The 243,793-nt window shown below is 37.1% G+C and overlaps 2 protein-coding genes and 2 pseudogenes across 5 annotated transcripts; 1 reads left to right on the top strand and 3 right to left on the bottom strand.

Annotated features, from left to right (window-relative positions):
* Nucleotides 1–12,778: 12,778 nt before the first annotated feature.
* On the bottom strand, nt 12,779–127,482 carry DNAJC13 (DnaJ heat shock protein family (Hsp40) member C13). The gene is made up of 56 exons (XM_045538762.1): nt 127,225–127,482; nt 111,924–112,004; nt 98,491–98,566; nt 97,886–98,035; nt 97,440–97,481; nt 95,018–95,218; nt 93,323–93,529; nt 93,133–93,228; nt 92,670–92,761; nt 90,087–90,253; nt 89,897–89,976; nt 89,644–89,813; nt 89,106–89,205; nt 87,298–87,405; nt 86,469–86,624; nt 85,716–85,772; nt 83,241–83,362; nt 80,905–80,980; nt 80,563–80,658; nt 79,617–79,760; nt 75,594–75,676; nt 74,121–74,274; nt 71,494–71,597; nt 71,248–71,407; nt 69,921–69,983; nt 68,725–68,826; nt 66,479–66,583; nt 65,245–65,447; nt 64,102–64,186; nt 59,366–59,520; nt 58,804–58,849; nt 56,680–56,834; nt 55,109–55,310; nt 53,558–53,673; nt 52,614–52,692; nt 50,754–50,889; nt 48,482–48,666; nt 47,960–48,034; nt 46,828–46,947; nt 45,340–45,519; nt 44,459–44,626; nt 41,793–41,906; nt 41,202–41,318; nt 39,791–39,968; nt 37,905–37,996; nt 35,987–36,086; nt 34,119–34,193; nt 33,805–33,917; nt 28,096–28,265; nt 27,899–27,941; nt 27,385–27,558; nt 25,256–25,435; nt 24,785–24,925; nt 22,077–22,220; nt 19,293–19,392; nt 12,779–13,642 (listed from the first exon to the last, which is right to left on the bottom strand). The coding sequence occupies exons 2-56, from the start codon at nt 111,989–111,991 to the stop codon at nt 13,536–13,538; spliced, it is 6,732 nt and encodes a 2,243-aa protein (XP_045394718.1). The 5' UTR covers nt 111,992–112,004; nt 127,225–127,482; the 3' UTR covers nt 12,779–13,535.
* LOC123628806 lies at nt 106,228–107,873 on the top strand (annotated as a pseudogene).
* Nucleotides 127,483–142,236: 14,754 nt separating the features above from the next.
* LOC123641294 lies at nt 142,237–143,195 on the bottom strand (annotated as a pseudogene). The gene has a single exon (XR_006736264.1). The product of XR_006736264.1 is annotated as a 40S ribosomal protein SA-like (transcript).
* Nucleotides 143,196–160,084: 16,889 nt separating this feature from the next.
* Nucleotides 160,085–207,595, bottom strand: ACP3 (acid phosphatase 3). Of its 3 annotated transcripts, none has more exons than XM_045538733.1 (11): nt 207,343–207,591; nt 195,311–195,406; nt 192,974–193,060; nt 192,358–192,510; nt 187,305–187,403; nt 183,799–183,891; nt 182,021–182,153; nt 177,182–177,264; nt 174,702–174,805; nt 171,044–171,213; nt 160,085–161,289 (listed from the first exon to the last, which is right to left on the bottom strand). In XM_045538733.1, exons 1-11 carry the CDS (start codon nt 207,460–207,462, stop codon nt 161,171–161,173), a joined length of 1,257 nt encoding a protein of 418 aa, XP_045394689.1. In that variant the 5' UTR covers nt 207,463–207,591; the 3' UTR covers nt 160,085–161,170. The 3 variants fall into 3 exon arrangements, with proteins under 3 accessions (XP_045394689.1, XP_045394699.1, XP_045394708.1); XM_045538743.1 differs by lacking the exon at nt 160,085–161,289 and adding an exon at nt 169,615–170,453 and having other exon boundaries at nt 207,343–207,595; XM_045538752.1 differs by lacking the exon at nt 160,085–161,289 and adding an exon at nt 169,615–170,369 and having other exon boundaries at nt 207,343–207,585.
* Between the last annotated feature and the right edge of the window lie 36,198 nt (nt 207,596–243,793).

Here is a 243,793-nt window from a genome sequence, read left to right as displayed (position 1 = left end):
GTGGTTGGCCAAGCTCAGCTTACAGGCCTGGCCCCAGGCTGCCCAGGACGGGGGGAGCTCTTCCTTTGCTACCAACAGACTGTAAGGCGAGCCACACATGGAACTTAAAATTTTCTAGTGTCACATTAAAAAAGTAAAAAGAAACATGAAATTAACTTTAATATATTTTATTTAACCTAATATATCCAAATATCATTTCAACATATAATCAATTTAAAAATTATCAGTAAGATATTTTACACATTTCCCCCCAAATCCAATATAATTTACATTTATAGCCTATCTCACTTTGGAAGCTAAATTTTCAATGAAAATACTTGGTTTGTAAAAAGTTAACCATATGTAGGTTTCATAAAATTTATAGTTAAAAAAGTCATTCACATACCCAAGTTGTTCTAAGCATACTTACAAGTTTTCAAAAAACTAAACTGTGTCAATTTTTAAATTTAAATAAGCTAATTAAAGTTAAATTAAAAATTCATTTCCTCAGTCACACTGGCCACATTTCCAGTGCTCAGTAGCCACACGTGGCCAGCGGCTACTGTGCTGGGCAGCTCAGCGCTGCCCCGTGACACCCACGGTTTCAGCGGTCACCCTCTCACGAAACCACACTCCAGGGAAAAGGGAATTATGAGAAATGGAGAATGGATGCTGAGCAGCCCCAAGCAATCGTCCATTGCAGTCATTAAGGGAGGATAGCGATTTTATATTTTTGTTTGGTGAAGGAAAAAGTTGACTCCAATCCTTCTCCTATATTTAAGAAAAAACAAAAAACTCAGCAAGACAAGGAATTACCAAGCATTTCTAGTTTACCAAGGAACCTGTGGTACAGACATTCCTAAAGATTATTTGAGAGAAAATTGGTATTTCTTGAGGATAGTTAGGGTTTCTGACTACAAAAAAAGTTGGCTCCGATACATGGGAATTTGAAGTATGTGAACTCAGTCTCTCAAGTTGATTTATGAGCCAAATAGTCCTCTCAGCTCAGTGAGAATTAATAATTATCTTGTCACGGAAAATGGACAAAACAATTTTTATAAAATTCAAAACCGTAAGCATTATTCTTTCCCAATCCACTTTCTAGAAAATTTATTATCACAAAGTTTGAGCTTCAAAGGAAATGGTCCCAAATGGAGGACTTGCTGCATTTCATTCGGTTTAGAGCATCGTAACTCCCATCTCCGCCTGCAAGGTGCCAAATGAACTTTGTACTGTGGAGGAGCTAAGCCATGATATAAGCTGGTGGTCCCGACGTGGAAGAGCAAGCCCCCTCCTCAAGAGTGCTGAGGAGCAAATGCACTTCCTTTCACAACCTGTTCTCCCGTGAGGTCGGGGCTGCTGGTTCTCAGGCTGATCAACAGAGTCTGCTGGCCTTGGCAGTCTCCCTCCTGCTCTGTTGGGTCAGACTCTCAATTCTAAATGCAGCTGACACCTTCCTGCAAGAGGTCTTCCTCCCAGCCCTCTAAAACAGCTGGACTAATCTAGCCTTAAAGCAGTAAATAATTTGACAGGCAAATCCATAATGTGGGTGTTATCTTCACATGCTAAGATAATTATTTTCTTTATTCTATTTTTAATGATTCTTTTTCTGGCAAAGTTTGAGACAAAAACCATCTAGAAGAAAAGAAGGCAGGAAGAAGGCCGGGCGCGGTGGCTCACGCCTGTAATCCTAGCTCTGGGAGGCCGAGGCGGGTGGATCGCTCGAGGTCAGGAGTTCGAGACCAGCCTGAGCAAGAGTGAGACCCCATCTCTACTAAAAATAGGAAGAAATTATCTGGCCAACTAAAAATATATATACAAAAAAAATTAGCCGGGCATGGTGGCTCATGCATGTAGTCCCAGCTACTCGGGAGGCTGAGGCAGTAGGATCGCTTAAGCCCAGGAGTCTGAGGTTGCTGTGAGCTAGGCTGACGCCACGGCACTCACTCTAGCCCGGGCAACAAAGCGACACTCTGTCTCAAAAAAAAAAGGCAGGAAGAAATAGCCACTCACAGAAGTTTTAACATTTTCTCAGGTGTGGAGCACGAATGCTGAGGGGCTTCAAATACTTCCTTCCTGTTCAGTAGTAGTTTTGTTGACTCATGATTCTTGATACACTTTAAAGTGTATCAAACCAAAAGGATTTCTTATTTATAAGTAGTCGAAGTAACACTAGACCAGCTGGAATCAAAGGGTCACCAGATTAATTTTAGAGAGGAGATGGGGGACACCTGCAATTCTAGGCAATCCAGCGAGTCCTCGTTGCCCCTGGTGGATGCACCTGCGCTAAGGCCCTGCTGTCCTCGTCCTCAGGAGGTAGTTGACAGCTCCCTTAACCTAATAACCCCACCCATCCATACTAGGTAGGGCCAGATTTTCATCAACCACAGCAACCTTGAGGAAGTGAACTGGCTCTCACATAGGAAATAAAAGGGAAACGTTTTCAAAATTTCTCTTTTGAGATCCATTTCCACTGTAGAAGCTTGAGGACAATGTGCAAGATGAGTCTGAAGCAACTTCAACCCAAGAACCTGGAAACAGGAAGCAGGAAAAGATAATAGGTGGAATTTCTCCTTATTTGGAAACTCCAGTCCCAGTTACAAAGGGCCCAGGAGCTGGTATTGTTGAAAATATTTTGAAGTCAGAGAAATCTGGCCTGGAGCAGGAATTTGTAATTTTGGAAACTAGATCACACCACACTGACTCAGGGACTGCCCACGCTGTACTAATGTGAATTGGTAAAGTTTACTGTTTCCTATTACAGTCCATTTTGTACCATGTGAATTTGGACTATTTTTTTAATCATGAAGGGCTGATGTATACAAACACAGTTTAATTCCTTCACCAAATATTTAGCGAGTGCCTATTATGTTCTAGGAATGTAAATGGCCCCCCTAACCCTCTCCCTTAACCATTTGACCTTTTGAGTTGTTTCCCAGAAACGGTGACCTTTCCCCAAGACAAAAGAGCTGAGATTCTAAAGGCCCCTGGGCAGACTTCCAGACAGGACTCACCAGTCCCCACAACCTGCCCCAAAGCATGTGGCACCTCCTTTAAAAGCCATGATCTCCACTAGCCGGTCAGAGGGATTTGAAGTAGCTTCTCCTGTTTTCCTGACAAGAGGGTCTGTAGTCTGTGGTCTTGTTAGGTTTCAGTCTGAAACCATCGATTCTTTATGCACTCCTGGCCGAGGAATGACCAGACACGCCAAAGTTAGGCAAACACGAAAATGAGGTTTATTGAAGAGAGAAAGACAGGATTACAGGGCAAGAGCAAGGTTTACAGAGCATGCTACATACACCACAGGTGACGACTTGCTTGCAGCAGGGCAGGCAAAAGGAAGGGCAAAGAGAGAGAGAGTTTGGCTATTGTCTGCGTCTTATTCTATAATGCCCAGATAGGGACCTCCCTCGTGGTTCAGAGGTCACTATGGCACCACTTTGGGCAGTTGGGAGTCACATGACCTGAGCCTTAACTACACATGTGGGTTCTAGGTCACTTTCTGGACATTATGGTAACCCTACGGCTTAGCCCGTGGGCTAGAGAGTCCTCTGCATTCTTTTGCAGCTGGAGCGCCAAGTTCTGATTGGCAGATTCATAGGGTATTCCCTCCTCCCCTAGGTATGGAGAATCAGGGTTGGGCAGGACCAAGATGGGAGCAACAGCACCCCCTTTTGCCCCTAGGAGACCTAGAATTCCTCACTATCTACCTAACAGTCTGTTGTATTAAAAATTCCTTGGCAATCCTCATTGTCTCAATAATTGGAGACAATGGAAGGACAAGCAACTGGACCTAGACCAAAACCCCTGTGCAGTTTCAACAACAGGTATAATACTAAGTTCTGGGGGATCTATAGACGAACAAGGCAGACATGATCCCTGCACTCACTTCCTGCTGGGAGAGGTCAGTTAAACCAAGTGCTCTAACAAGAGGAGTCCACAGTACAGGGAGCCACAGAAGGCTCCCAGACCTGAAGAACGAGGAGTGCGAGTAGAGAAGAACATTCCAGGTAGAACAAGCATATGTGAAGGTCTGAGGAGAAAAGGGTTGGCAAGTTCTAGAAGTAGAAAAGTTTACTATTGTTGGAATGATAGCAGAGTAGCAGGAGAGAGAATGCCAGAGGAAGAAGAGGCTGGATCCCAAAGGGCCTCACAGTCCAAGGTGAGGCAATGGACGTGGTCCTAACAGCAGTGGTGTTACTGAAAGCTCAGCATTTGTCCAGGAGGCCAAATCAGAATAACAAGGACAAGTGGTTTGGGGAGGAGGACAGAGAAGTTTGATTATTTTTCCAGCAAAGGAGGAGGATGGAGACTCCTGTCTGAAATGCCTCCTCCTAATAATAAGCAGAAATACAGAGATTTTACAGGATGGGTTCTCAGCTTCAGGCAATTACTGTTCAACTACAGTTGATGATTCTGATCACTCCATCTGTGCTGAAGACAATCCCCTGACCTCCACCCAGGACATCCCTTTACCAGGAGGTCTAAAAAAAATCAGTGCAAATATATGATAAACAGCATGTGATAAAGATGTCCTTCCCACTCAGTATGTGTGTGTATTTGAGTAAGAGACAAGAAATGGATTCATTAAGTTGTTGGGGCAACTGTCTGTCTCTGATATACAGCCCCACCCTGTATAGGAAAGGATCTATGTGGTGGGGCCCCACCTCATTTCTTTTTTCTTTTTTTAAAATTGAGACAGGGTCTTGATTTATTTAGACTGTTTGGTTCTATTGACCTTTTTGTTTACAGTGCCTGTCTCATACTTTTTTTAAATTTTTTAAGAGGGGTTGTGAAGATGGGTGCTCAGTTTTCTTGTTTTTGTTGAGACATAGTCTCACTCTGCTGCCCTGGGTAGAGTGCCGTGGCGTCAGCCTAGCTCACAGCAACCTCAAACTCCTGGGCTCAAGCCATCCTCCTGCCTCAGCCTCCCCAGTATCTGGGACTGCAAGTCCACACCACCACACCTGGCTAATTTTTCTATTTTTGGTAGAGATGGGGTCTCGCTATGTGGCTCAGGCTGATCTCCAACTCCTGGCCTCAAGCAATCCTCCTGCCTCGGCCTCCCAAAGTGCTAGAATTATAGGCATGAGCCACCACACCGGGCTCTTTTCCACAGTTTTATAGTAATGTCACAAATGAGCCATAAAATCACGTTGGAATTTTGACTGGAATTGTACTGCATTTATTTTATGGACAACTAACACCTCTACAATATGGAAGCATCCTATGCAGGAATAAGATGCGTTTCTCCCTTCCAGGATTTATGTCCACCGCTCAGTAGACGGCCAGTCTTAATATAAATCTTACGCATTTCACATTAAGGTTATTCCTAAATATTTTATGTTTCATTTTGTTGTTGTGGATATTTTTTCTATTATATTTCCTGTTACATTATTTGCATGTACAAAAGCTATTTTTTTAAGTTTTGGTTTTACTGATGTTTTATTTCTCCTTAATATGTATTGATTTTTTTAAATTTATTTTTTATTTTTAATTTTTAATAAAGACATTGACAGATGTCTTTAATCATGAAGGACTGATGTGTTTGTCAGAGTCCAAGCATCAAGTCACTGTCCAAAGCTAGTTATGAAAAACTTCAGTGGTTCCTCCTCCCACCATCCCAACATGCTAATTTCTTATTCTCACAGGCAATCACTTAAAAACATTTAAGCTAGCCCAGCTTGAAGGCAGGGGTGGGAGGATTGCTGGAGTCTAGGAGTTCAAGTCCACCCTGTGCAACATAGGGAGTGAGACACCATCTCCAAATAAATAAATAAATAAAATTAAAACATTTAAGCTAATTGGTAAGCATGGTGATCTACCTCCATGTCTTTTAATAATGCAATTACAATACCGCTCACCTCTCAATTTTTATATTGAAAAAAACTTTAAACCTTCAGAAAAGTTACAGGAAGAATGTAATGAACACTCATATATCCTTATCTAGGTTTAGACTTGCTTTCTCTGTGAGCCCTCCCTTGCTCAGATCTAGGAAGATTAACTGAGTCTGACACTTTTAAAGGTCTGAAAGAGACATTTACCCATCTGTTCTCTCTGAGGGCTGCTACCTGTGAGTTTTCGTCTGCGTAACAGGACCCCCTCCGCTAGCCAGGACCCCTTTCCTCCCCCTTCCACAACATGTTTGCCATGCTGCAGACCCCCATTCTTTCTGTAACTCCCAGATGGTATAAAAGCAGCAACTATCTGGCCATTTCTTTGAGTTCTCATATTTTGTGGAACTCCCTTGCACGTTAATAAATCTGTATGCCTTTTCTCCTATTCATCTGCCCTGCTGTCACCTTCAGAGGACAACAGGAAAGTTTTCCCTTGGCCCCATGCTTTCTTGGATGCAGAACATCTTAGAGCTTCTTGCAAAAGCATTCATGGGCTATAAATCTGAGACCTCGTGTGTGTGTGTGTGTGTGTGTGTGTGTGTGTGTGTGTGTGTGTGTGTGAAAATGTCTTAATTCTGTTCCCCCACTTAATTGGTAGTTTGGCTGGATAAAGAATCCTAGGTTGCAACTTTTTGAAAGCACCACTCCTTTATCTTCTTTCAATGTTATTGAGTAAGCCTATTTTGATTCTTGCCCCTTTCTAAAAAATGTTCTCCCCTTCTCCTGCCACACCCTGGAAGCTTAGGATCTTGTTTCCCTATTGTGAAATTTCACATGTGCATTTGTAAGGGCTCATTGTCATCCACTGGGCTAGGCACTTAGTAGCATACTCTTCCTTACTGGCTAAGTGTTTGAATTTTTTTATTTTGTTCCTGGCCCCTTTTCAAAAACTAGTATCTCTTTCTGGATCTAAGTTTTTTGGATAAGGGCCTCCTGGACTGGGCCTCTCTTTTGTTTAACTTTGGTTTCCCATTTTTTTCGTCTCTATCTTTTCAAAGATTTCCTCAACTTTATCTGTCAATGTCTTCTATAGTTTTGCATTTCTGCTTTTATTACTTTTTAAAATTTGTAAGAACTGATTTTAATTCTCTGAAAAAAAATTTTTTTCAAACTGGCACCCTGTGGTTTTGGATGCAATGTTTATCTCTGAGGGTATCATTAGATAGACTTCTTTTCCACTGTTTCTTCTTCCTTCATTGTGTCTCCCCAAAATTGCTTTTCTTGCTGTTTTGGCCTCTTTCACGCTTGCGCTCTCTCGCCTGGAGGTGAACACCTGTCGCATTCACACTAAGGCCTGGCTTCACAGGCTTTCCATCCCGCTGAGCTGCTGGAGGAGAGTCCCTGACACAGCAAAGTGTGGTGTCATCCGGCTCGTACAAGCTCACAAGGTTTTCTGCTCCAAACTCTAGAGGTGCTTAGATACTCTGAACTCACCTTGATCATTTTAGGGCTGACAAGGTTGTCTCAGGCCAATGTTACACTGAAAACCAGGAAATACATTCCATTTCCTGCCTTGGAATGTTGCTGGGAAACCTGATAGCTGCATACCAAGGGCTCTTTTGAGTCCTGTAAAATACTAAGTTGTGAGACTGAGGTTTGAGCTTAAGTTCTAATTGAAGCAACCTTCCTGAATTGGTGCACGACTAAATATTTGGAGAATTACTACCATGTGACCTTTCTTTTTGAAGACAAATGACTCACTGCTTCACTGACTCAAGCCACATCATCATAAACTTTTCCCTGAAATAAAGAGACCAAGGGCATGAATTTCCTCTTTTCCTGCTCACAGATGTTGCACAGCAGCTGGGGAACGAGGCAGATGTTCTTTGTAGGCATTAGATGTTATATATACTGCCACTGGACAATGACTGAAACTCTTCACACACCACAACCACACAACCTTGTATATAAACCTTATTATCTTTTCAATGGTAGAAAATGCAAGCATAAACAATTCTTACTTGTATATATAACTGAGACTTTCCATTAACAGTTCTGGGGCTTTTCTCTTCTCTTACAAAGTTATTTCCCTAAACTGGGAATTTATAAAAATGATGGAAAAGTATAGGTCTTGTTTTGTAAGGACAAATGTTTTAAACTGGCCACCCTCCTTCCTGTATTCATGGGGCCCTGGAGCCCTTAATAGCCTGGCCCATCTTTTACTCCCTGAATATGGAAGTTAGTTGATAGTCAAGATGTGAAGTTCTTTGCTTTAAATGTTAAATGACATATTAAAAAACATATGTAGTAAAAACTAGCAATAGGAAAGCATTGACAGCATTGCACACGATAGATTCCTGAAGTTTCCACTATAATAAAAGAGACTGAGATTCTATCATTTAAGCCCAGTTATTTATGGGAAACAGTAATTCTGAGAAGTGATCTAATCCTGGAGTTTTTAACTGGGGTAAGAGTGGGACTGAGTTTTCTAACATTTTTAAAATGTGTGGTGGTGGTGGTGTTGTTTTGAGACAGAGTCTCACTCCATTGCTCTGGGTAGAGTGCAGTGGCAACATCGTAGCTCACTGTAACCTCAACTCAAGCGATCTTCCTGCCTCAGCTTCCCGAATAGCTGGGACTACAGGCATGCGCCACCATGCCCAGCTAATTTTTTTATTTTTAGTAGAGACGGGATCTCGCTCTTGCTCAGGCTGGTCTTGAACTCCTGAGCTCAGGCGATCCTCCCGCCTCGGCCTCCTAGAGTGCCAGGATTACAGGCGTGAGCCACCGCGCCTGGCCGAAATGTGCTTTTGTGCATTTTTTCATAGAGGGTTTATGTGTCTTTCATCAAATTCTTAACACTGAAGAAAGATTTCCTGACCAGACCAACCAGGGCATTTTGCAGAAGAAACTGACGCCCACCGTCAGAAACCTGAGCAGGGCAGACTCTGCCTGCCACGCCAGTGTTTCCCTCCCCCGACACCGGCTGCTCATTACCAGATGCTCGTTACTGTCTCCAAGGCTGGCACCGCACGAGGTGATTACATCCATCATTGCCGATCTCCTGAACATCGCCACGGGGAGACATTCACGACTCCCACTTGAGAGGAGAGGCCCCAGGTCACACGGTGAAGGTCAGAACTGCAGCCCAGGAGGCCACGACCCCAGAGCCCACACTGGCTCCAGGAAAATTTTTTTCCATTTTCCTGCCCTCATTTAAACATAAGGTGACCTAAGACCGTGAGACAGACACTGAATTCGACTCAAAACCCACACCACTCTTTGGGGTTGATATGAATGAGGATGGACTATTTAGAATTAACACCTTGAACATCCAGCAGTGATGCTAATATAACCTAGATACCCAAACTTAACCCCCCCCCCCCAAAAAAAAAACCTGGAAAAACTCGCAGGAGGCAGCCAGTGACCTAGTTCTAACCCAGTTCCCGCTGCAAGTTCTGGTGTGTGCTGTGGGCCAGCCTTAAGGTTTTGCCTCCCCAGCTTCAGCACAGGCTGTCAGTTGTTGCTGAAGGTTCGAGCTATACCAGGTTCAGTCAAGGCTCAGGTGGTTCTGGTTCTGACCAGCCTTTGTCCTACTAATCTATGAGCAAACTCTTGTCTTGCTTCAGCTACTGTCCTCTAGCCAACAGTATGCATTCACCTGCTTGGGCTGCCGTAACAAAATATCACAGGCCACGTGGCTTAAATAGAATTTTATTTCTCACAGTTCTGGAGGCTGGGAAGTTTAAGATCAAAAAGCCAACAGGCAGGTTTCACTCTCTTGGCTTGTAGGTGGCCACTATCTCGGAGAGCTCCCATGACCTTGGTGTGTGTCGGCAGGGAGTGCAGCTGGGCTCTCTGGTGTCTCTTATAAGGCACTAATCCCATTAGGAGGGCCCCACCCTCATGACCCCATCCAATCCTAATTACCTCCCAAAGGCCCCATCTCCAAGTATCATCATATTCAACAAATGAATTTAATCCATAACAACTATTAATGTCTTCTCTGAAGTCCTTGTCCTCCTCTCTCCCCTCACAAAAGTGGCATGAGTGTACGTGACCATGAAACTGTTATATATTACAAAAGCAGTTCAGACATTTCAAAATACAACTAATTTAACAACTCATAGGACAGAAAGCTCATCCATCCAATTCCTTTTAAACACTGGGTTGTATCTTATTTCAAGGGGAGTGAACGTCAGATTTTTTCCCTTCAGGCATAGCACACTGGCAACTCTTGGGCCAAATCTAAACCACAGGTATGTTTTCTATGATCTATTCAGTTTTAAAAACTTTGAATGGGTTGGCCATATTTTAAAATCTGACTTCACATGGAAATTCAGATTTCCTGCTTCTCTTGAGCGTGGGAGCATTTGGCACAATGTGACTACTCTTCCCCCAGGAGGACGGGAGGGGAGCCCAGCAGGGGCTGCCCCCAGCAGGCAGGGGCTCACCCTCCCTTCACTCATCCACCTCTGCTGCCCTCACACCGCACACGGCACGGAAGCTGGCCGCTGTTGGTCAGACAGGCCTGCTGGAATCAATCTTCCCAGGGAATTCTGTATTCTCTAGCTTTTTCTAATCAACTAACTCCAAATTCTACACTCCTCTCTACAATGAGGATGGCTTGTCTGTGTGAACAGTCTGTGTTTTAGTCTCTGGACAGAACTCATTCAACTCGGTTGCCAGGGATCCTTCCTAATTTGGAAACTAATTTAAGTTATTCTCTGAGTCTTGCCTCTTGAACCTCATATGCTGGTAAATAGGCAGCAGCTCAAGGGAAAGATGTTTTAATGTGTAGGAAACAGATGGTCTTGCTGACGAAAGATTTGGAGCCAAGATAATTACTTTTTAGTTATTGATTACATAGCAACATGGCCACTCAAAAAATTTTTTAAATTACAAATCACTTTATATAGAGCTAAATAAGTCCTTGAGATTTGTTTTACCCTATTTCTGATCCAAGTATGAGAACAATTAGTGTTGATAATTGCTGACTCAGTGTACCATTATTACTACTATTATTGTTATGCCTTACAGTTCCCAAAGCCCTTTCGCAGCCATATTTAATCCTCATAACAACCTTGTGAGGGATGGACTGAGAATTACCAACCTCATTTTATAGATAAGGAAACAAAATCAAAGGAGTCTTGCATTCCTTTGTCACACTCCCTCTGACCGAAAAAAGGGAACTACTTAGGTAAGAGGCCAGGCATTCCTAAAAACTGAAGTAGGTGGTTAAATTCATGTTCAGAAGAGGCTGCCAGAAACAGACAGAGTTTATCCGCAATATTTTTTTCAAAGTGCTCTTCCTAAAATCCTAGTAAAGGTTAGTTATTCACAGACTGTTCATATAACGGTCAATTTAAGCAACAGGAGAGGTAGCACAGAATTTCTGGCCCTAAGGTGATCTGAAGGGATTCTTGAAGCTGATCACTTGGAGATGATCCTTGGTGTACACATGCGGTCCCAGAGTAGTCCCTTGCCCATTTTCCAGTGTTCTTCCTTGGCATTGCTCCTTAATTGGACTGTGTTACTAGCATGTCTTTGAGTTTTGTCACCTCTGACCACCTTCCCCCATAACAAACACACCTAATCAATCCCACTGCTGTTTATCTTAAACAGATTTCATTCTTGCATCACAATTAGGCCTGGATGCCCATGACTGGTGCTCAGGACACTGGCTGGCCCCTCTCTGGGTCTCAGGCTGAGTTCTCGCTCTAGACTCTCTATGCCAACCATACCAGACAACCCACCTCTCCAGGCATCCTATATTTACTTCCTGTTAATCTGCTTCCACTGTCTCATGTTTATATCTCAGGACTGAGGAAAACTACTTCATGCTTAAGTCTCAGATAAGGCCTCCACCCTAAAAGAGTAAAACTCAAGTTTTCCCTGTCAGATACACTTGCTTGACATTGCTGCTGTCTTGACATAGTGGTTCAGAACAGAGACTTCAGTGTCATGTAAAAGTATAATCGTTTTGATTTCTTACTCTGCTACTAGTTGTGTCACTTTTGGTAAGTTGCTTTACTTCTCTGAGCCCCATGCCCTTCACCTGGAAGATGGGGATTATATCAGTCCCAAGCCCACAGGTTTGCTCTAAGGATTAAATGAGGTTATACAATGCTCGGCAGACAGTATATAGTCAATAAAGATTAGCTACTATTGGCATCTAAACATCAATGATTGCAGATTAATTTAAATGAGCCTTTACATATTATAAATATTCACAACATTTACATTCTTAGGTAAAAGAATATTGCTGTTGATTTATGCTTTCCCAAACATCTACTCCCAATTTAGCTGTTAATCTTTTACTGAACATATTTTTATGACCAAGTATTGTCTAAAAACTAAAACCCTAGTTACATAGTAAAAAACATGAGTGTATTACTCCATAACCTTTGAGATGATAAATTTGATGCAAAATTTTGAATTTGTGATTTGTAACAGGATTAAGTTTCCATTCTAGTTCTTCTTATACATCAAATGTGGAATAAATTTGGTTCTTGTTTTGAAAGGCAATTTAGAGGTTTGGTGACTTGCCCATTCTTTTAAGAAGTAAAGTATTTGTGTATATTTTTCATGTTTGTATTTTCTTGTAGTTTGTGGTCACACTAGAAGATCTATGTGCTGAAGTCTGTTATTGAAATATACTCTGGCTCTTTAATTTTCTCTCCTTTTAAAAATATTAGAATGTCATACACATTAAAGTCTTTACATTAATAGCTTGACACATTTCTGAATATTTCATGGGAAATAAATGAGACATCTGTTTCTAGAAACTTAGATGTGGCTGAAATATTAGTGAAAGGAGTTCGGAGTGATCAGATATGTCAGTATAGCTGTCTATATAAGGAGTTATGAATGTGAGGTAAAGTCTGTGTCTACTACTACATCTGTCTTAGAAATTGATATATGAGGTCTTCAGAGGGAAAGATTAAACTAGAACAAATATATGTCATTAACAAAGCAGTCAATTCCCTTTATTCTTAAAATTTTATGTACACATATGAATGATCTGTATAATGTACATTCAATATAGAAAGCTTTATATATTTGATAATGTATAGAACATTTCACAATTACACTAATCTCTTACATAACATCTTGACATCCATTTTAAAATTTTTTTTTGCACAAACTCCTTTTCATTCAATTTGGTAAAGCCAGTTACACATACTGGTGTATACTGTGAGCTCTCAGAAAGTTAATGATTGAGGATTCTAGTGAAGGGGTTTAGGGACAAAACCTAATAGTGTTTGATGGTGGGAGGATGACGGCCAGGAAAACTCGATGCAGGAGAGGGAAATATCTTTTTCTGGGGACAAGTGACTTAGCCCAATTTCTGTAGACTGTAGCTCAACCCCACAGTTACACTAATTAAAAAAAAAAAATTACAAAAACTAGGAAGAAAGTTTTGTCTTTTTGATTCACAGTCTTGTAAACAGATATAAAGGAACAAAATGTGCTTACATACATTGAGGAAAAAAAATTCTTGTATACCCCCTTAGGTTGATCCACAGAGTGCTTTCTTATAACGTGATACAATTAGAATCACTGACTCTTTTCCTAAATAAAAATATATTTATAGAAAAAGGAATAACACTGTCATGAAACCAGAAGAAAGGCAGTAAGAGTTTGCTTCAATGTATCAGCTGGAGGAATGTGGACTCGGCACTGGCCTTTCAGTGTTTACTGTCTCTCGTGAGTATTTCAAGTCTGATAGCCAAGGTCCCCCGCCTCATGGTCTACGGGAGGCGGCAGGTTAGACATGACTGACGTGGATGTACCCGCGGTAAGGTAGCCAGCAACTCCAGGTCCTGCAAGAAAGAAAGGAAACACACGTCTTCTAGAGAGAAAAGTCATGTGAAAACATTGACCTTAAAAAAAATGTCAGAACCTGGTTAGGTACCCCCTCACAAGAAAATGATAATCTATTAGAATTATCTAAAATGTACAACTATACTGTAACAAATAGCTACACAGTACCATTTTCATGGTTTGCTTTTACTATAAAGTTAAAAATCATTTCAAATTTATGCCGGACAGTAACACTGGTATGGAAATATGAAAAAAATTTTCCTTCTCACATCTGGGACATTCAATATTTCAAAAAATCCTGGGCACTGAAAGAGCTATGTCAAATGGAAAAAATGGGAACAAACAGACGAAAAAAAAAACTCTACACTCAGCTCATCCAAAAGTCATACATGATAAGATTATCAACACAAACACTTCTGTCAACATTCAAGTTAACCTATTTTCATTTGGTGCAAAGAAATGCTACTGTAACAAGTAACACCAAATGAAGAGGGCTGCTTGCTACACCAAGGTCTCTGGGAAAGTAAAGGCAGGCTCAGGACATTCATCTATCATCAGTCAGAACAAGAATACTAAGGGAAAAGGTATTGATATTTTAGTTTTATATGTCTTTTTTCATTCTAACAATCTCTACTGCATGGAAACGCTATATATGCCCGCATTAATCAAGATGCGTCCCTGTGAGCATATTAATTGGCTTTAGCCCTCTAGAGTTTATTTTAAACATTGCACAGACATTTAATTACATCTCAGAAGCACTGCACAAACTGTTACAAGTACTTGCAAGAGACACTCCAGCGTAACACTGCATACTGAGCAATAGTTTTAGCTGAAATTGTAAGAAACGAGGCAAAGGACTAAGGAACATTGAAGGGTTAGGACGAGAAAGGCAGTGGGAGCGGCATGCATTTAGCAAAATATTTCTCTACCTGCTTCAGAGAGCTACACAGAAGTTAGCAAGCTGCCTGGCAGAGCGGATCTAAAGCCCACTCCTGAGGTGAAGGGGGCTGCTGCCAGTTAGAAGGGAAGGAGAGACACCTGAGGGGAAAAAAGAAATATAAGCAGCAAGGGAAGTTGTGAGGAAGTGCAAATAGCAGAGTAGTTTGATGAAGGCTAAGGCATAACAGGGGCTGATGTAGGACAAAAGGCCACAATTCAGATTCACCTTGTTTTCCACCTTACAAGCATTTGTACTGTGGGTGTGAAATGGCTTGTACAGACACTGCACGTGGTTATATGGCCAGAGATGACTCAGCCTGCGTGAGCTGTAACCAAAGCCAGAGTGCCCTGGCACTTGGTATGTTGTACTTACAAAAACCTCGTACTTAAAAAACTTACAAAAAGGACTTTCCCCTCTTTAAGATTCCGTGGGAGGCTGCATCTATTGACTCCTGCCTTCCGCCAACCAGGGTGCTAGGCCTTCCACAGACTGCTCAGGACAAAGGCCACCAGGTCAAAGAACCCCTCTGACAACAGTTCAGAGCTGCGGCACCACACTGTTATCGCTTCCCACCAATCTATCATTCTCTGAACTTAAGGCAACAGCAAGATTACTGCAAAACTATCAAGTAGGTCTCACCAAAGCTGTAACCCTTAAGAGTAAAACCTCAAACATTCCAGAATGGTATGGTTCCTGAGCAATTCTGATTGTGGGCTCAACTTGGTTCACATCAAAATGGTAGGTTTTGAGACCAAACCATGAATGCTACATATAGAAAGTGAACTGATGGTGCAGTTCTCAAACTGTGCTGAGACACCCTGTGGCAAATTCACAGGGGCACTGCTGGATATTTAAAATTTGAAACATAGCGACACCTGTAGACTACCTGCAAACAGCTACTTTCAAACTGTCTGTCTGGACATAACTACTTCTAAACTATTAGGTATTTCTTTTGGCCTAAGGAGAAATGAAAATAATTACTGAGACATCAAGGGCACTGTGAGCTGAGAAAATTTGAGAACCTCTGGGTTAAAATCTAAATTGTGAAATGATGGGCCTTGAAGGAAGAAACCAAATTCTAGCCCCACCATCCGCCTCTTTAGGAAAGGCAAATCAAAATGGATTCCTGGGTATTTCTGCAAATGGAGTCTGAGATGCTATCTCCCCCAGACCCCTGCCTTCTCCCTGAGGATGTGTCTGGTTTCTTGGGGCCAAGAGGTGCTCCCTGGTCATTAGGATGAGACAGAGCAGTCGTGCTTTCCAGAGAAAGGTGGAAAGGAAGAGTTGGGGCCACCAGAAACAGGGCATATGGCAACATTGTGCAAGGCTGTCAGACTTCAGAGAAATGAGAAAAGATGGAAAATTAGCAAAGAATCCCACAAAACAGAACTGGCTACCATGATGGAGTATATGTATGAAAAGTTCATCTCCAATTCCAGCTCCTAAAAGCATCTTTACTCCCAGCCTCTGTTCCTCCTTTCATTACTGATTTTATAGGGGAGAAAAATATGAGGATTTTCATTGCTGAAATTATTTTTATGAGGCCCTGAGCTTGTTGGCACCAACCTGTTCTAGAACTTAATAAATGCCTAAGTAATTGAGGGCCCTGTGTGATGAGCAATCATAATCTATCTGCATCATAGGAAAAATTCCACTGAGGCAATTTTAAACAAGAATTTACCATAAAACTATATGCCAGGCAAGAGAACTTAGGGAATTAGGTAGTCTCACTTCAATTTATGAACACTGAGTAATCCTTTTACATTTTTACCCCAAATCTTGAGCATGTGATTAAATGGTAGTTGCTCAGCAGCCAGGGAGAAGAAAATAATAAATGTAATTTTGGTCATTTGAATCTTATTTTGAAGTAAATAACTTTCCTTCATCTTCCCTAAACAAAATGCACTTAACTTGCCAAAATCACCCAGAGATAAGGGTTGGCAATGTGTGTTCTGACAACACCTCATTTCATTTGCAAACTGATTAGAGAGGGGCTGGGTACAATTTGTATCTTCTGAAGACTGGGAACAGCATGGGTACATTTTAATTAAATAAAATTCCAATTCAACACAGCATTGTACCCGTTCCCGGAGTTCCACATAATGGCATTTTATCAATAGAAGTACTTGCCCCTTTTATCAAACACATGACACACGATACGTCAATGGAAAAGCTCAAACACAAAAAAACATTTGGCAACCCAAGCAAATGAGCACACATCATTTCAACTGGCAGTAAACTTAGAAGCTTTAGCTCTTGAAACAGAATTAGTCCTTTTAAACAGGACAGACTAGAGCTGATGGAAAAATCTTCTCAAGCAACTAACATCGTAACAAAACAACATCCCAGATTGATGATGTGCCAAGAATTGGACAATTCTGAGGCCAACACAGCTCACAGCTACTTCAGGCTGTCCTGTGTGGACATGCCTGTAGGCTTCAGCAATGGTTTTTAGAAAGCCACAGTAACATTGGCCCCTTCTAGGTTGGGATTTATAGTATCTCCCCCTTGGCTGGGCTTGTATGGAACCTGTTGCACCTTGAGCCAGCCAAAGGATGAGAAGAAATTTGTACACCCCAGCTTTCTTCCGCCCAACCCTCTTCCAAGCCATACAGCTTATCATAGCTGCTTCCCACACTTCATTCAGAAGCCACCTCAGGGATCCAAGTAAAAAGCAAGGCACAGACAGGAAGCCTTTTACTCCCTGTAGTTTTCTTCTACAGTTATTAGGAAATCTGGATGAGGGTGAGGACCAAATGAAGTCCAGGTCTCTGAAGATAAACCCCTATCTCTTCTGTATTCTAACCACAGACCTTTTGGTCTACAGCCTGTCAGTAAGTCAAGAATAATCTCTTCGAGTCAAGTCAATGAATGCTAAGTATAATGGAGAACAAAAAGGATTAGAAGAGGCATTCCTATAGAGAAGCTTATAATCTACCTATTACTATTCTTCAGGGCCAAATTTAAATAAGTTTACTTAGCTAAGAAAAACACAACAGATTTTTTTCAATCATAACATCCTTATATACAAAGTAATGAATGTAGGCCGGGCGCGGTGGCTCACCCCTGCAATCTTAGCACTCTGGGAGGCCGAGGCGGGTGGATCGTTTGAGCTCAGGAGTTTGAGATCAGCCTGAGCAAAAGCGAGACCCTGTCTCTACTAAAAATAGAAAGAAATTATATGGACAACTAAAAATATATACAGAAAAAATTAGCTTGGTATGGTGGCGCATGCCTGTATTCCCAGCTACTCGGGAGGCTGAGGCAGTAGGATTGCTAGAGCCCAGGAGTTTGAGGTTGCCGTGAGCTAGGCTGACGCCACGGCACTCTAGCCTGGGCAACAGAGTGAGACTGTCTCAAAAAAAAAAAACAAAAACAAAAACAAAAAACAAAGTAATGAATGTAATGCCATGAAAATGTAGCATGTGAACTTTTGGAAATGAACTACAGAGGTAAAGTTTTTAGGGTATGTATAAGAACATACTTCTACTTAGAAACTAGAAGCTATAGCTTTACCCAGAATTTGAAAGATAGATAAGGGATAGACTAAGACCATATTCTAGGTATTTTCTGCACAGAAATCAGGGGCAGGAGATGGACAAGTTAGAAGGAAAACCTATAACACTCTGCTCTGAATGTACACACATGACTGGCTGCCAAAGCAATGCATGCTTCTAAATTTTAGGGCTCTACTCCAACTTTAGGAGTGGATTAATATTAAAGGGGTCATAATGAAGAAAACAACAGCAGTATCACAACCAAGTCTAAAATTAAAACCAGATAAAACTTTCTTCAAAGCCCCTACTTTTTAGTATTTAACACTGAGTCTTCATGATTTTGTAAACCTCTACACTAAAAATTAAGATTATTAAAACAATTACACTGGTATAAGAAACACTGGGGGATACTTTTTTCTCTTAATATACCTACATTATCTCTGGTTAGAGGAGCATGTGGGGCTGACATTTTTTCACACAATTTCAGACAGACAGCGGGAACCACCTCATATTCTTAAGGTTAATTTCGCACTGAAAGTTTTTATATCGAACACTATATTTCATCTTTAGCATACACCAATAAAGTAGTGACTTGCTTTTTAAACAGAAACCAATGTGAAAATGACTAATCTAAGAATACCGTGCAATTAGTGTGCCAAATGGACAAATGTTCTGAGCTTCGAACATGTATTATTTTTTAAACCTAAGCAATAAAACATCCTTTCATTTATGATACCCACATATTCCCCCCATAAAAGAATGAATCCTAAATATTTAGCAAAACCAAAGACTAATCACTAGAAACTTAGAGGAAAATTTTTTATATATGATTACATATATTTGGAGTAATTATCTGTTATTTTGACAGAAAGGGAATGATGTATCATGTTTCTGATACTGATATTGAGTATGTTCAAGGTAAACATTTTAGTACAGATATGCTTCAAATAGAACCTATGACACCACGAATTAATTAGATCAAAACTGAGCAAAGTACATGCTCTAGTCAGTACACATTCAACGTAACAGTTCACAAGCTGTGTAAGGTTAAAACCAGAGCTCTGCTACATGCCCACAGCACCTCCAAGAAAGGCCAAGCTCTTAGTCTATAGGAAAACACTCTGACCACTATTTTAAGTCTATTCAGGGCAAAAGGAAGGCCCAAGTGGCTTCTGCCAGGTGTCTCTGAGTAACCAATATGGTATGGCTTACCTGTGAGGTATCCTGCTGTTTGTGACTCAGAAATGAACAAATCATGTTTCTGATCTTTGAAGGCACTCCAGACTGAAGAACGACACAGGATTTCATTTACCTAGGCAAGGAAAGTAAGCTATTTGAGCATAAATAAATAAAGTACTGGATGTTGGAAGATTGAAGTAAAGAGAAAAATGAGGTTCTAAAGCAACAAGGCAGGCAGCCAGCAAGGAAAGACCCAAATATGGAGAAAGAATTAGCATTCAACAAACACTCCATATGCCAGGCACTGTGCCAGGCACATCTCATTAAGCCAGACCTGAAGAAATGCTCAAGTCAGTCTTCCCTCTAAAGCTGGACTCTATTATCTGAACCTACTATTAATGACTTGTATGTAATTTGGGCAGGAAGATTCCTACACTGAGTATTTTCTCTTGATGGTAGCAGATGGCTGATAGTGTGGTATGGGCTGAGAGGCAGGGCTTTGGGGAAAAGATGTTGTAAAACCTAAAGCAGTCTTTCACATTATGGGTTGTGACCTGTTAGAAGTTTATGAAATCAATTAAGAGGGTTGTGAACAGCATGCTTGAAAAAATAAAATAGGTTACTATAGAAAGCATCAGAGTACCAAATGTAAAATGGATACTCCTCTTTGAAATACATACACAAGAGTATAAATAGTATATATGTGGGAATGTGTACTGAACTAAGATGAAAGATGTATTTCTTTTTGTGTGACACAAAAAGACACTTAGGAAATACTAACTTGGAGAATATCTTTTGCACATCCATGTTCAGATCAAATATTTACTGAGCACCTGGCAGGCACACTGAACACAAAGATGAGAAAGACAGTCTCTGTCTCTGAAGGGCTTACAGTCTAGCGGGGGAGATGAACAGTGGCAGATAATTTCATGGTAGGCATTAAAGTGGAGATATACCTGGGGACCACTGTGAGTCCAAGGGAGGACACACGTGCCCCAACCTTAGAAAGAAGCAATAGTGTAAGTGATTAGCTGTGAAGGTAGTAGAGGAGTTCCTATTTTGGAAACTATCATACCTCTTTCCTCCCTTCCTTTTAGAGTGAAAGGTGGGTGTTAGGGTTACTTTGCTAATCTTATTACCAGGAATCCTGAGGCAGGTCAAGGGGAAGACAACTGCCTGCAAGTGGTATGCAGGAGTGCCTCTGCTTGGTGTTTGGAACACCCGTAGGCAAAACTAAAGAAAAAAAACTTTTTAAAACATACTAGTTAATGACTATAGCAACACATGCTACCTCTCTCCTTTAATATCATTCAAATGGGCCGGGCGCGGTGGCTCACGCCTGTAATCCCAGCACTCTGGGAGGCCAAGGCGGGCGGATAGTTTGAGCTCAGGACTTTGAGACCAGCCTGAGCAAGAGTGAGACCCCGTCTCTACTAAAAATAGAAAGAAATTATCTGGCCAACTAAAAATATATATAGAAAAATTAGCTGGGCATGGTGGCACATGCCTGTAGTCCCAGCTACTGGGGAGGCTGAGGCAGTAGGATCACTTAAGCCCAGGAGTTTGAGGTTGCTGTAAGCTGGGCTGACGCCACGGCACTCACTCTAGCCTGGGCAACAAAGCGAGACTCTGTCTCAAAGAAAAAAAAAAAAAAAAAAAGGATATCATTCAAATGATGTTACTGATTTAGAATTGACAATCAAAAAAATGTTTCTTTACTTGAAACATACAAATCCAGTGAATTCACTAAAGGAAAGCTTTAGCCTATAAAAGAGCATTATTAGGTAGAAACAACCCAAATGTCCATCAATGGATGAATGGATAAACAAATTGTGGCATTTACATACAAGGAAGTATTATTTAGATATAAAAAGGAAGGAAGCATTAATATGTGCTACAACGTGAATGAACCTTGAAAACATGCTAAATGACAGAAGCCAGACATATAGGATGATTTCATTTATAGGAAAGATCCAGAATAGGTAAATCCAGAGACAGAAAACATATTAGTGGTTGCCAGGGGATGGGGGAAGGAGGAGGAAATGGAGAGTAACTGCTTAATGGGTACAGGCATATAAAAATATTCTGGAATAGATAAGGTAGTGTTTGCACAACATTATTAATGTACTAATGCCAATTAATTGTTCATCATAAAATGGTTAATTTCATGCTATGCAAATTTTGCCTCAATAAAAAGAGATGAGCATTTAGCAAATGGGGCTATATAGTAACACTGAATAAGGAACTCCTCAGAGGCAACAATAAAAATAGAACCAAAGAGGAAAATTAAATTACTGGACAGGCCTGCAGTTAGCATACGCATGCAGCTGAAACACGTTGACACATATCTAAGGAACAAAAGTCACAATACAAGAAAAAAAAGCCAACATTTTAAAAGCACCAGTAAAGGAGAAGAAAACTAAAATGATGTTCTGTATCTTTTAAAGATGGCATTATAGGACGGTTAATGAATGTGGTTATCACTACCCCTCAATAACTCCTAGAATTGAAAGTTAATCTTAACCAGCACTAAATGCTGAATATTCTTCTATGCTAAAGAATTCCAGCATTTTTCTTCTGGAAATGTACAACATACTACCCAGAAAAAGAACCCTCCTGAGTGACAACTGAGAATATGGTTTTTGCTTTTTCATCAGTTATGAGGCAAGTATGCAAGCCCATCCTTTGTCTTTGGATCTTCTCCAGTTACAGCCAAAGAACCACATCTGTAAGTGGAACCTGAACACAGGTGCATGGATCATCCATGGCCAAGGTCTTGGCTTTCAGAATATCAAAGATGCCTCTGTGCAGACTCACCTGTTCTCCGTACTGCAAGCTTCGAGTCATTGCCTTGAGAGCTTTAACAATCTGTGCCTTAGTGGCTGCTGGGCTGTCCAGATTTTCAAGGCCAATGCCTTCAAGTAATTTTAAGAGGTATGGGACCAAATCTGCTTTCAGGGCCTAGAAGGAATATTAAGCATATATAAACATACTGAGAAAATGTAAATCATCCACTGAAGAAATAATTTCACTCCCAGGACAATACCTGGAAGAAGAGCAGTCTGTTTCACAGTATTTTAATGCCATATACATACTTTTTTTTAGTATCTAATGATATTCTTATTTAATGAGATTTTATTCTGTGACATTAACCATTCTAAATGTTAAACATCAATTAATTTACTCAATCTTCCCAATACCTAACGAGGCAGGCACTTTTATTGTCACAGATAAAATAATCAATACATGGAAGGTGAAGAAACATGTTCATAATTACTGAGCTGGGCAGTATTAAAACCTGTATCTGGACCCAAGAAGTACAGAACCTGAGCTTTTAGCCACTATATTGGGCTGCCTGCTCTAATGACACTACACTAATAGGCAACAGTATCTGAAATAGCTTAGTATTTTCTCATATTTTCTTTCTTTTTGTTTTTTTGAGACAGAGTCTCGCTCCAACACTCCAGGTAGAGTGCAGGTGCATCATCACAGCTCACAGCAACCTCAAACTCCTAGGCTCAAGTGATCCTCCTGCCTCAGCTTCCTAAGTAGCTGGGACTACAGGTGTATGCCACTGCGCCTGGATAGTTTTTTCTGGTTTTGGTAGAGACAAGGTCTCGCTCTTGCTCAGGCTGGTCTTGAACTCCTGACCTCAAGTGATACTCCCACCTCAGCCTCACAGAGTATTAGGATTACAGGCATGAGCCACTGTGCACGGCCTATTTTCTCATATTTTCTCAAAAACACCAATCTTTGCAGTCATCATACATTTCATATCAGCCTAATAAAAGCTAAATAATAATCTGGTATCATACAATTTTCACTGTCCATTCTGAAACTCAAAGGGGAAGAAGTAACAGTAACTGACATTTAGTGAGTACACCTCTCTGTTCAGATACTATTCTTGTAACAACCCTGTGAGGTAGTTGTAACTGCATTTTATAGATGAGGAATCTGAGCACTGTCAGGCATGACATTTAACCTTAAAGTCATAGAGCCTTCTTCAGGTCACAGAGCCATCAAGTGGTAGTACTAGCTCATGTTCTTTCCTATACAACAAACTCTCCAAGCCAAGTCTGAACCTCAGAGCATCCACGGTGCTGGAGATATACCAAATACCTCTACCTGCCTAAAGGAGGGGCTAGGAGTAAAGTTGGAGGGTAGCAGGGAGATGCGGCAGGAAAAGAGTAAGGGAGAGTAGCAGGCCCCGATAATAAAGATGCAGGGCCTTGTACTCAGGCTTAGGCTGTCAGATGTCACTTTGTCATCTGGCAGGAAAACCACCAAAAGGTTTTTAAGATGAAGACTGACCCAGTTATAGCTCAGAGTTATATTTAATTACTTTAAAATTTTTATTTTATATAGTTATGGAATACACAGTGATGTTATGACATATGTATACAAAATGGAGTGATTAACTTAAGCTAATTAGCATATCCATGTCCTCAAATACTTATTTTCTGTGGTAAGAACATCTGAAATTTATTCTTAGCAATTTGAAATATACAATATATTATTATTAACTGTAGCACCATGCTGTGCAATAGAAATTTAAAAACTAGCTGGGTGCAGTGGCTCATGCCTATAATCTTAGCACTTTGGAAGACTGAGGTGGGGGTATTGCTTGAGCTTAGGAGTTCAAGTCCAGCCTGAACAAGAGCGAGACCCCCCCATCTCCCTAAAAAAACCAGAAATAATTAGCTGGGCATCGTGGCATGTGCCTGTAGTCCCAGCTACTTGAGAGGCTGAGGCAGGAGGAATGCTTCAGTCCAGGAGTTTGAGGTTGCTATAAGCTATGATGATGCCACTGCACTCTAGCTGGGGTGACAGAGCAAGACCCTATCTCAAAAAATAAAAAACGTTATTACCCCTAAAAGAAACCTCATACTTTTTGACCAACATCTCCCCATTCTCCCCATCTCCACAGGCTCTGGTAACCACCATCCTACTCTCTGTTTCTATGAGTTTGATTGTTTTAGATTCCATTTATAAGTGATATCATTTGGTATTTGCCCTTAGAGTTATGGTTTAGAAAGATCACTTGCAATGATTTTTAAATTTATTGTATGTTTTTTGTTCCTTCAGTGTCTGTCTACTCTATGTCAATACCCACTAAGTCCTATTTTCATTAGGTGAAAAGTCTTTTTGAAAAGGGCAATAAAAATCTTGACGTGTTTCTTAAATATGAGTTAAACAAAGGAGTGAATAAACAGAATGACTCTTTCCAAAGAGAATGAAGCAAGTTTTACAAAACAAGCTAAGAATAAATGTTCGGTAGATAGCCAAAATTTAAAATTTAAGCATCACAAAAGTACTTTGAAGTTGGTTAAGACTTTTGGCAGCTGACTCCATTATTCTGTGTGTGTGTGTGCATTCAAAGCATACAATTGTGTATGTACAAACTCACAAGTTACCTCTCACCAACCCTAAGTCAGGGAAACCAAATCTGTACTAAATAAGTGAAGATTTATTTGTTTAGTATGTTTGCTTTCCTAAAATAATGCTAAATCTAGAAAGTCACTTACTTGTGCTACTAATTCACTCTGCTCCTTCTGAAACATTCGATTAATTGCTTCACAGGCTAGACCAACAGTGTCTGCTCGCTTTTTCATTCCATTCATCAGTGGGCCAATGGTCTCTAAAGATGCCATGGCTCGAACACACAACTAAGTGCCAAAAAGAGAAGGTTACTTGTAGAGTAGCAACATTTTATACAGCACAGTAAATAACAAAGTAAAAAAACCAAAACAAAACAAAAAACTCCACCAAAACCCAAAAATCCTACATTCAGTTCAAGTTTAATAATAAACTGAATTAAATTCAGTATCATTAATTATAACATCTAACCTGGTTTAAGAAATGATAAAATACCATGTGGTTCATATGCAAAAAGGCACATGGTAGAGAGGGGATTTGTACTACAATGTACATTAGTCAAGAAGAGGGAGAATAGGCAAACTCTGGAGCTGTAAGCTACTGAATGGATTCATCAATACCTCGTTTTCAGACAGGACATGGATAACCCGGATGGCACTCTTAGGAATGGCATTGTTCCTATGATTCATCGCCTGGATAACTTTAGGAAGATGGCCCAATGGTGGGACTTGATCTGCCAGCTGAGGCTGTGCATTGAAGAGACACACTGTTGCCATTGTCAAAGTTTCCAGAGTTTCCCCCTAGAGGGTATAAAACCACCAAAACAAACTATAAAATACTATTATAGTCCTAAATATCCTTGGCAATATATCTGATATTCAAAACTAGGGAGTCAAAGTTCTAAGTGCTGATACTTGAAAACTAATTCACAAATTCTAAGACAACAACAAACTTCCCATTTTCTTTGATAAAAGGCATAAATCCAAAGAACTTTAAGAATGTGGTTTTTTTTGTTTCCCAGTGCATATAAAAATTATGTTTACACTATACTGTAGTGTATTAAGTGTGTGATAGCATTGTCTAAAAAAATGTATATACCTTAATTAAAAAATACTTTAGTGTCAAAAAAAGCTAACGGTCATCTGAGCCTTCAGTGAATCTTACTTAACCTTTTTGCTGGTTGAGGGTCTTGCCTCGAAAGAATGTGCTATCTTAATCTAAGCAGCCTTTCACTAGGCCAGGTATATCTCATTTTTATTGCAGGTTTAAGAAATCATATTCCAAAAGACACTACTAGAAATTTTTAGACAATGTTACAGATAATGTCAGTGTCAGAGAACAACAATTCCAGAGAATGCAGAACTAGTGAAATGTTTTTCCCAGTTCCATTAAAAATCCTACTATTTAACATGTCTGGATGCCATAATGCACTTTCTATCGTGGGTAATAGGTTGTAAAGACCTATAGCTTATACTATTATATGTATACATATATATTCATAACAAAATGCTTCTTAAATGAACATGAAAATTGAGATGTGCCCCAAAAGAAAGGTGACATAGGAGGAAACTGTTTTGTGCCTCTTAAATGAACATGAAAATTGAGATGTGCCCCAAAAGAAAAATGACATAGGAGGAAACTGTTTTGTGCATCTTAAATGAACATGAAAATTGAGATGTGCCCCAAAAGAAAGGTGATGTAGGAGGAAACTGTTTTGTGCTTTCCTTTTCTAAGTTTCAGCTTTCAAAGGCTGCATTTTCTAAGCAAACTACGTATGTATTAAAAAGCAACATGACTATGGAGAGTAACACTGATAAACATCTGGCATACTAATCATTTTTAAAAAAATTTTACTAAGTTAATGGTAGTAACTATTAATAATTATTTCTAAGCACTCAAAATGCTCCAGACATCATGCCAGGTATTCCACACATATTAACGTATAAAACCTCCACCTCAGGGGCAAGTGCTGGGATTATTCTATAAATGAGGCAGAGCCATGAGGTATTACCCAAGGTCACAGAGCTTGTCAGTGGTGGAGCTAGGACTGTGGTCCAGGACCATCTAATAGTACAGTTTGTGCTCTTAATCATCTCACTCTATAGGCAGCCTGTTCAATTCAACAATAATCACATATTCAACTATTTTTAATCTAAAGGTTCAAATAACGAAGTCTTTTATACTATTAGGGTTTCTGATTTGCCAAACCAAGACCAAAGCTACCTTCTTACTCACTTCTGCTTCCCTGGTAGTCTCTGGTTTTGAACACAGACAAGGTACAGGGTTCAACCACATGGTTACTACTTTTCTGTCAATTACTTTGACTAGGGTCATCCCTGCCATACACACACACACACACACACACACACACACACACACACACCCCAGAGTAAAGAACATGCCTGGGCAGGACACACTTTAAGAGGAACAATGAACATTAGATTTCTCCTTAAAATTACATAATCATTGGAAATTGGGTGGCAAAAACTTTCTTTCAGAGCTTCTGTAATTGTTAGAAGTAGCATCTTCTCAATATAGATATCTCTAACTTTGGTTCATAAATAACCATTTTACTAAAGAGTTTCACTTTTGAACATGGCCAAAAAAAAGATCGCTGGGCATGTGTGGCTGCTATACTCAAAGAGGTAGCTGATTTTTAATGCATGTTTAATGAAAATGAGGTTTTAAGAGAAACACCATCAGTCTAGTTAGCAAATTCTAGTTAGATTTGGGGATGACTGAGGCTTACATGAGGATTGTTCTTCTCCAGGAGTTCAGTTAATTTTTCCAATAGTGCAATAAGAAATTCTCTAGGCTTTCTTAGAACCCAAGCTGGTTGTGCAATAAAGATCCTCAAGAAGACTCCTCCAACAGCAAGTTCACCCTCTGCCTCTCCAAACACCACAGCAAAGTCTTCAGGTAACTTTAAATAGAGAAAGAACCATAGTCAAGACATAACAATTATTAGTTGTACATGAAGCTAGCAATGCAAACCCTATTAAAGAAATGTTTACAAAAGTAACCAGTTCATACACAGCCATGAACATAACCAAATTATAATTAACAGTTTTATTTTCTCTCAATAAAATTTGGCGAGGGTGCTTTCATTAGTTAACTTGCTTCAAAAGTAAGTATTTCTATTTTTTGTGTTTGAAGCCTTATTTTCCAAGGGAATACCCAAGAGTTTTAACAACAAAGTGGCTACAGCCTGGCAATAAACTGACTCTGTAGGAATTAAAAAATAAAATAAAAGAATATTTTACCTTCCAGTTTACATCAGGGTTGTCCTGCTGATTTTTAAAGTGCCTTGGGAAAAAACAGGGGGGGATACCAAAGTTCAGTCACAAAATACACTTTAACCTTTAGAATAAGTCTTAGGTGAAAGGCAGAAAGGAAAATGTTTGCCCTTCCCAGTAATTTTATTTGAAGGCTATATGTTACTACTTTTGTCTTTACTTACTCTAGCATCATTTCTCTAACTGTTGTGGACACTTTATCTCTGGAATTATCATTCCAAATTAACTCAGGATTTTCATGAGTCCCTTCAAAAATATGTACAGCAGCTTCAGGGTTGTCTCTCATAGCATCCATGAAAACGCTGGGTAGAAATTTCATTAATGTAATCCGAACCTATAGGAGGAGGTTTGAGAAAGGAAAAAAAATACCTATTGGAAACATCTCAATATTTGGTTTGTTTTACATTTTACTAAGATGGAATATCAGTATGACCTGTGTTATGGCTGAGTGGGCCACAACTATTATCTAAAAGCTCTGATGTAGGAGAAAAGATACACCTTGGTTTATGCAAAAGTAAATTTAAACAACACTCACTATGACCTGGTTCTTCTCGCTTACCAAGTTTCATTTCTACCTGCTGCGTCAAACTTCAGAAACTTTAACAAATTCAGTATTACTGGTGTGTAAAGTTGCCAGAGCACCCCCTGCTGGCTCATGGCTTGCATAGCTGCTCCCTCTCCCCGGAATGCCCTCAGCTGGCCTGTCCTTCCAACTCTCCCTCACAACTCCCACTCCCACAAACTGATTTTTCTCATGCTACCTTTGTGTCTTACAAGTTATTTTTTAGTGCATTTATTTTGTTCTACTATGATTTGTTAAACTGTGTTTTCTTCTAAAAAGAATTTAAAAGACAGCTTAAAAAACACATCTAGCGTACACACACACACACACACACACACACAAATTGAAAATTAGTTTGAGGTACAAGGACAAAGGGAAAATGAGGGTTGGGAAAGTAAGTTTTTTCTTCAGATCACCACATCTGTTTTTCTTCTCCATGTCAAATTCTGTGCTCAAATCTTATCTTATCAAAACTTTCCCTGACCCAGTCTGTCTTTCTAGTTGCTTGTAATCTCAGCGTGGCACATAGCAGATGCTTAACTATTTACTGGAATAAACGAAGACTAATATGAAGTCAGTGCACGAAGGAAACATCGAAAGCTCTGTATAATTGCCAGTGATATACTATAAATTTAACTCTGAACTTCCTAGCAGCCAATGAACTAAATGATTTCAGTTACACGAGAGCATCTACAAAGTAAAATCATGTTAGTTGCTTCAGAGACACCCAGCTGTTTCTGGAGGCACAAAGCAGTTTCTCCTGAGGCTCCCATAGGATGGCATTTGTTACTATATAAAAAAAGGGTGGAATCAGCAAGGGGTTTCACAGGCTTATTTCTTCCTATATTCCCTAAGTACGCTGAGGACATCAAACCAAAATACAATTCAATTCTACAGAGGACAAAAGAAGGTAGAGAAAGTGATAACGTATGTCACTGTTCTTGGTTATAAGGTCCCTGAGTGTAAGAACCATGCCTGACCTGCTCACTGTGGTACATCCGCCCCTAGTAGCATATTCTCACAAAGGTCAGAGAAATACATATCAAAGAAGAACTAAAAGTTGGAGCAGGATGTAGAAGATATTTATTTTAGTTTTCTCACTGTGGAGCTAAAGAAATTTAGGTTTAGAGACAAGTTACCCAGAGTCATCAAGCTAAGTCAGTGGCCCCAGGTCTGTGATTTCTTCAAAAAACAAAGAGTTCTGCTCACAATGTCATGCTGCCACCTTGCTCTACAAGGCCAATTACTCCATCTTTAAAACAACAAATGATTGGATTGAAGTTTTTTTTTAAAAAACAAAATCATCTTTTGAAACATACTTGGATTACTTGGATATTTAATAAGAAGCCCAGCTTAATCCTTTTCACTGTTAGGCAACACTTAGACCCCTAACAGAACGCTATTGAAACCATTCTACATGAATTTTAGAGCAGAAATATCTGATATGTTTTTACATATTTCATTATATCCTAGTATTTAAAAAAAACTAATAACTAATCTCATATTTTTAAATATTTCATAGCTTGAAACAAAAATTGGAATCATTTTTATGGCAAGTAAGCTAAATTTCAAGTAATAACCTTCTACAAACAAACCATTTATATACTTGTAAAAAGCTATATTCATAAGGTACTACTGCAGAAATCATCAACTGACCAGTTAGATGAATTTCAAATGTCTTATATTTAAGAACTACATTTATGATTATTAAATCGATATAAAAGCACACTCTAGTTTTACTTAGGTTAACTGTCATAAGCTACTGAGTCTTCTCATCTCTAAGTTTATTTAATCTAGTCTACCAGCATCTGACACTTTACAAAAAAGGCACATTAAATTATTTGACCAGCTATACAAAATCAAAAGTTTCTTCCTATTTGATTTCTGATAATGCTTGCTTGGTCATCAATTTAATGAATGACCCAAGTCTATTCATTTATAAAAGACAATATTAAAAAGCAAACCTTATCAGGATATTTAAAGCATTTCAGGTGTTAAGAACTACATAACCTGAACAACACTGGTTATAATATGCCATTAAACATTTGAGTAAAAAATTTATATAAGGGGCCGGGTGTGGTGGCTCACGCCTGTCATCCTGGGAGGCCGAGGCAGGTGGATCGTTCCAGGTCAGGAGTTCGAGACCAGCCTGAGCAAGAGCGAGACCCTGTCTCTACTAAAAATAGAAAGAAATTATCTGGCCAACTAAAAAAATATATATAGAAAAAATTAGCCGGGCATGGTGGCGCATGCCTGTAGTCCCAGCTACTCGGGAGGCTGAGGCAGTAGGATTGCTTAAGCCCAAGAGTTTGAGGTTGCTGTGAGCTAGGCTGATGTCACGGCACTCACTCTAGCCCGGGCAACAGAGCAAGACTCTGTCTCAAAAAAAAAGAAAAAAAAAATTATCTTTTACCATAAACATTCAGAGTTAAGTTCAGGTTATGCAGCTGTTCTAGAACAGTGGTTGGCAAACAAGGGGCCAAATCTGGCCGGCCACCTATTTTGTATATAAAGTTTTATTGGAACACAGCCACATCCATTTGTTCACCTACTGTCTATGGCTGCTTTCCTGTTACAACGGAAGAGCTGAACATTCGAGACAGAGATCATGTGGCCAAGAAAGAATGAAATACTTGCTACATGGTCCTTCATAGGAAAAGTTTACTAGTCTCACCTCTACTTTACACCATGCATAATATAAAAATTAACTCAAATGGATCAAAAAAAATATAAGAGCTAAAATTATAAAACTCTTAGGAGAAAATATAGACATAAATCTTTGTAATCTTGGATTAGGCAATGATTTCTTAAATATGACATCAAAAGTACAAGCTACAATAAAAAAAAGGTGAGTGGAACTTCATCAAAATTTAAAACTTGTGCTTCAAAAGTTATCTTCAAGAAAATGGAAAAACAACCAACAGAATGGGGGAAGATATTTGAAATCATATATCTGATAAGGGAGTAGCAGTATCCAAAATATATAAAGAACAGTAAGAAGATAAACAATCCAATTTAAAATTAGCAAAGGATGTGAATAGATATTTCTCTAAAAAAGTTGTACAAATGGCCAATAAGCACATGAAAAGATATTCAACATAGTTAGCCACCAGGGAAATGCAAATAAAAACCATGAGATATCACTTCACACCTACTAGGATGATTGTAATCAAATAAGACATCACAAGTGTTAGAGAAGATAAAAGAAATTAGAACCCTCACAGAATGCTGGTGGAAAAATGGTAGCAGCCACTTTAGGAAACAGTATGAATTCCTCAAAAGGGTAAACACAGTGTTACCATATGACCCAGAAATTCTACTCCTAATAAAATAAAAACACATATCCACACAAAAACTTGTATACAAACATTCATAGTAGTATTCAGAATAGTCAAAAAGTAGAAACAATCTGTGTGTCCATCAAGATAACTGGATAAACAAAATGTGGAATATTTGGCAGTAAAAGTGAATGAAGTACTAATACTTGCTAGAACACAGATGAAACCTTGAAACCATTATGCTAAGTGTCAGAAGCCAGTCACAAAAGACCACATATTATATGATTACATTTATGTGAAATGCTCAGAGTAGGCAAATCTACAGAGACAGAAAGTAGATTAGTGGTTGCTGGGTGCTTAGGAGAGAGGGGACTGGAGAGTGAGTGCTAAAGGGAACAGTGCTTTTTTGGGGGCTGATAAAAATGTTCTATAATTGATTATGGTTGCCCAATCTGTGAATTTAATAAAAACCTGATATATATGAATTGTATGGTATGTCAATTGTACCCTGATATATATGAATTGTATGGTATGTCAATGATATCTCAATTAAGCTGTTACAGAAAAGGAAAAAAAAGTTTACTGATGCCAGTTTTAGAATCTCTTGCTGCAAATCATTCAATTAAGGTGCTGATACTTGTTGTATTCTTCCTGTACAGAAAATTTAAGTATAAAAACATTCACTTTGATAAAATTTGTCCCTCATGTATTTCAAAAGCCAAAAATATTACTAAATAGCTCAAAGTCAATTCCAGTACATATTTAAACATCTAAACCACTATTTAAAACTTCTAGTATTAGATATTACAGTTATATGCTACCCCACTCTAGCTTTGAGAAAATTCAGTATTAAACATCAATATTCATTCTTTTATGGACCCTTCTGTAGGCATCCAAATGTAATCTCCCTCATCTCATCAACACTGCTGAAGATAGATTATTACTTTATTCCTAAAGTACAACAGTTTTAGATTCCCAATACCTAGTCTGAGAGATCAAGCAAAACAAAACAACCAAAAAAACAAAAAACTGAATCCAACTTGTTTTACTGATATAAAAAGTGTTCATCAGCCTTTAAAATTTTTTTCAAACTGAACTTTACCTGGAGGGAGACACAGTGTGTACAATAGAAGCCACCTTGGCTTTAGATAGAGGTAAGGGACCTGTAGTCTCTTCCTTACTCAAGGTACATTTGTAGATTCACTTGACCAAGCATCCTAACTATCAGTCCAGGTAGGCTCCAAAACAGTCACCTGGGAAGTAAGTGTGTTAAGAATGCAGATTCCTGGGCCTCATCCCAGATATAAATACAACTCTGAAAGTAGGGCTCACGGGCCTTTATTCCATGGTTCCCACCATTCCCACCAAGGTGCTGCTTGGTGGGCTGGCACAGAGAATGAGTCAGTGAGCACTACTTGTGAAACTGATTTAATAACAGAATAGAGGAACTTTGCTAACACCTGTGTCTGAATGAAATTCTATTCAGAAGAATTGTTTTAACAGGGTCCTGCACTGCAAAGTGGACCACAGCTCCAGAGATTATCTGGTCGTCTCCAATTCTGGAATAAAAGACCTCCCTGCAGAGTGGGGGAGGCAGAGGTACTGTTACACTCATGTCCCTTCACAGCCTCACTTCCCGCGGGTGGCTGTCCTTACTAATTCAGGTGTGGAGTGTAAAAGACAGAAATCACTGTCTCCTTCACTAGCTGCTTCCACAGGCCAATCCTTGCAGTGTGGAAGTCTAAAGTATCTTCTGTCATAACGTAAATACACTCTTGTTCTCTCTTTGAGGGAGTTTATAACCATTAACCAAACACTCTCTTAAGACCTTTCAATTTCAGCGCAGGCTTCCCTGACTATAGTTTTCTCAAATAGTAATATATAGGAACAATTTCGGGTGTGTCAATCTTCCAACTTTCACATCAAATCATTTCCTTATCCTCACCATCTCAGATTTTTGGCAAACTTCATGAAATCAGTGTTAAAGGATAGAGATTTAATAATTTCCGGCTGAAAACTTATTTTGTGCTCACCTTTGGACCTATTAGTTTATCTGCTGTCATTTTAGCAAAAAGTTCTGCTGTTTGGGCTCGAACCTGTGGATGTGTTGAATTGCAGAACATATCCAATAAATAAATCAAAGCTCCTATGAAGGAAAAAAAGAATTAGTGCTTATACATAAAGAATTTGACTTTTCTAATCAGTAGAGTTCGTTTTCAACCTTATTTCAACTCAATACAGTTTGATTTTTTAAAACTGTAAGTCTTCCAAAGTATTCTTCTAGTTTATTAGACTGCATAAAGTAGCTCAAAATAAGCTTCATCATAGAAAGCACTCTATACATTACCCTTTGCCATTGCTTCTTTGATTATTTTTGTACTTGATGTCAAAGCATAAAGAGTTTCCAGAACAAGCTGACGACCTGCAGAGTAAAAGACATTTCAAGGAATGCATCATGTTACCTTACATTTACTGCCATCAACTCTGTGCCATGCACTCAACTAGATGTTCTATACAGGGTATCATATTTAATCTTCACAACCACCAGCAAGACAGGTATTATCATGGTCATGCTATGGATGAGGAAGCTGAGGCCCACTTTAACCAGCCTAGGGTTTCACAGCTAGTGAGCTGTATGGCTGGGTTTTGTATTCAGGTCTGTCTGACTCCAAAGTCCACACTTAGAACTACTATGCAATACTGTCTTCCTACCTCATTGTTCACTGCACACTCAAAATCTCCCACTTCCTGACACCCAGAGGACACTCTGATCAGGCATCCTAAGATTTTTACTTGGTATTACTGTCTTAGGGAAACAAGTAGGAAGTAGCAGTTGTAAGACAGTGCTCTACTCTAAGATATAACAGCATCCTTCTGCACACAGCCTGTGTCCTCTCACCCAGTCACTGCCATGTAATATGCAAGTATACTGGATTGTTGTACTTTACTCTTCTAGAGTCAAAAGGGAATGACAGACAGGTAGCCAAAGGAATAAAGAGTTGGCAAAGAAGGTAGAGGCTGTACAGTATTAGGCTCAGACTAAAACAACAATGATGTCTCTTAGCAAACAGTGTAAGATAGATAAATTAGTCTAAAATATAAATGATAGCAGAGTAGGCTGAAATATCCAGATATCAGCTATTTTGCCTATAAGAATAAAATATTGACTAGACTACATATGTCAAGTGTAAACATAAAGTTACACTTTCAAACTATAATTTCTGTAATATTCTTTATTTCACCAACCAGTTTAATTTTGCATTGTTTGAAGTCTCACAAAGTTATTGAAAACCAAAAAAAGCCAACTAAGGTTATAGGTACGATAAAAATAATCTGAAAATAATCTTTCCAAGTTGCCATTTTAAAGAGCTATTTCAAGCATGTCATCTATTCAAGAAAAAAAGAATTGTTCAGTGAAAATTCAACTCCATTCAATTCACTGAACATAAAGAAATGCTAAACATATGCAAGGCACTGGGACATAAGATGAATAAGATGGATTCCTATTCTCAAGGAGGTGGATTGACACAAAGTCAAGATTAACATGATTTTCAAGGGGTTGGCAAAGCCCACTGAGCAAGGTACTCTGACCATTAGTAGCCAGGTTGCAGTTATGTTGCAATTGCCTAAAAAATTCAATAATTTTGCATTTGAAAAGCAATCTCAAGGTTGGTGCTAGCACAGCTACAAACTATTACACTAGACAGCTGCATGGTTTGAGGAGCCTGTATTAGAACAGGCTATATTCAAGAAATAAAGTTGGTGTATTTCTTCATCACCTTGGTGGTAATAGTCTCTGCTAGTATCAAATCGGTAAAAGACATAGTACACATCATTGAGTGTTAAACTGAATACAAGATAATCTTTACCTTAAGTATGTTTTTTATCATTTAATATCAATTATGTTTTTTTTATAAATCATGGAATACCAGTTAATTCTTATTTACTCATGTGTGGATTACTCTCAACAAATTGAAGATCCCAGGTTATTCTTCTTTGCATTTGAATGTCTCTCATCTCCAACTTTTGATAAGAGAAATGCAAGATGACCTTATTAATTTATGTAAAACATAACTAGGAAGACAAATCTAGTGTAAATATTCTAAAACTAAACATGGATAACATTTGTCTGAGGTCCTGTATCAGCTACGTAATGGCTCCCTTCCAGAGGCGGCCGTGTATGGATTCCAAAATTCTGTTTGTGAATATACGTACTTGATGGTAATGAATGTAGAAGAGCCAATAAATTGGACAAAACCATTGACTCAGCAATATTGTTTACACAATCTTGATTAGATGTCACTATATTCACAACCTGAAAATTAATCAACAAGATAATTAAAAGTTTTAGACTTTTAATAAATTTAGACATAAATCAAATTAAGCATACAGACTTTATAAAGGTGAGAAAAATGTTTGGGGGACAAAATATTTAATTTTTAGAGAAGAGTTTAATTTTTAAAGATTGGCTTTATTACTTTGATCTTCTGAGAAATAATACCTTGAGGTTTATAACAAGCCTTCAATCTTATACCAATAACATACTCCAGAACTCTAATACACACGGTAGTGCTTTCCAATCACAGATTTGAGGTTGAGGGGTGTTAAGAAGATAATGATCTCTCCACTGGGACTTTCTTTTGCTTTTAGAGAAGAAAGTAAATGTCTTCACCATCCAGCACAAGAGATTTGGTCTATTTTAAAGAAATAGGTATGTTTTTCTTTTAAAGAGAAAAGTCTAACTTCTACAGAATATATCTAGAGATCAGTATCACTTAATGATCATGTGGTCAGTGTCTCAGAGCAACATACCTGAGATTTAATGTTTATTTTAAAAGTTACAAGACACTTGAAGGAATTCAGTAGGGAAGCATGTTCTTCAATTAAAAGAACATGCTCGTTAAGCTTTCTGACCAATTTAATTTTTTTTTTCTTTTTGAGCAGGGTCTCACTCTCTGGCCCAAGCTAGGGTGCAGTGGCATCATCATAGCTCACTGCAACCTCAAACTCCTGGGCTCAAACAGTCCTCCTGCCTCCTAAGTTGCTGGGACTATAGGCATGTGCCACTATGCCCAGCTAATTTTTCTTTCTTTCTTTCTTTTTTTTTTTTTTGTAGAGATGGTGTCTCAATATGTTGCTCAGGCTAGTATCAAACTCCTGCCCTCAAGCAGTTCTCCGGCCTCAGTCTTCCAACCAAAGTGCTGGAATTAAAGGCGTGAGCCACCACACCTGACCTAATTTAACTTTTATTATTTTATTAAAGGCCTATTTCAAGCTAAACTATAATCTAAGAATATATTATACAAATTATTCATAAACTACTCATATACCCGTTACTAGAGGGTTGTATCTGGTGTTCTTTGTGATAAATTATAATGAGCAGGAGCATCTGAGAAATGACCCTGGAAACTCACTCTGGGTTGCCTGGACAAAGAGCTACCTGTGACCAGGAACTTCCTGCTTCTCTCGGAGGAAAAGGCTGCACCCGAATAACACCCCATGGGACCAATGGCTTCATTACACTGAAAAAGGGGCCTCCAACTTCTCTTGCACCCTTAAAACTAACAGGTTCTAGGCAGCTGGCTTTCCTAAACAACTGCTATAAACAGCAGCACACCTAGGTGTCTGTCTGTAACCCTCACTGAAAGAGTTGTTTTTGTACTAGACCTGTAAGAAGGGACAGCCACTGGGGGTGGAGGGTGAGGGTCAGTCCTCTGGAATACAAACCCACAGTGTGTAGCCAGCAGAGTGCCCTGGCCTCAATCTCTCTCTCTGTGAGGATGCTGAGAGATCAGAGAAGTCCTGTATCCTCTTCTTTGTGATCTGTGGCTCCTGAGATTCCCCAGTGAAGCCTATATTCTTTAACCCACACATGACATTGTAAAATGTATCCCAAGCCGTAGTGCACGGCAATGACCACAAACGGAACTACCTTGAATAATACTGTATTAACACTAGCTCTTCAAACTGAGTATGTGAAATTCAAATTTTAGGAACATATTTGGCTTAATAGGCAAAATTTTAAAAACTATATTGCACATTTCCATTCAATTTTAGATAATGACTCTAAGACTCAAACCATATACAGTGAGTGGCAGGAAAGATAATGTGCTTTGGTACAACATGCTTTTACCTCTAGAGCCAACTGCTGCACTTGACCAGCTCCATGGACTCGAAGAAGAGAAAATATTAACTTAAAGTGCCCAATGCATTCACTTTCAGAACCTAGGGAATAAGAATAAAATGATTGTTTTTTCTTTCTAAAGAGATGTTTTAAACTATAGACCTTCAGAAAACTGATATAAGTCTCTGATAATTCTTTCTAAACATTCGTGACATGAAGTAAGTGGACTGTCTCTAAGCAGCAGTATATCTTAAAAGGCAAAAAGACATTAGCATTTCTTAAGTTTGTTTTGTTTTCATTAGCACCCTCACCCCTATTACCCAGGCTAAAAACAAGAATTTCTATCAAATAATCCAAATACAGCTCAAAAATCTAAAGTGTAAGGTAGTAATTTTACCGTTTACCTCTAGACCGTAGGTCTAACCCCCTCAATCTAATTATATTTTGGGAGTGTTTGACATCATTTGGCTTTTAAGCAAGACTGGGTTAGAACTCTGCCACCTGAAGACTAATTACAAGCAAACAAACTGATAAACACAAACAAAGGACTCCTCCTGAAAATATATAGAAGGCAATGGCATTTCCATTCTCGCTTACTTCAAATCCTAATCTTACATAATTACTATCATTTTGTTAATAAAACAAAAATATTAAACAGTAAAGTTTTGTTCAGCATATACTACTTCTTGCTATACAGTAGTAAACATACAGTGTAATTTGCAATCTTTTGAGGCTTCTTAAGATAACTTAGACTCCTTCAACTGAAAGAGTCTGGGAATGTTTTATAAATACATTGCTTTCAAATTCATTTTCAAACCACTTCTTAATAGGTAAGAATTGTCATAAATACATTAATGACACACAAACCTTACATCTAAATTAAAAGAGAGCAAGTAATTCTAACACGTGAACTTTATAGATGCTATCAAAAGGAAATTTCTGTGTAGGCTGTTCCTTAATATTTTACAAGCTCCAAATCAACAGCCTGCTTTGCTGCAATTTCTTTCTACCTACACTAGTAATGTTCTATGCCAACTCCAAACAGTAAAAAAGGAAGTTTTCCTTGGATTTTATAACACTATCTTTAATAATAGCCCAATGTACACCAGGTGAGTAATTTTTCTAACATTTAATTACTGTTGATTATTTTATTTGAATAATTTTTTGGCAATAACCAAAAAGTCAGAATTTTAATAATACTTTAATACATCCTGAAAAGAGTAAAAAAGTACCTGAAAGATAATGTTCAATATTATCTAAAAAGACCTGGAGTCTTCAAGTAATTTAAATTGAATTTGTATTGTTTTAGGTTTTACATCCTATATTTCTTATCTAATCAAAGTTACCAAAGTTAGAATTAGAAGCAGCTTTTAGAATTTCATTAACCCATCTCCCTGGAGTCAGGCTAGAATGGTAACATTTTTGGAAATGTCCTCTTACAGATGTTCAAGAATGGGAACTCTCACCTTATTATTTCAATTTTTACACACCAAAAATTTCAGGCAATTCTTCAAAAATGTGAGTGCCCATATGCACATGGTAATGTGACCAGAAACGCGGCAAAAATTAGACCACCTAATAGATAAATCTGACTCAAGCACTTATACTTGGTATGTCAAGTATATACTATGTCAAATTTTATACTATCAAATCATTTTGTCTTTTCGACTCATGTAGACTTTTTCTCTTAAAGATATGAATTCTTCTAAACATGGTGCCTTGATCTCTATCCCTCCCTAGCCTACTGTTTATTGTAAAATTATGGTGTCAATACCCCTTAATATTATATATTATAACCAAGTATAATTTTCCCTGATAAAACTGAGAATTAGAATTTTTAGGGCTCTTCTATTGTAAGGGTCTTACTGATCCTGATCGAGGGTACGGTCACACACCTGGATTATATTTTATGACATTTCTCAGAGCCTCCAAAGCCATTTCCACTCTTGGTAAGCGGTCTCCATGTTGCTCTGACTCCACTTTTGCAGCATGTGTGATGGCCATGAATGTGTGGAGGTACTGGGCCTGCGAGCCTATATAATCCAGGAGACTTGCAGCAAACGCTTTTGGAACCTAAGTCAAGCAAACAAATATTTAATAATGTGTGTTCCTCAGAAATAACCTATAACAAAGACTCCCTAGCAAAAGAAAAAACTTCAAGCTATGGAAGTGAATAAACATGATTATAATACACATATACATGAATACACCTAGGCATTATGGGGGATGGAGGGCAGGAGACATTACTAAAAAGTGTTTCTCAACTTTCAGAGGTCTGATATATCCCATCCTCAGAACCTCAGCTAGACCTTCTGGAAAACTTGCTGTGGCTTCACTATCAGCACTTTGCTGCTTCACCTTGTACTTTTATGTTATGGAAATGGCTTCTTTCCTTAAAAATCTAACTAACCTCTGTTAGCTTCAAACTTTTCTTTTGCAGCTTCCTTACGTCTCTTGCCTTTACAGAATTGAAGAGAGTTCGGGCCTTGCTTTGGAGCAAGTTTGGGCTAAAGGGAATGTTGTAGCTGGTTTGATCTTCTATCTAGGCCACTAAAACTCTCCATATCAGCAAGAATGATGTTTTGCTTTCTTATCATTTGTGTATTTACTGGAGTAGCACTTTTAATTTCCTTCAAAAACTTTTCCTTTGCATTCACAACTGCGCTGTTTGGCACAAGAGGCCTATCTTAGCTTTTGATCTATCTTCCTCACTAAGCTTAATTACCTCCAGCTTTTGATTTAAAGTGAGAGACGTGACTCTTCCTTTCACTTGAACACAGAGAGGCCACTGTAGAATTATTAATTGGCCTAATTTCAATATTGTTGCTTCAGGGAATAGGGAGGCCCAAGGAGAGAGAGAGACGGAGGGCAGGAAGGGGAGGAGATGGCCAGTCAGTGGAGCAGTCAAAACACACATAACATTTATACATTTATCAATTAAGTTCACTGCCTCATACAGGCATAGTTTGTGACACCCCAAAATAATTATAACAGTAATGTCAAAGATCACTGATCACCATAACAGATACAATAGTAATGAAAAATTGTGAAATACTGCAAAGATTACCAAAATGTGACATGGAGACACAATTTGAGCATATATGGTTGGCAAAAATGGTGCTGACACACTTGTTTGACACAGAGTTGTCAAACCTTCAAATTATTAAAAAAAAAAAGCACTGTCTGAAGTGCAATAAAGCAAAGTGCAATAAAATGAGGTATGGCTGTAAACAGTGTGAATAAACTAGTAGCTTTCAGTAACAAACGATCAAAGGTTTCAGACAAAATTAAAAGCAGAGAGCTTACCTCTAGTTGGAAAGTAGGGACTTCATTATACACTCTAACAAAAATCTCCCCTACAATAAGTTCTTTGGCATGATCACTGTATACAAATTCTGATCCATAAGTTTTGTCACAATCACCCTTTTTCAAAAAAGAAAACAGACTGTTAGATATACATCAGAAACATTAATGTCTGATATGTAAGTATATCTATGTTCAGTTTAATAGTAGATAAGTAACTCAAGAGATCCATTCATTTTCCTGAGGGAAAAAATGTGGCGTGATACACATCATAGCACTTGATACAACTTTCCTTTACTGGGGAAAAGCAGCCGAAGTGGACAATTAAAATAAGGCTTCTGTGTACAAAAACTGGTTAAAATAGAAATCAAATATATATAAGTGGTAACAACAAAAAATCCTAATGTATTATTACATGAAATAGAATGCTGTTCTTAAATGGACCATATATTAGGTAGCAAAAAGCTATAGGCTTGATTAACACCAAAAATGAGAAATAGTGGGTTTCTATTTTGTTAATACTAAGTTATTAATATATTTCCAGAGATTCCATCAGAATAAGTTACCCAAGAATTTTATAAAACAATAACATACCTTTTTAATCATATTTTCTTGTTGAGATTCAAGAAATTCAAGTAGTTCTGCTCTTGTAGAATTGTTCCATATCAAATAGGGACTCTCTGTGTTGCTGTTAAGCATCTTCAAAATCTAGGAGACAGAGAATAACTGTCTTGTAATATTTAGTAAAAAAAAAAAAATCATTAAAATTATTTATTAAAAATGTCTACTACATGCCAACCACTGTAATAGCTGCCTTAAGTATAATGGATTTCAATAAAAAGTATCTCAATAATCTCAAGTTTTTTGGTATTATTCATTTTGCAGCTCAAAAAAACCAAGCTATGAAAGAACAAATTATTTGTATAACCAATAAGTGGTGAAAATGGGATTCAAATTGAGCCTGGTTTTAACATTCTTTACATTTATTTTGCTATGGGGAAAAGTCAATAGTTTATGTTAAAATATTTAATGAACATTCAGTAAATATAAGGTTAAAAAGAATCACACCATACTATCTTTATACACAAATAACATGAAAACAAAATCTAAGTCTTTAGGAAGCATACCCCTATGAAGGGAAATAAAATTTATGGGTTGAAAATCGGGTCAGGCTGGGCACGGTGGCTCTTGCCTGTAATCCTAGCACTCTAGGAGGCCGAGGCGGGCAGATCATTTGAGCTCAGGAGTTCGAGACCAGCCTGAGCAAGAGCGAGACCAGGTCTCTACTAAAAATAGAAAGAAATGATTTGGACAGCTAAAAATATATATAGAAAAAAATTAGCCAGGCATGGTGGCACATGCCTGTAGTCCCAGCTACTCAGGAGGCTGAGGCAGGAGGATTGCTTGAGCCCAGGATTTTGAGGTTGCTGTGAGCTAGGCTGACACCATGGCACTGTAACCTGGGCAATGGAGTGAGACTCTGTCTCAAAAAAAAAAAAAAAGAAAGAAAGTCAGTTCAGATTTTCTTGGCCTCACTCTGAGATTCAAGGCTGCATAGTAGTTCTGCAGGTATAGATTATGACTGCTTAGCCATCCAGCATACTTTCCCTCTGTTTAGGTCTCCTCCATTTTAAGCATAAACACAGACATTTGACACTTCCTTAAATGTCTGAATAAAAAACCTTTTACATTTTACATTTACAGAGCTCTATGCTAAGAGGAAAGGATATGACCTCTATATATACAAAGCCATCTAATCCTTGTTTTCAAAAGATTGAGTACTAGTAAAATAAAATGACTGAAAAAATATACGGTTAGGAAAAAATCATAAAACACTGAGACTTGACAGTTTAAATAAGCATTTCATTAAATCCAGATGGGCTTATGCCCAGCTTTAATTTTGAGGCCAGGTGCAGTGGCTCACACCTGTAATCCCAGCATTCTGAGAGGCAAAGGCTGGAGGATCGCTTGAGGCTAGGAGTTCAAAACCAGCCAGGGCAACACGGCAAGACCCCGTTTCTACAAAAAAATAGAAAAAATTAGCTGGGTATGGTGGCACTGGCCTGTAGTCTCAGCCACCTGGGAGGCTAAGGCAGGAGTTGAGCCCGGGAGTTCAAGGCTGCAGTGAGCTATGACTGTACCATTACACTCCAGCCTGGGTGACAGAGCAAGACCCTGTCTTAAATTAAAAAAAGAAAAGAAAAGTTTAATTGTGGAATGTTACCAAAGTTTGGGGGAAGGGGGACCTTTAGAAGTTAATTACCAACTTGTTGGTATTTCTGCAGACAATGTTTTTAGTCAGCAAAATGTATCACATTGATGAGCACAAAGTCCAGGAAAAGAACAAAGATCAAGAGTGGCACCCAGAGCTCTCGCCTCTTACCCAGGGGGACTGAAAAGCATGGTCCACACTGAAAACCACTCAATCACACTGGATGAAAACAAGCTGTTTAAATCCTAAAAGTAACTTAAATTTTAGAAACCTAGACTTTTTTCCTTAAAAAATAATAGGTGATCGTTAGAGAAAAGAAATATGGCCTACAACTCTGCCATGCAGGGATAACAGTAGTTAACATATTGGTATAGATCTAACAATCTTTTTTTTATACCAAAAATGGATCTAGTCTCTCCATTTAAAATCTTTTAATGTCTTTAAGTATTCTTTTACAATTAAAGGGTACACAGTAACCTACTTAATTAATGGATTTCTACAGTCTCTCTCATTCTTTAATGCTATATTCTTAGATGTTTTCTCAATGGTACTTGCAAAAGACGACAAAGAGGTCGGGAGACCTGCCAAGTCCTACTTGTTTTTGCAATGTATCTATGCAGAAATGCAGATGTGTATATGCATGTATGTGTGTGTCCATATGTACAATATGTATTTACTTTCAGGATTTCAACCCTGAGTCTGAATAAGCTAGGGCTTATGAGAAACAGCTAGAAGTAGACTCTGGATCTCCTCACTACTAGTAGTCTGCCCACTGTGATACATCATTCCAAGTGCACTCTCTTGTCCTGTCCCTTTGAGACTTAGGCTGGTAAGAATTATGGTGGACTCTACCACAGAGACTGGACTTACAACACTGATATCATTTGTGTAAATCCATAATAAACTGAATTTCTTGGTTAACAGGAAAAGTATGTGAACATTTCCAATTTTTAGGTTTCCTAGAACAATCATTATTATTGTGTTCCTTTTACTACTCAAAGGATCTTGCACCAGTCATCAAAAGCCAGGCTACCTCTGAGGCACATACCTCAGTAACGCTAACCACAGCAAGTTTTCTGGCAACATAGGGCGTTAGCATGCCAGCTAAACTTTTCCTTATGGTTGGATTTTCTGGAGTTGCTTGTTCTTCAGGCAAATACCCTCCAAGGCGACTTAGAGCATGAACACTCAGTTTGGCAAGGCTGTTGGCCACTTCCTGTTATAAAAAATTAATTCATTAAAGTATATCAGTTATCTTGTACAAGTAACACAATAACTTGGTAGAATCAAAATATGAAACATATTTAAGGAGCAGAAAGCCAACCAAAAAGGGCATAAAAGATTCCAACATTGATGTCAGAAAGTTTATGTATCAGAGCTTATTCTTTTATTTACAGGAAAGACCATCAAAATCTCTGTGCTTATTTATATCCAATGCAGTATCTCATAGGTAACTGGAAGAAGCATATTTGGGGGAAGCGTAGGGGATAAAGGATAGAAAAAATGATTTGCCTGCTAGAGGCACACAGTGACAATAAGAGCAATGAATGAAAGCAAACAGGAAAGGAAAGACAGATAAGAGATCTATATAACAATCAGACAAATACTCAAGTGTTTGGGGGAGCTAGCCCCAATTGCTTGATGGCATCATTCTATTTCCCTGTGTTACACAATCATAATTTTGCAATCATAAAACTGAGTAATTAAGAAAATATTATGTCCAGTATATGCTATTCCAAAGTCCCTTCTTCAAGCATAAGCAGTTAAGATGAAAAGTTCTGGGGCTTAAAGAACAATAAATTTAGTTATCTATCTTAAAAACAGTTTGTCCCCTGAAGGATGTGGATAGCTGAAGCCTTGCCTCACATAAATTTATCATCAAGCTATGGTTTGGGTTCAAATTCAACATTAAAGCAATGTTCAAGTTACCTGCTGATTTGTTTCTTCACTTTTCTGAATGCCACTCTCTTCTAGTGTGTAGTCATAATTAAATAAAAAACCAAGCAGATGCCACAAAATTCCAGCCTGAAATAGGTGTGTTTGTAGCCAGAAATCCACAGCAAAAGAACTGACACACTCTACCCCAAGAGCGGCCACCCGTGGAATGCTCTGAGAGAATAAAAGTGACAAAATTTAATTACACAATTTAAAAAAAAAGCTCCCAAGAGAAATGGGTTATAAATGTATGTCAAGCAAACTACTTTACTTTGCTAAATATTGATCTCCTCTTATATATTCAATTCCAATTTAAATCTGAATCCTACATCCTTTAAAGCCTAAAATAAAAAGTGACCTTATGATGAGATATCAGAGTTACTATCTTTGAGACTCGTATCCAAAGACTTGGGAATACAGTTTTCCCTGTTTTATTTCTTGCATTTTTTTTTTTTTTTTTGGAGACAGAGTCTCACTCTGTTCTAGAGTGAGTGCCGTGGCATCAGCCTAGCTCACAGCAACCTCAAACTCCTGGGCTCAAGCAATCCTTCTGCCTCAGCCTCCTGAGTAGCTGGGACTACAGGCATGCGCCACCATGCCTGGCTAATTTTTTCTATATATATTTTTAGCTGTCCATATAATTTCTTTCTATTTTTAGTAGAGACAGGGTCTCGCTCTTGTTCAGGCTGGTCTCGAACTCCTGAGCTCCAACGATCCGCCCGCCTCGGCCTCCCAGAGTGCTAGGATTACAGGCGTGAGCCACCGCGCCCGGCCTCTTGCATTTTTAATTTTTAAAAATAGTCAGTAGCAACTCACAAGCTAGTGATCTTAAGCACGTCAATGATACCTTTTGTGCAGGTATGAGGATTTATTTCTTTATATCAGAGTTTGTATTCTTATCAATACTTCCAAGGACATCAAGTAGATATAGTTGAGGAGCTATTTTCATCAGATTCCTTACTTCTAGATACCTTAGTCCCAGATCAGCACCTCAATTCTGTTCAACACAACTCTCGCTCTACCCAGTTATTTAAGAAATCTCTCCCTCCTTCCCGGTCACCTATTGCATCTACCGACAATCAATTTACCTCAACAGTTTTGGATTGGGAGGAAATCGTAAGCTCTCAGATCCCTGCATTTCCCCCCAGGCAGTGCCTGAACTCCAAGTTTCAGATTTTACATGGCTTTTTGCTTTTTATTAGATTTATTTAGTCCAGCTCTCTTTTATCCCTGCCCCTCTTCTAAATGTTCAGGTGGGACCCACTTTCCCTTAGATGTGTCACTCTAGTCTTATTTTTTATGGGTCAGCCTAGAAACAAAGCCTTCATTTACAGTAAGAATTCTGTGAAAAGTGCTTAAGAACCAAATAATTTATTTTCAAATGATTTTGAAAAAAACACCTGCTTATAAATTGGGACTGGCTATTTGACAAGAAAACCCTTTGCTGCCTTGTATCCAGAAAGCATTGAAGATCAACTCTACCTTGCCAAAATACAGCACCCGACAGAGATCTTTGATGATGCTGGGCATTTCTGTGATCTTCTCTCTGCATTCTTCAAACTGAGCGGCCACACTATAGCATTTACTTATGTGTCCACACACCTGCAGACATCAAAATAGAGTCACATGTATATTCCTTATTTAAGACATAGTGGAAATCAAATCAGCAGAAATTTGTGAATAACACTTAATAGGATATATGCTGCTCCAAAATTAAACAGAATATTTTTACTGGATCACTTGTCTTTCTCATTAAGATTTCCTACAGATGCCCAGGTTGGCAAACCACAGCCACTATGGCCCAAGGGCCAAAGTGACCACAGGACTGTTTCTGTGTTGCCAGGGTGCTAAAAATGGTTTTTATATTTCTAAAGGGTTGTAAAAAAACACAAAAGAAAATGTAACAGATACTGTATGAAGCCTGAAAGCCTCAAATATTTACCTCTGGACCTTTATTTAAAGAATTTGCTGGCCTCTAGATTAAGGTATTTTTGTTCATCTTATTAACATGGCAGAATATTACAATTCTATTTATGTAATGAACTTCAAAATAGAGGATAAAATTTAAAAGCCAGTGCTTAATTGTTTTATATTCTAAATTTTGCTAGCATAAGTAAAAAGCCACATAGAAAGACATGTTCTACAAAGATCTTAATGAATTCCTGATGACTTTCTATCAAATAATTCAATATAAACTTAACAAAAATTAGACCAATAATAGGGATAGGGGAGTGAGGTGGTGGAAGATATGGGAAACAACAATGGCAGAATGACAAATGTTTGAAGCTGGGAGTAATGGAGACATAAGGATTCAGTATACTATTCTCTACTTTAAGGAAAAAAATCAAGCCAATAGATCACAAGTGCTTTAGTGCAGTAATTCTTAAACTATCATATACAGATCAGTAGCATCAGTGCCACCTGGAAACTTATTAGAAAAGCCTATTTTCAAGGCCCCCACCCCAGACCCATTGACTCAGAAACTCAGGGTGGGGGGGGCAGTGGGGCTCAGCACCCTGCATTTTAATGAGCCCTCTGGTTGATTCTCATATATGTTAAAGTCTGAACCACTGGTCTGGTGTAACTTTCTTGGAACCACAGGTCTTAGCCTCACCTGTACTGACATGTCACTCGGTTTACTAGAACGATTCAAGACAGCCACACAGCGACTAAATGCCTCCTGTAACACCTGCAGAGAAAGAAGTCAGCTATTAACTCTCCATTTTGATTTGAACTCTAAAAGTCCTTTTCTAGCAGAAATAAAATATAAATAATCTTCTAATGTCACTTAGTTGGTACATAAATGTTTGTTCAATTAACATTTGTAAAATAAACAAGTATACGAAGGGCTCCTAAAAGTGTCTTTTTAAGCATTCCTAATAAGCTACTTTGTAAGCAATATTACCTTTACCAGTTTTGAACCCAATACTTAACTCAAATTATGAAACAGAGTTCCATTTCTACCTTTAATTTTGGTATGAGAATACAGAGAATATAATATTGCATTACCTGCTGGAATAAATTAAAAGAAGACACTGTATCATCTACATTTGTACTTGGTACATTCTCTATTGCTAGGAGTCAGATAATGTGTCCAAATGAGCTTAAAGATAAGCCTAAAGGTCACCCATATCACCTCTATTCCATTCTCCCTTCTGAGCTCTTCAGCATTGAGGGCTGAACAGTTAACAGTATGGAAAGCCAGCTCCGCAGCAGCAGGCAACAATGGTGATTCTTTTGAGAAAAGGAGGTCATCTGAAGTTTCCATTGTTATAGTCCTAATTAGCATGGGGTATCCTGCATATTTATAAGGCTGTAAATCTGAAAAACCCAAAGGTTAGTGTTGAGAAAACAAAAGACAAAACAAAAACTGATCACGCTATTGTTTTAATTTTGACACCATGCTCAATTATGTTGTCTTAAAAAAAAATAAAAATGATAAAATATTCAACTTCTTAAATGTCTCCTAATTCCAGTTTTTTTTAAAAAATTAATACTAGTAGAAAATCCCTTGGGTGTTTCCTTTTTAGCAAACTTATTTGATTTCTTTAAAATATTTCCACTAGAAAATAATATTTTCTGGTAAATTAACTGCCCTTGGTGTATAGTTGTTTTGATCCTTTGCAGAATACCTACTTTTTATGTTGTCCATGTGATCTTTGTAACTTTTCACCTGGTCATAGACAGCAAGATATAGTGAATGCACCAGAAATTGCACTAACGTTCATGATACACACCTCTTTATAAAGAATAAAGATTGTGAGAAGACATTTTATTTAAATGAGAGTGAATATTTTATATTAACCTTTCTAGATAACAAGTGCCTTTTTCTATTTAACCAGTTACCTTAAAATAAACATTCAAAAATACTGAATATAATTTATTAATAGAAGTACAAAATAAAAAGTTAATTTATTAACTGTATTTAGCTAATTCTACATTTCGATAAGTTTAGAAGTGAAAGCTGGCATATATATGTGCCCAATTACTGTTCTTTTCATCCTTTTTTAAAAAAAAACTAAACTATTATGCAGAAATATGTAAATTAATTGGCTATTACATTAAAAGTAACTCTGCAATTTCACTTGAAATCTGCATAAAGCTTTTTACCTTTTAAGGATGATCAATAATCTGCCTTAAATTGAAATTCATTTCTAAACTGGCTTAAAAAAAGGTCCCTTGGAACTGGTCCTAATTTTCCTAACACATACATATATGTGAGAAGAAAAAATAATAAATTAATTTTAAGTCCTATCAGATCAGGACCCCCACCCCACAGCTTATTGGGTATAAATCCCCTTTGGAAAAAGCAGAAGACAAGCTTGATAACAGGGATGGCTAATATAGCTATCAGCCATTAAAAAATAAACAAGTGTTTTGAAAATGGTTTCTAAATTCATTCTCATTAGCAGTAAATGCCATCTAACTAAAATGTTTTACAATGTGTTCTGTTCAATTCATATACAAAAAGTAAATCAACTAATTAATCACTGCTCTCTTAAATGATACAACTGCTATATCCTCAGGCTATCTCCTCCAATAATTCAACTGTAACTCCATCTTTTCTCTTCAATTACCCAACATTCCTCATGCTTATCTTAAATCCCCACTGTTCTTTCTTCCTTTTCTCTCAATATCATCCTGTAACAAATTGGTCTCCCATTTTGTGCTGTAAGCCAAGTTCAGTTCCCATGCCAATGACATCTGCCATATTGAACCTAACCCCTCGTCCCTAAGAAAGCCTTAAATGTTTTCAACATACTTCTGGCTTTCTGGGCTGCTACTGTTAGGGCTACCATAAATGGCTCTAGAAACATGTTGGACAATCCTCTACCCTGAAATTACACTTAATTCATCTATACCAGTGTTTTACAAACTGTCCCACAAGGGCCTTGATAGCTACAACAGGAAATGGGAGGTGTGAAGAGAAGTATATGACCATTTAAAAAGTCTGTACTGCTTTTAAAAACCTTAACATTCTTGGTGTTTTCAACCTTCAGAGGGTTCTGGAGTTATAATAGACATAGTCTTTTATATGTCATTTAAGAACATTAAATGATCTTTAAATTCCAGATTCCATTTTAGATACCATTTAATATATTTGCTGCTAAATGGCAAAACACAAAAACCAGGTAACCCCGTAGAAAGAAATGTCACTCGGGAAGGAATCATTAAAACTCACTGGAAATGCAAAATATTGAAAAACATACGTACGACGGGAAAGGTATAAAACAAACAATATTTTGGGTCTTTCTTTAGAAGACTACTCTTTTTCTGTCTCTAAAATGTGATTCTACGAGTCTTTTGCAATAATAATTCTAAATCTATTAAAATATGCTGAGGAAAGAAGTAACCTGGAAGGATTAGCTGGAGGATAAATTAAAACCTAAGAATAACAGAGGCCTTACCTTCTTTATGACGGTTGAAGAGGATGCTCTGTGTTTTCAGAATTAAAATTATGTTCTCCGGATCTGGCCCATCCACTATTTTTGCTGATTTGGTACATAAAAATTCATATGCTTTATTTACTTTTTCAAACATATCCTGTATATAACCAAGCATAATTAAATTTTAATTTGGAACATCTCAAATTACAGCTTAAAACAGGACACAACTGGTTTGTATTTTACCAATAACTTCTTTAGTTATTATTTTTATATTTTACATTAAGGAATTCATTCCAACTGTAATCCAGCTGGTATACTGTTAAGGTGAAAGTAATTTTTTTTTTTCCAAGTAGCACTTAGTGATCTCAATACCATTTACTGAAAAATTCTTCAAATAAGAATTTCAAAATGTATCTTTAGGCCGGGCATGGTGGCTCACGCCTGTAATCCTAGCACTCTGGGAGGCCGAGGCAGGTGGATCGTTTGAGCTCAGGAGTTCGAGACCTGCCTGAGCAAGAGCGAGACCCCGTCTCTACTAAAAATAGAAAGAAAATGAACTGGACAACTAAAAAATAGATAGAAAAAATTAGCCGGGCATGGTGGCACATGCCTGTAGCCCCAGCTACTCAGGAGGCTGAGGCAGGAGGATTGCTTGAGAAGGAGTTTGAGGTTGCTGTGAGCTAGGCTGATGGCACGGCACTCTAGCCCAGGCAACAGAGTGAGACTCTGTCTCAAAAAAAAAAAAGTATCTTTAAATAGATCATATTAAGCTCTTTAGTTTTTGACCTAATGTAACAAAAATTATGATAACAGCTACTCTTTATTGAACACTATACCAGGCACTGTGCTAAATGCTATTATTTCATTCAATCCTCAAAACAGCCATATGAGGTGTATACTATTAATGTCCTCATTTTTCACATGAGGATATTGTAACTTAGAGATAGTAAGTAACCTGCTCAAGGACACAAAGTCAACTGGTGGCAGCACTAAGACTTACACCAGGTCTGACTCCTAAATCCATCCTCTTAAACTACTGTAGTATATGATGTTCCATTGATCTATATATTGATTCTTATGTATCATATTGTTTTATTATTATAGCTTTATGAAGTGTTTTAATATATGGTAGGTTAAGCCTGGCAATTTAATAATTGATTTCAAAATTTCTTCATATCTTGAGTATTTTTTCTCCCAGACGAATGTGAATTACTATGAGGTTCTCAAGAAAAGCCCAGGCTTTTGATTAAAAATGCCTTAAACATAAAAGTGGTATCTTTTCAATGTCAAGTCTTCCCATTCAGAAATACTGTTTCCCATGAAAACCATTGACCTTGAAATCAGTGGAAATTATTCCAAGTTTCTAGCAATAGACTATCAGTTCTAGTTTTAGTGGTTCTTATATGATTTCATCTTTCATGAGTCTTCGCTGGATGAGGTAGGATCAGAGAACGCTGGCAGCAGATGATTTAAAATCTGAACCAAATTTTCCACCTCTTTAGTTACAGTGATAGGAAGTTGTATGTCATTAGAAAAAAATACATAAACTGCCCAAAGCAATCTCAATGGCAAATGCATCACCTACAAACGAATTAACTTTACTCATATTCCTAATTTTCAATTATTCTTGTGATTGCCCATTAGCCCATTAGAGAGAGAATAAAACCCATAAGTTACTAGTCACAAGGGCAGCCCTTCTGGTAAACTGAGGGAGAACCATTCATGTACAAAACATGAGCATGTGGCTAGAAGTTTATTAAACATACACTGGGAGTATATTATAAGGCAGATACTGGCACAGAAGGTGTTATCTTTTCTCCTCCTAATAATAGAGCAAAAACAAATCAATCCAAAAGCCCTAATTCCAAAGGCAGTACATACCCTCCCTTCAGGATTCTTATCAGGGTGATACTTTTGTGCAAGTCTGAAGTAAGCTTTTCTAATCTTGCTCTCATCATGCCTGTTAAACAGGAAAACTTTTATGAATACAGTAAGGTACAAGAAAAAAACATTTACATAATCATCTAAAATGATGTTTTAAGAACCTTACTTATATCAGGAATTGTATGTGATCATCTATTAATGATTAATAGGCATCAAATTAAACCAGTAAGAATTAAGATTATTTTTATATGTTATCTTTACAGGTGAAAGACAAACCCTAAAAGTTCCCTATGCAAAGTTACCGTTCACTTTAAATTATAAAACCACATTTGGGAGTTTGAAGAACTAAGAAATATTTTTTAGAAAACCAAAAGCCACTAACTTGTTAAAATTTTCAAAATGCCAGGTCCAATCTGTATTTCTAAGTTTTTATATCAGTCTTGCCAAAAATGTACAATTTTAGTCTATACTTAAGAAAATGGCTTTTAAATCATTTTCTCTAACATATCTAGTCTACTATAAAACTTCATTAATAAGGTAAATCTGCATTTTTTTCATAATCTGTCATTTAGTGTCCTAGGCATATTGCTATCAAATCTCTCCCTCATGCATAACACAAATTGTAAGACAAAGGGGGAAAAAAATATGTGAGTGATTACCATGTGTCAGATACAGTGCCAGGTACTCTGCATACATTATTTCAATTAACAGAAAAAAATGAATGAACCAGCAAGAACAGAAGAATACAGTTTGGCTAATAAATGTGCAATAAATGAAAGTTGCATGGATATAGTTCCATATGGTTATTCCCATAGGGATATGTATCAAAGAATAGGCAAAAATTTTTAAAATGGTTGGTTTAAATATAATTTAGTCTTTGACAGTAATATTTTAAGGTAAGGTAGACATTTGCCATTATGAAATAACTGAAAATAACTCACAGCCCCTGTCCTTGAGGCAGATTAAGCACTTCATAAGCATCATCTATTGACATTGTAGGTGGCTTCTTTTCTACTTCCTTCTTCCAGGCATCAAGGGTATCTTTTAGAAGCTTAACCTTAAAGATAGAGGATTAAAACTTTTATCTGTTAAAGTAATGCTATTGCAGAATATAATTTTTAAGTCATAGAATTCTTGTGCTGTATTTATCTAAAATGACACTTCTAGGCTATCTAGCACTTTCTGAAACACATATAAGCAAAATCACCTTTTTAGCACTGTTGTATAGTTCGGTAGCAAGGTTATCTGTTATAGCCTACATTACTCTATTTTTTAAGTCATATTTTTTGTTCTCTGCCAGTTTGTGTCTCTATCTGTAATTTTAAAAGAAACATTAAGAAAATATAAAAAGCTTTGAAATTAGTAGATGATAAATACACTGTCATAAGAAAGCAAGCACTACGTATTGTGCATGCTTCTTAAGGTGATCTGACATATTTATCAATCAGTATGATAGCATTCAAACAAATGTAGGGGACAGTGAACACAAGGGAGTCTGGGTGGCAAGTGGGAAGAAAAGAGTGAATACTTATTGCATACTTATATGGCAAGGAGCTAGGTACTTACAGAATGTGCAAATTTAATTCTTGTATAAAATCTCAATAATACATGAAAACACTGAGATTCTGAGAGATAGCTACATGCTTCCCAGTTAGTAAGTGGTGGAGCTGAATTCAAACCTAGGTCTAAAACGCCCATACTTTTTCTACTATCTCATGTTGAACCCTGAACAAGTGCCAATGTTTACCTGACTTTATTTGGTCACTGCACTGTGAAGAGAAAGTGACTTGTGGTACAAATGGCAATTGTTCTGAAATCTTTTAGATAGTAATAGTATAACCTCTGCTACAGTAACAGAATAACATGGGCACCTAGGTCCCTATAGGTATCCAAAGGCTCAGATTAGAGAAGTCCCAAGGACACTGTGGACAGGTAGACAGCAAATACTACTTTACAAAAGAGCAAGTCATACTTAATGCCTCTTATATGTGCCAGGAATTATGCTTATGTGAATTCTTGTTTAATCTTCACGACTACCACCAGAGATAGCTATTGTTACTACCACGATTTTAGAGATGAGAACTGAGGCTTAGAGAAGTCAAGCCATGTACTGAATGTTAAATAGTTATTAAAGGCCCAGATGAAACTCAATCCCAGATTGGCTAACTCTACCTGTGAGCTTAATCAATCTGCTATAAAGACTAGCTCTCACCAAGCTACTCTGGTATATAATTGTGTTATTTGCATGAAATTTGTTTTGTCTTTGTCACAAAAGATCAAGATTATAAAGTTCTTAATACTCCCTCAAAAAATTACTGATCGGTTTGAGATTTCTAATATACTGCAAATCTCAGTGTTACACAGTGCTTAGTTCTTAAGAGGGAATACTAAGGAAGCTATTATCCTTCTTATCACAGGAGGAAGAAATACCCAGAAGCGATTAGAGGCTATTTTTATAGCTTAAGAATGCACAAATTAAACTGCTGACTTACCGGGTCTTTAATTGGCCAATCTGGAAACCGGAGTGTATCACAAAGTTGTTTGAGGTAATAAATATTACAAAATAGTTCATTTTCTAGTTGTGGATAGTTGATAACAGGGATGGGACAATATTGATAAAGTGCTCTTGTGTTACTCTGAAGACGAGGTGTGAAATCAGCAAGATGGGCAGCAATCTTCTCTATCATGAGGCGCCTACAATTATAAAAACCTCGATTCATGCATTATGAAGGAATTATTTTATTTTAAAGAGATGGTTAAGATAACCATACAAGAGAATTACGTGGATCACCTTCAGAATAACTTAATTATTGGCCTAAAATGAGAGCTTATAAGCATGTTACTCAGGGTATGCTAATCTTATTGTATAAAAATACTCAGTGGAAGTAAATTGATCTATAATAGCTATAAAGATCATACAGAAAGGGACTGATACTCCCAGTCCTTCCTATAAAAAAAATCAGCCATTAGACATGGCACTTGAATGTGTGAGGGTACAGCCAGGGAACTCAAGGTCGCTGTCACCCCAAAGCAGCTCACTACATGGCATTTATTTTAATTAACTTACTAGAGTCTAGGACCTGGCTCTCAGCTAAGCAGAAACTTGTTTTGGTCAGCACACAGAGAGATATATCTTTTCAATGGGAACTCATATTAGACAATCTCAGGAGAAAAAAAATTAGAAGAACTGTGTTGCCAATTTATTCATATTCCTATACATTTTTTCCCAGTGAAAAATATGACTTCCATATAGAATATATTCAAATCGATGGCTAGCACATGCCAAGCCTATAGGTCAACCTACCTGAGAAGTCCAATGATAAGCAGCAGGTAGTATGGTGAGTGTGAAGTCAGCCTGAAGGGGGTGAATAATTGACTCAGGAGATCTAATACCATCTAGCTAAGAGAATTCAGGGGTTCTCCACAGACGCAGCCTTGACATTGAAACTATTCATGTCAAGTCATTTTCTGGACAGCACCTGGCTGGACATTGCCATTTGCTCCTGGGCCTTTCCTTTTTCTTGATCTCCACAGGCTTCTCCCATGGCACTCCCCTCCTAATAAGGACATTCCTTAGGAATGCTAACCTGCAGGTTAAGGTCAAAACATGCTAGCCAGGGAGTCCTCATTCTGAAATAATTTGGGGTTTCTCTGGTTTGATTCACTCATCTAAACTATGTTGTTATAGCTTTTAATTAGTGGACTACAGTCCTATTTCCAAATACCTAGCAGGTATGTCTTGATTTTATCCCTATATATTCCCTATATACATATTACCAGTTCATTGTCTAAAATCTTACCAGTTCTATAAATTCATTTAAGAGGCACCAGTGGTAGTATTCCCTGTCCTTATACAAAACTCTGTTAGGTTAACAGTAATTTTGTCAAGCCACGTCAGAATTGAAAAAAGCGCAAGGCCTTGTGAAAACCCATCACTTGATTTGGCATCAATGACCATTATCATTTTAGACTAATGAAAACATTTCTTTTAATAGAAGTCAAACCAGATGGCAAGTAGCAAAAATTCTGAGTATAAAATACAAACAAACAACTGGTAATTTACCTCATTTCACTGCTCCAGATTGCTTCTGGAGTATCAAATTCTCCTAGAAAAATCTCAGAAAACTTTTCAGGTTCATAATTTTCTAAGTAACAAACCATTGCTTCAGGTAGGATGTGCCCAAGTATACTTCTTTGAAAAATATCTTGTCCTTTTGTCTTTAAAACAAAACAAAATGTAGTCAGAAACACTAAAATTATCTTTCAATTTTCTAATAAGTGACTTACGGTTAGAGAAAATTTTAAGAAAAGAAATACAACTGTTTTTATGCTATGGGAATTTAGACGGAAGCATGCCAAATGTGAAGTGGAAGGTGGCCAGCACAAACCAGCTTAGCAGATCTCCAAGGCAGAACCGACAGCCTCCAGCCCTGCAGCAGTCTTAACTTCAAGTGTTAGGTGCTGCCAACATTATTTAGGATGACTGGCCTTTGACCGTGGGTAACAGTAATGGTCAACACAAGGAAGATCTTGTGAAGATTTACATCGGTTATCCTGCATTACATTGATGGCTACAGTTCCCACCTATACCTGGTTCTGTTTTAAAAAACAAGTCAGTCTAGACGATCTGAAAAAAACCTGCCCTCATGAAATGTGACTTGGGTTTAGATAGAGAATTTCTACTCAAAAATAATTATAATTACCTAAATTAAGAAGTCCTTATCCTCTGGCTGGCCAAATGGAGTTAGGATAATGATCATACATTACCACAGTAAATTTTTAAACTCATTTCTTTACCTGATAGAAATAAAATCTTAAAGACTAGTATTTTAATACATAAATAAATGCTTTTCTTATTTCCTTCTAGGCAAATTTAGATGTTTTATTTATCTAGAATAGGACAAAGAGACAGAGGGAAAAACCCTAAATATGGCTTAACCACTTGGTGCAAAGAAAAATTAGAAAGGAATATTTTTCTCTGCCCAGTTATAGGGATAAAAGAAAAAGAAAAGAAAAAATTTAAATAAAATTATAAAAAGAAAAAAAAAGAAAGGAATATTTTTAGGCTTTTGGCTAATAAAATAATAGACAACTATCTATTAAACTTATGGGTGAAGAATTGGTTGTTTTGTTCTTTAGAATACTATTATTTGTTAATTCTTATATCTAGAATTCTGCTATAAACACTGTTTTGCTGTAATTATTCAAAACACTGTTAGGGTAAATGACATGTCATTTCTAATATTATAAAATTTGAAAAAATATATAATGTATAAATGTACAGAAATAAAGGAAGAAAAAAGAATGCCCCAAATGCCTAATACTGCATTAAGGTACTATCATTAGAGAATTTTCTCTTTTTATTTTTTTAATATTCTCATTTTCTATTTGTATAAAGCTGTGGAAATTATGCTGCCATGGGCATCACTTTAATATTATTAGACAAATGAATTACTTTCTAGGGCTTTCCTAGCTGCTCTAGAAAACATACAGTTTAGTCTAGTGTCTCCTGACAAAACAGTGCAACATTCTTTGTTAGTCTCCTAAACAGTAGTCTGGTTTTAGTATATCATTCTGCTCTTGACAAAATCCCCCCAAAACCTAAAAACACCCTTCAGTTATGTTTTGACAGTAAGCATCTCTTTGCAAAATGTAGGTATAAAGTCTCAGGTTGTCAAAGCTGCCTAGGTAAGTCTCATTCTTTTTTGAACTCCTAGTTTTCCTCTTCAGTAAAATGACAAGAACACATGAGAGCAGAGCATATAAAAAACTGAGTAGCTTCAAAAAAGACACCTACACTCTGCCACCTTGGGATCCAAACAAAAAAAAGGCTGACGTCCTCCTGAATCATAGCTGACCATATGAGACTCAAGTATGTAATGAATTATTTGTGCAAATCACTAACTTAAATCTTATACAAAGAGAACAACTTACATTCACAGGGGTATCAGGTTATAATTCACAGCTTTTAATATTAAGTCTAAAGGGTTGGCAACATTTATTGTCATTTAAAAAGATTAGCTGAGACTTTCTATGTGCAAGATACCACAAAAAATGTAAAAAAAATGAATAAAACAATACCTGCCCTCAAGCACTTATAATCTGGTAAACATACATAGCTCAGGAACTTTATAGTGCCAAGACAGCATACTCAGGGTTAAGTATTCAGATGATTGATCTGACTTACCTCCTCTGACTTAAAAGCCTGTTTGGTATGTGTGTATTTTAAAAACCTAGAAAGAAAAATAAACAACCTGTGAGATCCAGAAACTGATTTAGGTTTAGCAACCTCAATTTTCTTCAGATCTCTGACAGATAAATAAAAGGTAACTCACATTTATATTCCCAAATTATTTAATTTCTGATTAAGGCAAGAATGTAAATGAAATAGAAAAAATTTTAAAGTACAGTCATATTAAAGATATGTAACAATATAAAAAATTACTCAATTTTAAGAAAAAAGTAAAATATTAATCTATATGTATAATATAAATAGTTATATTAAATGCATATATTCATATGCTAAATAATAATAGAATTCTTATGTTAGATGTGGTAAATTGGTACAATTCTGAGTAGTTTCTCCCCTATTCCTTTATTTTCCAAATCTTCAGACATGTGGTTAAACTGCTTTTACAATGAAAAGTTTAATAAAAACAATGACATACTCACAAAAAATTCAATTAAATAAATCTGGCCATGTACAATTCAAATAATAATTTTAAACACATTACCCTTAAAGTTCTTACCGAGCAATAGGAAGCACATTGGAGCCTGTGTACATCATGATAAAGAAAAACACTCCGCTCAGATAAAGACGGGGTAATTGCGGGTTATCTTGCATGATATGGTATAACAAAATAGCAACCTTCTCAACAAGGATAGGGTCAAAGGTCAACAGTAGCTGAAAAAAGAAAATGTTTTGGTCATTGGGTTGTAAAACACTTGTAGTATCATAATTCATTTTAGGTTTATGCATTTCACATGCTGAAGTTATATAGTTTCTTACGTAAGTGGGATTCACTAAGCTGGTCTACTAGATCCACAACAGATTGGAAAATGATTCATTCTACAAAATGTAATGCAGAGATAGTCAAATATCAATTGAGAACTGGCCAAAAATTATTCAGAAAAAAACAAAACATGCCTCGAGCTAGTTTTGTCATGATGTTATAAGGTAAAATTGGTTCTTGTGTGAGAATCTTCCTAAACAGACTTCTCTGGATTAGCTTCAGTTCAGTTGAGTTGACATGAAAAATCCCCTGAAGGCTACTTGAGAACTTGAGGAGACAAAACAACTATCAGTAAACAGCACTAAAAAGTAGATCTAGAAGTGCAAGTAAAAGGTAAGAGGGTAAACAAGCACCAGAAGTACCAGGAGTACTTCGACTACTAGAAAGTACCAAAAGATGTAGCCTTTAGAGATCTGAGCTAAGTATACCGAAGGGAATTTCTGGGACCACTGTAATGAATCTGGACTAGTAAGAAACCATACAGAATTGCTATGAATAAACATTTCATAAACAAATTTAGTAGACTTTATCTATGAAGTTTTATTAAAGTGGCATTTCAATTTTCTATAAATACTTGCTTCCAAAGAATGCCCAATTTGGGGTCAAATCCTATCAGAAAAAAATTACAACAAAGAGAGTAAGGACTAGCTCAGATTAAGAAGCCAAAGTTACAAACTCTCATGTGAGACTAGATAGCTATGTGTTTTTTAAGTAAATGACTTAAATTTCTCTGTGTTTTGGTGTCATCTGTTCAATAAGGTACTCAGATTAAGTGTTTCATACCATGACCTATTTTACAAAGGAAAAATACAGTCACACTGGATTTTCCCTAGTGTTAACTGCAGCTGTAGCTTAAGACTTGACATTATGGACAATAGCAGGTAAAAAAAACCAACCAACCAACCAACCAACCAAACAACCCCCTCCCAAAAAAAAGCCCCCCAAGTAGAGGTGTCAAATTGTCACTATACTAGAAAACCTAAGACACTCTCTTACCTGTATCTCAAGCCTCTTCACAAATTCTGAGGCTAGCAAAAAAAAAAAAAAAATACACACACACACATACACAGTTACATCTAGTCTTAGATATAACTGAAGTGAAACATCTCTACAAGGAGAACTATAAATCACTAATGAAAGAAATCACAGGCAAAACAAACGGAAAAAGATTCAATGCTCATGACTCAGAAGAATCTATCATTAAGATGTCCATGACCAAAGCAATCTACAGACTGAATGCAATTTCTATCAAAGTACCAATATCATTTTTCACAGAAATGGAAAAAATAATTCTAAAATTCATATGGAACCAAAAAATAGCCCAAATAACCAAGGTAATCCTAAGCAAAAATAACAAAACTGTAGGTATCACATTATCTGACTTCAAATTGTACTATAGTATAATATAGTATATTGGCTATAGTAACCAAAACAGCATGGTGCTGGCATAAAGATAGACATACACATCGATGGAACAGATTAGAGAACCCAGAAACAAAACCATATCCTACAAGCAACTGATCTTTAACAAAGCAGACAATATACATCAGGGAAAGAAAACTCTAGTTCAATAAATGGTGTTGGGAAAATTGGATAGCCACATGCAGAAGAATGAAACTGGATCCCTATCTCTCACCATATACAAAAATTAACTCAAGATAGGCTAAAATCTTAAATATAAGACCTGAAACCATAAAAATCCTAAAAGAAAACCTAGGAAAAACTCTTTTGGACATTGGTCTAGCCAAAGAATTTATGCCTAAGCTGCCAAAAGTAAAAACAATGAAAACAAAAATAGACAAACGGGACCTAATTAAACTGAGAAGTTTCTACACAGCAAAAGAATAATCAGCAGAGTAAACAGACAACCTACAGAATGGGAGAAAATATTCACAAAGTATGTATCTGACAAAGGATTAATATCCAGAATCTATAAGGAACCCAAACAATTCAGCAACAAAAAAACAAACCCCATTAAAGAATTGGCAAACGACACGAACGGGCATTTTTCAAAAGATATACAAATGGCCAATAAACATGAAAAAATACTCAACATCACAAATCATCAGGGAAATGCAAATTAAAAACACAATGAGATACCATCTCACTCCAATTAGAATGGCCATTATTAAAAAGTCAAAACACAATAGATGTTGGCAAGGATGTAGTGAAAGGGAATACTTAAACACTGTTGGTGGGAATGTAAATTAGTACAACATCTATGGAGATCAGTATGGAGATTTCTCAAAGACCTAAAAGTAGATCTATCATTTGATCCTGAAATCCCACTACTGGGTATCTACCTAAAGGAAAAGAAATTATGTAAAAAACACACCTGAACTTGAATGTTTATTGAAGCACAATTCACAACTGCAAAGATATAGAATCAACCTAAGTACCCATAACTGATGAGTGAATAAAAAAAAATGTGGTGTGTATACACACACACACACACACACACACACACACACACACACACACACACCCCCATGGAGTACTATTCAGCTATAAAAAGGAATGAAACTATCTTTTGCAGCAACTTAGATGGAACTGGAGGCCATTATTCTAAGGGAAGTAACTCAGGAACAGAAAAACGCCACATGTTGTCACTTATAAGTTGAGAGCTAAATCTATGACTATGCAATGACACACAGAATGGTATAATGGACACTGGAGACTCAAAAGGGGGAAGGGTGGGGAGGTAGGAGGGGAGAGGGATGAAAAATTACCTATGGGCTACAACATACACTATTTGTGTAATGAGTACAGAAGCCCAGACTTCACCACTATACAATATATACATGTAAAAGAATTTAACTTGTATCCCCTAATTCTATTTAAAGTTCTACAAAGGAGGGGAAAAAATTAAAAAAATTTTTAAGCTTTATCAGATGGTAAAACTAACAATTGTTCTTAAAGTCAAATGAAGTACAGAAATCCCTTTTCAACCAATGCAGATAATGTTCCTGAAAACTACTATAGATACCTAACCATGCTTTAGTAAGATTCTCTCAGAACATAAAAACTTAAGGGAAAAACAAAAATAACCTTTAAAATATATTTTTTAACTCAGTATTAAAAATATAGTAGGCATATGCTGTTAAAAGCAGCTAGATTGATCAACAAAATTCTTTTCTATCACTTTAATTGTTCAGATATTACTAAAAATATTTAGTTAATTAAAATAGACTCTCCTTCCCTCAAGCTTCATGTTATGCTGACCGCATCTCTTAAATTTTTCAATCATCCCTTCCTGGCTTAAAATTTAATGCCATTTGCATTACTCTTTTCCTCTCAGTTTCGTAAGTCTTGGAAAAATGTTTGGGAGAGGTTGATTTTCTGAGCATGGTGTTTTATCTCCATGTTGAGAGGGTCCATCATAGAAAACAAATCCTTCTCTTTGCAACACCTCATATATGCAGCTACGTGGTCCTCTAGGGGTGCTGATGGTGGTAGTAATTTAGAAGAAAAATAATTATAGTTCATTTCCTTTCATTTTCCAGTTCATTCCATTCAGATCCTTTTATTTAAGGATTTGAATGGAAATATTCACACAATAGAAAAGTATACAAATTTTAAAATGCTGGTATGTGTAAATAACAGAAATTGGCAAAAAAAGAAAAAGTTGATAAGGCATTACTATATTCACAAGTCTTTTTCATTATCAGTGCCTTACATAGGCACTAGGTAGTAAACATGTGAATGTAAAAATACATAAACTAATTCTCTCTCCACACCAATGTACAACTGATAGGTACAAATTGCACAAGTTACTGGCATAGATTTTAAAGTCAAGCTATGCATAGTTAATGTAAAAAAAAATTAGATTTTCCAACAGAATAATCAGTAAGCAGGAGGGAAATATTTACCTCAAATCTCTAGAACCTGACTTATTTGAGTTTAACGTTAATCTCATGTTTAGATAGCTTAATTCCAAAGAGCAAAATATAAAAGAAGAAAAAAGAAAAGATACTTTAATATATCCTAAATAATTTCAACTCAATGCTTTGAATCAGCTGCTATCTATGAAAACATATAACAAAGAACAGTTAAAATCTGAGGCATAAGCTAGTTGAGACTGCTGTGATTACTTGTTAAGATATAAACCATCATGTCAACATCTGTGGCTTGCTGGTATACCTCCCAGTAGTCCTAACATTGGCAACCTGCACCACAAACTAGAATAAATCACCTTTCAGTTACAATGGTGGGGTTTTAAGACTGGATAAATAAAACTTTTAGAATAACTCTGGAATCTGGAGACATCCCATGTTTTGGCTTCTGAAAACATGACTTTCCACAGTATATTCCAAGTATCAACTCAAGAGTAAGTGAAATGAATGTAATTCAGGGTTTAGGCTTTTTGAAAACGGAATAGACTACAATAAAACAAAGACTAGGACTGATATAATAAAATTGAGAAATGATTCTTAAGATATTACTCCTAGTTTGGTAACATAAAAGGAACTCACCTGAATAATATGGGGAAGACAAGTGCTGTCTGATAGTAGTCTTTTCACTCTGGGTAAAGGCCGAATGATGGCATTATCTTGATCCCTATAAAATATTTTCTAAGGTCAACATTTAATATATTTATCAAAATCTGCATGTTCAGAGCATATGACATTCTACTAGGCATGAAGCAGGTTACCTTACTTTTTTGTTAATGAAGACTAAGCTCTCATACAGCTGGGAACATGATTAGGTATTTTGGTTTAAATCTATTTGGCTGCTTAATATGACTTCATTTCCTTCCATAAGATTTCCTTGAAAAACAGTACCCTAGAAGAGCCAAAGACTCTTATTTATTATTTAATTGATTAAACTTGGTGTTGTCCAACACACTGTCAGTGGATATTTCCCCCCAAAGGGCATATCAAGCTTTCTTACAAATTTAAAAACCTTAATTTAACTATGTTCAGTATTTTCCAAGTGTAGCTTTAACTTTAACGCTACAGTATTTCTAAATATTAATCATATGGTTTTGAGTCTGATCTGGTTTTTAAAGAGAATTGGCACCATGTAAACCTCCAGTGTTATAAAACATGTAACAGTTTCTCAGTAATTTTCATCACAAGATATTTTTAGAACAGAATAAAACAAAATTATATATATGCAAATATTTTATAAAAATTGAAAAGTTCCAGGCAAGGGTTATAAATACTATTGCCACTAGAGAATAAATTCTTACCTTTACTAGTCAAGTGGGGCAAGGTGTGGGCCTAGACTCACCTTCTATACCAGGAGTAGCTAACCTGACAGAACAAAAGGTGGCATTCACCACTGTCTATGGATTGCAGTATTTATTTCAAATCATTCACATCTAATTCACATAAATATTATAACTGTTACTATTACTAGAGTGCAGCTAGTAAGGCTCAATTTTGTAATATTATTTGAAATCTCCCAGATAAAGTGGCTTTTTAGCTACCTTATCAATATAATTTGTAAATTATTTTTTATATGTTTCAAAAAGTTCCAGCATCAAAACAGCATTCCTTCAAGGTGTTTTAAATCCCCAGAGTAATCCTATGACATTACTGAGGAAGCGTCCATACAAATGGGGAGAACAATATATTTTAGAGTTCCCATGGAAACACTCAATTACATTTTACCTGCTTGGAAAATATCCACACATTGTGATCAACATGTTCAATATAAGAGTAGCAAGGTCAGTTTCATTCAGTACAGCCTGTCCACTGGCTAACAGACACCACTTAAGCTGCGGTATCGCCTGAAGTGGTCGCCATCCATCCATGCCTTGAGCCCAGCATCTGGTCTTTGCATTTAACATTCCTTTGGTCCACAATTCTTGCATCTTAATGGATGGAATGCATCATTACAAACAGACAAAATAAAATGCAAAATTTTGCCAATGTTTTATAGTAAATACATACTAAACTATGAAACACACATGCAAGTACACTATGGAAAAAAATTTGTTGTTGACAGGCCTTTGGGAACCCAAATTTGGCTAATATTACAAGAAAAATAAGCATTTAGTTGGCCAACCTGCAGAACATAAAAAACACCAGAAAGAGTAAAAATGGTAGGCAGAGTGTAAAATGACCAAATTCTGAATGAGCCTGGGAAGCTAAAGATGGGAAGGCAGGACCAAATATCAGCAGATAAAGAGGGAAAGTGACCTTAGTTCTTGGACCGAACAGGCAATTTTCAGTCAATTTCAAACTGCATTATTAAAACTTACTTCTTCATACCATATAGAAGCATTATACTTTGACATAATTACTAAGATAGCAATTGTTATTATATAAAGTTCATTAAACACCTATGTGCTACCTCCATAACAAGGATGTTTAATATTTTTATTTGATTGCTTTTTTGAGACAGGGTCTTGCTCTGTTGCCTGGGCTAGAGTACAGTGGCGTCATTACAGAGCTCACTACAACCTCAAACTCCCAGGCTCAAGCAATCCTCCTGCCTGAGCCTCCCAAGTAGTTCAGACTACAGGCATGTGCCCCCATGCCCAGTTAATTTTTCTTATTTTTTGTAGAGATGGGGTTTCACTACATTGCTCTGGCTGGCCTCGAACTCCTGGCCTCAAGCGATCCTCCCATCTCAGCCTCCCAAAATGCCAGGATTACAGGCATGAGCCACCCTGCCTGGCCAGCAATAGCTTTTAAACAAAGTTTGAAGACATGATTTTGTATGCATGTGTGGTTCTCTAGAAATACAAACCACCTAATCCGTCATGTGGAAATGGGCCCTTGGAGCTGATGACAGTAATTCAAATCAGAGTTTTAAAATATTCCACATCTCTATGAGTGCTAAGCAGGAGGGCAAAAGAAAGGCTGAGACCTTCACAAACAGTTTCTCCAAGATAAATACCTCATGAAATCCATATGGGCCACTCCTCTCTTTGTCTGCGTTACCAAAATACCATTCCTTTTCACTTTCTCTTTTCATGTCTGGAGCAGCTTCGATCACATTGCTCTAAGTTTTAAAAAGATTTGTTATTTTCCAAGGCAGAAATATAAGGGGGCAAATGTATGTCACAAAACAAAGTTGCACAGTACTAATTTGGGAGGTTTATAGCCCTTTAAAATTTCACCTGAAATTTTAAGTGATCTTATGTTAAGAGTTAAGGATTAAATGTCTAACCTAATAGTCCAAAAAAGCTATTTCCTTATTTTTTTTAATTTATTTTTTTAGAGACAGGGTCTCACTCTGCTACTCAGGCTGTAGTGCAGTGTTGTGATCATAACTCACAGTACCCTCAAACTCCTAGGCTCAAGCAATCCTCTCGCCTCAGCCTCCTGAGTAGCTGGGACTACAGGTGCACACCACCATGCCCAGATAATTTTTTTTTTAACTTTTTTGTAGAAATGGGGTCTTGCTATGTTGTTCCGGCTGGTCTTGAATTCCTGGGCTCAAGGGATCTTCTTGCTTCAGCCTTCCAAAGTGCTGGGATTACAGACCACCATGCCCAGTCTATTTCCTTATTAATATGCATTTGAAGTAAATGGTTTCCTAAATTTACTCAGCAATCTAAGTTAAATTCAAAGACATCTACATTCCCTATAGTCATTAATAAATTCTCAGGACACTGTAGTTTTAGTAGCAAAGAATACTGTAGATAGTTATATAAAAAACACATACCATTAACCTTAAACCACAATGCACAAAATATTAAAGTTCTATTGGGGGAAAAAACTTCACTCCAACCAAGAGTTTCAATAAGCACCTGAGATCAAAGAGTTAAAATGCTAACAGGAAAGTTTTTAGTGGTTTTAAATACTTAGTTTCAATCTGTTACCCTAACTACAAATAATTCTAACAATTTTCTCTATCAGTGTTTTATAAGAACCTAGGATAGAATTTTTATGTAGTGTATTTTATTATAATATGGATTTTAAATACTCCCATAACTATCAGCTTTCAGCTAGACTCATACATAGTGGTATAGCAAAGTGGTTAAGAGCACAGACTTCTGGGTTCTAAGTCTGGCTCTGCCACTTATTGGGTGACCTTGGGCAACATATTTAGCCTCTTAGTTTCTTCATCTATAAAATGCAAAAAATGATGGTAACCGCCTCATAGGACTGTTGGGGGCTTTAAAGATTTAACATATTACGTGTACCAGAACAGTACCTGGTACACTGCAATGGTATATAATGAGCATTATGATTACCATTATTCATACTCGATAACAGAAAATGCCATATTCTAGATATTCCAATAGCACTTGTGGTTACAATTCAGACAAAATCTAACATGACACATTTCCTTGCACGAGGAAATTAAACAAAAACAAAACATAACATTAAAAAAAATCAAATGAGCCGCATATAGGCCCTTTCCATAAGTTAGGTATCAGTAGAGGCCTTGTAGTAGACTTGCAGCTTTGTCCTCTTGGCTGATTTTTTTTTTTTTTTTTTTTTAGACAGAGTCTCGCACTGTCACCCAGGCTAGAGTGCCGTGGCATTAGCTTAGTTCACAGCAACCTCAAACTCCTGGGCTTAAGCGATCCTCCTGCCTCAGCCTCCTGAGTAGCTGGAACTATAGGCGCACACACACACCATCACACCTGGCTAATTATTTGTATTTTTAGTAGATACAGGGTCTCACTCTTGTTCAGGCTGGTGTCGAACTCCTGATCTGAAGCGATCCTCCCACCTAGGCCTCCCAGGGTGCTAGAATTACAGGCGTGAGCCACCACAACTGGCCTCTTGGCTGGTTTCATCAAGGGCTCCAGATTCCTTAAGGTAAAGCATATTCTAAATCCTGTCAATGCTAAAAGTTCTATTTACATATTTGATGAATTCAGTTTAAATCCTAAAGGTCACAATGCCTCAAGATAAGCCACGTTAAAGATGCAGTTACTTTAAAAGACAAAAGAGACATTAGAAAAATAAAATGAGATCAATCATTACTGGTCATTTCAGATTCTTCTTTTGGTGACTTCACTTTTTGTGTGTGAATTAATCTCCCAGGCATTAGTACTATTATTATTATTGGAGAAATACACACTTGATCACATATATTAACATATTTTCAGATTTCTATGATTCTTTTGACCCTAACATTGTATTCAAGGAATGTTACACTTGTAAACCCTAGACAAGTATACATACTTGCAGTGGTACTGTAGCTCGGCTTACGTGGAGATGGGCAAGGGTAAGTAAGTCCACGAGGATTCTAATCCCATTTGAATCCATGAGATCCTTAACATTTTTCTGGAAGAGAAAATATTTTTCTGTAATCTAAAACATTCCTTTCCAATAGATACTATTACCTAAAAGGTTCTCAAAGAGGAAAATACTTGGAATCTCTTCGAAATAACTAAATACAACTAGTATTACTTAATATTTTCAGGATTTTGTGTTTAAGGAATCTGAATTTAGATCGATTAAAAGGGCAAAACTGTATTAAAAAGAGACCACGTAAGAATTTTTATTTAAATATATTCTGAATGAAAAAAAACCCACAAAAATAAAAACTAAAGACTGTCATGATAAACTCTGGTTCTCTAATTATTCTGCCAAAGTCTTTTTAATAAACAGATTATTCCATAATCAGAAATAATTCTGCTACATTAAAAACCTTTTAATGTTCTAGTTTGTTTTTTTAAACTTAAAAACTGGTAATATATGAGAAGGAAGAAACTATAATTTAAATGCAAATTTCCTAGGACTTATTTAAAAACATTTGCATTACTTGCAAAAAGTAAGAATAAAACCAGGCAAGTTTTAAGAAATAAAAATTTCTTTAAAAATTTAAGAAATAAAAATCTGCTCAGATGTCATTTTAACATCATACAATTGTTAGTTAATGTTATATATCACAACTATGAATTCCTGTTAGAAACTAGCACAAATCTCTCAAATGTCTTTAAAAAGAAACGAGAGTGAAATCACTCTTCATTTTATTTCTCTGATTAGTTTTTATCATAAAAATGTATATTGATAATTAAAACCTTACCATTTTATGTCAAGTATTTATTTTATTTAAAATTTAATATTAAAGATCCCTAAAGAAAAATCAGGTAAGGATTGTTATTAAGTCATTTTAATACATTAAAGATTACCCTTCACTATTCTTCATTTGGAATTTTATTATTAATTTATTCAGCATCTGTAATATTATGGCTGAATATATAGGGAATACTGGCAAAAACTTTACCCTCCAGGAGTTTAGAGTACTTTTTGATCTAAAACAAAGAAGGTAAGAAAAGAACTACCTCTGGATAATTCACTCAAACTATGACAGTTTATCTTTACATATGCACATTACTTGGAAATGATAGCATATTTATGCAAAAATACTGTACCTTATTAAGAATCAACTTGTTAAGGAAGAGGATCAACCTATCTCGTTCAAGTTTATCTGTGCACTATTGAAATAAATGAGAATTTAGTCAGACACGAATAGAAACACAAATTAAGATATTACCATCACTGGACAAAATCAACCAACAACCCATAAGAAATAATGTTGTCTCTTAAATATAAAGGAGAAAAATCATAAAAGTCTGCCAATTATTGTAAATCCTCCTATATTCTCTGTAATTTTATATAATTTGTCTAATTTCCCTAGAAAGACAGATATTTCAAAAGTCATTGAACAGACTACTTTAATATATAGCTTTGAGGAGATATATAAAAATTAAATGAAAGAATTATTCCAAATAATACTCTTGAATTAAGTAAAAATTCTAAAAGAATTGGTAAGTGATGTTCCACATAAATCACATCATGATCAACACAAATATGAGGAAAAATATATCTGCCCCAAATACAAATGGTATGCCACAAGTACTACAGGTTCACCAGACTAACAAAAGCACTGTCTGTTGTAACAGCAAACAATAAGAATTTTTGTCCTGGTTATGTTATTCTTAGGTATGTTTTATGACCTTATTCAGAATCAGTTTTCTAATCCACAAAACATGAGTCACAGTTAAGGCAATTATAATAAGCATAGATGGCTTTTAAAAATTGATGAAATGGTTCTACCTAAAGCAGTTCACTGAAATTTGAATTGTTAAATATAAGAGCAATGTGAACACAAATGAAAAAATAAAACACATACATTGCAACAAATATGTTAACATTCAAATAAGCTGCATGATGAATGACATTAATTTATGGGCTGCAAAATGAATGGACTGATTAACATCCCCCCACCATGCTCAAATGTTACATAACAAACATTATAAAATAAAAAAAAGTGCTAAGTCAAGGTGCTGTTTTTTTGGTTATCATTGTAGTTCTAAAAAGTTTTACTATCTTCATACTTCTAAATTTATTATGTTAGCACCATTTAAGATTTTTCCAAAATAGAAAACCAAAGGTACATAACTCTGGAAGTGACTATTTCTCTTATACACCTGTCCAGCTTATCCATACTTATAGTAAAGACTGGAATATAGGTCACTAAATTTGTTCAAAAGCAGAAACTGAAAAATGAACTGACATGGATAAATACTAACCCATCATTTTCCTCTTTATCTAACTTAGAAAGTACAATATAAATTATAGAAAAGGTCATGAAGAAAGTTACAGTAATAATGTGAGCCTAGAACTTACAGTTAGTTTTGAAATTTAACATGGACACCCATGATAATAGCAAACAGCAGTTTCCTTAAATATCCTTACCCTCTCTAACATTCCAATGATATATCTAGTATCTGTGAAAGGTCCTATTTCTTCGTGACATCTGCCATAAACAATAGCAAGGGCTTGTAAACATAAACACTTCATGTTTACTTTTGGGGTGAGCAGGAAACGATGATAGAGCTCATTGAAAAATTCATACCTGGATTAAAAAAAAAAGTTCACAATAAAAATAACCATGAAACCAATAGTGAAAACAAATAAAACAGGATACACAGAGTAGCTCACGATCTCTTTATTGATCCACTTTCTTCATTCTCATCTTCCTCCAATAGTAATCTCAGGTAATAGTCTCCTATTTTGATTTCCTCTGCGAGGCACTCATATTTAACCTTTATTAATAAAAGTAAATTATATTATTTTAGTTCGCAATAGATTTTTGGCAATTTCCACATAATTGTTTCTTACAATTCTTTCTGTTCAGAGCTTATCATTTCTTAAAATACCTGTTAATTCACATTATTACCATGACTTACTCTTTCAGTTAAATGTTGAGTTGGAATTATATAACAATTTTATGAATGTAAAACTTGCTGAAAAAAACTGTCACAGCACTACATAATATCAATGAAGACTTAGGGGGAGGAAGAATGAAATCTGCTTCATTCTCTTCTGGGTTTGCCATAACCAAGAAAGGAGTAGGTGGTCCTGTAGCACACAAGGTTTGCCCAACACACACAAGCTACCTCAGATCTTCTGTCCTACCCTGGCTCGACCCCTGGCTGATGGGCCAAGAATTAAAACCAACACATCAGCTTCATTTCACATTTTTGTACAGTACTCCTTTGCTGTATGTCAAATTACCCCAGACTACTAACGAGAGGTGATAAATGAGGGAGAAGTCCAAGATCAAGAGTTGGGGCAGCACAATGACCCTTGTTCCCAGGCTGTTTGTCTCAAGGAAAGATTCACAAGAATTGTAAAAAGGAATTCTCTGAGCAGATTATCAAAATTCTTTTTCCAAAGCCTAAAATAATTGATTTCTAAAAACAAACTACAGAAAATCAAGTATCTATAATCCCTATTTCACTTTCTTTCTGTAAGATCTGAGCATTCAATTAATTCAACTTCTATTTATTTAGCATATGCTGTGTGCCATGCACTGGAGACACAGCAGTGAACAAACAAAAATTTCTGCCCTCACAGGCATAGCAGGAAAAAGGCAAAATACATATGATAGTTGGGAGACAGTAAGTACTCTGCAGTGAAATAAAGCAGGAAAGGAGATACGGGGAGAGAATGTATATGTAAGTATGTGTATACGTGTAAAAGGGGCTGCATTTTTAAATAAGATAGGAGGGATGGCCTGCTCAAAAGACCTGAAGGAGAGGAGAAAAGTTACCAGGCTATCCAGGGAAAAGATTATTCTAGCCAGAGGAAAGCAAGTAAAAAGACCTTGAGACAAGAACATGAATTTGGTGTTTTCAGGGAAGCCAGTGTGGTTGGAACAGTGGTAGAGAGTGATAGATGAGATCAAAGAAAAAAATGCCTGGAGTGGGAGGGGGTGTACACAGATCCTATCTTGTCATTTCAAGGACTCAGACTTTAAGCGAGAAGGGAAGGCACAGGAGAACAGGGTTTTTAGCAGAGAAATGCTATGATCTGCTTACATTTTTAACAAGATCATCCTGCTGCTATGTTGCTAATAGATTACAGGGAGGCAAGGTGGAAGCAGTGATACTGTTAAAATCCAACAGTGAAATGAAGGTTGGGTTCTGTATAAAATTTGAAGGTGCATTATATAGGATTTGTTGACAAATTGGATTTGAGGTACAAGAGAAAAGATAATTTCAAGGGCCTGACTAGAAAATAATAAGTAACAAAGATCAGAAAGACTGCAAGGGGAAGAACAAGAGCACAATTTTGGAGCAAAGGTTCTAGATGCTTATTAGATACCCAATTAGAGATAAAAGTATGAAGTAAGTCTAGCAAACAAAGTCTGAACAGGAGATAAAAATCTGGAAGCCATAAGCAGATAAACATTTAAAGCCAGAGACTTGATGAGAACATTGAGGTAATGAATAAAAATGAAGAGACCCAAGAACGGATCTTATGGGGCCAGCCAACATTTAGTGGTTGGGGATATGAGAAGAAACGAGTGCAAAAGATTGAGAGCAATAGTATACAGCAAGGAAGGAAAAAATCCAGGAGACTATAAACTCCCAAAACCAAAGTAAAGAAAGTTTTTACTTTGCTAAGGAGGGAATGAGCACGTTCACATTATTACACGTTTTAGAAATGCAGTTTGGTTAAGGATCAATATCTGCGGGATCATCCGCGTGTTCAAATTTATAGCTGTTATAACAGTTTAAACTATACACATGTATGTTTTATATATATACTTAAATTATACATACATATGTATAAAAGTATCTACCACCAACATGTTTCTTGTTCTTGTTTTCCCTGTTATTCACATCAACATTTTTAAAAGAACAGCAAAATATAGTCATATTCAGAATCAAATTACCACAAAAAATTAATCAAGCTATAAGGAACAAGGTGAACAGGCCGTGTTTTAATGGAGAAAGAATCTAAAGGTCCTAGAAATGGGGGAAAAAATTCCAAAAAACCAACCACAAAAACATGCAAAGAACAGATTTAGAATACAAAGGATCAAATTTATAGTATTAAAACTTCTACAGGATTCTCAGGTGCAAAGTGAGTTATTTAAAATTAATTTTTAATTTTTGTCTCAGGCAAAGATTAAAGTTTTCCAGTATTTCTTCTGTAACATGAAGGGGGAAGGTAAAGTCACAAGTTCTATAATTAAATATTAAAAAAAAAAAAATCACTCCCAAGATAGTATATGCTTTATTTTTTAAGATTAATATACTGCAAAAATTAAACTTTACCTCAAATTCATGGTGGTTCCAGGAGATCACATTAGCACTACCAAGCTCTCTATCAATATTAAATGCTCTCATTTCAGATTCAAGAGTATCTTTCAGTTCTTCTCGTGTTTTGAAATTCCAAATAAGGTTTGATTTGGCATGGTCCTGACTAAACCTAGATATACATATAATCAGAAAATGGTAGGAAGCAATAAACATTAAAAAAATCTACATATATCCCTCGCTTTCTTACAATAAGCAAGAAAACAGTGGAATAAACATTAGCAAGTATAAATAAAATAGATGTAAAGCAAGTAGAGTAAAATGTTAATAGCAGAATATCGGTGATAGGTTTACAGGTATTCATTATAAAACATACTTTTTCTGTATGTTTGAAAGCTTAATAAAATATCAGGAAAAAAATGAACCTAAACTACTTATCTGTGTGAATTTAAAACAAAACTGATATTTCAGTTTCGATATTTATTGCTTATATAAATTCTATTTAGAAAATAATTTTATTGTCAGACATCAAATTGCAGGTTGCAGATAAGTCTCTGGACTTTTGGGTGTGAAGTATGTGGGATGACCAACATTCTCTATTAGAACCTTACTGATTATCCAAGAGAGAATACTGTTACACTGCCAAGCTATGATTGAGCATTTTCAAAATACTTCCCTCATACTCTTGGAATAACTTAACTATTGTAATACATTTGGGCACAAGTCTGAACTGGGGATGGATGGACTTCACATCCATTTACTTTCAGTCTGTAATCCTCCTAGAAAGTCTCATTTCAGAGTTCCAAGGAAGTCCTAAGGGGGACAACACAATTGAGGGATTCCTGAGGGAGAAATCCAAGGAATATACTTAAGGATATACTATATACATACCATATACTTTTAAAGCAGTGTAGGAAGTTTTCAAAGCACACATTTTTATTAGCCAGGGTATAATCAACATGTCAGCTTCTAGACTGAGTACTCAGTTATCTTAAAGAAGTTTTGCAAACTCCCCAAAATGTTTCCATGTCCTTCTATATATGTATATGGCGGGGCAGATGAGGGTGGGGTTAGCGGATGGGGAGAGGAAGGGGGTTACCATATTTGAAAGGCTAGAAAAGTATATGAGATCAGACAACTTGGATACTCATTTCTCACAAGTCTGTTTTCACCATTTACCTCTTTTAAGACTCCATTTCCAACACAGCCTTAGGACGTATGCAATTATTTCTAAGCCATAATAAAGTGTTTTAAAGTAATCATCTCTAAGCTTTAATAAAATCTTTAAAGTAATTTTAGCTTCTCAGACTATCAACATTCTATAAAAAGCCTTAATTTTATTAAAGCATCTCTAATCATACCAATCTTAACAGCAAAAGTTCTTGAACTTGACAACATACAGCACTAGTTCCAGGGAAGAAAAATCTGTCATAATTCCTCTAATAGCAATACCAAATTTAATCTATATTGGAAAAGAGGCCAAAAGTTTACCTATAATAGAAGAGATCCCAATTTGCTTCTATTTTTATTCTCTGTCTTCTCTTTCGAAGAACTACCGGTTTTTGATTTATGTTCTGGAATAGAAAAAAACTTCATAGTGCTCAATCTGGGGCTACCAATAGGCTCAGTTAGAAGATCACCACTTTATAAGCGATAAGAAACATCTCTTTCATCAAATTGACAGAAACAAATTAATGAAAGAAATAAAATCTATAAAATATTAATACAGAACATAAGTCATAACACATAACTTGCCAATATATACTTCTATAGTGTTGCTCAAATATTTTCCACTTAGCCTGAAGTTATCATTTTAACACCAAATTTTACTAAAGTTACAGTGATCATTAATAAAATTTATAATAGTAAAAAACAATGACTCGTTTCAAACATTTACATGCAGTTAATACAAAAGTCATGGGACAACAATAAATGCAAAAGACTGCAGGTTATTTAACTGCCACCAAAGCTGAGAGGAACAAGTACAAATTGAAATAGCTAACGAAGAAAAAATAAGTATCTACATTCAGACACATGTGAAGTGAGACTTGAACTGAATTCATTAAACAAAGAATATCAAAGATGACTCCACATGCCAGGCAGCTGAATGCATTTCACACATGTAGCAGCAGCAAATTAAACTCACCATATTGTTTTTGTCCTGAATTTAATTGTCCAAAGGAAAAAAATAAAAAATATTTTAAAGAAAATAAAAACAGAGTGAACCTAGATCGGCTAAGCTATCTCTATTTTACAAATTACATGAGGATGCCATCAATATAAATCATCTTTACTATAAGACAGAAAAAGGCCCATCTCCTTTTCTAAGCCTATGAGTCAAATTTTAGGCAGTTGTAATCCCTTTGAGAATTCAAAGAAAGCTATGGCCCGTTTCAGAGATAGACACATTATGTAGGGTTTATAGCTGGAGAAGATTTCGTAGAATCCTTGAAGTCTGCATAAGGAGTGAAGGTTAAGAATCTCTGCTTCATATGAAACTTGCATATACTTCAGACATGAAAATTCTAATCCTCAAGGTGATAGAAACAAAAAGTAGAAAGTGGTATAGATTAAAACATGGAAGTCTGTAACTTCATTTAAGAAATGGCAAATTATATAAATAAAGCAAGAAAACAGACTAGATGACACAGAAAGAACAAAGGTAAAATGAGTAGTAAATTTAAAAAAGTAAATGCTGTTTATAATATAAAACATCGGTTATATAAGGAAATGTTTCCTACATATTTTAATTCTGTGCACTATCATGAAAATTAATGCAAGATGGCTTAAAGTATATAAATAATTCAAAATTTTGTTTTAATGAAAAACCTTTCACTAAACCTTCTATTTAAAAAGTGCTTTCTTCAATTCCCTGCCCCCAGACCAAAGGTTGAAAGTCTAGAGTAACGAAAAGGTAAATGCTACATCAAAAAAGGACAACCAACTCTCCATAAACTGAGCTCAATGAATTAGAAAATGAGGCTAAGAGCTCTTCTAACTAGCTAAACAAACTCCTAAACTCAAAATAATGTAAATAAGGGGGGGGGAACCCAAATCTTATACATTAGCCAAAGGTTACTATTAATCCAACAAAGCATCCGCTGCAAACAGAGGTCACTTCACAAACATTCTGATTATATAAGAAATGCAACTTATTTCAAGATTAGCCAGTTAATCTTGACAATGGTTAGTTTTCAGACTTTAACTAAAGCACAAAATCATTCCATATTTTGATGTTAGTGTTTCTATGAATAAAATTGTCACAAAGATCATTCAGTGTTTCATAAAGAAATTAATGTTAAAAGTAGTACCCAGGGCCAGGTGCGGTGGCTCACGCCTGTAATCCTAGCACTCTGGGAGGCCAAGGCGGGAGGATCGCTCGAGGTCAGGAGTTCGAGACCAGCCTGACCAAGAGCGAGACCCCGTCTCTACTAAAAATAGAAAGAAATTATCTGGACAATTAAAAATATATATAGAAAAAATTAGCCGGGCATGGTGGCGCATGCCTGTAGTCCCAGCTACTCGGGAGGCTGAGGCAGAAGGATCGCTTGAGCCCAGGAGTTTGAGGTTGCTGTGAGTAGGCTGACACCACGGCACTCACTCTAGCCCGGGCAACAAAGCGAGACTCTGTCTCAAAAAAAAAAAAAAAAAAAAGTACCCAGGCAGAAATGACAATCAGTTGAAGTTACCAAAAGATCTTGACCAGTATATTTATTTGCATCATTATTTGCTCAAAACTTTAATAATACTCCATATAAATGATACCAACAAATGAGTAAAACTTTTTTTTTTTTTGAGACAGAGTCTCGCTCTGTTGCCTGGGCTAGAGTGCCATGGCGTCAGCCTAGCTCACAGCAACCTCAAACTCCTGGGCTCAAGCGATCCTTCTGCCTCAGCCTCCTGAGTAGCTGGGACTACAGGCATGCGCCACTATGCCCGGCTAATTTTTTCTATATATATTTTTAGTTGTCCAGAAAATTTCTTTCTATTTTTAGTAAAGACGAGGTCTCGCTCTTGCTCAGGCTGGTATCGAACTCCTGACCTCGAGCGATCCTCCCCCCTCGGCCTCCCAGAATGCTAGGATTACAGGTGTAAGCCACCACGCTTGGCCTGAGTAAAACATTTTGATATTAAAAACACATTCTTTTCCCTCCGAATTGCTGTCTTTAAATAGCAATTATCCATATTTCTAGCTAAAATAACTGTGTTCATGCTTATTTTAGCTAAATGTTATATATGGAATCTGACGCCAAAAACTTACTTGCAGTATGGTAACTATATTCAACAGCCTGAAACAAATGCAATTTTAGAACTGGTTTTAACTACCTGAAGCCAGGACCTTGTAATTTTTAATAAATAACTCAAAATCATTCATAGCTGTAGATTTTTCAACTATTCAAATGTTACAGTGATATTATCATGACCAGACATGTATTACAGTGCTTTTATATTATCTTGTTTGTACATCAAAGCAACCCTAGAAGATAGAGAAGGGAAGTATTGTTATTCTGATTTTATGAAAGAAGAATGCAAGGATCTGAAAACCCATAACTTGGGTTAATAAGTGATGGGACCAGGCCCAAATGTAGGTTAACCAATTCAAAGTTCAGTATTCTCTGTACTATCCTAGTCACTTGAAAGCCTGCCTAATGATCCTTAATACTGAATATATCATATATACAAACTACTATTAACCTATTATGCTCAAGTTATAAAGAACTGAAGACTGGTCCCAGTTTCAGATAGATACACAAGACTGTAATATTTGTTCTGTTGTGTTTGGATATTCTGGTAATCTATAAGAAACCCATTTGTTTTATAAATATATTAAAATTATTTTCCATGAATAAGAAAACAGCTGCCATAAATAAAGAGATGGGTAAAAGGAAAGAATGTAAGTGTCATCAACAAAAACCAGTCACCTTCTATAGGACACGTTAATTCATTCTCATCCACTACAAAATCCATCATAAATAGAAGAACATGCATTACAGAATTAGATTCTGTAGCACGTACTACATGCTGAACAATGAAATTAAAACTGTCTTATATCTAACTTTGATTTGAGGAACTAATATCACAAAATTTAATTATACACAATAAATTTAATTTAAAAATGTGAATCTTAGCTCCAAAACACTTGTCTGGCTAGTTCTGAATAAAACAGCTAAATAAGAAGAGCACCTTTATTTTTATAGGTACAAAGCAAAGTCCAGAAAAAAAGGGAAGAAAATAAACACACATGTATAAAAAAGTATACAAACTGGAATTTATGTAAGAAAAATTAAGAGTGGAACTCTGTATTAAATAGCTAAACACCTTAACAATTAATTCATAAAACTATGAATTAAGAAAAATGTATGTACAAATATGAATCAGAATTAGGTGACATTCATTTTTAAGCTGCAGATATTGGGTGAGAAGTATCTGAATACCATCTCTGAACAGCAGCAACAAAAGTAGACCCAGGACAAACAGAAGTGCTAAAAGTTTGCAAGGAGATTTTATTTTTACCTCTTTTTGAGCAATGCCCATCCTATCCCTCCAGTGCATTAACACAAGATCCACTTTTTCTTTGGCAAATTTTTCAACTTCTTTAGCAGCTTTTCCAGCTAGTCTTTGCCACTCTGGAACTTTATTAAATTTTCCATACTGATCCTATAAAATAATGTTGAAATCCATTACATACCTGTTTGCAAATTGATTTTAAAACTATGTAATCCTGACTCACACTATCTATTTTACATGATAAAATAAATACTGGATGTTAGGGTTCAGTGAAGAAACAGTGAAAATTTCTGTAATAAATTACACTTTTTATTAAGAAACTTTAACTTTTCGACTTAGGCTTCAAGATGATTCCTTTTTGAGGGGTGGCCAGATGCAAGTAGGAGATGAGTATATATAGAGAAAGGGTAAGGGCAGAAAAAGAATACATATAAGAAATTATTATAACAGTGCATCATGCAAGATGTTTAAGTATTTTCTCAGGGACAGACTAACCCTAATAATTAACATAGATCTTATAAGGACAAAAAGTCTTACCTAAGTAACTTTATTCATTATTGGCCCTTTTCACCAACATTTATTGGTCTCATATACAAAATACTACATTACATACTTGAAACTTTTAAAAAATCCATTTCTGAATGTGCCAATAAATTGAGTTAGAGAAACAAAGCATACAATAAAATTACCGCATTCATAAAATTAGACAGTGGTGATAGTTGCACAATTCTGTAATACACTAAAAATTATTGAACTGTACACTTAAAACAGGTGAACTTTATGGGATATAAATTTTACCTCAAGAAAGCTGTAAATAACAATATTAATGAGTATTACTACTCAAGGCAGTGAATTCTTTGCTTACTTCTAAAACTTTTAGTGTGTTTCAGAGAAGAGTATATAATAATAGCACTCTTAATGCTGAAAAGACACTTAGGACAATCATATTTACCATTGCTATTTTGACATTATCTCTAACATGCATCCGATCAGCATCCTTCTCAGGAACTGGATCTGAGCTGTCCAAGTATGCCAGCAAGCCTGGAGGCTAAAAACAACACATTAAAAATAAAACACAAAATCCATTTTCAAAATAACTGCACAAAAGAAAAGCTAGCCTTAAAAACCCAGATAAATTAATACTATGATTTAGACATTAACACTTACAATATGGTAACTCCTACAATAAATACCTTTTCGATTAAAACCAAACAAACCCCTTTAACAGTATAGATAACTTACTCAAAGACATTTTATTCAACAGTACATAATTCCAGTTTCTCAACTGACTTACCAAAATGCGTTTCAACAAGTTTGTAGCAGTTGCATTATCAGCTGTCCAGAGTCCCACTAAATGTCTACTTAGCTGTCTGAAAAAAGCAGACGTTGAAAAAGGTTTGCTGCTTTATCTCAGCTAGAATAGAAAGGAATTTTTAAGAACAAAATATCATAATTATAAGAAATATGGCTATAGTAAAAAATTCTGATCTAAAAATAATTTAAAAATTAATATTCTCATGTGCAGAGGTATCTGAGACACTAATTCAAATACTCATAACATTTCAGAATTTTCTCCAAATTAAAATACTTCCTTGATGAATACACTAATTTTCAATGATCCTGAACATGAAGAAGTAGGTTCTTGCCCCATTTAAAAATTTTTTTTTTAAAAATTAGACTTGATGACACAATTTGTATAACAAGCCTTGATATAGTGACTGTAACAGTCTGGCATTCTTTGAAATTCTGGGCACAAGAAAAAGTCATCAACTATGTTCTAATATAACTTTTTAGGCAAGGTGAGAGGTAGAAAATATTTTTAGTTTTGGAGTTTAGACAAAGATCTAAACCACTTAGCACAAATTATTCTACTCTTCCCACTTAAAAGCTAAAAGCAAATTTTGGTTTGGAGTGAAAATTCAAGATCCATGATGAATCTATGGTTTAATCATTTGTTAATCTTAACCCCCATGACAACATCTGTCTCCTAAACTGGAAGCTCCTCATGAGCAGGAAGCCTATTTAACTGACCATTGCCCCTTTTGTGCTTTGGTAGAGATTCAATTACCATTTGCTATAAGAATGGTCATAAAACCTATGAGGGAAATAACAAAATAATGACCTACGGACATGTTTTGTATATATTACATACCAAAATAATAAAGTTTCATAGCAAAACCGAAACTGTACTTTGTCAACAGAAGGTGAACCATAATAATACTATTCATTCCTATGCCGGTTTGAAACCTAACATATCAAAGTAATTACACTTGTAATTTCCTTCACTGGTATTTGGTAGGTATCATATCAGTGACTCCTAAAAAGGTTTTACTTAGGAATGAAAGACATAACACTTTATAATAGCAATCTGTAAAAGATAAAGCAATGCAAATGAAATGTGGAATTTCTATTATACATTGACAACTTTCTTTTTAATACTGTATTTCAAATATTACTAACATTTTAGAATTTTCTCTAAATTACAATGCTTCCCTGATAAATACACTAATTGATTACAGTAGGGAATTTAAATGATTAACTATAATAAAAAGGAACACAATAAGCAAACATCTAACATGGGGGGTTTAATGGAGGTAAGACAGTCTCTATTTTAATGAAAGAGGTGTCTAACATTGATAATAAGGTAATACTAAGGAAATATCCTTCCTGTTACATCTTTTTGTCCTCTTAGGCAACAATAGAAAACTATGTTTGTGGCTAACACTTACAAGCAAGGAATGCAGATAGCTTTTGGTAACAGTATAAACAGTAGAAAACCATTGTCAAGGCAGCATACCACGACACACAATACTTAGACAAAGGTGACAAAGAAAGGAAATTTACAGTATTGTTAACAAAATAAACATGATTCATCAACTTATGCATTTAAAAAGTCAAAAGATATAAGAAATATTTATGATACTCATTGTTTTTACTAATGAGTCATAATCTGGTATGCTTAGAATAGCTAAAAGGGTCACATATCAGGGACCACAAAGAAAGGTTAAAAGGGCTGGAATTCATGTGGCCTGAAGTAAACAAATAATTTTATGTGCTTCCTTATATTTTTGAATGATTATTAGAAAAAAGATGATTCACCAAAAGGGAAACATTTAACTCAAGAGACTTAGAACAAATGTAGTTTAGGCTGGCTGGATGTATTTTAAAGTTTTCTTTCTTTTTCTTTTTTTTTTCCTTTTTAAAGTAGAGTACCTAACTGACCAAAGATATTTAAAAATTATCTATGCCAGATTTTCACATGGGGTCATGTGCATACCAGATGGTCACAAGAAATACAAGGAGAGAAGGCCTGGGCATGTTGTGCTAGTTCCATAAGCTTCTAGGTATTTTTTCCCAAGTTCCAGTCCCATGACTGTGGGTTCAGAGCCTAATAATAGGAGAATGGGGAAAAAACTGTTTGTTTTTTTCCCCCCCTGAGTTATCCACAGTCAGGGACAATGATCATTTGGGCATAATCTTTCTACAAAAAAAAGAAAAAGAACTAGGTGGATAAAAAGAAAATGGAGTATTTGTATAATCCAAGCATTTATTCAGTTATATCTGAACCCATAAACCCATTCTCTAAATAGAAAGTTAATTTATCACAGCAAATTAAATTAAATAACCTACCTATTTGTAAGCATCCTTTGATCTGAGCTTATTGTAAACATCGCAGTATGCAAGTGTCGAGGTAAGGCACCTTCACTTAAGGCAAGCTCCTGCATTTTTGTAGCGATTTCTTTGTCACCTTCCTTTGGGAAAAGGGTAAGATGATCCCTAAAGCAGCAGTCTAGAACGAGCTGTCCAAACTTTAAAACGCTAATTTTTATATCTTTAAAAAAGTTATTCAGTATATAATAAAAATTAAAAATATAACTTTCAATTACCCAAAAATAACATAGGTAAGTAGTAGTACGGGTAATTTTTAAGACATTATATTATCTGCCTTTGGAATAAGGTTTAAATGTTACCAGATTAATTTACCTAATGAATTACGCTTTGCTAAATTTAATACTAAAATTAGGTTCATTCCCGGTGTATAAATCAGCCAACAACGGGGAGTGACTCAGGGAAATCAGTAATTCCTACCAAAGGCATCTGTAAAACCTAACTTGCTTTTATTAATAACACATTCATTTTCATGGTGAACACAATTCTTTATTTTTTTTAAAGGATAATGTGATGTAGGGATAGTTCCTCTGCTTATATAGACTCACTTTGGCAACAGGTAAGATAAATAGAACTACCAATCAAAGGGAATCCACAGGACTAGGAACTAAGTAAGCGGTCTGATGTATAAGACAACCTGTCGAAAAGCAAAAATGCTCACAATGTTAGAGAAAAAAGTACAAGTACATATTAAATAGTATGATTATATAAAATGAATTATGTAGTATGTATACAAATATATACATAGTTTGTAATGTGCATATATTATTTTGAACAGTATACAGTCTGAGAGGAAATTTACTGAAAAATGTTGATAGAAGTTATCTCTGGATGGTAAAAATATAGATGATTTATTTTTATTGATTCCTTGTATTTTTTTCTGTACATTCCAATTTTTCTTCAAAGATCATATATTGTTTTTACAATCAGAAAAAAATAATTTAAGATATGTACCAGGGTTTCAGTGTAAATAAATAAAGTCTTTCTCACAGATATTAGCTCTAGTCACCAGCTATGAATCTGACAAGTGTGGTTTATATGTGAAGCCAAAGTCACCACTTTGATTAGCTCTCAATAACTACATCTGCATGTAATATATGAATGGTGTACATTATGTGAATGACAACGTATTTGTGGATCAAGGTCAGGAGTACAATTTTATTTGGCCTCATGGTCCTAATTGTCCTCGGCTACTGCAAGCTCTGTAAAAATGAAACATGCGGTACTTACTTTTTTTTTTGAGACAGAGTCTCGCTCTGTTGCCTAGACTACAGTGCTGTGGCATCATCCTAGCTCACAGCAACCTCAAACTCCTGGGCTCAAGTGATTCTCCTGCCTCAGCCTCCCGAATAGCTGGGACTACAGGCGTGCACCCCAACGCCCAGCTAATTTTTTTTTTCCTATTTTTAGTTGCCCAGCTAATTTCATTTTATTTTTAGTAGAGACGGGGTCTTGCTCTTGCTGAGGCTGATCTCAGACTCCTGACCTCAAGTGATCCTCCCGTCTCAGCCTCCCAGAGTGCTAGGATTACAGGTGTGAGCCACCACACCCGGCCAGATGTGGTACTTACTTTGGAAGCTAAAATTGAGCATAGAACATATTAGCCAGAGGGGGAAAATTAGCCTTGAGCTGTATCTACACATAAATATGCAAATGAACTTTGATGTTCCAACCAGTTCAATGCCTATAAATCATATTTTTTACAGCTACTTAAGGGCATGCCAATTCTGTGCTTATTATTGAGTTGTATGCTATATTTATGTGCCATAATAGCTGAGTTTTTTTGGCAAAAGGAGCACTCTTGTATTTTATTCAAATTGCTACTATGATAATAAAAGAATACAAGAATTCAAAAGCCATTTAGATTGATGTCACTCTAAACGCTGCAGTACACAGTTGACACTCATAGGCACTATCTTATCTTTTAAAAAACTAGAAGGGTAAAGCAACTATCTTGAAAAAGTGATATGTTCAACAATATCATGTCCTGATCTCTAGAGTTTAACTACAAATGTACTTTAGTAGGAGGAACTTTTTGTTGTCATTCTTATTTGATATCACTTTGCTATGTATTAACTCCATTAATAATTTCTATGTAATCTCAGTACCTCAAAATTTCAATACCGTCATCATCACACCCCAAAGACCAAGAGAGAAAGAATACCACCTTTTAATTCTTTTAAATGAAATAAATAATGCAGGAACAGAAAGATTTATTTGCTCTATAACCCCACTTAAGAACTTCAAACTCTTATTATTAAAGATTGTTTCTACAATGAATTGGAAACTAATTTCTAAATTAAGATTTAAAGTTACTTTTCTTACTCAGAGAATTGCACGGTTCCCATAAAAGACTGAAAGGCAATTTTGTCAGCTTCAATTAAAATATCCAATCAATATTCAAGTAAGTTTAAAATTTCAAAATTATTCTCTCACCTCTATTATTGCCTTCATAACCAATCCAGCTCCCTTTATAATTGCCATGGAAGGATGCTTTAAAATGGGGAGAAAAAGGTACCACTAAATAAAAAAGAATTCTATTTTGACATATTTAGCTGTTGCTCTTAAAGAAGATACAGTTTTTATGCAAGACATAAGCCATAAAATGAGTAAAGCATACATTCCAAAGTCAGATCACAGTTTGGTTAAATATTTTACGTATTCTTACAATATAGCTTTACGTAATGTAAACACAAAGAGTTTACATTAGTAGGAAACAGCTAGTACTTATTTCAATAATATAGTTATTTGAATAATACTTTATTTGAATGACACATCAAACAGTAATGATACTAAAATAAAAACATAAATATCATATACACATATATGTACATAATATTACAGTATTGTATAAAATAACCAATGTTTTCCAGTGTTTATAAAGGGCTCTGCTAAAGCTCACCTTATTTGCGAATTTGTAAAGAAAAGGGAACCTTAAGCCTACTACAGAAAAAAATGGGGTTTTCACTACTTGTAAGATGAAAGATGTGCAAGAGAGTCAAATAGTAGGGCTCTACATAAAACATCAAGAAATCTGTAGGCTAAAATGTCCTAATATGATAATGTACTAGGCTGTATTTATTTGTCAACATTACTACAGAAGCATGCACATACCACTTAAAAAAAAAACTGACCCCAACAGAGGTTTCCTTAAATTAGTTATCTGATAAGAAAAATATAATCTCTCACCTGAAAGAGTTTAAAGAGGGTTCTTCCATTGGATGCTACCATCTCTAAGAGCATATCAAACTGCTGCCCTTCAGTTGTCTCACTATATGGAGCACAGAGGGCAAAGGTAAGGAAGTCCAAGAGTGAACTAATAACTAGGGCACCAGTCCCATGATCCTGAAACAAAGCAAAAAATCACCTTAAAGACTTAAAGACAGGAAGCTTCAGTTAACACATACCAAGAATGTCTTCCTTTCTGTTATTCTATATGTCAGACATAAATATTGACTTTGCTGTCTCAACATGAGGTTCAAAGTTTGATGATTCTTTAGTATAGTACTTGCTTTGCTAATGTAGTGAATCCATTGTCCATTATATCTCAAAAGGAATATAATTAAAATTCAATCGAATTTCAAGAGAATCATTAAGACTCCTCAGATGTGTATAACTAAGGTTAATGCTTATTTGTATAAAAGGCAATCTTTGACAAGACTTCTAAAACTCTCATTTTGTTCATGTTCCTTCTAGATGTTATAGATGATCATCTCCAAAATTGTTACCAGTGACTGAGAAAAAAAGATTTGGCTTAATTTTTAGAGCAGCTTTTTTTATAATGACATTTTTAAAGAAAGACAAAACAAAAATCTGAAATATTATTGCAAAAATCTAAAGGCTTTCCAAGGTAATCTTCCCAGATGAATGGATATAGTCCTAAGATAAAATATTTTATTATTAATGACCAAGCGGAATTGTGACCAATGCTGACCAAAGTTGGCGGCTGCAATGAAAAAAAAATTGTTCACGTCACACTCCTAAAATACCCATGAAGACAAGTTTAATTATAACTTACCACATGGGAATTAAATTTCTCCAGTAAGTTTTCCAGAAACTTCTTTGAAGAGAGAAGAGAAGCTTTGTTTAGCTGTTCTTGTCTTAAGTCATAGTCATCATGCATGGGCTATTGATAAAAACAGTGATAATTCGTAAGCAGTCCCATGTGCTAGCATCACACAAAAATCATTCATAAGGAATATTCATTAAATAATGAAAGCATTAAAAACCACAGCCTTTAAAGTGTAGGGCAAAAAGGAAACTCATGATAACACAAGCAGGCAAAGTAATGATTTCCCTCAGGGTTGATCAGACCTCATAAGTAATTTGCCCAGAAGTCACTGTCCCACAAGGCACTCTCTCAAAAGTCACAGACCTCCTTTATTAAAAGGCAACAACATCACCCACCTAGGATTTTGTAATTTAAATTTGAAATGGTAAAACTTAGCTTTTTAAAAGCACGTACTAAAATTAGCAGCAAATACTTCTTTGTTTTGAGGTGATTCTCTTTTGGCTGTTGGGATAACTGAGAGTAAAAAGCATTCCTGCATGATGGTTAGGAATAGAGTTCAAATCCTAATTTTACTATAGACTATAACTGGGAGACATTAGACAAGGTAAGTTACCTTACCTCTCTGAGCCTCATTTTCCTCAGATGTAAAGTAGCATTAACAGTACTTATATCTCATAGGACCATTATGAAGCTTAAATAATTCATATAAAATATATAGACAATATCTAATATGTAATGAGCATTTAATGTATGTTTGTTTCACATCATTGTTCTTTTATTTTTTTATTATTTAGAACAGTAAAGATAATAAAATAGGTAAACTTTAATTCACCTTTGGGAATAAATGCAAGGTTTCACACAAGTATTACTTACGTTTGCTCTATACCAGTAAGCTTGCCTAAAACATTTTACATAGGGAAAGTCCCAAATACTATACACAAAATCGAGATAATCAGAAACTTCACAGTTATACTGAAAACAAGATGTCCATATAAGCTATCACCAAGTTAGATCTTTGCTGCTGAAGCAGCTTTCAAATGTGCCCCCTTTTCACCTCCTGTGACTACCCTAGCTCAGCATATCACTTCTTACATGACAATTTGGTCTATCTGCCTCTAATTTTACCTCTAATTTGTTCTTCACATACCACCAGAGTGGGCTTTCTAAAATTCAAATCTGACCGTGTTATTGCTCCTTTCTTGAAAAATCTTTGTTGTTTCTTATGAAAAGTTACATATCTAGCTCCTTTGATTCAGAAGGCTTATTACTGTCTGTATATATCTCTAACTCCTAATAACTCCCCCATACATAATTTATAATCCAACCATATTTAATTATTTGCTGCTTCCCAAACATGCCTTTGTATATGCTATTCCCTGTACCAGGAAACCCTTCCCAGAGCTGGAAAATACTTGGCTGGCCTTTAAGATTCAAATCAAATGTAACGTCTTCCAGAGAGACTGGCTGAGAATCTTTCATCTTCCCGTTACCACCAAACAAAAATAAAGTGCTGCTTTTCAGGATCCCATGTTCCCTGCTACTTTATATTGTATGCCAACCTTACTAGACTGTCAGCAATTTAAAGGAAGGAAGGAACTTTGTCTTAACATTTTTGTATTTCTATCATATAGCACATTGCCTGGTATACAGGATGTGCTAAACAAATGTTTGTTTGAATAAAGGGCCATAAGAGCAAGTTAGGAAATACAGTAAATGTGGACTTGATTGACACAATGAAAATCTGGGTTTGCGGAAATTAAAACCACCAGCTAACCTTAAGAAAAACCAGTTTCCTTAAGAAAAATCCTACTTACACACATAAGGGCACAAAGCATATCAACTGCCGCATGGATTACTCCGTTGTTGCTCCTCTTGAGTGCTTTTACTACCTTCACTCCTAGACGCTCCCGAAACCTTTTAGAACAAAAACATATAAAAGAAATATCAGAACATTTATTATTATTTATTAAAATATAACATAATAGGTCATCTTAAGCTTCCATTGCATTACTGTAGCAGTTACATATTTTGAATCCCACCTTTGAAACATCAGTTTTCATAACATTTTCTTTGAGAGGAAAAATTTTTAAGGTTAACTAAACTAAAAGGCATGTAATTTCCCATTCAAATTCACCAAAACAAGAATCACTAATATTAGTGGTGAGTATGGGGCCAATATCCCACTTCAGCTCCACTTGCCTTCCTTTTCCATTTCTTATGAATAAAAGCTACCATAGCATCATATAAAAGATATCAGGTTTAGTCAGACATAAAGAAGTAAATTGTTCATTTTTTGCTACTGTGAGTTATTCAAATTCTCTAAGAGAAGTTAAGTTTTAGAAGACAACTTACTTTGGAAGCTGAGTGAAGGCAAGAAAACCAGCTTTGGAAGCTACAAGCCTCCTCACAGCCTGGAACTGACTCTCAAGTTCTGCATTTGAAGCAACAACATCTCCCTCTTGGGACAGTAATGCTGTTATGGCATTATTGATCAGTTTTTCTTTGTTTTCTGAGAAGAGACCCTAGGTGAAAGAAGAATATTTCAAAAAAGTTTCCATACAAAAAGTTAATGACAACGAACAAATTACGATACAAGTTATCTTACATCCTGTGTTACTGCATGTAGAACGCCACTGTATGAAATATTAGCATTGAACCTGAATACAGCATCTGCAAAGTTGCCATCTGTAAGGAGATAAAAAGGTTCAAAAAGATTTATAGGTGTGTATTCCTAATTCTTAAATTATTATTAAGCAGATGGAAGGAAATGCAATTACATTTAAATCAATACTTACTTGGAGGTGTAGCTAAGAACCTGAGATGAAGGCTCTCTACTTCCTCATCAACAGGCATGCTGAGTAACCCCCATCGCTGACCTTTATGAGTTGGTGTCATTTTTACACAAACATCTCTGTTACCAGAGGCTCTTACTCCATCCAGCAAACTTGCTAATAAGGAATCTCTAAGCAAGGTTAAAGGTAAAAAGGTTTTAGGATTGGTAATTAAGGAAAATGTTGATTAGAAACAGCACAAGCCCTTTAGCAGGTAACCTGCTCAGGGACACACTGTAGGCACAAAGGGAATCATGAAGAGCAGGGATTTAGGAGAGAGCCTGGAGCTCTAATACTAGCTCTTCACCTTGCTGCTACAAGACCTTGTGTGAGTTACTTAAGCATCGTAGCTTGTATGCCTGTTTTTGTTTTAAGATTGTTAACAACTTTACTCAGATCTAATTCATAAGTACAAAATTCACCCAGTTAAAACATAAGTTTGATAATTTCTTTTTGAAACAGGGTCTCGCTCTACTGCTCAGTCTAGAGTGCACTGGTATTGCCATAGCTCACTACAACCTCAAACTCCTAGGCTGAAGCAATCCTTTTGCCTCAGCCTCCCAAGGAACTGGGACTAAAGGCATATGCCACCACACCCAGCTAATTTTTCCATTTTTTGTAGGGACATGGTCTCTCTCTTGCTCAGGCTGGTTTAGAACTTCTGATCTCAAACAATCCTCCCACCTCGGCCTCCCAAAGTGCTGGGATTACAGGCGTGAGCCACTGTGCCCAGCCTAGTTTGACAACTTTTAGTAAATTTATACAATTGTATGATCAACAATCATCATAATCCAGTTTTGATGTACTTTCATAACCCCAGAAAGTTTGCTTGTGCCCATTTGCAAAAAAACTCCCAGCCCCAGGCAACTACTGATGTGCTGTCTCTATTGTTTAGCTTTTTAAAGAAACTTCATAAAAAAAGAATCATACAATATTACTTATTTTACTTATCATAGGTTTTTGAGATTCATTTAAGTTGTTGCTTGTATTAGTAGTTCAGTACTTTTTCCTGCTGAGTAGTAGTCTATTTTATACACATATAACATTTAGTCTGCCTGTTCACTAGCTAATGTATATATGGACTATTTCTATAACAGCTTTTGGTTGTTATGAATAATGTTATAAATATTCACATACAAGTCTTTCTGTTTTCATTTTCAATATCTAGGAGCAGGATTGCTGCATTATATGATAAGCATATATTTAATCTTTTACAAAATCATCAATCTGTTTTCAAAGTGGTTATATTATTTTACCTTTTCACAAGCAATATATGAGAGTTTCAGTTCCTCCACATCCTTGCCAACAACTGACATCAAAAAGACATTTGCCATTTTAGTGGAACTGTAATAATTTTCATTTCCCTAATGACTATCCTTTCATATTTACTATTCAAACATGTTCTCTATAAAGGTGTCTATTTGAATATTTTGCCCATTTATTATTGGGTTGTTTGGGGTTTTTTTAGCACTGAGTTGTAAGAGTTCTTTATATATTTTGGATAGAAGTCCTTTATCAGCCACATGTTTAGCAAATATTTTCTCCTTGTCTGTGGTTTGTCATTTCTCAATGGTGTCAAAGTTTTAAATTTTGATAAAGTCTAATTAATCACTTTTTTTCCTGAATTGTTTTTAGTATTATACCTAAGAAGTCTTTTCTTAACCCAAAGTCACAAAGAAGTTGCTTTATTTTCCATGTGTAAGCTACCCTCAGGACTGAACAACACAATTTACATAAAGCACCTGAAAAACTGAGTGTGGAGATCATCTGTACTGTTATTTCAGATGTTCTCTTTCCTTGAATTCAGGATAGGAAAAAAAATAACCTTTTGAGATTTCAGTCTCGATCTTAGATTGAAAGCTTTCTAAGGTTAAAAAAAAAAGTTACTGCTCGTACTACAGAAAGTGAAAAAAAATCTCAATAAGGTTGTATTATAAAAAGTGGCAAAATATACTGGAACTGTCTGGACTAATTTAAAAAGCAGATTCAGGCTCATTCTATCTAGAGCAGCATGAAAGAACTACTGGAATATAAGAACTGCCAATCTCACAATGGCTTACTACATAAAGGGAGATCCAGTCGATCATTCACAGTGCAACAGCATTATACATGTTTACCATGTAAGAGCTTATGAGTGACAGCAGCTCACAGGTTTTCAGAGGAAGACCCAAGTCACAGTAATATAAAAATATGCAAGCATATTCCACTAGAAAATTGGTAAATAGCTAACTTCAAGTGTATTTATATAAAAGCAACTTGCTGTTATCCAAACAGCTAAATGAAATAAAAGGTGCTATTTTGAAATACTTTAAAAACACTATTACACAAATGCTTTATTTTCATCATTTTATTTGAAATCAAAGTGCCATTTTTATGATATTTAGGAATATGAAAAATGAAAGTCATTTTAAATATACAATAATCTCTTCCCAAGTTAAATAATTTTAAAGTTCTAGATTATAAATCTTTGTTTTCCTTGTTAATCAAGCACTTTGCTTTGCGTATGTTAGAATCTCTAAAGCTTGATGAATAAAAAAAAAAAAATACCTTTCTGTTGAAGAGTATTTCCGTACTTGCCCTTTTATAAATTCAATGGTAAAAAGTTGAGGATTTTCTGAGTCACAAACCAATGCAAATACCTAATGAAAACAAAAAATAAGTTCAACAAAAAATGTTTAGTTTTATGATATCTCATAAAAACTACACATTTAGTTTACAAAAGTCAATATTAAAAAATGTGACTTGTTTACAATATCAGAGTTTAAGAGCTGCTTAAAAGTCTCATTCAAATTTTCATATGATTACTGAATAACAAGTTCCATTCTTTATATACTTTGAAAATAAGTTTGGTAATACTCATTGTTCTAAGATCAATAAATATAAATATGTTAATTATATACAGATTCTACCTGTTTCACACTCCTAGGCATGAATAAGTATTAAAACAGAAAATTACTATAGTTTATCAATAGGAAAAAATCTCATTTAAGCTAATAATGTTGAAACTTACTTCTCCTAAAGGCTTCAATGTTGCAATATTATAGGTTGCTGGATCACGTTCTACTAAACATGTTTCTGTAAGTGCTAGAACTCTTTTTACAGGTTCCTTCAAACAATAAAATTGAGATATATTAAACATTTATTTTAAAAAATAAGAAAATCATATGAACAAATTTTTATTTTCAATATATGAGTCTTACCGAATGTCTAGGTGATATTTTTTGGACTACAAACTCTGCTAAAGACGTGATGGATTCATCTGTGCTGTATTTTCCAAAGCGAAGATTCAAATATTGCTCGAATTCTAAAGGTTCTTTCCTGATTCTCAATGAAATACCTATGTAGTTACCGGCATGGTCTATTGCACTTTTGATAATCTCTTCTCTTTGCTCTGATGCAAATAAATGCTGCACAAATTTTAAAATTTAAAAAGTCAGAGTAGAAATAACTAAAATGTGACCATATTGAATCAACTCATAAGAAAGAGATTAAAGTTGCAATAAAAGAAAAAAAAGAAGTTAGATTCTATCGGAGATAAATAAGCAGTGTATTGCCGTTGAAAGACTTACTAAATTAAATCACAACGTCTGGGAGACAGAGCATCACAAATAACTCACTGAATAGAAATTATCTCCTAACTTCTCAGGGTCCTGTTCTTATCACCTTGAACAAAACAGCATGATGGCGCTTCTTAGGAGGGGTCCCAAGGGACTCCAGCCCCAGCCATTGTGGTTGGTGGGTGCATGTGAGCAGGATTCTTTCCCACAAAGGCAGCTCTGATTTAATCTGTTTTACACAGTGGGCTTCCTTGTAAGATCATGTTGAAGAATGTTTAAATGTTTATAAGTCACTGGCCTACTGATGTTACAAAACAACTTCAAAGGCTATATTTACAAAGGTAAAGATAAAGTAGGAACCGCTACAGGTTGAGTATCCCTTATCCAAACAGCTTGGGACCAGAAGTGTTTCAGATTTCTCATTTTTTCAAATTTTGGAATATCTGCATTATGAGCATCCCAAATCCAAAAGTCAGAAATTTTGTACATCAGATTACCCAGCCCTCCATCATTCTGCTTATTTCCCTTTTGCTGCTATCTACCCTATTATGTATCTAACAGTTTCAGGTATGCCTTGGCTCTGATACCCAGGGAAGGATATTTTATCCACAAAACACTAAATCTTGGAGCAGTATTCCCAAGACACTAGGTAGTTACAAGAATTAAAATTCTCAAGAAAAAGGAATCTTACAAATAAATTCAACTGAGGCTCTCCATTTGGAAACTTTCTCTATTGCTCATCCTTGAGATCTGAGGTTTAAATTTTATTAAGAAAAGCAGGACATTTCTTTAAAAAAAAAAAGATGGTCATTATCTATATAGTTCAACTTCTATTACTGATTAATAAACAGGGTGTCTCAGCATCTTAAGTAGCTTCTGTTATACCTCACAATTTACTTATATTAATACATAATTCAGAATTTCAAGACAAAAATATGCAATGAATTCCAAAAGTTTCAATGAGTACTCAGATTTCAGATCACAAATAGCTAGGCAAAGGACAGAAGACTAAAAATAAGAGATTTTAAATTACTTTTTCAAAGAAAGTTTAGAAACTTTTTGGTAAGACAATAATACTAATGAAAATAACAACTGTAACCATCATTTATTGAACACTATTAAGCCATCCACCCTGTGAAGTATTTTACATAAATTACATATACATACATATTACTTCTCTCATTTTGGGGAGCAGCAAAGTGGGTTTCAAGCCTAGGTACATTTGATACCTGCACTTCCTCCTAGAGGACTCATGATTTCCAAATGCAGTGTAAAAAGTTTGCTTTCTTTCAAATGGTCATGTCCCTTTTTAAATGTCTTCTATAAAATACTACTTACCAACCTACTAAATCCTCCATAAAGTATACAAAATCCTCCTTGATAATCAGAGAGATCTACAAAGCCTTCAATATTTCTATAGTCATAGGAACAGAGTACTCTGTTGGTTGCAGGATTAATTTGGTCAAAGCCTCCAGGAGTTACTTCCAAAATTACAGGTTTTCTTGTGTCACTCCAGTGATGCTTATAACAATTATATCTCTAGAGAGAGAAAAGGTATTACCTTTAAGATTTGTAAAATAAAATTATCATAAAGTAAGTTACACTTTAATGTATCAGTCACTGGTAAAGCAACTAAAAATCTAAACATCACAAATATTCAGAACTACTACCCAAATTGTTAAAAATATTATTAATTTTAGCTATTTGGGGGAGTGTGTTTAATTAAGAATTTTCACTCTAACTGAAAACAATATGTTCTTTTTTAATTAGCAAAGGTTTTGGGTTACAACTTTTATGAAACAATTTTAAACTACTCTATATAAATATATAAAAAGAAAAAAATTCTACATATAAATATATTTTGAAAGAGTTTTATCAGGATAAAGATTTCAATTTCTGTTGATGGATTCCTTTTATCCAAGTTAGATACCAAACAGTCACATTTCAGGGAAGTTTCAAATTCAACTTAAACAACCTGAGCTGCCTCGGTATATTAATGTACATTTCATTTCTGCATACAAAAAAAAAAAAAGCTGAAGGCTATATTTGACCTTAGGCTTTTCTAATCACACCATTGGGATGTCATCCTTAAGAATTTTGATAATATTAGCAAGTAAAATTCCATTTAGATAATGTTCCTTTGTAAATTAAAGTAGCTGAGTATCAGAAATGATTGGAATAGCCAATATCCATTTACTACTCAGTTTTATTCTTGGAAAAATGAAGCAAAGACAAAATAAAGTTTCAGATGTGTAATAATATCCCTTCCCCCACCCAAATATCATAAAGTTTTCTACCAATCAATATGAAGATGAATACAGTGTCAATTACATGACTCTTAAGGTAGAAATAAATTGGTTGCTCTAGAGCAGCCATCCCCAACCTTTCTGGCACCAGGGACGGATTTCATGGAAGACAGTTTTTCCACAGACGAGGCAGGGGTGGGGGCGGGGGATGTGGAGCTCTGCGGCCTGGTCCCTAACAGCCACATTCAACTTACCTAAGAGTGTTGTTTAGCTAGCAGAGCACATGGAGTTTTTACGAAGGTATAGATGTCACTTTGAGCCCCTTACTCTTGATGTAAAATTAGGTGAACTATCTTTTAGGCAATCTTCTAGAGACACTGTTTCTACCACAAAGTTTTGAAAAATATTAAGTGGCCGAAGTAAACAAATACAAACGAAAGCTTATAAACAAAATCTATAAGCATGCTTTTGAATGCAGTTGTGTTCCAAACAGATGAGATATACAGAAAACTTGCCTGCTAACAAAAAATAACTAAAATAAGCACACCCAGTTATGATTTACAGAAATTTGACCATGGCTCATCAGGAACAAGAAACAAGCAGCTTGCCAGTTGCCATTAAGCTATTTTAAAAGGCTCCTGGGCAACCAGCCAATTGCTAGAGTATCAGTGAGGCTTCTGGAATGCTAAAACAAGCAGTAGAATATCCATAGAAAGGATAAGGGGTTCAGAAAGACAGGGAATGGTGCGGCCAGCATATTAGAATTCAGTTCCTGCCTTTTGTCAGAAGCCAGGGTTTTGAACAGTGCTATAAGTTTAGGCATTATTTTTCCCCCAGTATAAAAGTAATACATGCTCATGGAAAGAAATTCAGTATTTCAAGAGAGTGAAAAAACATAAACTCCCATTTCTCCTTCCCAGAAATCTTTGATTTAGTTTAAATGCTACTGTTACATGACTAGAAAAGGCCTGGGAAAGTTAAGAAGAGTCTAATAAGCTACCATGACTTCCCCAAAGCTATCAGTGCACCAAGCCAAGCTTCAGTGTGGGACAGATCCAGTGCAAGGACACGAAATAAGACAGCTTCGGTATGTTCAAACCTTCTTAAAATTTCAATACTTCTGAAATAAGAAACTCCTATACCAAACAACTGATTGCATGTTCCAACAACTATTATCATCAGTATGATGCTTACTGGTATTACTGTATAGAATACTGTATTAAGGCTATCTGAATGGTTATAGTGTTATTTTTAATGCTCCACAGTTGTGTTATTTTTTTTTTTTTTTTTGCCTAATGATTCTTCTCCATCTATCAGCATTAACAGTCTTAAATCTAATTATTTGAATTTCCTGTGAAACTACATCATCTATCACATACTGTCAGGAGATATTCAAATGATGGTTCCTTTTAGCTTTGTCATAAAAGGAACACATAGATTATAAAATGATTTCTACAATAAGCATCAACATGTGAAGAAACGAAAATATATATTAGTAAATATTAAATATTTACCCTTCCTGTGATTTTTCCCTCTGAAAAATCAGTTCTAAATCTCTGAAAGAGAAAACATAACCACATTTTAGGATGACAGACTGGTAAGGAAGACCCTTTCTACCCAAAACAAGTAAAATCTCAACTTTGTAACCTTGATACTAATAACTGTTATTAAAATTATAGTTTAAGAATATTCAAGAAAAAGAAAGTGTAACTTTACGAAGGACAAGATAAACATACAATGCTTTGTCCTATATATGCGCTTTATGAAGACTAATAAACTATCAAATATAAAGGATTTTCCAGCCTTTCTGTCAGAGAAAAATGAAAGTTTTACAGTGTCAAGTTGAAGGTCAGTTAAAAAAAAAAAAAGCATAGTGGGTATAGGGGCTGAGAACATTAATTTCTGTACTTAACCATTTGAAAAAGAGAAATTTAGTTTATGAACATGGAACCTTTCTTACCAATGCTTCTGTAAGAAGTTCTGTTCTGTGCTCTGTAGAGAATTTTAAAGTTTCTGACTTTTTTCCACTGCCTTTACGAAATGTGAGGTTGAACTCTGTTCCTTGTCCTTTTCCAACAGGGCTGATGCTGCAAATGTCTCCATAAGGCCACTAACAAAAAGAAAGGAACTCTTTTAACTGCAGCTATAATATCATAAAATGCACTTATTTTTATTACTTTAATTTCATAATCACTGATTAAATGAGTAAAATTTTACAAAATGGAGGTCAAGAAGTTACGTGCTATAGCAATTCTGTAACAGATTCTTTTAAAGGCTTTTTAGTCATCAGAGACAACACATTTTGCATAAAAGAGGCAGCTACAACTAACAGTAATGTATCAAAAAGTTATACCCTTGACAATCTAAAAATAAGCCCATTCTCCCCCCTCTCTTTTATTTATTTATTTTTGGTGCTGAGTGCAGAGCATTATATAAGCACATCAATCTCTTTCAGATTTGACATTTCTATCAAACGTACTGACTTCAGGACAGCGGGTAGTGAGCCTAGCTTTTAAAATTCAAAGGGAGTCTGTATAAACACCTATGAGTTTTTAACATGATTACCTGATTTGTTACTTCTAAGGTATTGGGATTATAGGTAGTAACTGCATGGGTTCCAACTGAAAAAACACGCTTGTACCTATAGAGAAAGACAAATGCTTAAATTCAGTTTTAAAAAATAAGACATTTTATAAGAAAATATACAGTATCAACACAAAAGGAATATTTCTATAAATAAATAGAAATGCGTTAGGTAATTAATGGTGACTAAATATAGCTTAGTTTTATATTCTTACATTTTTTAATGTTCTAAAATGTTATTAAAACCCACCCACCATTCATTTTACCATAAACAATTAAGATTCCTAAATATTAATAGAAAAGGATGAGTTAAGCAAGCAACCTTGTATTGTTAGTATAAATTAAGATGGCAAAGCATCAGCTGAGGATGTTAAAAAGTTCCAAACGGAAAATTTTTCCGAATTTCCGATTTGGAATTTTTTATTATAAAAAAAGACACTGCACATTACTAATTCTTTCAAAATATCCTTTCAACAACCATGATGAAAAGGAAGGAAAAGCTATGGCCTGCAACTGGCCAGTCACAGCCATATCCTGGAATCAACAATTTCTACTTAAGCAACTACCTATTACATCTAAGTGGTGCAATCTTATAAAAGTAGGAAGCCTACACAACAAACAAGCAATTTTCACTTCTCACTTTACTTCCTTTACATAAAGTAACATATTTGAAAGAGAAAAACCATTTGGATATCAGTAATCGTTTAGAAGAGAGGAATTCATAATGATAAAAGAGGAAATTAACTTAGAAAAACTTATTTAAATTGAGGAACTGTCTTTGGAAATAAAATATTAAAATGGGTAAAACATTAGCTAGTAGAAGTAAAAAAATAATGCTGTGTATAACTCTATGCTTGTAAACTGGAAAACTAGGAATAAATCAACTTCTATACAGAAGAATTTAAGGAAACTGCAAAGAATTACACCTCAAAAAGCCCAAGGCTCAATTTCAAGGGAGAAGAAACTTTAGAGACCACATTCCCTAGTTGTTTTAGGAAACAGAGTAAAGATGGTTTCTCAATTCTTTTAGTGATACCAAAATCTGAAAAGAGAACACAGTAAGAAAAAAATATACCAACCTATTTTTAAAACAAATATGAGCAATAAGAATCAAGTAGTATATTAAAATAGTAATATACCATGACCAAAGAAAAAGGCTTACTTTAGGCACAGTTTAATAGTTTAAAAGTCTATTGATATACTAATAATTGATATCCATTTGTATTTTAATAAGACTTTTAAATTATCAAAAATAGTTGTTAAATTACATGAAATGCCTTTTTGACATCTATAGAGAGAATCATGTTTTAAATGAAGTATTCCCATTAAGATCGAGAGAGATCTTTCACATTTTTATTTTTCTGTTGTCCATTTTTTCTAATCAGCATATTATATAATAAAATGGCAAAGTTATCTCCATTTGGGCAAAAAGAAAATTATAGATTTTATTAGTCTTTACCATGTATTCATTAAAAAGTATATTATAAATATTGTTTTCTTAATTTTACATGTCTAAAATGGAATGGGAAACTATTTAAAGAATGAGAGCACTTCCTTCTAACAAACACATTTATTTGCTTCTTTCTAAAATCAGGTGAGGGTTGGGGGATTGGTGAACTAAACAGGGATTTATCTGAACAGCTGAAAGTCAGAACTTCAAAGACTTAATGGGAACTAAAACAAATACGATTGTTCAAATCAATATTTGACTTAAAAGATTGCATAGTGAAATCAAATGTGGGATAGAAATGTGAATTCACAAACTCTATTTTTCAGAATCATCTTCAGAGTCAAACATGAGAATCTTTACAATCCTGAAATAAAACAACAGAATTTGTTTATCTTATTCTGGGAGTAAAAAGTGTAAGAATTAAACGCCTGAAATGTTTCAAATGTCAAATGCTATTGTCACACACAGTCTTTGAGGATCAGTTAAGAAAATATCCTTTACAATTCTACACCAATCCCCTCTACTACACCTAAGCCCCTAACATCTTTCTCATTAACTCTGTCATCTAGGTCAGCACTGTCCAAAAGAACTTTTTGAAATGATGGTAACATTCTAGAATACACTGTCCAATAATAAGCCACATGTAGCTACTGAGCACTTGAAATATGGCTAGTGCAAGTGAATTTTACATTTGATTTAAATTTAAATTTAAATAGCCACATGTGGCTACTAGCTACCATATTCGAAAGAGCACCTTCTGGATCCTTCAACAAAAGGATCCTGGAGTTAGTGTGCACATTAAAACTAAAGTACTGTCATGACTAGTAAACTTAGAGATTTCTTGCAGATAAATACTGAGCTCTAAACCCTTCCTACAAAGCTATAAGAAAACAATTCTTAAGAGAATTTCCTTCCCTTTTACCATAAGCACCCCCATGCCTCTCTTCTTTAGAATGGCTGCTGAACTTTCTCTTAAGGATAGGGCAAATACTTCTGGGTTATTTAAAACATTTTTATAAGCAGCCCTAAACTTCTGATGACTACCTAAAAAGCCCCCACGGATAAGATATTTAGACAGAGATTAATATCTCTAAATCATCTCACACATATAGAATGTTAGTCACAACACCTGCAATGAAAAGATTTTTTTTCTCTACCTTTTACAAAGTCACCAGTGTCTTAAGTCATAAAGAATAGACAGATTCCACAGATTTAGTAGGCACATGTTGTCTTCATCTTTGAAACTCTAACTCCTACTGTAGTGCCAAGCATCGATTATAGTTGATGCTCTGTTTGTCAAATAGCTAAATAGACCAATTTACCCAATAATGTCAACGTGTTCAAATCTATGACCCATTAGTTTACTCCTGCCTTTAAAGCAGAATATGTCAAAGAGCAACTAATTTCACACCCATTTTTAAATTCATACCCACTATAACATCAGAAAAAGACTGAGTTCATATTTTTATGAAGATAAAATTCACTTTATTGACTATCTGCAAAAAGTTTGCCATTTATAAATTATAATAATTTAACTTGCTGTTCTGTGAGTTTGAAATGAATTTGCTGGTTAATTCTTAAAAATTATACTAAAAATAAGTTATTAGAAAAATACAGCCATATAAAAATAAATTTCAAAAGAAAGACTAAATAGAATGTATTAGAAATCTATGACAAATGATGTCAATACATAATGTGAAGAAATATTAAATCAAGTACCTTTTCCCCCAACTGAAAAATTAATATTCATTATTGACTTTACCTACTGCCCTTGTTTTGTTTTTACTTAGGACCTAAAAACTTACACACATCATTAAATGCCTATACGGAGTAGGCATTTTTCCTACTCCTTAAGTTTCGATAACTCACAGATTTATTGTAATATAATAGCTTATTAAGACATAATTTATGCTACCTATTAGCTATAATCCTGCTTAGAATCAGGAAACAAAAGACATAAAAGTGTTTGAGGCAACTGCTTTATCTAAAGGACATTTTACTTCCATAGCAATTGGTGACAAAGGACAAGAAGAAACAATGTGCTAAAGATAGTGCTTGAATAAGATCATCTGAAAGCAAAGGAAGACCAATGAAACAAAAGCTGGGGATGTAATCAAGTTTTGCATTTGAAAGGTGGTGCTTATATTTTTTAATAGACTAAACTTATATTAGTTTACATTAAAACAAATACTCCTATATTATTTTAATTTCTGCAAATAAAATGTCACATCAGTCTTAAGTTTTCTAGTCCTTATGACTAGAAAATGCTTTCTCCTTTTAAACAATTTTTTATAACATTTTTTTTATATGGTCACCTTTTTTTACAGAAAAAAAAACTAACATGTTAGATCAAATACTGTATTAGGTATTACCATGGGTTGACCCAATATTAAATGAACACCTAACGCTGTGCTGGGTTCAATGACATGGCAGTGAATTAACAGTCCTTAAAAGACTTACTTTCCTCCCAACCTTTTATTATTATTTAGTTATCTTCAGACATCTGAAATAAACAAAGCAGTAATAGCTAAGATTCTTGTCACTCATCATATGAAAGTGAATTTCAGACTTGAATATTTAACTAGCTTGTATCAATCAGCATGTACAATAGTGTCAACAGAGATACTGTCGACCTGTACAACTATCCACAAATTCCACTTCAGACAGAAACATAGTACACCGCTGTCAAAAGCTGTAACAAACTGACATACTCGGCCCCCATAAACTCTCACCAACCATCCTTGTGTGGTAGTGGTGTCAGTCAGGCACGGGAAGTTAGAACTAAACCATGAGCATAGCAGCTGTCAATTTAGCCCTATGACTTACTAATGTTCTAATTGTGCTGGTCAATTTGAGAGGATTATTTTGTTGAAACTTATTTTATTCTTTGGTATTTCAAATGTTCATTTTAAAAATAAAATAAAAAGATAAAAGATAAACAAAAATAAAAGGGCTTTTTCTATAAAATTTGAATTCAGTCAAAAGGCCACACTTAAGGACCTAAAAGGCCACATGTGGCCTTAAGGCTGCAGGTTCCCCACCCCTGGTATAGCCTATTGTTTCGAGGCTACAAACCTATATAGCATGTTACTGTACTGAACACTGTAGGCAGTTGTAACACAGTAAGTATTTGTATGTGAAATATATGGGACCACCATCATTATTAACCATATTATTCAGTGCATGACTATATATTTACTTACTTCATAACGTAAAAATTAAAAGAAATAATGTTTAGCACTTATATACTTGGCACAGTCAATAAATGTTAGTAAATGTTAGCTATTCCTATGGTTTTTTTTTTTTTTTTTTTTGAGACAGAGTCTCGCTCTGTCACCCCAGCTAGAGTGCAGTGGTGTCACATAGCTCACTGCAACCTCAAACTCCTGGGTTCAAGTGATCCTCCTGCCTCAGCCTCCCAGGTAACTGGGACTACAGGCATGCAACATCACGCCCAGCTAACTTTTTCTATTTATAGTAGAGATCTGGTCTCGGTCTTGCTGGTCTCAAACTCCTGAGCTCAAGTGGTCCTCCCACCTCCGCCTCCCAGAGTGTTCGGATTACAGGTGTGAGCCACCGCGACAGCCTCCGTATGGCTATTATTCTACTTGTTGATTAATGGATAATGGAGTGGAGGAGGGGATCCCAAAACTCCAGTAGATTAACTGAACAAGTTATACTTAGTTTCATTATGCTTTAAGTAGCCATGACTACTTTAGCATATTCATATTTAAAACACAGAACAAAATTAATGAGCAAACTGATCATTCACCTGGCTGTATCACCAGGATACTCCGATTGTGGTAAAACTCCGCTTGAAAGATCAGTTTCACCTAGGAGGGCTCATTCACATCAAAAGCTATACTCCTCAGTAAAGATAAAGAAGGAATGGATAGGACATATTCTGTAAATGTCTGTCCTAATAACTCCTGAGAAGAGCTCTCAGAAGAAATAAAGGGCATCCCATGAAATGCAGTATTTTAAGGACTAAATACTTAAGGACACGAGACAATTCCATATTTTTTCCAGCTCAGATGAACCTATATTTTACACACAATGTTGTGTTAAAAGCTAAGATTCCTACAGAGGAGATGTGATCAATTTGCATATCTAAGTGGAAGATGTTCAAATCCCAGATTGCCTGATAATGGCCACAAAGAGTTACACAAAGAAAACACAAAAAGAATTCAGGACAACCTCATCTGAGGTTTAGATGTGGGCAGGGTCAAGAGCTAGGATAAAATAAGGAACAAAAACCCCTCAAGATTCCTAGTGTTATCAGAATTGGTAAGGTGTGTAAGTGTCAGGCAGCTAAAGAGAAGGGTATCTCTTCTTTTGTAGAACTCTATCCCTGTGTGTAAGAAGGGTATTAGAAATTCACCAGCTTCACTTTCCCTCAATTCTTCTCAATTTTTTGTGTCTAAGTCATTACACAGACTATCTATGAATGCAGTGAGCATCTGGTATTAAATTTCATAGACTTATCACCATATATCCTAATGTACTGAGGTTAAAGATATTGTGATTCAGACAACAAAATGCTCCTCTTAAATTCAGAGCATTCCTATAGAGAATGTATGCAAATATTATAGTAATCCATAGGTAGATTTAACTTGTAACGTTCATAAAAAAAAAAAAAATTAAGAACCTATATTTTGAACCTTACATTGAAGTTTTCCTTAGCAAGTCTGCACTTCTGCTTTAACGAAAACATCTGCACCTTCCTTCCTGTCTGAAATGGCTTGCTTAGGCCAAAAAGGAAATTTCATCCTTTCATGAAAGAAAAGTGCTTTTTTCTCCCTTAAATCTACTCCCCCTTCTTGCTCCTCCCAGAACATATAACTAAATTATCTATGTACTTTACAAGTGGGAAAAATGACAAGCACAGAAGGAAAGCTACATTGCCAGCTAAGGCATCTACAGTGATAGTGGAATAGACCTGCTTTAATAAGACACATGGCAGCTACAAAGTGAAGCGTGATGAAAACCACTACAAAAGTAACAGAAATGAGTCACATAAATATCTTCAAGGGGAGTATGTGGAGAGGTTATCTTTAATTTCGGCTTATGAAAAGAAATAAAAATATGTATTCATCTTTACTGCCACTATCAAATAACATCTTTCTGAAACGTTGGAGCCAAGTTAGCAACATGGAGTCTCTTAAAACTGAGGCCCTAAATTGCCAAAATTACATGCAAAATTTCTTGTATATAGCCACGTTTCTAGAGACAAGGTTCAATTAACAACGCTGAGACAATAGAAAACTTTTAATGTTGGTCATTTATTTTTTATATTCACACTGCTAACGAGTACTTTAAACCTACATTAGAACTGGCCATATACGATACGTCAGTATAATGAAAGGTTCAGTGCCACATAATAGCATACATGACCTAATGAAATGATAACTATCACCATCTGGAAAATGTAGACTCTTTCAGGGAGAATTAAAAGATTTGAGGTGTATACACTGAAAACAACAAAACACTGTCGAAAGAAATTTAAAAAGATCGAAATAAGTGGAAATATCACATGTTCACGAATCAGAAGACTTAATACTGTTAATACTCTCCTACAATGCTCCCCTGCAATACTCCCCTAATTCATCACAGATTTAATGCAATGCCTATCAAAATCTCAGCTGCTTTTTTTTTGTAAAATTGAGAAACTGACTAAAATTCATACAGAAATGAAAGAGACCAGGAATCCCCAAAATAATCTTGAAAAGGAACAAAGTTAGAGACTCATACTTCCCAGTTTCAAAACGTTACAACACTATAGTAATCAAGACAATACGGTACTGGCATAAGACTAGGCATACAAGATCAATGGAATAGAATTAAGAGTCCAGGAAAAAGTCTTACATTTATGGTCAATTGATTTTTGACAAGGGTATCAAAACAATTCAATTGGGAAAGAATAGTCTTTTCAACAAATGATGCTGGGACAACTGGATATCCACATGCAAAAGAATAAATTTGGATACCTACTTCTCACTATATACAAAGGTCAAAATTAAAGCCATGAAACTCCTAGAGGAAAACTCAGTAGTAAATCTTTGTGAGCTTGGATTAGGTAATGGCTTCTCAGATATGACACAAAAAGCACAAGTGTCAAAAGAAAAAAACAGATAAATTGGATTTCACCAAATTAAAAATGTTGTGCTTCAAAGAATATCATTAAGAAAGTAAAAAAACCTGAGCGAGCAGGAGAGACTGAGTGCACAGAGGCACATTTCAGATCTGCTTGGTAAACCTGGTTTACCACCATGTTGGCTGCAAGGCTTGCATGTCTCCAGACACTACCTTCCAGGGTTTTCCACCTACCTTTCACCATGGCCTCCCCTGTTGTGAAGAATCCCATCATGAAGAATCAATGGCTCTTGAAAGTAGTATGGAGATACCTCAAAGAACTAAAAGTACAACTATCATTTGATCCAGCAATCCCACTACTGGGTATTTACCCAAAGGAAAAAAAGACATTCTATAAAAAAGACACCTGCACTCAAATGTTTATAGCAGCACAATTTACAACTGCAGAGATGCGGAAACAACCCAAGTGCCCATCTACATGAGTGGATTAATAAAATCTGGTGCGTGTATGTGTGGAGTATACCATGAAGTACTACTCAGTCATAAAAAATGGTGATCTAATACCTGTTGTATTAACCTGGATGGAACTGGAGACCATTCTTCTAAGTGAAATATCACAAGACTGGAAAAACAAACACCACATGTACTCACCATTAAATTGGAACTAATCGATCAACACTTATGTGCACAAAGGGAAATAACATTCATTGGAAATCAAGCAGGTGGGAGGGGCGATGAGGAGATGGGTAAATTCACACCTAACAGGTACAATGAACACTATCTAGTGGATGGGCACACTTACAGCTGTGACTCAAACGGTACAAAAGCAATTTATGTAACCAAAATGTTTGTACCCCCGTAATATTCTGAAACTCAAAAAAAAAAAAAAAAAAAAAAAGAATCAATGGCTCTTAACACCCAGCAGGAAATATGTCACCAAAATAAGAATTTGGATCCAGTGTGGGAAAACTGGCCAAGAACTCACATTGGAACCAGCAATAGAAAAAATATTTAAAATTTAAAATTGATCAGATGGGAAGATGGTTTGCTGCTGGAGGGGCTGTTGTTGGTCTTATAGCATTGTGCTACTAAGGCTTAGGAATATCTAATGACACTGGAGCTACTGAAAAGGCTGTAATTTGGCCTCAGTATGTGAAGGATAGAATCCATTCTACTTATATCTCCTTAGCAGGAAATACTGGTTTGATAGCTTTGTCTGCCTTGGCAATAAGCAGAACTCCTATTCTTATGAACTTCATGATAAGAGGCTCTTAGGTGACAACTGATATAACCTTTGCAGCCATGAGTGGAGCTGTAATGCTGGTACAATCAATACCATTATCACAGGAGCCCAGGCCCAAAGCAAGATGCTTGGTTGCTGCATTCTGGTGTGATGGGTGCAGTAGTGGCAATATTAGCCAGGGGCCTCTTCTCATCAGAGCCATGGCACACAGCTGTCACTGTGGGAGACCTCTCCACTGAGCCATGTGCCTGTCCAGTGAGAAGTTTCTGAAGATGGGAGCACCCCTGGGAGTGGGTCTGGGTCTTGTCTTTGTGTCCTCACTGGGATCCTATGTTTCTTCCACCTACCACTGTGGCTGGTGCCATTCTGTACTCAGTGGCAATGTATGGTGATTAGTTCTTTTCAGCATGTTTCTTCTGTACGATACCCAGAAAGTAATCAAGTGGGCAAAAAAACCACCAATGTATGGAGTTCAAAAATATGATGCCATCAACTTGATGCTAGGAATCTATGGATACATTAAATATATTTATGCAAGTTGCAACTATGCTAGCAACTGGAAGCAACAGAAAGAAATAAAGTGACTCAACCTCTGGCTTCTCTGCTACATCAGTAGCTTGCTTGTTTAATAGTGCAGATATTCGTTAAACAGTTTGTACAAGCAGCTTCCACCGAAGTTTAGAAGCACAGAACATGTCAACACGTTTAAAGTGTTCCAGTAATGTGATGCTTTCGGACTGCTTTTTCTTCTGCAGAATAAATTCAGTAGTTGTCTTCCAAATAAGCATACACATTTCCAATTCTCATGTTTGAGTAATTTTAAAATGTTTTAATGAATGTGGAAACTAAGGTTTTTGTTATGAGAATGTAAATATTTTATCAATTTTTAAATTTATTAGGTTAAGTAAAAATAAGCAAACTTGGGTTTGCCTGTATATTTTTTGGAATGCATAATATATGCATTATGACAGCAAAGCTGTCATAAGTGATGTAGAAGTTTGACCAGAAGGAAGTAAAAGGTCACCTGCAGTCTATTTTTTGAATACTTAGGTCTTAGCACTTGGGTGACTGGTGATGAGCCAGTGCATCAAACAAGTGATTGCTATTTTTACATTTATCTCCTGAACTTAGAAGTATTGAGCAGAAACAAAGAGATAGGGGATGCATTCTCCTGCTGTTGCTTCAAAGGGCTCTCTTTACAAAGTAGATACAGTCATGTTTGACTTCTCAGTGTCAGGACAGTCCAGAATGTTAAGTATATGAAGAATCCCTTATAGAATTAAATATGAGTGAGTTTTATTATACTTCTGAATCTTCTAAAATGAAATATCCTTAAAACTGTTCTCACAATAAAATGCTCAAAGCATGAAATTTATTGATTTTTTAAACATACAAACAATATGTTCATGATTGCTAAGGTATTTTTTGCATATTTATTAAAATGTCTAACTGAATTCATGCTTGCTTTTCTCATCCCTTCAAGCTCTGAAGCCTTCATAGAAAAGCCTGTTTGTGGCTTACAGTTGAGAATATGAAAGCAGTTTTTCTCCTAAGACTACTGGTTTCTTGCATTTCCTTTCAGACTAAGCACTGAAAAGCAAAGCAAAACTAGTTGTCTTTATGAAATATAGCAATCGAAAGTGTAATAGAAGCCGGGCCCGGTGGCTCATCACACCTGTAATCCTAGCACTCTGGGAGGCCTAACCGGGTGGATATTTTGAGCTCAGGAGTTCAAGACCAGCCTGAGCAAGAGTGAGACCCCCATCTCTACTAAAAATAGAAAGAAATTAGCTGGACAACTAAAAATATATAGAAAAAATTAGCCGGGCATGGTGGCGCATGCCTGTAGTCCCAGCTACTCAGGAGGCTAAAGCAGAAGGATTGCTTGAACCCAGGAGTTTGAGGTTGCTGTGAGCTAGGCTAATGCCACGGCACTCTAGCCCAGACAAGTGTGAGACTCTGTCTCAAAAAAAAAAAAAAAAAAAGTGTAATAGGGAAAAAGCTTCATTAGTTTCCCTAGCAGAATTTTCCTTCTGTCCTGCATAGACCATTACTTAACTTTCTTATGACATTTCTAAGTTTTCTGATACAGAAAAGTTATTTTTGGAAGTATTTAATGAATGGGAAGAAGTCTGTATTATTATTGAGGTGACTGCTATTTTTGACAAATATTTATTATAGTAATCCAGAAATAACTAATCAACCATCTCAAAGTACATAGGATGCTTATTCTGAAATAATAAAGGTTCCAGACAGGGGGTGGGGAGTTGGGAAGAAAGAAAGTCAAAAAACCTGAAGAATTAGAGAAAATACTTGCAAATAATATATCTGACAAGGGACTTATTCAGAATATATAAAGAACACCGACAACTCAATAATAAGACAGCCTAATTATGAGTTAATGATTTGAATAGATATTTCATCAAAGAAAATATATATATATGGCATATGAAAAGATACTCAACATTATTGGTCATTAGGAAAATGAAAACAAAAAGATAGACAATAACAAGTGTTGGTAAGGATGTGAGCAATTAGAACCCTCACATGTTGATGGTGGGAATGTAAAATGTTGCAGCTACTTTGGAAAACAGTTTGGCTATTCCTCAAAGTTAGAGTTACCATATAACCCACCAATTCTTTTAGGTATATATTCAAGAGAACTAGAAATATAGGTTCACCCAAAAACTTGTATATGAACATTCATAGCAGTATTATTCATAATAGTAAAAAAGTAGAAACACAAATGTCCATCAATGGAGGCACGGACAAAATGTGGTATAGTCATACAACAGAATATTGACAATGAAAAGAGATCAAGTACTGACACATACTACAACACTGATGAAACCTTGAAAACATTATGCTAAGTGGAAGATGCCAACTGCAAATGACTGCATTTTGTATCATTCCATTTATGTGAGATATTCCAAATAGGCAAATCCAGAGACAGAAAGTAGATTAGTACCTGCCAGATGTTGGGAAGAGGGAGAACAGGGGAGTAAAAGCTATTTTGTAAGCTGTTCTAAGAGAAAGTTTTTTTTCGGGGAGGTGATGAATGTGTTCTAAAATAGTTAGAGGTGATGGTTCACAACCCTATAAATATACTAAAAACCACTGAATTGTACACTTTAAAAGAGTGAATTTTATGGTATATAAGTGATATCTTAAAGTTGTTATAAAAACAAAAAAGTTTCAAGGTATCAATAATGGAGGAAAGAAATTGTGCTAAACAGCATAAAAATAGTTCTGCTCCAAATTGTTACAAAAAAATTAAAAAAAAGAGGATTATTTTAAGCCTTGGTCACTACTCTATAAGAACATTAAAAAAAATTCCAGATGATCAAAGTTACTGACAAGCTCACAGAGCAAAAAGTATTACAGTAAGTTTGTTCTTTAGAATTAATGCATCAGTATGTCATAATCATTACGAAAAACAGAAGTTGTATTATGATAACCAGGAAATCTACCACTTGAGGAAAAAAATATACAATTTTCTTTAAAGCTGATTCAAAAAACCTTTTAAAAAGACTCATACTACCCTAGATATGCCATTTTTCTCTCTGACTTTGCTCAATGAAACTAACTGGGGAAAAAAATTAGAGATAAGTATTCTACAAGGGTAACAATCATGCCCTCTAATTTAGGAGGAGTTCATCCAACTGAACTACTATAAAAAGGCAACAAAATCAAACACTCAAATCTTTCAAAATTATTGTCAGTTTGTTAATGCAAACCAGAAACACTACAGAGTTCAGATGTTGCACCATCCTAAGTTACCACACTCTCTAGTAACTAAACAATGACAAGAATAAGAACAAAAGTTATTAGCTTTGTGCATGTGTCACGTTTTATCTTGTAGTCACCTATCTGTCAAACTGTCACACACTCATTTTATTCATTACTACTCAAAAAGATCAGAGACTAAACTTCTTTTGAAATGGTCAACAGGTGCGATTCACTGAGTACTCAATGTATTTAAGGCATAATTTAAAAGCTTTCATACAGTTCATATCATTTCATTTAATTTTTACAACGATCAGAGGGGTAAGAATTACTGCCAATCTTATAGAGGAAACAAAAGCATTTACACCTTTGGTCTGATTAGGGAAGCCAATAAAAAATGCCATTGCTCCCTCCCAAAGAAAATAAAAGATCAAACCCAATTTTTAAATTTTGTCACAGGCCTAAAAAAAAGGCCCCAAACTTCACTAAAATGGCATTATTTTCTCTGACAGTCAAATGGTTATAAAAATGTGTTGATTACACACAGGCTGGTCTCTGGATAAGAAAGCTGTAGAGCTAACAATCTGCCACTACTGCACAACCTCATCGTTTACAGACAGCATCCAAGAGGGTGGTTTACTTTCCTTTTAACTGTCAATTTTAATTCTTACCAAACTTGTTCCCAAGACAGATATAGAAAACTAGAAATGTCAAAAGAAAAAAGGGACAGTAATTTATTCTAAAGGTAGCATTTACATTTAAAGTATACACATGTGGTTTTTGGAAGAGAAGGGCTGAACAACACTATTGAATTGCGCAGTATTATTCAAGATATTGAAACAATAATTTTTTAAATGATACTTAATAGAAGCACAAAAAAGTAAAGTCATCAGGAATACTTACTTTCCTCTCCATGAATGTTTTGTTGTATAGAAACATGCCAGATCCTTATTTTCCCTAATTATGTTCATTTTGTGCTCAGACCTGGAAGATAAAAATATAGGTGAACTTAGTATATTACATAACCTTAATTTTCCTGAATCTCCCATACTAAAGGTAGTGTGATCGCTCCCAACTTTTATAACCTGTCATACATCCTTTATAACACCACAAGGTTTTTAAGGACAGGGACCGATCTGTTCAACTCTCTACAATAGCCTTCAGCACCATATTGTGATTATCTCCTCAATCATCTCTCTCCCCACTGGTCTGGGTTTCTTGAGGACAAAAATTGTCCTCTATCAACATGCCCAGTGTCTAGAATCAAAAAATGTAACATAAAGAAAACGAATCTTTAAATCTCACAGCACCAAACAATGCTTTGGGGCACACAATGGGCACCTAAAAATGTTTGAAAATGTCAGACCAATTCCAAAAGGTTTTTGGTGAGCTAAGTGCCATTTTGCTGTTACTGTCACTTCAAAGGGGACTTACTATAAATAAGACAATTTAAAAATAATTCTCATTATGAAAGTAATGCAGATCCATAGTAAGAAATCTAAAATGCTCATAAATTATTCTTCATCCTAGTATCCAAAGATAATCATTCTAGCCTTTCTTCTTATATTTAGAAACATAATTTGTGCTTTTTAAACAAAACTGAGATTGTCATTTGTACAGTGTTTAACCTGTTTTCAAAGAATATTAACCTTTTCTTATAGAATTAAATGTTCATTGAGAAAACTGTTTAAGGCTATATACTATTCTATTGTATGAATATACTAGAACAATGGTACTCAAAGTGTAACTGCAAACGGTTTATTTCCAGGACACATCAAGGTAAGTACAGAAATTGAGAGTAAGTTTGATTAGTGGATTCCTCTGGTTGAACATGATATAGAGCAGATCAGGACTGTCAAACTTGCGTGATGAATCGCACGTGGAATGAGCTTCCTAACAGTCACATGCAGTGAAACCAATATTATGTGCAATATTTGCTGATGGTAACCCAAAAGTGTATAAAATCCAGAATCCATTTGTTTCATGAAAGATTTTAATTTAGCTAATTTTACAAGATAAATTGTTGGAACTGGCTACTAATGAAAGACAAGATAAATTTTGAAAATCCTATGTCATTTATTTCATTTTTAATAAAAGTTAATTCTCAACATGGATGAAGCAGACAAAAAGTTAAAAATTAATATGGTTATTTCTTTTGTGATTTGGCTATTTCTCCCTAGCCTTAATAATTAGAAATGCACTGTAAAAAATATTGGTTATGTACCAAAGTGTCAATAATGCAGTAATGCAAACTGAATGGCTGGAATTACAGTTTACTTTAGCTTGCTTTACACCTTTATATACTGTGAATCTTTTTAAATCAGCAAGTATTCTTTACATAATTACAATAAAACTATTTTCATTCAAAAACATTTCTAAAGCAGCTTTTTGAGATATAATGCACACACCATAAATTCACTCTTTTTTTTTTTTGAGACATGGTCTGTCGCCCCAGGTAGAATGAAGTGGCAACATCATAGCTCACTGCAACCTCAAACTCCTGAGCTCAAATGATCCTCTGGTCTTAGCCTCCTGAGTAGCTGGGACTTGAGTAGCAGGCACGCACCACAATGCCTGGCTAATTTTTCTATTTTTAGTGGAGATGGGGTCTCGCTCTTGCCTAGGCTGGTCTTATACTCCTGAGCTCAAGCAATCCTCCTGCCTTGGCCTCCCACAGTGCTAGGATTACAGGCATGAGCCACTACACCCAGCAAACTTACTCTCTTAAAGTGTACAATTCGGTGGTGTTTATTATGTTCAGAGGGCTGCAACTATCACCACTATTTTTACAACACTTTCATCACAATAAGAAACCCTGTTAGCATTCATTCCCCATTACAGCTCATCCCTGGCAGCCACTAATCTACCCCTATCACTAGGGATTTGCCAACACTGGCCACATTGCCAAATAATATTCTATAGTATGGATATTTCAATTTTGTTTATCCACCATTCATCAACTGATGGACACTGGTGTTGTTTCTACTTTTTGGCTATTAGGAATAATATAGCTATGAACATGTACATACAAGTTTTTGTTTCAACATGTGTTTTCATTTCTCTTAGGTATATACCTAGTGGGAAAAACATTTTTAAAGATACGTCTATTTTGAAATTGCTTTCTTCATTCCTCCTACTTGTTTTTGTATTTCCAATTAGTGAGAGCCTTAGTATTCTACATAGGATACTTGCCCCTCGGATATTTATATGGTTTACCTTCATCTCCTTCAAATCTGTGTTCAAATGTCACCTCCCCAATAAGGCCTATTCTAACCATCTTGTTTTAAATTGTAACCACCCTCCTCATTCTACACTTCCCATTCCCTTACCCTGGCTCTTCTTCCCCCATAGCACCTTTCATATTCTAATGTGCAATTTATTATTCATCTAACTCTACCAGAATACCAGAGAGGGGTAGTTTGTTTAGCTCACAAATATATCTCTGGAGCCTACAAGAGTGCCTAACACAAAACAGATGCTCAATACATGTCTGAGTGAATGCATGAAATATAGCAATGCCATGGGCATTCTGATGTCTACTTCAAACTTGATGCTCTCTCCCAAATAGGGTTTTGTCAAACCTTCTGGAAAAGCATCATTAATTCATGCTCTGAAGAATAGCAAAATGAACCACAAATAACACCAAGTTTAGAGAAACCTTTATTGTTACAAGAAGAAATTTTTTGCAGTCAACTCATATGGTCCTACTAGTAAATATAGAGACAGCTAAATATAGTCCTGAAAGTTGGTGTGGTTATTTGTTTCTGGATTTCATACCTGGGATGACACAGGTAGCCAACTAAGATTTATTAACCCCCGTAAGCATTTACCCTGCCTTCTGAATCATTTGCAGTAAATGATATTGCTGAAAGAAATCTGGGTAGTATCTCTGAGGACGCACCAAAAAGTGTACAAATATAGGTGTTCAAATAATATTTTCCTTTATATACTATAACTGAATATTGGAACAATGGAAGAGAAAGAAATACAGAAAAAGGTGAATGGCTGATACTGAAGAGTGAAGGTCTGTATTCCTTGTCCATAACTTCAGGTATCAGAATAACTAATTCCGTACCAAGGGCCTATCTTGGGAAAACTGAGAAAAAAGAAAATGTATTTGAGAAGAGAGTGGCTGATACCATTAAGGGTCTTTAAAATTAAAATGAAAGGCAGAGAAAAATAATAAAGATTTTAAAATGACAACAATAAAGAATGTAGAGCATGACCAAGAACGAATAAAGATCTCGAATAAATTCATAAGGGAGAAAGAATCTTATAATTAAAAAAATTTAAGAATTTTTTAATAAAAAACTAAAAATGACCTCATAGATATCACTGATTTGGGAGATACACAACTCAAACAGACCTTTTAGGAGAGGAATTAAAACAAGTTTATATCAAGAAGGCTTATCCACACCTCTTGAGGACCTATGAACTTTGGGGTGATGAAAACATCATACTTCAGAGAGTTCTTAGGTTAGGACAGACAAAATGAGAAAGGGAGAGAAGACAGAATACATTAATATAAAAGTAAACTATCAACCACCTGACCTGTTAGAAGAAACACTGTATTCCTGATGCAGATTAAAATGCTGACAGAAAACATCAGGATTAAAAAAGTAGTACTTCAATTCTCTGCACATTGGAAGTTCCCTATGGCCAATATCAAGACACCTCGTAACTTTCTCTGCCTCTAATATTTTAGAAAGTACCAAGTGATATTGCTATTCTGCATGCATCCAACAGAAGACTAGTAAAACGGAAGTCTTCTCTATGGAAGAAAATTGCTCCTCTATCTGAAAAGCTTGGCTTCAATCATGTTATAATTACATAGGGGTATATGAGAGAAGTAAGGAAAGGAGGAGACACCCACCTAAGTAGCCAAGTCAAGTCAACTCTAGAAATAATGAGATAATTCAATGCTATTATTAAGTGTTTGTACAGTCTCAAAATGGAAATCAGGATAACACTTTTCCATTTTAAACACTCATTAAAGACAGAAAGTTGAGGAAGCAAGGTTACTCTAATCTAAAAATTTATGACATATTCTGAAATTAGGCAACAACTTTTGAGTACTCATCACGTTAGTGATTGGGCTAGGCATTTACCACACATTTATCTCATTTTGTGCCCGTAACAACACTGTGATACAGGTATGTTGATTTATTCCCATTTTATTGACAAGAAAACCAGAGTTAAAGAAATCAATCATTTGCCAAAGGTCACACAGCTGGTTAAGTGGTTGGACCAGGCTCTGGACCAACCTGCTTAACTCCATACTCTATGTACTTACTCTAAGATTTAATACCTTCCCCTCCACTTTAGGAAACCAAAATAAATCCATTCTGACTACATATTAATAATTACAGAATTGTTATTTGAGAATACTTTCTTGGAATAATTTAGAACTACTTCCAATTATCTTCACTTGGAAAAGTGAGTAGGTACTTCTTAGAAATAACTTTGAAACCCACAATTTCAAGCAATGAAACAAATTACCATCCACATTCAATACAAGACAGAAGAAATAAAAGGGAACTCTCTAAAGCTGAAATACTCTACCATCTATAAATAAACTTATAAAGTGTTTCCATCTATACATAAGCCTTAAATTTTTCTAACAAAGTATTCACAGCAAACATAATGACAAAAATTTGTTACTAATTTATATTTCAGGATACACTTTAAGGAGAGTTCAACAATTATTTTAACTAACATTGAGCTTTTAAAATAACTAAATTAATGAGATCTGAGACTGGGATCTATTTCCCAGCAGTATAATATTAACCCCTAAAAAATTTCAAGTAAATCTATTTTATATTCTCAGTAAAACCTCAACTACTTTTTGGTCAAGTCACTTCATCCAATAAATGGCAATTGGTCTAGAAACTGCATTAACTTTTTCAGACCATGAGGATACTTCTAGACACACAAATAACTCACTAAAGAAGATAATGGCAATGCACAGAAAATTCATAAAAACAGAATAAGAATATTCTGTACCAACTATACATCATTCGGAGTGACAGCTGGAACAATTTCAAGGGAATCACTAGAAAATGAGCGAAGGGGTCCTCCAGGTACAGTAATAGTCAAGTGTCAATTCAATCTTGGAAAAGTTCAAAATATCTCACTGGAGTGCTGATTCCAGAGCTGCTACTCCACATACTATACAATTTTTTAATGATTAGCAAAACAAGCCACATAAACATTAAAGTAATTTTAATACTCAAATGATCATCAAGGTAAGGGTCGTGCATTTTTAAAATTACTTATGGCACAAGATAGACTGCAATAACTGCCATTTACCAGCTGCATGACTTTGAACAAAAGTTTCCGAACTTCTCTGAATCACAGTTCATCTATAAAATAGGGATAGTAACTGTCCCAAAGGGCTGTAGTGAGGACTAAATAAGATGACCTGAATAAAGAAAGGAGTTAGGAAGGTACCTAAGAACACACACTCAAAAATATTAACTACAATCATAATAATTACTGTATTTTAAATCTACCATCCCAGCTATACAACAGTTATTTGGGTATTTTTATTATTTCTTATTATTGAGAATCTACTAGCACCTGTACTTTTTAAGGCATTTTGGAGGGCAATGTTACATTACTTGATTTTCTCTAAATATTTTATTAGTTTCAGTCTTTCTACTATTCATTGTATATCATCTAGAATTTCTACCTTCAAAAGTACAGTGTTTTACCAATTTAATCAGTTTTTACTTAACCATTCAAAAATAATTATACCAATATATCATATTTCTTAAACTGGATGACATACCTGAGCACATGATTTTATTATTGCTGTTGTCATTATTGTTTTATCCTTACAGTTTATCTTTCCCATAAATTAGGTTTTTGCTGTTTTTGTTTTGTTTTGTTTTGAGACACAGTCTCATGCTGTCACCAGGCTAAAGTGCAGTGGTGTCATCATAGCTCACTGCAACCTCAAACTCCTGGGCTCAAGCAATCCTCCTGACTCAGCCTCCTAAGTAGCTGGGATTACAAGGAATGCACCACCATGACCAGCTAATTTTTATATATATATTTTTTTTTCTTTTTTTTTTTTTTGTAGAGACAAGGTCTCACTTTTGCTCAGCCTGGTCTCGAACTCGTAGCCTCAAGCAATCCTCCTGCCTTGGCCTCCCAACATGCTAAGATACAGGCATGAGCCATGGAGCCTGGCCATAAATGCATTTTTTGTTTTGTTTTGTTTTTAAATTTCAGCATGTTACAGGGGTACAAATGTTTAGGTTACATATATTGCCTTTGTCTCATCCGAGTTAGAGCTTCAAGCATGTCCATACCCCAGACATTGCACACTGTACCCATAAACGGTTTTTAAAAAGAAAAAATATGTAAGATAGACCAAGATTAATCATGGCAGATGAAATTTTTCAAAATTATCTTAAGTCAACTATAACCCAATACTTAAGCTTCTCTTTATTTCAACTTTATTCCTACAAAATACTATTACAAGTTAATCTTATTTACTATAATTTCAATACCCCACCTTAGGTATTTGAAATTTCAATTATTAGAATTATATTTTTACATGTATCCAACCTAATATTTTTAAATTTGTTTTTGATGCCTATAAGTTAACTATGGTTTGAGAAATTTTGGGGTGAAAAACTTCACCCCACAAAATAAACATAATCTCCAGTTAATATTTTCTCAGTACAAATTTCTTCAATAAGCTCTAAGAGTGGTTCAAAAATCATTGCCTACAGGAAAAAACTCTTAAGCAACCATTAATTCCCATTACTCATGAAAAAAATCTATACAATTTCTAATATCAAAAGGCTCAAATATCAAGAAATAGCTAACAGTCATTTATAGGCACATGTTATAAAGAACAATAAACTGTCCAAGTACAAAATGTGTAAACTATTGAATGAGACCTTGGTAGCTGCTGTATCGTCACCATCTGCTATTCTGCCAGTTGTTTAGAGGGTATTAGAATCGGCAATTTAACTGCTCAAACTATCATCACTTAACTTCCTCTCCTTCATTCCTACAATAGTGTCCCATATTTCAAATTCTCAAAGACCCACACTTGTTTTCAGTGAGGAAAAATTCAAATTTGTGTGCCCTTTGTAACTAAATTGCATTGAAAGCATCTCCAATTTTTCCAAGTCTGCTTCACTTGTTTTCATTCAATATCCTAATATTATATCACCACCAGAACTTTTTTGCAACTTCTGTTTGTTCTTTTGATAGAACTGAACTAAGGGTTAAAAAGTCAAATTCAGGGCAACACAGGCATTTTGGCTAGATTCACCTTTTTCAATGAATTCCACTGTTTCACGCTTTCAAATAACACAGTATTCTTGCATTCTCCAATTTATTACTGGCAGTAGTACTGGCAATCCATTTAAGATAATTTATGGATAAAATAAGAATGATCTTTTAGAAGATACATAATTTTGACACAAAAACCACAAGATTTGAGAGTCCACTGAGCAGAAGCCTACATCAAACTGACACTAAGAACAAAAGCAGGATAAAGGAACTCAGCACCACAGACACCCAAGCAGATTACAGCCAGGCTATAAGCAAAGGAATTTGCACACACAGCAAAATTAAGTATATGTTCATGGCTTGTGTTAAGTAAAAGCTCAGACAGAACACTCATTTAGCCAGGAATGAATGAGTACACTCAGAAAAAATAATACACTAGTGGATGAAGGAACTGGCATTAATCAAGGCTAACTGCCCGTTCAAAGCATAAATTTTGCATGACCAACTGGAAGTAACATGACAACTTGCAGAGAGCAAGTAACACGTTAATTTTCCCACTCTGAGTCTGTAAAATGTAAGAATAAAATTTACTTTCATCATTAGCTCTGCTCTAAAGTAATGAATTAAAAATGTGAGTTTGTCTTGAAATGCATCATAAAATAAGATGGATTGATGGATGGAAAGATGGACAGATCTGTGATAAAGTACAGTAAAATGTTAACGTAAAAATCTTGGCAGTGGACATGTGGTATAAAGTTCTTTCAACTTGGCTGTAGGTGAAAATTTTTATAACACGTTGGGAGAGAATTATGAGTTTGTTTTTCTTTTCTGATCAAACTCTCCTACCTGAAACATTGTTTACCTGCTAGCTTACAAAACCACACCTAAAAATGTAGTAGACATTCACATCATAGGAACTAATGTATGAAAGTAATACTTCTTCATACCGCTATATATTACTGAAAATGCAGGGTAAGAAAAACCATTGTTAAGGCAAAGGCTAACCCTGAGCAATAACTAAGGAAAGAATCCCCATGCTGGCTTCTTAAAGATCTAGTTTTATTTGTAACTGGATTCAAAATCTGAGTAAATCGTATCAATAGGTCAGTCTCAAATAAAACATAAAAAATACAAATGGCTAACAGAACATTAATTTTTACTGAGATTAAAAAGCTATTATACAACTAAATTGTTTTAGATAGAATGTGCTGTGTATGGAGGAAACTGCCATATGAACTTTAACCCTCTTTAATTCTTAATTTTAGCTTCATTGTAACATATGACTCAAGTACATAAAAGTGTTTCCTTCTAAATGAACAAATTAGTATGTGTAATGTGTATGATACCAGCAGGAACCTTAAAACAGTCATAAATAGATCACAAAGTAAGGTTTCAGTACATTCCATTCTAGGCTTCCTTAACTTGAGGAACCTGATATCCCCAAAGCGAAATGTTGTTAGAGAATAAGAAAGCCAGTGGCAATATCAGACTTCAGCTGACAATTATATCTCCAAATAATTACCACAAAGTTACAACATTGAAGTGTTTGCATCGTCTGCCACATCAAAAATTAACTTTATAATACTTCTACTACGATAGGTTAGGTGAAATGATCTGAGATATCTCTTATTTAAAAAATTTGATTCCTTCAGTTAGAAACTAGATATATATTCATGAAATAAAAGGGCAAGAGAAATTCCAAAGCAACCCCTAAATCTGAAGAAGCACTTAATGGGAGGAGGAAGTGATCATACACAACACAGAGGTTAACCTTCCCTATTCAACAACAGAAATCAAGTATTGAAAAAGAGACCTATCTCTTCTATTTTCATCACATGTATGCTAATTTTATCTGAGGGAAGAGTTCTTATTTCTGAAAAAATAGACCTTTATCTATTGTTAAAAAAATTAACATTTTTCTATGAAGATATATTATTGTGATGCTTCCTTTTGCAAAATTTAAAAATGCCTTGTAATATTCACCTAAAATTTTTTCAGAAATGTGTTCGCTTAAACAATTCTTTGAAATCATTAGTATTGATCATTTACATATTTTTATATAGTTTGTACACATTATTATAACTTTCTAGACCTAATTTCTATTTCATTTTATCTTTGAAGCATAATTTGGCTTATGCAAGAACAAAGTATACTAGTTCTATACGTTCTTCTGCAGCTTACAAACAGGCATTTAATAATCTTGGTCTATTATGGTAAGTACATTTCCAGCAGCTCTAACTTGTTGTTTTTCCAATCATTATAGTAAATGTATATTGGGGTAATGGGGGACTAAATTTCCCAAGCCTATAACAAACATAAATAGAAGAAAGTTTTACAGTAAGCATCTTAATATTCAAACACTGTTCTCCTTATACTATCAGAAGACAAGGAGTTTAAGTTGCTACAATTTCCCTTTCACCCAATACAAAATAGTCATCAAAATGAGTAACATAGGTTTCTCATTTAATTCTTTCAGAAATATCCCTATTATTCATAGTACTAATACTTTACAGTTTAGAGAACACTTCCAAATTACCTTAAAAAAGGAAAGTTCCACTTTTAAAATTAAACCCAGCAGCTCTAAGGTTTGGGGGAAAAATGGTTTATCTGCTCTAAGATTTGATAAATATTCAACATATATTCTACAGCTTGACTAGAAGTTTGAAGGAAAGAAACCTCATAGCATTAGATGACTAAGGAATACAGTACAAGTCAGAAAACTACGTATAAGAGTTTAAAGGTTAGTATAAATAGTAGAGAATTCACGAAATGTTAGAGAAAGTCTCCTACATTCATAACCTTATCAACCCTTCCATTAAGTTCTGGCAACTTTAGTTGACAAAATCAGAACACTAAAATAATTTAGATTGCTTTAGGGGTTTTGTTTTCTGTTAACCAAAAAATCAAGCACTAATCAACTGCAAAGAGATTACCACTGGGCATGTGCTAAACATATGAACACTGCTTAGGCAGTAGTTCTACTTTTAAGGGCAACTTAAAAGAGTGCTGCAACTACAAAATCCTACTGATATTTGACCTCATTGTTTGAGAGATCACTCTTCGAGTAGTCCATAAAAGTACAAGTAAAACTCAAATATGTAGGCTGTTAAATAAAGTTGAGCATCTGAAATGAACTACTAGCAAGTTAAATGTTTATTTTTATTGACCAAACCACAACTAAATCTACCTTTGCATAGGTAACTGTATCTTAAATTAGCAAAGATGATCATAACCATGTTGCCTTAAGGTATTTGCTACAAAGATATCCCCTAAATCTGTGGCCCCCAACCCCCAGTCCCTGGCCTGTTAGGGACAGGCCACAGAGCTCTGTACTCCCTCTCCTCCCCCATGGAAAAACTGTCTTCCATGAAACTTAGGAAGTGGGGGGATGCACGGCAGGAAGTGAGGAGGGTGAGCAAGGGAAGCTTCATCTGTACTTATAGCCCTGTTCCCCTCTCCATCACTCACATCACTGCCCGAGCTCTGCCTCCATCCCCCCACTCCCCCAACCCGTCAGTGGAAAAACTGTCTTTGGCACTGGTCCCTGGTGCCAAGAAGGTTGGGGACCACTGCCCTAAATCAATGACTCTCAAAGGGGTTTCCACGATTAAAAATGACTCCCTATAACAAGAGATGTTATCGATTGGCAAATGTTGAGCATGTGAACACTGCTGAAGCAGAAAAATGTGTTAAAAACCACTGATGAAAATTCTGAACTATAGTGATGGTTAGGGTGGGATGTCACCCCATCTGAGGTACTATGATTGGGGGCACTACTAGCATTTAGTGGATGGGGCTAGATACCCCTCAAGGTACAAGACAGTCCCACCGATTGAAGAACGAACCTCAACATACAACTTTCAAATGTCCAACTGGTAATTCACATAGATAAAAGCCTATTTATAATGAAGTAATCCCAGAATCTAATTCAATTTTATGTATAAATCAAAGTACATTTCATAGTGTTTAATATACACAGATTTTCTAGGAATGGAACACTAATGTAAATTAAGAGATTATGCTTTATCTTGTTCATTTCAGAAAACAAGGCTAATGACAATCCCACCTGTGGTATTTGAGTCACCAATATGACAAACCTGTACCCATCAACATTTCTGTCAAAAACAAACTGGTTCAATGCAAAGGTAACAAGCCTCTTCACTGTGCATTTTGGTATAATCACACTTAAGTATTTACATATTAAAAAGCGTATAGTCAGTTCTTCTATAATGCTCTTCTGATAATGTGAATTTATTCCAACAGGATTGATATATTACTGAACAATTTGGATGACACAAATTCCACATTTGCCTATGTGTGATTTTGTCCCCAACACACACTAGGTGAATGTAGAAAATTGTACCCCACTAAACTGAGCCAGACAGGCATACACAAAACACAACTCCCTCCCGTTAATTGGTCAATGAACCGCACACATTCACATATACGTTGTTACCATTTTCCATTCCATTTCCTAACTTTCCCCTTTTCACTACTCACAAGCTGCAACTCCTTCCAATGCTCTTTGCCACAAGCAAACATTTCCAAGGCAAGATGTCACAATTATTATAGTATTTAACATGTACAAAACAGTGCTCTTGTTTCTATCTTTTTTTTAAAAAAAGTATCATGATGATTGCTTTCTCTTGGGAAGTGTTTTTCTTTTTCATAGGCCTCAACTTTTTGTCAAAAGCTGGACATATTATGTAGCACAGCAGAGGCTGAGGTGAATAATTTTTATGATTGGAAATGGGCATGCCTTTTGTTTGAGGCCTTTAGTGTAGGGTTTGTGCTAATCTAGTTAGGACTGGGCTGTTTAATGATCTGTTGTTGCTATGGTTATCCTCAGTGTACCACAGGCTTCATACACGTATACAAGAGTTTGTGTTCATGGTGGGGGATGGTTACTAGAGCAATGTCAGTCTGATTTTTTGTGCTGTGCTTTGCATAATCTTATTCCTTTCCTGGTAGCATTCTGTGGTTACTTGTTATTTGAAGCTTCTTAGCTTGGTGGCAAGCAGTAAGAGGATACAGTCTCTTGTTCTGATTAAAGTTCAGTCTAAGTCTTGCATATGTCACTGGATCTCGGGGGTGTGGCCTTCTCGGTTCTCCTGACTCTCCCCTGGCTGTAGTTTTGGAATGAGGGACCCACCTCCAGGCAAAAGATTCTTTACCCCTTCTTTGTCCACCCCCAGCCCAATGAATGTTCACCAATAGGGCAGCAGAGATTCCTTCTAACCTCCAAACCAAAGCTTTTGTTCCACAGAAAAGACAGGGAAAGAATCAGTTTCTTGACCCTAGTGAAAGCTGCTGCTGTTCCCCTTCTCTAGGTCTGCACAACAGATACTCCCCAGGGTTCTTTCCAGTCTTTTCTAGGAATAGACACTGTGAGGTTTACGGATAAAGGGCTTGCACCACAGTGCACTCAGCCTCCATCAATTTGTCGGCTAGTGTAGCTGAATTCTGCTAGTCCAGTTACGTCTGATGAAGATGAACTGAATTCCCATCTTCTCTCTCTCTCTCTCTCTCTGCAAGAACTTTCTCTCAATTTTTTGGACAGTGGTTTGATCTGTGGCCTGAGCTCTTCAGTAGGTTTCAAAAAAGTCATGAATTTGAAGTTAGTCTAGTTCTTTTTTGTTGTAAAGGTGAGAGCAGAGCTTATTTTTGGCCAAGGCCAAAGCAAGAAGGTGATTATACTATTTATAAACTATTTGAGGATAGTAAAGAAGGTGTTACAAATTATTTGATATAAAAGGGGAGCCTTTGTTGGGTCTGATAATGTTGAGAAACACTGACTCAAAGGATCTCTTTCAGAACAACTCCCCTTTAACCACTACCAAACATTAAGGAGAACATTTAGGCCAAAGTCTATCAGTAGCAACCAAATTTATAGTGCAGTTTATTTGCACAGACTTGTTTCTATTTTTCTGAGTTTAAGTATCTCAATTAGAGAAGCAGGAGAAAGGTATGTGTAACAGACACCTCAAATTCACCTATGTAAATAGAACTGGTTGAGAAATGGAGCCAAATTAGCTAAAATACACCTTTTTATTTCAACTCTAACTTAGTATCTACTGAGAACCAGACTCCACTATTAATCTTTTCACAAATTTAAAAAAGTCAGTATTGTTACAGCTCACCCAGGCAACCAGCTACTATGTATTTGTGGATAAAATTAAATTCTTAAAAATAACTCATGCTTTCCATGATTCCATAACTGTTTTTCACTGATGACACTCATATTTTACTCATTTTAGCTTAAGTATTTTATTTGTTTGCAACTACACTTGTTAACACCGTATGATGTTCATATATTTTAGACTATTTATTACCACCACTTTAGAAAAAGTGAAATATCATTGCCTCTTAGTAGAATACAAATGCTGATAATTTCCATGAACTGGACTGCAGCCTTAAGGTTCTTTACATTCCTATTTCTTAATAACCCACTGACTCCTCTTTTCCTCCCTTAATATGTTCTACTTCCTGTTTTCAATCAAGGAGTATAATGTAATATTTCCTACACAAGGACTTATGTTCCCTGAATGCATTGTGATATTAATAGCACAACCCAAGTTTGAGATATAGCCACTTAAACAGTGTTTCACACTACATTTAAAATGTTAACAAGATTTTATGTGATATGCTAAATTAAGCCAAACAATAAAGCACTTTCCAGAAACCAAGGAATTGTGACATCAAGTCTTTTTAGAATACCGAATTTCTGACAAGTAGTTTCTATAAATTTCCTTTCTGTTTTTAAGGCAAGTCCTGTTTCATACTCCCATAGACTCACAGAGTACTGGTAATAAACTAAAAAACCACTGTAATTTCCCCAAATCTTGCAGACAGTACTTTCAAACCTAGATATCTATAAAGTCCATAAACTGAGAAAGATAATACAGTAAGAAAGACAATCACTAGGGGCAGGTCCTGAAGAACTATCCTGAAATTTTACTTTTCTTACAAAAGGCTCAAAATAAGTTTAGAGTGTAAAGCCCTTCATAGAGGACGCAAAAGCATCACATACAGACCCTCCTTTTTGAGGAATCAGAGGGGGAAAGTAGAGAGGGGAAGGGAAGCGAGAAATAATTATTTTGAGAGACCACCATCACATTAGGGGGAAATTCTTACTTTTTTCCCCCTAATCAGTTGATAAAAGAAATAATCGAAAGACAAGAGTGGTCAACTGAACAACCTACAGTAAGGTGACAATTTAAGGGAAAGCACCCTTCTTAAGTGTAGTTAAGTCTCAAATACGCGATTAACAGCCAGTCAACTTCACTGAGCTTCTAACTTGTACTTCACCCACTCCAAAGGCCACATTCAGACGTAAAACTGCAGCAGCCCGAGGAAAGACCAGTGTGAATAAACTACCTTGCAGGAAGGAAAAACCTTGGGGAAAAACTTGATTTTGGAAAAAGGAAAGGACTAAAGAGACAACGCGGGCGCTCATTTCCTAACAAAACGAACAAAGCTAAGCAAAGAAAGTTAAGAGTCAATGCAAGACGGGCAGGGAAGGAAGGTCGCTGACCCAAGGAAACAAGAGTTGCCGGCATCCAACAGGAAGGGTGCTGGGATTAGGCGACTGAAAGGGAATCCCGAGGGCGGAGCCCACAGGGGAATGAGGGGTGTGTGGAGTAAGGATGTGAGCTAAGGGAAGTGGGAAAGCACAGTGGGTAGAAAACAAGACCTGGTAAAAAAAGAGGGGTGGGGCTGAACCGAGCAACGCCCTGGGCGAATGTCACTCAGAGTTTGGGGGGGGGGGGTCCAACGGAAGGAACCAGACCAGCGGCATGGGGGAAGGGTAATCTGCTTCCCTTGGCAGCTGCAGGCTGTGGCAGCCAAAACATCACCCCTCCTTTTCCGTAGCCTGAGCCCCCCAAGTCCCTGCAGCATGGGGAGAGGATAAGATAGAGCCCCAAAGTCCAGGGCTTGGAGTCGGCTTTACCTTCGCGGGGGACTGGAGAGGCTCCAGCCCTAGCTCCTCCCGCCGCCGGCTCAGCGTCCACGGTGGGATGAGGTGCCCTCCGGCCTCCTCACCCTCACCACTTCCCCTTTCCCCCGCCGGGGCCCTGTAGCTCCGCCGCCGCGGGTTCCTGGTGCTGCCGGGGTGCTACCTCCCCGCCCCCTCCGCCTCCTCCCTCTGCCTCTCAGAGGCTCACTCTGGAGGCCGCCATCTTCGCTCAGGCTTTGAGCGACCGCGCTCCAATACGCCTGCGTCGCCACCGCCCAGGTTGTCACGAGACCCAGTCAGCTGATTTCAATTCTTCCGCCTTCTGCCCCGCCCTCCCCGTCCTGTGCGCTCCACCGCCCAGCTGTTACGCATGCGCAGACTGAGAGGCCGGCCGTGAGAGCCGGAGTCCGCGCAGCGCGTGAAGGGGCCCGCCCCTCCGCGCGTACTGAGGACGCGCCCCTGGGCGCGCGCGCGAGGACGGCCACGCCCCTCGGTTGGTGTTCTGTGGATCGTAGGGTTGCTGCGTGGGGTCTGTGCTCTTCATTCTCCGGAAATCCGTTTTAAAGCGTCACCCCAGTTTAGCCTTTGACTTCAAATGCCGTGGAGCATCCGCGAGGCATTCTGGAGCCTCAGTCGTCTATTACCTGGTTTGGCTAGATTGGGAACCAGTAGGTTCACTGGCTGTTGAAACTCCCAGAGCGACGTCTGAGCTGGGTTTAAATTATGGGTGGTCTGGGGCGGGGGTGTCTCCGAGACCAAAGCCTAAGATGCCTCGGGCCTTTGCTGATGAGAGTGTTGGAAAGATGATTCTGGTGGCTCCCACGTATTGTCTGCTGATCAGGTGTCTAGAGGTTTACGGAAAGTTACTTACTCAGTCTTAAACTCTTCTGTGGTAGGAATTATCCTTGTTTTGCCGACAAATTGTGGCCCAGCACCACGGTAGTGGCTTTGGTGTTTGAACCCAGGCAATTTGACTACAGAATCTGTGCCCTCTGGATACTGTCTCCCCCTGGGAGCTGGGGGAGATGAGTCAGGGTCGTGAGAAGAGGGAATACTGGGACTAAACAAGGGTTTAGGTAGGAATTAGGTGTTTTCTGTGGGCAGTGATTTAATTAAGGCAGGTCAGTGTTCACTCCCAGACCTGAATGTAAAGACCACAGTTCAAAATTTAGTGATTCTGCTGTAAACTTTGCAAGATAGTGTAAGGTGTCTTGCACGGATACATTTTTATGAGGGTTAAAGGTCTCCGGTAAGGAGTTTAATATTCACTCTGCCTGGCAATCCTAAAATTGTGATTTCTTGGGGTCTCCTTTAGCGGTTGGCTTGTTTTATAGATGGCGATTGCAGGATGAAACAATGTAGAAAATGGTTTTTACAAATTTGCTTCTTGACTCTATTGACTCTTTGCCCTACCTTAGGGCAGAAAAAGACTATTGGTGTTTATCCTTAGAGTAAACTTTACTGCAGCAGTGAGATAAGGTGCATGTAAAGGGAGGAACCAGGAATAGCTGGGTGTGGGAAGACAGGACCTGAAATAGAGTAGGATGGAGGAGAAGAAAAAAGAAACAGGAAGGCTGAGTTAAGGGGCCTCCTTGGCTTTTCCCATGGAAACAGAAACTTGTGTATATGTGGCATTTTGTAGGTTACAAAGCCTTCCAGTAATCCCAGATGTAGATGTGGGGTGTATTATTTCAATGTTATAGAAGAAGCAGACCCAGAGAATCCAAGAGACTTGCTCAAGTGACCTAACTCCCAAAAGTTGAGTGAAGATTTAGTTACAGGACTTGTCACATCAAGTCCAGTGAACTGTTAAACCTCCACACTGCCTCTCTGTTTAGTGTTTGAGACTGATAAAATTGATTCTCAGAGTTAAGAGGAATCTTAGGCAACACAAACTGACCCCATCTTCTGTAGTGGAAAATTCCCTGCCTCCCAAGACATCTTTTTCAATTTTATAAGCCACTTTCCTTGTATTGAGCCAACTTGTGCTTTCTTCTATGAGTGCTTTTTTTTTTTTGTCTTTTTTGCCCTTTTCCTCTTGTATGAGACATCCCTTTAAGTATTTACCAATACAGCTAATCATCCATCCTATCCCACACCCTCTCTCCTGCTTTTCCCTCTATCCGGGGATCTGTGGATCCTCATCTTAAGAAGCCATCCATATTCCTAGTACTCTCAATAGTTGTTCATAAGAAGTAGTTGCAAACCTGTTCACAACTCCTCTGGTTGCTCTTAATTGGATCTGCACAAGTTTGTGAGTATCTTTCTTAAAACACTGGAAAACTTAAACACAACAGTCAGAGGGAGTAGGACTTTCCCTATTCTTGTGTTAAATCAGCTTGGTCCCCTCCACCCCCTCCTCAAGCTCCTTTTTGAAAGAGTGACAAATACAAAGGCAGGACCTTCAAAACTCTCTTTCTGGATTTATCTTTTTATTCAAAATTTGCACTAGCCTTTCCTACATTTTCATAGATCAGATGTATCATATTTACAATCCAATTATGTGATATATACTCTTACTATATTTCACAGCTTTTTAAAAAATACATTTCACAGCCTTATAGACACCAATAGCTTTTATCATTGTCCTAACTTAGCATACAGGCAGGAGAGGTCTAAGACTTTAGAAAGCCCACAAAACAGTCAAACACCTGTTTATCGAACTTCTATTGCTGCTAAATTGACCTTCCCAATTATATCAATGCCCAGATCCAAAATAAATCCCTAAGGACTCACTACCACTCAACAATATTTGGACTATGTTTTCAATACAGTAGCCACTAGCCTCGTGTGCTACTGAACAGTTAAAATTAATATAAAAAAGTGTAAAGTATTGCATTAACATTGTTTATATTGATTACATCTCTTAAGGAAAAAATTATTTAATGATACTTGTTAAAGCTTGGTAATGAAGACTCTATTCAGGACCATTGCAATAGGTACAGCAGCAGTCCTGACCTTTTTGGCACCAAGGACTGGTTTCATGGAAGACAGTTTTTCCATGCGGGGGCGGGGGAGTTGGGGATGGAGCTCAGGAGATCAGGCAGTGACGCTAGTGATAGAGATCAGCTGTAAATACTGATGAAGCTTTCCTTGCTCCTGCTGTGTCCCCCACCACCCTCCCCATGCTGCACTCGCTGCACTCCCTGCACTCCCCACCCCCGCCCTGCCCCGGGTTTCCTAAGTTTCATGGAAGACAATTTTTCCATGGACAGGGGGTGGGGGTTGGGGGTCGTGTGGCAGAGCTCTGCAGCCCGGTCCCTATCAGGCCAGGGACGCTACTGGTCCACAGCCTGGGGGTTGGGGACTACAGAGGTACAGGGACCACTGCAACAGGGTCATGCAATGAGGAAGAGAGATTGGGCTCGACTCCGAATACAGCATGGACAAGGGGAATTTATAACTGAGGAGCAGTGTGGTTTGGGGGGGTATGTGGTTTGGGGGGGTAGTTGGTGGATGGAAAATTACTGAGAGGAAACATAGGGTAAAGGGGATTCTGGCTAAACCTACATAACAGGATTCTTGTTGAATACAGGACGTAGTGGTCAGACATCCCCACCAGGACGTAGTGATCAGACATCCCCTGGGGGAAGATGAAAGATTAGAATCCTGATCAGATATAGAAGATAAGGGGTTTTGGCTAAACTGACTTAGCAGGGTTCTTTTGCTAAAACTGGATCTTACAAGGAAGTGCACAGATGGACCTACGGGAAGCTTTAAAAGCCTGACTAAAGTTTGGCCAAGCAAAGAATCTTCGTGACATGTTGAAATGATAATATTATGGATATATATTTGGTTAAATACAACACATTATTAAAATTAATTTCACTTGTTTCTTTTTAAAAATGTAGCTACTAGTAAATGTAAAATAAAACATATGGCTCACCTTATATTTCTCTTGGACAGCACTCCTATTTGAAAGTCTTGTGCAGACAGTGTCAGAAAACACTTTAGTTGAATTGGTGAGCTTGAAGCTCTCACAGAATCTCTTCTACTAGGGTTTATTTTAATTTGTTCTGTGGTGGTTGTTTGTCTTTAGTAGTTTTTCTCAATATGTATAGCCACATATATTTAGTTTTTTGTGTTCCTTTATACTAATAATTGTAAAGACTTGAAATTTTTGAAAAAACATGACATTGTTTCATGATTTCTTGACATATATACACAAATGTATCTGCATATATAGTTTACACAATTTTTTTTTTTTAAATCATAGCCTGGCTTCCCCTGCCCACTTAATCCTACCCTAGGAACTCTGGTTTTATTATTAATGTGAGTGAAAACATCTATTTAAAATAGTATAGTGATGTTCATGTTTAAACGAATTTATAATATTTTGTATTAACAAAAACATGCTTTCATTTAATGATAGGAAATTATCTAGATCTGATCACATTTTCAAAGATGAATCAAGAGGCAAAATAAAATACCTGTTCTGTGGTCTAACAATATTAAACTATTACTGAAATTTTAACTGCTTAAGGAAAAGGGCTGTGTTCTTTCTCTTATTAGAATTAACTCCAACTGCTCTTTTGCAATATATATATATTGCTAAGGATTTTCTAATTCAGTTGTTCTTACTTGTTAATTCAAATACTTCCAGTATTACCAGATTTGAGAAAAATTTAGAGCCTTACATATTTCTTCCACACAAAGTTTTGAAGTGAATGAGATTTAGAATCTCTATGAAATTATTATATTCAAACATATTTAGTCATCAGCAGTTGAAGGAAATATAATATAGTTTAAAAAAATCATAGGCAAGTTTTTTGAGCCTTAGTTCCCTCATCTGTATACTTGGAACATTGATACCTACTTTGAGAGACATTTGTGGGATTTAAATAAAATAACTTACACCGAGCATGTGGTTACTACTGAGCACTCAATAACTTAGTTCCTCCTTATATTATAGTTAATATCAGAGTCTCTTTTATATTGTTTGTATCATCCTTATGCTTGAGTTTTCTGAAAATGAAACAGAAATTTAGACTGTATTATTAGCAAAATGGGAGAAGTTCAAGTACTTACTCTTAAAAACTATATCTGAATACTCTTATGAAAAAGCATAAAATAGTTCATACAAAAAGGTGTCATTTTTTAATTTCTTATAAGAGAACACAGAGCTGACTGGGTAAATTCATACATATATGTTAACAAAACTAAAAAGACCTGACTCATGCAGTTCTGTCTGTCACAATATAATATTTGAGAAATAATGAACCAAAACTTGACCATGAAGTTCTTAGAATGCCAATGACCCATTCATGCCTAAATCAAGGTGAATTAATTAGGTGCAACAGAAACTTTTATTTTCCATTTATTTTGTCAAAGTTCATTGCAACTACATAGAAAGTAAGGAATAATAACTGACTTATGTTCATCTGAACACATAAAACATTACACAATTAAATTCTTGCTGGCTTTGAGCATATAAAGATGATATGACTGTTTCCACGTAAAACTTAACTTTGCCATGAAAAAGGTGACTTTTTTTTTCTTGTGAGCAGCAGCAAATGAGGTGGCATCCACCTACTTAGCATAAAGGAAAATAAAGAAAGTCGTATTTAAAGCTCACCTAATTAGCTTATAAAGTTATTGGTTCTCAAATCCATGCTGTGGATTTTACAAAAAAATAAATAGTAAATCAATGTAAATTGAAATAAAAGGCATCTATTAATGCATTTTGAAAAAATCTTACTAAGATAAAAGTAACTCACATATATTATACTTGTCATTGCAGCTACCCAATTTCAAAAAATAATTACTTTGGGTCTATTACTGATCTGCCTATCAGACAAACTTTGAAAGTTGAAAACCGTGTACTATACTAGAAAGAAACAAAGGTTTAGTTAAAGAGAGTAAGGTATACTTTTTATTAATTATTACTATCTTCTGAACATGTATTCACTCAGGGACATATTTTTTTTCTGTTATCTTTGCTCTGCCTTGCAAATGTTCAAATCCCAGTTCTGCCTTATTAGCTACTTAACCTTCAAGCCTCAATTTCCTTATTAATGAAATGAAGGTAATAATACATATCAACTAAAGTTGTTTTGAGGATTAAATGAAAATCAAAATATGCTATCTAATATTGAACCAATATTGTTTAATATCACAATGTACATAATAGAAGAATAAAACTCATAAACTTTCCAAAATGAGATAAGGGAGAGGGAGATAGTCTAAATGTGCCAAGTCCTCATCTTCCACAATAAGGAGTAAATTAATGCTTTCTAAATTTTAAAAACCATGAATGAAGGGCAGAAGGAAAATAACTTGTATGGCTCCTTTTGTAAGTGCCACTCATTCTCCATAAATGTTAACTTTCTCCCTTCTTTATATACCTTTTATTCCCTTCTCTGTAATTCTAGAAGCAGATAATGCAACATTTGGGGCAGTACCATATTACACAGTAGGCAGTTTAAGTAAGTGCTTAGGGTATCAGCAAAGCAAGGATTTGCTAGTTAGTATTTTATAAAATGCATCAAAATAATCATGGGGAAAAACTCACAACTTTGTTGAGTTTCTTTATTTGTTTCATGAGTGTAGAACTGAGGAACTCTAATGATCTAAATCCAGCTATGAATTGGGGAGATTTAAAAAAAAATCTGTTAACATATATTCATGGAACAGGATGCTTCATGTTGAAAATGGTAGTTGAAGATAGGCATGATTCAAAAATCATATGAATACCTTGGACTAAGGAACTCTTTAAAAATATACCAGATTACTAAATTTAATAGCCTTTTTATCATTTTTTCTGTATAATCTTAGAAGACATATTTTATTTAATATGGATTTCTTTAACCTATGTGTCTGTATAAATATTGGTTACTGGAAAAATATGTCTTAGTCCACTTGGACTGCTATAACAAAAACACTGTAAATTTACAACTTATAAGCAACAAAATTTATTTCTCCCAGTTCCGGAGGCTGGCAAACCCAAGATCAAGGTGCTGACAGATTTGGTGTCTGGTGAGAGCCCTTTCTGGTTCATAGATGGTGCCTTCTAGCTGTGTCCTCACATGCTGGGAGGAGCGAGGGATCTCTCTCGTGCCTCTCTTATAAGGGCACAAATCCGCCCAATAGCCCCATCTCCTAATACCATCACCTTAGGTGTTAGGATTTCAACATAAAATTTTGGGGAACACAAACACTCAGACCCTAGCAATATGTAACTATTAGAAAACTATGTTTGCCATAAGATATTTCTGTATTTATATATGTTAAACATACAATTGAAGATTGTCTACAAATGTCAAAATGAAATAATTTGTATTTCTGAATTTAAATCTCTTTCAGCAACCGAATTGGTTCTAAAACATGAATAAGCCCAGGTTTGGCAAAAAAGTCCTTGACATACAGTGAGAAATTCAGATAGACAATGGCTTCATGATGCCTTAGCTCTGAAACAAATGAAATTTGAAAAATTCTTATCACTGAGCACCTTCCAAGAAAAATTATTCATTTGTTATTAATATTTTCTATACTACCTCATATAACCAAGGAAAAGATATTCTAGTTAATCTGAAGTTCTAGTTAATTTTGGACCAACTTTTAAAGAAATATCATATGTCATATATCATCTTATCTCATGTCCATCATTTATTGAGCAGTTAGTTTCTGCCAGGCACTGTGCTAAGGACTTTAATGCATTATCTCCTTTAATGTTTCATAACACACAGGAAGGTACTGTTATTACATCCATTTTACAGATAAGGAAGCTAAGACTTTAGAAAGATTAGTTAACTTTCCCGATGTCATATCCCTAGAAAGCAGTAGCACCTTTCAAACCAAGTCTCTTGGATTTGAAAGTCCATGCTGTAAATCACTACATTTCATTTAATATACAAGCTCTACTAACCATGATTTCGTCTTTACTTGATCATCTAGGAGTAACTTCTGATTATCATTCTACTGAAAATTTATATTAGAGATTTTTAAATGAAAGAAAGACAAATAGTACAACTCTTTCACACTTTGTTTCATAGTGCATTTTCTCAGAATAACATGGAACGCCTGTGTTTTATTCTTATTAACATCCATTTTGTAATACTATATTTTCTTTTTATTAAAATCTGGCCTATAGATAAATTGTCTCCTGAAAAATATCATGTCGGCCGGGCGCGGTGGCTCACGCCTGTAATCCTAGCCCTCTGGGAGGCCGAGGCGGGTGGATCGCTCGAAGTCAGGAATTCGAGACCAGCCTAAGCGAGACCCCGTCTCTACTAAAAATAGAAATAAATTATCTGGCCAACTAAAACATATATAGAAAAAATTAGCCGGGCATGGTGGCGCATGCCTGTAGTCCCAGCTACTCGGGAGGCTGAGGCAGGAGGATCGCTTAGGCCCAGGAGTTTGAGGTTGCTGTGAGCTAGGCTGACGCCACGGCACTCACTCTAGCCCGGGCAACAAAGTGAGACTCTGTCTCAAAGAAAAAAAAAAAAATCATGTCTATAAGTACATAATTTTAAATAACAGAAAATATGACTTACCGACATCTTCAGTCTTCCTCATTTCCAGCCCATCTGTAGCCTAAATTAGGAATAAAAGAAATGGAGAGTAAATAGTCTATTTCTAGTGAAATCAAATAAATGACAAAGAGGAAGTAAAACTGCAAAATAATCTAAACTCAACTGAAATTAAACTGCTCAGAGTTGAAGTTAGTGGATTAAAGACCCCTCTTTTCATATTTTTTCTTTTTTTCTTAGTGTTTGAGTGAATTTATTACATTATCAGTTGTCTTGAACACAAAGTCCTAGTCTACATGAAATCAGGTAGATTAAGAAATCAGGGCCTGGAAGCTATTGGCTCTTTCCTTTCTTTCCCTTAGCTTCACCTCTTAACTCACCTCCTCTTCCATTTGGTAAAAGATGTCTTTGGAAAAGGGAGAAATCTAGCTAAACATTGGGAACAATCTCCCGATATTTTAAGAAGGAAGCAGATGCGGAGGGATATGTTATTATATGGACAATTAACAGTGGTGATGACCTATACAAAGTATGGGCAAGAATTGCTGATATTATCTCAAAAAAAATCTTTAAGTGATCTCTCTCTCTCTCTCTTTTTCTCTCCAGCCCGATTTTTTTTCTTTTTGGTTCAATTTTATCACCATTACTGACCTCACTCAGGGGAGCTTTTGAACAGAAAATGACCAAATGCATTCAGCCATCAACAAAGTTAAAGAGGCCTTCTAGATAGTCCATCACTCAGCCAACATTTCTTACAAAAACACCCTGATTAATGTTGTTATTAAGAGTCTGCTTATTTCAATGGCACTTCAGTTACACACTTTCATATTATTACAGTGGTTTTCATTGAGGAAGGCGGCCAACCCATTCCTTGTTGCTGTCAGTCCGTGATATGCTCTTGAACATCTCTCCCACTGCAGGTTTCCTGGAAGATGGCAAATCCAGTGCCACAAACCAGATGGGTGGGAGTGGTGATTTGAATGTCCCAAAAGAAAGCCTGACTCCCTCTGCTTGGTTTACCACTGGCCAGCTTGGAATATTACAATCATCATTACAATCATCATTACAGTAAACAGGTCACCACTGTTTACTCATAGAGCTGGGGTCTGACTCAAGTCTGGAGCAAGTCAGACTGTGAAGGCTAAACTTCAATTCTGCCTCTTGAGGGGCCTGAGTGAACCATGTAGCACCCTAGACCCTAACAAGCCTCTGAATTGAAGGCTGCTTATTGAGTTTTGCATCAAAAACCCTGACTGCACTAGTCAGATAGGGTCACCACAGTTTTAAGAATCAATAAATCAAAATTCTTGGAGAAGTCATGAAGATTGCAAAATGATTTGTTGAGAATAGTTGAATGCACTCTATTGAATGAGAAGGGCAGAGATTTTACAAAACATTAATTTTTACCATAACACATGCAATAACAGCAAAATACATGTAGTAGGAAACTAATAAATAATTCCGGTTTTGCCTCCCTAAGGAACTGATTTGATACCTCCCCAAATAGCCTTTTTAAAGCACTAATTTAGTTTCTCATCCATCTTGCTTTCTGTTATGCCTCTATCCTCCTTGTGACCCAATATATGACTGGAACAGAAACTGTCTAGGGTCATTAAAGCAAGCTGTTGCAGAAGCTGGGCTGTCGATTCAGCATTTGGCAAAAGAATAGAAGACTTTTCAGTGAAAGCCTTGATTTCATTTTTGTTAGGCCAGCAAACAATAGCAGCACACTGGCTCTGCTGATAAAAAGAACAAAGAAAACAAACTGTATCTTTTGCTGACATTTCTATTTCTAATAAAAAAAAAAAAAGGATGAATTTTCTGCCTTTCCCACCCTTTTCTGGCATCAAAAAGTATTAATTGGCCGGGTACGGTGGCTCACGCCTGTAATCCTAGCACTCTGGGAGGCCAAGGCAGATGGATCATTTGAGCTCAGGAGTTCGAGACCAGCCTCAGCAAGAGTGAGACCCCCGTCTCTACCAAAAATAGAAGGACATTAGCTGGACAACTAAAACTATATAGAAAAAATTAGCCGGGCATGGTGGCACATGCCTGTAGTCCCAGCTACTCGGGAGGCTGAGGCAGGAGGATTGCTTGAGCCCAGGAGTTTGAGATTGCTGTGAGCTAAGTATTAATTAAGTAGCCACACTGAGAATTAGTCCATATCTCTGATAGTAAAAACTCATAACCAAAATCCATAAAAATAAATATCTGAATAAATAAATAAAATGGTCCCAGCCCTTCCCTTCCTACCCTACTCTGCTTCTCTTTCCACTCTGTTCCATATTGCTATCTGATTATGCTCTTTAAAAACCAGTGTATATAGAGAGGAAAAAGATTCACTGCTTTGTAACCTTCATGCTGCTCTAAGCAGTGTTCTGGTTCATAGTTGAGAACTGATATTGCTGAGAAAAGGCCTTCCATGAGCAAGTCACACTGGCCTCTCCTAATATAGTTTACCATTTTCCTGCTTATGTTGTGCAAAAGTAGCAATGCTAGATTTTTAATAAGCCCAGTTTTCTTCAGGAGAGAGAGTGTAAGTCCAAAATCAAAAAGGACAGACGTCTTCCTATGCTTTTGTACCATTTATGGTAAAGCCTCTGGGCAAGAGGTTTGCTCTACTGAGTGATGAGTAAGGGGTTGTCAGTTTGCTCTCTTGGGGTAAAATGTTTTGAAAATCTTCCATAAGGAACACAATATCACTATTATCATGTTTTATAATTTTCAGAATTATGCCTGTTCTGAGCCAACTCTGACCTTATTTACAATAGATGTCTATGAAATAGTTTGGCAGGTTTAGATTTTTTTTTCCTATTGCCCATTAGTGAGAGTTATCATGGCTTATTTCTTTTGTCATCTTTTTCTGTTTCTTCAGTTGTTCCTTATTATCTCTGTTGTCTCCATGTTCTCTATTAGGAGTCTTTGCTGCAATTTTCCCTCAATTGGAAATTCCTTTAGACTTATTTGAAAAGGGAAATAACTTTCCTAAAATGCATGGAATCCAAAGAGAAAAGGGATTTTTCTTGTAGAAATGACCAGCTGGGTAAATGGTAATATTGTCTGTATTGAGATTTTAAAGACTTTATCTATCTTATTTTAGAATCATAGAATGTATTAGAATCATAAATATGATTTTTTTCCTGATAAAATGTTACCACATTTTACATATGTTCATTTCTCAGTCCTTATTAAAGAGTCTGAGATAGAATAAGGCAGGCATTTTAAGTGCTGTGTTCAGCCATAGTAACCAAGGAATTCATCTTGGCAAGGTTCAGGGTAAAGTCAGACCAAAACTTTGATGATAGAAATGGTACTGGCCATTCCACACCCTTAATGAGGGAAGAACACAGTTATCGTCCACACTTCACTTAAAAGAGAGAGAGAGTGAGTGAGAGAGAGATGTTCCCCAACCTCTATGTGCCTCAGTTTCCTCAACTTAAAATGGATAAAAATAATATATACTTTATAGAGTTGTTGTGAGGAATTCTGTGCACATCCGAAGTGCATCTAAAAGTACCTGGAACATTGCAAGATCTTAGTAAATGCTGCTACTATTGCTAGTACTACTATGGTAATCATAATTTGTTTAATTGAGGTACCAATGAGATTAAAGCCAGATCTCTAAAAGGACGAGACTTAAAAAACTGATATTATTTAAATTTTTCTTTATGTTTCTTAAAATCCCTGCTATTCTAGGATGTTACAAGAGTAACAAGAGTGAACAAGAAAGCATAAACCATTTCTGAGTATCTTATATGCATGCATAAATATCTGTCATGTATAATGGATACCTGGGTGTGTGTATTTATGTGTATAGGTGTATGTATACACAGTTGTCCCTCTGTATCCATGGGGGATTGGTTCCAGGACCCCTATGGATGCCAAAATCTGTGGATTGCTTAAATACCTTATATAAAATGGCATAGTATTTGCATATAACCTATGTACATCCTCCCATATACTTTTGATAATCTCTGGATTATTTATAATAACTAATACAATGTAAATGCTATGTAAATAGTTGCTATACTGTATCATTTTAAAATTTTTATTTTTTTGTTTTGTGTTATTTTTTATTTTTTGAATATATATATTTTTAAGACAGGGTCTTACTCTGTTGCCTAAACTGGAGTGCAGTGGTGCTATCCTAGCTCACTGCAGCCTCACACTCCTAGGCTCCATCAATCCTCTTGCCTCAGCCTCCCAAGTAGCTGAGACTACAGATGCACGCCACCATACCAGCTAATTTTTTAATTTTTCTGTAGAGATGAGGTCTCACTGTGTTGTGACATCACATAATGAAAACATGTCAGTAATTGCATTATGTAATTTCTATTGTTAATAGTAAATATTACTCATTACTTATTGAGTGTTTACCACATACCAGGCACTGTGCTAGGTGCTTTGCATGCATTAACTCTTTTAATCTTCAAAAAATTCTATGAAATGGATACTACTATCAGCCCCATTTTACAGATGAGGGAAAGAGAGATTGTCTATGTTTAGATAGCTAGAAAGTAATTTTCATCAATTAAGAACAGTGAGAAAGTTTTGAAGACCAGGGTTCTTGTCGGAAGAATTTGTACAGTACTTTCTACTTATCACTGCACAAAATGGAATTTTGGCTATTAAGTTAATTACTATAGATATCTAAATTAGGTAAAGCAAGACCCTAGTTGGGTGTTTATATTAATAAAATAACCTAGGTATTAGACACATCTTAGTAGGAACCTATATGTCTCCATTTAATGTTCCTTGTTAAACTTTTTGATCACATTAGTGACATAATCTGAGCACTGAGAATGGGAGAAATTCTTCATGGCTGAAAGCATAAGTAAATACAGTCAACATAATTCTTATCTCCTTAACAAGGTGCAAATTCATATTGTCACATTAAGGCAGCTTGTGCTTTCATTGAAGAGGGTTAGATCAGTGTCTTCTGGAAAGGGACCTCTTTGTGCAGGCATATCCTGAATGACACAATTTGTAAGGGGTCTTAGTCCAGCACAGGACAGCTTTGCACCAGCTCACCTTCATCTCCAGTAAGTCTTCACACACTATTTGCTGAGATCCTTAAATATGACTAGTCCAATTTTTAATTGTTTTTTTTGCAAAAAATATGAATGGAAAAATGACTAGAAGTGATACATCAAAATCTACCTCAATTAACATTCGGTGGTGATATTACAAGAAATGTTTCTTAATTTTGTTGTGCTTTCCCATATTTTCAAAATTTTTTATCTTGAACAAAATTAAACAGCAAGAAATATTTTTCAGAATGTTGTCATTTTCTACTTGTTACATAGCTTAGGTAAAATTGGATGGGTGGGTCATCTACTGATAGTATGATTTCATTTGGAGTGCAGGACCAGAATCTAGGCATGCCTTTGTTATAATCACAAAGAAGAAAATACTTTGTGAGATTAACTAGTACAGAGAAAGAATTCTGAATTATACTTTAGTTTGCTCAAAATCTCTAGGCGCTCACATCTTAGTTTGCATCTGAAGTTTGAGTAATGTCCAGTCAGGATCAGCAACCTCTATCTTCATCCAGAGTGGATTAGACAGAAGAAATGTCCACAGATACAATTCATTTCTTTCTGAAATATACTGCAGCGCTTTAGACCAAAAGAATCAGCATCATCTGGGAACTTGTTAGAGTGGCAAATTCTAAGACCTTACCTGCTGAATCAGAGTCTCTGTGGATGGGACCCAGTAATCTCTTTAAATGAGCTTTCCAGGTGATTCTGATGCACACTCAATTTAAAGAACTACTGGAATACAACACAGTAGCAGTTTAGAGTGGGAAGTTTGGAACCAGACTACACAAATCTGAATCTCATTTCTATAATTTACTAGTTTTTCAAGAAAGCTGAATTTAGGCAAGTTATTAAACTTCTTTGTGTCTCAGTTTCCCCATCTGAAAAATGGGGCTAGTAACAGTACCTTTTTTATAAGACTAAATCAGTTAATATTTGGGATGCACTTATTACAGTCTCTGACACATGGTAAATGCTCTAAAAGAGTTTCCTACTATTATTCTCCTGGGACTATAGCAATATCCTACTTAATATTTCTGGAATCCATAAACCGCTGTAGTAGAGCAAAGATGTATCTCATATCAATTATGTCATTCATTTATGCATTTATCCATCAAATATTTATTCAAAATCTACTAAGTTTAAGGCATGATGTTATGATTTTCACATTTTTAGATAGTGACTCACACTCTTAAAAGCCATATTTAAGAGTGAAATTAGTTGGGAGAGCAGATGGTGGTACCTGGATCAGAGTGGGATGGGTAGAAATTGTAAAAAACAAAAATGAAACCTCTACATTAAAGAAAAGGGTACCTATTTAACCAAAAACAGAATAGAAAGTACTCGTAATATCCATCATCAATGAGGATTCCTAACCTTGTGTTAACTTTTCTCCTAATTGTAATACTGTTTTCTATGTGACAATGGTGGACTGATCACTGTGTACCTCAGTTTTGTTAAACAAGCTTATTTATTTTTATATATATATGTTTTTAGAAACTAATGTTTATTTTCCATTAACCTTATATTCATCCTCCTTAAAAGCCTGTGGAAGAACAGCTTAAGACCACTTAGTGGTTGTTCCTACTCATTCAGTGGCCTGAGCAGTGGAAGCTGCAGACCAGTCTTCCACGGCAGGCTGAGCGCTTGTCTTGAGCAGAGAACTGTTGAAGAGGCACAGAAGGCACCTGCACGCCTTTAGACCAGTCTGCAACCTCTGGTTGAGTAGCAGTAAATTCAGGAGCTGAAGCTGTCTATTCGCCCTGAAATTTCTCCTTGGTCATAGCTTTTTCAGCGTCAGCCTGCTCTTCCTTTTCACTCTCTTCAGGATCTCTATAGAAGTAAAGATTAGGCATGACCACCCACGGGTGTTTACAGGTGATGCTACCACACGTGCACAGAACTTCCCAGCCCAGCATCCACATCAGACCCACTGAGTGAGCTCCCTTGTTGTTCATGGGATGGTGATGTCCACATAAGGCAGAGGAGAATCTGTGTTGCACAGAGCAACTGTAGGCAGGTTCACATAAGACACCTCTGTGAGAGGCTGGAGGTCAGTCCTGGGATCAGTAACCACCAGAAGACGCAGCCCCCGGAATGCTGCCTGGATCTGGTTAGTGAAGGTTCCAGGAGTGCAGTGACCAACAGTAAGAGTGGCTCCAGTGGCAAAGGCAAACGTCAGCACAGCTCGCTGGCCAGTATTCCTGGAGGATATGACATTGACATCAGCAGGGTTCTCAATGGCAACAATGGCACGAGCTGCCGGCAGAAGCTTCTCCCAGGTCCTCCTCAGATTTATGATGTAGATGCCATCACTTTTCCTTTGTAGATGGACTGTTCCATTTGGAAGTCGAGGTTGGTGCCACCTAAGTGGGTTCCCGCTGCAAGGAATTTGAGGACATCCTCCTCCTTCATTTGCAGGACCTCAAGGGCTCTGGACATTGGGAAAGTTTCCCTTTGAGTTATGACAGGAATCCAGAGCAACACTGCCTGGACCCCTCTCTGGAAAGTGCGGAAAGAGTAAACATGCTTATTTAAAGAAGGATGTACAACTCAGTAAATCAATTGATTTTGGTTTTTTCATTTTATTTCCACTTAACTACTTTGTCTAGAAATCTTGATGAACTTTTCAAAATCTATTTGAAGTGTTGGGTCGTACGTTTGTTTTATTGGTTTTTTTTTTTTTTTTTGGTTGTTTTTTTACTAGTTCTACCTATTCCCCTCTGATTTAGTACCGTCATCTGACCTCCTGACTAACGTAATTCATTTTTAAATATGGCTCTTAAGATTATGAGTTAGTATGTAAAAATGTTCGGCATCATGTTTTGAACCTAAATTATTTTCAATAAATATTTGATGAAAAAATACACGAATGATGTAATGCTAGTTGTGGGATACATGTTTGCTCTCCTATTGTGATTAAGTATATTTTCATCCTTTTACTTTTAACCTACATATATCATGTTTGAGCTGTGTTTCTTGTAAATGGCATACAGTTGGGTCATTTTTTAAAATGCATTCTGGCAATTTCTTTTTTTTAAAAAAACTCATTTTTCAAAGTGCAGTGGCTCACATCTATAATCCTAGCTACTTGGGAGGCTGAGGCAGGAGGATAGCTTGAGCCCAGGAATTTGATCTGCAGTGAGCCATGATCGCATCACTGCACTCCAGCCTGGGTGACAGCGAGGCTCCGTCTCTTAAAAAAAAAACAAAAAACAAAACACCTTATTGAGGTCATTCACATATAAAAAGCTCTCTCTCTATGTATAATGTATACAACTTGATGAGCTTAGGGACAATTCATTTTTAAAAATTAGTATATTTAGATCATTTACATTAATGTATGATTGATATGTTTGGATTTAGATTGATGCTACTCCAAACTCTGGTGTTCTTCCCCAATTTGCCTGCTGCTATTTGCTTTTTAGAGTCTTCAAGTGGTTGTTTCTTGTATTCTGTCCAGATTTTGTAATTATATTTAGTAGGAGAGAAAGTGTGAAGCATGCCTTCTCCATCTTACCTGCAGCTGGAACTCTGGGGATAATTATTGTTAGAGCTTCCCTTAAAACTAGGGATCAGAATCTAAGTTTTTGACTGTCATGTTAATGCTTCTATCAGATCACAATATCCCAAATGTGCTATTAACCCAACATGCTAACATGACTATTTTCCTTCAGCAATTAAAAAAATACTCCCAAGAAAGCCCAGGATGGACTGCTCAGAAAACTCTTCCCAGTTCACTGCTGCAGACTCAGAAGTTCCCCATAGTTCAGAGATGTTTGTGGTGAGCATTTATGAGGGTGTAAACTTCTAATCAAAGCATACCAAATCTCTAGGCTAGCAGATGGCTGTCAGTGAGTATTAATGCTTTTATCTACTAATTTTTTCAACAAATATTTTTTAAAGCATTTACTATGGGTCAGGTCCTGTTCTAAGCATTGGGGATGTAGAAGTGAACAAGTAAAAGGCCCTTATGTTTAGTGGATGAGGAGTGAGGGAATACAGAAAATAAACATATAGACAGATAAATGAATCAGTTTCCGTTAGTGCTAAATGCTGTGAAGAAATAAAAACAGGGTGATGGGCTAGAAAGTGAGGGGGATGGGAAGGGCAGAGTGGTTACTTTACCCAGGTGGTCGGGGAAAGCCTCTCTTGAAGGTGACATTTGAGTTTAGATATGAATATTGATAAGGAGTGAATTAGGGGAAGACAGGTACAGAAGGTTTCAGGAGAAGAAATAAAATTGCAAGGTCTTGATCTACTTATTTTCTACCTTCCCTTCTGCATTTCTGACCTCAGAATTTAAATCTAGATGAGGAAAACATTTCTCTCCCTCCCCCCCAGAGCTAGGGACCTTACTTGAACCTCAAACTATGCATAAGTAGTAAGCTACCCTAGAATTAGACTGATATAACCCACTCGCCAATAATATATTTTATGCAGATCAATGATAGCCCCAATTCTGGCCCAATATTAAGGTAATTTGGATGGTGAATTTTAGCTAGATACAATGTTTAGAATGAAGAAGTCAGATCATCAGATTGTGGATAAGAAAGGTAAATTTGCTGTCCAATTCTTTCATGAGAAACACCGAAGCATGTTATTAATATTTGCATTTTGAATCAGATTTTAAAGCTGTCATGAAAGCAAGCATGCCAAGACCACTTAAGGACTGTAGATGGCAGACTGTACCCACAAACTAATGGTTGACTCCTTTGCGCACCCTCACAAATATTTTGGAAAGAAGATGGGCCCCAGCTTCTTGCACCACAATAATTAGAACATCCAAAGTGTATAACAAAGATATTTACAATTGTTGGAACAATTAGAAGTTTCAATATATTGATACCACTGAAGTTACCATCTCACAGTGACTAGACATTTAAGAGGCTCTGGGCTCTGAGGAATAATATTTTAGTGACTAAAACATCCTAGACTCAGTCTTGTATGATGAAAGCTAACACATGTGGTTCTTATAGACACTGTCACTTGTCTGTGATTACAACTATTGAAAGAGAGCAGTCTTTGAAGTACTTTCTAGGTTGAAAAACAATATCTGTTGCACTATAGTAAGAAACAGCAGTAAAACTTTCAAAAATAGCATTTTTATAAATGGCATGATTTTGTGACATCAGCCACCTGCTAGGTTAGGGATTATGTTTGGTTTGGTCTTAGAAAAGTGTACTGTGTGATTCCATTTATATGACTGTCTCAAAAAGAAAAAACCGTTAATATAAAGATGGAGGACAGATTAGTGATTGTGAGGAGTTACGGGTAGGAGGAGAAAGTGACTAAAAAGAGGTAGCACAAGGGATTTTTTTTTTTTTTGAGTGATGGAACTCTTTTGTATCCTGATTATGGTGGTGGATACCTGGATTTATATATGTGTTAAAATTCAAGGAACTGTACACAAAAAGAAGAAAGTCAATTTTACTGAAAACAAAATTAAGCAATATACAAAAGTAATTTTCCTAATAATAATTCCCCTTCCCTTCAAAAAGCCTTTGAAGTAAAGGAGGAGGTTGGAGCCAAATTATCCACTCCCTCAATCCGAATCATCAACTTTTGCTCAGTTCTTATTCCACCAAAAAGTTAGCCATTGAATGAGTCTAAGAAAAAAGTCTTCTATAGACATAGTTGAATAATATAGTCTATGCTCTAAAAAGTAAATGATAGTTGTTGAGCTATGAATTGGTATTCATTTGTGTCATATACAACTGGGACCATGAACTAGGTCTGTCACAAGAAAATGAAAAGATGTAATTGCAAGTCATCAAAAAATTAATTAAAAAGTTAATAGTAAACAGTTTAATTAATGGACACATAATGAGTATATAGACCTGTAGTCTACCAACCCATTTATCTATATCACTTTAATCTGTAACTAAATTTCACTAAAATTCATTAAAATTCAAAAGACATGTTCTTTTTAAGCTTCCAGTAGTATGTTTTCTACCAAGATGATAAAACTGACAATTTTGAACTGTATCTTCCTGTCCTATAGCACCACAGTGTATTTCTCTAAAAATTTCGAGGACTCATTTTGTTTTATTCATTTTATTCATTAAGATGATATTTTATGTTGCCCATGTCAACCTGAGGGCAAATTTCTCTTTGCCCATATGCATTTTAAAAATGCAACTTGTATGGTTCAGAATGAACTAAATTCAGTGTTGGGAATAAGGAACCAGTTTTAGAATCTAGATCTTCTATCACAGAATGGTGACATGATCTAGCAGGTCTTTTAGTCTGTTTTGCAGTATACCATTCCCCAAATGAAAGTGTGGGATGTGATTAATGACGTGTTTTTTGACTACTTCCAAGATGAATTATACTGTTAGTATAAAATATTAATATAATATTAGCTATCACTGCACGATGTTATTTTTATATGTCATCTAACTGGATTGTTACAATGGCCTTATGAAATAGATGTCATAAGTGGATCTATCCATAAGTGGATAACTACCAAAACCTTGAAATTCTACAGTTTAATTCTGGCTCTGACATCTGAGACACCATGACCTTACAAAACCCAGGGTCTTCACTCCTGCTTCGCTCCAAGCAAGTCTGCCTTGCTGACAGCTGCCTTCTCTGTGTCATCTGTGGACCTCTCTGATGATGTCAGCTGTGGAGTCTCAGTCCTTTAAGCTCCTCGGTTCCTGCCAATATCCTATGGACTTTTAATGGTATTGTATTTGATCTATCCAAAATATTATTCTTGGTTAAATTCAACTCCAGTGACTTCATTTGCACTCCAATTCAGTTACTTGGTTATTGGGTCACACTTTGTAATTGGGAGTTTGTTCTATCTTAGAAATCAAAGTCTAAAATTCCAGTTACTGACTAAACCTTCCAGCTCTTACATGCTCAAACTCCATTTAACCTCATAAAAATCTCTGATTCCATTATTCTCTCCATCTTCCCTTTTGTGTCAGCTCCATACCCTTCCCCTCTCTCTTTTTACCTTGTCCAGCTTGAAGTTCACAGTTTATCACTTGACTTTCTTAATACCAGCCTCACCTTTTTATATCCTGAAGTCTTTCTTGGGGTGGCTCCTTCTTCCCCTGATCTGATGACCGCTAGACCTGTCCAGTTCACTCCTGTTCCTCTTTACATTCTTCATTTTTGTTTTCTTATGCATCACTAGTTCATCATCCCACTGATTTTTGTTTAATCCTTAAATCACTAAAAGTGTTTCCAGAGGGTTGTCAATGTTGGTTCAACTGCCAAATCTAATGCACACAGAAAGTTCTTAATTCGCTGGGTAGTTCTGCTGCATTTCATACTATAGATCATTCATTAAGGTTTCTATTCAGAAATGACACGTATTTTCTCTTCTGTGTACTGTTTTGCTGGTTTTGCTATTGGGTTGTTTGCCTTCTTATTAATTTCTAATAACTTCTTATCTGTAAAGGAAAGAAAAAGAGCCCACTGTCATTTATGTTGTCATTTTTTTCCTGGATTGTCATTCGTCTTAACTTGGTTTATGGTATTTTGTTCCATGATCTAATTTTTAATACATATGTAGTTTTATTATCTCATCAATTATAACTTCTAAGTTTTAAAAAGCCTTTCCTATTCCAAAATTTTATATATATTAATGTATACACACACATACACATATGTATAAGCTTACATGTTTTCTTGGTATAGTATATATGATTTCATTTAAAAATATAAATATATGATTCATCTGAAAATTATTTTTGGTAGAGATCCAGTTGCTTCATCTTTTTTTCACTAAAATACTGTCTTTATCATATATTAATTTTCCATATGCATTTAAGCCTATTTCTAAAATTTATATTATTTTCCCCTCATTGGTCTGTCTATTCATGTAACCTGTACAAAATGAATTTAATTTTTGTAGAGTTATAAGAATCACCAAGGTAATATATGTATCTGTTTTTATGCCATTATACTTTTAGTAGATACATAGTGATTTTAGAAATAATGTATATAAATCTCTTATTTTTCTTGATCTATCATAATATATCTTTTGTATCACTTTAACTTTCCCTGAAGTAAGAGGCAATATATTGGCTGGACGTGGTAGCTCACGCCTGTAATCCTAACACTCTGGGAGGCCGAGGCGGGTGGATTGCTTGAGCTCAGGAGTTCGAGACCAGCCTGAGCAAGAGCGAGACCCCATCTCTACTAAAAATAGAAAAATTATCTGGCCAACTAAAATATATATATAAAATTACCCGGGTATGGTGGCGCATGCCTGTAGTCTCAGCTACTCGGGAGGCTGAGGCACTAGGATCGCTTAAGCCCAGGAGTTTGAGGTTGCTGTGAGCTAGGCTGATGCCACGGCACTCACTCTAGCCCAGGCAACAAAGAGAGACTCTGTCTCAAAAAAAAAAAAGACAACTTAAACAGTTTATCACAGCCTAATCCCCCCAAAACTAAAAAAAGTTTGATTAGCCAGGCTATAATGTGATGAGACGGGCATTTTACCTCTGTGGGCTTCCACCCCCAAATCCATAAATCCCAGTCTAATCATGCAATCAGGCAAATTGTAGTTGAGGGATATATTCTACAAAGTACCTTCCAAATACTCATCAAAAAAAAAAAAAAGAGGCAATATATTATAGAAAGTTAGGTATTTCTCTGTGCCTCAGTTTCCTCATTTTGGGAAATTCAATGAATTAATTCATGTTTATCTCTTAGAATGAGCCCATGATAAGTACTTGGTGCTAGCTATTATTAAAATGAGTAAATTAGGCCTCCTAGCCTTCCCTCTGCTTCTTTTCCACTCTTCTATCTGCACTATTCCCCTCTCTATCACAACTTTTGTCAGCTTTCATCATATCTTCTGTAACAATAATTAATTTTTGCATACTTTGTCCATTGATTGAATCTAAAATTGAAGATATCAATTATACAGCATTTCCGTTATTGTGATTATGTTAACATTGTTCGCTATCCTATGATTTCAAAGTACATTGATTTTATTTTATTTTTTGTCATATGCCTTCATCATGTCACTAAGATTATCTATCTTCCTTAAACATATTCCACCATGGTAAGTGATATAATACAATTACTGGAGATGTATTTCCCAGAACCATCTGACTCACTGCAGTCTGGACCAGCTGCTCTCTCGGCTGAATGCCAGGCTGTCATCCTGATTTCCTTTCACTCTAGTCCTGGGTTGGAGCCAGCGTTCTTTGAATCTCAAGTCTTTACCTTTCTTGGATTTTATTCTTGTTTTGGCTGGAGAACATCTTCAAGTAATTTTCTTGAAAGGGTGCATAAGAAATAAACTTTCTGAATTTTTACATGTCTGAAAGTGACTTTATTTTTCCTTCTCACTCCCTCACTTCATTAATATTTTTACTGGTTCATAATTATTTTTCTCAGAAAGTTGAAGTTATAGCATCCACAAATTTTAATAAGAAATTATATCCTTTCTCCTTGGTAGGACATATTTTCCCCCTCTGGAATCTTTTAGGATGCTCTTCGTACTCAAAGTGTTCTGAAATTTCTTGAGGATATTCTGTTGTTTGGGTCTTTTTTTTTTTTTTTAATTCTCGTGGTCATGTTTATGTGACTATATAAAAGTGTCAAAAGTTATCAAAAAAGTGCCGTATTGAATTGTACCATCAGGAAGAAGAAATCCTGTAATGCTTAAAGTCTGTGCTACAGCATTTCAACATTAGATTATATCATTATGTATGGTTTCTCTAAGTGTTTTATGTGTTCATATGTTTAATGTTTTGATCTTCATCCTAAGCAGGAATTCTTTTGGGCCATAAAACCCTCCAGATTTCTGGTGCAACCTATAACTCCCTTTCCAGAGTAATGTTTTTAAATATTTAAAATAAAATATATGGGATTATAAAGGAAACCAGTTAAAACATTGCCTGACACATAGGGGGCCCACTGAAAACCGAATGGCTCTCTCTCTTGAGTTATGTCGTTGATTCTTGAGTTATTTAGACTGTTCCTAAAATACATATGTGTCGCCTGTGATTTTAAATGGTGCACATTATTGACTTTTTATAATTGTAGTAGTTTGTATTTAATGTGTATTAGAAAATATATAACTAGCATTTCTGAGTTTATACATAGAATAAGATAAAATTGTAAGAAGAGGCAGCTAAAAGATATATTCAACCATAAACGGTATAGCTATGACCCCAATGGTAAAGATGAAACTGATTTCAAACTATGAAAATGTCTGAAATTAGCATTTAGGAGTTGTAAATCTAGGAGTTTGCAAAAAAGAAAGGAATAGAAAAATGGATTCATTTATTCATATTCACTGAACCAACATCAAATTCTAGCAGTTCTTTGCCTAAATCTATTTTACTTTACATTTGATCACCCTAAAATTAGCAACACTATTTAACTCTGTGTCTGCCTTCTAAAAGAGCAATGTATCTCTAATGGGGCAAGCTGTAATATTTCTATTTCAGCATGTTTGCCTGGAAAGGATCATTAATTGTGGTCTGTGAAACATTGATCTACAAAATTATTGTGCTAATTGGGTAAAAGGAAGTTCACATTAGATTGACTGATTTTATTGCCATGTGCTCTGGTTTCTGGAACTTTGTATTTTTTTTTTTTTTCACTGGTGTTAAGGTTGTAGCACTAACTGCTTGAGGGCTTTCCATACTGCTCAGTTATGATTACCGGCTTTGGCAGTAACGTTCTAGCACAAAGATGAAGGGAAATCTGGCAACTCTGCAGGAGGTTTCAGCACTGTTTTGCTAGATGGGGTTAAGGGAGGGCATGAGTCATTAACAGATATCTGATTACTTTATCAGCATCTTACATTGCTCACCTGAATAGCTTAGCCCCAAAATGTCATTCATAGAATTATGAGACTATAAAATGTTATCTTCACATCCCATTGCATCTACATAAAAACCACAAGCTTGAGGCCGTGTCTATGTAATTGTGGAAATTCAAATTTAATCAAGAGAGTTAGACATTTTAAGTATAGAGCTATTTATCAAATCTTTCAGTTATATATGACTTTAAAATGCCCAAATAGGAGTGTCATTTACCTGAATAAAGTGCGGAAAAACAATTTACTTTCAGTAAGAGGCATCAAGTTTGAAATTATCAAAATAAAACAGTATTCCATTTAGATAGGAGTCATATCTTCTTAGCAGTCATTTTCTTTCAAGGCATTAACATCACATAAGTGAGAGATATTTTGGATAGAAGAAACAACAAAATAAAATAAGAAGGAGACACAATTTTATAACTGTGAGAATCTTACCAAAGCACTTTTCTTCCAAAATGGTTTAGTGGTTTAAAAGTATAACCTCTAGAAGAAGACAGCTTGCATTTAGGTCCCATTCTTGCCATCTTCCAGCTCTGGGACTATATGTGGATTACTTGGCCTCAGTCTCCTCATCTGTAAAATGGGAATCATGTTACTATTAATACATGCCTCATGGGACTGGCACATAGTAAGTGCCATATAAGTACTTGTTAAATGAACAAATTAGACAAAATTTATTTGTTGACCACAGGAATGTTTCATCAATTGATCAATTGCCTTAATGAAATAAGGGGTGTTTCAAGTTCACAAATATGTATGGGTACTTTTTCCCATCTTAACAAAGAGTGACTTCTTAGGAATTATCTATATGTACACAAAATGTTTAAATTATGAAAATAACAGCTTCTTAATATGTCTTGTGTCTTAGAACTACATTGGATTAAAAGCATGATAAATTCTTTTCTCATCTCAATCTATGCCTGTCAATCTTTCAGCAGACCAAAGGAGGTAATTTTGCAAATTAAGAATGCCTTGAGGCCAGGCGCAGTGGCTCACGCCTGTAATCCTAGCACTCTGGGGGGCAGAGGCAGGAGGATCCTCTGAGCTCAGGAGTTCGAAACCAGCCTGAGCAAGAGCAAGACCCCGTCTCTACTAAAAATAGAAAGAAATTAGCTGGACAACTAAAAATATATAGAAAAAATTAGCCAGGCATGATGGCGCATGCCTGTAGTCCTAGCTACTTGGGAGGCTGAGGCAGGAGGATCACTTGAGCCCAGGAGTTTGAGGTTGCTGTGAGCTAGGCTGATGCCATGGCACTCTAGCCTGGGCAACAGAGTGAGACTCTGTCTCAAACAAACAAACAAAAAAAAGAATGCCTTGAACTCAATGGTCTCCTCAAGAGGCCAGGAAGCCAATCTGTGTAGGAAGGAGAAGGGAGATGGGCTAGAAATTTTCTAGCCCATTGTACCCAGGATTTGTGTGCTTTGAGAAAGGGCCGTTCATGATTTTCTGCTGGCTTGTGGAAGGAAGAGTGCATGTTTCCCAGGATGGGAAAACTGCTTCATAGTCTGATCTCAGGGGCATGGCCAGACATGCTTGAAATCATCCAGTTAGTAAAGGCTGAAAACACTCATTCACTTGTGTAATTTTGGAGACATTGCCATGCCAGCCTCATTGATCTCACTGAAACCTGGGCCCAGGGGTGGAAATTCACTTCTGTAAGAAAGAAGTTAAGATATGGCAAGAGACTAAAGAAAGTTGGAAAGATATCTACTGTCTACACTCAATATTATTCTGTTTGAAATTATTCTGTTTTATCATTAGCAAGATAACAAATCTTTATAAAACCAATCCTTTGCTTGTTTCTTTCTTTTTGCATATCTACTTTCAGATCAAATTGGCAATAACTTAATCTGACTCCACTGTAGAATTCAACTTCCCATTTTAATGATTTTTATTTTTTAAAGTGCATCCTATCTCACAGTTGACCTTGTCTTGAAATCCCTTTGTTTTGTATTTTGCGGGGGAGAATGTTATGTTCTCTCAGAAAAAAATCCTCAAAGTAACAGTTATTTTAATAAGATCACACATCTGTCTGTTGCTCCACCAAATGAAACTTCCATCATTTTAATAAAAGTTGTCATTTCAAGATGTGGTATAAGAAGATTAAAAAAATTCCACACTTTCAAGAGTATACAAAAAACTAATGAAAAATGACATTTCTTGTTTGTTGCTTTTAACTTCATAAAATTCAGAATAATAATGTTTTTGGCCGAGAATGATAAATTTCTGCCTTTTTTCATTCAATATTTTATTTAACACTTATATAGTGTTTACTATGTGCCAGGCACTGTTTCTGTCACTTTACAAATATTAACTCATTATTCCTCATAACAATCCTCTGGAGGTAAGTACTATTATCTACATTTTACAGATGAGGAAACTGAGGCACAGAGAAGTTAAGTAACTTGCCTACGATCATATGGCTAGTTAAGTGGCAGAGCTGGGATTTGAACCCACGCAGTTTGGCTCCACTACTTTATTCTCTTCTGTTCTCCAAGTATGAGAATGGATAATGCCCCAAATATAGGGATCCTGGTGATGAGTAAAATTCCCCATCAGTCACTTCACTAAGGACAGTTGCTTCTAGCATGGAAGTAATTGGCAAAAATTTGGTTTAAAAGACTTGGCCCTTCCTTTATAAAATTTTAAAATTGAATTATAAGTGAATCAGACATATATGTGAAGAGACACTGCCCAAAAAAGGAAGGAAAAAAAAAAAAGCAAAAACATATTTTTAAAGATTGAAGGAGAGATGTAAAAGTTTTGTTTCCTTCCCATTCATTTTACTTATTTCAGGTATAATTTAGTTGGTACAACATTTGTAAGAGAGCTGGAAGACAGAAAGCAGTGGTGATAACAAGTAGTTTCGGCTGATGTAACAACAAAGGGTCACATAGGAAAGTGTGGCTATAAATTTTCTGTGGTATACCAAAAGTTACTATTTGTCCTAGATTTTTAAGGTTTGTTTGTCCTATTTTTAGGCTTAGAAAATATGATCATGGTCAGCATATTGCTATTCATTTAGTAATAAAGTAGGTTGTTTTGGGAACCATGGCTTATGAATGGTTGAACTTCTTCAGGAGCCATTGCTGTTTGTGTCCAAAACCACTACTTTAACAGGCCTTAATTCTTTTAGTGCCTCTGTTCTTTAGGTGAGACTTCTTAGAACTATATTTAAAAATTTGAGCTCATTTCCAACTTCTTCTATGATTCTTTTTTTTTAAATACATCCTAATGCCTACATAATTAAGGCAATTTTAGACCTCTGAGTTGCTTCACAGAATCTTGAATAAGCAGACAAACACGCGTGTTCTACACATCCTAGCGATTGATTATTGCATAGTTTAAAGCAGGGTTTCTTAAAGCAAGGTCAGGAAACACCTGCAGCAGAATCACATTCAACTCCTGTTAGAAAGGCAGATTCCTGGACCTACTCTAGGCTCACTGAATCAGAATTTCTGGAAGTGAGGCCTAGGAATCTGAATCTTGAACAAGCATCCTAGGAGATTCTTCTCAAATTTGAGAACTGCTATTTTAGTAATATTTCTGGTCGAGTCTCTGTAACCAGTGAATTTAAAGTGGGGCTCCCCAATGAAAACACTCGTGCTTTAAATTGACCAAAGGTTGTATGATTAGCATCTACAGTAATATTAGTTAGATCAATCAACAGGTTAATTACAGAGGGCCTAATCAGAATCCATCTAGTGTATATTTTTGAACAAAGGACAGAAACAAGTCTTAAGAATATTGTGCAAAATTAACTGGAAGGAGGGGAGACCTTACGATTTAAAACCATAAACGTGATGTGGAGGGGGAAAATTTGGTGGTAACGGTAGAGAGAAAGGGCCAAATCCATGAATTCCGAAAGAATGAAATTGTAATAGTGCTAGAGAGAGTGACATCAGCAGGTCAGATATTTGGAGAAATTTTTCAAAGCTAAACAGATGTGATGAAACCCATGAAGAAGTCAAAACAGGAATTGCAGTTAGATCCACCAGAGATGACTGTGGTTCTTCCTGATAGAGCCACAGAGAAGCTTGGAGCATGGCTCATCACATAGTCTTAGAAAACTAACCATACACACGAAGACTCCACGCACCCTAACGAAGGCTAAAAGAACCGGAATTAGATTTGGGCTACTGCCCATTGCTGGGGAGACAGTTCTCAGTTTTTCTTTTTTTTTTTTTTTTTTTTTTTTTTTTTTTTTTTTTTTTTTTTTTTGAGACAGAGTCTCGCTCTGTTGTCCGGGCTAGAGTGAGTGCCGTGGCATCAGCCTAGCTCACAGCAACCTCAGACTCCTGGGCTTAAGCGATCCTACTGCCTCAGCCTCCCGAGTAGCTGGGACTACAGGCATGAGCCACCATGCCCGGCTAATTTTTTTTTTGTATATATATTTTTAGTTGGCCAGATAATTTCTTTCTATTTTTAGTAGAGACGGGGTCTCACTCTTGCTCAGGCTGGTCTCGAACTCCTGACCTCGAGCGATCCACCCGCCTCGGCCTCCCAGAGCTAGGATTACAGGCGTGAGCCACCGCGCCCAGCCAGTTCTCAGTTTTTCAGCCAATTTAACTGACTGCTTTAAAAAAATACTTTTTAGAGGAACATATTAGAATAGAATCCAGAGTCTCTACAACATATTATTCACAGTGTCTACGACACAACCCCAGATTGCTCTACATAAAAGGAAGCAAGAAAATAGAACCCTTACTCAGGAGAGAAGACAGTAAATGAAGAATGGTTTTGAAATGACTAAGGAGTCGCAATTAGCACATGAGAATTTTAAAACAGTTATTCAAGAAGCTGATTGCTGGGGAAACATATACGTGATGAAAAGGAAAACCAACACCATCCATCTCTACTAATCCTCAGAGCTCTTCATTTGTGGATTATGATTCACAAGAACTTGAGAAAAACTCAGAGCATGAAAGAGGTCTAAGATTAATAAAGTCAAACACTGAGCCCAGAGAAAACAGAGATAACTTAGGGAGCAGAGGAGAACCTGAAAATTTTAGTATCCTTAAAGACATTCAAGAGAAGACTGCACTAATAAAATAACGAGGCCACTGTGAAAAAGGAACACTTGGTAAACAGGAGAGGATACTTGGAAATTACAAAAAGAATAGTGCAGTTGCTGAAGACCAACTTGGTGTACTGGCAAATGAAATTTATTAGAATGCAGAGATATAGAATAAAAAGGTAGAAAATATGAGAGAAAAGTTGAGGCATGGAGGATAGACCCAAGAAATTCAAGTTCCAGAACACAATTTCCCTATGTCAGAAAAAGGCAAGTGTCTTTAGATTGAAAAGACTCATGCAAACCATACAGAATTAGACAGAAAACAAACTATAAAACAAATACCCCCACCTAAATACATTCTGGTGAAATTTCAGAACTCCAAGTATAAAGAGAATGCCTCTTAAAATTTAGGAAAAGCAAAACAAAGCATATTACTGCAGAATATTGCCTTCAAAGTTTTAGGGGAAAATGATTTTCAACCTGAATATACCCAATCAACTGACAGGTAAGTGCAAGGGCAAAATGTAGACAGGGTTGGACACGTTAGGATCAGAAAGCTTACTGTCCATGCATCCTTTAAAAAAAATTGCGTCAAGAAAATGAAAAAAAGGATACAAGAAAGAAGACACCATGGGTTATAAGAGCAGAGAAAGATGTGAAAATTTCAGAAAATAAAAGTATGTTTTATAAAATGAATGCTACTCACTAGCAGAACTAAAATCATGTATTGTCCACAGGATTGCCAATGGTGATTGAAAGTGGGCAGGAAGATCTTTTTTACTTTATATTTTATACTCTTCTATATTATCTTTATTTTTGTTTTGAATACAGATTACTCACACTTAATCAAACTTTTAAAAGTTACCCTCCACACCAAATCTAGCAAGCACTTACCTTCTAAGCATGTTATCAAATTCCTTCTTAAGACATTTAATAAGAAGAGGAGTTAGTCCATTTAGTTTAGGAGAGTTTTGGAAAAGGTCTGGGCTGCTATTGTTAAAATAGGTTTGCAAATAAAACATGTCAGAATAATCTTTCATTAATTTAGCCACACACAAAAACAGTGAGATGTAGACACATAATAAAGATGGTTTTTATTTTTTCTCAATAACTTGGAAGTGGATTTTATAAATTATAACAAAGAATACATTCTCTCTGCTTCAAAAAGGTTGTGCTCTAATGATCTAAAGCAGAACTGTCCAATATAGTAGCCATCAGCCACATATGACTATGGAGACTTGAAATGTGGCTAGTCCAAATCATGATGTGCTACAAGGATAAAATGCACATCAGATTTTAAATACTTAGTATGAAAAAAAACCCCATAAATATCCCATTAACACTTTTAAAATATTGATTACACATGGAAGTGATTGGATGCATTGGGTTAAATAAATTTTATTATTAGAATTAATTTCATCTTTTATTTTTACCTTTTCAAAATGTGGCTATTATAAACTTTAAAATCACATATGTGGTTTTCATTTGTAGCTTGTATTTTATTTCTATTAGACCACCCTGATCTAAAGCACCAAAATGTTGCACACACTTGCTATTGCTCAAATAGGATTTCTGAAAAGAGAGAGAGTTTTTAAAAGAGAAAACAGTAACGCTCTGGCTTTCACTTACCAAGAAACCTCGCTAGCTATGAAGAAAGGAGCAATGCTAACAATATTAGAGCAAGAGAAAAAGAGAACAGGAAGTTGGGAGAATAGGAAACATGACTGAATTCAGGGAGAAGAAATGCTAGTTCTAATATAAAAAAGGTTTGTTGGTAGAATGACTTCCAGTAAAATGTTTGCCTCTAAGGCTTGTACTCTACTAAAGCCACAAATTATTCTTTTTACAATCAAATCCTTTTAATACATACTTTATGCAATGCCATTCTAGATAGGGATATCCCACCTACATTCTTCCTTAGTACTTTCCTGCTTATGTATTGCTGGTACTTTTTATGCTAGGGAATGCCCCTCCACTGATGTGATAATTATTGTGTTATTCTAATCCTGTTTAAAGCCTCCATAGTGGTTCGAATGAGGAAACATTTTGGAGCAGAGGTTATCTCAGCTCTAGTGATTATCTTTCAAGCGATATTTATTATCATGGCAACTGGACTGATCATCCCTGAACCTTTTGAAAAAGTCACTATTATCATTAGAAAGAATTTACATCCTTTTTGGTTGAAGTTGGATGATTACCTTATTTCTTGAGAAACATTACAGTACCTTTGTGCTCTCTACTTTATTGTTATAGATCATTTGTCACTTGTGATTTTTCATTCTGCCGTGAAGTATGAAAAACAATTACAGTATTTATTGACAGAGTAGCTCTGTGGAAGGTAGAGGAAACAAACTAGGTTGGGAGTGAGAGCTTTCTTTACAGTAATCAAAAGAGAAGGTAGAGGGAAGAGAAATGGGGACGTTAAAAAATCTCTCAAAACCAATAGAAAGTAGAGGTATCTTTAGTCATTGTCAGTATTAAAGATGATTTGGGAAAAAGGTTGTTAAAGCTTTTACTTTTACACTTTACCAACCCTGTAAAGGTTGATATTGGAGCCAAACACATTAATAATTACATTAGGGGTGGATGATTTGGCATCTTTGTCAGTGATTAGCAATAACCCCATCCAGTTTGTGGAGACAAACTATGACTTGTGGTTCTGTTTATACTTCTAAAGTTTCATCACTTATTAGGATAATATATTGCAGCTTGTGTACTAATATGTCTGGCTACTTTAACAAGACAGTAATTTGTCCTTTATTCTTGCTGCTACAGATTTTTTTTTCCCTTTCCTAAGCTAAGAATTTAGCCAGATCTTGTTTGTTGTGTTTTATTTTGTTTTTTTAATTTTATTTTTGCCTAGGTGGCTTTTGTGTTGCAGCAGGAAGCAGAAGTTGCCAGGCAAGAGAAGACAACTTCTTCTCAGTCTTCTGTTTGCGATTAGCCTTGGCTCAGTGAGGATTATGTAGAAAGTAAGGGTGATAGAAGTACGTGCTTGATGTTTACTAGGTGGAAGCTGTGGGACCCAAGGGGAGAGGAAGATTCCTCATACTAAGAGATGGAGTGGGGTTCTGGGGGGCTTGGGGGAGGAGTTCCATGTTGAGCAAAGGTATCATCACCCCAGGACTGCACAGTCCCAGGCTGGTAAACTCCAGGAGTATGTTTTTGGGAGCCGCAGCACAGATGTCCTCTGCCTACCTTCAGAAGACTGTGTGGGCCTGGACAGTGAACTGATCAGAGACCAGTGTGGACAGAGGTCTAGAGGACCGTTCTTTGACTCTTCTCACCAGGTATACTCTGGGACCTTTCGTAGAACCTGAGGAGGTGGAGAACCCTACTGAGGAGTGAGATTGAATTTCCCACCAACTGGATGGTTAGGGGTTCAGAGCAGAATAAAATTATGTGGCGTAAATATCAGGCTTGTCACCATGGTACCATCCATGACAGCATTTGCTTGGGCAATGACTCATCCGTAGCATAAAATGAAAAAAAATTATTCACAGAACTTGAGAACTAGATGTGACTTCTGTGTTCATCTAAGCCAGATTCTTTATTTTTAGATTAGGAAACCAAAATTTAAGGTAGAAAAGAACGTGTCCTGAGTCGTGGGCCCAAAGCCAGTGCAGAGCTGGGGCAGTGAGCAGCCAACCCTCCGTCCACTTTTCTTTCTACCTCAGACCTGTTTGTGGCAATTAAAATACATTATCATGTCATCATGGCCATGAATAGCATTTATCAAAGTAAGATCTTATAATTTTAAAATGAAATAAAGAAATCAAAACTGTATAAATACCTAGCTGTGATAGCGGAGGTAAACAAGATCTATGGTTATGTGGATTTTCCAGTTACTCTCACTATAGAAATTGCGGGAAAGTTACCTGAGTCACATCTAAATTGGTTGATATTACAGTTTCTGAGAATTAAATACTTCTCCTGAAGGTGTTTTAAATATGGATATGTGTATATGTGTGTGTTAGTATACAGACACACACACACAGAAATCTGTTAGCTACCAAACACTGGATAGGGATTTCTTTTCAGGGGTATATGTGTGTGTGTGTGTGTGTGTGTGTGTGTGTGTGTGTGTGTGTGTGTGTGTGTGTGTGTGTTAAATCTACTTAATAGCTAAGGAAAATGTTTATAATTTCTGATTGGGTCTTATTTTTTAAGAATCATCCTGTATAATACTACTTTTAATATAACTTTCTCCATTATCCAGTTTTCTCTAATCTATGTCTTTGTCTACTTTCTTACCCTTTGTTCTTTGCAGACAAAAGCTGGTTGGAATTTGTCTTCTTATTTCTCTCTAGACATCTGTGTCAGAGAATACAACTATCCTCTGCAGAAGTGCCTCTTTCTAGCCAAATGAGCAGCCTGCACTATCATGCAATGATGAGAAGACCTAACTAAGTAGCCTGGGTGTTCATTCATCTGTCAGTCCAGCAGCTATCCATGGGTCGCTGTGAGTTCAGACCCTCCTCCAGGCAGGTTCTGAAGGAAGGGTGTGGGCAGGGCAATGCCCACATGGCAAAAGCCTGTTCTTCAGATGCTGCATCACTGAGCAATGAGGTTGGCCTGGCTTGTCCCTTCTTGTTCCATCATCTGTTCAGATGTTCCCATAGGAGTCTCTCTGCCAGCAGGGCCCATGGCGAATAACCGTAAACAGCAGCACCACCAGGACACCAGATACCAGGCAAAAGGCAATGGCAAGGACAATCCTTAGAACTGTGGAAAAATAGGAAAAGTATTAATGTAAAATTAATGTTAGGAAAATATGAAGATCACACAGGAGTGTTGATTTCTGCCTTAATTGTGAATTTCAGAGGATCTTCTACAGTAGCCTTGAAATAAGCATAGTGTGGTTAACAAAAAAAAGCACAGGATTAGGAGTCCGGAAATGACCTAGGTTCAAGTTCTAGCAGGACCTTTGACCCTTGGGACTTACCTCCCCACTGTAAAGGGAGGATAATTGGCTGCTAAATTTTTAAGGTTGTCTTATAGCACTAACTTTATACATTTTTCTACAGTTAAACTAATAATTGTTCATGGTCTCAGGGTCAAAGGAAATTCTGAACACTCCACTCCAAAGAAATGGAATCTTCACATTTTTCAATTTGATTTTCAGGTAAATATGTTTTAGAGAGGCAACCTTGAGCACATGTTGACTATGGCAAACATTATTAGCATAATTGTGTACTATTGCTAATATGTACACATTCCCCCCTGCTTTTTTTTTTTGAGAGTCTCGCTTTGTTGCCCCAGCTAGAGAGCAATGGTGTCATCATAGCACACTGCAACCTCCAACTCCTGGGCTCTAGCGATTCTCCTGCCTCAGCCTCCTAAGTAGCTGGGACTATAGGCAGAAGCCCAGCTAATTTTTCTAATTTTTTTTTTTAAGGACAGGATCTCACTCTTGCTCAGGCTGGTCTTGAACTCGTGACCTCAAGCAATCCTCCTACCTCAGCTTCCCAGATACACACATCCCTTTGAAGCTAACCAGTCATGAAGCAGATATATGGGGTCATTTTTGTATGAGATGCTAATTCATTACTTCATCTGGAAAGTTACTCTATTACACAGCCCCCAGTCTACTGTAGTATACCCATAATAAATACCAGTTTGTACCATCTCTAAAGGTATATCTTTTCCCCGTGAAAATATAGGGTTGCTTGTTGGCTTAGGCAGTGGGAGAGCAAGCATCTCTCTGATCCTGTCATCTCTTTCTATAGAACCCTAGTGATTCATGGAACACAGGTGAAAATCACTGGTTTAGTCTAACATTATCATCCTAAGAATGAGGAAAATAAGAAGCAAAGAGATTAGATAATTTGGTTAAGGTTAAGCAGATGATTGTAGTGGTCTTGGAATACATGGGATCTTATCAGGTTTATGATTTTAAAAATCATCGATTCAGTAATGACTTCTAAGTTTAAATCTTCAGCCCTGACCTCTATCTCAAGCTCAAGACTCTTACATCCAGCTGTGTACTTGACATATTCCTTTAGACATATAGTAGGCATTTCAGTCTCAACAAGTCCAAAACTGAACTCCCAATCCCTCCATCCTCCCCCTCACACCAAATCTGTCCTTCTCACACCCTTCCCCCATCTCAGCTGATGGAAACTCCCTTCTTCTCTTGGCTCAGGACAAATCCCTCAGAGTCTTCCTTGACTCCTTTCTTTCTCTCACATCCTATACCTAATCTGTCAGGAAATCCTGTTAGTTCTACCAAAAAATATATCCCCAAACTGATGACTTTTCCTCTTCTCTACCACCACCTTGCCTTGAACCACCATCATCTTTTGCTGGGATCACTACAGTGGCCTCATGACTTGTTCCCTAGCTTCTATCCTTTCTCCTTTACATTCTGTTTTCAACACAGCAGCCACAGGACTTCAAGCTAAATCATATCATTCTTCTGCTTAAAAACGAAGTCTGCAATAAATGCCCATCTCAATCAGGATAAAAGCTAATGTCCTGATTTTATATGGCTCTACAGTATCTGGCCCCTATTCACACATTGACTGATACACTAAAAAAAAATTTTTTTTCCCTTGGAGCCACAGTGTTTTATTACAAAAATAGAATAAAAACTTCAAAAACAAAATGATCCTTTCTAATTTAATGAAAAATTTGTTATTTTTTATTGTTTTCGTGTGTGAGTTATATGCAAATTGAAAAATAGTTCACACAACTCCAAAGTAGAGATGTGTGAGTTACATATTCTTCACAAGGCCCCGGGGTCAAAACTAGCATGAGTTAAATACAGCTCACACAGCAGTCAATGTGTTAACCCCTTGGAGTTCTTCTCCTACCACTCTCCCTTCACTCACTCTCTTCTGGCCACACAGCCCTTCTGCAGTTCTTTAAATGTGCCAAGCACTCTGTGCCTTAGTGATTTTGCTATAGCTGTAGCCATTGCCTGAATGCTCTTCCCATACACCCCTGGATTAGGTCACTCCCTTACTTTCTTTGCATAAAACTCGTCTTCTCAATGAAGCCTTCCCATTTAAAAGTGTAATTTGAACACTCTCCCCCACTTCCACCCCAACTTGGCCCTTATGATCCTCATCTTCCAAAGTATTTAATTATTATGTTTATTATTTGTTATCCTCCCCTCTCTCCTTCTAATGGGATATAAACTACATGAAGGCAGGAAGCTTTGTCTTTTTAGCTCATGAATGTATCCCAAGCACTTAGAACAGTATCTGGCACATATACGTATATATAAAATATATATTTGTACAAAAAATTAATGACTTAGAACTTATAGGTTCCCAACTCTTAGTCCAGTGTTTTTCTCTTGATGCCAGGATGCTTCTTAGCATCATGAGAAGCTGATTATTAATTAAGTTATACCCTGAGGGATAGTGTCATTAGAAATAATGGAGATAGAGTTAATATAAGTTGGAGGGGACTAAATGAAATTGAGGAAGGAAAGAAAGAACTAAATGTAAACGAGGGCGGAAGGTAGATACTAATTATTCTTAAAATCTATTTTCATGGCTGCCTTTTTGCATTTAGAAATTTATTTTCAGATATTTTTATTGGCTTTGTTATCATAGTAGTCCCATGGGATATGCTTCCCTGCTATCCTTCCTTCTTTCCTCCCTAGACATGCAGTGAGCACACATGATGTACCAGGCAGGCTGTGCTGAGTACCGCGGTTCCAGCATCTCTGCTCTTAAGGAGCTCAGCATCTAGTGGGAGAACCAGATAGACAATTTCGAGATAATGTGACAAATACTAAAAGGGAGGCATAAAAGTTACACCTTTGGAACAAAGAGAAAGTTGCAATCAACAGAGTGTATTCTATCTGGGAGAGAAAGAGTTTGGAAAGTCTTCAGAGATTTGAGCTGGCCTGCAAGGTGAGTAGGATTTTGCCATGAGATGAAAGGGGCTGCAGTTGCACAAGGGGATGTTTGGGAAATAGTGAGCAGTTACACGTGGCTGGAGCATAGGGTTCAGAGATGTAAGGCCAGATATGCAGATTGGGGCCCAGTTTTTAGAGTGTCTGGTTTGACATGGGGCAAATGGAAGCCCCTAGCAACTATTACACAAGGAAATGACAAGGCCCAATCTTTGTTTTTTAAAAAAATAACTGTGGAAAAGATAGGATGATGGTATGGTAGTCCTGGTAAGGAGATATTGAATACCTTGGATAGGATACTGAGGACTCAGAGCTGGAGCTGTGGCCTTGGGAATGCAAATGAGGGAATTCAAGAGATGCCCTTGAAGTAGAATTAACAGGCTTTGGTAACTGGCTAAATATGTTGATAAGGGAGAAGTTACGGTCAAGGCAATCTCATGGGTTCGTCTTTGGGTGACTGAGAACATGAATTGAGTTTGGGACCACAAAAAAGGATTGGTTTGGAGTAGAAAAAACAATAAATGTTGTTTCCAATGTGGAATTGAGATTGGTTATTATCCTGATAGAGATGATTTGTAGGCAACTGAGAAACAGGTCAAGAATTGTATGATTAGGCGTGGAAACAAGGATTGCAGATGTAGGTGACAGAGGTCTGGGTATACCGGCTCGTGGGGAGTCTAGAATGAGGAGCCTGAGACAGGACAAGGCTCTCTTGCGTGCGTGCATGTGCTCTCTATCCGATGTTATTTATTTTTAAATTGTATGCTTCCTTGGAATGTAAAAAATTTTAGGAGTTTGGCAGAGCAAAGCTGAGAAAAGAGAGTGTGATCAACTGTGTCTTACTACAAGGAGGTCCAATACAGGTGATGACTGAAAAGGTGTCCTGCATGGAAATACACAAAAGTTGCTGAAGGTGGTGTAAATTGGCACTACTTTTTTGAAAACCACTTTGGCAATATGCATCAAAAGCCTCTCCCTCTTGCCATTAATCCTCAAGTCCTGTCTATCCTACTTCTTTTCATTATTTGAATAGTCTGCTTTTCTCTTTTACTCTCCCTAGTCCTTGGAATATTGTAACAGCCTCCTAACTGTTCTCCTGCCTCCAGTCTCACTCTTCTCCAATCCACTCTGTCCATTGAAGCCAAAGAATCTTCCTAAAACAGGAAGCCAATTACTGTATCTGTCCTCTGCCTAAACCCTTTTAATGACCACAGCTACTCAACTTGACCTATGAACCATGAGATTCCCGCCCCCCAGCCCCCACCCTCCGCACACTCACCAGACTTCTCCCAGTTCCGAAACGCCTCAATGCTACCTTTAGCCTCCTGGCCTTTCTACTTTCTCCTCTTTGAGTGTAACATCCTCCTCTCTCCTCGCCTGTTTACCCGGTTAATTTCTTTTCTCCTTCAGGTTTTGGTTTAAACATCACTCCTCTGAGAAGCCTTCTCTGACTCCTTAGGCTTGGGCTAATTGCCTCTGCTGTGTGTTCTTGCTGTTACCTGTATGCCCTTCATCACAGGACTCAATAACAGCTCTAGGCTGTTAGGGCTGGTTTAATTCTTTATCACCTTGTCCTTGTCCTCTCCTCCTTATCCTCCAAGGTCTACAGGTCACATAGGGGCAGCCTTTTTATCTGCTGCTGTTTCCTCAGCAAACTTAATGCCTGGGACATAAGTACATATTGAGTACATAATAGGTACTCAATAAATATCTATTTTCATTAAATATTCACATACCTTGACCCACTAATCCTATTTTTGGAAATCGCCCTAAGGGAATAGTTCATAAGGCAGTGTGGAATGAAAGGGGAATATGCTATAGTAGAAATCTGGTGCTGGAGAGTGTTAGGTTTGAATCCTGACCCTACTACTTGTGGCATGTTATTCTCTAAGTTTCAGCTTTCTTCTCTGGATAGCAGGGGTGTTGACCCCTACTTTATAAGGAAAGAAAAAGAGGCCACTGAATTAGACACTGATAACTTTAAAAAGGGACGTTTTAAAAAAGAGATGATGGAGAGATAGATATAATTTTATAGAACAGTTAAGGAGGAGATGAGAAAATAGTGCTAGAGAATGTAAATCATTAGTCTAAGAAAATTAGTATTGAAGAGAGTGAGATGGAACAGGCACTTGAAGGTGTTTTGATGAGAGGATGTTTGGACATTTTTATAGCAGAAAGGAAGGAGCTAGTGCCGAGGAAGAAAATGACGCTAACTAAGAGATTCAGCGAGGTCCCGAGGAGACTATCAGGATGGGATCATATGCACAGCGAGAAGACGCAATCCACTCAAGCACGGACAGGTTTTCCTGGGGGACAGCAGCAAAAGAAAGTTAAAGCTACTGAGACATTTTGAGGCAGTGAGAAGAGAACTTAAAAGAATTATCAATGGATTGTCTTGCTTATAAGAATAAAGATGATAAAATGGAATCAGAAGTTTGGGAAAAATAATAAGTCCTTCCTGTAGAGAGCTGGAAAAGGATCCAATAAAGGTGAATACGTTTACCAAGTGGTGTTGAAAGACCCAGCTGAGACTGGAATAGAAGTTTCAACACCCATAGTTTGAAACGTGTAGGGCTGAACTGGTACAGTGGGCAGGGCATGGGAAGGTCAGCATCGTGACTGTCGGACTTGCCTAGGTTAAGAGAAGGTGTGGGAGTGAGGATCAAACTGGCACATGCCAAAGCAAGTTCCCAATGTCTTTAGCAAGTGATTAGATATGTCCTGGGAAACTGATGTTAATGGCAACAAGAATGAGGAAAATGGTGGTACAATCAGGTGGCTTCATATCTTGAGGGGTGGTGGTGCTGGATGGGATATCACTGAACAGGGGGCTCCTAACAGCAATGGAGGAACAAGAGCACACCCGGTAACTGTGCTGAAAACACAGGTCAAATAACACAGGCACGTTGGTGTGTACATGTGTATGTATGCATGGCCAACAGTTGGGGCTGTAGAGTGCAGTCACTTTTGAGGCTCATTCGTTGCTCCTTTCCCCTATTTATTAACTGAGTTCTAGGCTTCTGACATCTGGGCCCAGCCATGAGGAAGTCAGGCTAGGGATGGAGGGCTGAACATTTATTCAATTAGCAAATACTAGTGGAAACCACCAGGCATTATCTACTGGCTGATGATTTAAAGAGGAAAAAATTTTAAAGAAGCTCATGGTTGATTCTTGGGCATGTGTATATGTACCGTAGATTCTCAGCTTTACAAAGATACTGAGAGGAAACTGGAATTTCCCACCAGTAAACCTCCCTCTTGTGAAATAACTAGAGTTATATATTGACGTAGGAGGTGGGAGAGCACTAGTGAAGAAAGTCTGATTGTCTTAGTAAAGTTTTGAAATTAAAGAAGCTTTTTTTAAAACAAATTTTTATTATTTTCAAGTAACACAGTATGAAACATAGACTTATGAATTTTCCAGCAAAGACTCTGGTTAATTTAATTGATATGATCTGGTTAACTGGGCCTACTAGTACTAGCTAAAAAGACTGCTTATAGTTATGGGTAGAATTTTATGGGTGGAAATACCCTAAGAAGCAGGGACATCAGGCAACTTGTATATATAGGGCATGTCCTGTATTTAATGATTTTTGTCCTGCTTCCTGAATTGGCTTTCTCAGAACACCCTGTCTTGTGTTCTGTTTTTTTCCAATGAATTATAAAAGTTCAGCAGTTAGTGCTATATGTCAAATTTAGCTGGACATCCATACCTTTATTTGCCAAATTTGGTGGCCGTGCTGAGGAGTCATTCGACCCCTATAACCTTCCATGCTTTGAACCGCTTTATAGTAACTCTGCCAAGGCAAGTAGTCACCCAGCCCAGTATACACTTCCCATCTCAGGAATTTCCCAACACTTAAGGACAATCTGTCTTCCTCAGATTTTTACCTGCTGCTCCTAGCATCACTTTTTAAGAGTGAGTGAACAAATCTATTCCCTTTTACTTAAAGAAGTTCAAACATTGAACTTAACTTTACTCAGGGCCACCTTATGTCAGAGACTCTTAACAAGCTTTCTATGAGCTAAAACCAGCAGTGTGCTGGTAAACTGGATCAAAAAAACAAAACATAAAACACCTCTGATCTCTACCCTTTGCTGATATCTGTGGTAAAAATACTCCTGCCATGGCCAACTTCAAGTTGCCAAAGTGAAGTTGCTGAACTCAGGGTTGGGAAGAGATGTGCACATTCCACTCTCGAGATCACAGCACACCAGTGTTTTCTTTTTATGAACGTATTTTGCTGCTGATCATACTTCACTCAACTTAGACAATGAATTTTTGATATTGATGTTTTGAGGAAAGGAATGCTACAAACATAGTGCAGGTAGACTTGACAAGAAGAGGTGAAAGACTACAGGGACTGGAGAAGAAGGTGGGGAAAAATGACTCCTAGGTTACAGGGTACTGCTGCTAATTGAGAGAGAAAAGAGTAGGTACAAGGAGGAAAGGTAACTAATTTATACATTAATTGAGCAAATATTTATTGAGCACCAATCCATGGTGCTCAATAAAGGTTAAAGGACAGGTAGAGCAGACAACACACCAGATAAAATCCTTTTTCTTGTGGAGCTGATATTTTGTCTTTTTAGAAATGCCTCCTTGAATGAGACCTGTGGGAATCTCTTCAGGTCCTGAATCTTCTGCTGAGTAACTCCCCTGGCCTTTCCAGCTTCAAGCCACCAGAACATTTGATGAATGCCTTTCAAATACTTTGTCCCACACCATTAGAAACCTCCATCCAAACTGACTTCACATGGTGCAGTTGCTACCTCCTGCAGAAAGCTTCCCTGACCCTCCTTACTTCCTCCCTCTAAATCTGGGTAACTTTTGTTCCCATTCCAAGCAGTGTAGTCATAAGACATAACCCTTGTCATTCTGTGTAATACCGTATGTATCACTTTACTTCCCTAGTACACTGTGCACTTCCTGAGGGCGTTTTCTTAGCAAGTTCCATCTTAAACAGATGAGGAAGAGCCATCCACAGCTTAGCCTTTATCTGAACTAGTAAAGTCCCAACTAATTTTCAGTGTAAAATGTTCATTTAAGCCAGTCAAATATTTTTACTTTATATTAATATTTTCCCTCCTGTTACATTAAAACAACCCCCCCAAAAGAGAGCCCCTGAAACTGCCTGCATGAATTTTATTCTAATTAAGCACACACACACATTTTTCATAGTTCATTATACAAGTAATGCTTTTGAGCTTCCTAATAATGACTTTATTCACTATTTTACATTTGGCTCACTGCTAGAAGAAAGTTACAAGCACAGATAATGTCCCCAAGGACAAACATTTACTTGGGAAAGAAATAACACATAGCAGCATATCAATCGATGTCTTGTGTCAGTCATTCCGTGAACCAACCAGGAGAGGGGATGGTTTTGCTCTAGAGTTTGGCATCCAGTAGAAGCCATGTCTAGAAACCATCTCATCTTTACCCGTAATGGTAACGTAGCACCATGTTCTCTGGATGTGTTGCATCTGCCACATGGCAGTTCTATAGGACTGTAAAGAGTATCATTCAAACATGATTTCTTCTTGCACAGTGAGCAGTTTCAGCAGGACAATCTGTGTTTTTGCTTAGGTTTTCTGAAGATACTAGAATCAAAGCCTTACACATTCCTTTTGTTCCTTGAACAGATTTCACAACCAAACTCTCAATGTTCCATTAAGTTTTGAACTTGAAGGTACTTAGAACATTGTTACATTTCTAATTTTGCTCCAGTTTGATATGTGTCTTCCTCTCTTAAATCAACTTTAGATTCAATATCTCTTACCGCCAGAGCTTCAGGAGAAACTCCATCGTGCAGTGCTCTCACCTCTGATGTGTCGAGCCTCAATATCTTACTCTCATCAGATGAGTTCTTTGCTGTGATGAACATAATCCAAGAACTGCAGTATGTATTCATACTTCATGTGTCAAATCTTCCTGGAAAGTTTGATTTTTGTTTCTTTAAAAGGAACATGAATGTTCCAGGGCCAAAGGACACAAAGAGGCTTTTATTTTTCAGCTCTGCTGCCCAATATGGTTTAACATAAATATAAAAAACAGATAGTATCATGTTCCCAGTGGAGAATACTTCTCCAGGTGTCTCCACTGTGTCTTATTTCTTTGCCTCCCCTATGAGAGAAGGCTGGAACTGATGGGTAAGTTGCTCCTTTGCCCAGGAGCCTATGATTAACATCTTCCCTTCCTTGCTCCCACCCTAGATTGTGGGTGTTGTTTGAAATCTATCCCACTTCAGGCATTTAAGGAACAGCCTGCCCAAGGAAAATCTGGGAGTCCTTAAATAACAAAAGGTCCTGTGAGATCAATCATATAGCGCATGACAGCCCTATGAACTTTGACCTAAGTTTTATTTCTGATTATATTTTGGCACTGATGCCCTTTTACATTAACACTGAAAAAAAAATAAGTTAAATTTTATGGCAAGTGGGGGCAGGGCCAGGTGGAGGAGTAGGAGTTTCCTGAAGTTGAGGATCCCTGAAACATACAATTACCATCCAAAACCCATTTTCCTCAAAGCTGGGGGTTTACATCCTAGGGCATCTGCTGTCTCTATGGAGATCTCTGTGCACACTAATCTGTAATGTCCTTGGTACCTTGGTGGTCGCTTGTGATCCTGCACTCCGCAGACCAGTCTTGAGGGAGCACAGGGGCAACCAGCTCAGCAAACTTCTCCAGCGGACAGCTATGGGTGCAGCCTGGTAGTGTGAGCGGATGCGGCTCGTGCTGGGTCTCATTCCGGTAGAACATCTCCATGAAGTACTGCCTGGGGGAGAAAGGCGGACAGGAGAGCTCTGTTAGTTCTGTGTTGTTGAACTGCCATTGAATTTCTTTCCACCTGGACTATAACATGTCAGGTGAGGGACTAGTGGAAAAACTTATGGGAACGAGATTTTAGCCAATTTAGGTGTGGGAATGGGGAGATTGCAGCAGGTGGGACAGATTTAGAAGGTGGACATGGGAGGGCTGGTTTGTTAGATGAACAGGGGCATAGAAGGTAGAGACCAGATGCTTAATCAGAGGAGGAGGTGAGAGGCAACGGCTGGGGGAGCTGGTGGGACCTTGATGAGCCTTTGAATAAGAAGTGGGTGCAGGTGGAGGCATTGGATTTTTCCTTCTATTCCCTTCTTTACAAATTTGCTGCTTCCTTTTTTCCCTCTTTTCTTCTCTCAATATTTCTTTCAGTCCTTCCGCTGGATGTATCTCCCCTCTCCTAAACTAGGCCATAAACATGTAACTGAATAATATATAGCATATGTGCTATAATAGAATACACCACAAGGCTTTATCAAAAAAGTAACCCTCAGAAAGAGGGAGTGGGTAAATATTCAAGTCCTTACATTGTGTCATATTAAGAAGGGCTTTCTCAGTACTTTATTTCCAAAAACAATGTGCTGTTTGGGGAAAGTCCAATGGCCTAAACTAACCTCAGTAAAACTGGTATGAGTTGCTTATGGAAGTCATTTGCTGATTAGAGAGGCAAGAGAGAAATTCAAGTAGAATTTAGTGACCCTTCTTGGAGTAGTTAACCTCACAATTGCAACTTTTGGATGTTGTTATAAACAAGCCTTTTAAAATATCACTTTAAAAAGCCATATAAACATAGTAACTGCAAATATTCACTTATAAAATATGTTTTTAAAAACTTTCCTAATATTATATGAATGAGTACTTGTATCTTGGAATAACTTTTCCAGTGATGGTATCTTCTATCTCAAGATGACTGGCCTAGATGACCAATAGTACATCAAAATTTATGATTTGCTTTCAATAGAACAGAGTTATGGCTCAGAAGTGACTATTTCCAGACTCTCTTGCACCTCGGTAGGACCAAGTCACTAATTTAAATTAGTAGAATGTGAGCAGAAATGATATGTCTTCTTTTGGGCTGAAGTGGTTGATGCCAGGTTGCCTTCTTCACTCTTTCATTCCTTTCCACAAGCTGCCTGCAGATGAGCATAGCACTCTTGAAACTGTAGGCCCCAAAGAGGGAGCCCTGGGTGCCTGAACCAGCACATGTGAATCACATTTGGGTGAGTTCACTTCCTATTGACTAGGAACACCTGCACTGGACTGTTAGCTAAGGGGGAAATTACTTTCCACTGGGCTAAGCCTCTAAGAATTTGAGGTTCATTTGTACAGAAATCAAAATTACTCTTACTAGTTAATATATCTGGAAAACTGTTTTAGGGGACTCAAAATTGGATCTAGTGGTAAAGACACAAGCTAAAGATGCATACAAAGAGTTTGGATAAAATTGCTTCATAAAATGTGAAAATGGAAAAAAAAAATCAATATTTTTCAACTTAATTATTTTATATAGTCTGTGGTTTTAAATGTATGTACCTAACTAAAAATAATACCTTTTAAGTATATATGTGGCTACCCGAATAGTTTATATATTTAAGATAGCTGGAAGTCTAAAACATTCTCCCTGTCTCCCTCCTTATTTTTTCTTAGGGAAAATGTGGTATCACCTTATAGTCAGGATCACCTAATATGGAGGCATATACAGTATTTGGTAACTTGAAACCTCCTTGTTCCTAATTTAAAAGCAATCAAGTTTAACCTTTGATATTTCTGTGGTGTGCCAAATAAAAACATCTCAATATAACATAAACTTGATTTGACCTGTATGTAGCCCTTGGTTAATTTTTTTCTGTATGTCAGTGTGTCTCAGTTGAAAAAATACCCTACCCCATACTTGACTCATAACATGGATTTACTCAAAGTAGTGAGAGAAAGCAATTCAGTGGCAGAAAATGCTGCTATGCCCTTATAAAGCAAGTTCCAGACCACAAAGGTGCAGAAACCAGAGAGTAAAGTCTGAGCAAAGTCAGTAGCTTCTCTTACCCCTGAAAAGATGGGGCCTGCTCCTAGAGCTGATCCTGGAATTTTGGCTGGGCTGATTAACTCTGTGTCCAGAGCTGGCCTTCAGAGGGGCAGACTTGTGCAGGGCTTGTTGTTAAGAGAACACTTTATGTCTCTAGTCCTCTCATTCCCATTTGATGCTCTATTTAGCTAGTCTCCACTTTGAGGATCTTGTCTCTCCACTCTGACTCTAGATATTTGAGAGCAAGACCACATTTTAGTTCTACTTCATTCTGCCTGGCACCCAGTTAGAGGTCCGGTAAAGGGTCTATCTACCCTTCCCTAACTGTGCAGGACCCACTTTCGTTGTAAGCGCTGAAGATATTGGTTGAGAATGAGGTCTCTGTGCTGTTACTTTTCTACTCTATAAATTCAGGGGACCACAAAACTACATTCAAGACTATAAAATTTGCAAAATGAAATGCAGGACTCCTGTTTAAAAATTATTTAGAACTTCAAGGTGGCAACAGCAGATCATTGAAACAATCATGGGCTCTTCTGAGCACAGGCCCTGTGTAAATGCACAGTCAGGCTGCTATGCAGCTACTGTGGATGTCTTGAGGGAAGGGTCAAATATATCTCCCCAGCCAACCCTGAAACAAAACTCTGGGGTCATTGCTTTAATGCAACCCCTTCCTTGCTCTTATTCCACCAATAATGTCCTACGGGCTCTGGTAACTTGCCCAAAACACCTCCTCCTTCTCCTCCCAATGAGAATGCCGTTGTCACAGCAGATACAAATTTTTGGTATGATGTTGGCTATGGTAATGAACTCTTTCTAGTTTTCCCAGCACATTCCCAATTTTAACAATGAAACTCATGTGTTCCAAAGACCCCCTCAGTTCTGGATAAACCGGGGAATTTGGCCATTCTAACCATTCTGGTGGGTTCAAGCCAAGCTGTGATCAGCTGGGGAAGGCCATACCAGGTTGCAAAGAGGTAAACACCAGCCAGAAGTTGTACTTTTAAGAATGTTGACTGGCGGAAATAAATCACCAGAAAGTGAATGGATATATTTGACATCTTTAATTGAAAGAACTTTAATTTTTCTCTCGCCATCTATCAGCCTGTGTTTTCCAAGAGAACAACGCGTGCATACTTCCTAGAATACCTTAATTTTTTAAAAAATGTAATATCTATCAGTTAGGGTAGATCTCTTCAATTTTTCATCTACAGTGTATGCACGCTATTTCCCAATAAAAGTCTGCATGAAAACAAAGAAAAAAGAGCCATGACTAGCAAAGATACCGTTACTCACCACCATTCTTCCCTCTGAATATAAAACCAAACCAAAGACAGGCGGAACAATCCTTAAGTCAACAATAACAATAACAAAACCTGGGGTCCAGCGACACTGATTTTGTGAAGCACTTAGACACTTACCCCTTGTCAAGGTACAATTCCATAAAGTGACAGGAAGCGTAGGGAGGAAGCTTTCCGTTGTAAACTTCTAGCGCCATCTGTAGGCCACTCAAAGTAGTGTCATGCTGCAGAAATTGAAGCAAGTTATTTTCTTTACCTCTGGTTCAGATTTACATTCAGTGTTTAGTACTTGTAGAACACTGTGATGGTTTCTGATTCAATTAAATTTCCCATACCCCCAACGACTTAATAAAGTAGAGAGGAAAAGAACATCTGTGTTCTAGGCAATGAAATTTACATAAATATCACTATTTCCACTTAAAAGATGGAAAACCTGAAACCCAGAGAAGTAACTTGTGTTTAATGTCATATAACCCCTAAATGGAGGTAAATAAATTTGAACTAAGTTTTCTGATTTTAAGTCCTGTGCCTTTTCCCAATAGAGCCTATTTTTTCTTTAGCTTGTTTCATTGATTTTCATTAAATTTTAGAATATTTTGGAACACATTATATTTCTCTATAGATCAGCATCATCTGTGATTCAAAATTGTAGAAGAGTATATGAGGTTATAAAGGTTTAGGGAGGATAAAATGTAAGGAAGTAGAGGGTGCAGCTCAAAAATTATAAAGTTAAATGTTGACCTCAGCGTGGGTGGAAGGTACAGAGGAGTGGTTTAAAGTCCCAGTTTTGCCACTGATCAGCTATCTAATCTTAGGCAACCCCCAATTTCCATATCTACAAAAATAGGATAAGATTGGGCTGCCTAAACTGTATGAAAGCATATGCATATTCAAAAGGGGCTAGAAGCAATCTGATAGAGAAAAAAGAGAGTTACAGATACGACTTGCTAGGAGTCACACAACAAATTAGAACTGGAAACTAGATTAGAAACTTACAAAACTGGCTAAATTGTCTAATTTCAGGCCTGCCTCTCTCCAGGAAGCAGCACACTCTGCCCCATCCGAGGGCTATTTCTTTAGTCTGTATCATTTAGAGCCCCTGACGATAAGCAAACTTTCCTTTATCTTCAGTCACCTTTCACCTTCTTGCATGAATGAAAACATGGCTTTCTCCAGCCAAACCACAGCTATGGGGAGTGGGAGAAGGAGTCAGCATACTACAGCCTGTTTCCCTGCTCACCACAGACGACGTGGACAGCTATTTGTATGCATGATACATCCCCAACACTGCCCCTTCCCCTGGCTCCTGCTCCAAGATGGAAGTCTTCTCCAACATCTCTCTCTCTCTCTTTTCTTTCTTTTCCCAAATGTAGCCCTAACCTCAAGTTGCAATTCTCCTTTCCTTTCCCTCTTCTATCCTTTACCATCTGGAGTTTCCTGCTTGGATGCCCCTAGGGCATTTCTAACCCATTGTCTAATCAATACATTCACCTGGCCCAAGACCACCTCTGTTAACAGTTCCACCCTTCTGCCTGCCGTGGAGACCCGAAAGCTGCCTTCACCTGTGGCTTCGCCTTCCACATCATTTCCCTCCACTCACATTCCAATTCATCATTGAGACATGCACACTCAGCTCTCCTTATAACCCACTTACCTCTTTTCCTGTCCTCTCACTGCCCTAGTTTTAGGCCTCATCCCCATTTTTCTACATTACAAAGGCTTTCTACACCATATCCTGTTCCCAATATCCAGTCATTCTACAAGAGGGATTAACTTCTGAAATGCTCTTCCTATCCCATCAGCCCTGCCCTGCCTTCCCTGAGCAGACACTGTAGGGGTTCTCCGCTGCTTCCTTGCTGTTCTCCACATTAACCAAAGCAGCAGCAGAACAAGATGGTCTTTCAGCTGCCTTCTAGCTCAGACTTCTGAGACTCTATATCAGGGCTGTGTAGTAAAACTTTCTGTGATGATGGAAATGCTGTATATCTGTATTGTCCAATTTAGTAGCCACTGGCTAAATGTGGCTACTGAGCATTTAAAATGTGGCTAGTGTAACTGAGGGACTTAATTTTTAATTCTATTTAATCATAATTACTTTTTAAATAGTTAAATGTGGCCACTAAGTATCAGGCAGCACAGTTAACATTTACTAATTTGGTACCAACTTCTCCATATAATGTTCCGGGCCTTTCACCTCTATCCTAATAATTCCCTTTATATTTCCTACACACTGGTGAGGAGACACTTACTAACCCCTCCATCATGATGTGTTGCATGTGCTGCCTCTTCCAGGAAGCCTTCCTGCTTCTCTTCTCGTCCTCCCAGGACAGAAAAGGTGGCTACCTTTTCTGAGGCACTAGGACACTTGATTGCATGACATTTCCATACTGCTTTGTATGGTGTTTATATGTTTATTTGTCTTGTCAGTATTAGACTATAAATTCCTCAAAGGCCAGAATGATGCATTTAATTCTAAAAGCTCTGTGCAGGTGCCTACCCTCTTCTGAGTGATGAGGAAATGAAGATGAAGATGCGGCCCCATGCTGCAAGAGATTACACACTTGAACAAACTGATGTTAAATGAAGACGGAAATACTTACTGCAGAATACATGACAAGTTTTCTGTCGCTTGATGCCTGGGTTACACTCTTCACGTCATTGAGGATTTCATTGACCAGGACACCTTAAAGAAGACAGATCAGCAATGCAGTGGGACCAGACATAGGCTTATATTTTAGTTCATAGGGTTTTTGTCAATTCATAGTTGGGGACTCTCCCTGCCATGACTTGAGAGGTAAGCCCCTAATTTTGGTCAGGTGCCTGCTGTGTGCTCGGTAGTGTGATTTACACACATTTTTTACTAAATCCTACGTCTGCCTTACCCCTCATTTATAGGTGGGGCATCTGAAGCCCAGAGACATTAAGCGACTCGCCCAGCAGGGTGAGGAGAGCTGCACTGGCACACTGGGACTACGGTACCAGGCGTGTTAAAGCTCAGGTTAGGGGCACGATAAGCTTGGAAGGAATTCCAGATGGCTTTTTCAGATCATACAAGACAGCAGTTAGCCAGTGCTCTTCTCCAGAGCAGACCTGAAACGACAGCACGGCAGGCACTTGTCTGTCCTCACCCCTCTTGCTTCCCCTCTCTGGCAGTCAGGCCTGCGGGAGGCTACGGGCGAAGGCAGCTCTCCGGATGTTTATGCAGCTCATGGACTGTTCTCTGTGGACCATTTCTCTAGGCTACCTTGGGTGTCACTACTGGGGGGCAACCATCATCTTTCGCTTCTTCCTGAGGTTCTGTCTTCAGTAGAGGAAACCTTTTTACCCTACACTTCCAAAAACCTAACTGCCGTTCCTCCTGAGGGGGTGCAAGGCAGATGCACAGCTCAGTCTCCACCCTATTTGCAGACACCGAAGACTGGGGGGCACCTTGTGGTGCCAGATTCTGTTATGGGGACATGTTGCCTCAGGGACTTCCATAACTATCCCCTGGTGTCTCTGTTGGTCTCTCTACTATGCATGTTCTCCGGGCTTGAGAATGACCAGTGGTGTGTGTGTGTGTGTGTGTGTGTGTGTGTGTGTGTGTGTGTGTATGTTTTGTGATGAGCAGGGCATTGATGTTAACAGACTGACTATAAGCCCAGGGAACTCTGTGGTTCCCTCAGCAAATACACACTCAGCAGCTATGATGGGCCAGATACTGTGCTAGGTGAATCAGACATAGTCCCTGTCCTCTAAAAAGCTTATAAAATAGTAAGAAGAGACAGGTCTGTATACCAGTGAGTACAATAAATGGTTAATTAAGGAGGTAGGTGATCTGTTCCTTGTGTAGATGATAGAATTTCCTTAACTGTGTATGGGAGAAGCTAGATGCTGTATGTATAACAGGTCTAGATCCCTCCATCCCAGAGAGGGTTGCCCATGGCTTGATCATCATGCCATGTTGGCACTAAACTCTATAGCCAGGTTTCTGAAAGGCATGACAGCCACGCAATAAGCAACTTGCCCTTTGTCAACAGGTGCCTCTTTGGCAGGCTGCAGCCTTGATAGTGAAAATTTTGCCAGTTCTTGGCTCTGGGATGATTATACTCTTGTCCCAGGAGTAACTAGGGGTGACTATCCAACTATCCCCAGGCTTTAGCATGTCAAAATCCTATTTTATAGGTGGGGAAACTGAGGCTCAGAGAGGCTCAGCAACTTGTCCAAAATTACACAACTTATAAGCAGAAAAGCTGGGCTTTGAATCTGGCATGTCAGAACCTTACTCATTATCATTAGACCACACTGGAGCATAAAGCTAGCTTCTAAGTTCCTTGCTGCATCCTTTATTAAATCTGCATAAACTAGACAAAATATCATTGCTCTGAAGACATAAACTTCATTTCCTTCACTCCTGGGCTGCAGCAGAGGGTGGCAAACTTTTTCTGTAAAAGGCTAGATGGTAAATGTTTTAGGCTTTGTGGGTCATAAGATCTGTTGCAACTACTCAACTCTGTGGTGGTACCATGAAGGCAGCCATAACTAATGCGTAAATGAATTATGTGTGTGACTTAATGAAATATGAGTGTGTGACTGTGTATCAATAAAACTTTATTTACAAAACCAAGCAGTGGGCTGGATTTGGTCTACAGGCAGTAGTTTGCCAATTCCTGGCCTAGACCAAGAAGAGGACTCTAACTGATGTGACCAGCCATGTATTCTTAATCTAACCTTAAGGGTTTTTTTTTTTAGTGTGTGTATCTTACTGAATGCGTCACCCCTGAAATTAAATGACAGAATAAAAGTTCTGGCAAAGGTCAGGAAATGTTGGTCACAGTCCTGATGTTCCTGCATTATGCCAGACAATGCATGTTTCTATGCAGACCTTGTTCAGCCGCTTCATCATTCAACAAGTGAGTGGTTGACAAAACTCTCTTGCCTAGCCAGAGCTGAACAATAGTCTGAGCTTGTGTTTTGGCAGAACCACAGGGAAAAATTTCCTGGCTTGTCAATGGCACTGGGATTTCCTCCAGAAAGTGGAACAGGTGGGTACACACTAGTGCCGGCCTTTAGCATCCAAGACCAGAGTACATCTCACGGAAGGACTCTTATAGACAAATTCTAGTTTAATCCCCTTATCAGATGGGGGAACTGAGATCCAGAAAGGGGAAGTGGCTTCTCCCAAATGCAATCTTCTAGTAGCCAAGGGTCCCAAGGGGGAAAAAAGGAAGAAACATGAGTAAGTTTCTAAGATAAACGCCATTTTTTAAATTCACATATAGATACTCCAGCATTAATTATTCGTCTACTGTCAACCCCTGTCTGGTATAAAGCAAGTTGGGATTTTATTAAAATGTAGAGTCTGATTCAACTGGTTTGGGGTGAGGCCTGAGATTCTGCATTTTCAGCTAGCTCCTAGGTAATGCCAATGTTGCTGGACAATGGACTGCACTTTGAGTAGTAAGGGGCCAGAATCCTAGTCTACCATGATTGGGTTGTAGGAAATAAATCAAGAGTTTAACCTCCACCATTTGATGGGGCTTGGGACTGAGTCATACTGCTGGCACCTGGCAGGCCAGAAATGAGGCCTGGTGCTTGATTAGGTGGCCAACAAGGCACCCTCTGCATCTTTTGTTGTTAAGCACATAAAATTGAGTTTCTTCCTGGGCTCTGCCCCTACACACAGTCTGTATCCTGCCTGGTGATTTTTCCCAACACTGCAGCTTCCAGCTAAGACTCCTCTTTGGATGCTCTTCCTTCCTCAAGGGCTGGGTCTTGTTGCTCATGCCCTTAATATGGTGTAAGGACTTGCACATCTCTGTCAAGTCTGTCTCTGTGCCATACAGCAAGGACTTCTTTAACAGCAGGTCTGCCACATCTGCACATCATTAATGGCCACTGTCTTAAATTTCTTGCCCCAACCTACTCTGTTCATCTCACATCACTTTTCTCCTGATCATCCTGGTTTCATACCTCATGAGATGTCCTCCTGCTCACTCTTGCCTCACTCTTTATACCTGACATGCAGCCCTGCCTTTCTAGCTTTAATTGACTCCTCTTCTGGTCAGTGGTTTGAATTCTTTCTCTAGTTACGCAGCCCTGAATGGACATCCTCCCAGGCTTGTCCATCCTCCAGTGTGCTCTGCTTGTATGCATTCTCTTGGAATTCTGATGGGCTTGCCCTGATCCTGTGGTGAACAGGGTCTGGCAATGGCTGGAATCCTGATGTGATTGTTTTAATCTCTTCAAAATGTCTGGAATATATGTGTCAACCTGACCTGGAAAATCTCCTGTGGCTTGGACTTTCTTCAGATGTCAACCTGACATGTTGGACATTCTCCTGCTCTTCATCCTTAGTTGTTTTTTTTTTTAAGAATTATGCAGATTCTTTATTAGTCAATAGGACAGTTCTGATTAAGAACAGGTTACTATTTAAACAATTTTCCTTTGTCTCCATTGGCTGTTTCTTCAAAAACTTTATAGTTGTTTCCAACATGGTCTTTGGTATTCTGTAACAACACGTTGTACTAGCAAGTACTAAGGTTTGGAAGAGTAAATAATTTCTATCTTGCAGGTCATCTACAATCCAGTGGGAGTGGCTGCCTGAATCTCTGTACTGAGAAGGAGCCTGACCCCTTATCCAGGAAGGCTCAGTAACACCTACATTAACCACATCTGAGCCTAACACCCCATTTGGTGTCTTGGCCTACTCACCCAGCTGCCCTCAAAAGCCGCCAGCATCTACCTCTGTCCTGCCTGGTCCTGGCTTTTGTCTTCTACCCACTTATCCTGATTACAAGGATCCAGCATTCTCTTGCCTGGGTCACCTTCATTATGGCAGAGTGTCCTATCTCTGAAGGGCCAATTCTAACCAAGAAGAGGCATCACTGATAAATAAATCTCAATAACTTTTAGCACTAATGGAAAAATTTAAGCTGTGTCACAGACTTGTCAATTGCAATATATATTAATTTACAGAGCATAATTGGCCTGTAAAACCTGTTTTATCAACTTAAACAATGGCCACCACGCAGGGTTTCAGGAAAACAGGCCATGTTTATCATACCTCCCACTTGAAAACTTCATCCTATAGACCACCAGACACAAATCCTGGATTCTTTGATCTGGAAGGCATGGAAAGGATCATTTATCTTTAGGCCAAAGCTTTTGTTTTCCAGGTGGGAAAACTAAGGCCCGAGTCGATAATATTGATGATTACAGTAAAACATAGTGTTCATTGACAGTGTATTGTGTACAAGGTACCGTTTGTTCTAGGCCCTTTGAATACATACATTCATTTTAATCCTTACTATTGTTATTATCCCCATTGTGCAGAGTGGGAGCTGGTGAGTAAGTGGCCTGTCTGAGGTCACACAGCTGATTAGTGGGAGGTCTGGGACTCAGACCCAGATCATCCAACCACAGATCCAATATGCTCCTCTTATTTTTTTAATACTTACCCCCCTGGAGTCTAGATTTCTCTTTCTGCTTGTGAATTCCATAGAGGGACAGGAGGGACAATTCTGATAATTCTCTCAACTTAGTTATGGTGTCCTCGGTGGCCCAGGTGGGTAAAGTGAAATTGTGAACACTCTGTGGCAAAGAAAAAGGAAGAAACTGTATGTGCATTTTTATTTATGACTGCTTTCTTTGTTCATTTAAAACATTTTCTGTTATCCCACAAGAACTATCGGGGCCAGTCTATCTTGTCCTGCCATTTCTTTCTAAGAAGACTTTATATTGTGATAAGCAGTGGTATTGATTTTCAGAAGAAAAATTTTGATAAACAAATTTGCCCCTTCCTACCAACTCCATGGCATTTGGCTTAACTCAGGGTCAACGGGTGATTCATATTTTGCAGAGGAAGGGTGCAGGAGGGCAAGAATGTACCTCATTCCTTTAGGAAAGAGTTAGAAATCTTTCTATGAGCCTTTGGGAAAGATAAAAGCTGACAGGGTTAGATGATGTTCCCTTAAAAGCTGAATGACCTGCCTGAGAGGCCAGTTGGAAAAGGCAATATATTTCTGGAGCCTCCAATAATATATGTCCACTCCATCAACTTCTGGTTCACTTGCTCTTGGAGAAAGTCTGCACTTTACACACAGAAGGTACTTGGTATTTTAAATGGATGAATAACTGCAAGCAGGTCAGGTAGAGACCTTGTGCCAATATTTATTACCCATTAGGAAGAGTCGCTTAGGAGTCCCCCAGTTTCAAAGTCAGGATTGAGAGAGAGAGGAAGAGTGAGTTCATGAAAGAGGAGACCAAAGTGAAGTGACCTATGGACAAAATAAGTGAGAGAGATGTGAAAAAGTACCACATAACATGGCCACATTTACATTTCAGAATAGCTCAGATAAGACTGTAGTAAGGACCAAAAAAAAAAAAAAAATCAAGACTGGAACTAAAATGTGAGCTCCTGTTTCCACTGAAGAATCTTTTATAAAGCCAACAAATCTTCACTGAAACATACCATTGATGATAAAGTGAAAACACTAGCAAGTAGCATGTGGCTGGGTCAATTAACTCTATCACTGAGGGACAAACTATGTCCTCTGTTATTGAGACAGAACTACAGGAGTAATTACCACCCCCTAGACTCTCATGGTGCCTTCAAAATCAGAAGTGGGTATGAGTCAGGTGGGTGATCAGAATCTTGCCCAGGATTTAGTGAATGGGCTGGGAAAACAGGAATAGAGAGTTCTCCTTTTGGCCAGAAGGTGGAGCATGGTGAGTGAAAAAACACCATGTAGCCTTGAAAAACAATCATCATTTATCTAGCCACAAATGCATTGCACAACAAGGAAGGGGTTCTTTCTTGATAAGCAAATTTCAATAGTCTGGCTTACTGTTGGCTTGCTTATTTCTATAGCCACAAATCCAGGTAATTTTTTTCCTGTTACTGTATAAAACAATATTACTTTTTCCATTAAAACCTACAACAGGAGCCCAGCTTTCTTGAGTGACTGCAAGACAAATAAGTGGTGACACATAGAAGTGAAGCAATTTTGCTTGCAATTTTCTAAAGGGTGAAAACATAAATAATGGAGAGAAAAAACAAGAAGTCAGGATTTTCAAGTTAATATGAGGAAGTCTTGAATTATGTTTCAAGGTCAAAGGAAATATAAGTACTACATCTGTAAAAAAAGAGAAAGAAAATGTATTTATCTATTTCAAAATAAACATAAATTATAAAATGATATTGAAAGTTAACCTTAGATATATACATATTTTTTACCTCACAATATAAGGGGTCGTAGATTTTACTCCAAATTCCAAAAAGATCCTGGCTATGGAATCCTGAAAGTTTTGGCAAGGTTTCTATAAAATCCTGAAACACAAACAGAGAAAAAACATTTCTACACTAGGGTTTCTCAACTTCAGCACTACTGATATTTGGGTTGGATAATTCTTTGTTGTGGGGGGCTATCTTGTGTATTGTAGAATATTTCACAGTATCCTGGCCCTCTACCCACTAAATGCCAGTGGGTTTCCTGATCTTCTAGTAGTGTAACCCAAATGTCTTGATATTGCCAAATGTTCTATATGGGGCAAATTTGCCCCTGCTCTTCACAAAAAAGTCCACCGGTAATATTGGCTATGATAATGCCAACCCCAAAAATTTTATATGCACTAATTGATCACTTCTCATTATTACATTTAAAATGCAGATAAATGCTGGCTTACTGTCACGTGTTCCTAATTTGTGCTGGAATCAGACTGAAGTGCACTGCCTCAAATTCTTTTTAGAAGTAGGGGAAGTATAACTCATATGTAAATGAATGTCCCAGGTGAGAAGGGAAAGCATATCTCAGGCAGAAGCATCCCAGGAAAACACAACAGAAACAGGACCTGGTCTCTGGCTATAAATATGAAATCTGGTTGGAATACCAACATTTTATTAGGTTCTATATTATTCTTGGATTGCCACAATAATAAGAACTGATGTTCAGCTATCTGACTGCTGAAATTGGCAGCAATCTCTGGGAAGCCTTTTGCCGATATTGTCTGTCTGATGGATAAATTTTCTAGGGAACTACAATTTGCCAATATTAGCTCCAACAGATTTCCATAAAATAAATGGAAATAATTGTTAAAGAGCTCCTGCTGTCACCTCCCTAAACACAAAAGCTCTAGCGCCAGATGATTTCATGGAGGAATTCTACCAAGCTTTTCAAGAATAAATTATTCTAATGCTATTTTAACTGTTCTGGAGCATAGAAAAAGAAAGAAAACTTTATGAATTAAGTATAACATTGATACTGACAAAGACTGCCCTCAAAATAAAACTATAGTTCAATGTCACTTGTAAATATCAATGCAAAAGGCCTAAGTAAAATATTAATATCAGCAAATAACTCAATGCCACATTAAAAGAAAGGGTTTTGATTTGAGAAATGTAAAGATTGTTCAATATTAGTAAATCTATGGATATAATTAAACATAGTAATTGATCCAAGGAGAAAAATAACTTGATTATATTAAAAAATGTTAAAAAGATCTTTCAGATAATTAAACAATCAATATTGATTTAAAGAAATACTCAAGAAAATAGGAAAGATGGACACTTCCCACCTAGATAAAAATATCTCTCTTCTGGTTCAAAAGCCAGCATACTTAATAGGAAAAAACTTTTAAAATTGGGAATAAGACAAGAATGCCCGCTACCAACACTGCCACATAACATTGTGCTTTAAGTACTAGCCAAAAAGAAAGAAACAGAGTTATAAATTTTGGAAAACTAGAGGTAAACCATTATTGTTTGCAGATATTGTAAATCTGAAAGAAACTTAAATTTATAAATTTAATGTGACCCTAATAAAAACACTAAAAATCAAAAAATAATATTTTTGGAACTAGACAAGTTGATCCTAAAGTTCACAAAGAAAGTTAAAACATAGCTGTGAAAACTCAGAAAAGGTAGCACAATGAAGGATGGCCAACCTTTTAGATATTAAAACATATAAAATCTTAATAATTAAAACTGTGGTTTTGGCTAGTAAGGACAATTGAATGGAATAAAAATTCCAGACGTAGACTACACATATATGGAAATTTTAATATGTAATAGCTTAAATTAGTAGGAAATGATGAACCATTCAATAAATAGTGATAGGGCAATTAGATAATCTGGGTAAAAACTTAAGTAGGATACCTACCTCATAACTAACATTGGTATAAACTGTAAATGGATTTAATATATAAATGTAGAAATGAAGTTGTAGTAGAATTAAAAGAAAGCATTGCAGACTTCTTTTATAACCTAGGAGTGGGGAAGGCTTTTCTAAAATGACTCCAACTATAGCATCCATATAAAAATATATCGATACACTTACAACCTATACGGTAAGAACACTGTAAGCAAAGTCAATAGGCAAACAAACAAACAAACAAACAAAAAAACCCCACCATTCATATCACAGAAATGTTAAATATATAGAAAAGGCTCTTAAAAAACTTACAGCAAAAAGAAAACCAATAATCCAAAAGAAAAATAGACAAGGGATAGGAAAGGAAGTGACATTGAACTAGATGAAGATACCTAAGCTCATTCGTTATAAGAGAAAAGTACTAGAGTGCAATGTTGTATAATAGTAATGATAGTGGGCTTCCTGGTCTTATTCCTGATTTTAGAGGGATGCTTCTAATGACACCGTTTTTCACTTACTTATCAGATTGGCAAACATCCCCAGCGCTGTCCACACACTGTTGGCAAGGCTGTGGAGAAACAGGCGCTCTCATGCAGTGCTGACAGGAGTAGAAAATGGTAAAACCTCTTTGGAGGGTGATTTGATATTTCAAATCGACCCAGAATGTCTACTTCTGGGAGAGTATCCCACAGATATTCTTGTGAAATTATTTAGACGTACAAAGTATTCACACAGATTGTAAAAATAAAAGATTGGAAATGGTCCACTTTTCCATCAATAGGGGCTGGTTAAATAAATTATAGTATGTCCATAAATACAAATAGTACACTTTTGGAAAAAATAGAGAAAGAAAGAAAATAAGGATATGCTTTATGTAGAGATATAGAAATATTTCCCAAGATATTTTGTTAAATGGGAAAAAAACCCACAAAGTTACCTAACTCTGTGACTAGTATACCACTTTTGTGTAACAAAAGAGGAAACTATCGGAATATATTTGTGTTTGTTTGTATATGCATAAAGAAACTGGAAGACTACATAAGGAAATAATGCCGGTGGTTACCTGTGGGATCACTGAGAGATTTTCCACTGTATTCCTTTTTATATTTTCTGACTTTTGGACCATATGAATGTATTAATGAGGAAAAAAGATTATTTTTAAAAATGCAAAGCATTATATTTTCCTTTTGTATAGTCCTGAAAGGGTGTATTTCACAAAGAAACATGGAAACAAAAAAGAATATCCTTTGTATATGAAGTATAATAGTCTTATACTTATAGCTCCTCAGCTGTGATAAGGCAGGTGATTTTAGACTTGCATTTATTCTCATCCAGCCACTCACTTGCACCTGGTTCCTTTCGGGCCATAGGTACAGGATTAGAAATCAATCACAAACCAGCTTCTGTACTGGTTTGTGGCCCCCTGCACAGGGAAGGGGATCAGGGGATGACTTCCCTCATTAAACATTCTAACCCTTTGCTATAGCCAGCCACCAACAGACATATTCATCCCATACTTTTAAGAAGCTGAAGCTTCATCCTTTGTCTTGGCTCTCACACTCATGTAGACCACTAAATACTACTACTTTTTAACCTTATAAGGATGCAGCCTCTTCTGGAATTCCTCTGATTTCAAAGTCTCACTCTCAAGTTCTTGAAAACGAGGGCAGTTCCTGAAAGGCAGGTATAGCAACTGAGGACAAAAGAAAGATCATAAGAACTTTATTAGTCAGCAGAACTTTGCTTACTAAGTTGCAGCAATATTTTCAGCCTCATCAGGTCTAAAGCAACCTTAATAAAAGATTCAAATGTGTTTTGACCTTAATGGAAATTCTAAAATTGAAGGGAAAGAGACAAATATCCTTAGGTCTTAAGATAGCAGGATATGTACCCAGAACTGAAAGCCTTTATTTTTCTGTCATAAACTTGCCTAAACAGGACTGTGCTGTTGGTAAACATTCACACTTCTGGTTTTCCATGTGAATGATCACTGTTATCTTGCTTCCTCCCCAACCTCTTTCATTTCTAGCACTGGGTGCACGTTTGTGTGCACATGTGCAAACACACACACACACACACACACACACACACAAGGATGGAGAAATGAATTGGAGGTTCTGGAAAGAACCTTAAGAGATCAATTTAGTGTTCACTGACTTCAGTTATTGCAGATTTACAGATTTTTAAAAGGGTACATATTAAATATATAGAAAAATATTTTTTAAAAATCTCTATGAGGACAAAGTGATCATCCTAAAATGAGTTTAAATTTGACAATCTTTTGTAGTTTTAAATATAACCCACAGGTTGGTGACTCCCAAATCCATTCTGTTGTCCTCACTTTCCATCTGTGGGTAGTTCTGTATTTCTAGCTCTTGGTAGATACCACTAATTTGGATGATTCTCTTCTTCCTCAAATTTAACATGTACAAAGTTGAACTCAGTTTCTTCATTTTTAACCATTTCCTCTTTGTAATTCCTCTACTTTTGCCAATGGCAAAGTCTATAACCTGCTTCATAGACTAATCACTTTTGTTTGTCTACTTTTAAAATATATCCAAAAAGACCTATTTTCTTGGCTGGGTGTGGTGGCTCACGCCTATAATCCTAGCACTCTGGGAGGCCAAGGCGGGAGGATTGTTTGAGCTCAGGAGTTCGAGACCAGCCTGAGCAAGAGCGAGACCTCATCTCTACTAAAAAAATAGAAAGAAATTATCTGGACAACTAAAAATATATATTAAAAAAATCAGCCGGGCATGGTGGCGCATGCCTGTAGTGCCAGCTACTTGGGAGGCTGAGGCAGAAGGATTGCTTGAGCCCAGGAGTTTGAGGTTGCTGTGAGCTAGGCTCACAGAGTGAGATTCTGTCTCAAAAAATTAAAAAATAACAAACAAACAAACAAAAAAACCCCATTTTCTTTATCTTCAGTGTCCTCTCCCAATCCAAGCCACCACAACCTGCATTTCAACTACTGCAATATTATCTTATTTGGTCAACTGGCATCGATTCTTTCTGCCTTCACATCTCATTTTCCACGTAGCAGCTACACTGATCGTTTTTTACTATTTAAACACTAACCTTTTTTTAAAGCATCAATCATATCAAATCACTTGGTGGTTCATGACCTTCCCTGGCTTTCCATTTTATCTGGAATAAAATCCAGACTCACTACCATGACTTGCAGGAGTCTACATGAGTTGTTCCCCCAGCAATCTCGCTGCTCTACTTTCTTATTACTTGTCCTCAAGCTGCCCTCCAGCAACGCTGTGAGCCTTCTAACTGTCCCCTGCACATGTAGGCCTAGGATCTCTGCAAAACGTGTTCCTGCCTGCATCACTCCCTAGCTGATGCCACCCCAGCTCTCCTAGCCATCCTGCCCCAGCCACTATCGTATTAATAGTAACTTGTTTTATTTCCTCAAGGAACTTATCATCATCTGAAGTTATTTTATTTATTTACTTCTTTATCATCTATCTATTTCCTATGAAATATTAAACTCAATGAGAGCTAGGATCTTTTTGTTAACTGCTGTATTGTTAATGCCTAGAACAGGGTTTGGCATATAAGTAGCTACTCAGAAAACATTTATAAGTTGCTTCCTGTCTGTCATTTCTGATTCTGTGTCACCTGATCTTACCTTGATTTCCTTCCTCTAACATGTTTTACCATCTAATTTCAGGACTTTATTTCTTTTTACTTCAACAGTTATTCTCCAAGCCTCTAATGCCTTTTCCTTCAAAGCCACTGTCAGGCAAATAAATGCTTCAAAGCACCATAAGCACATGTGTGTAATATGGAAGAATGTATACAGGTTTCTTTTATGTCCATTGCTTTAAGTCTATATTTCCCTGAATGGCTTTCAAATTTTTATATAGGAGAAAAATGATATTGTTGAGCAAAAAAGAAGAGGACTGTTTATTAAAAAGCTTAGGTTTTTTTTTTTTTTTTTTTGAGACAGAGTGTCACTTTGTTGCCCTGGCTAGAGTGAGTGCCATGGTGTCAGCCTAGCTCACAGCAACCTCAAACTCCTGGGCTTAAGCGATCCTACTGCCTCAGCCTCTCCAGTAGCTGGGACTACAGGCATGGGCCACCATGCCCAGCTAATTTTTTAAATGTATATTTTTAGTTTTCCAGATAATTTCTTTCTATTTTTAGTAGAGATGGGGTCTTGCTCTTGCTCAGGCTGATCTCGAACTCCTGAGCTCAAGCTATCCACCTGCCTTGGCCTCCCAGAGTGCTAGGATTACAGGCGTGAGCCACCACGCCCGGCCAAAAGCTTAGGTTTTAATTAATTACTTAACCTTCCTGAACTTCAGTTTTCTCATCCACCAATTGTCAGGCTGAAAGTAAACAGAGTAACTGCCCAGATAACTGTCCAGAATTTTGCAGTGTACAATGTCTTTTCTGTTTCTTAACTGACAACTTTCACAAATGCCTAAGAAGAAGTTAGGTAAGTCCAGTTGTTCCCATTTTACAGAGAAGGAGACTGAGGTGTAGGGAGGTTACTCAGAGTCATATAACTGAAGTAGTAGTTGGCTGTCAGACCTAGGTTTTTCAATTTCAAATCCAGACCTTCTAAGATCACACTTCCTTTCTCTCAGCTCAAGATTTCTTCTGGCTACTAAATTTGGATTCTCTAATCTGTACCCAACATAGCTATTCAATTTATTTTCATTCTTGCTAAATATGAACTCTGGACACAGAATAACTAGGACTGTGCATATTCACTCAGTGCCATGGTTTTGTGCTGCCTTCTCCTCTCCTACCCCTCCCGTGAGGTCTGGTTCAAGTTCCCAGTCTCTCCACAAAGACTTGAGAGACTGCCCTGGGGCAGCTCCTGGTATGTCTCGTTCTCTGAATTCACCGGCACAGACAGCTTGCACTTGCAATCATTGCCCACCACCCTGTATTGTCTTCTACACGTTTCTCACATACTGATCTGCTTTCATCAAACAAATTATGAATTAGGGAAGAAATTTGGCCTCACATTTCGCCATAGCACTTAGCACAGCTAAGGGAATAACCTTGTGTTAACTGATTTTGTTAGATTTCTTAATTGATTTTAGAATTTTTTTCACCTCAGTGAGTAGGAAGCTGGAAGTCATAGGTAGATAATGTTGCTTTCTTCTCTCTCCATCTCCCTCACTCTCCCTGTTTCTCTCTTCCTCTTCTTATAGCACATGCATCTCTTTACTATTTAATTACTATCATTCAGGATCAGGGTTAAATAGCTACCTTGGTTTATATTTAGCTAAATGTGGTGCTAGTATCCAGTCTTTATCTCTGAAAAAGACTGTGGTAAAAGAGATTTTTTTTTTTATTTTTGGAAGAAAATATTTATAAACTCTTAAGACCACAGTCATAATATTTCACTGCTGATTCTGTGAAGGAAAGAAATATAAATAACTCATCCTGTCTTTTCAAGAAACATCGGAAAAGTGGTTGGAGTAGATTGACCTCCAGTGAAGTTGACAGAGCAGGGCAGTTTCTATTAAGCATTTGGGAAAAATCCTTAAGTCACTGGATGCAGCAATTAAGTCAAATTTCTAGGAGTACTGGCAGAACAAAGAGGATAGTAACCTACCCTAGAGATCACTGGGCAAAGGGCTGGGTCCAGCCAGGCTAAGCTTCAGCCATAAAGAGATGAGATGGTCATGCCTATGATGTGACTGCAGGGAAATTAGGAAAGGATTCTTTGTCTCAAACTATTTCATTCATATAGTCTTATGTTCCACACCTGGAAGATTAGAATTATTTATCAGGAAGCATGGCTTATGGAACTGGTTCTCAAACTTGGCTCCCACTGGAATAATCTAGAGCAATTATTTAAGAAATACTGATGCCTGGGTCCCACCCTCAAAGATTCTGATTTGTTATGGGGAGTGCCCTGGGCATCAAGGTTTTTTTTAAAAAAAACTCACCGGGTGATTCTAATATTCAGCTAAGTTTGAGGACCACTATTCTACAGGGAAGAAAATTGCTCTGGAATGAAATAGACCTAGTTTTAATCCTGGAGGTGAGGCTTGCCAGACATGTGGCTCTGGACCAATTTTCTTTGTCATTTCACCTCCCTGAGCACTTATTTCCCTCACTGTAAAAGGAAAACAATAATATTGTCCATTCAAGTTTGTTATGAAAGTTAAACATGATGACACATATAAAATTTTGGGCACCAATTATTCACTCAAATCTTTCTTTTTTCCTCTGGGATCTTTCATGAAGGGAGGAGTGTTTGGTAGGTATAGAGAACTTTGGATGTTCTGGGGAGGGAAAAAACCTGTGTGGGGCACCAAAAGCCTGGGTATTGAAGGCAGAGCACCGGGAGGGGTGTGTGTGTGTGTGTGTGTGTGTGTGTGTGTGTGTGTGTGTGTGTGTGTGAGTGTGTAAAATGGAGGGGGCCAACTGCCAAAAGTTGAAAGAGTGGCAAAACAAAGTGAATAGTAAAGATCCAAAGAAAAATTCGATTCCTACTCTCAGTTGCCTAGGACTTTCCATGTCCTATATTGTCCTCTGCACTTTGATTTAAGAAAGAATTAAAACTGTATAGCCCAAGGAATGTTCAGACTTCCAAATCCCCGAGTACTGAGCAGCCTGCCTTGCACCCTTCAGGCACATGTGGAATCTCCCAATTTTCCTAGTATACTGACCCGATCTTCAGGAAGAGAGACTGTGTGCACGGGGATGGGCTGCCAGAGCAGGTTGGGGTTCCAGATGCTGGTACCTTCTGGGGGAAACAGGGCTGCAAGGTTTGCCATGGCACTCATCAAGGTCCGGTCAACATCTGTGCTTCGAATATAAATCTAGAGCAGAAAAATCAAAACAGAAGTCAACGTAGAGGAAACATGAGGGTTTTTTTCCTGTGGAGCTGACAAGGTATTAGAGAAAGGGCAGGACACCCATATTAAAATATTAGCAAACATTGTCATCACATCATAACCATAATATCTGTTATGGAACAAGTAATATTATCAGCATGCCACAGTACAAAGCAACCTGGTAGGCCAACAATTGAATTGACAAATGAGACCAATTAAGTGGTGGCTCCTTGCCAAGATAAAGTATTTACATAGGTGCACATAACATTTTGAACATATATTCAGAATATTTTAGGAGCAAAATAATTGTATAAAGAGGAGTACATTTGTAAACAAGATCTCCGACTTGTATAAGTTCCTTTGAAAACAGGCAAAGCACTTTTACATATACATAATTATTTTAATTCTTTCAAGGATCAAGCTTCCCACTTTTGGCTCCCCAACTTGCCTGTTGGTGGTTATAGGACTCATTCAAGAATTTGCTGTATCTTTTTCTTATATACTCTCCAAGTTCATAATGCTGCTGTATGCCTAGCTACGGGAAAAAATAAAAGCAAAAGAAAGTAAGTTTTATGAATCGCATTATCATAGAAATTTGTCTCATATCAAATTTATATGGGTAAACGACAGTATGTTTTAATAGTTCCACAAAAACAACACATATTTAAATAAAAATGAGAAAAGAAAGCTGTAGTGTTTAATCATGGCTCCCCAAGGAAACTTATTCATCTTCATTAACACTTTAACATAGAGACTTGTACATAGTAAGTACTTAGTTGATAGTTGGTGCTCGAGCTGATTAAAGTAAATGGTTTATCTCTAGTGTAATGGGATCTTTTTTGGGGTTTTGTGGAATAAATTCATCCATATGATGAGGTTGGACTTTATGAATTTGAAGGTCCCTTTCAACCTGTGAGTGCAATGATTTATTATCTGCACAGTTTATTCATTCCTGATTTATAAAAAATTAGAGGCTGTTACTCAAAGTATGGTCTGTGGATCAGCAGTATTGGCATTACTTGAGAGCATGGTAGAAATAAAATTCTTGAGTCCCACTCTTTATCTACTGAACCAGAATTTTGAGGGGGTTGGTCCAGGGACCACACTTTGAGAACCACTGATCTAGCCAGCCATCACCTCATCATTATGCAGATTAGAAGTATGTGGCCAACTAGGAATCTGAGCTCTAGAATCTTGTTACTTCAAAAGTGGTCCATGTACCAATACCATTATCATCACCTGGGGTACATTAGACAGGTAGAATCTCAGGTCCCATATCAGATCTGCTGAATTAGAATCTGCATTTTATTTTATTTTATTTTATTTTATTTTATTTTTTTATTTCAGCTCATCATGGGGGTACATAAGTTCAGGTCATACAATCTGCATTTTAAAAAGATCCCCAAGTGATTCATTTGCACATGGTAGCTTGAGAAACACTGCTGTAGTAGAATCTGAAGTAGAATCTGAACCCAGATCCTGCAGTCTAGAAGAATCTTTTGGTCTTACTGAAAAAGGATAGCAATGGAACAGGAGTTTCTACAGAGCCGTAAATATTAAGCAAACTTCAATTTTTGTTACCCTTCTCTCATTCAAAGAGCCAGAAGATGGGTAGGCTATACTGGGAAGATCTCTGACCTGGAAACCAGAAGATGCTGGCCTCAAATATCCTTTCTGAGTTTTCTCCTCTATGAAACATAGTCAGGGCAGTCATTTTCATCCTTGGCTGCACAATAGAGTGAATTGATCAACTAAGGAGCTTCTAAAAATCCCGATGCCCTGGCCACATTCTAGACCAATTAAATAAGAACCTCCCAGGCAGAAATCTATCTATCTATCTATCTATCTATCTATCTATCTATCTATCTATCTATCCATTTGAGACAGCATCTCACTCTGTCATCCTGAGTAGAGTGCGGTGGCATTGTCATCACAGCTCACCACAACCTCAAACTCCTGGGCTCAAGCAATCCCCCTGCCTCAGCCTCCCGAGTAGCTGGGATTACAGGTGTGCAACAACACCTGCCTATTTTTTCTGTTTTTGGTAGAGACAGGGTCTCGCTCTTGCTCAGGCTGGCAGTCCTTCTGCCTTGGCCTCCCAGAGTGCTGGGATTACAGGTGTGAGACACCACGCCCAGCCAGACATCAATATTTTTAAACATCTCCAGGTAACTCTAATGTTTGGGCAAGATTAAGACACCTTAGTTTTGGAGATATTCAACTCTAAACATTCTGTGACATTATCTTCATGGATTTAGACAGTGCTTGGGTCAAGACAGAAGCAATGCACCTGGCCTTGTGGCTCCAAACAGAATAACCAGCCAATCTTACAAGTGCAGGAGGGTAGGGCCCTGGAACAGAGACTCAAGATGCCTTCACTCCCCAGTTCACCTTCTCTTTAGATGCTCTTTAAAAAATAGGACTCCCTGTGTTTAACTGACTACTTATAAGGAGGCTTGAATCTCAATATATCCAGCTGACAAGAAATCAAGTTCTGCTATCAGCAATTCCAGAGGAATCATGTTTCCCTAATGCTGGTGATTCAGCTTATTGATTACAAGACTTTTTTTACTTTTTTAAGTGAAGCCTGAGAAACTCAGAGGCTGCCATGTACATACCTCTTGGCTCTTTTCAGCATTTCTAAGCTCCTATATTCTTCTGTTGTCCATATACACCTCTCATGCTTAAGTAAAGCCAACAGGGTAAACATATCAAAACAGACAATTCTATACACATTTTCCCTTAAGATTCAAAAACAAACCTTTTAGGTGAAAACCCAACCAACCTGGGTGAGTTGGCCAAATCCTTGTGGCCATGAGGATTCCTTAATGGGGTCGTTAGGAAAGGTTTCAATGGGACTTCTGTCTCCATGCCGAAATACCTGAAAATAGATGTGAGACAGTAATGTTACAAACTTGACTTGGGTGTTTTGCTCATGCTCATTATAACAGATTTTCTTCTAAACCACCAGTTCTCAATCTTGGCTGCCCACTGGAATCACCCAGAGAGTTTAAAGAAATTCTGAGGATTGGGTCCCACCCCTAATGATTTGGGTTTAATTAGTCTGTGGTATGGCCAGGGCATCAGCATTTTAAAGTATCCCCAGATAAATCTCAAGTTAGGAACTGCTATTCTAAGCTCACTAATGCTTTTTCCATGTTTCAGGTAATGTAAGAATTCGAGATGATTAACCATTAAAAAGCAAGTGATACACACATGGAGATGGGTTTATGTATCAGCACAGGAAGAAGCATAATACTTACAATATCACTTTATTGCAGACAAACTCTGATGAGAAGTATTACTCCCTTGATTATGATTATAGTGATAATGGTGTCAAAATTTTCATGTATAATAAAAACTAATGGCTTTCAAATGCCATGTACAATTTGTGACAATTTTGAGCTAATGATTTACTAGGCTTTAGGAGGTTAGGGGTAAAGGAATTGCAGGTGGGGAGATTAGAAAAGCTAATTCTCAATACTTTAATAACATACTTTTGGATTTGTATGCATGCCATGCTATTTTGATTGCACTTTCCCGTTGGGGAGAGTAGCCTGGACTTTTGAAATCTTGGTACTTTGATTCTAATATGCTTTCTGAGTAGGATACCAAGCCAAACACAAAGCTATTTTATAATCAAAAGATAAGAAAACACTCAAGAAGTACAAGATGAAGTCTACACTGATGTGAGCAAATATTTTTAATATAGAAGAGGACTGCATAACACCTTGCTTTATCTGTCACTTACACTACCTAAGATGTTCCATTGAAAAGTAAGCCAAGAGCCTGATCTTTTGAAATCTTATAAAATAGTTCAGTAGACACTGAATAAGGAATAGTCTCAAACTTTAGTCATCTTTGAGAAGGAATTCCAGGGAAGTGGGGGATGCTTGTAAGACCCAGGCTGTATCTCTGATATCTGAAAAAACCTGATCTTTGGCCCCCTAATCAAATGAGAAATTAAAACCTCAATAGAACAGGCTACAGCAAACAGGGACAATGGCACAATGGGTCTTAAGAAATTTTGGTCAGATAGGAATTACTGTCATGAATGGTTCCCTTGTGGCAGGAAGAACAGCTGCGTATTCCCTTGTGAGCACCTACGGTTACCAGTCTCCAGGGGTGAGTTGGTCATGATCAGAAATGATCAAGGCTAACTAATCATCAGTGAGGCTCTCTTTCCACAATTGAAATACATTTTAGATTTTTTAGCTTCCAGGTAATTGTGCAAAATACTTTCCCAGATCTGAGTAATTGTTATAAGGTTTCAATAAATTATTAATATAACCCCCACATTATTTAGTTTCTACAGTTTCTCAACTTTAGTACTGTTGACATTTGGGGCTAGATAATTCTTTGTTGTGGGGGCTATACTGTGCATTGTGAAATGTCTAGCAGCATCCCCCATTTGTGACAACCGAAAAGGCCAAATGTCCCTTGGGGACCAAAATCACCCCAATTTAAGAGCTACTAAGTTAGCCGAAGAGAAATCAGATGAGAGACATTGTAGTAAAATAGTTTACAATGCTTCCTACCAGCCTATAACCCCTCAACATTTTTTGAACACTTGCTTTGTCCTGGAAACTGTGCTAAGAACTTCTCATACATTTAATCCTGTCATCAATTCTACAAAGCAGTTACTATCATTATTTCCATCTCACAATGGAGGAAACTGACCTTAGTGATCTGCCCCAGCTCACATAACATGTAAGTGGTAGAGGTGAGATTCATGCAATTCAAACACAGGCTGTGTGTCTCTGATACCAGCATTCTTAGTCACCTGTAAGAGGTTCAGTTTCTATGTTCACACTCTTTAGGGTCCCACCAGCTAAATCTGGATGATCTGGGGATCTAGAGCTTCTTTATAAACTCTGCTCAATTTACTCTTTTCCTCTAAGATCAGAAAGGATGTGTGTGTGTGTTTTGCATCAGAAGACACCAAACCTTGGTACAGAAACAATCGCTAAGGCACCGTGAACTATGTACATTATTTAAAAAATAAAACTGAGATGATGCAACTAAATGACAGAATGGCCTGGGGGAGAAAAACAAGCATGGTAACCTTAGTGGAGTGTGTCTTCAAGCGCAGAGCACTGCAACCTAATCATGAGGCTTGGGCAAGCTTTCTCACTCTGACCTATAGTTCCGAAATAATTGTATTCCCCTAGATTCAGCGGGTTTTAAGTATAGTGGCTCAAACTTGCTGTGATCTCTTTGGAAGGAATGTCCTACAGAAGCACTTAAACCAATCCCCACCTCTGGGGCCAGAAATCAAAGTGTATGTGTGCACACATATGTGTACCCCCAAATGCACAGATGCTATTCCTGGAGCTTCTGGGGTTTTGAAATTCAGGTGGAGCCCTTGCGCTGTGCCTAGGTGTTCTTTTAAGTCTGTGGTGGGGCAATCTTCTTAACTGCTGCTCTACCAAATTTATTACCTCTGCTCTTAGTCCAGCAATCATACTCTATAAAGTCCTTTAGAACCCCCAAAATACAATTATCAGCAGTTTGTGTTATTTGCAGTACTAGTGGTAATTGCAATAGGAAGACATCCAAGATGATAACTATCTCTCATATTTGTACAACCCTTTACAGTTGGTGAAATCCTTCCCCTGCTATCTCTTTCAATTTTTACATCCCCCATGAGGTCAAGCTGGCACACCTGCACTGAGCAAGTAAGGAAACTGAGGCTCAGAGATTGAGTAAGCTGTCCTGAGCTCCTAAGTTTCATGATTGTTAGCCCATGACTTTTCCTCCCACACTACGATCATTTCACCCTTTTAAATCACAGGAAACTTTCTTTTAAAGAGCTGTGGTTTGGTCCTCCCATGAACGACCCTGCTCCATGGAGGCTGCTAAACAGATCTGGCACGTGTCTAAGGGCGTGGAGACCCTGGTGAGTACAATCGAGGATGTGTCCCTCTCTCCATGCGGCAGTCACCTGCTCTTTTAGAAAATGCCAATCAGATATAGTAGTAAAACTCAATGGAAACCAAGCAGGTGGGAGTGGGGAGGAGGAGATGGGTTCATACCTGATTCATACCTAATGGGTACAATGCACACAACCTTGGTGATGGGCACACATATAACTTTGACTCAAACTGCACAAAAGCAAATCATGTAACCAAAACGTTTGTACTTCCTGTAATATTTTGAAATAAATAAAGGAAAATGCCAATCAGAAGATGTCACTTGATTGCTTAGAACTCTCTAATGTCCTCATTGTATTATTAAACATTCGCTTAAAGATATGCAAAAGTAGAGATTTTTAAAATGAGCCCCTGTGAGTCTGCCACTGGCTCCAATGGTTGTCAACTTGTATGTGGCCAGTCTTATTTCCTTATACCCTCATCATTCTTAGACATTACATCATGATCCATTGCTCTTTGCATAAAATTCAAAGGCTTTACAAGGGCCCACAGGACCCTACCTGACCTGGCCCCTGCCACCTCGATGTCCTTACCTTACAGTCTTGCTAAACATGCTCAGCCACAGGGGCCCTCCTGCTGTTCCAGCCAATATGTTAAGTTTGTTCGAGCTTTGGGCCTTTGCCCTTGATGTTCTGTCTGCTTTGAATGTCCTACTTCTGGCACACACACTTACTAATTTCAGGTCTGTCCTGAAAAATGGGACCTCTGCAGAGAGGCCTCCCTTGACCATCATTATAACGCCTGTTCAATCTCTGTTGTCTAATGTCTATACTACCCAAAGTGATCTATAGATTCAATGCAATCCCTATTAAATTACCAACATCATTTTTCACAGACATAGAAAAAATAATTATACACTTTGTATGGAATCAGAGAAGACCCTGTATAGCAAAAGCAATTTTAAGCAATAAAAACAAAATGGGAGGTATTAATTTGCCAGCCTTCAAACTATACTACAAGGCTGTGGTTCTTAAAACTGCTTGGTATTGGCACAAGTGCAGGGACACAGACCAGTGGAACAGAACAGAAAATCCAAATATAAAACCATCCTCATATAGCCATCTAATCTTTGACAAAGCAGACAAAAACATACTCTGGGGACAAGAATCCTTATTCAATAAATGGTGCTGGGAAAACTGGATAGCCACATGTAGAAGACTGAAACAGAACCCACAACTTTCACCTCTCACAAAAATCAAATCACAGTGGATAACAGACTTAAACCTTAGGTGTGAAACAATTAGAATTCTAGAAGAGAATGTAGGAAAGACTCTTACAGACATGGGCCTAGGCAAAGAATTTTAGTTTTATTTGTAGTAAATATTCCTGACATTTTCTGTTTTTTATTTTTTTACTAAATTTTAAAAAATCTGGCTCTCGTCCCCATGTACTCCTCGAAAGCAGAATCCTTGCTGTCATGAGCACTGCTATTACCCCCAAACAGTGTCTGGAACATAGTGATACACACAAAAAGGACTGTTTGGATGAATGAATGAATCTTGCACTGGGTCTAGTTCCTCCAGGTATATTATGGCTTTGTTTCCAATCTTCTCACTTCACAAGGGCTTTTGATTTTCATCCTTATTTATTAGCAAGGTGTGGTGTGTGTGCTTCTTTTCCCCTCTTTTTTCCTTCCCTCATCTTTCCTTTCTGTCTTGGCCCATTTTCTGTTGCTATAGTGGAATCCCTGAGACTGGATAACTTAATAAAGCAAAGAGGTTTATTTAGCTCATGATTCTAAAGGTTGGCAGGTCCAAGATCAGGCAGCCACGTCTGGTCAGCTTCTGGTGAGGCCCTTGTGCTGTGTCATAACATGGCCGAAGGCATCACAGGGCCTGGGGGCACACTGAGAGCCAAACTGGCTTTATAACAGACTGACTCTGTGATAACTAATCTGCTCCCATGTTAACCCATTAATCTATTAATCTATGAACAGATTAATCTATTCATGAGGGCTGAGCCCTCATGAGTCAATCACCTCTTAAAAGCCCCACCTCCTAACACTGTTATGCTGGGGATTGTTTCCACACGTGTTTCGGAGGGGTCAGACATTCAAATCGTAGTATCTTCTATCCCTCCATTTGTGCCTTTGCTTCTAGAACAGTGACTCTGCTCCGGGGATAGATTGGAGTCTCACAAGCCATCATGTTCTCCTTTCAGGTTTGGAACTCAAAACACATCATAAAACTTTGGGGTGATTCTGGAAATCCTGAGAGAGACCTTCCCTTTTGACATTAAACTCCTCTCTCTATTTTATTAGGGTGCACTTTAAGTTATAAAAATCTCTTGATGCACAAGGATTGCCATAAGTAGAGAATTTTCTTCTTTTAAAAATTGAGAAATAAATCCAGTGGTAAAGAGGATTAAAAAGTAAAAGAGTTTGGGCAGAAATACATGAGTCATGTAAATGAGCGCCATTTCCAAAGTAAGAAAATAGGCCGACTGACTATGAAAGAAATCATGGGAAAATATGTCCTGCATTGTCCATGAAGAAATCAGGACAAGACTAACAAGACTTTGATGCAGGGCCCAGGAAGAATGCAGGAGGCTGCAGGAAAGGGAAGTGATGAAAACGGGGTGTTATACTGCGTAGAAGCTATTATGATAGATACATCAGAAAAGGTCTGGGTTTCCAGTTGGTTAGACCTGGGTTCAAATTCCTGCACTGTCAATGACTAGATTGGTGACCATGGGAAAAAGATTTAAATTAAGTCTGGATGCCTCAATTTCCTTCTCTGTAAGACAAGAAAATCATTATTTACTATGCAGGGACATGATGAGAATGTAATGTATAATATAGGTAAAGCCATCGATATAGCACTGAGCACACAGGATGCATTCAATATATGTGATTTATTATTACAGTTCTATAATTTTTGTTGTTGTTAATATGTTATTCAGACATTTAGCTTAGCTACCAATAGTTTGCAGCAGAGAGGGCAAATGAGCACTACCTGTTAAGCAAAGGGAAATGGAGACCTTTCCTTCAAGAAACACATCTACTGATTTCTAATCATCTCTCCTGTACATTTATTCCCCTGAGAGGACTAATATTTCTTTGGATTTAGGGTGCTTTGAAAGCTTCAAGAGCCTATGGGTTTACCTGGTTGGCTGAAATGTCTCTAGCCAAATAAAATTTCCCTGATCAATTCACCACCCCGACAGGTTGTAAAATGCATTGGCATAAAACTGGGGAGAAGCTCAGGGAAACAAACTGCCCTGACCTCCTACTTGGCTCAGCACTAACACTCAGTGCATGGTGGTCTCCCCAGCAAATGTCTTTGAGAAACCTGAAGGTCTCCATAGACAGCGTTGCTGCTCCTTGGCTCTGCCTTGCAGCAGGGAAGAGAGATTGTATGTAAGGCTGTTTGCAAACTGAGACAGGAGACTTGGGTTTTGTTCTCCAGTGGAGAGTTTTGTACATCTTTTGAAAAACCAACCCAGAAATTCTATATATGCCATCAGAACAGTTACCTCTTGAGTCCCCAGTACCCAGTACACGAAATATAAGTTTCAGCTCCTTTTTTTATTACTCTTACATAATGCCAAGATAATATTATAAGTCTTATGGGTAATTTGGGGGATTTGAAATACAAAAACAAAGAGCCTGGCATCTGGTGGATGCTCACAATCTGATAGGTACAATTGTAATTTTTATCTAAATAGAAGCAAAAAAAATAAAAAAAGGTTTCCAGGTCTTTAGAAGTTCATGACTGCATTCAAAGATAATTAAACATGAACAATGAAGATGAAGGCACATAACAGGGTAGTAGTCAATAGTCCATTCCAGTCAAAAGTTATGAAGGAAAGGACCAGTAAATTATTTGGATTAGTAAGTCAATGAGTAAAATCTTTTTAACTTTTGGAATCACATTTTGAATATATATTTCTCCAGTTATTATTGGGCCAGCGGCCCAATGCTGGGAGGAAAACTGATCAAACTTAAAAGAAAAGAGGCATGTAAATAGTTCATCCTTTTAGTTCATCCTTTTGAGGATAAAGAGAACAAATGGAAAAAAACCTGACATTTTAATTAACTGGTTATATGAACATTATAAAACATACACATGGGTAGTTGTGCTAGTATATGTATATTAATAATAGCTATGATATTTTAGGCATTTCCCAGATAGGCTTATAAGCACTTTTTAAATATTAACTAAAGCCTCATAACAACTCTATGAGGTACTATTATGCCCATTTTACTGATGATGAAGCTGAGGCATAGCCTGGTTAAATTACTCATTCAAAATCACACAACTGGTAACAGGTTCAGCTGGCATTTAAACCCAGATGGTCTGATTCTTTTTTTTTTTTTTTACCATAAGCTCAAGCAAGTGTTATGGTCTGATTCTTGAGCCTGCAGTCTTAACCACTGTGATATATTGTATTGTGTAGTACAGAATATCATCACTTTCCTTTTTAAGAATTTCAAATGTTTGATGCCGTTTACGTATCCTATCTCCATCATTGTCTTTCCAGTAACCCAATTAGAAAACTCAGGGTCATTTTGGTTTCTTTCTCTTCTTTAATACGTTCAACCTACAGGGATTCTGCCTTCACAATAGTTTTTCTAATTATCCTTTCTTTCCAATGCTACTGCTTTCTGAGCCAACGCAGGTCTTCCTTATGCTTTGCCTGGACTGTGGTAGTAGCCCCTCTCTGTATTCCCCCCAGCTTCTCCCCTCCTTGAGCCATACTTGACACACAGAAATATGTCTCCCCCAAGAGAAAATAAGTTAGAATTCGCAGGTGGGGAAAACTTAAGTACCAAGAAGCTAAGTAGTTAGTCTAAGGGTCCAGGGGAGATGATAACTATCTAATATCTCTGTTCTCCTTTATTTTCTTCAAATTACCACATGTGAACTATTAAATTTATAAGCTCAAGAATAATGAAAGATTATCTAGAATCTTGAGGACATTATGCTAAGTAAAACAAGCCAGTCACAAAACGACAAATGCTATATGATTCCACTTACATGAGCGACCTAGCAGAGTCAAACTCATCAAGACAGAAAGTAGAATTCTCGTTGCCAGGGATGAGAAGGAGAGGAAATGGGGAACGATTGTTTAATGGGTATGGAGTTTTGGTTTTGCAAGATGAAACTAGTTCTACAAATGGATAGTGGTAATGATAACACAACAATGTAAATGCACTTAATGCCGTTGAACTGTACACTTAAAAATGGCTAAGATGGTAAATTTTATGTTATATGTATTTTACCACAGTTTAAAAGAAGAGAATAATTAAGGATCATCTAGATTTTATCCAAAAAGTTGGACTGCTTCTGTTTAACACTGATGACTCCCAGCGTTTGTATCATGGTTTACACTTTCATATGTGTATCACATCATTTTATCTTAAAGACAACTCCATGAAGCAGGAAGCATAATTATGATCATTATCCCCACCTTTTGGGGCACTTGAAACTCAGCTGGATTAAATGACGTGTCCATGGCCCAAACCTGGTCAATGGTGCTGAAACTTGAATTAATAGAAGTTTCAATGCTTTTCTAGGAGTGGCCTTCAACTTCTAGCAAATAGCTTTAGAAAATTAATAACAGGATTGGCCTGCCAGCCCGAGGAGTGGGAGCAGGAAAAACCTGAAGACCTGCTGTCCCTGGAAATGTGTCCTGACTGCATCATTTGAATTTTCCCAAACAGAATATACAAGTTACCCATCCCAGTGTATAGATTATGTGCTTAGGATTTGGAGGCTATTTCCATCAAGAATATCCTAAGACTTGGGTAAGAATTCTGCTTGAATAATGTCAACCATCAAGAGGGAGAAGAGCATATACCTGGTGACTCATCATCCCTTTCTTGGTACAGCACCAGTGGAATGAGATGAAATTTTTCTCTTAGATCACCTGAGCTTGTGGTTTTTCCCCGGTTTAGAGAAGAGAGAGTGCTTTAAAATGGCAGTTCCCTATTTCTGGATGTAATAATAGGATGCATGACATTACTTGAAAAAAGTCCAGTAGGTGTGTGGTGGAAATGAATGGGCATATAGATGAAACAAGATTGGTCACGAGTGTAACAGTTTTTGAAGCTGGTTTATAGGTACACCTAGATTCACCATACTTACTATTCTCTCTATGTGAAGTTAAAAATAGCAATTCTCTAAGTGTTTTCTGGAGACACTGGAAAAAAAAGGGGAGGTGGATGCTGTAATCAAAGTTTTGGAAACACAATTTATTAGATGCATTCCTTGAAAGACACAGTACATATTAGCATATTAAAGACTTTAAGGTATCTTTAATATTAAAGAGATCTTTATTTTTGGTAAACGCAGTTTAACCCAGTTCTATTCCCAAAGCTGACTTGATTACTGAAACCCAACGCAACACCTGTTAAAGACTTGAAAAACTAGTACTCCATGGGACACTTGGTTAATCTGTTTTAAAAGATCATGTTGTGACTCTATCTATGGGAGAAAACAAGGACCAAGGACAATTTCCTGCTATTTCTGCCAAAAACAGGCTTACAGAATCGGGGAAGATTTATTTTTCTTGGATGACAGAGGAAAAGTACAGAAACCGCCTGCTGATTCTGAGTCAAGCTATTAATAGCAAACCTTACAGGGGGACCTCAGACCAGCTCCACGTGCTGGATTATACACACACACACACACACACACACACACACACACGCGCGCACACACATGGGACAGACTTTGTCTAGTGATTAAGGGAGTGGTCTCTGGGGTCAGACATCCTGGGTTCAAATCCTGTCTCCATCATTCCAGCTGTGTGACCATAGGCAAGTTGCATAACCTCTTTGTGCTTCAATTTCTTTATCTATAAAATAGGATTCATAAGTTTACAAAACTTTATAGAATGGTTGCCAGATTTGGCAAATAGAAATTCAGGATGCCCAAATACTCCACGGAACATACTTATACTAAAAAATTATTTCCTGTTTATCTGAAATTCAAATTCAAATGGTCTTCCTGTGTTTTACCTAGCAACCCTACTTTACAGGGTTACCAAAAGGATTATGTGACATAATTCATATTAAAGTCTCAGAACAGTGCCTTGTATACAGTAAGCACTCAATTAATGGTTATTATCATTAATATTACTACTTTAATTAGGGGCACTTTTCTTTTATTCTGGTTTTCCTAATAATTTTCTAAGGATTTTCCTGAGTATATAATTTAATCTTTATAACCAAATATTCTCTTTAATCAATAAAAAGAAGAAAGTGATATCTTCTGGCTTAGATAGAATCTAAGTCTTAGATAGAAGTTGTTTTGTAAGGGCCAGGAAAAATATATTCAGTTGCCCTTCATCTACCATTAATGGAAGAAAGCCACGGTAGGAAAAATAGTTAACACTGGCTTTGTACAATATTTGTTAATTTTTTCGCTCTAAGAGAGCTACCTTTGTACTTTGGTTTTCCATAGGGAAGAATTAACTTGAAGCTCCTGAATATATGTTAACCAAAAGTGGAGAGAGGGAAGGAAACCCACAACAATTTGGTAGTCAAGGGAAGTTAGCCTGGGCTGTGGATAAAACATGGAGGAGAGAATCCACCATGTGCAGTTAACTTGGAGTTCATTGTAATATCTCAGAGAGGATTGCCACTCTACCAGCTTGTCTCACGTTGACAGGATGACAAGAATGGCAGATGAGGTATAATTTCTGCAGTCCCTACGCTTGTTTAATGCACATCTTGGCAAGAAAACTATGAATATAAATAAAAGTCTAGCTCCCATAAGTTTCCCTATAGAGAGTACACAGTGTTAAACTGTTTTTCTAACACAGGAGTCTGACAGCTAGTGAATTGTTTGTAAATAAATTGATAGTATGTTTCCTGGTTTTCTATCATTGTTAACTCACCATCTAATAAAGATTTACTGGACTAAGAATCATGCTTTACATAAGCATAGGGTTATTAGATTTTCTGTTAAGAGTTCTGAATACTCCGTGCTTAGAAAATAGGAACTTTATGTTTGGTTTTTAAGTTAAAGGTCACCTTGCTCCAAATTATAAAAATAATTTTTGAGTATACCAACAGAAAGAAAATTTACTTGTCAACCCACTTTCACTATATCAAATAAAAAAAATGTAGGGAAGAGAAAGAGTGAGAGAGCCTGTGAAAGACAAGGAGAGGCTTGGAGGCAGAGAGTGAAACAACAACGGCAAAAAAGATACGGAGACAGAAAATCAGACTCCTTTGTATAGTGGTAAATCCCTTTCACTTTGCAAACCCTCTTTCCATCTATTTTTATATAATACAAACACTATATTTTCTTTCCTGACATCATGTATTAGCCATTCTCCCCTGCCTTTTTTCATAACTTGTCACACACACCATGGGTAGGGAAAAACATGCTTTTAATGGTCAACTAAATCTATACATCAGGAAGTCATCCTAAAACTGAGTTTAGATTTACTTTTATACTTCAAAAGCTATTTACAAATATTTGTTCCAGTTTCCTGATAAACAAAAGGAGAAGGGACTACTTCAGAAAATGATCATTTTCTTGATTTGCAAACAAGTAATCATTAAATTGAAGGAAGCCAGTTCAGCTCTTGGTACATAAACAGCGCCAGCTGCAGCTTCTCCTGGACTCACGGGGCTTTCAAAAGGAATCTGAATTCAAGGCAGTTGTAAAGTAAGTAAATATATAACATTGGCAAAGGCAAAGGCAAAAAAAAAAAAAAAGACCCAGAAAATAAAAACCACCTTTTTGTTAGGACATGTTAGGTCTTCATTTAGAGGAACTTGTGAAACTTGATTATTCACTTTCTGAGTATGAACAGAGCCTGGTCTCTGGGAGACAATACAAAGGTGAAATGAAATGGAACACTTGGCTTTTCAGATCTTGCCGGTAACACAGTTTTAAGGGAAAAGCAACGAGAAAAGTCTACTTACCAATGTGACAAACTTCAACTCCTTGGCTAGCACACCGTGGTCTAGACAGAAGAGAAGCAGAAGCAAGAAACCGAGGAGAAGGCTGGCTGCCCTGGCCACGGGGAGGGGTGCGGCGTTCATGCTGGGGAGAGCTGTTTCTGGCAGAAGTACCGCTTCCACTTCAAAAGCCTTTGGAGGGGAAGCTATTTAATCAAAGGATTGAAAGAGAAGGAGGAGCCACCCTCATAAATAGTAAAATTTCCAAGAAGTTTGGGGCGGGGCATGGCATGTAATAATTTATAGTTTTTGAGCTGAGAATTAGAGATCACAGTCTCCTGGATTTAAGTTAGGACACTGAGGTCCAGAAAGGGGAACACTGTTGCTCAAGGTCAGAGAGCATGTTAGTATACCTTCTTTTCTTGTTTTCAGTTTGCCTTGATCTTTTCTTTAGGTGGGATATGATACAACGCTGGCTTTGTGGCTGTCACTTGGGAAAGGGATCTACCCTGACCTTTAGAAATGTTAGGCCAGTGATTTTTAATTTTTTGGAAGTCCAGAATTGTAAGAGGAGAAATCTGGAAGGAACTGCAGGTTATTGATATGTGTTTTGGGCCTATTCCCTTGCCAAATATGGCTATTTTTTCCAAAACTCTGATGTAGCCTATAGAGGTGTTTTTAAATTGAAGAAAAGTAAGAGCAAGTTTATCTTGAAAATTTTTAGTTATACTTTAAGACATTTGGGGATCACTTGTGGCATCTCAAAATTAGAATTGGAAGTCCCTTTCCAAACTTGACACAGGTTTTTTTTTTTTTTTAAATAACCCCAAGCCAAACATACCTACAACTCTGTATTGTCAGTTATCACCTCTGGCTGTAAGCCTTACATTCTGGGTGACCCACACCCTGGCCTCTCTCCAGCCATGATCTCACTGGGGACGCTACAAAAGAAGATGATCCTGACTGATAGAACTTAGCTTTCTATTCTCCCCAGCCTGTCAGTTCCATCATAGGCTAAAATAATACAGACTCTAGGTGCACACTGAGATTTTATAGGATTTGTGGGCAGAGCTGCTTGTTGTGATGCTTCCATCCCAATGGCAGAGGGAGAACAATGGTTTTCTCACGGCCTGCTCTTGGGTATATTGCACTTACCTGTGACAGGATGGTTGTGTTGCCACGAAATCATAGGATGCCCTGGAATGTAGTATGTGGGAGAGCTATTGCTACTTCTGGTATGAGGAAATATGAGCAAAGAATGCATGTGTGGATAAGATTAGATGTTTAAGGGGACTTGTGACCTTCTCTTTGTCATCATATTCCTCATCTGCTAATCCCCACTGTCATTTTTTCTCTGAGGCAGGGTCTTGCTCTGTTGCCTGGGCTACAGTATAGTAGTATCATCATAGCTCACTGCAACCTCAAGCTCCTGGGCTTGAGAAATCCTCCTGCCTCAGCCTCCCGAGTAGCTGGAACTACAGTGTGTGCCACTATGCCCAGCTAATTTTTCAATTTTTTGTAGAGATAGAGTCTCACTTTTGCTCAGGCTGGTCTGAGCTCCAGCAATCTTCCCACCTCAGCCTCCCAAAGTGCTAGGATTACAGGCATGACCCACTGTGCCCGGCTCCCACTGTCATTTTTAACGGGTAAGATTTTGAGGAGATGGGTGCAAGTAAAAGGGAATGAAGATTGAGAGTTTGTCCAGTCTAGGGCAGACATGAAATTGCCACACTAATCCCTGCTGTATGCACCAGGCAATCTGAGAAAGGAAGCTCCAGCACCTACTTACTGTTCACAGGATTAGTTCTAAACCACCTTCCTTAAATTATGCCAGATGCCTGATTCTGTTGCCTGTCTTAATTTCTCGGTTATCAGCCTGGCTCCTTGTTTTCCTATCTCCTTCTTTGTCTCACCCTTGGATTGGTGCCTGGAACTATTTTAACTATAGCCTGAGCCCTTCCTGATAATGACCTACCTATGCCACGTCACACTGTTGCATAAACCCTCTTGCTAAACCAGACCTTACTTTCTCTGTGGTACCTAATCTGGGCTCCCTTTAGCTCCTTTTAGCCCAAGTAAGAACAACAACAGTTTTCTTTGAGAGAGAACCAGAAAAAGCCTGCTTGAATTGAATATATGTCAATTCAAACTTAATTCAAGTTGAATTCTGTGGATGGTTTATACTTCTATCTCAGTCATCATCCTAACTTCTACTTTGGTCACCAAGTTATAAGGGGACGAGAAGCATTCAAGATCATAAATGTAAAGTCTTGAAAAATCTGAATGCCATGAAATTGAGTCTAGAAGATATTCAACTCAGATGAAACTCACTTTGGAATCTTCTGTGGCCCCCTGAACCTTGAACTCATAAGGCCTTTGCAAAGACTTAAGGGTCATCTGGGATAAATAAATGGATATAGAAACATTTATTTATCCCAGATGATCCCTGAGACTTGAAAATGTGAGTCTTGAAAAAATATTAGTATGTCTTTATATAAGAGTGAAGGGTATCAATAATTTTCCTTGATGAGTAGAATTTACTGACCGAATCACCTATGTTCTGTTATAATACTTCATGTGTTCAACCTCTAAATAATAGTGTTAGAAAGTTCCATAAATGGAGTGAATTGGGTGTTTTGGAAAGCAGACTCCCAGATAGAGATTTGCATGTAGGAAGTTTATTAGGAATCAATACCAGGAAGGGAAAGAGAAATAAGCAGCGTTGGGCAGAGGGAAAAGTAACACAGCTGTAATGCTAATGCAATATTGACGGAGGTCTCAGCTGACCCTGCTAGGAGTTCTGAAGATGGGATGCCCTTTCAGAGTTGACTTGAATTGGGGTGAGGGAGCCAGGCCTTTTTATCCTGGCAGTAGGCAGTCATTAGATACAGTCTGCCCTGGTAGGGAGTGTGATCATGGGTGAGGTGAAGGTGGCTGTCTTCTGTCAGGGCAGTTCTCAAAGGGGTTGCCAGCTGAGGTATGTCAAACAAGGAATTTCTAAGAGCTGGAGGAAATTAATCCTTCAGTTTATGAGGGGGGATTTGGGAAGTGTAACAAAGAATCCATGGTAGTAAACAAATATTTATAGGAAAAAATTCATGATCCTTAGTAGATCAATGGCTATGGAAGCAAGAAATGGGCTTCCGATAGTGAGAGTCTGGCTTGGCGCGGAGACCCATCAATAGGTATGTGGCTGTTCGCCAGGTAGGAAGGTTGTGTTTAAACTGTCTGGCTTCCTGTCATTTTTACAGTTGTACTATTTGGCTCTCAGTGCCTTATGTACTACTGAGCACTCAATAATATTGATTGATCAGTTGTCTATATAAAGGTATGTGATTGTATCAGAGCCTTGTTACAATGTGAGCTGCTTTGAGGTAAAATTTAATAAGATGAATTTACCTTCACAATGGCAACAAAGAAAATAAAGTACCAAGGAATATATTTAACTAAGGAGGTAAAAGACCTCTATAGAGAGAACTATGCAACAATGAGGAAGGAAATAGCAGAGGATGTAAACAGGTGGAAAACCATACCAAGCTCATGGGTCAGCAGAATCAACATTGCTAAAATGTCTATACTACCAAAAGTGATCTACAGATTCAATGCAATCCCTATTAAAATACCACCATCATTTTTTTGCAGATCTAGAAAAAATAATTCTATGCTTCATATGAAACCAGAGAAGACCCCGTATAGCAAAAGCAATCTTAAGCAAAAAGAACAAACTGAGAGGGATCAATTTATCAGAATTCAACCTATACTACAAGTTTATAGTAACTAAAACAGCACAGTTCTTGCACAAGACCAGAGACATAGACCAATGGAACAGAACTGAGAACTAAGATATAAAACCATCCTCATGTAGCCATCTAATCTTTGACAAAGCAGACAAAAACATACACTGGGGAAAAGAATCCTTATTCAATAAATGGTGCTGGGAAAATTAGATAGCCACATGTAGAAGACTGAAACAGGATCCAAACCTTTCACCTCTCACAAAAATCAACTCACGGTGGATAACAGACTTAAACCTAAGACACGAAACTATAAAAATTCTAAAAGAAAATGTTGAAAAAACTCTTATAGACATTGGCCTAGGAAAAGAATTTATGAAGAAGACCCCAAAGGCAATCACAGCAGCAACAACAAATAAATAAATGGGACCTAATCAAATTAAAAAGCTTCTGCACAGCCAAGGAAACTATCATGAGAGCAAACAGACAACCTACAGGCTGGGAGAAAATATTCATATGCTACACATCTGATAAAGGGCTGATAACTAGAATCTATATAGAACTCAGGAAAATCACCAAGAAAAAAATCAAAAAACCCTATCAGAAAGTGAGCAAAGGACATGAACAGAAACTTTTCAAAAGAAGATATACTAACGGCTAAGAAACATAAAAAAAATGCTCAACATCTCTAATCATCAGGGAAATGCAAATCAAAACCACAACGAGATATCACTTATCTCCAGTGAGCATGGCCTTTATCAAAAAGTCCCCAAACAATAAATGTTGGCATGGATGCAGAGAGAGAGGGACACTCCTACACTGTTAGTGGGACTGCAAACTAGTACAACCTCTATGAAAAGCAATAGGGAGATACCTCAAAGAGCTACAAGGAGAACTACCATTTGATCCAGCAATCCCATTACTGGGCATCTACCCAAAAGAAAAAAAGACATTCTATAAAAAAGACATCTGTACTCGAATGTTTATAGCAGCAAAATTCATAATTGCAAAGATGTAGAAACAACCCAAGTGCTCGTCAATACATGAGTGGAATAATAAAATGTGGTATATGTATACCATGGAGTTCTATGCCGACACAAAAAACAATGGTGATACAGCACCTCTTGTATTAACCTAGATAGACCTGGAGCCCATTCTACTAAGTGAAGTATCACAAGAATGAAAAAACAAGCAGCACATGTACTCACCATCAAGTCAGTATTAAGTGACTTAACTGACTGACACTTACGTGCACATATAGTAATAACATTCATTGGGTGTCGGGCAGGTTGGTGGGGGAGGAGGGGATGGGTATGTACACACCTAATGGGTGCAGTGTGCACTGTCTGGGGGATGGACACACTTGAAGCTCTGACTCAGGTGGGGCAAAGGCAATATATGTAACCTAAACATTTGTACCGCCGTAATGTGTTGAAATAAAAATAAAAATAAATAAATAAATAAATAATCTCTATATGAAAAAAAAGAAAAAAATTTTTTACATGGGTCCATATTGCTAAACCTAAGTGTAAAAATAGACAATTTCCCCGTATCTTTGGGTCTTCATTCTGAAGAATCTATTCCCATATACACATTAAATAAATTTGTATGTCTTTTCTCCTATTAAAAGAAATAATAAGATGGGTTTAGAATAAAAGCTTTCCTCCCTCAGCCTATCATTTTGCATGTGCTTTATTTGCACCTGGCATAAAATAACTATTATTTAATATTTAGACAAATTTCTCCCCGTAAAACCAATGACTTTGTTACTGGGATATCATCAAATTAAGGTGTTTGTGTACCCTTGGGGATTCATGAAATAAACTAACACTTTCAAAGGTGAAGAAAGTGTTAGAACTTTTATTTCTATTTATGTATTTTTTTACCTAAGAGGGGAAAAAAGGATTTATAATGAAATTTTATTCAAAATCGGCTATCTTAAGTTGGAATATTATTTGGCCATAAAAGGGGATGAAGTACTGACACCTGCTACACCATGGATAAACTTTTTGAAAATATGCTAATATTATGTTCCCAAAAGACCACATATTATATGATTCCATTTGTATTGAATGTTCAGAACAGGAAAATCTTAGGAGACAGCAAGTAGATTGTCTAGGACAGGGGGAAGAGGGGATTGGAAGTAATAATTAAGGGTATGGGGTTTCTTTTTGGGCTGCTGAAAATACTCTAAAATTGATTGTGGTGATACTTGTGCAACTCTGAATATATTAAAAGTCATTGAACTGTACACCTTAAATGGATGAATTGTATGACATGTGAATTATATCTTAATAAAACCATTATGAAAGTAATTGTATGCAAAATTAATAGTCCAATATTTAATATAAAGATGGCAATAGAAGTGTATCTTAATAAATAAACATTAATTATATATATGTTCACACTGATGGAGTTCATGATTGAGCAAGTTTGGATATCACTAATCTATATTAATACATAAAAGCCTAGAATATTAAAGTTATCTATTGCTACAAAACAAACTAATACAACCTTAGTGGCTTAAAACAACACATATTTCTTATCTCACATTTTCGCCAAGTCAGGAATCCAGGCATAGCTTAAAAGTTCCCTCTGTTCAGGGTTTCTCACAAGGCTGAGATCAAAGTGTCAGCCAGGCCTGGGGTCATTTCCTAGCTCCTGCATGTGGTTGTTGGCAGGATTCAGCTTCTTGCAGGCTGTTGAACTGAAGACCCTGTTCCTTAGTTGCTGGCTATTGCCTGGAGGCTGCCTTCCATTCCTTGCTACCTGGGCCACTCCAATAGGGACCTTGATTAATCAAAGCAATCAAGCCGCAAGCCAAGAAGGCAATAGAGAAACTTCAGACATCATCTTCCTGGTACTTCTCAGACTTTGTTATGTGTAAGAATCACCCAGAAAGTTTCACTGACCTCCTTATTTCTCAAATAAGCCACATACATGCTTCCATTTCATGCACTTTGCATGACTGTTCCTTCTGTCTAGAACACTCTTTCCTCAGATGGGCTGATTTTCCCACTTCACCCCTTTAGAAAGACTTTCCCTGGCCACCCTGGTTAAACCAGCAGCTTCCACGTCAATCTCTATAGTACCATCCAGTTTTGTTTCTGTTATAGCACTTTAAATATCTGACATTATGTTATATATGTATTTTTTCCTTGTTTCTTGTTTGTCTCTCCCATTATTAATAGAATGGAAACTCCATGAGAACAGGAACTTGGTTTTATGTCCCCATCATGTGGCACATAGTCAGGGCTGAATAAATATTTGTTGAATGAATGAATGAATTTTCAGTATGGACATCCTTACTAATCAGCTTCTTTATCTACAATAAAACAAAACAAACAAACAAACAAAATGTACATGTATAGTGTATATGTGTGTGTCTGTGTATGTGTATCTATCTACATGTATCCCCCCACATGTTCTGAGATTTTCTTGTAATATTTCTATATTGGTTATTTGTTTATCCTATTACCAGAAAGATGGGCAATTTTACTGCTTGGATGACTTGTTTTGGATAAATAAAGTCATGCCAGTCTTCATCTCATGAATCTGTGCCTTTCAAAGCTTTGTGATTTTCTAAATCCTCTTCCCCAGTAATGTGACTGCTCATCCTAGGCTCCCTGCTACTTTCTGTCAATTGCTCTGTGTTCTGGGAGAATTAATTTCCTGAAGGAGAGACATTTTTGAATCCCATATTTCATCTGAAAAATTAATATAACTTCTTCATTTTGTGTGCTAACATGTCTGTGTTTATTTGAATAAATACAATTTTTAATTACCATGAAGTAAGTATTGCTTACCACATGCATTGCTGAATGCACTCCCTAAGATAAATATACCCTCCTTTTGGAAGTATGGCATTATATTATCCTCAAAAGGACATCACTGTAAGAAAAATAGGGACCCTTTGTGATGCTTAATGGGGAAAGCTTTGTGCTAAGGCAGTAGGGTGTTCTCTGTTACATCACAGTGAAGTTGAGAGTTGGCTTCCCAAAACTTTTTAAATGTGTCCATTTTATCCTATTTCATTCTTCTTTTCTACTCAAATTTATCAGTCTGAAAAGAGTGGAAATTGAATAACCTGAAGTTCATACTCTTTATCTGACACTGCTTCTTAGAAATGATGTTGAACACAGAACTGTTAGCATGAGAAAAATGAAAACATTTCCCTAACATGACATAATTTTGGATATCATGTAGATACAGGAAAAAGATTTTTATAGTCCCAATTTTGGACAATGAAGTAGTAGCTTTCTTTTCTCATCTGTATGAAATTAAATAATTAAATAATTTCAGGGAAGTTATTGTGATGATGCACAGACAGTAATGGATTTGACCAGATTATAAAGCCAAATGGCTATTTCAATCAGAAAAATCATTTATTCAAAGGGAAACCACAGGAATCGCTGTTTATGGACTCCTTCTTTTCCATCTCAGAAAGCCTGATGGAAGACTAGGACCCTGTAGCTGAAGGATTTTATAGTTAGTGCTGCTACTAGCATTATGAAAAAGTAAAGATTCATAAAGTATATCCCAAAATATCAGTTGCTCAAAAATACCAATTACTTGCATTAAAAAATACCGTAGCCTATTGAAGTTCTATAAAAAAAATATGTATTCGATTAACGTGTTTAGTATCCTATTATCATTTTACAAAATCACATTTTTAAATTTAGAAAACAATGACTCACATCAAATGGCTGCCAGTCCACCTGTCACAATGATCCTAGTGGGGCATAGTGACTATGCTCAATCTGAAATCATCACTCCTGTCAAATCCATCATACCTAAGCCGGGTTGGAATAAATATGCTTCTCTGAGTTAGCCCATTGAGTTGAAGATTTACTACAAGGCAGTGATTGTATTACAAAGTGTGGTTTGGGAGTCCTGAGACCCTTCAGAGGGTCCCTGAGACCCCTTCAGGGGATTCCTAAGATCTAGTCAGGGGGTCTGTGGGGTCAAAACTATTTTCATACCGACACTAAGATATTGTTTTCCCTTTTATTTTCATTCTGTCACAAAGATTCTTTGGAGTTTTCCAGAAGCTTCATGACTTGTGATGACATCATTGCTCTCATGACAAGTTGAATGTGCGCTTGTGTATTCTTGTGTTTTTAAATTTCCCCAGTTTTAATTTTAAACACAGTAAATATCAATATATATAACCTATATAAACAAAAGCTCTTAAGGATCCTCAATTTTTAAGAATATGAAGAGGTTCTGAGACCACATGTTTGAGAACTGTTGCTGTAGGTAAGCTAATGATTCAAATGTTTTATTCATTTAAAAAATTATGTTGGTTTTCTACCATGAGCAGCCCTCGGGAACACCAAGTTTGAGAGACAAAGTCCTTGTCTAAAGGAGCATACTGCCTTGTGGGGAAAGATAAACAATTATAGTGTGATGAACCCAATGAAACAAACACAAAATATTATGGCTGCTCAGAAAAGAACGATTCATTTAATAATTTATTAACCTATTATTTAGATCAATGGAAAAGATATGAAGGAATGAAAGGTTGTTACTGAAAACTCGGCACTTGTCCATGAGGCCAAATCAGAAGAATAAGGAAAAATATTGAGGGGATACAGAAAGAGAATTTACTTTGCAAAAGAGGAGAAATGGTAGACTTTCTGGTCTGAAAATCCAAATTTCCTGAACATAAGCAGAAACACGGAGCTTTTAAAGGCAGGGTTCTCAGTTTCAGGCAATTACTGTGGTTAACTATTCTAATGGTCCCATCTCTGCCAAAGACAAAGCCTGTGAACTCCTGCCATCTGTTTACCTAGGGGGTATGGTGCCACCTGGGAGTTTTAACAAAAGACTTAACCTACTTCAGGGATGCAGGCCAGGTTGCAGTTCCCAAAAAGAGTGGGGGAAGTTTTAAGGACACAGAAAATCTTTTTGCCTGTTTTTTTCCCAGGCCATTCTCTCTGTTACAAGAACATGATGTGTATAGGAAAGTACAAATAATTTGTTTGGGATATCTTGAGGGTAAATAATCCCTTTAAAATATATCTTGTTTCTTTAGCTACTTTTGCAAATTTGGTTACTACTATTGCACCATATTCAAAAGGATCCACTGAGTGCTGCATTGTAAATGTTTAACAATTGGCTCTGAAAAAAAAGTTCTAATTTGTAGCTTTGGTCAATTTCTGTGGTGTAAATACTCCTACCATGGTTTATTTCAAGCTACCAACATTATGTGACTTTACATGGAGTTGGAAAAAGATGAGCACACCATTATATTCCATTATATAGCATTTCCATCATACAGATACAAGTGTAAATAACCTCAAGAGCATAGATAATAATAAAATGTAGCAAAACAATTTGTAAGTGATGAGTTTTGAGTATTTTTGCCTTTGTTTTTAATATAATGTATTTACTTCTAAGTTTATATAATTTAATTTTTAATAGTGGTTGTATTTAACAACGAGCTAGATTCCTAAAAATTTAATAATTGGCTCTTGTAAACTAGCATAAGCTGACTCCAGCACACCACTGGATCTACTATATCATTAGTACTACATAGTTAATTATGGTGTTACTACAGTTTCCTCATTTTGGATGGGGGCGGAATATGGGACATCTTGGCTGAGAGGTGGGGAATTACAAAACTCTAGTTATGGGTGTGGTTATGTGAGGGTGCAGGTGGAAGAAAAGTGGGCTAGGGGAGTTGTACAAGGGCTTAAACAGAAGGGTCAAGACTGATAATTATGAAGGCAATGTCAGAGAGTGAATACCAGATGTTTTTCCTTAGAGGGGAAAGAGAGGAAGAAAAGGCACTAACATTTATGGAATGCCTACTGTATGCTGTGAATGTTCCAGTCACATGGCCCATCATATTTTGTCTGATCCTTACAACATACATGAAAGGTGGTTAGCTAAGTAGCTCAGTGTAAGACCATGAACTCAGATCTATCTAACTCCAAAATCCTTATTCTTTTCACTTTATCAAGCAAGGCTAAAAAATTTACAAGGGAGGGGAATAATGGTATCTGGAAGCAGAAAGGAAAGAGATAAATACAGAGGCTAGAGTGTTGTCACCACGAAGGCAAGATCACGGTGTGTTGGACCTGGAAAGGCTATTGCTGGATAAGGCAGTCTTACAGCAGTCTGAGACAGCTTCCTAAGAGGAATGTCTATGGTCTTGACAGACAGAACATCCTCTTGTGATAAAAGAGAATTCCTCTCCCTCTTTCAGGAAATGCCAAGAGCTTTGGTCACATGCAGCCAGCATCACAGGAATCAGTGAAGTAGATAAAGGAATGTGTGATAAGCAAAGTGCAGGAATCTAGAGTTATAGACATCTGATTTATGGTTCTCTATACAAAGCTCCAACAAGGGAGGAAGAAGAATGGTACCAGGGGATAGTACTCAGCTCTGCTTTATTTCCACCACAGCTGCTATTTGATGGTCTTCTGTAGCTTCTTCTTTCTGTCCTCCCTTCAACAGAAGATGTCAGTTGCCCACCAAACATAAACATGTTATTTCCCTGAAACTATAAAGCATGGATCACCCAGGAGTTTCTACTCCTCCCATTTTGCCCGTATTTCATTCTTTCTTCCTCATACTGGCCCCTTAGATAGCATGAAGGCAGTTGGTATTGCTCTGCACTTGGTTAATGTGCTAGTTGGCTCCTTCAGAAAGCAAATGGTAAGACAGAGTTAGAATAACAAGCAATTTTTTAGTGATGATGCCTGTTAAAGGAGTAGAAAGGGAAAGCCTTCAGACTGTGATGCAGATCCAGTATCTGGGGAAGGAGAGCTGGAAAGGAGAATTGGATGGGAAGAGCCTCAGACTAGTGCAACCCTGAAAACAGCAGTCTGAAAAATGCAGGCTCCAGTGTAATAGGGGAATCCTGAATTGGGCAAAAATGTCCAGACTTAGTACCACTGCCATGCTCAGTCATTGTCTGGGGCTGCCGGAGAAGAATGTGGCCTCAGCCCAAACACTACAATGCATCCTAGAGGCACTGCAACTGGATGCTGTTGGCTAACTGCTCTTCTTGGAGCTTACTGGCAGGTTTGTGTTTTTGAAGGCAGATCTGAGCATCACACCTCCATGGTTGTTACTGCTACTTTTCCAGACAGTAAAGGTACTTCCCACACACTTGGCTTGGCATGGATAGGGGGAAGAGTGGGGTCTCAGTCCAGGTAATTAGCTCCTGATCAGGGTCCCCTTCTGAATCTCTGATGTTTGAACTTCCTTTAAAGCCTGTTATCCACTCTACTATTCAGGATTCTTTTGGTGGCCAGTGATAGAAATCTAATTTGATTCATCTTAGGCAAGAAAGAGAATTTTTTGCCTCATATAACTGAACAAAAGAAGAGAAAAGATCAATGAGGACTTGCAACAAAAATGCCACTGACATTTATCATTCCATCCGTTTCTTCTCCTTCTCCATCTGGCTTCAATTTCTCAAACCATGTACCCTCCCAGTTGAAACTAGAACCAAGGCTCACTTAGCTTCACCCAAGTAGAAAGGGCTCTTCTTCCTCAGCTCCAGTTCAAAAATCTTGGAGAAGAATCTAATCTATCTGGTTTTGTTTACATGCCCATTGCCTTATATTCATTCATTCATTCATTCATTCACTCATTCATTAAAATATTCATGGAGTGCATACATATGTTAGGCACTGTTCTAGGTTCTCAGAATGGTATGGTGAACAAAACAGATAAATTCCTTTTTTGAGTTATTAACAGAAAAAATCAAACTCTGTAAAATAACTTAGAGAGGCTTATTCTGAGCCAATGAGAATGACCATGGTCCATGGAACATAGTCTCAAGAGGTCCTGAGAAAATGCACCTGAGGCAGTCAGGTTACAGTTCGGTTTTATACATTTCAGGGGGATAGGAATTGCAAGTAAAATCATAAATCAACACATGGAAGTGACACATTGGTTTGGCCCCAAAAGGTGGGACATCTCAAAGTGGGCGCTCACAGGTTATAGGTGGATTCAGAAATTCTTTGATTTGTAATTGGTTAAAGAAGAGCTTTATTTAAAGGCTTAGAACCACTAGAAAGGAAAGTTGAATTAAGGTAAGGCGCTCTGCTATCGGTCATGTGGTGCTATACCAGAGTCAGGTTGGACGGTAAGCCCCATTATATGGGTTAATAAAAAAACCTATATTTAATGAGGTTTGTAAAGCCTAATTTAACCTTTGCTCTGCAAGGCTTTAGGTCCTGTTTGTAATTTAGTATCTAATTGCCACAAAGAGTCTGTTTTGTCAGTCTTATGATCTCTATTTTGACATTAATGCTGGTCAGTTGTAGTGTCTGAACTCCAAAAGGGAGGGAGCGTAAGGAGTTGTGTTGTCCGACCTCCTTTTCCATCAAGGCCAGGAACTCAGTTTTAAAGTTTTTCTGGGGTCTCCTTGGCCAAGATGGGGTCCGTTCAGTCAGCAGGGGGCTTAGGATTTTATTTTTAGTTTATAAAATGAAACTGCTATTTTAGCAGAGAGAGACAGATAATAAACGAGTAAATGGATAAATAAACAGGATAATATCAGATAATGAGAACTACTGTGAAGACAATAAAACAATGTGGCATGACAGAGAGTGACTTGGGGTGGCTACTTTAGATGGGTAGTCAGAGAGGGTCTCCACGAGGTGACATCTGAGGTGAGACCTGCATGAAGTAAACGGGTGAGAGATCAGAGCATCCCAGGAAGCCTGAACAACAAGTGAAAAGGCCCTGAGGCTGGGAGTGAGGTTGTTGTATCAGAGAAGAGAAAAGAAGGCCAGTGTGGCTGGAACGTAGTGAAAATGGGGAAGAGTCAGAGGAGACAAGGTCAGAGAGGTGGGGAAGTGCTGAGTCACCCAGGATCTTGTTTGCCATGGTGAGGAATTTGGATTTATTTTAAATGCAATGGGAAGCCAAATGGGGAATTTTAATCAGGGGAGTGATGGGTGTTAAAAATCACTGTGGCCACTTGTGGAGAGTGGATTATAAATAGGGAAAAGAGGGAGTGGGGACATCCAGGAGGCTATTGCAGTGGCCCAGGAGACAGAGGGTGGTAGCTTGGACCAGGGTAGATGTAGGGGGGGTGGAAAGAAGTGAATAGATGAAAAAAATGCATGTATACGAGGAGGAGCTGACCAGTATTGGATATGATTTGTGAGGAAGACTGGTGAGGAAACAAAAATAGCTCAGAGCAGTCTGAGCTATGTCATGTATGCAAAATTTATCAGGCAAAGAAAGACATGAGAATGAGACTTCAGTCAACTCCATCCTCGAACCCATGCCAAGGGGAAGTTGTTTAAAGGCATTTGTTTCCTGACTAGCTGCCCCTTTTCCTTTAAAAATCCATTTGTAACTGCTGCTAGTTGTGGTATATATTCAGAGCAACTTGAATCTATGCTCCTGGAGGCCATCCTCAAGCTTTGGGCTTTGGTAAACTTTATCCTTAATAATGTTTTCTGAATCTCATTATTTAAGACTGAGGGGGAATCAAGTAGCAATTCTAGGTGTTGGACTTGAGATACTGGAAGAATGGCAGCAAACGTGTCAGACATAGATGAGGAAACTTCAGAGAGACACAGGTTTATCTTATTGATATAACCCTTACTTATATAGCTCTTACTGTCCTGCTTCTCAACCATAGCCTCACATTGAAATTATCTGAGAATTAAAGAAAATACCTGTGTCTCATTAAGTATTACGTAACTTTGTTAAATTTTAATTTAATTGCTATGGAGTACAAGCTGGGCATCCAGATTTTTAAAAATTGCCACAAATGATTCTAATGTGTCTCAAAGTTTGAGAACCCTTGACTTCCTATATGGCTGGTTCTGTTTTAAATGCTTTACAGATATTACTTTAATTCTCATAACAATTGTGAAAGTTGATAAAAGTTGAGTCACTCTTATCATACCTAGCTAAAACAGAGTTAGGAAGCCAGGGGGAAAAAACTCTCAGGATATAAAACATTGCTTCAAGAATGTAATTCTCTACAAGCCTGACTGCAAACTGCTTGTTATAACCTGAAATCAGTTTTATCTATAGCTTCTGGGGTAACTTGCTGCAACTCTAAGACAAATTTTTTCCACTGCTATCTCTCACCAACTGGAACTTGCCAATTACTCACTTACTAGTGCCAATGAACTTTCTCCAAGAGCAATACATAATATTTCTCCTTTTTATAAAACCTCTAACCTTCTCTTTGTTCTTAGGACATACCAAAGACCACCCAGTCTGCAGGTATACCTCAAATTGCAATTCATTCTTCTCAAACAAGATGTTAAATTTAGAGACTTGTCTCTACATTTTTATTTTGACTTAAATATTCATGGTGTCAGAAGTGGGATTCAAAGCTAACTCATATTGGGGAGAATCACTGGCCCTTGGAACTACAGCATGAGATACCTACACTGGGGCCCTTTGAGGCCCATGCCCAGCTTCTGTGGTTTGCCTTTTCTTCCTCCTGGTGAATCTCTCCTGGACTTAAGTCTTGATTTGGGTTTGAGTTTTGGATTTTTTTTTTGGATTTTCTTGGGCAGGGTTTTTCCCCTCTCCTGTTTGGAGAGAGGTCTTTCTCCCTGCTATTTGGGAGAGCTCTTGCTGGAGAGGGTTATTTTCCTGCTATTGACCTCGGCTGTGAGGTTTGGACCTTGAGGTATGGGTGAGGAGATTTTTTTTCCCTTCATTTGGAGCAGGCTATTGTCCTTCCTGGTAAATGTGTATTTTATTTTCCACCTGCACTTGACTGTATTTGGCCTTTGTGTATTCAGCACTTGTGTTTAATTGGCCTTTGTATATTGGGCATTAAACTAAATCACCTAGATAAATTTAGTTACGAATGAGCTCTTAAAGTTCAAAGGCATGCCAAGATATTTTCAGGGATGCCAGCTGGTAACATGTTCAAACATTACAGGAATCATTCAGTCTGTTCTTCTGAAAACAAAACTAAAAGACCATGGCTATAATATCATATACTCCAAATAAGATAGGCATATTTCATTGATATCTTGAGGCAAAAAATACTCCCACCCATTCATAATGCAAAGATCACCTCATTACAACACTATCTCAAAGGCAGCTGAAACTTTTTTCTCTCCTGAGCTTTCCCCTCCCCTTCTTACAATTCCTCCTCTTTATCCTTCTCTAAGCAGCTATTATGGAGTACTATTTCAGTAAAAACACTTAAAAACTGGCAGATGCAAAAAGAAAATCATTTTGAACTTCATTCTGTTTCCTAAAAGCAAAATATGAAATTCCCATGTATTAATAAATACCCCTCCCTATAGGAAAAGGAATAGCAACATTCTTATCTTCAAGGGAAAAATTGAGTCCAAGAAAATGCTGCACAGACCTTGTTGGACTGACTCTTATCTTTTGGGCCTTGTCACGTAATTCAGTCACATTTTTACAGTTAACTATTCTTTGTCCAATCCAATATATTGGTAATTGACTCAACCTGCTTTATCCAAAATTTGGTTCACAGCCTTTATAAAATTGCCTATTTCTAAAAATCTTAAAGTTTAGGCTTATTCCACTTTTTGAAAAAAAATTTCATCTCCAACTATTTTTTATAAACCAGTGAGTTTATATGTTTTACTATCTTATGACTAAAATTCTAAAATAAAATCTATAAGATCTTTATTTATGTGTATGTATATGTGTTTAGACGTGTTTATGTGTATGTGCATGTATATGTCATATGTATGTCTACATAATAAAATCTGATGTAATCAGCCAGAAATCCCTCAAGAAATTCTATTCTGATTGGTTTAAATAATTGAGTGCTCATATAAAATATATAGTAATTAACCCAAAGGTGTTTTTTTAGTTGACATGAATGACTTAAGAAAATCATTGGTAAATTATTGGCTTTAAAAATGTTGATAAAATAAAATTAGAAATGTCTTCAAAATTGTCAACATACATTTTAGCCTGGGTTTACTGGTTAGTTTTGTATTTGCCTCTGCTAGATGTTTTAGGGACATAAAACTGTAAACCCAGCCTAAAACAAAATGATCTTTGTTTATCCATGGTTTAATAAATAAGGTTAATTTAATATTGTTGATTTAATAACAACAGCTATATCTTCTGAATTATTGCCAAGATATCCATATTTTTAACTTTAGGGTTTTTACTTAGGTAAATCCTTGATATTAACAGGCTATAAAATTGGTTAATTAAAAAAAAACTTAATGACCAGCTCTGTTTAATATTTTAATTTTTATAATCTAATTGTTAAAAAATAAATAAACTAGGTAATTATAAATGAAATAAAAATTTATAAATAACCTTTTCATATAATTTAAAATCTTAAAGTTATTTTATGTTGAATTAAATAATAAATAATCATTAAGTGTCTAGATCATATCCAAATAAGATTTTTAAGAAAGGAAACAAATTGCTAAATAAATATAAGTTTGTCTTTGGCTTCTTAAATTTTTTATAAAGGATAAATATATTTATTTCTATTAATCAAAATATAAAGTTAGGAAAAATATTTTATATAAAAAATCTCATGTAATAAATTTCTGTCTTAAGATAAAATAAGTGGTTGCTCCAAAATAAAAAAAAAAATTTATAGGACTAAGAATGGGAGTTTGGGAAAATGATAAAAGGTCTAAACAAGTTGAAAGAGATTTGTAAAAGACGAGCCTAATAAAGAAAGTTGTATGTATGCTCACTTGGCTGGGATTGGAAAAAAATATTTATGTGTTTTTCTAACAATTAAACATTGATGTCGGGGGTACACTGATACAGGACAAGAGTCTGGTTTCCTATATTTAAAACAACAAGGTTTTCTTGAAGTATTGATCTGTTTTTAATAAAATTAGTTTTGATTTTTAGTTCTAAAATCTGTTTCTTATACAGCCATCTTCTTCCTGAAATCCATTTAATTTCCCTAGTTTCAGGTTCTAAACACTGTCCTCTTCATTTAAAATGGTTATTTAATTTCTTGAGGTAGAATTTTGCTTTTGCAATTTCTCCAATTTGTATTTTAGAAGTTCAACTTTTGCTGTATCTCAGCACACAGGATTTGCAGGTCATAAATCATTGCTTTCAGCTTTTTCTCTGGCCTGAGAAGGCCTGGGATAATAACTCTCCCCTTCAACTTTTGAGTCAGCTCCTGTAACTTTTTTTCCCATCTCAAACTCGGCTGTTATGGTCTTGCACTGAAATGTTTATCTTGAAGGCCTAGAAAGGAATCTTCTTCTTCAGCATAACTTGATTCTTCATTCTTGGCTTTTCTTAATATGTCTAAATTGTTCCATGTAGCCAGGAAACTTTGCATGCTGTTACTAAGAGCCATGTATTCCCCTGTTTAAAATACTTATTTTCTTGTTTACATTCCTATATAATATAGTGTATAATCACAACCTTGGACACATTCTTTCTGTGTTTAATTAAATTCAAGTACTCTTTTCATTAGGTTTGACTTCCAGATTATCTAAATGAGCTTCGCGTAAGGAGAAACAATTACACTGCAGAAGGTTTTTCTTTACCTTTTTGGTAGCTGGCCTAAGAAACAAAAATTTTGTGTTTTATCAAGATAACTTTCTTTTAGATTTATCTATTAGATTTTTTATTACTGAGAAAAACCAAGCTTTAAAAGAATGGTTTTTACATCCATGTAACTTCCTCTGTTGCTTTTTTTTTTTTTTTTTTGAGACAGAGCGTCACTTTTGCTGCCCGGGCTAGAGTGAGTGCCGTGGCGTCAGCCTACTCACAGCAACCTCAAACTCCTGGGCTCAAGCAATCCTACTGCCTCAGCCTCCCGAGTAGCTGGGACTACAGGCATGTGCCACCATGCTCGGCTAATTTTTTCTATATATAGATTTTTAGCTGTCCAAATCATTTCTTTCTATTTTTGGTAGAGACGGGGTCTCACTCTTGCTCAGGCTGGTCTCGAACTCCTGACCTCGAGCGATCCACCTGCCTCGGCCTCCCAGAGTGCTAGGATTACAGGCGTGAGCCACTGCGCCCAGCCCCTCTGTTGCTTTTGAAGTATTTTGATTGTCACTCATTAAATAAATAACTATTATTTTACAACAACCTATGATTCTGTTTTGATCAAATGTTATGAGCCTTTTAATATTTGACAAACTACCCCCAAACCAAATTCTGATTTAAGTCTCTTTAATCAAAAATTAATTTTAGAATTTTCCAGGTGGGCCCCTAGAAAGCCTTAAAAGATATATCTCTCATCTTATGGAGATATTAAGTAATTAGACTTATTTGATAAATTGTATAAAAACATTTCCAAATGATAAGTGATACCAAATCTTCTTTTAGTTACATTTATGGATATGTTGTGGACACAAATGTTTCAAAATTTATATAAATTCATAGAAATCTAATATGTTATTAGTCATAATTCTGGTTGTTTTCTTAAAATACGATATGTAATAGAAGTAACTAAATTTCCTTGTTAACTGTAAACTTTCATCAGATTTTTAACCATGGCTACTCTAAGTTTTTATCATCCACAGTTATTATTTTGAATTCTTCTCTAAAACATTTACAATCAGGTTCATGGGAAAGACTCCAATAAGTACTCGTAAGGATAGATTTCTGATAACTTTAAAATCAATGGCTAAATAGTTTTCCAAAACTCTAATAAAAAACTGGCAGATCCATGAAACTACTACTGGAGGTCAAGCAAAAGTTGTCTACCTGAGATTAAATAATTGATAATGTTTTCATGACTTTCATTTAAAACATTGCTGGTTCTTTACTTAAATGTTTTGTTTTCTAGATTTAAGGAAAGTTTCTTTTTTAAGGTATCTACAATTTACAGCAATTTGTTAAAATATATTTTTATAAACAAAGATAAAATCATTTTTCTTCTTAATTTCTCCAAAATTTCAAAAACTACTTGTGAATATTCTCATGGCAATACAGTTATTTACACAAGTCCAGTAAAAATCTGATCTCTTTTTATAGCAAAATACAATTGAAAACATTGGTTATATTACCAAGGCTTTGATTAAAATGTCAAATTGAAAATATGCATAAAATGCCTGACTTCAAGGGTTCACATCCTTACAGTGAAAAACTATCACTTCCTGGAAGGCCCAGGAACCTTAAGACTATAAGTAAACTCTAAAGTCTGCCTTGGTTTGGCTTCGTAGCCTTGAGAGGTTTTTAAATCTGAGATTCCTATATGATCTCTCTCTCTCTCTCTCTCTCTATATATATATATATAAATTTATGTTTCCAAAGAAGAGCTATAATATACTTATTATTAGATTGTAGCTCTGTACATTGTTTTCTGAATTCTTCTAGGTTCCTCTGATTCAACTTTCTTACATAAAATTATAAAAGGGGAACTACTGTGTTCCTTAAGCTCTATAAACTAAAACTAGATAACTTTTGAGGAGCAAGTCTCATACTTGATGTATGAGCCAGAAAGTTGACCAAGCCACCTGATGCCATACCCAAAGACAGTTAAACTGCAAACCAAGACACAAGGTTGACATTTTCCATGTTACAAACAGGTTTTCCTGAGACATTGGAGCAAGACTCCGTATCATAATGAGACTCTTACACCCCTTAATATTACCTTTTCATTTGGCAGGATAATACTGTAATTAAAATTTCACAATCACTAACTGCTATAGGTAACTTGACAAAAACCCAAGTTAAGAAGAAATCCTTTTAGCAACTTTGACAATATCCCTAACACAACTTTTTGTTCAAATTGTACTGGTGGTCCAATTGTAAAGTTGGCATTCTCTACTGTAATTCAACCCAGTTATAAATTGCTACTCAGTGGCTGCAAGCCTCACCAGATATGTTTGGACTTTTTGATCTGCTTAGTTGGTCATCTTCAAAATTAGGATTATGGTTTAGAACTATTATTCAAACTGGATTCATTATATTTTTGCCAAGTATTTTTTGTATCATGGTTTGTAAGCTTTGTTCTTACTGCCTGGCTAAACTTTGTAAAGCCCACTCTCCTAACAGGATAATGTTAGTTCAATACCTCAAGATGACTGCTGATGCTTATGGAATGATAAGACAGAACTCAATGCTGGATTGCAGATAAAACCTCCCTAAAACATTTTTCCTTCTGGACTCTGTGTTACTTAAATGTGGCCTGAGTCCCTGCTATAGGCCCCCATACCTTTCCCCCAGAGTGGAACAGAGACAACTGGGACAGGTCCATATTGGCACTGAGGGACCATTAAGCCTAACTTCAAAATGGTTGATCAGTGATGCTTTCAGAGAAAGATCTTGAGCAAAAGGGGGAAATGTGAAAGTTGTGCATAAGAATTGGGTCATTTTTGTCAATCTAACTAAAACTGAGTCAAGAAGCCAGGAGAAAAAAAAACACTCAAGGTACAAAATGTTGTTTCAAGAATATAATTCTTTGCAAGCCTGACTGCTGAAATTGCTCATTGTAATCTGAAACCGGTTTTATCTATAGCTTCTGAGATAACTTGCTACAACTCTAGGACTAATTTTTTTCACTGCCATAGCTTACCAGTCAGAGCTTACCAGCTACCCAAACCCTTATTAGTGTCAATGAACCTTGAGCAACACATAACATTTCTCCTTTTTATAAAAATTCTAACCTTCTCTTTGTTCTTCAGACATACTGAAGACCACCCAGTCTGTGTGTATGCCCTGAATTGCAATTATTTTTTCCCAAATAAAATGTTAAATTTAGAGATTCATCTCTATAGTTTTATTTTGACTTTGACATAATTATATGAGATAGGTACTATTAGTAACCCTCATCTTATAAATGATAAAATTAAGGCCCAGAAAGATTAAGTTGCTTGTCTAAAGTCACAGGACTAATAGATGAGAGCCAACATTTAAACTTTGGAAGTCTAACTGTAGACCATGCTCTTAACCACTACACTTGGGGAGTAGACAAGCAACAGTCTTGTTTAGAAGCGTTTGAGACATCAGTAACCTCAGTAAAGATGCTGAATGGCCATTGGATATGTGAGTCTGGAGTCTGGGAGAGAGATCGAGGCTATTGACATAAATCGGATTATTCTGGACATATAGATAGTATATAAAGCCACAAGATTGTATGAAATCACTTAGAGAGTGTGTGCCAAAAAGGAAAAGCAACTTTTTACAAAGAGAAAATATATTATACTAATAGCTGTCTGGTGTTGGCATGGTAACTGAAATCAGCTGTAAATGAGCAAAAGGGATCTCACTGGGGTGTGAGAAATGGTCTAAAACTGGATTGTGGTGATTGTTGCACAATTCTGTAAATTTACTAAGAAAACATCAAAGCACACACTTTCTGTAGTGTTGTAGAAGCTGGGTGGAGAGAGTGTTTCAAGAAGGAAGTGGTAAGTTGTTTTGAAAGCCCTGAGCGTTTGCTGAAGAAAGATGGGGACAGAAAAGTGACTGCTGGATTTGGCAAGAGGAAGTCATTTGACTTTGCTGGGAGCAGTGCCTGTGGAGTGGTGGAGATGGAATTGGAAAATATCAGCTATGAGAGGGAGCTGAAAACTGGGAGATGGATGGAGGAAATTTGAAGTTGTGTGTGCATTTAAGTGTTAGCTTTGTATGACGATGCAGTAAAGAGTACAGAGGAAAGTCCTTGAATAGGGAGAGGGATGGGATCCAGAACGCAATGGCATGGCTCGCTTTAGAGAGAAAGTGAAAAATTCATCCCATTCATACGGGAGGAGGGAGGGGAGGATTAAGTGCTATTCTGAAGACCTTTATATTCTCAGTGAAAAAATAAGCAATGCCACTTGAGGAAATGTAAGCAAGGAGGGTGGAGAATGTTTTAAAGGTTTCAGGATCAAGGGGTTGGGAAATTCATGTCCAGGATAGTGGGAGAGTGGACATGTAATGGAAACATGGTGCAATTAGCAGGCAGTGATGAGGCCCACTTGAGGTCTCTGTTATAATGTTGCAACATTCCTTTATTTAGATGGCTTTGTCTGTTTATCTTTTATCCAGCACAGGTTGATTAAGAGTACACTTTCAGTTTTTATTCCTCTTATTTCTCTTTCCTAATGGTAATAGTACTTGAAAAGTAATTTTAAATTACAGTTATGATATGGCTACATTTTAGTACATTTCTGACTTTAAAGGAAATAATTCTAGAGTTTCACCATTAAGAATGAAGCTAGATTTTTAATATACACATATCAATACAGGCACACTCACACCCACAGGCTTTTAGAATTAAAAATATCCCTCTGTTCCTGCTGTAGGAGTCTCTTAAATATAAAATAGGTATTGAAATTTTTACAAATTTCTTTTTAACATCTATGGCAAGAATTACATGTTTTTGCTCCGAAGACAAGAAAAATAGCTCAGATCAGTCTGAGCTATGTGAGTTAGGCAAAACTTACCAGGCCCAGAAACACCTGAGAATGGGACTTCAGTCATGCCCCCCACACCGATGTCTGAGGACAATTGTTTAAAGGCATTTTGTTCCTGACTGCCTACCTCACCTATTACCTTCACAGTTCATGAAATTTGTGTACAAAGAACAATGTATAGCCAGTCAGTAGCTTATGTTACTTTAATGTAATTATTGGTATATGACTTATGGACTGCCTCTTCTTTTCCTTTAGAAATCTACTTATAACTGCTGTTAATTGGAGCATGTACTCAGGGAAACTTGGATCTATACTTCTGGGTTGCAGTCCTCAAACTTGGCCGAAATAAACTCTCTGCTTATTTATTAACTTTGCCTCAGTTTTTTCCTTTATGTTGACATTCCTTTGATCTTTCAACATGTCGAATTTTAAAATTTCTTCAGTGAATCTCTCTTGATCATCTTTTTAAATGCATGGCTGGGTTCTATTTCCATTATTTTATTTTTGATTTTTAAGTAGTATTCTTAAAATATTGGTTTGTAGTTTTCTGTGTTATTATTTTCAGATTTTGGTGTCAAAGTTATGCTGGCTTTGTAAAGACTGTTTGGATGTCTTCCTTTTTCTTTATGCTTTGCAACTACTTTAATAGCATTGGAAATCTTTGTTCCTTGTAGGTGTGACAGAAGTTGATTGAAGTCCTCTGTGAAATTGCCTGGATTTGGTGTTTTTTAAAGGGTAGGTGTTTGACAACTTTCCCTGTTTTTTTGTGGTATTTGGTCTCCTTGACACCGTATTTTTTGCTGTCAGTTTTGGTAATTTATATATTTGGTAATTTATATTAAAATAATCTGTTTCATCCAGATTTCTTATAATATTTTAAAATTCCTTTTATATTTATGTATGTGTATTTTTTCTCACTTCTACATTTGTACATTTTTGTGCTCTCTTTAAAAAAATTATATTAGCCAGTTAAGCTACCTATTTCATTGTTGTTTTTCATATTAACTTGATCATCTGTAAAAACTATTTCCAAATAAGGTCACATTTACAGGTACGGGGAGGTTAGAACTACAACCTGTTTTGAGAGACACCATTCAATCCATAACCCTCCTCCTCCCCCACTTTCCAGCAGCACAACTATTGCTTCCAATTGCTATTACTGCTAACACTACTTCACATCTCTTTCCTCTTCCTTTGACTATTTGTTTGATTTTGGTTCTTACACACACTTCCATAAGGTAGTTGATCAGGCAGTCAATTATTTACTTTCTAAATATTATTATATCGGTAAAATCCATTTATTGTGGATTTGTGAAAACAATCAACTATAAAGAAGAAAATGAAATTACCCATAATAGCACCAAGTACCTAGAGATAGTTTCATAAATAAACAATATTTCACTGAATCTAATATAGTACTGATTTTAAATGGATCCTAATTTCAAAATGTATACATTAGAATCAATGAAATATAGTATTTTATACATATGCACACATATGTACATAATTAGAATCACAACATTCCATAAAAATGTCCCAGATTCCCCCTAAAAAAGCCAATTTTTTTACATTCCCACTATTTTTCCGAGCATTAGCTTAAGTAATTTCCCAAGATATTATATATATTTTTAAAAATGTTTAGTGACTGCATTTCCTGCAGTGTAATAATTTAACATTTGTATTTTTTCCCATATTTTACCTTTTTAAGATTACTCTGACATGAATGTCATCACATATATTAATATATATCTTATGTAATCCTGAATTATTTCCTTAGAATAGATTCTGGATCCACAGATACTAAGTCAAAGGGCATACATTTTTTAAATGTGCTTCATATTATTGCCACATTTTTTTCAGGAAATGTGTTTCAATTTTTATTCCCATTGGCTACATATAAAACCCCTGTTGAAAGTGTACAATTTGCACATTTTAATTTTCTTTCTTTTTCTCCTTTCTCCCTCCTTCCTTTTCTCCCTACCCCCCTCTTTTCCTCCCCTCTTTCCTTTTTTCCTTCTTCTCACTGTCCCTCTTTCCTTCTTTTCTTCTATCTCTTTTGTTCTTGCTAATTTGATATAAAAAACAATCTATTGTTCTATTAGGTATTTCTTACATTGTTGACAACTATAAAAGATTTATTTTAATTTTGTGGTTTCTCAGCCATTAAAATTTCTTTTTTGGTGAATTATCTTTTAAGATTGCTTACCTTTTTTGCAGGACTTAAATAGTTTTCACATTGATTGACCTCTTTAAATATTAAATATTTATTTTATTTATTGCAAACACTTTTTCTAGTTTGCTATTTGTTTCAGGTCTGTTGATGGTAACTTTAACATGCTAAAGTATTAAATTCCTACATAGTCATTGTATATTTTTTTACTTTCAATTTTTTTCTTTTTGAGATAGAGTATTGCTTGGTCGCCCTGGTAGAGTGCAGTGGCATCATCAAAGCTCACTGCAACCTCCAACTCCTGGGCTCAAGCGATCCTCCTGCCTTAGCCTCCTGAGTAGCTGGGACTACAGATGAGTGCCACGTCTCTGGCTAATTTTTCTATTTTTAGAAGTGATTGGGTCTCACCCTTGCTCAGGCTGGTCTCAAACTCTACACTCAAGTGGTCCTCTTGCCTCGGCCTCCCAAAGTGCTAGGATTACAGACATGAGCCACCACACCTGGGCAACTTTCAACTTTTTTAACTTTGGAAAATGGTTAGTAAATTATTTACCAGAGTTCCAGCAAGGCTCAATGGACGAAGATTAAACTGAGACAATTACCTGAAAACATTTTCTAAAGGTAATACATAGCATTTATTGAGAGTTTTCTATTGTCAAACCTGGGAAAAGGGCTTTATACTATCCTCACAACAATCCTGAGTGGTTATCTCCAACGGACAGATGAATAAAGTTAAGTTCGGAAAGGTTAACAGATTTTTCCAGGGCATGGAATATTAAGGGCCAGGGTTAAACCCAGAATTTCCTGAATATAAAGCTGATAATTTTTAAACATTCTTCCATTTCTCTGCTAAAAGGTATGTATGAGCCAAAAGTTTAAAGTAATGACAATTTAAAAAACATTATCTTGGTACTTAAATGATCAAAAATAACTTTTTTTCTATCATGTATGTATTTAACAAATATTTATTGAAATCTGAAATATACTAAGCACTGTGGTAGGTGCTGGCGATACAGAGAAAAACAAAGTGCATTCACTCTTGGGAAATATCTCAGAGAGAAGCAAGTGAAATCAGATAAACTAATAATTACCTAATGTGGTGTGTGCAAAGTACTCAGAAAAGGGAGAAATTGGCTCTGTGTGTATGTCTTGTCCTAACTTCATAGGCACTCTTCCCTTATTCTCTAAAAACCTGTGTCAGTCTTAAGCAAACCACACCCCAGAACTTGAGATGACCTTCCTCACATGGCCACAAGCTTTTGTGCTTTTGTCTCAGCCATTTACTTCTTGTCTTTACATAAACAGCTCCCTCTGCTCTCAGCATGAGCTCACTTTTCTGAGCAATAACCTGCTGCGGGGTGCCTTTTGGACAGGAACAGAGCAGGCAGTTTGGAGCAGGGGATGTTTCTAGTGTTCCCAAATAGACCCTTACCTTATAAGGTCAATCTATGTTGGCTCCAATGGTCAAGTTAAAAGGATACTTCCCTTTGTAGACTATGTTTATTCTTTGCTCGTCTACTTGAGTTACATATCCATTTCCTTCTGAGGGTCCAGTGAGAGGTTGGCAAACTTTCTTCCTAACAGTTAAAATGCTTTATTTTTTAACAATATTACATGATGCTTTCCTATTACTTAATGGCGCCACATATTTGGACGTGCTCTTAAATCTTAAAGGCCCTTTGGTCTAGTCCTTTGTTCACTCTTAACTCTCCAGAGAGGGATGCGATTGGTGCAGGGGTTAAAGAGCACAGGTGTAGGTTTGATTTCCGATCCCACTGCATTGCAGTCTGTGTGTTTCTGGACAGGCTCCTTGAGCTCATGAAAGCTTGGTTTCTTCACCCATAACATGGGCAGGATAATAATAGTGCTTACCTCAGAGAATTTGGGGTGGCCTGACTCAATAAGTAATATACATAATATGTATTATTGTTCTAAAAAACTAATCTTTTGCCATTCAGCTAACAAAAATTTATTGCACATGTCTTATGTGCCCAGACCAGTTTTAAGCGCTAGGTATGCAGCCGTGAATTATGTTAATAATAATCATAACAAAACACCTTGTCTTCCTTCAGCTTACATGAGAGTGGAAGAAACAGACAATATTCAAATAAACATAAATCTATGATAGAGTTTCAGATAGCAACAAGATCTATGAAGAAATACTAAGAAGGATAAAGGGAAAGGAGATGCTATTTGTCCAGGAAAAATTCAAATCATGTTTTTCCTCTGTTCTCAGACCACAACAGTCATCAACACAGAAGATGACCTCTATGACTAAATGTGTGGGAGTTTTTCCCCACACATCAAGCAGCGGACACCAGCTGGGTGTCCTCCGATTTGGTTCCCACACTGTGGGCCTGGAGATAGCATCAGATCCCACAGGTTGAGGGCTCAGTCCCCAAAACTGCACCTCTCTCTTCAGACAGCAGTTACAAGTCTGGCCTTTCAGAACTTCTGACCAACTGGTTTCAAGTTGGGGTTCCCATGACCCCCTTTTTGGGTTCAAATCATTTGCTGGAGCAGCTCACAGAACTCAGGGAAACACTTACTTACGTTCACTGGTTTATTATAGAGGATATTCCAAAAGATACAGATAAAGAGCTGCATAGGGTGAAGGATGGGGAAAGGGGTGTGAAACTTCCACGCCCTCCCTGGGTGCACCACTCTTCAGGAACCTCTGTGTGTTCGGCTCTCTAGAAGGTCTCTGAACCCTGTCCTTTGATCTTTTATGGAGACTTCCTTCAGTGGACAGGTATGATTGACAACTGAGTAGCAATATGATTAGACAAAAATCTAAATCCGGCAAGGCCTGTCTGTTTAGACTTTTTCATGCCTCTCTGTGCAGCATTCCTTCCTCCAGGGTATGAGGCAGGCCCCTCCCTGGAATGAGGGTCTTTTGACCCACAATCAGATTAGAGTCCTGCCTTGAGCAGGTGAAAGGAGGACAGGAGAAGATTAAAGAGAGAGATTCTGTTTCCTGAGGCCTGCTCCTGAGGCCTAAAGTGCTCCAACATATGAAAAATTGTAACAAGAGCTATGGGAGTTATGAGCCAGGAACTGTGGACAAAACCCAACATGTCTATATCATAACATCACAGTATTAGGTGAAGATGTCAGGGAGGCTTCTTTGAACAGGTGACACTTCAGCTGAGATCTGGATAAAGTAAGAGAGTAAAACGTGGCTTTTTGAGAGAAGACCAGAGCTATGAGTAGTTGTGGAAGGGGGATAATTTAGAAAAGAGATGAAAATATTTGATGCTTCCATTTTATGTTTCCCACTGAACTTGCTTTGTTTGAGTACAACTATGGTTGAGACTGGAGCTCATGGGGGCCTGCTTTTACATGGGTTACACACGATGGGCTGGTTGGGTTGAATGGCCCTAGAAGAGCAGTGGAAGTTTGATCCCAGCTGTCCTTGTGTAAGTGTAGCTGTCACTCCAGCAGGCTTTGCAGAGCTTGGGAGCTCAGGATTTAAACCTGGATGATAAACCAGCTGAGCTACGTGGTGGATGTGAGAGATCTCCATTTTACTTGGCAAGTAGCTGCCAAGACTGAGCCACGTCTTAGAAGTGATAGAAATGTACTGTGCAAAAGTGACTTCCCATGATAGGTAATGATATATTATAGGCAGCTTTTTCCCCTTCTCTTTACCATAGGCTTTTCTCATTTAAAAGTTAAAGGAATGTTGATGAAACGCCTTTCATGTACCAGAACTTTTATATATGTGTCTCATTTAATCCTCACAGTAACCCCAAGAGATAGAAATTGTATCTTCATTTTATGAATGAGGAAAGAAGGCTCAGAGAGATTGAGTACCTTGTCCAAGATCACACAGACAGCAAGCAGCAGAACCAGCACTGAAACTCCAAAGCCTGTGAGTTCCCGCTCACATAACAGAGCCTCCCACAGGCAGGGAGTTTTAGCCATATTGGCCGGTAGGACATTTTCCTCTGAACTTAAAATAAGAAAAAGTCTCCCAAAGAAGGTTCCTCAAGGTTCCATATTGTATTGTGGATTGAAGAAGAGGAAATTAGAAATGTTTGATAGGCAGCTACCTTCTAAGTTGATTTTGAGGGAAATTCATGGTATTGAAGAGAAGTGCCAACTCAATAATAATTCTCACACCACAAAGAAATCCTTTGTGGAAAGATAAAGGCTTTTGCTGTATCCTTATGGAAACTAAAACACTCTTAAACTGAAATGATTTCCTGTTTACATGATGGGGTATTAAATAAGGTCCCAATTAAAAACTTGTCACAGCATTAAGAATCCTCTTATTTAAGCATATTAAAACATTTGAATCACATTGGAATTCCTCATAGAGCTGGGCTATAAAATGTAATTCTTCTTCGAACAAATAAATGATATTTTAAGATTAAAAAAAGATAAAGGCTAACCCTGTTAGTCAAGCCCTCTCACATGCTCTTTTTCCATCTCCTTGTCTCAACTCTGCATCCCTCTTTCTCGAATGAGGAGCCACAGAGAAGATTATCTTGAGGATATTATTCCTCAGGAGGAACTAGCATAGTTTGGCTTGACTATTGGCAGAATCCGGATGTGAGTATGCAAATTAAATACAAATATGTCTTAGACTTCTCCCACAGTTGTTTATCGTTCATTTGCTTCTTATCTTTTCATCAGTGAGTGGTGTCACTTCCCCAACAGTAGCTTAAACTGGAAACCTTGGTGGAATCCTAGATTTCTTCATCCCCTGAGTCCTTGCATATTAAATAGTCACCAAATCCTGCCAAGTCCTAGTTCTTCAATCCAGAACCTCACTACAGTGTAGTTAACATGAGTCCAGAGTTCAGACCCTAAACTAGCCACTTACTGGCAACTTAATGAACTTCTTGTGCATTCATTTCCTAATCTTTAAAGGACATTGCATTAGTTTCCTATGGCTGCTGTAACTATAATTGTGAGGGCTTAAAGCAACACAAATTTATTATCTTATGGTTTGGGAGGTCAGAAGTCTGAAATAGGTCTCACTGGGCTAAAATCAAGGGTCAGTAGGACTGTGTTCCTTCTGGAAGCTCTAGGGAAACTGAATTTTTCTTGCTTTTCCATTTCTAGAGGCTGCCTGCATTCTGGAGGGTTTGTGGCCCCTCTTCTGTCTTTAAAGACAGCAGTGGCCAGTTGAGTCTTTCTCACATGGCATCACTTTGGCACTGACTCTTCTTTTGCTTCCCTCCTCCACTTGAAGAAGCCTTATGATTTTACTGGACCTGTCTAGCTTAAGGTCAGAAGATAAGGAAGCTTAATTTCATGTGCAACCTTAATTCCTTGGTGCCATCTCCACAGATCCCAGGGATCAGGACATGGACTTCTCTGGGGGTCATTATTCTGCCTACCACAGGTACCTATCTCTGAGGGCTGTGGAGAGGATTAAACGAGATAAGGCAATAGAGCACTCTGCACAATGCTTAGTGTGATGTAAATACTCAATACATGCTAGCCTTATGGGTGTATTAGCTGGTGTCTTCAGTCCTTCCCTCACTACCTTCCAGACTAGCCTTTATACTAGACTCAGAGTTATATTTCAAGAGCTCAATCTCATCCTAGTCTCCTCATCTTCAGTTCTTGCTCTGGGCCCCGTTCCATTCTCTTGTTACCCTGTATTTTCTATATATCAACTCGCTATTCTCTAATTATTGATTACCTATCTTCCACCAGAAGGTAAGTGATTGTGTCAAAGTGTGGTCCATGAACCAGTACCACTGGCATCACCTAGAGCCTGGTAGAAATGCAGAATCTAAACCCCCAACCCCTGCATCAAATGAATCATAATCTGCATTTTAGCAAGACCCCCAAGTGATTCATATGTACATTAAAATTTGAGAAGAACTGTTCTGAATTACAAATGCTTGGTAAATAGTAGATGCTCAATAAATGTTTATTGAACAAAATAACAAATAAATACCAGGCACTTGTATTAGGTGGGAGAAGCACATACATAACAGACATGATTTTCCACAGCTCCTTGAATGTATCCTGCTCTTACATTTCTTCACATCTTTATAGAGCCTACATGATAGTTATCTCGGAATGGTTTAAAGGTGGAAGTTTAAGCGCCTCCGGAATTACATAGGGGGTATCACAGAGTCCAAATAGGCAAGGATTTTTTATCTGTTTTGCTTACCACCCTATCCCAGCACCTGGGATAATGACTGGCACATAGCAAATTCTTCATAAATATTATTAAATGAGTGAATCCATCTTTTTTTTTTTTTTTTTTTCCAGTGGGAAACTCCATCCCAAGGAGGGGACCATTTTCAGCTCAAATCCATTCAGGAAGGTACTCCTTTCATCAAAAGAAACAGGACATGCCATATCTTTCTCCTTGTCCTACCACAGTAGACTGCTAATCCCTAAGAACACACAGGCAGCTGCTCTGGAAATGATATATTCAAACAAGACAGAGGTAAAGAAAGCTGCAGGGCTTTGTCATCAAAGAAAAAAGTCATTTGTGGGCCAACAAGTCTCACAAGAAGCAGGAGAATTCTTCATAGCAAAATTGGCAAAGTCTCTGTTAGAAAAGTGCCCCCTGAATTTATGTTGAAACAGGCACTGAACATACATGTTCTGGTCCAAGAAAACAGGGTGGACTGTGTAGGGATGAAAACAGCACAAGACTCAGAAAAGTGGATCAGCAGATCTTGAACAATGAAAGAAGATTTGAAATCTGGAGTAACAGAGTCCCAGCGGCCAAGGAGTTTTACCAGTTCCTTGGTGATGAGGAATTGGAAGTTAATATCAGACAGACCCTTCTCGGTAGATCTGGAACTTGAGATCATACTACTGGAGCTGCGTGGTAAACTGCATATGGTTCTTGCTCTACAGTTTTGGGCTCAGTCATTCCTAATGAATTGTTTGCTGTCATCAAGTCCTGAGTTAAACAATATCCACAAGTATTGTTATAAATAGCTACTTGGCCTAGGTGAACCCAGGTGACAAGTACTCAAGGCTGGGACACCTGCTGACCCTCTACCCCAACTGGTTTAACAACATACTTTTTTTTTAAGAGTAAACTCAATACATCAGCACATGCTGTTCTCTGCCTAGAAATCAGTGTCCTGCCTCTAGCTCCAAGTTCACTCTTATACTTCCTTTTAGAGCCAACATAAATGTTACCTTTTTTCAAATCTTTCCAGACTCTCCCAAGGAGTATTTAATATTTTGTCACTACCTCCTGTGTCCTACATCCTTTGTACATACTTCTATTATAACATAAAGCCACTTATTTAACTACTTTAGGTGTAGAATGCATCTGATTCTCTTTCAACCTCCCCGACTCCCAGAAATCACCAGCACATAGTAGGCACCTGCAATGCTTTGCAGACATTGGTCTCATCACCAGGTGAAGCAGCCAATGTCTCAGTGAAGGGACAGTTGAGTTGCTGTGGGCAAATATCTGACCTTAATTGTTTAACTGAGTAAACAGACCATGATCATCTTTGGCCAGTAGCTCTTCTCTTTGTACAGGAGAGATCGATCTGCTTATATAATCAGCCTAGTTAGAAGAAAGATAATGTTATAGACCATGGTTATGCCTTCCCTAGTGACCTTGTTGCAAAATGCTTTGTCTAAGCTAATGGTATATTAACACTTTGGCTTTTTAAATTTTATTACCATTATTATTATTAAGAAATCATTTGAATTGTTATAGCTAGAAGGACTTCATCTGGAATATAGAGCCAACTAAAAATAAACAAAATTCTGCCTTTAGAAAGATATTCAGTTTAGTCATTTTGAAGACATTCCAATAGCAAACTACACACTGAACTAAGGGAATATGTCTCCTCCCTCCCTCCCTCCTTCCCTCTTTCCTTCCTTTCTTCCTTCTTTCCTCTTCCTCAAATATTTATTGAGCACTTACATTTTGACAGGGCCTGTTTTAGGTAAAAGAGATGTAAAGTGAAGGAGCCATAACCTCCTGCTCCCCAGTTGCTTTCTTTCTAGAGCTTTTCATTTGAAAAAAAGGAAAGAGAGAAGAGGGATTCCTGAAAATTTATAAAAGTCAATTGAGAGCAAGAGTTGGCGGCTGCTGATCAGCTTTGCACTAGTTGAGACAGAAAGCACTTAGAAGGTTATAATTCCCATCAGATAGTAAAATCAATTATTTAATTGCCATAAATCTAGATTGTATTAATTGCTCTTACTATATTCAAATTGTATTGAATAAATATAAAATGTGGCCCCTACCCTTGGGAACTTCATCATTAGTGCTGTATTGTTTATAGGAATCCAAGTTCTTTGCCAACATGCTGAAAGGCTAGCATTATTATGCCTACAGATACGCTGGAGGAAATAAGGTTCTAAGAGTCTGACTTGCTTGTCTACACCAGTAATTCTCAAAATGTGATCCCTAAACTAGCTGCATTATTGTCACTTGGGAATTTGTTAAAAAAGGCAGTCTTAGGCCCTAACCCAGAGCTACTGACTCTGAAACTCTGGGGTGGGGTGGGGCAGCAATCTATGTCTTGACAGGCACTGTCTCTGTGGTTCTGAGATAGGAGGAGTCATTGGCCCAGGCCTGAGAGTGACTGAGAACCACTGCTCCAGTCTAGACCCTCGGTATTCCCAGTGTGGTTCCTGGACCAGCAGCAGCAGCTCCTGGAAGCTTGTTAGAAATCTAGAGTCTCAGGCCCTGTTCTATGCCTACTAAATGAGTATTTGCACTTTACCCAGATTCCCATGTGATTTGTCCGCACGTTACCTTTTGAGAAGCACTGCTCCAGACTAGATTGTACCTTGAAGATCACTGAGCCAGGGCCAATGACTCCTCCTATCTCAGTCATCAAAACACTGAAGCAAGATACAGGCTGCTCTGTTCCACTTCCCTCTGTGCTTGGGTGACACTGTCGTGAACTGGCATTTTGAAAACCTGGACAGCATTGAGGTTTCTTGCAGAGCAGATTGCTCCTGTCCATGAGGACTGGGGGTGGTACCCCTTGAAACATAAGCAGTTTGTTAGTACCAACAGATTGCTATTAAAGTCTTTTAAGTGTCAAGAGTTTCCCCCTTTCATAAGATACAATTAAGTTTTCTTTCTAAAGGGGAGGTAGTAAAATTTCCAACATAAGTGGGTCAAACAGATTTACAAAACAATGAATAATAGGAGATATTTGGGATTTCTCAGCCTAGTATTTATCACCTTGGCATCTGGAAGGACCAATGCAGCTAAAATGATTAATAAGATATTGCAATTCTTCCCTAGTGGGTTGGTAAGTAGCTGTTGTCCCCACGCCACTCCAGCTGCCCAGCTCTTCTTTTGGACTCTCCTTAGAGCCTCCCATGACCCAGCACTTAGCCCTCACAGTACTCTTGCCTGGCACGTCAGGAGCCCCTAGGCCTTAAATAATGTGGTTTGCATCTTCTGATTTGTTAGTACTCCTACCCTACCACTTGTCAGATACAGTCAATCCTTACTATTTGCAGAGTCCATATTTGGAATACACTTACTTGATAAAAATTATTTGTAACCTCCCAATCAATACTTGTGGTGTTTTCGTTTGTGGACATGTACAGAGTGCAGAAAAGTTTGAGTCATCCAACACACATGATCACAGGCTCCAAGGGTTTAGCCAGCAAGCTCTATCAAACACTCATGAAACAAATCATTCCAGTCTTACACAAACTCTTTCAGGTAAACAGAGAATCATTCAAGGAGTTTAGCATAACTTTGGGGTCCAATCTGATAAACTATGAATAAGAAAATTCAAAGGACAGTCTTACTTATTACTATACAAGCAAAAAATGCTAAAGAAAAAGTTAGGAAAACAAATCCAGTGATGCCTATAAAATACAACATGAATGAAATGGATTTTTCCCAGAAATGCAAGGATTGCTTAACATTAGAAAATCTTTTAGTATAATTCTCCCTCTTAGTAAGCCTATGTCATCATCTCAATAGATAAAAAAGACCCTTTGATGAACTTCAATAATGATAATAATAATATTCATCATTTTAAAAAAGAAGAAAAACTCCTAACACATCAAGAATAGAAGGGAATTTCTTTAACCTAATAAAGAGTAGCCCCCCAACACCCACAATGATGATACTGTGACCACAGGCTTGCAAGAACCTAACCGTGTATATCCCTAGGAACAATGTTGAGTATTTGCCAGTTCAGAGTCCCAGGTAAATTTATAGAACATAACTACTGTGAACAATGAGAATTGACTGTATTTAGAATACCACCCCAGGGGTGTGGTTTATAAATATTTTAATCTAATTCTTTACTCTCCAAAGCCTTGCCAAAAATTTAGGATGCCATCATTGCATCTTCCTATTGGATTGTGACTGTTTCAAAATACTTACTGGGCAGGAATGAAGGATGGAATAGTCAAGTGTATGTTCTCTGTGTGAATGTCTCCATCTTTGTATTCCCAAGGCGTTTACTGAATGTTTCCTGTGTGTGGTTAATTGATGGTGCATCTTCAAGAGGGAACTCTATGAGGCAGTGATGAAGCTGTAGGGAGGGACTGAGGTCTAGTTAGACCCCTGGACATGGCTCTTGCAAAATTCATGATTCCTTTTGCTGCAGAGTGGATGTGAGGTGCCATAGGTAGACAATGATAGTGAGAACATGGTCCCTTCCCTTAAGAGCACAAAACCATGAGCAAGAAAGACACATAAACAGATAATTCCCACTCTGTAATCACAGGCATATTTGAACTAATGTAGGAGAAGTTGTGGGAAATTGGAGAAGGAAATGCATGGCTTTTCCAGGAGATTCCATGGAGAAAAAAATGTTTGACTTGAGTCTTGAAGTAGGTAAAGGAGTTCTTTAGGCAGGCAAGAGGGTGAAGTTAACTGGTGACTGAAAATGGGTAGAATTCCAGGCAGAGGTAGGGGAATTATTATAGCAAAGGCATGGAGTGTGTCCAGAGTGTGTGTGTGTGTCTGTGTGTGTGTGTGTTTGGGTATATGTGTAGTGTGTTGTGTGTGTGAGTGTGTGTGGTATGTGTGCATAGTTTGTGTGTGTATATGATATGTGAGGGGTGTGTGTATGGTATGTGTGTGATGTGTGGTATGTGTGTGGTATGTGTAGCATGTGTGGTGCGTGTGTTTATGTGGTGTGTGTGGTGTGTGTGGTATGTGTGTATGTCTGTGTGGGAATGTGTGGTGTGTGTGGTGTATGTCAGTGTGTATGGTGTGTGAGTGGGGTGGTATGCAGTGTATGTGAGTGTGTGTCATATGTGTGTGAGGTGTGTGAGTGTGTGTGTATGTGTGTGGTGTGTGTGTGTGGAGTGTGCATAGTATGTGTGTGGTGTATATGTTGTATGTG

Source organism: Lemur catta, chromosome 1, assembly GCF_020740605.2.
Source record: "Lemur catta isolate mLemCat1 chromosome 1, mLemCat1.pri, whole genome shotgun sequence".
Lineage (NCBI taxonomy): Eukaryota > Metazoa > Chordata > Mammalia > Primates > Lemuridae > Lemur > Lemur catta.
Note: the sequence above shows the minus strand (reverse complement) of the source record. Positions and strands in the feature narration are given on the sequence as shown.

Coding starts and splice junctions, on each gene's coding strand:
- DNAJC13 (XM_045538762.1), bottom strand. CDS start 111,991: ATGAACATAATTAGGGAAAATAAGGATCTGGCATGTTTCTATACAACA. Junction 79,761..80,562: donor ATAATGTCAAAATAGCAATG/GTAAATATGATT, acceptor ATTATTTTATAG/GATCAGTATGGAAAATTTAA. Junction 41,319..41,792: donor AAGAAAATATGATTAAAAAG/GTATGTTATTGT, acceptor TTTTTGAAAAAG/GGTGATTGTGACAAAACTTA.
- ACP3 (XM_045538733.1), bottom strand. CDS start 207,462: ATGAACGCCGCACCCCTCCCCGTGGCCAGGGCAGCCAGCCTTCTCCTC. Junction 193,061..195,310: donor GATTTGGCCAACTCACCCAG/GTTGGTTGGGTT, acceptor TTTTTCCCGTAG/CTAGGCATACAGCAGCATTA. Junction 174,806..177,181: donor AACTTGTCATGTATTCTGCA/GTAAGTATTTCC, acceptor CAATTTCTGCAG/CATGACACTACTTTGAGTGG.